General features: G+C 38.1%; 3 protein-coding genes and 2 pseudogenes across 15 annotated transcripts; 1 reads left to right on the forward strand and 4 right to left on the reverse strand.

The window, feature by feature from the left end:
• Positions 1-76,684: 76,684 nt before the first annotated feature.
• On the reverse strand, positions 76,685-109,424 carry ELOVL4 (ELOVL fatty acid elongase 4). The gene is made up of 6 exons (XM_004044325.4): positions 109,006-109,424; positions 88,062-88,249; positions 86,821-86,901; positions 83,494-83,665; positions 81,295-81,422; positions 76,685-78,755 (listed from the first exon to the last, which is right to left on the reverse strand). The coding sequence occupies exons 1-6, from the start codon at positions 109,103-109,105 to the stop codon at positions 78,480-78,482; spliced, it is 945 nt and encodes a 314-aa protein (XP_004044373.1). The 5' UTR covers positions 109,106-109,424; the 3' UTR covers positions 76,685-78,479.
• Positions 109,425-109,437: 13 nt separating this feature from the next.
• On the forward strand, positions 109,438-207,924 carry TTK (TTK protein kinase). Of its 13 annotated transcripts, XM_055391972.2 has the most exons (26): positions 109,485-109,749; positions 141,665-141,817; positions 151,446-151,553; positions 160,144-160,179; positions 160,853-160,929; positions 171,255-171,395; positions 173,224-173,446; positions 173,801-173,907; positions 176,227-176,370; positions 176,852-176,966; positions 177,145-177,217; positions 177,302-177,396; positions 178,698-178,785; positions 179,879-180,002; positions 187,745-187,893; positions 191,797-191,933; positions 193,307-193,433; positions 196,899-196,991; positions 200,412-200,569; positions 200,693-200,844; positions 201,899-202,023; positions 203,392-203,472; positions 205,118-205,294; positions 205,617-205,701; positions 206,007-206,104; positions 207,513-207,924. In XM_055391972.2, the coding sequence occupies exons 6-26, from the start codon at positions 171,257-171,259 to the stop codon at positions 207,594-207,596; spliced, it is 2,574 nt and encodes an 857-aa protein (XP_055247947.1). In that variant the 5' UTR covers positions 109,485-109,749; positions 141,665-141,817; positions 151,446-151,553; positions 160,144-160,179; positions 160,853-160,929; positions 171,255-171,256; the 3' UTR covers positions 207,597-207,924. The 13 variants fall into 13 exon arrangements, with proteins under 13 accessions (XP_055247942.1, XP_063563799.1, XP_055247947.1 ...); XM_055391967.2 differs by lacking the exon at positions 160,853-160,929 and having other exon boundaries at positions 109,438-109,749; XM_055391970.2 differs by lacking the exon at positions 160,853-160,929 and having other exon boundaries at positions 141,665-141,831.
• On the reverse strand, positions 114,803-115,842 carry LOC101129677 (glyceraldehyde-3-phosphate dehydrogenase-like; annotated as a pseudogene).
• Positions 207,925-243,872: 35,948 nt separating the features above from the next.
• LOC101131829 (rho GTPase-activating protein 21-like) lies at positions 243,873-252,351 on the reverse strand. Its single transcript, XM_055391975.2, is given in 5 exon segments — positions 243,873-245,042; positions 245,044-246,010; positions 248,433-251,846; positions 251,849-251,894; positions 251,960-252,351. Coding segments are annotated over 5 exon segments (5,853 nt in total). The 5' UTR covers positions 252,227-252,351; the 3' UTR covers positions 243,873-243,883.
• A 32-nt stretch (positions 252,352-252,383) lies between these two features.
• LOC101132200 (adenylate kinase 4, mitochondrial-like) lies at positions 252,384-260,501 on the reverse strand (annotated as a pseudogene).
• Between the last annotated feature and the right edge of the window lie 17,647 nt (positions 260,502-278,148).

Below are 278,148 nucleotides of genomic sequence, written 5' to 3' on the forward strand. Positions count from 1 at the left end.
AAGAGTATGTTGTTTCTATTCAATAAACTATCACCAAATTTAAAATGAACTGAACATGCTATTAGCATTCCTGACAAGAGAAATTCTGTAAGGAGGGCTTAGTCATAGGTAGGGAAGATGAGGAGAGAGACAAAAGAAGAAGTGAAGAATGGATGATGAGTGACATATAAGAAGAAAATAACGAAAGAAGAGAAATAAAGGAGAGAGGGAGAAGACTGACTATGAGCACTGCCCATCCTCACCCTGAATGGCTTTGTTACCACTTTTCTGCTCCTCTGAGTCCCCAGTGTTGCTCATTTCTCTAGGACCTATTTCACTGAACAAAGAGAAACCTCCAGGAAAGAGGAAGCAGAAGAGTAGAAAGAGGTTAAATCACACACATCAATTGGGGCCATCAAAGAAAGGCAACTGCAGGAAAGGAACAAGGATCAATGAGGAGGGAAGGAAAGTGGAACCCACCCATGGAGAGTCTAAAATTCAAAAACTTCTTAAGCTTGGGAAGATACTGCAGCAACATGAAAAGTGAATTTGTTGTTCCAGCCTTTGAAATATCAGATTTCCCCCCTCACTGCATTCTGCCTGATGAAGTTTGCAAAGTTCACAGTCTGAAGATTTCTATGTGTGTCCCAGGGAAGAAGGCAACTGGTTGTCCCAGAATAACTACACTGGGGACTTTACATCTTGGTTTGTGTGCTGGATGGACTGTATTGAAATGGGGCCAGCAGGTCAAGTCCCTGAGTCTGCCTCTTTCCATCCATCTTTAGACATGTTGAGTGTCACCCAGCTCCACACAGCCACAGCTTTGGAGGATATGCCAGGCCTGCTGGGTAGAGGTAGCATAACTGTATTCCAGAGAAAACTTACTTTGGCCTGTGAGAAATCAGTGAAGTTTTTTGGTTTGTTTGTTTGTTTTAATGTCTTTACAGCTCCACAAGCCAGGTGCTAAATGTATCATTTTAATGTAAGCTGAGATGTTTTCAGTAGCACTATGCTATGCTAGTGGAAAATAACAGGCATCTCTTTTAAATGTCAGACTATTTTTGCATAAAAATTATGAAGTTGTGTTTGAATCCCAGTGCAAGAGAGCTGAGTCATCTACAGTGATGGTGCACGCCAGGGAAAGTAGCAAGCTGCTCTCCAAGGTGTGCTTAGACCTTGCTATGGCAGTGGTTGTTACTCATACCTTACAGCCTCTATTTATCTTTTTCTTCATGACTTGATTGTGAAACTGTTCAAAATATTTTATAGTTTTCTAAAGAGAGAGCATCAATACTTCTAGGCAACTTAAAGCACAGCCAATAGCTGAAGTTCCCTCTCAGTGTTCTGGTGAGTATTTCTCCTTCTTCTGAAATGAATACTTCCCTTTTCTTCCTCAATCTAAAAATATATGATTTCCTCAGAAGCTGTCATATTTTACACACTGCTACCACTAGCTTAATCAATGTGAAAAAATAGCTCAGCTCCATGGGTGCCCAGCTTGGAAAACCCAGTGTCAGAAAGAGGCAAAGGGAATCCCTTCCTTTGGGAAAATCCCTACTCCATGCTGCATGGTGTGGTGAGCACACAACGTGCTTGGTTTCCATCTTCACATGCCCTCCTGCTGGGCATCTTTGAGAAGTGCACAAATTGCACAATTATACATGTCAGCTCTTACATGGTCTTACATGATGTATCTCCTTAACTACATTTGATTGGCCCAGTGGTGGCTTCTTACATAAGCCACCCTTTTGTATAATTGTTTCCAACTAGACCAAGAGAGTTGGACCATCTCTAACTGGTGAAAGCCAAAATGATGAAGATGAATGCATGAGCTACTGGTGACTGAGTTTCCTACAGTTTGAAAAACAGCCATGCGTAATGAGAAGAAAATGAAACCAACATAAACACAAAAGGAAAAGCAAGAGATCAGAATTTAGTCAGCACTGAAGTTTCTGATTTCAGTTGTACCTGAGACTAGCAACAACCTTGCTCTTCTAGCAGATGCATGTTTTTGTTGTTTAGCCCTCTCTTGAATTCCATCACAGCAACTTGAGAGTCACGAAAAAATGCAGAGCACTGGAAAAGACAACCATGAATTATTGCAGCCAGTGCTTCCCGATGTGGCTCCACCTTGCACAGATGAAACTCGTAAGCAGCTCAATCAGAGAGGGACAACTACAACCCAGGTGTGGCTTGGGTTAAATGATTAAATGAGAGAGACATGTGCTTGTTAAATGATTAAGAGCCAGTAATTCCCCATATCTAGAAGTATGACCTTATGCAACTCTATAGACTTCAGTTTCTACACCTGTAAAATGAGAATTTTAATAGTTCCTATTTCATAGGTTTGTTGAGGGGATTAAGTGAAATAATGCATGTAAATATTTAAGACAGTGCCTGGCACCCACTCTTCAATAACTGTTAGGTCTGATTTTTATTAATTATTTCCAGTGTCATAATGGTGCTTGACACAGATTAGGCATTAGTAAGTGTTACCGTGCATATACCAATCTAATTTTAGCCCTAACTTGATAGGTAACATTCTGTCTTCTTAGGCAAGTGATTTTATTCTTTTTGAACCTGTTTCTTCATCTGTAAATCAGAATAACAGTAATTTTTTGACACATTAATGGAAAGATAACATAAGGTAATCCACTTGAAGAAATTTCATGAACTGTAAAATTCTACTCAACTATAAAAGATAAATGATTAATTTGCATCTAAGTTTGCTTCTTTTCAAAAGTACCAAGATATCAACATTTTAATGGCTAAAAAAGAAATGAAAATTTTAAAACTCTCTTTCCTCTATTGAATGCAACAGGTCTATATATCCTAAAAATAGAGACTTTTTTCTACTTTGGAATCAATAAAACTATTTTTATTTTGATTTTAAAAATGTGTCATTTAAACATTCTTATTTTTTCCTGCATTAGCCCTCATACAAAAGTTTTGCTTATCCCTTATGAAGTCTGAGAATTTTGATCTTACTCTAAGGCTAGTCTGGGAAAACAGCAATTTTAAAATTACCAATACGAGGCTAGGCAATGTAGCAAGACCCTGTCTCTACAAAGTTTTTAAAAAAATTAGTCAGGCATGGTAGAATGCACCTATGGTCCTAGCTACTCAGGAGGCTGAGGCAGGAGAATTGCTTGAGACAGGAGTTTAAAGGCCTCAGTCAGCCATAATTGCACCACTGCATTCCAGCCTGAACAGAATGAGACTCTGTCTCTAAAAAACATAAACAAAAAAAGAAAATAAGAAAAATCTATTTAAAAAATTAAAATTACAAACGAAATATTTGCATAATGTTTAAAACATTAGCCCACTGCTGGGCTCATACCTGTAATCCCAGCACTTTGGGAGGCCAAGGCAGGTGGATCACCTGAGGTCAGCAGTTCAAGATCAGCCTGGCCAACATGGTGAAACCCCGTCTGTACTAAAAATACAAAAAAATTAGTTGGGCATGGTGGCGGGTGTCTGTAATCCCAGCTACTCAGGAGGCTGAGGCAGGAGAATCGCTTAAACTCGGGAGGCAGAGGTTGCAGTGAGCTGAGATTGTGCCATTGCACTCCAGCCTGGACAACAAGAGTGAAACTCTGTCTCAAAAAACAAACAAACAAAGAAACAAACAAAAAAACAAAAAAATACCATTATCCTGCATACAATGAAAGAAGCCTCAGATCAAATTATCTGTTTTCTTAGCATGCTAGTATTTTATAAGTGGAGATTTTGAATTAATAAATAAAACCAAATACAATCATCTGTGGACCATCTCCATAAGAGAATAGCCTAACCAAAAATTATATTACTTTTTCTATCAATTTGTAGATGTAAATGAAGATGTTCAGCAGAATACACTTAAGTTAAAGTATAAAAATATAAGACAAATTATGAGAGTAGGAAATTTGGACATAGTGCTACACCATCCGGTTTCCTCTTTCAACTTAGAACATCATCATATATTCTCTTCATACACCCTCTTCCGTTCTTAACTCAAAGAGTTGCAAGGCAGGACCTGAAAGGTAGAGAGGATCTGAATGAGTCCAGGTGTTTGACCTCAGACATTTTCTTTCTTTCTTTTTTCTTTTGAGACAGGGTCTTTCTCTGTTGCCCGGGCTGGAGTGTAGTGACACAATCACAGCTCACTGTAACCTCAACCTCCTGGGCTCAAGTGATTCTCCTACATCAGCCTCCTGAGTAGCTGGGACTACAGGTGCACACCACCATGCCTGGCTACTTTCTTTTAAAAGATGGAGCCTCACTATGTTGTCTAGACTGGTGTTGAACTCCTCAGCTCAAGTGACCTCCCACCTCAGCCCCCCAAAGTGCTGGGATTGCAGACACGAGCCACTGTACCTAGCTTGACCTCATCCATTTTCAAGCCTGGTTGTAGACCTATTCAGAGAAGCTACTTAGTGATGTGGTTTCAAGGTTGTGGCAGGATGCTATTGGCTTTCCCTCGCTAGCAAAACCTCCACTTTTCTCAAGTCTCAATGTGCCCAACCCTAGAGGGTAAATCATGGTTGGTCTCTGTCAACTCCTTACTGCTAGAGATGGCAGAATTGACCAAGTTCAGGACAATGAGATGTAAGCAGAGTTTGCTGAGGGCTCTGGGAAAGAGTTTCCTCCCAGACAAAGCAGGAAAGGCCCATGAATCCAGCCCTTTGCCTTTCCTTTCTTTTCCTGAACACTTTATATGAGAATGTGATGCTTGGCACTTCAGCAGACCTTCAGGAAATCACGATGGGAAGAGAAGCCTGTCACAGAGACAGACTAGGTGACCTGGCAGTGCTGAGCTACTGACCTTCACCCAGAAATGCCCACATCTAGAGTTTCTGTTATGTGAGTAATTAAGTAACATTCTTGGCTAAACTACTGTTAGTCTTTGTTTTTTTTTTTTTTTGTTACTTATAAGAAAAATCACCCTAACTGATAGAAGGCTCTTCCACAAAGAGTTTTACCCTCCTGCTTTTCTCTGCTCCCCTCACAACCCCGTAATACCTAGTAAAATGTGGCCAAACATGATGCTACACATTTAGAACCACAGAATGTCAGAGCTGAAAGTCACATCTCCAATTCTCAGATGATAAAATAAGAAATTTAGAAGTGATTCCTCTTGTTTGAGATGTTGACCCTTGCCTATTGCAAATGCCAATGGAAAAAGGAAAAGACGCATCCCCCATGTGAACTGTGGTGTAAATGACTCTCCTAAGATTAGTCTGTCTGTGGACAGAGAACATGAGGCACTAGCAACTAGAGGTGAAGGAGGCTCTTTAAGAAGGGGGAAAGGTATAGAAAGGGAATCTGGGGCTGGGTGTGGTCGCTCATGCCTGTAATCTCAGCAGTTTGGGAGGGTGAGGTGGGAGGATTGCTTGAGCCTGGGAAGCAGAGGCTGCAGTGAGCTGTGATCACACCACTGCACTCCAGCCTGGGTGACACAGAAAGACCCTGCTTCAAAAAAGGAAGAGAGGGAGAGGGAGAGAGAGAGAAAGAGAGAGAGAGAGAGGAAGGGAGGGAGGGAGGGAGGAAGGGAGGGAGGGAGGGAGGCAGGGAGGGAGGGAGGGAGGGAGGAAGGGAAGGAAGGAAGGGAAGGAAGGATGGATCTGGGGCTCCATTATCAGTTTCTTCTTCATTTTTCCTAAAGCCAGATCTGAGGAAAATGTTTCCACAATAATCGTGTGAAATGAAGAGTGCATATTGCCAAACTGCTTCCAGGAATGTGCAGTGAGCATTTCCTCTAGAAGGCCTGAGTGTTCCAGCCTCACCACACAAGGTTGCCAGTCCCTGCTTTGGCCTCCAGAGGGTCTGTGAATTAATGAGGGGGAGGCCACTAGGTTTATAAAACTTCATGGGAGAGAATTTTAAAGAAACAAAGAACTAAAATAATAATATTAGGAGTATCAGAGACTAATTTCAAAAGTTTCAAGTATTTTCTGAACTTCTGTCAATCCAATTCTTCTATGTCCACGTAGATGCAATCTGACTTCCATTCATTTCAGTTTCTGGTTTACAAGTTTTTCTTGAAATTTTGAAAATTCCTTCCCCTGTTTTTCCCCTCAAACTTTTATAAAAGCCAAGATTATTTTGATCAGAGAGACTATATTCTTTTAACTTAATTATAAGAGCAATACATGTTTACATTCATGTCTGTCTGCTACATTGCATGTCCCTAACTCTGCTTAGAAAGTGCATAAAACTTAGTAGATGCTCAATAAATATTTGTGAAATGAACATATGAAGGCATGTAAGCAACTTGGAAATACAAAAAAGAAAAAAATTCAGAGTTTAAAGAAACTCCCTCATTCTATACATTCATTTGTAGAAAGCCAAATCTTGTTCCACAAATATGTCTTCTATACATATATATTTCATTTATTTATATTTATTTATTTATTTATTTAGAGACAGAATCTCATTCTGTTACCCTGGCTGGAGTGCAGTGGCACAATCATAGCTTACTGCAACCTCAAACTCTTGGGCTCAAGCAATCTTTCTGCCTCAGCCTCTTGAGGAGCTAGGACCACAGGCATGCACCACCGTCTTCCGCTAATTTAATTTTTTTTTTGTACAGACATGATCTCTCCATGTTGCCCAGGCTGGTCTTGAATTCTTGGCCTCCAGTAATACTTCTGCTTTGGCTTCCCAAAGTGCTGGGATTACAGGCATGAGCCACTGTTCCTAACCCCTTCTCTATATATTTTAAGTTGTCCATTTTCTTTCCTGTAAAGGAGAAGATTCTCATTGTTGTTGTTTCCTGAAAATGTATTTTTTGTGGAAAATTTCAATTGCATTATTCTGTACTATAACAAGGGGCAGATGGCATGTAAACTGCTTCCACATATGTACGTGTGTGATAAAAACAAACCTAAGTGCTCTAATTCCCACTACAAGTTTCTCTACTCTGCTATAGAAGACAGTCTAAGACATTTAATAGAGTTTTATAATTTAACCACAATGACTTAAAAAGCTGATGTAACCAAAGTAAGTAAATAATAAACATACCCCTTTATTTGCTATAACATGTGGTGAATGTAAGATGTGATATATTTTCTTTGCTCATTAGAAGAATGATTTATGGACTGATTTCCCAAGCATGTCTCAAGGTCTATTGGAATTGTGCATGCATCTTGGGATGTAAATGAGGAGGCTGTCAATGAAACTTCCTGGAAATGTCCTCATTAGCAATATAATTTAGCAAATATGATATTGATGTTCCTGCACTGACCCAGGTTGGACACACATGCCATTTCAGTAAGTTATCTGCAGAACTTCTGCTGTGATCAGAGCTGGATGGTTTACACAGAAACACTGGGGGAAAATAATTCAGATAGAAGTGAGTTTTAAGTTTCATTGGGCAGACCATTATGAAATTTTATTTCCACTGTCAATAAGGATCCACAAAGAGATGCCACAGGACTTGAGTTAAAATTGCTCTGTATTTCTGGTCATGGATGCCCACATTATTTGTATACTGATTTGTCCTTACCCTTGGCAAAACTGACCTTGGGAAAAAAACAGGGAAACAAAGACATTTGACTTAAGTTCCACTTTTCCCATTTAGCTGTTCATTCAACCAATATGTACTCTGTCTGTGGAAAGGGGAAAGAAGAGCAGGAGGGACTTTGTATTGTGGTTTGAGTGCCGGATTAGCTGCAGTAGAATAGAATATCAGGTACATTGCTAAGGTTTTTTACTCTAATCCCTGGCTCCCTGGACATGTCCAGGATCTGGAGAAACTCACTGCCATGAAGGGAAGGGCCTTGGATCAGACCCAGTGCTATGCTGGCTTCAGGTCCCAGTGGTGGCCACAGAGGTGCTTGCATCATCACATCCCTAGTTCCAGGTGGCTGAGCACAGAGACAGATTCCATTTCTTTGGGAGAAAGTAAGGGAAAAGAACAAGAGCCTCTGCCTGGTAATCCAGAGAATTCCTCCGAATTTTGTCCAAGACGACCAAGGCATCACCATGAGCTGACAGAAGAGCCCATGGGCTTTAAGTGAACATTGGTGGTGGCCTGACAGAGCCCCTCTGTGGACCAGTGGTGGTAGTGGCCACAGGGAAAGGCTCCTCTACTTATGGAAAGGGGAGAGTAGACTAAAAGTCTGCAAAAAAACCACAACACTATTTGGCATGGGGCCCAAGTGCCTCAAATACCTGGAAAGCCTTCCCAAGAAGGACAGGTACAAAGAAGCCCAGACTGTGAAGACTGTAGTACATACCTAACTCTTCAATGCTGAGACACTGATGAACATCTATAAGCATCAACACCATCCAGGAAACATGGCCTCACCAAATGAGGCACTAAGGACCAATTCTTCAGAACTAAATGAGGCACTAAGGACCAATTCTTCAGAAACAGAGATCTATGACCTTTCAGACAGAGAACTCAAAATAGCTGTTTTGAGGAAACTCAAATAAATTTAAGATAACACAAAGAAGGAGTTCAGAATTCTATCTGATAAATTTAATAGAAATTGAAATAATGAAAAAGAATCAAACAGAAATTCTGGAGTTGAAAAAATGCAACTGACATGTTGAGGAATACATCAAAGTTGCTTAATAGCAGAATTGATCAAGCAGAAGAAAGAATTAGTGAGTTTGAAGACAGGCTATTTTTGAAAATACAGTCAGAGGAGACAAGATAAAAAAGAATTAAAAATAATGAAGCATGCCTACAACATCTAGAAAATAGCCTCAAAAAGGCAAATCTAAGAGTTATTGGCCTTAAAGAGGTAGAAAAAGAGATAGGGATGGAAAGTTTATTCAAAAGAATAATATCAGAGAACTTCCAAAGCTAGAGAAAGATGTCAACATTCAAGTACAAGAAAGTTATAAAATGCCAAGCAGAGTTAACCCAAAAGAAGACTATCGAGGCATCTACTACTCAGACTCCCAAAGGTCAAGGATAAAGAAAGGATCCAAAAAACAGCAAGAGGAAATGAACACATAACACACAACAGAGCTTAATACCTCTGGCTGGAGACTGTTTGGTGGAAATCTAAAAAGAGCCAGGAGACAGTGGCATGACATATTTGAAGTTCTGAAGGAAAAAAAATCACCCTAGAACAGTATATTCAGTATAAATACCCTTCAAGCATGAGGGAGAAATAAAGACCTTCCAAGACAAACAAAAGCTGAGGGATTTCATCAATATCAGAGATGTCCTACAAGAAATGCTAAAGAGAATTCTTCAGTCTGAAAGAAAAGGATGTTAATAAACAAGAAGAAATCATTTGAAGGTACAAAATTCACTGGTCATAGTAAGCACAGGGAAAACATAAGATAGTATAACACTGTAATGGTGGTGTGCAAATTACTCTTGACTTCAGTAGAAAGACTAAATGATGAACCAATCAAAAATAATAACTACCACCTTTCAAGACATAAACAGTAAAATAAGACATAAACAAAAAAAGCTAAAAACTAGGGGGACTAAGTTAAAGTTATTAGTTTTCCTTTTGGGTGTTTATTTGCAGAATCAATGTTAACTTGTCATCAACTTAAAATAATGGGTTATAAAATAGTATTTGCAATCCCCACAGTAACTTCAAATTGAACAACACACAACAAATACACAAAAAATAAAAAGTAAGAAATTATACCAGCAGAGAAAATCACCTTCACTAAAAGGAAGACAGGATGAAACGAAGGATGAGAAGACCACAAAACAACCAGAAAACAAATAACAAAATGGCAGGAGTAAGTCCTTACTTATCAATAACAACATTGAATGTAAATGGACTAAACCCTTCAATAAAAAAACAGAGTGCTGAATGGATGAAAAAACAAGACCCCCATGATCTGTTGCTGACAAGAAACACACTTTGCCTTATGAAAATACACAGAGACTGAAAATGAAGGGATGAAAAATGATATTCTATGCCAATGGAAACCAAAAAGAGGAGTAGCTGTACTGCAGTATATCAGACAAAACAGATTTCAAGACAAAAACTGTAAGAAGAGACAAGGAAGGTTATTATATAATGATAAAAGGGTCAATCAAGAGGATATAATGATTGTAAGTATATATGCCCCCAACACTGGAACACTCAGATATATAAAGCAAATATTATTAGAGCTAGAGAAATAGACCTCCAACACAATAATAGCTGGAGACTTCAACACTCCATTTTCAGCATTGGTCAGATATCCCAGACAGAACATTAACAAAGAAACACTGGACTTAATCTGCACTATAGAGTAAATGGACCTCATAGATATTTACATAACATGTTATCCAAAGGCTGCAGAATACACATTCTTCTCCCCAGCTCATGGATAATTCTCAATGATAGGCCATATATTAGGTCAGAAAACAAATGTTAAAACATTCAAAAAATTCGAAATAATATCAAGCGTTTTCTCTGACCACATGGAATAAAACTAGAAATAACTAACAAGAGGAATTTTGGAAACTATACAAACACGTGGAAATTAAACAACATGCTCCTGAGTGACCAGTGAGTCAATGAAGAAATTAAAAAGGAAATTGAAAAAAATTCTTGAAACAAATGATAATGGAAACACAACATACCAAAACCTATGGGATATAGTGAAAGGAGTACTATAAGAAGAGACAAAGAGGGAAATTTACAGCTATAACTGCCTATATCAAAAAAGAGAAAAAAAATCAAATAAATTCCAAACAATGCATCTTAAAGAACTAGAAAAGCAAGAACAGGTTGAACTCCGAATCAGTAGAATAAAATACAAACGATCAGTGAAACAAAAAGTGTGTTATTTTTAAAAAGATAAAGTTGACAACCTTAAACCAGACCAATGAAGAAATAAAGGGAAAAGACCCAAATAAATAAAATCAGAGATGAAAAAGGAGACTTGCAACTGATACCAGAGAAATTCAAAGGATCATTAGTGGCTACTATGAGCAACTATAGGCCAATAAATTGGAAAATCTAGAGGAAACGGATAAATCCCTAGACACATAAAATATACCAAGATTGAACCATGAAGAAATAGAAAACCTGAGCATACCAGTAACAAGATTGAAACCATAATGAAAAGTCTCCCAGTAAGGAAAAGCCCAGGGCCTGATGGATTCACTGCTGAATTCTACTAAACATTTAAAGAAAAACTAATACTAATCCCACTCAAACTCTTCTGAAAAATAGAGAAAAAGGGAATACTTCCAAGCTCATTCCATAGGCCAATATTACTCTGATACTAAAACCAGACAAAGACACATTAAAAAAGAGAAAACTACAGGTCAATATCTCCAAGGAATATTGATGCAAAAATCCTCAACAAAATACTAGCAAACTGAATTAAACAATACATTAAGATCATCCATCATGACCAAGTGGAATTTATACCAGGCATTCAAGCATGGTTCAACATATACAAATCAATCAATGTAATACATCATATCAACAGAATGATGTATTACAGAATAAAATCCACATTATTGTTTCAATTGATGCTGAAAAACATTTGATAAAGTTCAGCATCCCTTAATAATCAAAACCCTCAAAAACTGAGTATAGAAGGAACATACCTCAACATAATAAAAGCCGTATATGATAGACCCACAGCAAGTATCATACTGAATAGAGAAAAACTGAAAGCCTTTCCTCTAAGATCTGGAACATGAAAAGAATTCCCACTTTCACCACTGTTTTCAACGTGCTACTGGAAGTCCTAGCAATCTGATAAGAGAAAGAAATAAAGGGCATCCAAATTGGAAAGGAAGAAGGCAAATTATCCTTATTTGCAGATGACATGATCTTATGTTCCGAAAAATCTAGACTCCCTACCAAAAAACTATTAGAACTGATAAGCAAATTCAGTCAAGTTGCATGATACAAAATCAACACACTAAAATCAGTATCATTTCTATATGCCAACAGTGAACAATCTGAAAAATAAATCAAAGATGTAATCCCATTTGCAATAGCTACAAATAAAATAAAATGCCTACAAATTAACTAAACCAAAAAACTGAAAGATCTCTACAATGATAACTATGAGAAATTGACTCAAGAAATTAAAGAAGACACAAAAAATAGAAAGAGACTCCATGTTCATGGATTGGAAGAACGAATATTGTTAAAAGTTCATACTATACAAAGCAATCTACAGATTTAATGCAATCTATTTAAATGCCAATGACATTCTTCATGGAAATAGAAAAAATAATTCTAAAATTTATACAGAATTACAAAAGACTCAGAATACTCAAAACTATCCTGAGCAAAAAGAGCAAAACTGAGGAATCACATTACCTGACTTCAAGTTACACCACAGAGCTATAGTCACCAAAACAGTATGGTACTGGCATAAAAACAGACACATAGAACAATGCAACAGTATAGAGAACCCAGAAAGAAATCCATACACCTACAGTGAACTCCTTTTTTGACAAAGGTACCAAGAACATACATTGGGGAAAACACAGTCTCTTCAATAAATTGGGAAAACTAAATATCTCTGCAGAAGAATGAAACTTGATCCCAATTTCTTCAATAAATACAGTCTTTTCAATAAACGGTGCTGGGTGTATTAGTCGGTTTTCGTATTGCTATACAGAACTACTGGAGACTGGGTATTTTATAAAGCAAAGAGCTTTAATTGACTTACAGTTCCACAGGCTGTCCAGAAATCATGGGTGGGGAGGCCTCAGGAAACTTACAATCATGGTGGAAGGTGAATGGGAAGAAGACACATCTTACATGGCCAGAGAAGGAGGAAGAGAGAGAAAAGAGGAAAGTGCTACACACTTAAACAACCAGACTGTGTGAGAATTCACTATCACAAGAATTGCAAGGGGTAAGTCTGCCCCTACGATTCAGTCACCTCCCATCAGGCTCCTCCTCCAACCCTGGGAATTACAATTCGACATGAGATTTGGGTGGGGACGCTGAGCCAAACCATATCACTGGGGAGACTGGAAGATATCCATATGCAGAAGAAAGAAACTAGACCCCTATCTCTTGCCATGTACAAAAATCAAATAAAAATGGATTAAAGACTTAAACCTAAGCCCTCAAACTATGAAACTACTATAGGAAAACATTTGGGAAACTCTCCAGGGCATTGCCCTGGGCAAAAATTTCTTGAGCAATACCCCACAAGCACAGGCAACCAAAGCAAAAATGGACAGATGGGGTCACATCAAGTTAAAAAGCCTTCTGCACAAGAAATGAAAAAATCAACAAAGTGAAGAGGCAACCCGCAGAATGGAGGAAAATACTTGCAAACTACCCATATGACAAGGATTAATAACCAGAATATATAAGAAGCTCAAACAACTCTACAGAGAAAAATCTAATAATCTGATCAAAAAATAGGCAAAAGATTTTAATACACATTTCTTAAAAGAAGACATACAAATGTCAAACAGGCATATGAAAAGGTGTTCAACATCACAGATCATCAGATAAATGCAAATCAAAACTACAATGTGATATCATTTCAGCCCAGTTAAAATGGATTTTATCCAAAAGTTAGGCAATAACAAATGCTGGTGAGGATGTGGAGAAACAGGAACTCTCGTACACTGTTGGTCATACGAACTAGTACAACCACAATAGAGAATAGTTTGGAGGTTCCTCAAAAAAAACTAAAAATAGAGCTACCATACCATCTGGCAATCCCACTGCTCTATATATACTCAAAAGAAATGAAATCATTATATCAAAAAGATATCTGCACTCCCATATTTGTTGCAGCACTGTTCACAATAGCCAAGATTTTGAAGCAACCTAAGTTTCCAACAACAGATTAACCTATAAAGAAAATGTGGTACTTATCCACAATGGAGTACTATTCAGCCATAAAAAAGAATGAGATTCTGCCATTTGCAACAACATAGATTGAACTAGAGGTCATTATGTTAAATAAAATAAGCCAGGAACAGAAAGACAACCATTGCATGTTCTCACTTATTTGTGGGATGTAAAAATTAAAACAATTGAACTCATGGAGAGAATAGAAGGATGGTTACCAGAGGCTGAGAAGGGTAGTCATGGAGTGGCAGGGAGGTGAGGATGGTTAATGGGTTAAAAACAATAGAAAGAATAGATAAGACATAGTATTTGACAGCACAACAGCAGGACTATAGTCAATAATAATTTAATTGTAAGTTTAACACAAAGGATAAATTCTTGATGGGGTGGATATCCAATATTCCATAATGTGCTTATTTCACATTGCATGCCTGTACCAAAATATCTCATGTACCTCAAAAACATATACACCTACAGAAATTAAAAATTTAAAAAAATTTTAAAAGACTAATTTAGATGATTATATAACTGACCTGAAATAGAGGAGTTTTATGGATGCTGAGCTAGATATGACCCAAGATATTGCGAGCAAAGACAGTATATGTGGAGAATCAGAAGCACAGTAAAATGTTTCCAAGACTATTTTTGCAATTTTTCAGTCTGTAAGGACCAGAGAAGAAGGGTATATACCTGTACAGTCACCGACGGAAATGCAGCACCCGTGGATCCCATGTTATATTATACCAAAAAACCTATCCCAGCTGCACACAACAGACATGACCAGGGTAGATTCAAAGGAAAAGAAACAAGGCTTGAAACTCAACACTGCAGCACTTAGCATGGTAGGGCACAGAAATCTCTAACAGAGGGTGCATCTGCCTTTAAGACATAGACCCCTGCAGGATAGCCAGTACTGAGATCAGTTTCCCAAGCAGGACTTCCCCTAAACCAGAAGAAACAATCTCAAACACCCATTATCATAAGTCCAGCAGATACTACCTCTTTAATAACCATGTTTAATGCAAAGGACTTTCTACAGAATCTGAGATTTGGCCCATCAGATGAAGAGCAGAAACTAGGCTGCCAATGAAATGAAAATAAAATGAAACTATAATTCAGAGAAGATAAGCACAGATGCAGCCAGAGGGCACTACAGTTAGTTGTCACCATTTCTTACAGAGTAGTAGACCAGTACGTTAAGTATATAAGTGTATGACTGAGGCTGGGAAGTGGTGGGACCAGGTTTTGCAGTTTTTGTACAGTTTTGAATTGTGCGCTAGTTTGAAACTTTGCCATAACTTTTGCTTGATGGTTAACATATTTGCTAAAATTAAAGACTTTCATACCAAATGTGATGAAATTTTCCTAGAACAAAATGTTCAGAATCAGATGGAACAGGATTAGAACTCAGCTATCACAAATCTCATTTGCATAGACCAGTTTGCTTACAGTTTTTTGTCATGGGCTGCCACGACAAAATGTTATAGACTGGGCGATGTAAACAATAGATGTTTATTTCTCACAGTTCTGTAGACAGGGAAGTCCAAGATCAAGGTGCCAAAGGATTCAGTTCCCAGAGAGATCTCTCTCCCTGGCTTGCAGTCAGCTGCCTTCTTGCTAGCTCCTCACATGGCAAAGAGAGAGAGAAGGAACAAGCTCTTTGATATGTCTTTTTATAAGGGCACTAATTCCATTGTCTGGACTCCACCTGATAACCTCATATGAACCTAATTACCTCCCAAAGGTCTCATCTCCTAATGCCATCACACTGAGGGTTAGGGCTTCAATATACAAATGCGGAGGGGTGGACATGTTAGCAGCATAATGCATCTGACTCCTGTGGTACCAAATTATGTTACCAGCAGTGAAGCCAGCAACCTCAATTCCTGCCTCCTCAGAAGAGAGAATTTGACCAAGGGGCTTAGGCAGAATGAGAAACCAAGGCAAGTTTTACAGCAGGAGTGAAAAATTTATTTAAAAGCTTTAGAACAGGAATGAAAGAAAGTACACTTTGAAGAGGACCAAGCAGGTGACTAGAGAGATGAAGTGCATGGTTTGACCTTTTGACTTGGGGTTTTATACACTGGCATGCTTCCAGGGTCCTGTGTTACTTCTCCTCTGATTCTTCCCTTGGGGTAGGCTGTCTGCATGTGCAGCGGCCTGTCAGCACTTCGGAGGGGCCGCATCGCAGTGTGTTTCCTGAGATTGTACACTACTTGGGCCTTCCCTTACCAGTTGAGTGTTTCTAGAGGAAGGACACATACCAGTTACTCTGCCATTTTGCCTCTTAATGCATGTGCTTCAGACTACTCATCCAACTCCTGAGATTTTATTGGGAAGTTGCTGATCCTCAGTTTCAGGCTTTTTCTATTGGGAGACTGCCTTTCTCTGGCACTGGCTGTGATCAATTATCACATCAGAATTTATGGGAAAAACTGAATAGATAAACCATACTCTCAAAAGAAGCATTGTCAAAATATGTCAAGGAATGAATTTGATTTGGGATAAGTCATTGCTGGTTGCCCTGTTATGGATTAGAGTGGCTCTCTGAAGCAGGCTCAAATTGAGTCTCTTATGGTAGGCTTCCAGGTGTCTGCTCCAGTGGGACCACCAACTGATGCTTTAAAAGATTTAGCAGTTGCCAAATATGTTAAGACTCTGGGCACTATACTGACTTCTGTTCATGAGTTTGCTTCTAGCAGGACCACTCATCCCACAGATGTAGCCCTAGATCATTTTCAACTGGGAGACTGTGTCCTCCTGAAGACTCTGAAAAAAAAAGGACTTGAACGCTGACCTCCTGCCAAGTTGACAAGGCCATTCAAAGTGCTGTCAAATATTCACTCATCAGTTAAGCTTGCTGGAAGAAAGCCATAGGTGCATCACACTCAGGTCAAGGCAGCACAACCAGAAGAAACCAGGAAAACAAGGGGCTTGGGAGCCCTTGGAGGATCCAAAGCTACTCTTACACAAAAACGGTAAGTGAAATAAAAATGTATGTCCTACCACATTTATTTAAGAATGCATTCCAATATCAAATGGCAAATTTCAACAATGCAAAAACCACAATTACTCTTGCACCAACCTGAAGCCTGTTTCTCCAATCACCTATTGGGTCTGATTGATAACTTCGTACCCAGAGGTCCATGCTTCTTTCTTACTCAGCACTGCATTACACATTATGTGCAAAGAAATAATAAGAACCCACAAGCTTACAAGTGTAATTTCTATTGACCAAATGACCTCCCTAGGTTAAGCCACCTGTTGCACTTACATTAATTCCTCCTCTAAAGTAGAGACCCATATTAATAAAATTATACAACAGGCTACCTGACTTCAACGAACTTTAGAACACCAAAGCAGAATTAATCTGGGCACTTTTGGGGACTGGTTTATAGACCTGTTCTCTGGGATTCCTAGTGGAATTCAGTTAATCCTGGAAAGCATTCTTAAATTGGGCCTTAATATTCTTCTTTTGTCATGGCGGCCTACGTACTAGTAAAACTTACTATGTATTGCATAACCAAAGGTTGCATGAGTTTGACTAAAACTATCAAAGCAAGAAAGGAGATGCCCATGATCATTGTTCCTAAAAGAAACACTAAGGACTATTTCCTTAGGCAGGTCAAACGATTTTATTCTACAGTCGCCCCTCATCAACCTTGTCCAGCAAGAAATAGGCAGATGAGAGAAAAAATCCCTTTGTCTGCAATCCCACAAGATTGTGGAATGACCTTTGACAGTGCAGAAATTGTAGTAGTGAAAGGAAGTCTAGCATGACTAGTTCCATTTTGCTCCTAACCCCACCACTGCCCCTAGCACCCTAAACAATGATATCATTTAGGTCAACTGCTTTTGATTATTTCTGCACGTAGGCCAAACTAATTATGGGAGGAATTTACAGTTTACCTTTAAAGCAAGGATAATAGTCCCTTCCCAAAACAAACCCCTGAGGAGATAAGGATGGTGTACACACAAGGAACCATGTTATGTTAAAGATTTATAGGAGCATTGTGATCTGACCAAGGACAAGGCAGTTTCACAACCCTCCCTGAGACCCTTGTTGCCACCCAGATGTCTGTGATCATTGATCACCTCTTGATCTCAACCTCCTCCTTCTTCACCTTCCCCAACATAAACAGGGCCTAAAATTCTGTTAACTAAAGATGGTTCTTTAGGACATTAGTACACTATATTCTTGGTTTACTGGCTGTCCAAAACAAAGTCGCCTTCCTTCCCCTAACACCTTGTCTCTTGACTTACTGGCTATTTTGCAGCAAGTGATATAAGCTTGGACTTGTTAACAGTTCAGCAATATATATGAATAAAAACAGAAATTATATATATACATACATATATATATGAGGAGAGGGAATATGTGTAAATGTAGGTGAATCTAGGTAAAAGCTATATGAATGTCAATTGTAATAATCTTACAGATTTTTGGTAGGTCTGATTCTCTTTCAGAATAAAAGTGTATGGATAATTTAAAAAATGTTGAGAGCTCTCTTCTGAGAGGTGTTCAAGTAGAGACTAGATGAATTCCTGAGTAATAGGGATTTTTGCTTGGTTTATAAAATGGGACTGGATGATTTCACTTTGACCCTTAATGTGATGATTAATTTTATGTGTAACTTGGCTAGGCCACAGTATCCAGATATTTGGTCAATCAGCAGTCTGAATGTTTTTGTGAAGGTATTTTTTTTTTACATGAGATTACCATTTAAATCAGTAGACTTTGAATAAAGCAGGTTACACTCCACAGTGTGGGTAAGGTTCATTCAATCCATTGAAGGCCTTAGGAGAAAACACCGAAGTCCCAGAGGAAGAGACTGTCTTCAGACTGAAACGGCAACATCATCTCTTCCCTGGGTCTCAAGTCTTCCAGCCTATCCTGCTTATTTTGGACTTGCCAACCTCCATAATCACATGAGCCAAATACTTAAATCAATGGTTTCTGTTTCTCTGGTGAACCTTGACTAATAAACTTAGATTCTATTTCCAGCTGCCTCCTTGCAACTCCTAATATTCTTCTCTATTTCTTCATCTTCCCAGAAGCCCCTTACCCTCCCTCCCACTCCTTGTGTTCAGGGCCTGATATGTAATAGAAGCTCCTCCCCACTACCAATTATGTAATGCAAGGCTAACTGAGAATAAGCTCAAGGTGTAGTCTAAAAACCAATATATCATTTGTTATTCTTATTATTATAAGTTTTGCAATTACCAAGATTGCTATATAGAACGTGTTATAATCATGGCCAGCCTGAAGCCTAACCTCTGAATGATCCATATCTAATCACAGAGTACCAGTGTCTTAAATGTCACCCCACTCCACTGCTGGGATATATGCCTTCATTAAGATTAAGGAGAAAGAATTTAAATATCAGAGCTTAGCACTGAGCAATCATGTCATTTCTATTGATCACCTAATGAAAATTTATGGCATTTAACAGTGAAAACATCAGTTTACATAACGATGCTAGCTTCTACCACTGTGCTCATGCCATTTCCAGGAAAGCCTTCATCATATTTACTGTAACAGTGCATTTTTAAGGGTCTTCCAACTGCAGAAAGCACACTATGGCTGAAGAAAGATGGGGTACTTTAGTTCTGCCGTTTTGTTACCAAGTGATGTAAATAAAATTTAGACACTGGTCAGCATGATGAGAACCCAGAAAGTTGAAATGTAGAGACTGGTTTCCTGCAGATGTGATATTTTAGAGCAATCATAAAAAAATCCAAATAGGGAGGATAAATGTAAGGATAGAAACAGTCACAGAGTAATAAACTAACACCTTTAAAAAAAGTAAAGAAGTGTATCACCTAGTTGAAATGGGTGAGAATTGTGTCACCTACAGAATCTAATTTATAGTCATCAGAGGAAATAAAAATATTCCCAAGAAGCAACTGTTCCTGGCAAGCTGTTGTGGATGCCACTCCTGACAACTGTGACCCTGCCATAATTTCAGAAGTTAGACATCATTTGCTAAACAAGAAACTTCCGATTTCTTTTTAAATTAATCATGAGTATGGAAAGGGGAAAAGGTTCACTGTCCTCGATTTTCCAGATTCCTCTGAGCTCCAAAGCACACAGAGGGCAACAGGCATGCCATCTTTTCAGAAAGACACTCTCTGACCTTCTTATCTAAAGCAGCACATGCACCCCATGGCTTTCCAGCCCCTCACTCTGCTGTCTTCACAGAGCCTATTACTGCCCGAGAACAGCAGGCTGGCAGCTGGTAAGGCCTACGACCTGAAGCTGGCGGCCTGCATGTGCAGCCTGCCTCTGTGACTTGACAGCCGGGGGATGGGGTGGGGAGGAGGAAGACCTGGGATAAGGTACTTAATTTTCCTGTTCCTCCATTTCCTCTTCTGGAAAATAGGAATGTTAATAGTGCCTATCTCATAAGATTGTGAGAATTAAGTGAGTTACTATTGAAAGCCCTGGGAGCACTGTCTGGCAAATAGTCATACTCTGTGAAATAAAACAGGTGAGCAAAATGTATTCATTGTTTATCATCTGCCCTATTGGAAGATGAGCCCCACAAGAGAAGCGCCTTATCTTACACTCTATTGTACCCTCAGTGCTTATGGCAGTGCCTGGCCCATGGTGGGCCTCAGTAAATACCTGCAGAAGGTAAGGCTGGGAGCACTGTCTGCTTCTTTTGTGCTGCTTTCCTGGTTTCTCTCCTCTCTTACTCAAATGACCTCATTTGGGTGATCTGGCTTATGTGTTTAGTTAGAAACTCATTAAAATATTTTATGCCAACAAATTCTCTAGGAATGTAATCTTGTTAATCCATTCATTCATTAATTCATTTATTAAGATCATATAGTTGAAGGCCTATAGTGTCTCCTGACTCAAATATATGGCCCAGAAACAATACTCAGCGTGTATTTCAACTATAAGATAATGAGATGTCATTTAAATAACCACTCTAGGCTAAGCCATTGGGTACAGAGGCCAGCGGGGAAAAGGGATAAGTTAGGAACAGTCAGGGTTGAGATCAGGAACCAACTTTGCCATTGAACATGCATGGGAGGGGTGGCCTGCCTTCCAAATCACAGAATAAAAGGGATCCAACCAAGCTGGCAGCTTTATCCAGGGTCTTCTCTGGTGAACAGAGTGCCACAGAGCACCCTGCAGATGGGGTAATCATCAGGTCTGGTCCTAGCTAAATGGAGGGGCAAAAGGACCCATTTGAATTGAAGCAAGTCCTTAGTCAGCAACTGAGCTGACTCAGGGTTCAACTTCCAGGAAGTTCGAAGTTGAAGTAGTCTGGGCCTGACTAAGAATTCACACGTTCTCCAGCTCCAGACACATGACCTGTATTTTAGAACAGAGTCCAGTGCCAGCAGGAGACTGGAGAACTAATCAGCGACCAGTGTGCACTGCAGTCTGCAGCCATATTGCAGTCTCCATGAAACCCTTGGTTTTGGTCTTTCCTCATTTAGGGGGCTGGGCTTTCATGTGCATTTGAAAGCCAACATCCTTTAGTTCTTGGAAATGTCACTTATTACTTCTTTAGTAATTACCTCCTTTCCATTTTCTCTCTTCCAGAAATTCTTAATTAAATCTATTTCCTAGTTTGATCCTTTAACTTTTTTATTATTTCTTTTTCTGTTTTCCTGTTAGAAATCTGTAGGGGCTTTTGTTTGTTTTGCTTACCAGTCTATTTCCTTAAATTTATCTCCTAGCAATTCTACTGATTTCAGCTTTCAAATGTTAACTTCCAAGATCCTACCAGTTCTTGTTTTATGGATATAGTGTATTCTCATCTCCCTCTGAGGAATGTGGTTATAAAGTGTTTGGGGCTGTTACTTTTCTTGCCTGTATGGTTGCTGAATCCTTTGAGTTCCTCTTTAGTTTTTCCTTTTTTGTCTCTGCCTTGCTTCTCGAAGACTTCCTTGACATCTGCTCCTCTTTGTCAGTCCTTACTCATAAGAGTGAGCCCCTTGAGAGTGGAGTGAAGCTCTGTGTTCAAGGCTAGTCCTTATTTCCTGGTTAGCTTCACTGTGGGATTATGGGTAGAGATGGCCATTTTGTTGAGTGACCCTCAAATACTGGCATCTGTAGGTCTGTTCTCCTGCTCAATCTGTTTATCCAGAGAGCATCCTCCACTCTCCTAGCTGGAGAGCTAAGGCTGGTCACCAGAGAATGGAGGTTGAGTTAGGCAGGGGCTCACTACTTGGTGTGTAGACTTTCACTGAATTCCCTGCTTCCATCCTCTTGCCTCACCTCCTCCACTTCTCCCAACTGGTGTTCCTGAATCTGTCCCTTCTTTGGGAACTTCAGAAAGTTAATCAAGTCTTTCTAGCAAATTCTAAAGATCACAAGGAGTAGCTTACTCAGTGGGATCATTTTTACAGGGTTGCAAATCAGAACTTAAAGACATTTTTCAGGCATCGCCTTTTGAGGACAATGATTAAAAGGGGCTAAAAAAAATCATTAAGAGCTTAGTAATAGAACAGCCTGATTGTGCAGGCTAGGATATTCACATGCATGCTCCCAGACACTGTAGGGTATAGGACCGGGCATGGGGTGGGAGTGGAGGGGCAGCCCAGGGACTTCCACGTGTGTCTTGTTTTGGGTTCATAAGAGGAGACTATTAGGTAAATCACTTTACCTTCACTAGTAAAATTAAATTAGAGGGTTAGAGTGTGGGATCTTTAGGTTCCCTTCAGCTCTAAGATCATCTGTTCTATTCCACAGTAATGAAGTCATCTCATTTTTATCCCTGTAGATAGCTAGGATGAATCATATACAGACATAAATTCTACTTCAAGACATTAAGGTGATATGACATGAATGTCACAAATAACAATAACATCTCCCACATCTTGTGGTTTGAAGGGATAAATGAAGAAGCAGTGTTACCTGTGCTTTGCACTTGTAGTTATGTGAGCTTTTCTTTCAGGCATGAAAAGGCAAAGGCTGTAAAATGGTTTCTTTTAAGGCTTGTTAACATTGGAATTTTATATTTCAAAACCTGCATTATATATTTAGGAAATAAGAGTGAAACAAACCAGTGTGGGTGGCTGGGGATGAATTTGAATGTGTAATTATACACATCACTTCTGAAGGGCAGCTGCAGGAAGCATGTTGATACGCTGTGCTGGGGTCTATGAGATTGGTTGCTAATGAATGCTTAGCACACACACATTTACACACACAGACACACTCATGCATGACCTTGGCATCTGCCCTTGGAAATGTCTGGAAATGCTTTCAACACTGCCTTTGTATACAGTGAAGTGCCCTGGTAATCAGTCTTACGAGATACTGGGAACTATTTCAGCAAAAGATACAAAAATAAAGAGAAGGTATTATTCCTCTGGAAAACCTTTGTTCTTCCATAAGATTAGTTCCTTTCCCTCATACCTCCTTGGGATAAGAGTTTTCTCAATTAGAAATGTTTTTATCTGCAATTTTTAAGGGAATGGCTTCCTGGCACCCTTGCAGGTCTCCACACAGGCCCTGGAGGTGAGGCTCAGCTGCAGCCTGACTTGGCTTGGTGAACGAACACCTTGTCATGTTCTCAGGAATTTGGCATGAGTGGCAGTTCCGTGCGGTGCTGTCAAGGCTGTTGCCATTCACCTCCCTACCTTGTGGGAGGTTGTCACAAGGTCATTTCCCATCTGTTTTCCTGGTTCTGGTGAGGTATGGGACTTTCCATCTGTCCCCCTTCTTCAGGAACTGTTGCAGACTATAAAAGTGCTTGGCTGGAGCCTAGAGTTGTTGACTTCTCAGTCACAGGGTGAGGAGTGACCCACTGCTTGTGCTCCCCATCATCTCCCCCCTTGGCTTGGTGTCATCCTGTGGAACAATGGTGGCAGGTAGCTGACACCATGCTGATCTTTTATGCTGTCTATATGAGTTATAGATTGGCTAAATCCATTTTGGCTTGTTGTCTCCTTACCAGCCGAATCTCTAGAAATATGGCCAGCAAAGCTAGCAGCCGCCCCCATGCTATTGCTTAGTGACTGCCTGGCTGCTTGGTAGAAAACTCAACCAGCTTAAGAAATAAGGGATGTCTCCTTTCCTCACATGCCAAGAAGTCAGGACACAGGCAACTGTTAAGTCAGCGACATGATGTCAGGGCTGATCCACTGCAAAAATTTCTCAGTCATCTTCGTCCTAAGATGGCTGTTCTGGTTCTGGATATCAAATCACATCTGCATTTAAGGCAAGATGAAGCAGTGAAAGCAGGAATCATCATCTGTCTGCTTTATTATGAAAGCAAAAGCTCTCTCAGAAATACTCCGGCAGACTTCACTTTGTGCACCATTGGCCATAACAGGATCATAATACCCTGAGCTTAAAAAAAAAAAAAATAGTTTCTGAAAAAGAGGAGCTAGATCAGCATGATTGGCCTACACTAGACCAGACTCGTCAGAATACACATTTGGGCTGGTCTCCTTACCTTTCTGAACCAAACATGAGTTTCATTGGTGGGACATAAGAAGACTATAAGTTGGATAGGCAACAAGTTGTATCTGCCATTTGAACCAGTGTTGCCAGTCCCAGCCTCTTATCCCAGCTCAGTAGGAAAGACCTGTCAGTCGCTGACTCTACTATCTCTTCTTGCTTGCACATCAATTATATCTCATATTTGAACTGACCAATGAATAACCGGGGCATTGCAAACACAATTTCCAGTTCTTCAGAAACTGTAAATCCAATCTGAAAGAAAAAAGTTGAGAGTTGTCATGATCAAGGACTATAAATGCACCAGCACCTGAACTCCTTCCTTTTCTTACCTGACAACATCAAATGTTTAGAAGAAAAATGACATTAGGTGAACATTGAGAGTCTGATGCCACCATAAGCTTACTCACCTTTGCAGTATTCCGAATAAAATAAATTTCTTTCAGGTAAGAGTACTACTATATCCCCTCTTGTTTAAGTAAGAGATAATTGGGATTATTGCCTGCATTTGGGAAATTGATACAAGAAAAAGCCAACCTATTTTGTCTGGAGGGTAGAAAGTTATTCAAATGCTAAGATAGGAACTAATCCCTCAGGAGCTAGGCTATGAGAACTTAGCCTACCTTTTCCTTCTCTCCTATCTAACTCCTAAATATCCCTCAAGATGCTGCTTAAAAATAATTTTCTTTTTCGTGTGCTTATTATAATGCTTACCACTGGCACACTGGAATTATTTACTTAGACAGTTGTCGTACCCACTACATTAGGAAATTTTCCAGGGGAACAGTTTTGTTCCAAACACTTAGCACAAAGTAGAATGCACAGTAGTAAGTTCTTAACATGTTTTTGTTGAATAAAATCTATTTATACCTTCCTTGATGGCTGTCAAAAAACTACTTAAAACATGCATAATTAATAACATAATTAAGTTCTATATCTTCATTGAAGCACATCAAAATAAAAAGTGCATTTATGGTCCAAAACAAAGACACAGGTAAAAAGCAAATTCAAACCAAGAAAAATATCTGCAACTCTTATCATATAAATATGATTTATTTCCTTAATATGTAAACCGTTATAAATTGAGATGAAAAAGATCAATCAGCCAAAAGATAAATGAGCGAGGACATGAACAGACAGTTCACATAAAAATGACCCTTAGTGAGATGACACTCAACCTTACCCATACTTTTAAAAATGCAAAGAAATGATAAGTGAGAAGCCATTCTCAGTTATCGTGTTGGCAAAAATCCAAAAATTCAGTAATATACTCTGTTAGTGAGACTGTGGGAAAACGGGCACTTTCAACATTTCTGTAGGAACCCAAGTGGTACAGCTCTGAGAGGGGACCATGTAGCAATTTCCATACAGTATTACAAATGCTTTCACCCTTTAACTCAATTAACCTATGACAGGGAGTTTATCCTATGGAAATCTCTGCACAGTTACAAAATGACATGCACAAGTGATGTGTTATGGTATTGTTTGTAATAGCCTAAGAAACAATCCATTTCCATAAAGAGAGGACTGGTTAAATAAAGTGCAGTATGTCCTCAAAATGGAATACTAGGTGCTGAAAAAGAATGAAGACAGCCTCTCTGTTACATTGTGGGAAGGTATCCAGGATAGATGGCTCAGAAGAAAAGTTCAGAATAGTGAACACATTATGATGCCCATAGTGTCATAAAGAAGAGGAAAAGAATATGTATTTGTTTTGGTTTGCAACTGCATAAAGTACTGGAAAGGTATACTGTAAGGAGGGGGGCTGACCGGGTGGATAGAATAGAAGCAAAACTCAACGTATAACATTTTTATTTTAAAAATCCATGAATTAAAAATAATAATCTACCTGTGAATTATTACTTATTAAAAATTAAAAATTTTAAATCCTACACCTTGCACATAGTGTTTACAGCCAAACTGCATGTGTTTAAATTTCTGCCTCACTTACTGCATAAGTGAATTTTGGCAAATTTCTTAACCCCTCTCTGTCTTGAAGGAATTTGATGAGTTAATAAATACAAAGGAATCAAGCCTAAAACACAGTGAGTTCTACATGACTGTAGTCTGTTATTAATACTGCATTTAACAGTAATAATTTTGAAGAACACTTTAACCCTTTAGTGATAAGATTTCCTGAATTCTTCTGATATTCCTAAGTTTTTTCCCCCCAAAGGTGGTAAAATGAATGCCAAGAGAAACACAGTAATATCAAACAGCACTGAGCCAGGGCCAGGTACAAATACAGGAGCCGACACTTGGGCATTGCTAGATCATTCCATGTCACACATATGGAAACCCTAAGAAACAAGGTCATTGATTTCTCTTTCTTTTTAACAAATCAAAAAGAGAATATAATAAATTGGATTATGAGGCATTATGAGTGCGTAAAGTGTTGGAAGATGTGCAAGACAGCTATAAAACACAACCCCTGAAAGTATCTGCTGCAATTCTTGATGAAATCAATAGACGACATCTTTCCTAGATACCCAGAAAACGGGAGTCGCTGTCAGGCTGGGAGTTTCTAGAGAAAGACTCTAAATAAATATGTGGCCACAGGTTCCATAGCACTGCTTGTATTTACAGTTTTGAACACACCCACCCCATGGTTGCTTATTTTAAAAAATAAAAACTCACGGATGCAGAAACGATATAATCAGCAAGGCACTGTCAGTAAATTTGCCAACTCCCTTTGGGTGGCTTATGTTGCCTGTTTCTGTGGAAAATGAATTTGTGCACGACATTTTAATGTTTGGATTATCAGATAACGCCGATTCAAAACAGCACAAAGAAACAGCTTAGGCATTTTTCCTTCTAATCAGAAAAAGAAGCTTACCACATTGTGGAGAAATTGTGCCCCCTGCTGATTTAACTTGATATTAGCGTCATTGGTTTTTTGGGTTTTTTTTTTTTTTTTTTTTTAAAGGCCTGCAGTGCCGCAAGGTAGTGCAGTGTCTTCAAGGTCAGTAATTTACATGTCCTCCTCTCAGAGGCTAAGGCAGCCTCTCTGTGCAAATAGGAAGTTTTTGCTTGATCGTGACCTTGGAAAAAAGGAAGCAAAGGAGGAATGCCTCCTTTTATGAGCTTTCTGGAGATATTTGTTCTAAGAACCTTCTCAGTATTCCCCGTACCTTTGGCGACTCTGAATAAGGAAAGCGAGCAAGCAGTGAAGAGAGAGGAGCTGGTTGCTGGTGAGCACACGCCCCTTGTAATTAATCCCCACTTCAGGAGCAAAGGACAGTAGAGCTCCGTTCATTGATGGAGTTTATTCAGTCTGCGAAAACTATTACCACCAATGAATAGCAATCACGATGGGGCATTCCAGGTGCTCAGATGTCATTCTGTTAACTTGGTGTAAGCTACCCTCTGAAAGGCTCCAGCCCTGGACAATATTGTTAACCAGGGATGTAGCATTAGTAACGGCAGCCTCTTTCTGTGGCCCTCATTTTCATCTTGATGCTTTGTTCCCTTCTTGCTTATTGCCTCTCCACCTGGGCTTTTAATGTGTTTTTCCTAGGCTGGTACTTATTTCCAACAAGCTGCCAAGTAATCTCTCTGGAAAAGTCAACGGACTTTTTTGTTTTTTTTCTGTTCTTTACTTGTGTTTTTCTTTTTCTGTGTATTTTTCTTTGTGCGTTTGTGTGTGTGTGTTTGCTTGCATTTTGCTCGTGTTCTTTGCTTTGTTTGTGTTCTTCTGATAATTGCATCTTTAGGAGAAATTCCTGAATGAACACAGAGAGGACTTTAGCAATGCATTCGGCCTTGGAGAAGATAAAGGAGGAAATTTTCTAAGGTGGGGAGGACCTTTCCTCACGTCTGTCCTAGACAAGGCCACAGGCTGCAGGGCTGCGTCTCTGCCAACTGTGACAAGAACAGCCTCTTCCAGTCTACGGGATGCAATACTTTGTCCAAGATTCAGTTAACAGGTAGTAAATATTGTCTTTCCCTCCTCTGTACCTTAAAAGGGCTTTCAGTCTTTCCAAGGGCCCTTTGCTCTTTGGTTAGAGTTGCCAGATTTAGTCAATAAAAGTCCAGGGCACCCAGTCTGGATTTTATTTTAATATGAATTTCAGATAACGATTTTTTTAAAAGTATTTGTATTTGTTGTTTATCTGAAATTCAGATTTAACTGGGCTGTCGTACTTTACCTGGCAACCCTATCTTTGATTGAACTCTGTTTTCACGCTGTTTTCCAGGGCATTCTAAATCTAGCTGAGTGACTGCTGAGCCAGGGCGCGAGGTCCTGGGCCTTGGAACCCAGGTGGCCTGGGCGGTGCGGCTCCTCGCGCGCTGCCTCAGGCTCTCACCTCCCTCTAGCGGCCGCCAAGGACATCACACACGCCGAGCGGAAGCCCTGCTGGGCGGTGCTGCCGGCTCCAACCCCGGAAAGGGCACGTCCGAGAGAGCTCACCTTCAGCTACTTTCTCCTGGAGGGTCTGCGGTGGGGGCCTGCACAAGAAAGTGGCCTTACTCCCAATAGCGGAAATGGAGTTTCCCTTGTTTCACTTAAAAATACAATGGAAAAAAATGCCTCTGTACAACAGCCTAACCTGACAGTTGATGTCTGACCCTGGGCTGTACTCACCACTAAACACTGATAGATGTTGTCATTTTCATGCTTAAAGAGACCCCACTCACCCCAAATAATTTGTCAAAGAGTACTCATGTAGACAGCAAGTTTTGGAAGGTGGAGATGCTTATCTGTCTTCTGTGATGTGCCTGTGCCTGATAGCTAGTAAATAAGTTTAAATGAATTGACATTGAAATACACTACAGGCTTGGAATTAAAAACAAAGAAGAAACCTATTCCTACCCTCAGAGAATGACCACTTCATCGCAGAGGAGATGATGGCTGAAGTGCTTATGCTCAGCAACGACTGTGGAATTGGGTCTTGGAATTTTAGTTCCTCTGTTAACTTAGGAAATGGATGGCTGGAGGTCTGGGCCAGCCGATGAGGGGTTGATATACCTGAGATTGCTTTACAAAACACTGCTTTTAGTGTTTAATGACACAGGATAGTGTCTACAGCAGTGGCATGGAGCCAGAACAGGGTTCTAGAATCCAGAGATGACTCCCAGGTTACATCTGAGTTCCTTAAAGGACAGTTTCTGCAACGAAGGTGTTCCATGATTGCTCGTTGAATGAATGAATAGGAGTATCTATCACAACCATCTCCACACTCATTGGCTTTAGTGGAGTCAAGGCAAGGTAAAGATATTAATGGCAGAATTCTGGTGATAGGGGCCCCTACCACCAACGGCAGTATTAAGGGGTGATTAGGGAAAAGGGTAGCTTTTAGTCTCTTTCAAGCCACGCAAACAAAGATCACAGAATCTAAGCAAAAGCAAATGTCTTGCTTTACAGTTTCAAGACAAAGCCCCTGGAAGTTGCCCCTTTTAAATAGATTGTCCCTTAGCCTTGCTACGCAGATACACTGGATCCTGTAACCATGTTAGCCCTGATCTGTAATCTCACAAAGTCGGGTGGCAGGTATTTGCTCAGGAAATTGAGACATTAGGTACTCACACTTTTAAAAATAACACATAAGGAAGGCAATAATAATTACATAAGATAATATGTTCCAGGCTCTATATCTTGTTATCTAATTTAATCTTCACTGTAACCCTATAAGGTTATTATTATTGCCCACATTTTTGCAGATGTGGAAATGTCAGCTTAAAGAAGTGAAGTAACTAGGCGAAGGTCATAGAGACAGCCAATATGCAAATGCACATCTGCCTTATTCAACTCTTTCCAACATACAGTGCTGGTACTTGAGTATATGAGGAAGCCTGTTTGTATACCTCCAAGCAGAATCAAATAGGAAATGTTTGCTAGAAATAAAAAGGAAGCATCAAAGGAAAATATGGAAGGGTCAACCAAAGGGTGAATGGGCTTTGTCCTTTCTTCGCTGGAGGTCTGAGCTCAGAAGCCTGGGTCTCAATAGCTCATTCCTTTAGAAATGAGGTTCTTTACACTTGGACACAGGGAGGGGAACATCACACACCAGGGCCTGTCAGGGGGTGGGGGGGTAGGGGAGGAATAGCATTAGGAAAAATACCTAATGTAGATGATGGGTTGGTGGACACAGCAAATCACCATGGCATGTGTATACCTATGTAACAAACCTGCACGTTCTGCACATGTATCGCAGAACCTAAAGTATAATGTTTTAAAATTAAAAATATATATAAAAAAGAAATAACGTTCTTTAGATAACAAAGGAAAGGGCAATGATTCCAAAATCTTTCTCAGCTTTTAAAATGCACACGCTTTCAGGCCTTAGCTCCTGGGTATTCTGATCTAGTAGTACTGGGATGGGGCCCTGGAATCTGAATTTTTAGCAAACATGGCAAATTTGAAACCCAGGAGATGTGATGTTATCAATGTTAATTCCTCCTCCAATCAACCACTTAGGCTAAATTCTTAAGGTAATTTTCTAACAAATATTTGTATTATTATTTGTATAAGATTATGTTAGGAAAGGAACATAAGGCACTCATTGAATGAACTGGTGTATTTCTAGAAAGCAATATGTCAGAATTCTGATGGTGTTTTCTATGCCATTTCACTGGCATTTGGCAGCTTATAACATAGCCCCAGTGGAGATGTAAACTCCTTAAATCTGGTAATTCCACTTTATATTGGATTATAAAAGGTTATGTGGGGTAAGAACCTCAGACCTTTCAAAGAACAGTTAATCTCATGAAAAGAAAAATTTTGGAACCAAAATGTAATAGTGGTTGTTTTAACTCTATGTTCTTTCAGTCATTTAGATCCTCTACTCATTCTCTGAACAAGCATTTTTTAAGTGCTTACCATGTTTCATGCTATGCTAGGAGCTATGAAGAAGGGGGAATAAGAGCTGCTTGGTTTCATTAACTTTAGTGTGATACACCTTCTGAATCCTGTGAATAAAGAGTCTGGGTAAACTAAGGTCAATACATAAAAATAAAACAGATTACAGATGTTCCCACAGTGAAAATGATCACTGTGCACACTGGTGTTTACTTTAATGGACACGTGAATGGGAATGGTGTCAGCACCACACTCTGAGTATCATCAACTGACTCATGAGAAATCCAGAACACTTTGAAAGAAGGTAGAGAGGCTGTGTTACCTCTTCAACTTTGAGCCCCATCTTGCTGAATCAGAGAGTCAACTGAATGGGATTAATATTAAGATCAAACAAGGACGGTTTCAAGTTGTTTGACTAGATATTTCCTCCTTTCTCTCTTACCATATGTTGTTTTTCCTAATTATTTAACTCCTAGGCCTTCCAATTCTATCCCTCCTTGTTGATTTATACCATCCATACTCTTTCGGGTAATTAAGATTTCCTTCTTTAGTCATCACCCCAGCATATAAATTTCATTATCTTTAACTTATCTTACTTATTTCAGTGTAAGAAACTCATCTAAATACCCCTATCCACTTCCTTTTGCAGACACGATCATAACATTTGTAATTTGTCTCGGTTGTAGCTGAATAAGTTACTTAGAAGATGATTTTACATGTTCTTTTTATTTCTTTACTTATCCTCTGTCTACATTTCTGACATGTGCACATGCTCCAATATCTAAGGTTAAATCTTCACTGGTTGGGCAGGTGAGTAGTTGATATATGACTAACAGGCAATTCTCCTTCAGGAAACTCAAGATTGTGTAAGTATGCCTGATTCATCCCTGCTGCTGCAACTGAAACATGTAATAAAAGAGCAACAACAAAGAGAGGTGATGATGACAGCTTAGCTGCAGCATCTTGTTCTCTAGCTCAATAAGCCAACAGGGAAACTATGACCCTGGTGAAACAAGTAGCTCTCAGAATCATTCCAGTCATTCCAAGGAGTGATGTGATTTTTCTTCACATGTTCACAACGAAGATACTATGTTGTTTAATTGATGCTCTTTTTCAAAGTGTGTTCTCTTGTTTCTATATACCTCCCTTATAAGGCTCCATACTGTCATTCAACTTTATTTCTGTTCAACAGAGATTTCTTAAACACCTCCTGCATGCTAAGCACTGTGCTAGGAGCTATAAATATCATGAGGTGGATACAGACATGGCTGTCTCCTGGTACATTCTTTTTCCATCATTCAATCAGATTCACCTATTTTTAAATATGTTGATAATGAGTCAGGATATAAGAATATAAGGCTAAAAGCACGGGCTCTGATCAGAGAGACTTGGTGATGAGCCTTAAGCTTATCACTATTATGGTGGTCATAGGCTTACTTGCATGTACTACTGAGCCTTTACTTTCCCATTTGTGAAATAGAGGTGACATTAGTACCTACTCCCCAGAATAGTTTTGAGGATTAAGTGAGATAAGTGCTCCAGTGTCTTGAATTTAGCAGTGTTAAAAAAGTAGAAGTTCTTATTAATTAATAATATGATTTTCCTGAGAATGTAAACACAGACTCACTAGTTCTCTGCCAGAAGGTGAGGCACCTCCTTGAGCCTCCTAAGAAAAGCTTTTGACAAAGGTTGAAACTGATGTGTAATTGAATTCATAACAAGCTTGTTGAATGGTCAACCAGGAAATATTAAGGTGAAGATTTCTCATGTCAAGTGAAATTAAGAGAATATGAACTAGTGCTGTGACCCCCAAGCTCCCTTTCTTTAAAAGACATTTTCTCTGATTTATTCTGAATAAAACAAGTCTGAGAGAGGCTGTGAAATAATGGTTCTGTGGTAATTAGGTCATCTTCAGAAAGTGCTATATAAAATATTATGCATTATATATTCACAATGCACTTCATTAGCATGTTAAAAATTCAGAGAATACTAGCAGAAAAGAAGCCAGTTTTAATTTCTTATCATTTCCCAAATTCATTTGTCTGTAGGATTCTTTGTTTGTTGAATAGCATCAAGTAGCATCTCAAGGAACACCCTTTGGGAAATGCTGCTGAGAGAAGCTAAGAACTTGCTTCACAATCGTCAAGCACTGAAAAGGATTCATACTTGGGAAACTGGCAAACTGTTTTTCTGACCCTGACCCTTACCAGTAGTATAATCATGGGCAAGTCACTTGATTTCTTCACATGTAAAACAAAATGATAATACATCCTCCATGGACAGCCATAGAGAGAAGATTCATTACAAAATGCATTTACGGTAGGAACAGAAGTTGACAATAAAAGTTAATATTGTCACATTGTGCATCCTAATTTACACGAAACTCACTGCAAGGAAGCAGATCTTAAAAGTAGTCTTGATACTGGAAGACTGGGAAGAGTTTGGGTGTGCTCAGGACAGAGCTATTGACTAAAGTATGAGGTATGTGTAGAGAAAGATGAGGAATCAAGGCTGGGAAGACGAGAAAAGGAGGAAGATAATTTGGTGCTGGGGTGCTGAGGACACTAATAGAAATGGTGAAAAACAAATGTGAGTAGGGGTGGCTGAGGGGTACAGCCAGACTCTTTTCTGACATGCTAGTTTGAAGAGCAAACAAACCATCCAGTTGGCAATTTCATTTATCTAGATCTTAGGAAAGAGTTCAGAGCTTGTGAAACAGGAAACATTAGCATATTATTGTGAAATTTTTGAGAGAAGAATCATTTCTTATTCAGCTCCATATCTTCTGTGTTCAACCTGGTGTCTGGTGCGTAGTAGAAGGTCTTAAAAGTTTGACAAATGAATTAATCAATGAACAAATTAATTAACTGCAAGTCTAACAAATCAAAGTAGATTCCAAGCCATATAACCGAAGCAGAATAAAACACCAGTTAAATGAATGAAATGATAGCTGAACCCCTGGAATTGGGAAGATCCACAATTAAAGGTGCATGGAGAAAAAGAAGAGGACCAAGGACAAAACAAAGAGGTACAACTTATTTGATGGCTGGCAGGAGCTAGAGAAAACAGAGTCAGAGACTGAAGGAGAAATGAGTGTTTTGCAAAAGGATCGGAAAGAAAGGAGAAAGTGGGTGTCAATGATATAAAATGATTCTGGGAGATCAAGTGGAATGAGACTTAGCTTCCATAAATATCACTTCTTTTAGCTATGCTTTAAGAAGAGCAGCGTGACCACAGGGTCCAAAGCCCTGATGTCCGAGATGTGGATGATACAGCCTGTGTAGAAGGAAGACCTCCCACCTGTACCCCACACATACACACATTGTTGGAATTTAAACTTAAAATAAGCTCCATAATAGGAGGAAACCAGAGATCTAACTTGGTTCTTCTCATTTTGACATAGAATGGTTCTTTTTAAGCTTTTAATCATGGAAAATTTTAAACATAGGCAAAGGTAGGGAGAGAAGGGTAATGAACTCCAGTGTAGCCATCACCCAAGTTGGACCATTATCAATTCATTGTCAATTTTGTTTTGTGTGTACCTCCACCCACTTTCCCACACACACACTGGATATTGCAAAGCAACCACCAGATACTATGTCATTTTACTCATACATATTTTTGTGTTTCTAAAAGTTTAAGGATCAGTCTAAAATTGCAATCACAATAACATTATTGCACACCAAAAAATTCAAGTTATTTTTTAATGTCACAAATAACCAGTATTCCAATGCCCCAAGTTATCTTGTTCAAGGTCTTTTGCTATATATATATATACACATATATATATATATATATACACACATACATATATATACACACATATATATACATATATACACACATATATACATATATAATACACATATATACATATATACACACATATATACATATATACACATATATACATATATACACACATATATACATATATACACATATATACATATATACACACATATATACATATATACACATATATACATATATATACACATATATATACATATATATATATATAAAATTTGTAATACAACAACTAGCACCAGAAACCAAAATGTCTTTTCCCCAGTAAAAGGAGTGGTGGTGTCATTTAAATTCCCTTGTAGATTAGTCTTTTCTCTGCAAACATTTCTGCACATATTGGTCACACAAATAAATGATTCATTCGCAGTTTTGATAGCTTTGATAGTTAAATACCTTTGAGGATACTACTTATACTAATAAAAACATTCTTATGGTGCACAATGGAAGCCTTATTAATAGGTGAGGAGGAGAGCCTTGTGGGTGTGGACAACTCTATTACCAGCACAATCTAGAGTTGGGTCAAGGGGAAAGGATACAGAGTCAGGTCAAGAGGAAATAATACAGAGGAGAGAAGAAAAAAGAAGAAAAAAAATCTTTGTTTTAGAAACTCATAGCCAGAAAAGGAAACCTGAAACAATGCTTTTTAATTCATACTTCCCTGGAAGGAAAGAAGACGCCAAAATAACAGAGGAGCTAGCCTAGAGAGAGCACACAGGATAGTCATGCTATCTAAATTAACTCATTTAATCCTCACAATAACGATCTAATGTCAGTATTATTAATTTGGAAATTTAGAAGCAGAGACAAATGGAGGTTAAAAATCCCCATCTCCAAAGGAGCATAACAGTATTTTTGCTACCTGGAAAGAAAGGCAATGGTTTTCCTATATATGTCAGGGAGTAACTGGGCTTCTTTTCCTTTGGATAGCAAAGAGCACTTAGACGTCAGACACCTCCAGGATGGGCCCCTTTTGAGAGTAAGCTCTGAGGCACCACGCAGATCTCGGGGTCCAAAGCAGAGCACACAATCATCTGGAGAGACCTGGTGCTCATTGAGGAAGGAGGGAAAATGATATCACATCCCCACCTTAGACATGGAAGAGTTGTCAAATGAGGGCAAAGGGACCATCCAGAAAAGAAGATAAGGAAGAAGCTAGGACACAGCCAGGCAATTCTGCCCACATGCCAGTAAAGTGGAGAAACTGATGCTGTTTATGCTTGTTGAGAGTTCCCATGGTTTTGCAGGAACCAACCCAATGTTTTCTGTGTTTTTTCACCCGCTTTCTTATAGTCTATAAGAAAACCTACTACAAAAAACTCCTGCAGGAAGAAAAGAGTTTGTGTGTTTGCATTGGAAACAGCAGGCTGGAAAAAAACGAGGAATTCCAAAGGATCCTAGGAAAAGGCATCCGAAAGGAAGCAACTTGTTGGTAGCTGGTAAAGGGGAGGTAAGGAGGCCTAAGAATGAAAGAAATAAATTATAAACCTGTTTTAAGAGTGAGAGTAGCTTAAGGCTTTAAGATTTATTTCTGGGGGGGGGGGGGAGCCTGTTGCTTGACAGCAAGCGATTTCAGCATAATTAAAAGAAATCCTTTTTAGAGTTTATATTCCAGTCATACTAGGCGCAAGGCAAATTGTTAAATATGCTTCTACCCCTCATTTCAACCTTAGACATCCCCTTACCTTTCCACTGTAATAGACTTTCCAGGACTGTTTCAAAATTGAGGTACACACATATACACGTGCATGTGCACACACGTATACACTAACATATTTGGACTATGCTATTTCAAACTCATGGGAATGCCAGGTCACCAGTTATTTCTATTAGAGTGGCGCTTGGTAATAAATGAATAACCCTGGTTCTCAGCCCAGTGTTAAATCTTAGTAAAAGATAATGAATAAGGACACAGTTTCCCCTAAGACCTTTATGCTCTTTGCATGATACTTGAACATTCTCATGCTCACATGTATAAAATCAATTTATTATTTAGCTAACTTTTGGTGGCAAGTGACAGAAAAGTTTGAACTCAGGAAAGGGAATCATTGTATTACATAACTGGTATGGCCAGAGTGCAGTTGACTTCAGTCACAGTTTGATCCAAGACAATGTTAGCAAGATATTTTCTCTCTATTGCCATCTGACATGGTTTGAATGCTCCCTCCACATCTCATGTTGAAATTTAGTTGTCATTGTGATGGTATTAAGAGACAGGGCTGGGAGGCAGAGTAAGATGGTAGAATAGAAACCTGCAACATATGTACCCCCTGCAGGTATGCCAAATTTTCACAACTGTCTACACACAGAAAAGCACCATCACAAGAGCCAAAAATCAGGTGAGCAATCACAGTACCTGGTTTTAACTTCATGTTGTTGACAGAGGCATTGAAAAGGGTTGAAGAGACAGCCTTGAGTTGCCGACACCATTCCTCCTCCAGCCCTGGCAGTGGCCATGTAGCACAGAGTCTACGCACTTCGGAGAGAGAGAGAGTGCAGTGACTGGCGTACTTTACCCTGAACTCAGTGCTGACCTGTCATAGCAGAAAGCAAAGCCATGCTAGGTTCAGCCAGTGACTGCACATGGAAGGTGCATCTGGAACAGACCTAGTCAGAGGGGAATCACACATTCCATAAGTCAGAAATCAAATTTCTTGGCAAGCCTCACCACAGCAGGCCAGAGGGCTCTGGGACTCTAGGTAAACTTGAAAGACAGTCTAGGACACAGGGACTGCAATTCCTAGGCAACTCCTAGTGCTGGGCTGAGCTTAGAGCCAGAGGACTGGGGCGGCGTGTGACCTAGAGAGACACCAACTGGAGTAGCTAAGGGAATGCTTGCACCAGTCCTCCCTCAACCTGAGGCAAAACAGCTCACAGCAACAAATGTGTCTCCTTCCTTCTGCTTAAGGTGAGGAGAGCGAAGAGTAAAGAGAACTTTGCCTTGCATCTTGGATACCAGCTCAGACGCAGTAAGATAAGGCATCTGAAACATGCTAACTATAAGTGTAACCTAGCACAGCCCCAGTTGTGGTGGCTACAGTGTAAAACTCCTTCTGTTTGAGAAAAGCAGACGGAAAAATAAAGAGAACTTTGTCATGCACTTTAGGTGCCAGCTCAGCCACAATGGGATAGAGCGACTAGCAGACTCTTGAGATCCCCGAGTTCAGGCCTAGGCTCCTGGACAGCATTTCTGGACCTGCCCTGGACCAGAGGGGAACCCACTTCCCTGAAAGCTGAGTCTCAGGCCTGGCAGCATTCACCACAAGCTAACTGAAGAGCCCTTGGGCTTTAAGTGAACATCAGTAGTAGCCTGTCAGACCACTCCCCACCCCCATGGGCCAGTAGGATGGTGCCAACAAGGAGAGGCTCCTCTGCCTATGGAAAGGGGAAGAAAAAATGGGAAGAACTTTATATTGTGGTTTGAGTGCCAGCTTAGCCATAGTAGAATAGAACATCAGGCAAATTTCTAAGGTTTTTAACTGCAATCCCTGGCCACCAGAGAGCATCTCTGGATCTGCTTTGGGCCTAGAGGACCTCACCACCCTGAAGAGCCAGCCTGGCTGGCCTTGCCATGTGCTGATTTTAGAGCCCTAGGTCATTGAGTGAACAAAGGTGGTAGCCAGGGGGTGGTTACAGCAGGCCTTGGGCAAAACCTTGTGCTATGCTGGCTTCAGGTCTGACCCAATGCAGTCTCAGTGGTGTGGCCACAGGGATGCTTACATCACCACACCCCCAGTTCCAGGTAGCTCAGCACACACACACACACACACACACACACACACGCACAGAAAGAGAGAGAGAGAGAGAGAGAGAGAGAGAGAGAGAGAGAGAGAGAGAGAGAGAGAGAGAGAGAGACTCCATATGAGAGAAAGTAAAGGAAAAAAACAAGAGTTTCTTCCTGGTAATCCAGAAAATTCCTCTGTGTCTTATTCAAGACTGCCAAGGTGGTACCTCTGTGAGTCTGCAAAAACCACAGCAAAATTGGGCTTAAGGCCAAAGTCCTTTCAAATACCTGGAAAGCCTTCTCAAGAAGGACAGGCACAAACAAGCCTGAGAAGACTACAATAAATACTTAACTCTTCAGTGCCCAGACACTGAACAACTGTAAGTATCAACACCATCCAGGAAAACAGGACCTCACCAAGTGAACTAAATAAAGCACCAGGGACCAATCCTGGAGAAGCAGAGGTATGTGACCTTTCAGACAGGGAATTCAAAATAGTTGTTTTGAGGAAACTCAAAGAAATTCAAGATAACACAGAAAAGGAATTCAGAATACTATCAGATAAATTTAAAAATAGATTGAAATAAAAAGAATCAAATAGAAATTCTGGAGTTGAAAAATGCCACTGACATACTGAAGAATACATCAAAGTAACGTAACAGCATAATTGAGCAAGCAGAAGAGAGAATTAGTGAGCTTGAAGAAAGGCTATTTGAAAATACACAGTCGGAGGAGACAAAAGAAAAAAGAATAAAAAACAATGAAGCATGCCTACAAGATCTAGAAAATAGACTCAAAGGGGCAAATCTAAGAGTTATTGGCCCTAAAGAGGAGGTTGAAAAAGAGACAGGGGTGGAAACTTTATTCAAAGGAATAATATCAGAACTTCCCAAATCTAGAGAAAGATATTGACAATTAAGTACAAGAAAGTTATAGAACACCAAGCAGAGTTAACCCAAAAGAAGACTACCTCAAGGCACTACTAATCAAACTCCTGAAGGTCAATGATAATGAAAGAATCCAAAAAGCAGCAAGAGAAAATGAAAACATAACATACAATGGAGCTCCCGTACCTCTGGCAGCAGACTTTTTAGTGGAAATCTAAAAAGAGCCAGGAGAGAGTGGCATGACATATTTAAAGTTCTGAATGAAAAAAAAAATCACCCTAGAACAGTATATCCAGTATGAATACCCTTCATGCATGAGGGAGAAATAAAGACCTTCCAAGACAAACAAAAGCTGAGGGATTTCATCAATATCAGACCTGCCCTACAAGAAATGCTAAAGGGAGTTCTTCAATGTGAAAGAAAATGATGTTAACAAGCAAGAAGAAATCATAAGAAGCTACAAAACTTACTGGTAATGATAAGCACACAGAAAAACACAATATTGTAACATTGTAACGCTGATGTATAAAAAGTACTATTATCTTAAGTACAAAGACTACATGATGGGGCGGGTGAGGTGGCTCATGTTTGTAATCCCAGCATTTTGGGAGGCCGAGGCAGGTGGATCACCTGAGGTCAGGAGTTTGAGATCAGCCTAGCCAACATGGTGAAACCCTGTCTCTACTAAAAATACAAAAATCAACCAGGCGTGGTGGCAGGCGCCTGTAATCCCAGCTACTCAGGAGGCTGAGACAGGAGAATCGCTTAAACCCGGGAGGTGGAAGCTGCAGTGAGCTGAGATCGTGCCACTGCACTCCAGCCTGGGCAACAGAGCAAGACTCTATCTCAAAACAAACAAACCAACAAACAAACTACATGATGAACCAATCAAATATAGTAACTACAACTTTTTAAGGCATAGACAGTATAATAAGATATAAATAGAAACAACAAAAAGTTAAAAAGCAGAGGATTCCTGTAGTCCTAGCTACTCCGGAGGCTAAGGCAGCAGAATGGCGTGAATCCGGGAGGCGGAGCTTGCAGTGAGCCGAGATCATGCCACTGCCCTCCAGTCTGGGCGACAGAGTGAGACTCCGTCTCAAAAGAAAAGAAAAAAATGCGGAGGATAAAGTTAAAATGTAGAGTTCTTATTAGTTTTCCTTTTGTGTGTTTATTTACAGAATCAATGTTAAGTTGCCATCAATTTAAAATAACGGGTTATAAGATAGTATTTGCGATCTCCACAGTAACCTCAAATTGAACAACATACAATGAATACACTAAAAACAAAAAGTAAGAAATTAAATTATACCACCAGAGAAAATCATCTGCACTAAAAGGAAGACAGGAAAGAAGGAAGGAAGGAAGAGGAGACCACAAAGCAACCAGAAAACCAATAATAAAATGGGAGGAGTAAGTCCCTACTTTATGAATAATAACATTGAATGTAAATGAACTAAACTCTCCAATCAAAAGACATAGAGTGGCTGAATGGATTTAAAAAAAAAAAAAAAAACCCATGATCTTTCGCCTGCTAGAAACACACTTCACCCATAAAGATACACATAGACTAAAAATAAAGGAATTAAAAAAGATCTCCATGCATAGAAACCAAAAAAAGAGCAGGAGTGGCTATATTTATATCAGACAAAATATATTTCAAGACCAAAACTGTAAGAAGAGACAAAGAAGGTTATTATATAACGATAAAGGGGTCAATGCAGCAATAGGATATAACAATTGTAAACATAACATTTCATTCAAATGTTATGTAACATTTTTCTCCACATCACATGGATCATTCTCAATGATAGACTATATGCTAGGTCATAAAACAAGTCTTAAAACATTCAAAAAATTGAAATAATATCAAGCATCTTTTCTGACCACAATGGAATAAAACTAAAAATCAGAAACAAGAGGAACTTTGGAAACTATAGAAAAACATGGAAATTAAACAATATACTCCTGAATAACCCATGAGTCAATGAAGAAATTAAGAAGGACATTGAAAAATTTTTGAAACAAATAATAACAGAAACGCAACATACCAAAACCTATGGGATATAGCAATGGAGTATTAAGAGGGAAATTTTTAGTTATAGGTGCTTACATCAAAAAAGAAAAACTTCAAAAAATAACCTAATAATATATCTTAAAGAAGTAGAAAAGCCATCACACTACCTGACTTCTAACTATATTACAGGGCTATGGTAACCAAAACAGCTTGTCACTGGTACAAAAACAGACACGTAGACCAATAGAACAGAATAGAGTGCCCAGAAATGAAGTCATACACCTACAACCATCTGATCTTTGACAAAACTGACAAAACTATGCAATGAGGAAAGGACTCCCTATTTAATAAATGATACTGGGATAACTGGCTAGCCACATACAGAAGGTTGAAACAGGAACCCTTCCTTAATTCATATAAAAAAATCAATTCTAGGTGGCTTAAGGACCTAAATGTAAAACCCAAAACTATAAAAACCCTGGGAGACAACTTAGGCAATACCATTCTGGACATAGGAATGGGCAAAGATTTCATGATGAAGATGCCAAAAGCAATTGCAACGAAAGCAAACATTGACAAACAGGATCTATTCAAACTTAAGAGCTCTGCACAGCAAAAGAAACTATCAGCAGAATAAATGGACAACCTACAGAATGGGAGAAAATATTCACAAACTCTGCATGTGACAAAGGTCTAATATTCATCATCTGTAAGAAACATGAACAGATTTCCAAGAAATAACAAACAACCCCATTAAAAAGTGGGAAAAGGACATGAACAGACACTTTTCTAAAGATGACATACATGTGGCCAACAAGCATATATTAAAAAGTGCAATATCACCATTCATTAGAGATATGCAAATCAAAACCACAATGAGATACTATCACACACTAGTCTGAATGGCTATTACTAAAAAGTCAAAAAATAACAGATGCTGGTGAGATTGCAGAGAAAAGGATGCTTATATACTGTTGGTGAGAGTCTAAATTAGTTCAGCCATTGTGGAAAGCAGTGTGGTGATTCCTCAGAGAGCTAAAAACAGAACTACTGTTTGACCCAGCAATCCCATTACTGTGTATATACCCAAAGGGATAAAACTTATTCTACCATAAAGACACAAGCAGGTGTATGTTCATTGCAGCACTCTTCACAATAGCGAAGACATGGAATCAATCTAAATGCCCATCAATGATAGACTGGATAAAGAAAACGTGGCACACATACACCATGGAATACTATGCAGCCATAAAAAAGAGTGCAATCAAGCCCTTTGCAGAAACATGGGTGAACCTGGAGGCCATTCTTCTTAGCAAACTAATGCCAGAACAGAAAACCAGATACCACATGTTCTCACTTACAAGTGGGAACTAAATGATGAGAACGCATGAACCCAAAGAGAAACAACAGAAACAGGGGCCTACCTGAGGGTGGAGAGTGGAAGATGGGAGAGAAGTATAAAAAAAAACTATTGGGTACTAGGCTTAGTAATAGGGTGACAAAATAATCTGTACAACAAACCCCCATGACATGAGTTTACTTATATAACACCCACATATAAAAGTTAAAAAAAAAAGAAGTAGAAAAGCAAGAGCAGACCAAAGCCAAAATTAGTAGAAGAAAAGAAATAATAAAGATCAGAACAGAAATACGTAATTTTGAAATGAAGAAAACAATACAAAAGATCAATGAAACAAGAAGTTGGTTTTTTGAAAGATAAACAAAATTGACATCTTGCCAGACTAGTAAAGAAAACAAGGGAGAAGACTCAAGTAAATAAAATCAGAGATGAAAAAGGAGACATTACAAGTGATACCAGAGAAATTAAAAGGATCATTAGTGGCTACTATGAGCAACTATTGGCCAATAAATTGGAAAATCTAGAGGAAAGGATAAATTCCTAGACACATACAACCTAACAAGAGTGAACCATGAAGAAACCCAAAATGTGAACAGACCAATAACAAGTAATGAGATTGAATCCATAATAAAAATGTCTTCCAGTAAAGGGCCTGATGGCTTCACTGCTTATTTCTACTAAACATTTAAAGAAGAACTAATATCAGTCCTACTCAAACTATTCCAAAAAATGGAGGAGGGAATACTTCCAAACTCACTCTATGAGGCCAGTATTACTCTGATACCAAAACCAGACAAAGACACATCAAAAAGAAAAGAAAACTACAGGCCACTATCTCCAAGTAATATTTATGCAAAAATCATCAACAAAATACTAGCAAACTCAATTCAACAATACATCGAAAAGATTATTCATCATGAGCAAGTGGGATTTATACCAGGGATTCAAGCATGGCTCAGCATATGCAAATCAATCATCAATATAATGCATTATATCAACAGAATGAAGGACAGAAATCATAAGATTTTTTTCAATTGGTACTGAAAAACATTTGCTAAAGTTCAATATCCCTTCATAATCAAAACCCTCAAAAACTGAGTATAGAAGGAATATACCTTAACATAATAAAAATCATATATGACAGACCCACAGCAAGTATCATATGGAATGAGGGAAAACTGAAAGACTTTCCTCTAAGATCTAGAACACAACAAGGATACCCACTTTCACCATTGTTTTCAACATATTACTGGAAGTCCTAGCTAAAGGAATCAGACAAGAGAAAGAAATAAAGGGAACCCAAATTGGAAAGGAAGAAGGCAAATTATCCTTGTTTACAGATGTTATGATCTCATGTTTGGAAAAATCTAGACTCCCTACCAAAAAACTATTGGAACTGATAAACAAATTCAGTCAAGTTGCATAATACAAAATCAACATACAAATATCAGTAGCATTTCTATATGCCTACAGTGAACATTCTGAAAAAGAAATCAAAAAAGTAATTTCATTTACAATAGCTACAAATAAAATAAAATGTGATGGAATTAACCAATGAAGTGAAAGATCTCTGCAATTATAATGATAAGACATTGATTCAAGACATTGAAGAAGATACAAAATTTGAAAGAGAGTCCATGTTCATGGACTGGAAGAGTAAATATTGTTAAATTGTTCTTACTACACAAAGCAATCTACAGATTTAAAACAATCTCTATCAAAATACCAAGGACAGTCTTCACAGAAATAGAAGAAATAATCCTAAAATTTATATGGAATTACAAAAGACCCAGAATACTCAAAGCTATCCTGAGCAAAAAGAACAAAACTAGAGGAATCACATTACCTGACTTCAAGTTATATGAGAGAGCTATAGTCACCAAACCAGCACGGTACTGGCTTAAAAACAGACACATACAAAAATTAGCCAGGTGTGGTGGTGTACACCTATAATCCCAGCTACTTGGGAGGCTAAGGCAGGAGAATCGTTTGAACCCTGGAGGCGGAGGTTGCATTGAGCCGAAATCGTGCCACTGCACTCCAGCCTGGGTGACAGAGCTAGACTCTGTCTCAAACAAACAAAACAAAACAAACAAACACAAAACCAGATACATAGACCAATGGAACAGTACAGAGAAACCAGAAAAAATTTCATACACCTACGGTGAACTCATTTTTCAACAAATGTGCCAGGAACATACATTAGGGAAAATGCAGTCTCTTCAAAAATTGTGCTGGAGAAACTGAATATCTATATAGCAGAAGAATGAAACTTGTCCCCTATCTCCTGCCATATACAAAAATAAAAAAAAATTGCTTAAAGACTTAACTCTGAGACCTTTAACCATGAAACTACTGTAAGAACACATAGGGGAAAGTTTTCAGGACATTGGTCTGGGCAAAAATTTCTCGAGCAATACCCACAATCACAGGCAACCAAAGCAAATATGGGCAAATGGGATCACATCAAGTTAAAAAGGCTTCTGCACAGCAAAGGAAACAATCAATAAAGTGAAGAAACAACCCACAGAATTGGAGACAATATTTGAAAACTACTCATCTGACAAGGGATTGAAAACTAGAATATATAAGGAAAAAAACCCTATAGGGAAAGAAATCTAATAACTGATCAAAAAATGGGCAAAAGATTTGAATAGACATTTCTCAAAAGAAGACATACAATTGGCAAACAGGCATATAAAAAGGTATTCAACATCATTGATCATCAGAGAAATGCCAATCAAAATTACAATGTGATATCATCTCAGCCCAGTTAAAATGTCTTTTATCCAAAAGTCAGGCAATAACAAATGTGGCGAGGATGTGGAGAAAAGGGATCCCTTAAGCACTGTTAGTGGGAATGTGAATTAGTACAACCGCTATGGAGAACAGTTTGGAGGTGCCTCAAAAAACTAAAAATAGAGCTGCCATACCATCTGGCAATCCCACTGCTGGGTATCTAACCAAAAGAAATGAAATCAGAATATCAAAGAGATATCTGCACTCCCATATTTGTTGCAGTACTGTTCACAATAGCCAAGATTTGGAAACAACCTAAATTTCCGTCAACAGATGAATCTATAAAGAAAATGTAGGACTTGAACACAATGGAGTACTACTATTCAGCCATAAAAAGAATGAGATCCTGTCATTTGCAACATGGATGGAACTGGAGGTCATTATCTTAAGTAAAATCAACCAGGCACAGAAAAACAACTATTCGATGTTCTCACTTATTTGTGGGATCTAAAAATAAAAACAATTAAACTCATGGAAATAGAGAATAGAAGGATGGTTACCAGAGGCTGAGAAGGGTGGTCAGGAAGTGAGAGAGAGGTGAGGATGGTTAATGGGTTAAAAAAATAGAAAGAATAGATAAGATGCAGTATTTGATAGCACAGCAGCAGGACTACAGTCAACAATAATTTAATTGTACATTTCAAAATAACTAAAAGAGTGTAATCGGATTGTTTGTAAAACAAAAGACAAATGCTTGACAGATGCATACCCTGTTCTCCATGATGTGCTTATTTCACATTGCATATGCCTGTATCAAAACATCTCACGTATCCAATAAATACATACACCTAATATGTACCCACAAAAATTAAAAATTAAAAAAAAGAGGTGGGACCATTAAGAGGTGATTAGGTCATGAGGGCTGAGGGCTTTGCTCTCATTAGTGGATTACTGTTGTTATTTCAGGGAAGGGTTACGTTGAGAGTGAGTTGTTATAAAAGCAAGTTCAACCTTTTCTTGATTGCTCACTCTTGCGCTGTCTTGCCCTTCCACCTTTTACCTTGGGGTGATACAGCAGAAAGGCCCCTCACCAGGTGCCATGCCAAGCTTTTGGACTTCATAGCCTTCAGAACCATGAGCCAAATAAACTTCTATTCTTTAAAAATTACCCAGTCTGTGGTATTCTTTTAGAGCAACGTAAAATGGACTTATACACCATCTCTCAACTATGCATTTTTTTGTGTTAACTTCATCCTAAGGCAGCCTCTCTCCACATAGTGGCAAGAGTGTTTCTCAGTGTCTGCTTTATATTCTACCAGATGAACAACTTTAGCAGAAAGCTCCTCTTCCCCAGTAGTGCCAGAAAGTCACAGGGCTGACTCTGCTTGGCCCAGCTAGGTCTTCATGCCCATTTGTAGACCAATTACTATAACAGGAGTGACAGAATAACCTGGTGAGCCAGAAAGGGGTCACAAGTTCCACTTGAAACATATAAATTGGTGAGGGGGTAGGGGGCAGGGAGAGGAGGATGGGTGAATCCTCAGAAGTTACTTAGATTATAAACAAGTGGATGGAAAGGAAAGCTGGGAATACAAAGACAGATTAACGTTTGATAGACAGATGGATTGATAGATGATGACAGACAGAAGATAGATTATTGATCGATGAATAATGACTATTCTCAGCCATTTACACCTTAAACATGACTAGAGTTTTTATGTACACATTTTAATAAGTCTGTGTATCCACTGCTGGTATCTTGAATGGCTTCTTCACCTTCCTTTGCTAAGGGATAGATGTTAGTCTTAGTATTTGAAACATTTCTTCTCTATTGAACCAGGTGGACTAATTTTATTTCCTCCTTTTTTGGATTGCTGAAAGTGCTGAAAGGAAAAATAACAGCCCCAATTATTTCAATCAGGTGAGAGGAAATTTATCATTTCCAACTAAAATGACATTGATTAAAAACAAACATCATATATGTCAGCAAAGAAAGGGTCCCAGGACTTCGCCAAACATTCTTTCATTGCTAATGTTATACAGTTCACAAAAGTTTGGCCTTCTTCTGCAAGGAAAATTATTTTGTTCATTTATTCACTCACTTATTCAACAAATTGTTTATTGAATATCGAGGCAGATTTATCACAAAGAGAATGAAGCTTAATTTTTATTATTTTATTATATCCTTTTCAAAGGCCTGGAGGAACCCTAGAGATGTGTTTACATGCTTATATATTTTGGTAAAACTTGTAAATGTAAAAAATATTTACAATTCTGGCCATAAAAAAGAACAAAGCCATGTTCTTTGCAGCAACATGGATACAGCTGGAGGCCATTATCCCAAGTGAATTAAAGCAGGAACAGAAAACCAAATACATATGTTCTCACTTGTAAGTGAGAGCTAAACATTGAGTATTCAATGGACATAAAGATGGCAACAGTAAATATTGGGTACTACTAGAGGGGGGAGGGATAGAAGGAGGGAGACAAAGGTTGAAAAACTAGCTGTTAATTTAAAAAACAAACAAACAAAAAACTCCCAAAACTAGCTGTTTGGTGCGATGATAACTTCCTCGGTGATGGATTCAATAGTACCCCAAACCTCAGCCTAACGTAAAATACCCACGTAACAAACCTGCACATGTATCCCCTGAATCTAAAATATAAGTTGATATTATTTTTTAAAAATTAGCTGTGGTAGGTTAAGTGCCCTCTCTTTCCACTCTGACCTTCTCCCTGACCACTGAGGGTAGTGTTGAAGAAGCTGTCATCATTTTGGAGATATGGCTAAGGAGAGGATGAGTTAAGGTGTAGTTATTGCTAGCTCTGCTTGTGTAGGAATGGCTTTCAGGGATATTCTACTGCCACTGTGCTGGCTCACTTAGTTTTATGACTGAAGCTGTAGAGCAGAATGTTACAACAAGCTTTGAAACATATCTTACAGTACCTTTGGTATGGAAAGTAAAACAAAGTTTGTATGGAGCCAAAAGCAAGCCAGAGGAAATTTATTTTAATTTTCAGAAGCATAAAACTGACATAAAAATTATAAGCCAAGGATTCAATTCTAGTAAAAATGGAAGTACATTCCTGTTAATAATATGCTTGCTAACACAGAGAACACGCCATACATTAATTTCTTTCTTGATGGTATTTGTACAAGATGTAACTTAACAGAATTTCTGTGATCATAGGACCCAGTCCTACAGTGAGTATATCTGTGTGTGAAGCTGCATATCTTATATATCCCAACTATTAGTAATAAAAAGTAAATTTGGATCAACAATGTTATTGCCAGGCATGGTAGCTCACACCTGTAATCTCAGCACTTTGGGAGGCTGAGGTGGGCAGCCTGCTTGAGTCTTGAAGTTCAAGACTAGCCTGGGTAACATAGCAAAATCTCATATCTCCAAAAAATTAGCCAGGCATGGCAGCACATGCCTGTAGTCCCAGCTACTCAGGAGGCTGAGGTGGGAGGATCACCTGAGCCCAGGAGGTCAAGGCTGCAGTGAGACTGCACTCCAGCCTGAGTGACAGAGTGAGACCCTGTCTCAAAACAAAACAAACAAAACAATGTTAGAGGAAAGACTACATTTTTATTATAATGTGGATGAAATACAAGTATGGAGACATAAAGGGCTAACTCAATTTCCCTCTTGTGAAAGAACAAAGTGCATCAAATTTAAGTGATACAGACTCTAAAGCACTCCACTTATACCATGAGACTCAAGTATATAATGGCAGGCAATGAAAAGCCAAAAAATTGTTGTGGTGGGCTTCATCCTAGAGGACATAAACACAACAAAGAAAAATCCAACACCAAGGAGGAACTTCTCCCTTCCTTCTCCCAGAACACATGGCTTTAACTAGCAGAAATCCAGCATGATGGGATTTGTTCTGAATGAGCAAACAGAAATACTTCCATATTGATTGAAGGAGAGAATGGCTTTGCATGATAAATTGAAATGCCTTTCTTTTAAATAGATTTACTTAAAGAAGAAAAGAGACAGTTTTAGAAAATTTCTGAATTTTCTAAATTAAGAATGAATTGAGAAAAAAAATTATTTGTGAAACTAGGGTGAGATAAATTTGTGTTTGAGACAAAATTTGTCAAACACAAATTTGACAAATTCTGTCTCAAACACAAATTTGTCAAGTACAAATCTGAGACAAATTTTGAGACAAAAGTGTATTTGTGAAAATGGGTTGAGAGATCATGAAGTAAAGAACATTCTTATTGGGGGAACCCACCCCCAATATTTCAACATATGTTCTCTCTATTTTCTGTAAGTGTTGGCCAGCTGAGAAATAAAGAGAGACAGTACAAAGAGAGGAATTTTACAGCTGGGCTGCCGGGGATGACATCACATATCAGCAGGACTGTGATGCTTGCCTGAGTCTCAGACCAGCAAGTTTTTATTAACGGTTGCAAAAGGGGAGGGGGTGTAAGAGCAGGAAGTAGGTACAAAGATCACATGCTTCAAAAGGCAAAAAGCAGAACTACTAGTAAGGGTCTAACAAAGATCACAAGGCAAAGGGCAAAAGCAGAACTACTGATAAGGGTCTGTGTTCAGTGGTGCACGTATTGTCTTGATAAGCATCTTAAATAACAGAAAACAGGGTTCAAGAGCAGAGAACTGGTCTGACCACAAATTTACCAGGGCAGAGTTTTTCCCCACCCTAGTAAGCCTGAGGGTACTGCAGGAGACCAGGGCGTATCTCAGTCCTTATCTCAACTGCATAAGACAGACATTCCCAGAGCGGCAATTTATAGACCTCCCACCAGGAATGCATTCCTTCCCTAGGGTATTAATATTAATATTCCTTGCCAGAAAAAGAATTTAGAGATATCTTCCCTACTTTCACGTCTGTTTATAGGCTCTCTGCAAGAAGAAAAATATGGCTCTTTTTGCCCGACCCCGCAGGCAGTCAGACCTTATGGTTGTCTTCCCTTGTTCCCTAAAAATCGCTGTTATTCTGTTCTTTTTCAAGGTGCCCTCATTTCATATTGTTCAAACACACATGTTTTACAATCAATTTGTACAGTTAAGACAATTATCACAGTGGTCCTGAGGTGACGCACATCCTCAGCTTATGAATATAATAGGATTAAGAGATTAAAATAAAGACAGGCGTAATAAATTATAAAACTATTATTTGGGAACTGATAAATTAAAATTTATCCACATTAAAATGAAATCTTCACAATTTATGTTCCTCTGCTGTGGCTCCAGCCGGTCCCTCCATTCGGGGTCCCTGACTTCCTGCAACACATTCTAATATTAGGAAAGTTTGGTTTGATACTTGAAGAATTAATAAACACATTTTTATGGAGAGATATGAATGTACTTAGAGCAGAAGATTTAATACTGTTAAGATGTCAGTTGGCATTCTCCTAAATTTGATCTATAGATTCAACAACATCCCAATAAAAACCCTAGAAGTATTATCTGTGGTCACTGACAAGATGAGTCTAAAATGTATATGAAGAAAATCAAAGAACTTAGAATATCCAAAATAGTTTTGAAAAAGAAAAAGTTAAACATTTGTATTATCTGATTTCAAAACTTACCGTAAATATATAGTAATCAAGACATTGTGGTATTGATGTAAAGATTAACATTTAGATCAATAAATTAAATAGAGTCTAGTAGAAATTCACATGTATATGTTCAATTATTTTGTATGCTAGGTCCTAATATGACTAAATAGAGAAGAGGGAGTCTTTTTAACAAATACTGCTGGCACAACTAAATATTTACTTGAGGAAAAATAAAAAATTACTCTTATCTCACATGATACACAAAAATTAATTGTAAATAAACTATAGACCTATGGTTTTAAGAAGAAAATATAGGAGAAAATCTTTGTGATCTTTTGGTATGGAAAGATTTTCTATATAGAACATGAGAAGCATTAAACACAGGAGAAAAAAATCAATAAAATGAACTTGATCAAAATAAAAAACTACTGCTCTTCAAATGCTACAGGCTGAGGGAAATATTTGGAACACATATATCTGACAAAAATTTGTATCCAGATTATTTTAAACAACACTACTTAATACTAAGATAAACAATCCAATGTAAAAATAGGCAAAAGATTTGAACATTTTACAAAAGAAGCACATGAAAGAAGTGCAATATTGTTAGCATGAGGGAAATACAAATTAAAGCCAATATGAGATACCACTACAAGCCCATTAGAATGGCTTAAATTAACAACAACATAAACTAATGAAGACAAAACACTGACAATATTGTTTGTGAAGATATAGAGGAAGTAGAACTCTTTTTTTTTTTTTTTTTTTTTTGAGACAGAGTCTTGCTCTGTCGCCCAGGTTGGAGTGCAGTGGCATGATCTTGGCTCACTGCAAGCTCCGCCTCCTGGGTTCATGCCGTTCTCCTGCCTCAGCCTCCCAAGTAGCTGGGACTACAGGTGCGCACCACCACGCCCGGCTAATTTTTTGTATTTTTAGTAGAGACGGGGTTTCACCATGTTAGCCAGGATGGTCTCAATCTCCTGACTTCGTGATCCGCCCGCCTCAGCCTCCCAAAGTACTGGGATTACAGGCATGAGCCATCGTTCCTGGCCTGGAAGTAGAACTCTTATACATTGCTGGTGGGAAGGTAAAATGGTATAATCATCTGCAAAAACAGTTTAGTAGTTTCCTGAAGAGGTAAACATGCAATTACCATACAACCTAGCAGTTCTGCTGTTAGGAAGTTAGCCAAGAAAGATGAAAATATATGCCCACACGAAGACTTGTACACGGACGTTCATAGCAATTTTATTCATATAGTCAAAAATTGGAAGCAAACTGTCTTAGTCTGTTTAGTGTTGCGGCAACAGAATACTTGAGGCTGTATAATTTATAAAGAAAAGAGGTTTATTTGGCTTATGATTCTGGTGACTGGAAAGTCGAAGAGCATGGCACCAGCAACTGCTCAGCTTCTGGTGAGGTTCACATATTACATCACAGCATGGCAAAGAAGCAGAAAGGTGAGTAGGCATGTGCAAAAGGGACGAAACAGGAGGAGTAGCCTTTATAACAACCCACTCTTGTGGAAACTAATCCATTCTCACAAGAACTAGCCCAGTCTCATGAGAAAAGTGTTAATCTGTTTTAATGACCTAATCACCTTTTCAAGGAACCACCTCCCAACACCGCTATATTGACAAGTAAATTTCAACATGAATTTTGATGGGGATAAATCTCATTGAAACCATAATACAATCCAAATGTCCCTCAACAGGTCAACAAATAAACAATTTGTGTTTATGTCCACACAATAAAATGTTACTCAACAATAAAAAGGAACAAGCTAGTGTTACACAACAATATAGATAACTCAAAAACATTATACTGTGCAAAAGAAGGTCTATACAAATGAGTACAAAATATATTATTTTATTTATATGAAACTCTAGAAAAGACAAACCTAATGTACATTGACAAAGCAAATCAGTGGTCCCTTGGAGCCAACTGCATACTTAAAATGGATGCATTCAGTTATGTAAATCAGGGGTCCCCAGCCCCCAGGCTGTGGACCTGTACCGGTTTGTGGCCTGTTAGGAACCAGGCTGTACAGCAGGAGTTGAGCAGTGAGTGAGAAAGCATCACCACTTGAGCTCTACCTCCTGTCAGATCAATGGTGACATTAGATTCTCAGAGGAGAAGGAACCCTATTGTGAACTGCATATGTGAGGGATCTAGGTCGCACTTTTCTTATGAGAATCTAACTAATGCCTGATGATCTAAGATGAAACAGTTTCATCACAAAAACATCCTCCCCCACCCACCACAGAAAAATTATCTTCCATAAAACTAGTCCCTAGTACCAAAATGTTTAGGGACTGCTGATGTAAATCATGCCTTAATAGAGTTAAAAATTGAAAAAATAAAACAACCCACGGCGAAGGCAATGAAGATGAGATTTCATTGTCTTTACCTAGAACTCGGTAAGTGGGAAAAAAGAGATAAAAATGATGAAAATGGGGACCCAAAATGTAGGGAACAAATCCTAGAAATCCAATCTTTATATTTAGACTTCTAGGAGGGGATATTCTTTTAAACAAAATTTATATCCTGCATTGAGTTGTATAACCTGGCAAAGGATAGAATCTCAGATGATTATCTCCTGACTGCACTTAGGTTTGTTTGATCCTTCCTTCCTCCTCTTTCACTCACTGTGGCATCCAAAGATTACTACCATCAACAACATTGTATGAATTCTGCCTTAAATATTTGTTCCACAAAATGAAAGTTTTCTTGCTTTAGATTCCCAAGCTCTGGGGAAGAGAAAAAGGTTGTCATTACATTGGACATCCTCTATTCATTTACACAGGACTATAGCAATCATGTAAGCCTACTTTTTCAGAAAGTATATACTACCGAAATTTGTGTGTGTGTGTGTGTTTAAATTCCTATCTTAGGACTGAAAAAGATGTGCACATCTCTCTTAAATTTTGAAGAGACTATTCAGCAAAGGTAGTGTAGATCCCAACACTTCCCTTCAAATGGGGTGGACCCACCCTTCCTAGGAATGAAGAATAGTGACAACTAATCTGTGACACAACAATTTGAGTAGGATTCCTAATATTTTCATGAGGAGTAGCCAGGCTTTAGGAAATTTGGCAGTGTTAAGGCGATGTAGTAATTTTGCTGGAGGCTTAGCATAATTATTCAAAACAAGTCCCTAGAATTTCACTCATCTTTTGGATGAAGTCCAGCAGAAACAAGTTGAGTGGTTTTGCCAACCAGAGAACAGTTTGAGTGATTTTTCAGCAATGTTATAAATACTTTCAAGGAACAATGAGATTTTAGGAATGACTTAGAGAAGGTGCAGAGAACTTCATTCCCTTAAAAATTACCACTGTTCACAAAAGAGATGTGATGTCACTTATCTTTAATATTTATACTATTAATTTGTGTTCTGAGACATGGCTCTAACTGAATTTTGTGTCTCTTACTCTTAACTTTTATAATTATTTTTGCTATTTAAGACTAATGTCAATAAAACTCTCATACTTGTGCCATTAGAGAGTAAGTTGTACCATGTAAAAACTAATAATTAGGTTGACGAATCAGGCATGGCAATGAGGAATTGGGTGGAGCTTGGCAAAATTTTTAGTTCCATCAGAATGGAGAAATTTAGAGAAGGAATTTTATTACCAAAAACAGGATGGTGGAAGTGGGGTCTTTTTCTGGGTGTTTTTCTTTAGTTTCTAAAGTAAATTATTATTCTATGAGAGCCACATTATTTTAATGTGAATAATTTTTTCAGAGATCATTTATTTGTAAACAGAAATGATTAACTCTTACATCATAGTTTTCCTGTTAAACTAGTGTCTATATACCACAGGCATAACCAACCACAATTGAAAAACATGGTCAGTCTAACTCATTGTGGTTTGTCTGTGTAGCCACACCTTGAGATGGGAGCCTGGAAATGCCAGTTTTGCTAGTCTCAGTCCAAATTAGCTACACTTCAGAAACAGATCATCTCAATTTCCTACCTCCTTTCTCTCTCTGTGTACCTATTATTTTCCTTTTCCACAAAAGACATAAAAATCTCTCTCTTTCTTCCTGAAGAAAGAATCTGTCCTGGTAGAAGCTGTCCAGATTATACCCTGAATCTGAAGATTTAGAGATCATAAATTTGAGCAAGAGGAAGAGCCGTGGCCTTGGCCTGGGCTCAGGAGGCCTATGCCCTGCTCCATCTCTGCCACTGTTTAACCGTCTGAGTAGGTGAAAGATGCGCATTCCCTGTTCTCACTTTCTGCACCATCAGAATAAGAGGGCTGGTCTGGATTATAGCTAACATTCTATGAATCTGATTCTTTCTTTGTTCTCGTTTATTCTGCCCTAGCTGACCTCCTCAATGGGTGCTTTAGAGTTTACAAAGCTCTTCCATACTTCTACGTTTTAAAAAGCCTTTCACATTCTTGATCTCATTAGATTTTTATAGCAAGTTGGAGTGAGAAGCAAAGCAGATTTTACTACTTTTGCTTTATAGGTGAAGAAACTGATGCCAATAGAGGATTTTTGACTTGCTCATTGGCTCATGGCTTCTAGTGGTTGAAGCCAGGGTTAGGAGCCACACTGCTAGTAAGTCGTTCCCCATTCTATGCAACCACATTGCATGCCCCCCAGTACATAACAGCTTAAAGATGGTTTGGTTCTTCCATTCTCATTTCTAAGGGTTGAAAACACAAACTCCAATTTGTTTCTGAGCTTCCCTCATTCTGAAGCTTCAGAGCACTGAAAAGTAATTTAAGGGTTGAGTTCAGAAAATGGCCAATGTACATGTGTTTAACAAGAATTGTTTTAGTCATCGAAATAGGCAGGGCCAGGAGTAAGGTGAAATGAGTGAGGCCTTTGCTTCAGGCACAAAATTTAAGGGGATACAAAAAAAAGTAATCAAGACGAATATTTTAATGTAGTTAAAGTGCAATTTAATATAACTTATGGTGAAAGAATAAAAATTATTGCAAAAATTCCATGGTGAACAACACATTAAAATTTTAAATAAAGATGGGATCAGTAGAGAAAAAGGATAAAAATTACATACATGTAATTACATGAATATAATTCTTCAATCTGATAAAAATGGCTACTATACCAAATCTATGTCCCCTGCCTCCAGACTTCTGATAATGTAAGGGAAAAAAAAAGCAAAACTATTCGATTAAACTATTATTAATTGTGCTTTCTGTTACTTGCAGCCAAACACACTGAATCAACATTTTTGAGTCTTATTGGCTGACCATACCTATTTCCTACAACTTTATCTTATACCAAGAAGGTGCACAATAAGTATTTATTGAGCTGAAAGAAATTTTTCATTAATTGGGGATATTTTAAAAATAAAATGCTGTTAAGTTATAGGTATAATTCAAAATTGCTGGGATAGACATAGAGAGGCAGTGTTGAGAGGGCCATAGCAAGTACTCAATAAAAGTAATAATAGTAGGTAATGTTTACCAACTATTTGTTATATTTCAGAGAATGTTGATTTTATTTCTAGTATCTGCAGCTTTCTCAAAATGTAGCACTTATTTATCTTTTAGTTCACGGATGCAATCCAAGCTATCAATGTATTCCTGGGATGAATTACATGTCAATGCATTTAGTTTCTAGCAGACTATTTAAACAACCATTTAAAAACTTCTATTTTTGCCTAACTTCAAGCCCTTAAACACCTGTTGCAAGACAAGTAAGACATTGTCTCTGCCCTGAAAGAACTTGCCATCTGATGGGAGGTTTATAACCCAATGAGGAGTTTATCTCCCACAGACCTGTTTCCTCCCTGCCTCCTCATCTCCTATTCTTACCTTTAGTGGTCCTGCTCCAAGATTTTAGAGCTATTAGTGATGGCTTGGAGCTGAGTGGTTCCTGCTTCTATTGTGTTGGGAGTGTCAGCTATGATACTAAGTTGGTGCAAAAGTAATGGCAAAAACCACAATTACTTTTGCAACACCCTGCCCCCAAAATAGCTCTTTGAGTTAGAATTCTGAAAGCCTTTCTTAGAAAAATACTGTTGATTCTACTTGATGGCTAGATTAAAATACAAATTTTTTTTATTTCAGGTGAACTTTAAGTTCAGTAGGCCCTGTGGGTAGGCCTGAGGCTTAATATTTATGTATGACATAGTTTCAGCTGGAAGGTCAGACGAATGAATGATCAACAAATTTTTGGAACACAATACAACAATAACTGGGAGACTACCCATATAGATACTATGTGCATTGTGTAATATCACAATATGCCTGGGGAACATTCTCATAATAGCAGTTTAAACTAGCAGCAATGAATCCAAACTTGCTTAGCAAGGCAAACTCTGTCATCATTCTTTATGGATGTCAAACATCTATTTAGTTACTATTGCATAAACTAACACTTATAACATGTCAACTCAGCTTGGTCTCAACTAGCTCTTATTTTTAAGATGATTAACATTTTTCTTAATATTCATAGGCATTTATTACATACTCTTGCATTGTGATATGTTGGGCATTTGACCATTTTACCACAACTGCGTACTAAAGGAATGAATTAAAATTTAGTGCACTCTCAAGCACCATATCAATAATCTTAACTCTGCAACATTAACTCTAAAAACTTGTAACTAATAGTAAAAGTTCACTGTATTTTAAATCTTCTTTTAAATTGTACTGTGTTCTTATATTAAACCATAACCTCATTTCCAGTAGAGATGAAACAAGCTGACAAATTACACACTTATTTCAACCTATTATTCTATTTCTTTGACATATACCATGTATAAAATTAGCTTCCAATTGTTAAAGAATTCAGTATAGTCTGAGTGTGATGGCTCGTGACTGTAATCCTAGCACTTTGAGAGGCCAAGGCAGGTGGATCACTTAAGATCAGGAGCTCGAGATCAGCCTGGCAGACGTGGTGAAACTCTGTCTCTACAAAAAATAAATAAATAAATAAATATATATCTATATATCTATATCTATATATCTGTATATATATATACAAAAATTAGGCAGGAATGGTGGTGTGTGCCTGTGGTTCCAGTTACTAGGGAGGTTGTGGTGGGAGAACTGATTGAGCCCACAAGGTTGAGGCTGCAGTGAGCCATGGTTATGCCACTGCACTCCTGCCTGGGTGACAGAGATTCTGTCTCAAAAGAAAAAACAATAAAAACTAATTAAAAAAAAAAACCTGGATTCTAGTTCAAGCTCTGGCTGACCATAAAAACTTGGTCAAATAATTCCTAGTTTGTTCCCTGATAATTTTTTTTTTAATTTAAGAGACAAGGTCTAGCTCTGTTGCCCAGGCTGGAGTGCAGTGGCATGATCATAGCTCATTGTAGTCTTAACTCTTGGGCTCAATTTACCCTCCTGCCTCAGACTCAATTAGTTTATAGAAAAGCCGTATGTTCTGTTAATACTATCTCAAGAGTTTCCAATAGTATCACATCTAAGACTGCACTGGCCACCAGAAATGTTAAACACAAATCTATGCATGTTAGGCAAGAAAATATATGTATTATTATGAATATGTATTCATACATAATATACTATGAATGTGTGTATGTATTCATAAAAGTTGTTTGTAAATGAGAAGTAAGATTTTATGAAGTGGTTCTAACTTTTTCTTACTTTCTCTAGACCTTGACTTCAGCACCTTTTATCATGTAATTATTAGTTTCTTTGCCAATCTTCCCCACAAGTCAATGGCTTTGTCAAAGTTTTGCGATGTACGTTATTATCTTCCTGAGGCTAACACAATAATTGTTACATATAAGAAATTCTTTAAATATATGTTAAATGAATATATTCAACAGTAAGCTGAGCGTATAAAGTATAATTACCACAAAAATGATAGGTAAAGCTCTTTTTATATTATCTAGGTTTTGGCATAAGTACTTCTTTTTTTTTTTTTTTTTTTTGAGACAGAGTCTTGCTCTGTCTCCCCGGCTGAAGTACAGCAGCCCGATCTCAGCTCCCTGCAACCTCTGCCTCCTGGGTTCAAGCAGTTCTCCCTGCCTCATCCTCCTGAGTAGTAGCCGGGATTACAGGTGCCCACCACCACACCCAGCTAATTTTCGTATTTTTTAGTAGAGATGGAGTTTCACTGTGTTGGCCAGGCTGGTCTTGAACTCCTGACCTCAGGTGATCTGCCAACCTCGGCTTCCCAAAATGCTGGGATTACAGGCATAGCACACTACTTCTTGACAAGGAAATGTCTTGTTTCCAAAATTATACCACTGTCCCCCAAATAGTTATATGAATTTCAGTTACAATTAGGAAACTTCTGACATAAAATCTGAATATGGAAGGATAAATGTTACATAAATTGTTGTAACCTTAATCACCACTGAAGTTGTTCAAAAATAAGTCTTTGAATGACTTTCAGGCAGTGGTACAATTCCATAGCCATGTCCAGGTATCTTAAGAAGCACGTAAACCATAATGATGTATATAAGAAAACATTTCGGACAAAGCTTAAAGCAATTAATTTATATTAAATATTTAGTAGATCTATGCGAAAAACATTAAATGATATGCATGTCTGCTGTATACCACATATACTATACCACACCCACAATAGTAAAGAGTCCCATTAGTTCAGTGTGACCGACTTTCTAAAAATCCCATGAATAGGAAAATCGGAACTTTTTTCTGGTTGCATATCACATGCTCATTAATTGTCCCTAAGGCCACTGCCTAAAACAGGCTCCAGTCCAGTGGGTAATGAAGGTGATCCCTTTCCTGAACTAAACAGATCATGTGGCACTGTGAATGCCCAAAGCAGGTAAGCCCTGCCTTCCGTGATTATTGATAAATATAAACGAAAATGAAATAAGTTACAAGCCAAAGTAATTCTTATGTAGTGTTACAATTATATGACAACAATAAGAAGTATTATTATTATGCCAATAATATGATGGAAACCCTGTAACAATAATACTACTCATTGAATATTTAATATGTGCCAGTTCCTGGGCTAACTGTTTTTATAGCAATGTCTCATTGAATCCTCGCCAAAAACTTGAGAACTAAAACCCAGTTGAGTGACATTGCCCTGGCTTATATAGCCCATAGGTGTCAGAGCCAGGACTTAAACCACAGCCAGCTCACCCCAGAACTCATGCTCCTTAATCACTTAGCACCGACAATGGGAAATGTTAATTAAATACCAGCACATGCTATAAGGATCCTGCCACCTCACTATTAATAACTCAGCAGCCAATTTGCAAAAAACATTCAAGTGGATTCTGTTAATTGCAAACTTATGCTCCTTCCTCTGTACAGCTAAGGGAACACCTGACCATAGAACACAGTGCAGGGTCACTGAGTAGGTGGCACAGGGAGTATGGCACAATCCTACACGACCACTGTGGCCAGAGAATGCTCCATGTTGGACCACCGTTTCTCCTTTACAGACCAAATGTCCACGCATGGTTAGTCCCCTCCCAAGTACCAGTGACGGGGGTGAGAAAATCAAAGCACAAGCCTCTCCTACACAAGAGAGAATAAAAATGCTGGGAGAGCAGGGCTCAGCTGTACAAAGGGCATACAGGGCCCACACATACAGCTATTGTACTTCTATCCATAGTCTCTGAAATTAGCCTCTGATTTCTTTTTGAATACAACTTTTTAGGTTTGGATGTGATTGTACTGTACACTTTAATCACTCCAGGTGGATCTATATCTTCATGAGAAAAGGTTTCACAACCTTTGTCAAAAAAGACTCCAGCACATAACTCATTTCTTTTAATCTGATGATCTTCATCCTATAGTGGAAATTTTTGCTTAAATAATTGAGAATATCGTCATCTCTATTACTCAACAAGGCCTATTTTAATACTAGTAATTGAATTTCTGCAAGAAGTTGTTTTTCAGTTTGACCTGCTGTGTGTACCCTTCTTCTCTTCTGTTATGTTCAATGTAACTTGGCTTTTTCACTTTGTATTAGTCAAGGTAAGCTAACTGTTGTAACAGTGAACCCCAAATCTCAGCAACTGTCACAACAAAAGTTTATTTTTTGCTCTAATCACAGTTCAGTTCAGAAAACAGGCAGCTTGCTTCCAAAGGATGAGCTGGGGACCCAGGCCCCACCCTTGTCAACAAGCCAACGTATTTAACCATGTGCCTCTGGAAGGGGAAAGAGAGTGGAGATTCATGTGGAGAGGGCTTTCATGAATCAAGGAGGAACTAGTACCTGTTGCTTCTACTCACATGTACTGATCAGCCCTCAGCTACTGTGAGGGAGCTGGAAAACATGTAGCCAGAGACAGGAGGAGGAAATGAATATTGGTGAAGAGCAGCTGTTTTTGCCAAACATAAGTAGAGTAAATGAGAATTATCTTGGCCCAGGGTCTTAATATTTTATAATTAAATAATAATTAAGGAAGTTGTGAGTTAAAAATATTTTGCCATCTACAATAAACCCTTTCAGAGGATCTAGTCAAAACTACTAGGATGGATACTTGTAAAAAAAATTTAAAAAACAATAACCTTGTCCCCTGACCATGCAATTATGATAGAGAAGTAGGCAAACCAAAATGAATTTTAAATATAAAAATGAAATATGGGATGAACTAAGCTACATCAATTTTTTCACTAGAAAAAAGAATTCTTATGTGAATTAAATGTGAATTAAAACACTATCACTATATATTTATTAGAATAGCCAAAATCTACAACACTGACTACACCAAATGCTGACAAGGATGCTAAGCTACAAACCTCTCATTCATTACTGGTGGGAATGCCATATGACATGGCCACTTTGGAGGACAGTTTGTCAGTTTCTTACAAAACTAAACAATACTCTTACCAGCAATCACACTCTTTGATATTTATCCACAGTAGTTAGGATCTCATGTCCATGTAAAAACTAGCACACAGATGTTTACAGCAGCTTTATTCATAATTACAAATAGTTGGAAGCAACAAGATGTTATTTAGTATGTGAATGGATAAACTGTAGTACATCTAGACAAAGAAGTATTATTTAGTGATAAAGAGAAATGAGCTATCAATACATGAAAATATGTGGAGGAATCTTAAATGCCTACTACTAAGTGAAAGTAGCCCATTTGAAAAGGCTACACTATATGATTCCAACTATATGACATTCTGGAAAAGGTGTAACTATGAAGACAGCAAAAAGGTCAGTGGTTGCCAAAGGTAGGGGGAGGGATGACTAGACAGAGAACAGAAGATTTTTAAGGCAGTGAAACTATTCTATATGGTGCTCTAATAGTAGATACATGCCATACATTTGTGAAAACCTGTAAGATATATACAAAACCAAGAGTAAACACTAATGCAAGCTATGAACTTTGGGTGATCACTGGTTCACTCTACCCACCTGAACCATTCTGGTGCAGAATGTCAATAGTGGAGTAGGCTGTGTTTATCTAGGATAGTGGGTATCTAGGACTCTCTGTATTTTCTGATTAATTTTGCTGTGAATCTAAAACCCCTCTAAAAACTGAAGTCTAATTTTAACATCATGATTTATAATGAAATTATAAAAAGTGACTTGAAAAATTAGCATACAGAAGCAGCATCAATAATGCAATAACTTTAATTTTGCTTAGATGATTAATAAATATTTTTCAAGCACTTATATTCAAACTGCAGGAGATTTGTAGATGTGTACAGGGATGGGCATGGTATTAGTAATGTTCTTTAGTCCAGGGATCCATGGCAGGCCCCTGTGGATTTAAAGTCATTAATTTCTATTATTGTCTCAGTGCCTGGCCATGAGCCCTTAATCTGATTATCTCTCCTGCTATTCTAACCAGAGCTATTCCACCACTGTCTTATAACAGGTGCAAATTAATTCCCAACATAAAGCAATAAGAGCTACTATAGAAAGTTATTTAAATTTCTTTTGCTATTAAATAAACTTTAAAGTGCCTCAGTACTTGATTAAGAAATCCTGCTATTTTCTATAGTGATTTTCATTGTCTGAATTCAAATTATACTATATCAATCCACAATCCACAATATCAGGATTGAAGTGGTGCAATTAATGTTCCAATAACTCATTAATTGAAAGATTTCTCTCTGCAAAGGAGATTTTGTTATTTGCATGTTGTTATAAATATTTTCCAAGGGGGCTCCAAATTCAGAGCATCACTGTTACTAGCTATGCTATATAAATAACAATGCAGTGAATCCTTTACTAAGTGGTTAATATACACAATGTATTATGTTACATTAAAAAATGCTTAATACAATCAATTCACAAGAAAGAGAGTGTAATTTTTTAACTATAGAAAAGCCATTTTAGAAGTAAACTTTAAGCCGTGAATAGAAAGGAACAAGAAAGTCATGATGCTGATGTAAATAAGTAATGAACAGTTTCTTTCCTGGTGGAGGGGAATGTAACCCTTTTTGGAAATGAATATAAGAACATATTGTGGATTGCTTATGACAAGAAAATAGCTTAGGGCAGTTATTCTCTTTATTTTGTATGACTGTGAAAAGAATAATAATCCTGCAAACTACCTAACCTTCCCCATTACTACCACATAATAAATTAAGAAATGAAATTAAAACAATTTAACCAAATCTGAGGATGAATGAACTTTTAAGGGAATGCCAAGAAAAATGCAGGGAAATCACATTTATTAAGCAATTCCATGAAGTAGACACTGTGTTAAATACTTTGTATGCATTTTTAAATTTAATTTCCAAATATTAATCAAGTTAGAGGTTATATCCCCATTTTACATTTGAAGAAAGAAACCCAGAAAGATTAAGTAACTTGTTCAAGGTTGTATCAGTGACAAAGCTCAGATTGAATCCTCATTGGTTCAAGGATGACTTCAAAAACATTTTCTTTTTTAGGAATATTGAACAGCCTTCTGACTCAAGATGGTAGTGTAAGCTCAACTATTTATTTTCTATCCCTCTCAAGGCTCTGTTTAAAAAAATAGTCAAAGATTAGCAAAAATGTCTAAACCCACAACAATGGGAAGAATATGAAGGGGCCTCAGCAGATAAAATATTTCAATAATTTTCTGCAAGTTGGAAAGTAGGCAATTAAATTATAGACTCATGAAGCGAAGTAGAGGAAACTGCCACCAAGTTATATGCAGAGGCAGCTGTAGTGAAGGCGGTAACCAGGTTTTCCACCACAGCCCCCAAGAAATGCCAGACTGATGAACTGTTGTTGGAATGAGAAGTTGGGTCAAAAAAAAGGCAGTTTGAAAAGCCTGTATACAGAACAAACTCCCAATTCCCTCATCCACAAAATTTATACCATTATAGCACTTAAGCTTTACTTCTTATATTGTCATTGAAAAAAAGAAAGTTCTGTTAAAAATTATGTTGAGAACTAGGGCATCAGCTAATAAATCAGCTAATAATAAATATCACCTGGATAACTCCATGGACTACAGAATGAATTTGGTGTCTAGAGAATATTGCAAACAACTGGACACACTAGAGATTACACTACAAGCCAGAGAGTAAAGCGCAGTCTTTTATTTTTTTTAAGTGGGGAGTGGTTCTTGAGAGTCAAATCAGCTGTATTAAGTGTTTGGTGCTCAAAACTACATTCCCTCAACCTGCTGCTCATTTCAGTGCTGTAATGGACAGTTCCATGATCACTGGCAGTGAATGTCCCATCTCAAACTAATTTTTGCTGCTTCTCTTTTTGTTTCTGTCTCAGAGTTACTTAGCCTGAAACTAGGCATATCCCAGACATCAGGAGGAGGGTACAGACAATGCTCCTGAGTAACCAACGGGAGACAGAAATCTGTGGATAGATGTCCAGCCTCTCTCATCCTCCAGATATGAGATTCTAGGTGGTCTCTTTATGGTTTCCCAGAGGGTTCGCAGCAGATGTACTTCGTGGCTCACGGCGGTAACCAGCCTAGAATATACCCTTTATTGGCATTCCCTCTTTCCCTATCTTACTCCCTTTACTCATTCATTCCAGATTTCTAGAAGCAACGCTCAAATAAACTGTCTGTATTTAAAACCTGTCATCAACTCTTAAGAAACCCCCAAAATAAGAGAGGAGAGGTGTAGGAATCAGGCCTATGCTAAGATCTGTGGATGCCAATTATTTGGCACTCATCCAAACATTGAGAAACATTTCTTTAACATTTTTTAAAAGTTTGGAGGTCAGAAAACTGCTTCTGCCATTGCTACCATCACTGATAACATCATATTTTCCCCATGCCAATGAAGCTGATGATAAATGATGAAACATGGGATCCAGCTATTATCAGAGTTAACTGTCTGAGCTATTTGAATTACCTTCTCTCTCCAAAAAACCCACTCACTCAAGTACATTTCATTGGTAGAATATAACCGGATCCAAGGCTGTAGCTTCAAGGAAGGTTGGAAATACAGTTTTTAGCACTCTAGCCCTTGCAATAGTGATATGTGGGAGGGTATAAGAAAGGAGTGGGAATGCATGTCAAGTGCATTGAACAGTATTGAACACAGTGTGCTGTGCAGCTACTCAACATCCACAGTCTTTTGCCTATATTTATCTTTCAAAGAAAAACCAGAGCAAAACCAACATGCTCCAACCTCGCATATTACAACAGGACTTTTTAGAAACAAAAATATGCTCACTCTCTCCTGAAAGAGAAAATCCAAAGTCTGTTAATTGTATCCTTCTAGTGATATTGTTCATTTCTCTTCTAGTTCAGTTATAATTCCACCTTGATATCTTTTTTTTTTTTTTTTTTTGAGATGGAGTCTCGTTCTGTCGCCAGGCTGGAGTGCCGTTCTGTCACCAGGCTGGAGTGCAGTGGCCCGATATCGGCTCACTGCAACCTCCGCCTCTCGGGTTCAAGCAATTCTCCTGCATCAGCCTCCCGAGTAGCTGTGACTACAGGCGAGCGCCACCATGCCCAGCTAATTTTTGTACTTTTAGTAGAGACGGGGTTTCACCATGTTGGCCAGAATGGTCTCAATCTCTTGACCTCGTGATCCGCCCGCCTTGGCCTCCCAAAGTGCTGGGATTACAAGCGTCAGCCACTGCGCCTGGCCAATATCTTTTAAACTCAGGGCTAAACTATAAATTTTACCATCAATAATATGCCTTATATCAAATAGGAAGGAATAGAGAGAGAAGAGATTTGGGGTTAATATATACAAATATAAACACCAAGCAGGGGAAAATGTGAAAACTATCTCAGATCTTGTTCTTGCAACTGGTCACAAAATCATAAGTAGTATGGTTAACCTAATTTTCCACTGCTTATTCCAATTGTCTTTTGCCTCAGTTATTATTTAAACTGGAGAGGATTCTTCACATGGCAGAGAAACCCTAACCTTCATTGCTGAAAGAGTTGAGGCCTCGGTAATCCTGTCTCCTTCTGATTACTAAAGGCATCCACGAAATTTTATCACTGCCCATGCAAATACTTGGAAGCACCAAAGAGGATCTAATTCAAGACATAGACCTCTCTTTTTTACCCCAGCAATCACCACAGCAGATATAGTTCTCTTCTTTGTTGAATGGCAAAAGAATCCCTAAATTTTAGGTGGCCATTTTGACTTTAAGTGAAACCATTATTTTATCTCCCAGTAGAAACTTTCCTTCTCTGGGTACTGAAAATCTCTAAACCAGCACAGCAAAAAGTCACAATGATAAAAACAAAAGATTTCTGCATGTGGGTACAGTATTAATAGTATAAGAATCTGCTTTCAAATCTATCCCTTGATTCCCAAATCCAAGCATCCTGGCTTGGGGAGAGAGAGATCATACATTGGTGGCTGGTTTCAGAGCATATAGTATACCTTGCAGGAAAGCATCATAGGCTCTCAAACTGTTGTCTGTAAGCTAGCATCATAACATTCTTTAATAAGACATTTCACTGACTTAAAAGCCACATGCTTCGGGGAGATAGTCTATATGGTAGGTTGCAGATAATAGTTAGAGGCTCACAAACACATTTCCTATCTTCCTGCAGACAAACTTAGATTACATTTCTCAGTATCCTTTGCTCTTAAGTGGAATAATTTGAATGAGTTCCTGTCGATAGAGTATGGGTTAAATTTAATGATAATCACCTCCAAACCTGGGTCATTGACAGCCTACTCCCTCCATGAAATCCTCTGAGAAGCCCTTCGGTAGCTTCATCTCCTCAGCTGAGTGCAGAAAACAAATTGAGGGAGGGAGGCCTGGGATCTCTGAATGATTGTGGACAGAACCTTTCACTCTGCCCACTATTACACTGTGAAAATGGAAATCGAATTTTTAAAAATTATCTATGTGTTCTGTCATATTAATTATATTAAACCCTTTAATTTGGGGTTGTTATAGTAGTTATCCTATCCAGGCTAATACATGGAACAATAACTAAATTCCATACATGTGAAACCATTGCCTTATTTATTTTATTACAAAATGACTTTTGGGGATATGAAGCAATGTTCTGTGGCATAACATGGTATTGGGTAACACATTCAATACATTTACAAATGGATCGTATTGCTGGCAAATTCATTTCAGAGTAAGTGTCATTCTAGTAAGAATGAATTGATCCCTTTCTGTAATGGGAGTGAAGTGGCTGGCTATTCCAAGTCCATATCACAAGGTCAGTCAGCACTGGACTCTGCTGTGGGCAGGTGGGCACTCAGCAGCAGTGCTAGCCAGACCAACCTTGCTGAGAAGTCCATACCATTTGAGCCCATGTAAACCTCTCCCTGGTAAATAATACAAATAATACTTGTGTTACTTTCCTGTGGCTGCTATAACAAATTGCCACAAAATTAGTGGCTTAAAACAATAGAAATTTATTCTCTTACAGTTCTGGAGACCAGAAGTCCAAAATGAAGATGTTGGCTGGGCTGTGCTCCCTTTGAAGGGTCTAGAGGAGAAACCACTCCTTGCCTCTTCCAGCTTCTGGTGGCTGCCAGCCTTCCCGACTGCATCACCCCAGTCTCTGTCTGTGTCTTCACATCACCATCTCCTCTTTGCAGGTATAGCATTTCCCTCTTTTTTTTTTTTTTTTTTTTTTGAGATGGAGTTTCACTCATGTTGCCCAGACTGGAGTGCAATGGTGTGATCTCAGCTCACAGCAACCTCCGCATCCCGGCTTCAAGCAATTCTCCTGCCTCAGCCTCTGGAGTAGCTGGGATTACAGGCATGTGCCATCATGCCCAGCTAATTTTGTATTTTTAGTAGAGATGGGATTTCTCCATGTTGGTCAGGCTGGTCTCAAACTCCCAACCTCACGTAATCCGCTCACCTTAGCCTCCCAAAGTGCTGGGGCATTTCCCTCTTATAAGAACACTTGGAATGGCATTTATGGTCCACCCAGAGAACCCGGAGTTATCTTCTCTTCTTAAGGTCCTTAACTTAATCACATCTATAAAGACCCCGCTTTTCAAATAGGGTGACATTTATAAGTCCCAGAGCCACCATTAAGCACACTACACTGTATTTTGTCCATTTGTTTATAAACCCAGTGAGCAAACATGGGGTGGTTAGGGAAACTAAGGAAGGAGGCTAATATCCACAGAACAGATTATCCTGTCCCTCTGTTTATTAACAGCCTCTTCTGCAGTAGGTGCCTTTGGTGAGCATTTACATGGAATACACACAAAAAGTCCCACTCAGAACTGTTTATCACCAATCCTCAATTTTATTCCTTCCAAATCCTTGAGCATCTAGCCAAATCATTATCCGTTACCCAAAAAACTGATGTAAATGCACAACCCTGGGAAGTTTTCGTTCTAGGAAAAGGGAGCAATCAGATGTACTGCCCAAAGTTCTTTCATAAGGAGGATTTTCCTCCCACGCACATTTCAGGGCAACTCCTAAGTGCTGTAATGCTACCACAGTCCATTTCCAGCTGGTGTTTGCATACTGTGTGGAATAATTTGTAAACCAGGCTCAATTTTATTTTACAGTTTCTCAATAAGGGTCCCATCATAAATTAGACTTTGTCCCAGATGGTTTAAATACAGAGCCTTTAATGAAAGGATTGCATGTAGAGATATAGGCAGGCATAAAGAAACAAACAAGGGATGGGGAGGTGCAAGAAAACTAGCAAGAGTGTGAGCTGTTATTATTCTCTGGAGGGGCAAGGAAAGAAACAGAGCTCAGTGAGAATTAGACCTATGGAGAAGCTGCTTCCCAGCAGGGGCTGTGGTTGTGGAGGAAGGTATGTAGGGTCAGAGATGCAACACTAAAGTATGAAGAGGGCATGGAAGTGTTCTTCACACTCTGGAAACTTTTGATCTCCCACTGGCACTTGCTATTGATTGAATCCAACTGGAAGACAGCTGGCAAGGGAGCCAAGATGATGTAATCCATATGGTTCAGCATTTCAGGGCACAAAACAGATCAAAATGGATTGGAGGTGTGCAAACACAACCAGCTAACATTTCATAGGAACTTTCATGTGGTCAAATATGTGGGCTGAGGGAGAAATGGCAATGCAGCAAGAGCAGGTGCGATGGTCACCTGAGGCATTGCTCATGCCTCTTACCTGTGTCTTTATGACTTTCTACTTGATGAAGGAGTGCTGCTGTGCATGTCCTAGTTTATGAAATAACACCCACACCATGATGGGCAGTTGTTTACATGATCATTTTATGTTCTGTGGTCAGATACACAAGTCTCTGCCATGACCCAAAAGCAATCCAAGATCTGTTTCTTAACATTTATTTGGAGACTAGGTCAAGGTTTTGCTCTAAAACCTGAAAGGATTGCACTGTAATTCTAAATCAAGGTTTGACAGGGGTCTCCTACAGGATTGCTTTCTGCCAAACACTCCAAGCACCATTTAATCTGTTGGATCTTAAATCTCAAATAGCAGAGTAGCATGCACAACAGTTCATAGTTACAAATCATTTTCTTACTCTGGATCCCATTCAGAACTAGCAATCTTATGGAATACTTGATAAATAGGTCCAAGTAGCACATTTAAAGGTGTGTACGTTGTTTCAGAAGTCCAGTGAGATGGTAACAATCACTGGGTCTTTTTAATAGTGTGCAATTTTAATAGCGATTTTATTTCACCCACTATTAAAGAGACACAATGATTGTTACCATCTCACTGGATTTTTTCTTTTTTCTTTTCTTTTTTTTATTTGAGACGGAGTCTCGCTCTGCCGCCCAGGCTGGAGTGCAGTGGTGCGATCTCGGCTCACTGCAAGCTCTGTCTCCCGGGCTCACGCCATTCTCCTGCCTCAGCCTCCCGAGTAGCTGGGACTACAGGCGACTGCCAGCACGCCTGGCAATTTTTTTTTTTTTTTTGTATGTTTTTAGTAGAGACGGGGTTTCACTGTGTTAGCCAGGATGATCTCGATCTCCTGATCTTGTGATCCACCCACCTCGGCCTCCCAAAGTGCTGGGATTACAGGCGTGAGCCACTGCGCCCGGCCTCACTGGATTTTTGAAACAACATATAGACAGCTTTGTATACGAAGGAGGAAATATCTCAACTTGCTATAAACTAATGGACTGCCATAAACTTTATTGATGTCATGGCCTTTGAATTTACATGATTTGTTTTTTCCTCCCGCCTTCTGGCACACGCGTTCCTTACCAAGGAATCTATGATGGTTGCCACTTCCTATTTACCACAGCCAATCAGCATGATGCTAACCATGTAGTGGAACGAAGTGATGTCCTCTGGCATGATGAGACAGACAAGGTTCCTGTGGACTAGATTATTACAGAAAACTGGATAGCTGAGGTAAGATGGCAAAGACATACAGCTTACCCTACCAGGCGAAATGACTTCTGTCATCTCTTTGTTAGAAGGGAGAAAACCACTTTTAACAGATTCATAGCAACACGTCAGCTCTGAACATTTTATTTGCTTCAGTTAACTACATCTGAAACAGCCATTGAATTTGGAGTTACATGGTTAATAATAATACACTCTCTCCAAGACTCCCCAGTCTGCTTGGGTCAAACAGGAGTGTTAAATGGGGGTATGACAAAAAATCATCACCCCTGAATTTTTCAGACCTTGGATGATGACATGGACCTCTGACATTCACCCAGAAATGTGGCAATACTTTTGGTCTACTGTTTCAATAAGAAGGGGACATTTTAGAAGCTTCAACTTGGTCCTTCATACCATAATGGCCTTCATTCCATGGGACAGGGAGCTAATGTGGGAGTTCAGCTGGAGGTTGAATATATCTAATCCAACTATACGTGCAGGAACTGGGAAGGGTATGTTTGAGGACCCACTGAATCACTGTGAGATGAACTCAGATCAAAATTATATTTATCACCTGGCCTCTACAAGCCTCCATTTTAACTGGTGAGCACAGTAGCAATTGGGGGTGCCCAATGAGCAGCATCTGCTCAGAGTCAGTGTCCCAGTAATCCTCCCAAAGTGTGCTTATTTTCTTTCCCTTTTGGTGAAAGCTAGAAAGAGGACTGATAGTATATCCTGTGACATCACCACAGAATATTTCAAGGGAATCCGATGTTCCCTCCATTTAAAAAACTCTGGGTCTGTGTACTGGAACAAGAATGGGAATTGGTGAGGGGCTGTGTCTCTCATTGTAATGACCCAAGTCGGGCCAGTGTTTATCAGATTAGTCAGTTATACTAGTCAAGAAGGACCTTAGTCTATCTATTTCAGTCCTCAGGACATCAAAATAAATTGGCCACCACCATAGATGCCCACAGGCCAAGCTATTCTAATAATAACTCTGGCTCTTTTGCCCATGACTATAATCATGTCTATTTTGTCTCTGGCATTTAAATACTGCCATTTGGCCTCTGCCAATCTGATACTCTAATTCCCACTGAAATTGAAATTAAGGGACTCATTTTAGGGACAGCTTCCTCCCTCCGTCATGATCCCAATCTATAGAAAGTAACCACTACAGAATTTTCCAAGGATGCTGGTGGAACTTACCAATAGATATCTCAAACATAGAGAGGGGCTAGTCAAGTGGGTCACACATGGTAGATCTTCTCCAACACTCCTAACTCCATTAAGTCTCTGGAGTCTCTCCTCCACATTATTCCAAAGAGTTTCTAACATATATCTGAGTTTAATATAGGCTGCCACTGAGTCCCTGTTTCAGTTGAACAACTGAAAAACCAGTAAAGCTGCTCCTCACTGTTTAGCTATGTCCTCAAAATAAGAATTTTTGGTAATATATAAGAACTATATCAATAATTTCAGTTCATTCTAAAGAAATGTTTCTCCCTGCCTTAACTCCCTGAGAACCTATTCCTACACATTCCTGCAAATGAAAATTAGCTAAATCCTATCATTCTAACTGCCTCCTCCCAGGATAGATTTTGTATTTGTTCTCCTGGGGCATGCTGCGATCTAATTCTCTTTGCAGATCTGATGGCACTGAAAGGGCAGAAGGCAGGCATAAAGGGGATCAGCATCCCCTTGGAAGGTAACTACCTTGGTTGAGGTCATTATAGAATCTCAAGCAACAAAGGACTAATGTCATCTGATAGGGAAGACAGACCGCTTTTATGAACAGGCATATTCAAAGCAATTTAAAGATTCATGTTCTCAGGTTCATCCAAATCTACCCAAATATCCCCATTCTGTTTCTTTAGGTCCCATCCTTTCATGATCAGTGCCACAAATTTCACACAGGAAACCACTGAGGCTGTGAAATCAAGTTGTAATTCTGCAATCCAAAGGAGCAAACTTTAAATCTTGTTTTAAGGCATTTTAAGTCTGTAGCTATGATATATAAAAGGGTCTCTTGGGCGGGGGGTCAGGGCGGGTCATAGAAGCTGTCTGCAACTTTTTCCTTGCCCTAAGCCAAGAATTTAAAATAAGAGCGAATACTCTTTCTGTAAGCTCTTCAGTGCAATAGGAAGCAATCCTTCCACTCAAGTTTTCTCTGTTTCTTATTTGCACCACAATAGTGCAATGCAGCAGCCAGTCTGTCAAAGGCTTGTCTTCAATAGCTATTCCATCCTATGTGGCCATAGGTGATCATTTAGCTATTTGCTTCACGGAAAACAGTATCCCATTTCCCAGTGGTCATGAAGTTATCACTGCCTATAAACTCAACTAAGTCAGATAACCAATGTCATATTGTATTTAAAAGTCAATTTCTTGATCAAATTTTGGTACTGAATACTGAGCTAGGTAAGGTTCATCACATATAATAGATACCATTCAAGGTATTCAAGCAGAAAATCTTTAATTCAAAAGAGTAGATGTTTATAAAATTATTGGTAACTTGGAGGAATAAAAGTCAGGAGGCTATCCTTAATCTTTAGCTTCAAATTCATACAACCACATCTGTCATAAGTGCCATCACCATTAGCACTGTCTGTATTCATAAAATTGATGCCAAGATAGTGGAACATGTTATCCAACTGTTTCCAACACTTTTGTCTGTAGGAGCCCACTTACATAATTGTGCTACTACAGAAAGGTGACATCCACCTCCTTCAGCCTTTGTAAAATTTCACGAGTGCCTCACATTGACAAAACCTAAATTTACGAGGGGATCACATGGGAATCTGAGAAATGTAATTTTTAGTTCCCCAAACTCTGTAATACTGAAGGAGGGGAGAATGAGAACACATCAAAGGGAAAGGAATGGATTCATAGTGCCCATAAACAGCTACTACACTAACCTAAAGATGACGCCTGATTTCTGAAGTAGTTAATATTTGGGGTAGACTTCAGGATGTAAGCTCCAAATCTCAACTTTAATGATAAATTAGAAATTTGTTACCCAAATTCATCTGGCTGCTCTTTTTCCTCATGAGTTCCCATATTACTTTTATTTTTGGAGGAAAGATTAGGTACCACTTTACAAGGGCTGGCAGTAATAATTCAAGCATAACAAAAACAAATGTTGAATAAATATAGCTTTGAAAAGCAGCTTTTCTTTTGCGATTATGTCTTTATGACATTTTTACTGAGATCTGAAATCACAATATATTGGAAACCTAACTGTATCATGTACAACTGACAAACCCTAACTATATAATATGCTTATAAAAATTGTAAATGTATTTGATCCCCAGATTTATTAATTAGAACACAAGCCACACTCTCAGGTGAGGTGTGACTGTTGCTAACATAATGCTATCTATCATACAAGACTCATAATCTACCCACCCTCTAATTACCAAATAGCAAGCTAATCATTATTCTTGCAAGACTGGTTCCTAGGACAGCTTCCTCACAGGGAGGAGAAACTCAGCTGAAATATAATGCATCATGAATGACAAAGAAGGGATTTCAACTGGATGCTTTCTTTTTTCTCCATGGCAAATTCAATGAAAATAAAATTTAACCGAGAAAAGGAGCAATCTGACTGGCTTCTCTAAAATTGCAGAAAAGGGATTCAGGAATACCTAAAGACTGACAGAGTACATGGAATATGTACATGGACTGATGTAATATTCTTTATAACAATCTTGTATTTAAATTGAGAAATAATAATTTCAAGATCCTATGTTTTTAGAAATAGCCATATTATTTAAACCTTTCAAGATTTTTTTGTATTTAGGATGGCTTTTAATTTGGACATATTCTGTATAGATGTTCAAAAGCAATGTGACCTTCTGATAGCTGCATTATAATTAGATATTAAGTGATGTGTTTCAGCGTGCACTTTTTCTCTCTCAAAGGAGATACTACTTTATTAACACATTCCCTGGGATAACCTCATGTATGAGAATGGAAAAAAAAAATCAAAATCTAAGTTGAGTTTCTATTTAAGACCAGATGGGTCTCCAAGGAAGAAATGAACAAAAATTTGCTCATGTGTATTGATGTGTAAACATGCTTTGTGTGGTAAATTGAAAAAGACAAGAAAAAAAAGGAAAAAGAAAAAAACAACACCCTAATTAAAAGAAAAAGATAGAAGAAAGTTTAATTTCTCAAAGGAAATAGCAAAACCGACATTTCTAAGTCTGAAAGAACACCAAGGGGTGACTGACTCATAGCATTCCCGTTACTCATCTAAAGACAGCTCTGGATGCCCTTCTGGCTAAGTCACAAGGCTCTTCCAGTGATACATTCTAAAATCGTACAATCTTCATGTGGCAGTGGTTCTATATATCAATTATTTTAAATTTAGGTTTTTTAATCTCCTCCAGGATTCACAGCCTCCTATGAAAACAAATTCAAAAGGATCTTTGCCTTTCAATTCACAGCTGTGCCTTCCCCTCTGTAATTTATAGGAAAACTAACTTCTAACACTTACATGATTTGTAGTATTTTGAAACAAAAATATTAGGTTGGTGCAAAAATACAACAAAAAAGGAATCCATTTCTACTTCTCTTCCTTTTCACAAATATTCTTGTCATTCAGAAGTTATCTGCCTAAAATACAAAAGACTAAGCATGGATTCTAAATTACACCACTAATAAAGACTTGCTTTCTAAGGTCACTTGCCAAAATTACTTGCACGCTGAGTGGCAGGTGACCAATTTCCTTCAGCAGGTTTTATGATTACTGCTCAGATGTTGTGTGTTATGTGCCTGTGTACACAGCTCGGTATCAGTCTCTCACCTCTGCTGCCCTATTTACCATCCTGCAGGATGCTGAAATCTGCCACCCAGGTCCATGCTGAGCAGGCCAGCCAGCACACATCCTGGTTAGCTGTAGCTGTTTTTTTCTTAGTAAGCACGGTGTTATGAGTACAGCTGGCTGAGATTATGGCTATAACAAGGAAAGAACCGGGAGAGTGTGAACTCTTCAGTGTGGTGTCTCATTCTGAAGGTGAGAGAGATTCAAAAGTTCTGCTCCAATAGTCAATATATAGTATCTGACTTGTATTGTCAAATAGATAATACAACAAAAATCACTTATACCTCTATGTTCTCTTTCCCATTTACAGGGTAGCTGAGTTGCATATATGAAACAAGCCTGTAAATTAAAATATTCCTAATAAACTAAAAGCACTGCTAGATTCCATGTTCTAAAGTACAAACATAATAATCCATGTTAAAATATTTTTGAATACCTTGAGAGCATGCACAACAAGAGAAAGAGAATGAATTAATAATGTTAAAACTAAAACTAGTCATTTGTTAGTTTCCATCAGCAAAACAGTCAAAAGTAACAGACTTGGGAGGCCAAGGCAGGAGGATTGCTTAAGGTGAGGAGTTCAAGACCAGCCTAGGCAACATAGTGAAATCTCATTTCTACCAAAAAATGAAGAAGTAACAAAGGAAAGAGAAAGAGCTATGGTCATCTATTACAGAGGAAAACTCACATGTCTCATGTATTTCTAGTTATTGTATTTAACAAATTCCTTGTCTTCTGTGTAAGAAAATGTTACTTTAGTTAGTGACAAAGTTTTACCAAGTAGGAGACACAATCTTTATTCATCAGTTTCTAGATATAAGACATGCAACATATCTGTGATAATAGAGAAATTATGAAAGCTACTGGAAAAGGCTGTATTTATGACATCTTATAATCATCTTCTATAAAGAAACTTATAGTAAGGACTGAATGATTTAAATTAAAGAATACAAGAACTTCCCCATTTATGTTAAGAATAATTTAGAAGAAAATGGTATGTTTTATGTCTGAATGAAAAGCTCTTCCAAAAGCAACTAATTTTTAAAGTAAAAATATGCTACTATAGAAAATAAGCTTTTTACCAGAAATGGTAGATACTCAAGTTCCAGTTTGATTTTTTCTATATAAGAAATTAGCAGCAGAAAACAATTTAGAATTAACTAAATCAAATAAACATCTAGCAGACAGTTTACATTATAATAAACTGATTAACAAAAAAAAATCATTTTTTCCCACAGCAGAAGTATATTTATTGTGCTGAAATCAGGTAGCAGGGAATGAATAGCTCTTGGGAACCAGTACAGAATGTTCACAAAGATTTACAAATCTCAGTCATTACACACTGAGCAACAAAACAAAGGTGTTGAATCCTCTTAGATCAAACTACTTTATACGTTGCAAATTTTCTGTAATTCTCATGACTGCATGCCTTTGGGGAAAAAGTATTTAATTTTAATGCACAATAAATATGTTATAGCTTACAAAATATTCTGAAATAGTTTGTACAAACAGCATACATCCTACACATGCAGCTTTGACATGTTGTTGAGATACTTAAGAAATATTCATGCTTTTTTTTGGTCACATTTTGTCTTTCTCTAGTAATCCCTTTGCAACATCCCTCAAAAAATTAACCTATGTAGTAAAACATGATACAAATTCTTTCCTACTTTATTTCCAGTTGTTCACTTATATTACATGAAATACTTCATTTTTAAATAGCAAATTGAATGTTATAGTTCTGACTACTCTCACTTTTATTCATTTTGTGTTTTAACAACACCTTGTAACATCAAGCATTGAATTTAACAATCTTTAGCACCAAGGAGTCAAGAATATTGCACCAAAGTGGGTTTATACTTCATACCTAGGTAATAAATAAGATCTTGCAACTTAGTCACAAGGAAAACATTACTCCAAAATTAAACACATTGAAAGAGAAGGATAGTTTCACAGAAATGTTTGGTGTATGCTATTTGTCATAAAAGCAAAAAAAATACTAGCGGATTTGAAAGTTAACATTAAAATTTACATTAGAAGACTCCTTGATTTTTTTAATTAAAATTTATTTAATTTTAAATGTTCTTTCCAACAGAAGAGGTAGGTATATTTCCACATATGAAAAATCAGGAACAGCCATAAATCAAAACAAGGAAAGCCTGATAAAAATCAACATATTCTAACAGCACATAAATGTAACTATCTTATGATGTTACTAATAAAGACATGAGTTGTTTCATGTTTCAATCAGACAATAATCTTAATTTTCATAATATATTTCTGCTACTAACAGGAGTATTCAAATGCTGCCTTTTCATCACAAAAAATTGTTTCCCCACAGTGATTTGTGCCTCGAGTCATGGTGATCTCTGGGTCACCAGACAAGACTTTACTGCAATTCTTTCTTATTTTCACCAACACCATCATCATCAAGCCTCTAAGATTCTACAGAGATCAGCAGATTTTAAAAATTTAATTACAACCAAAATTATACTCTGACTAGAGGTGGAGAGATTTGACCATTCCGGTCAGCAAATGAATTCGAATGTGCAAGTTTAAGTGTATACACATTTTCAGCTTTGGACAAGAAAATGTAACACCACTGATTTCAGTCAGTAGATAAGATAATTAGTAATTTATCAAAATAATTCATAAAGACCGTTTCTGTGATCGTCTAAAATTCAGACCGGAGAATGAGTGACTATAAGATACATGAAAAATCTCATCCTTTAGACAACTGGATGTGAACAGGGGGAGAATCCCCAAAGTCACTTAATGATTGCTTTGGTCTGGAGAATATCAAGGCTAATTTTAAAAAAAATGTTTAAAATAAAAACTTCATAAATAAAACATCTGGGTATGGTATTAACACTTTACTCAGTCTAAGAGTTACTAGGACATAGAGCACATTTGTCTTTTCTCCCCACCCCCAAGCTCTCCTTTGCTTCTGTTTTCCCTGAAATTTTATATGATATGGGAGTTTTTCCTCACTGTCAACAACAGTTAAGGCCCAGTTCAATTTAATCTCCTTTTGCTTTTCCATTTTTCTGCTTTTTTCCATTTTCTATCACGAGTTGTTTTTCTGATTTGCTCACACCATTTGCTGAAATACCATTCATGGCTGTTTTTCCAGCTTTTGGTTTCTTAGGCTCTTTGTATGTCCGAATGTAGAAGTTAAGAAAGAGAAATATGAAGCTGATTGCATAGGCAATTAGAGCCCAGTGCATCCATTTGGGGAAGGGGCAGTCAGTGTAAAGAGACAGTGCCGTGTGCCCAATGGTCACATGGAATTGAATCTGAAAAACAGAAATGACAGCACAAAACATTTAATCTGAATAGTAAACAACTTTTAACAACATCAGCATCTTCTACATAGCTATCACAGGCCCAAATTTTGCCACACTGTGCAAAATTTATTGTTTTCTGGCTCCCATGGCTAGCTCCTCATTCACAGCTCAAATGCCATCTCCTCAGTAAGGACTCTCTGACAAGACTTCAATTTCAATTGGCCCTCCCAATCCCATTAACCAAAGAGCTTTTTGCATTTTTTTAAGGAGAATTATAACTATTTGAAATTGTCTTCTGTATTTGTTATTTCTTTATTGCCTATCTTTCCACTAGAAAATGACTCCAGAAGGCAGGGCTTTGTCTTGCCCATCGGTGATTCCTGAGTCCTCAGCACAGCGTCAGGATCAATGAATATGTGTTGAATAATGTTATCTGATGAAAGGGAATCAATGGCCTAGGAGAGTAAAGTAATAGTATTGTAGGCTCTTCAATTTTGTTTTCCTCCCACATTTTAGATTGGTTTCTATCAAATTGTCAGCAAGCAGATACACATACTTAAAATGAGCTTATCAAAATGGCTCATTTATTTCTTACAGATAGTAGGCAGGTAAATTTTTATTTGAATGAACACTATCCTTTAAAAACTAATATTTTGATGGCCAGGTGCGATGGCTCATGCCTGCAATCCCAGCACTTTGGGAGGCCGAGGCGGGTGGATCAACTGAGGTCAGGAGTTCAAGACCAGCCTGGCCAACATGGTAAAACCCCATTTCTACCAAAAATACAAAAAATTAGCCAGGCGTGGTGGTCCATGCCTGTAATCCCAGCTACTCAGGAGGCTGAAGCAGGAGAGTAGCTTGAACCCAGGAGGCGGAAGTTACAGTGAGCCCAGACTGCACCACTGCACTCCAACTTGGGCAACAAGAGCAAAACTCCATCCCAAAAAAAGAAAAAAAATAATATTTGGATAAAATTTAGTAGATATTTCAGAATAAATACAAGAAGAATCACTTTCAACTTTAAGAATTTTTAAAAGGAAAAAAGCCCAAAGTGAGATGATTAAAATGAAATAGATTCTGATGTATCAATAAAAGAATGGGTCAAGACATAATGTTAACAAGGGTTAACTTTTTATACAATTAACTTATATGACTAACTGTTGTGGGAACTTCTGGCTTGGAAATACAAACTCAACATCCTGTTTGAAATGGACAATTGTGGTTTCTCTTTTAAGGATAGCATTATTCTTAAAATATTAATTATTGATTAAAATAAACAGTATTACTTATTTTAAATATTAAAATAATGTATGCCATGTAAGCTAAAAATTTATACTATATTAAACTTTTATAATTTTCCTTGGCAAATATTTTAATTTGAAGAACTTGTGGTTTCACAATGGTTTTTAGAAGCTGCATCACCAAAAAGGGTGTGTATAAGGGTGTGATTGGGTATGGCATCACTCAAGGAGAGCCAGGTGTAGGCTCCAACAAACCAGATAGGACTAATTCACATGATTTTGATCACCTCTTCATTTTCTTAGGTCCATTTACTATTTACTGAGAGAAATGAATTACACAAACTGTGTTAACAGCTTCTACACAAAAACTGGAGGAAGCTTCCTATACCACTCTGGTTACAAACGAATCCTTCGCACCCAGCATTTCCCAAAAGTTGTGTTTCCTGTTTAGTTAGCCAGCTGTTTAGCAACTTAAAGCAAAGATGAATAATATTTCCAAATGTGATTCCACTGATAAAATTGTGCACATGCTATGATTAAAGCAAATTATAATAAATTCTAAAGCTTGAAAAATAGTTACCAGGTTGGCTTTGAATTTCCAGTTTGATTACAGGCTAGTGACTAGCATCTGAAAGGTACACTAATGCACACACTCAGACTGCCACAAACAGTCTTACTAGCGGGATATGCTGAAAACTGTCTGGACTAAAGACCACCATTTGAAAATATCTGTCTCTGCTCTCTTAAGGACAGTGTTTTAAAGAATTACAAGGAGTTCTCTTGCCCTTATTCCCTTCCTTTGCCCCACCCCTTCCTTGGCTATGTGTTTTCTTTTCAGCTGTTTAGTCTAAATATATGAGATATGTTAAAGACTGAAAAATGAAATAAAAAACAAAATTTTTAAGCAAGGACAAGATGAAGATAGGTAATAAAATTTTAAGTTAAGAAAATCACCTGAAGGGAAAAAATACATATTATTTTTCTACTCATACATAAATCTATGTACTTTGTAGCGTGCTTAGATCTTTAATCATCCTTTCCACAAACATGTTTAGAGAATGTTTTCCTTAGAGGAGTAAGGGCTATGTCTAGTCTTTTAAGCATATTATAAAAACAAAGATTTGCTGGGACCAATAAGTCTATGAATAGGTCGTCTAGAGTCAAGTGGGCATAACTGCGATATAGCTAGAGGATAAAGTTAATTTCATAATAGAAAATTGTCTAAAATGACTTTGCAGTTTAAAATTAATCAAATTTAAACAATTTCAGTATTTTACCAGAAGAAACTTTGGAAGCATTTAACTCACCAGTTGCAACATAGTCAGGTATCGTTTCCACCAAAGATATTTCTGAATCCATGGGCCAAATGCAGTTAACCCATAGTATGAGTACATAATCACATGGATAAAGGAATTCAACTGGGCTCCAAAAAATGCTTTAGAAAAACAACAGGTAATTACAAGATACAGAAAATTTTATTAGGCAGTAAGCCACTGAGATGTACAATAAATGAATACACATTATTTTTTAATATTTAATCTTGAGTACAGATTAGAAATGAAAAATATAAAGTAGTACTAATGAAAAAGTTTTCCCTTCAGATTAAGCTAGATATTTTTAAAGTTTAGATTTGAGGTTTTACCATATAAATAAAAATGTATGTTCAAATGCAAAGGACTTTCAAAGTCGTAGGTTTTTCAAATGGAGTACTCCAGTGAGCTTAAATAGGCCCATAGAACTGTTGCCTATGTTACTTTTAATTCTACTATTCTTGCCTTTAGATGTGCCAATATACATATCTGCAACAAAACAGTACTTATTTCTTAGGTTTCTAAATAGTTTAAAATATGACAGCACTACACACATTGAATAATTCATTTAATATAGATAAATCTACAGAGATATTCCAGTCAGTCAAACTCAATGACATTCTTTCTTTTCAGAATATTAATTAAATCAAGGTATAGATGTAATAATAATTAATTTTTGTCATAAAGTGATCTAAGTGTTCAGTTCAGATTTACTAATTTTCTTTTAAAATTACAGAGGTTGCCTTTAACTGTATTGTTTTAAACTGGGCCCCCAATAATATATGTATGAATTCCTAAGCTGCCAATTATCATAATATGACAATGGAAAGCAGCAAGGTGAACTATACTATAATGACTTGTACCCTGGATCCTCCTCAGAGGAATAATCTGCATCAAGCTCAACAATGTGAATCATCCTTAATCTACAGGCATCTGAAAAGACAGGAGGCAGATCTTGGCCAAACTATGAATTTAGATCCTCTTTAACATTAACAAGGCTATATAAAATTTCCTTTGAATAAGAACCAACAAGACCTATACAGGCTGAGTATTCCTTATCCAAAATGCTCAGGACCAGATGTGTTTCCGATTTCAGATTTTTTTAAACTTTGGAATATTTGCATAGACATAATGATGTGTCTTGGGGATAGGACTCAGGTCTAAATCCAAAACTTCATATACACCTTATACATGTATCCTGAAGGTAATTTTATAAAATTTTAAAATAATTTTATGCATTAAACAAAGTTTGTGTACTCTGAACATCAGAAAGCAAAGATGTCACCCGTGCGGACATTATCTGTGGTTGTTTGGCATCAACATTATGCTGTACATGGAAAAGGGCTAAGAGGGTCTTTTTTCCCTTAGGTATACTGAATAAAGTGTGTTCTGCACTTGTGTTTTGACTGTGACCCATCACATGAGGTCAGGTGTGTAATTTTCCACCTGTGGTGTCATGCTGGTGCTCAAAAAGTTTTGAATTTTGGAGCATTTGGATTTCAGATGTTTAGATTAGGGATGTTCAATCTGTATTAGAGCAGGAGTGAGCTATGGGCTAAGATGGAAATCTTCAGATTTGAGGGGCTGTGTCTTGGTATTCTTTGGATCAGAACTACTAGACCCATTCCCCATCAAAATATTGTTTTCTACCTTTAGTCTTGGTTTATGCTCATCTCTGGGGCAAATCTTTAGGTATTAAAGTAGTCACAGATAAAAAGCAAAAGTTATACTTGCCTCAAATTTTTTAAAAAATGAAATGATGGCTGGGTATGGTGGCTCATGCCTGTAATCCCAACACTTTGGGAGGCCGAGGCAGGCGGATCACAAGGTCAAGAGATCGAGACCATCCTGGCCAACATGGTGAAACCCTGTCTCTACTAAAAATACAAAAAATTAGCTAGGTGTGGTGGTGTGTGCCTGTAGTCCCAGCTACTCAGGAGGCTGAGGCAGGAGAATCGCTGGAACCCGGGAGGCGGAGGTTGCAGTGAGCCGAGATCGTGCCACTGCACTCCAGCCTGGTGACAGAGCGAGACTCCATCTCAAAAAAAAAAAAAAAAAAAAGAAATGAACATGGAAATGATTAACCATGAAAGCAAGTTAAATGGTAGATCAAGTCAAAGTCCTAGGTTCTCATTGCTTTCCACTTAACACATATATGAAATTAAACGCAAGCAGTATATTCCTGAAAATGCTCACCTTGTCCTCCTGCAACCCACTTAATTCCAATCCACCACAAGGTAAACATCGTACAGTGATGATACACATGAAGGAAAGAAACTTGGTTGTTTTTCTTTCTCAGAATAAAAAACACTGTGTCCAAATACTCAACTCCTTTAGATACAAAGTACCACCACAGAGCAGCAGCTATCTGTAAAAAGGGAAAACGTGTTATAAACACCAAAATGACACTATTGTATGGGTTTATACTCATTGTAAGTAAGTCCAAAATAAACATTTGTATATTGCACAAAATGTACAAGGCATGGAATCATTAATGGCTAAATAGGTTTGAAAAACCTAAGCATCTCTCCACGGGGAAAAATAGAAAAGAAAGAGTCCAAAGCTCTATCTATACAGTGCCAATAAGTTAGAGAACATTTTCTGTCTATTCCATAGGTAGATGTTACACAGTGTCAAACTGCTGAATACAGAGCTGGAAGCACATTCAGACTGCTGTGCTTTTCAACTTGGTAGAGGAACTAAGATGTTTACTTTGTAAAATGATTTTAGTTGTTCATGCTTAGCCTACATTATACCTCAGAAAAACTTGCAAGTAAGTTCATGTAGCAATTGGTCTCTACAAGTGTCTGCCTGTCTGCCCACCCTCTTCCCTCACCTCCCCCTCTCCCTCACCTCTCCGACTGCACCAATATGTGCAACAACATAAATATCCAATCACAGCAGTTTGTATTAGGTATTAAATCTTTAAAATAAAAAATTGGAATGAACAAACAAATATTTCCCAGGTCATAAATATAATCCTGCTTACATGAATAAGTCTTTTCTTTTCCTGGGCTCTAATTAAGGCACCAGATGGTACAGAAAGATTACATTACATACTGAGATTAAGGATCCAGTGAGAGGTGACCTCTGTATGTTTTAAAATGTTTTACAAGAATCCTACTGTAACAGTAAACCAAACAATTTTTTATGTCAAGTATTTTCTATGATAAGCATCCTATGTGCAAATAACAATTAAGGCAGTACATAACTAAAATCTATTTATAAGCTTTCATGTGTTAGGGCCCTGTCAGATTCATTCACAGACAGGCTTAGGTGTTTTAGAGTTGAAGGATCCCTTTGCATTCTATACCTGCACCTGGTATATGTCATGAGATTTTTGTTTGTTTTGGCTTTTGCATTTGAAAAACAAAATTATAATTTTAAAGTATGGGGAAAGAAGAAACAGAAAGCATATAAGAAACAAAGTATTTACAAACTGAGAATTATTTACTGAATTTACTTGAAAAATATCATTAAAAATGATATGAATTGGTTGAAAATAAGCTTGAAATAGTTAACTACTCCCAGCAACACTATAGTTAATATTCACTATTATATTAGTTCTTTAAAATAAAGTAACTGTCACCATTTTGGCATCGTAACCTTTAACTAGAAGGAAAGATACAATCTCTTATTTCTCCTCTATCTGGACCTCTACATTTGCCACAATTCACATAAAATAACAAGAAATAAGTCTGCTTAGTTTGCAAACTGCACTAGATATCTTTAAATAAACTACACCAAAAAGTGATACTTCTTGGCTACGTAACAATGAATACAGAAATGAGTCTCTGAGTAAAATATTCACTATATTGCATCCCATATTAGAGAGGAGAAGAGAGCACGAGGAAGATTTCAAATGAAATCTGTTGCAAATCTCAGGTTCTTTATCCTCCTAGATTACAGTTCTCATATAGCTCATTTTTTAAAGACTTGAAAATTTACATCTGTAAGTGAGAGTGGTATTTTTAAACCTTTATCCTAAAAATAGTAATATGTTGCCCCATCCAAGGGTTTTTCTATACATACTTCCAGAAGTCAGTCAGTCAAACACTTATCCCTGTTCCCTTCCCTACGGCAAGCAAGAAGTCAGCCCTCCAACTGAAGAGATTCTTTGGCAATAGTTATCAGAAGAAAATTTTTCATAGCCAATACATCTGAGTAGTCTCTCTCATTTTCTCTCAGTCACATGCCAGGTTTTATTTCCTCCTTAGTCATTTGTTTACATGGCTGCTGTCTGCCTTTTCACCCTCACTAAAATGCCAGCCCCACAAAGGCAGGGCTTTTCACCCCTGTTCCCAGTACCAACATATAGTAGATGCTCCATACATATTTAATGAATAAATAAAACCCACATGACAACCAAGACAGGTGATTTTTCATCAGTCCATAAGTCTTCTAATAGGGAAATGAAGATACGTACATAAAATTGTTAAGTACATTAAAGCAATTTTGTCTCCAGTCTTGATGAATACTGATATTTATATATTGTCCACTCCCCATGCCAGGAAACTATTTTTCTCAAGGGAAGCCACTAGATATTATTACTACATATACTATAGGTAACATAAAACATGTTATGTTTTATATGTAATTTCTAGTATGAACCACAGTATATAAGAAGAGTTCAATAAATAATAGAATAAGGTAATCTGTTGTTTCTTTTGCTTAAATTAATGTTAATTTTACTCATGTAAGTGAATGGAAAATAAAATATAACATCTTGTTACTAGTGGTTTATTTTTCTGCAAATATAAAAAAACTGAGTTTATGCAAATACAAATTGTTCTATGCCTAATTTCCTAAACATTCCACACTTCACAAAACATTTACTTTTCCTCACTTTCTTAACACATAACTTGGACTCTAAGAGTTTCTACTCTTGAGCAAAAACAAACAAACAAAAATCTAAAATAATATCTTTAAAATAAACATGAGACTTCTTTGCTTTAACAAGTACTGCATTCTAGTAATTCAATGCATATTCACTCATGCTGTAAAATAAAAAACATTTTTGAGATACAAAAACAAATTTTAAATTAAGTACTTTTTTAAAAAGCATAGTTTTACTGACTCATAACAATCTAGTATAATTTCACTATCATATTAAAGTACATTTTGCCAGGTGTGGTGGCTCACACCTGTAATCTCAGCACTTTGGGAGGCTGAGGCAAGAGGATCCCTTGCGGCTGGGAGTTCGAGACCAGACTGGGCAACATAGCAAGACCCTGTCTCTACAAAAAGTAAAAAAATATCTAGGCATGGTGGGGCACACCTGTAGTAGTCCCAGCTACTTGGGAGGCTGAGGCAGAAGGATCAATTGAGCCCAGGAGTTTGAGGCTGCAGTGAGCTATGATCATACCACTGCACTTCAGTCTGGGGAACAGAGCAAGAAACTGTCTCTAAATGACTGTTAAAGAACCTGTCTCTTAAAAAAAAGTACATTCTATATTTTCACAGACTGGGGCCTATAAAAATCAAACCACTTTTACTGATTAAGAGTATTTTTAATGTACTTACCCTGACTTCATGAACATTATTAGAATAATCCACACTCTGGCAAATATAGCTATATCCCGCATTATATGATCCCATGAATAACTGGAAAAAGAGTAATAATATTTGTAGTAAAGTTTTAGTAAACACAGCATTAAAAACACAATTATATACAAAATGTAGCCTTTCAAATTATTTTAAACGCAATATTTTCTTTAAAAATTTCAAATGCATTAAAAATTTCATGCATTCCGATTGCTAGAAGTTACTGTGCATTAATTTGTTCTATAATTAAAATCTAAATTAAAAATCACATGTAAATTTTATACTGAACATTGACTCTATCTATTAAATACTTCACAGTATTAAGAGAAATTTTTATTGCTAGGACTCAGATTTCAAAGTTGTCCTACCTTAACTGGTTTCTATGTTTGATCCAGAGTGGTTTGCATCTAACAAATTAGGTACAGGTATCCAAATAAATTAAAGTGCTCACGAAGTTGAGACTCGAGGCTAAGTTTTCAATTAAAGAAATATTTCTTTTTCTAAGAAGAGTTATTGTTTACTTTCCTAGCATTACTAGTCAGTTCTCTGGGTTCATACAGAATTTTAATGAGTCTCTTAGGAAACAAATTCTTTATACATATGCAATTTAAAAAATGGCTGTGTCAATCTAGCCTTTAGGATTTCCTTTGAAAATGTTGTGGAGAATTTGCTAGTGCCCAGAAAAGTATATAATGATTAGTAACAACAGCTATATGGTAGTTAATTCATTTTAATTCCAGCCCAAAATACAACATTACGTAATAGGATTTACTTGAAATTGGCATATTTTGATCAGTTACCAAACCAGAAACTACTGAATAAGAATTATAAATAAATAGCTGCTACTGTTTACTGAGTGCTTAATACATGCCAAACACTATGCAAAAATCATCTTACTTAACTCCGATAATAACCTGAAATGGTAGGTATTTAAGTGGGGAAAATGAGGCTAAGAAAAGTTAAATAACTTTCAATGCCAGAACAGTAGTAAGCGTTATTTTAGAATCTAGTTGGTCTTATTCAAAATTCCATTTTAAACAACTTTCCTATACCTCATGTTTAATATTTTTGTTATTCAAAAGTGAAAAACGTCAAAAATGTACTTTTAGAGTAGCTAACAGTTATGTCTGGGTAAAATATTACAATGATGGTTTTACACATTCTCATTTTTAAATTTCCAATAACCTTGGAAAATTATTAAAGTGATCTTAAAAACATACCTCTCTGAATATAAAAAGGTTAAGCAAAACCATCCCAAAATTATAGATAATGAGCACTAGACGCATCTGAAAAGGTTCTCGGTCCTTCATCCATTTTGGACCCAGCCACACAAACAGGAGATAAAGAGTGCTTATACTTAGTGTAGGCCAAGGAGACTGCATCAGAGGCCAATTTTCCACACGCTTATCTATAGAGAGAACAAAATACCACAAAATTCATTAATCAGTAAATGTTTTATAAAATACACTTTTTAGGAATCAAGATGTTTCAACTTAATTTCCTAATTTGACTAAATACGGATCACTGTCCTTTGAGTCCCAACAAAAAATACATGGTATAAAAACCAAAGAAACAATACTGACTCCTGCAAGTGGCTTTTGAAAATTATGCTTCATTACTTATGTCACACATTATGTTTTACAGAGACCCTACAGAACAAAAACAAGAAATAAAGCGCACTAAAAACAGAGGTGGTTATCTTGGGATGAAAAGTTAATGAAAAACTTCATACACAGAAAATAAATATGTTAAGGAAACATTTGTCTTCCATATTATACACGTGAAATTTATCAGGGCAGCTTGGAGGCTGCTCTGTGTGTCCACTCCTAAAGCAGGCAAGAATGTAACTAGAGAGGTACGTACGGGGCGACGGTAGCCATTTGCTGAAATATCTCGAGACACTGAAGACAAGAGTACAGGGGCACTGAGAGATTAAGTTAGGGTTAATTACAATTCTATAATGTATTTAAACAGTCACCATATTCAAGACATTTTTCTAACTTTTTCATTGAGAACATGCACCTATTTTATTCCCATGAATAACTAACTTGAATGTTTTTCTCTAGAGCTGTAAATCACATAACTTACATATGTGTAACTATATATATAAAATGCAACACATTATTTTACTTAAAATGAATTGATTGTCCAGCATATTCAAATACGCAACCATAAATCAATTTTATAATGGAATGTTGCCACAAGTAAAACATTTCTGAAACAAGCATGATAATGAAATATGGATGGGATCAACAAAAACACATCTTTTAACACATAAAAATATATTAATATTAATTTTTATGTTTCTAAAAGCTAAACAACAGTTGAAGGTTGCAAATCTAATTTCTAGTTTATTCTTGGCAATGCAAAACATTTTATGTTGTATTTTGAAGAAATAACGTATTTTTAAAGTAGTAAAAGAAAATTCAACTTCTTAGAACCAACCTAAATGAATTTAACTTAATTGTTGATTATAATAACTCCCTATTTAAACTGTCATTTTTACTAAAGGCTGTATATGCAAAATGCTTCTGGATTAGTGAACTAGGTATTAAAATATCTTACTTAAAAAATTCATCTGTGTCTATATACTGTCAATAGACAGTAAGATACAAGATACAAAACACAATATTTAATCAAACAATTTGCAAAGTCAGGAAATGACACAACTATGGTTTTAATGAAATCAGAGTTGTTAAGAAGGTGAGCTATTGCTTGATGACTCGTGATATGGGAAAAAAGGTGATAATGACTTGAAAGAAAAACACATATGGGAACCAGGAAAACAGAAAAACTGATTTTATTTCATAGTTTTAAAAGGAGGTCTACTATTCATAGAGATTATGGCTATATCACTCAAATCAAACACATTTCAGAGTTAAAAATAAACCAATATATTTGAACCACAGGAGAGATGGTAAACTTCTCACAAGGAGGAAATGACTTAAAAGATAGCACGGCTGACTTTTGTTAAAAAGGCGCTGTGCCACGAAGGTCTTATCAGTGACTGTTCACTTTTCTTAATGGCATTTTATCATTTTATGTTCATTATCATTCTATGACCATATCTTTCTATGCTAAAGGCCCCCTATAAAACATGAGGTGTGCATCTACTTAGGTATTTCTTTTTCTATACTATAGAAAAAAAAAGATTTAGACAAACCCCCTATATTAGAGAAGAAACATTTAGACAAACTCTCTGTTATAGGTCACAGAGAAGGAGTTGCTGTGGTATCCTGTTCTTTTCCACAAACTTTAAGGCAGGTGCTGTTTTTCCCATGAGACTTATACAAAGAGCAAAAGTACTCTGATTAATGCCATACTCCATGTAACAAAGAAAGGAAGATAAATGTATCTGTGAAATTTTAATTTCTAACATCATAGATTATCTCTCACCCTTACCACACACAGAATTCCTACTGACTTCAAAGAAAGTTCTGAGTAGCGGGTAGAAAAAAAAAATTAAAGAAATAGGTCCAAACCTCTGCCAGAAATTAAGAGTAAGTAAAAGTGCTCATTTTTTTTGATGTACAGTGTGGTATGCTGTATCGTTTTCATTCAACAGAGAAATTTAAAGAGAGGACTACCACAGGAGAGAGGGAAAGAGACACTAGTGAGAAGCTGAAGATCTTACAATATGAAACACTAATAGAGGCCAATAGAAGAGTAAAAAAGTAAAGAGAAACAGGAAATAACAGAGGCATCAGAGAAAGCACACAAGACCCTACCAGTAAGTAGACTGGTGACTGGGTTTTTTTGTTTTTTGTTTTGTTTTTTTTTTTAAGAAATGGAGTCTCATTCTATTGTCCAGACTGGAGGGCAGTGGTGCACACATGGCTCACTGCAGCCTCCACCTCCTGGGCTCAAGTGATCCACCTGCCTCAGCCTCCTGAGTTGCTGATGCCACAAATTATAAGTAAATAAAAATGCTCATTCTTTTTTATATATAGTGTGGTGCACTGTTGTTCTCTCATTCCACAGAGAATTTCCAAAAGAGAGAAGGAAAGAGGCACTAGTAAGAAGCCACCATGACCAGCTGACTGGCTGAGTTCTAACACTGGCTCTGCTACTGTGAATAGGACCTTAGGAGCACAATCGATCTTCATTTCCTCCATCTATAAAACTGGATGGGAAGTAGGTGAACTAGATTAGTGCTTCTCCAGTTTCAATGAGAAAACGAATCACCAGGTTGGGGAGGGGGGTGGGTGGGCATGGTAAAATGCAGATTTTGAGACAGTGGGTCTGATATGCAGCCCATTTCTTTTCTTTTCTTTTTTCTTTTTTGAGACAGAGTCTCGTTCTGTCACCTAGGCTGGAGTAAAGTAGCACGATCTCCGTCCACTGCAGGCTCAGCCTCCTGAGCTCAAGCCATCCTCCCACCTCAGACTCCCAAGTAGCTGGTCCTACAGGCACATGCCAACACACCCTATTAATTTTTGTATTTTTTGTAGAGACAGGATTTTGTCATGCTGCCTAGGCTGGTCTCAAACTCCTAAACTCAAGCAATCCATCCACCTTGGCCTCCCAAAGTGTTAGGATTACAGGCGTGAGCCACCATGCCCAGCCCATGCAGCCCATTTCTAAGAAGACCACATTTTCCAGGAAGCTCTAACTGATGCTATGCCATTATTCCATGGACCATCCCCTTTTGAGCAGTAACAAACTACATGATCATTTAGGCTTATTTTAACTTCTGAAAATTGTTACTTTTAAAAATAATTATTAGGAAGAAGAATAGACTAACGGTGAGGAAAACTGGATCAAGAAAATTTTAACTGGTCAGGGGACGCATTTTGCATGACCAGAGCACCTGCACATGTTACTATTCCATTACAGCACTCATTACACTGTCCAGTGACCTTCTTTTAAACTGTTTTCTCCCTGAAAAGAGGGGCTGGGTGTTTCATTCTTGTATTGCAAGGCCTATCAAAGTACCTAAAAATATATTTGATGAATAAATAAAGAGTAGATAATTTTTTCACACTATTCCTCTATTCTCTATCCTTTCTGCCAAATCCAAAAGCACATTTGTTGATATTCAAGGTTTCCTCAGTGTCCAAGAACCCTTCCTAGAGCTTTTCCCAGATCCTCCTCTATGTTGGCATAATAACTTTATCCTCAAGTCAACAACTCATCAACCTAGTATTTAGTGAATATATGTCCTCTATAAAGCTCAATGACCTTTTACTTCATTCCTTATTCCAGGGGAAAAAAGCAACGCCCTCACTTCTTTGCCCAACAATGCAAGGCATGCATTCATTCAACAACCACTTAACAAATCCCTGTTTTCAGCCTATAAAAGGCCACATTTTACACCATACCCTTCTCAAATTAGCCCTTCTAGTTCGGCAGGGTCAGAGAGCTTTCAAAAATTCAGCCTCCCAGGATTATCATGGAAGCTACAGTAACTGTCAACCCCTAATCCACAGCATAACAATTCCCAACCTTTTAATAATATTTGGATGAAATTCCTCCATGTCTTTACATGTTATAATACTATACAAGTTATGTTTGTTTTTCTGCATGTATTTGCATTAATATTTCCTTTAGTGCTTCTGATGAGATGCAAATATTCTATATTTCTTTCGTATGTTTCCTTTTCCACTAAAAAGGGCTGTGTCACAATAGTGCCATACAATGATATGAAAATTCATCATTACTAACAGTTCCACCTGAGTTTTAAACCAAAAAAAGGTTGGGGGGCTAAAACAGTAAAGGAAAATCATGAATACTAATGCTTCATGTATTTTATGTAAACTTTAAATATATTAAATTATCCATATTTTCATTAACTCGAACGTTTAAAAATATATATTAATATTTTACAGCTAAATTAAATCCTCTCATTTGGGCTATGTATTGAATCCAAATGTAGATTATACATATTAGCGTGACAGGAGATACATTTCTATTATGTTGTCAACATCCTAATCCTACACAGTTATCAGGGGGATTCCATGTCATTAATTCATTAAGAAAAAAGACTGAAAAACATCGACTAAAATCCTACCTCTCCTACCACCACTGAAGTCAAACCCTGTCGCCAAATAGTACAAAGATCCAAATATGTTTTATGTAGCATTCTTGGGAATTTCTCTTTAGAAAGTTTTGGTGGGGTGGAGGGGGAAAAAGTGACACAAATATAAATGGACTCGTCAAATTTATCAAATTATCAAATTTGTTTATCAAATTATTTTTATATTTTATACTATTAATATGCTTATTAACATGTTTGTACCTTCATGTGTTAATAAATTTGCTCTTACTTTGAGCCTATTAACCATTTTAAGCCTTTCACGTTGTCATGTAAACCTTTACCTAAACTAGAATCATAAAATTTTAGATTTAGAAATGATCCCTTTATCTTAAAAATGAGATTCAGAGAGGTCAAGAGACTTGCCACTGCAGGTAAAGCAAGAGCCTCGTGTAACCTAGCAGCTGTTGTAGGCACTACTCAATCCCCATGTACTTTAATCTTAAGGGAGAGAATTTCCCATCGATTTTTTTCTGAATTATAGATACAAACGCTATATTTTAAGACTGTTCTTTCAAGGGAAAGAAAATAAGACAGACTTTTAAAAGTTCCCTCAATAGAAAGAATGACAAGAGTTACTCAAAGGAGCCAAGTCTTACACTTCATTAGGTGCAGCATCTGGCAGACCTGGGCCAGGATCATGAATGCTTCAAAGCCATGACACAGAATAAGGGAAAAAGACTAAAGACTAAAGCCTGGAAAAGAGAAAGAGGCCTCAGCAAATACTAAGAGAACTTACGAGAAATCAGATTCAATCTCCATTTTCAGAGAGCGGAATTAGAACCAACATAAGTTATAGGAAAGTAAATTTCACCTGAATTCAGGAAATTTCTAACCAGTGGGTCTTTCCCTTTTGTACATAGAAGGAGTTGTCTCCTTTGGTAATGGGTTTCCCATCATAGTTTTGAATGAAATTTAAGCAAACCTAAAGCCAAATATCATAGCAAATTGAGCTCAGGAGCAAAAGCCTTTATTTTAATTATGAGAATTACTAAGGCACATTACACCTTAACCCTTGTGGACCCTTAAAGAGTTAATAAATAGTTTGTAATGAAAATATTTTGAGACTGATTTTTAAAGCTTATGCCAAGAGGGACTGATTTAATGTGTTCAGCAATCATACAATTTTATCTTTATTAAAAGGTTACGTAATAATTACGTAACTATGTGTTTGTCAAAATTCAAAAACTGTTCACTAAAAGGAGTCAATTTTACTATTTGCGTATTATTCCTTTATAAAAAATGAGGGGGCCGGGTGCAGTGGCTCACGCCTGTAATCCCAGCACTTTGGGAGGCCGAGGCAGGCGAATCACTTGAGGTCAGGAGTTCAAGACCAGCCTGGCCAACATGGTGAAACCCTGTCTCTACTAAACATACAAAAAAAATTTAGCCGGGCGTGGTGGTGTGCGCCTGTAATCCCAGCTACTCGGGAGGCTGAGGCAGGAGAATTGCTTGAACCCGGGAGGTGGAGGTTGGAGTGAACTGGAATCACGCACTGCACTCCAGCCTGGGTGACAGAGAGAGAGAGAGACTCCTTCTCAAAAAAAAAAAAGAGTCCACCTGAAATGGGGTTTCCCTTGAATATCTTCCACCAATAAGTTTTTATTCTTAATCTGATTTTTATCTTAAGATCACATAGCATGGTGGAATAGATGGTAAGTCATAAAGTCCAAAGTCATATACTACTCCTTTGCAGCAAAGTGATTTTGGCCAGATCACTTGGTCCCTGACCTCTCAATGCTCAACTAGCAGAGGAAGAGACAGACATGAGAATTCAACTGCTATGCAGTGTGATGAGTGTTATGTCAGAGGAGTGCCTTATGTACAGTGGTAGGACAGAAAAGGGGAGAAGGCAGGGTATAAACACAGACATTTGAACTTTTTTTCAAAGAAGAGGAATTTGACAAGCAGACAGGGAGAAAAGTCTTTTTTCAGGGGACAGAATTAGAAGACCTACAAAAGTTCCCTTAGTACAATGACAAGATATATGCAAATGAGAATATCTGAATACCCTGAGAGAACTGAATGTATAAACAGCCCAGAAGCAAGAAATAAAACAATCTGGAAATTAAGCAGACATGATGGAGAGGATATATACAAAGGAAGAGGGCAGGAAATGACTGTGATGGTCCCCTAGGAGGTCTTACAAACTACACTGAGGATGCTGGAATTTATCATGTAGATAATGAAGAGATATTTGATCGTTTTTGTTTGTTTGTTTGTTTTGAGACTGGGTCTGGCTCTGTTGCCCAGACTAGAATGCAGTGGCATGATCTCAGCTCACTGCAGCCTCCACCTCCAGGGCTTAAGCGATTTTCGTGCCTCAGCCACCCAAGTAGCTTGGACTACAGGTGCATGCCACAACACCCAGCTAATTTTTGTGTTTTTTGTAGAGACGAGGATTCGCCATGTTGCTCAGGCTGGCCCTGAACCCCTGAGCTCAAGCAACCCACCTACCTCAGCCTCCCAAAGTGCTGGGATTACAGTCATGAGCCACCACACCCAGCCAGTTTTGGCTTTCAAAAGATCATGGTAGAGGCAGTGGGGTGTGGACTGAGGGGAAGGGGATATGTCAAGAGGCAGGAAAACCAGCTGCATCAGTGGTTCTCAATACTTGTCTACCACTAGACTACCCATGTAAGAATCATGTGCTTGCTAAAATTATAGATTCCCAGGTCCTACTGAATCAAAATCTCTGCGGGTGGGATTGGACACTATGATTTGAGCTCCCCCGGGTGATTCTGACAGGCAGGCAGACTTGGAGACCACTAGGACGTCAGAGATGATGGAAACCTGGGTCAGGGAGCTGCGCTGGCAATGAACACGATAGGTAGATACGAAGGTTTCATGGGTAAAATCTACAGACTCCACGACTGTTGTGGATGTGAGAGAAGAGAGTCAAAGAAAAGTTCAGGATTACTCCCAGATTTCTGGTCTATCTGGCAACACAGACAGTGAAGTCATGATCCAGAACAGAGTAAAGAAGAGGAGCAGATCTGGGAGAAACTGATCAGGTGAATGTTAAACATCTCGCATCTGAGCTACTTTTGGGACAGCTAGGTGGAGGCGTCCAGTAGCCTCTGGAGCTGCAGAGGAACTGCCCTGGCTGTGGACACACAGAGGGGTCACTGACAATGACAATCACACCAGAGTTTGAGGTCACAAGGGAAGGAGCATGTACACTGAGAGAATAACATGAAAAAGGAATGACTCTGAGGACAGTTGAAGATGAAATGGCAGCAAATAAGCCAGAGAGGCAGGAAAAGAGAAAACCATGTCACAAAGACCGAGAAATTTCCAAAAGGAAAGGGTGCATAACAGAATCTATAGCTGAAAAACCAACTGTTCTTCCTTTTTCTTTTTTTAATGAGGAAATAGTTACTTCATAGGGTTAAGATGTGATAACTAAATGAACCAAAGTATGCAAAGGTTCCTAGCACACATGGATACCACGACGTCATGCATTCCCTTCTGTTGCAGCCTATTCTCTCCCAAATTTACATCTTCACAAAGTATGTCTCATGTCAGAGATAATCTGAGCCCCTCCCCTTAAAAGTCAAGCCCCTCAATGTCTTCCAGGATTTTTCTTCTCAACCTGGAGAGTTCTATATTCTGAATATGGACTCTCAAATCAGACGTGCCAGCATTAGACTCCTCACTTACCAGCTGAATAAACCCAAGAAGTTACTTAGTGCCCCTGGCCTTATAGATGATAGTAGGGCTGTTGCGAGGAATAGAACAACATGTATACAGCATCTGACACAGTGTCAGAGTTCAATAATTTTTGGCATTTCATTATTATTGACACTGATCAACCACTAAATCCTCCTCTATCTTCAAAGAGAAAAGTTAAACCAAATTAAATAAAAATTACCATGAATAATTAAACTTAGAAGAGTTTACATTGAGAATAAAAAAACATTTTATGACATAGACTGAGAAGACATTTTATAATTCTGTATTTATTTATTCAGGAGATAAAATACATAAAAATTCTCACTCTGATTTTTAAAATTATTTAGAGAGGCTATTTTTAAAAACTCCTTTCCATGACAATATAAACCAGATTTTAATAAATAATAAAATGCCTGTAATCTAATAGTTTTCAACTAACCCAGGTAACTTCTACTTAATATACAAACAACTATAATTAATACTTACAACAAATTATCAGTATGTTTATTAAAGCAACTTCCTTAAAAACCTCTAATAGACCAATTTTTTTTCTGATTTCTTTTAAAGCTTTTTGCAAATCAGGATCTCCACCAGTCAGAATGAACTATCTTCCCCAAGTAAGCTAAGCTAATAAAGTTTTACTATAATCTCTCAAAAGAAAAAACAGTAATTAAAAAAATTTTAGAACACCCAAACCCCTAGAAGAACTAAAGAAAAGGTATACAAGAATACAGTAGGAAATCATCTTAGATGATGGCAAGGGGAGTCACATGGAGCAGAGGCAGCTTGATACAGGGAGAGGGACAAGACTTGAATTAAAAACCTAAATTCTAGCTCTGTCATTTATTTTCTAGCCCCATGATGATGAACCTGAAACTCAGAGCCACTATTTTCGCATGTGTAAAGTGAAGGTGATAATAAGATTAACCAAATCATTGGCCCTTTTGATTCAGGTAAAATGAGCAACAGTTACTGATCAATATAATACGGTTCTAGAAGACACACAAAATTCCTGTTAGGATAAAAAATAATTAAATCTAAATACATCTAGCATTTGATTTTTACATTAATAACTTAAGCACGTTTAAAACTTCTTCTCTTTCCATAACAGTACACAGCAGTAGATTGCAAAACAAATTAGGAATACTCCATTCCCTTGTTATTCAAAGTAGAGTCCATGCACCAGCAGAAAAGCATCACCTGGAACCTTACAAGAAATGCAGAATCTCAGGCCTCACCCCAGAACTACTAACTCAGAATCTGCATTTTAATAAGATTGCACAGTGACTTTACACATTAAAGTCTAAGGAGCACTGCTCTGGTCTACTCAGAAATGTGAGCCTACTTTAACATGTAATTAAGTCACAAAATAAAGTTGACTTGATTTCTTCCTAGATTCTATCTGAATAAATCAGCCACTTCCTCATCTTCTAAAACCATCTATATTTGTTTAATCTACCATAAACAAAAGAAGAACACAAGTCTAACAATCGCTAAATATTGAGCAGCTTCAGGAGTATATTCAAGACACCAAGAAGTCTGTACTATACTATTCCCTAAAACTATCCATCCTTTAATTTGTTAAAACCAACAGTTGCAAATTAATTTCTTATTTTTAAACATCTGGCTACTGATCACCACTAATATACTAAGTGATATTAAAAATCCATTTGCCTTTACTGATTACACAAAAAGGTTACCTATTAGTATGTCACACTGTACACTGCAAGTACCCCAAAGGGTAACTGTAGTCTTTTTCTTAAGGAAATAGTCAATGTCTTCCTCCATTTCTTATAAATGTCACGAGGGCCAATGCTACAGCCCTTGTTCCTTGCTGTATCTCTGTTAACAATGGCAGGTATGTAAGAGTCTTCAAAACATTTGTTAAAAGAAATTTTCAATGAAAACTGTAGACAACGGTTGTCAAGAAGAGTCTGGGAAAGAGCTTATTTCTAACAAACGGAGAAAACGCTATACATCTTAAAGGCCTCTCCTAGGTTCAAATCTAAAATGTGATGCTTAATATATTCCTCAAGCCATGTCTATCAGTGAGGTGAAAAAGGCAGAACTAGAAGAGAAGGGCCCTTCAAATACAACTGGACAAATGAGGCAGGTAATGAACAATCTGAGACACACTCTAGAAACAAACAGATCCTGAAGGTGGTGGGTGAAGAATAGTACGATCAGTTTCCTATATAGTCAGCATGATTAGCAGGGAAAATTTCTGTTCTAACCCCTATGTACTCAAAAAAGAGGATGGAAGGTTTGAGTTTGGAAGAGCACCTGGATGAATGGGAGGAAAGGGTAGCTTTTGCAGAATGCAGGGGTAGACAAGGCAGAGGCTGGGCTAAAAAACGGCAAAGAAGTCAGAATGTGATGGGCAGACAGGAGGGAACAGAGACCTTCACCAGTGAAAGAGGGGAAAGCTGCAATGTCTCAAGGTATGAGGGAGCAGGTGCCCTGAGAGTTGTTCAGCACAGGGTTAAAACAAGATGTTTCCTCTAACTCAGTTCTATAACAGTTACCCAAGAGCCTGAAAGAATGGAGGACAGAGTTAAAAAGCAGAGGGAAAAAGAATTTTCGTTGCAAGTTTGCCTGAATAGAGATCATAATAATGGTAGAAAGTGAGAGAAATTATAAAATTTCCTAGAGCAAGCAAAAAATAAGCACAGATTCAGAAGCTGTAAAGGAGAAAAGACAGTTACCACAGATGAGAGAATCAATGTGTGATTCAAGCTGAAGGCTGGTTACCCTGGGATTTAATTTGACAGGGTTAGTATTAGATGAATCAGGTTCAGGGAAAGTCAGTTTACTCACCTGGAAAACGGGGATAATAACGGTACCTAGCCCAATGGAATATGAGGACTAAATGTGATAATACATATAAAACACTGGACACAGTGCCTGACACTTAGTAAGCATCCAATAAATGTTCACTATTATTACTGGGCAATAAAATGGTATTTATTGAATAAATAAGTAGGCTATGTTGCATTATAAAAAGGTCACTGTTGGGAAGGAGAAAGATCTTGATCCTATTCCAACTCTTACTTTCTAGCTATGTAGCTTTGAGTCTATTTTTTCATCTATAGATGGTTAAATAATATCTAACTTATAGAGATGATCTGAAAATTAAATATAAGGTGTATCAAATACAGTACTACAGCATCTTAAAATGGTCCTATACTAAATGCTCAATAAATGGTAGTGAGTTTCATCATGTGCAGATGATATCTGGTTTCAAATTCCTGACCTCAATGATCCACCCGCCTCGGCCTCCCAAAGTGCTGGGATTACAGGCGTGAGCCGCCGCGCCCAAGTGCAGATGATGTCCAAATTCATGACTTCAGAAAATGGCCTATTCATAAAAGCCAGTTCATAGGGGAAAAGGAGACAATTTCAAGGGAGAAAATATATCTCGAGAGAGAGAGCTGAAGAATGTTGCCTCGTTTCCTGGAAGCCAAGATCAGAATACAAGTAGTTTCCTTCTCTCCCTGTTTCCAATTTTGCTGGGCTTCTCAGAAAAAGTAGTCATAAAACTTAATCTGGGAGTTCCAAGTTCAACCATCCACCCAATGCTGCCAATGAACTCAAAGCTTTAAGAAAATTAAAATGGTGTTTCCCTTTAGCAAAAAAGATGGAAGATACCATTAGAGCGTGTGAGTGTGTGAGTTAATGGGAACTTTAGCCAAAATCTTCCCTTGACTCTAACAGTTCTATAAGTTGAATAGCCACTGGGTAAAATACTGTTAGTCCTGAATGAATTTCATTATCCTTTCACTAACAAGTTTCTAGCTCTCGTATTATGCAATTTGGCAAATACTTTCATAATTCACTTTGAATACACTTTTTTTAAACAATCCTACACCATCATATGGAAGTTAACCATCTTCTCAGGCTAAATATCGCATTTTGTATTCTACATATATTCACATATTTGTGTATGTATATAGTATATGAATAAATATCACTTTGTAGTTTAATCTCATACACCAGCCTTTATAGCACCTTTGAATATTTAGATGTCTTTCTTTAGATGATCTTTGGTAATATTATGACTTTGTTCAGATTTAGTATTCTAAACAGTGATACTTTGTAGATAACAGTAAAAGAAAAGGTAAAACAAAAGAGAAACAGATTACAGGCCTGATTATTTCTTTCTTGCTTGGCTAGTGTGACGGGAAGACAAGAGCACTGGGCTAGGGACAAAACAACTCATGCACATTCATTTGCACTATAGTGACCACCTACAAAAGTTACTTAACTTCTGTAAATCTCAAGGACTTCTAAATATATGGAAAAAATGCCTTCAAGGCCTATCTCCCAGAGTTATTGTGAAGTTGTTTGTAAAACCATAAAGCAAAATAAGCTAAAGTTTTCTTTCTTGTTATTTGCTACTTTCTAGCCACTCGGATTTTTTTTAAGCCAACAGCTATACAGTCTCTTTATAAAGTCATTTTACTTTATATTGAAAAAATAAAGAAGAATTCACTGTTTTACCATTGAGCACTGAAGAGATCATTTCTACAGGTGCTAATGTATTAATTTTATAATATATGAAATTCTTGCATTGTGGTAAAAAGAAAAGCACATAACATAAAATATACCATCTTAATCATTTTTAAGTGTACGGTCCAGTATCATTAAGCATATCCACATTGTTGTGAATCTCTGGAACTTTTCTATCTTGAAAAACTGAAACTCTATACCTATTAAACAAGTCATCAGTTCTCCTTCTCCCCAGGCCCTAGCAAACATCTTTCTACTTTCTGTTTCTATTAATTTAACTACTTTATTTATTTACTTATTTATTTACTTATTTATTTATTTATTTATTTATTTATTTATTTATTTATTGGGCCAGGATCTTACTCTGTCACCCAGGCTGGAGTGCAGTGGCACAATTATGGTTCACTGAAGCCTTCACCTCCCAGGTTCAAGTGATCCTTCTCCCTCAGCCTTCTCAATAGCTGAGACTAGAGGCATATGGCACCATGCCTGGCTCATTTTTAATATTTTTTTGTTGCCCATGTTGGTCTTGAACTCCCGGGCTCAAGTGATCCTTGAGCCTCCACCTCCCAAAGTGCTAGGATTATAGGCATGGGCCACTGGGCCCAGCCTGAATTTGACTACAGTAGAGGGTCCATATAAGTGGAACCATAATGCCACATGCATAATTATCTTTTTGTGACTAGACTATTTCACTTAGTAACAAGGTTCATCTATGTTGTAGCACATGTCAGAATTTCTTTCCTTTTTAAGACTGAATAATATTCCATTGTATGTATATACCACGTTGTGTTTATCCATTTATCCATCAATGGACATCTGGGTCATTTCCACCTCTTAACTACTGTGAATAATGCTGCTATGTACCTGTGTGAAAAAATATATAAAATTAGTTAAAAACACACATCTGTGCTCAAGTTTTTGTTTGATAAGTGAATAAAAATGAAAACAGAAAAGCTTGTTCCTTGGAATTCTGCAGTTCAAAATCACAGATGCTTTTATGTGATTATACCTGACAGTGAGTAACTGATTTCCTCAGTGGACTAATGCATTTGTCTTTCAAATTCCAAAAATTTTACTCTAATACAATATAATCATAAATAAAACATCATACTAAGGTATTTGTTTACAAATGGTAATATTTCATGAAGAAAAATATATGGCAAAAGATTTTAAAAATTTGTATTTTGATTAGTTAAGGAACATACTTATACCAAAACCATTTAGTTTCTTTTGTTTTCTCTTCTGTAAGACCTACACATTTTTATCAATTTTACAAAAATCTTAAGCCATACTTCCAAACTTAAGTAAAAAATGCTCATATATAAAGTGTTTATAATAGAAAATCATTTGTAATGATGTATGTTAAAATTTCACATTTTCTATTGGAAAAATATGAAGACTGAGTTTAGACTGATATCTAGGCTGCTGTTTTAGGAGATGTTATAAGGATTCAATAAACTAAGCCTTAAAGGTTATGTAGTTCAACCCTCTCACAGCGCAGGTAGAAATAAGAGACCCAAAGAGTCATGAATAACTTGCCTAAAACGACATAATATGCCATCCTCAAAAGCTGAGTATCACAAAATGAATGTAATATATAATTGAGATAATTTTATTCTTTAATATTATTGCTACTGTTTTCGATAAAATAGTTGGCTCTTGGTTATTCAAGGAATCCAGATAATTAAATACGTATAGTGTTACAGCAACAAAAGCAATGTTATTTCAAAACAGACGCTTAAATATCTGTATACTTTTGTTGCTCTATTCCTCTACCTATTTCTTATAAAGCAAATTTTAAAAAGTAAAAAGGACTAAATAAGAATCTGTTATTTGTACTATTTAGGCAGTGTTGATAACAGTTTTGCTGGAAAAAAATTTTATTTACTACAAAGAATGAGGTTTCTGAATCCCTGATAAATGTATATTTATTTGAAATTGCTTTACCTATTCCAAGAATAAAGAAAGTGACATCTATATCTAGACTTTTAGAGTCAGGTAGGACCTTACAGATTACCTAATTTAACCCTCTTAATTTACAGAAGAACGATGCTGAGAATTGGGAAGGCAAAGGAACTTGTCCAAACTCTCATAGCAAATCAGCAGCAGACCAGGACTAAAACCTAGGTCATCTAAATCCCAGTCCAGAATTCTTCCCATTCACTATACCACACTGCCCTCCTCACTTCCACACAAGGCAATGCTTCTGCAGACAATGAAGAGAACAATCATATCTGATTTTATATGTCTTGGAATCTTCATTTATCTGTTTTGTGCTTCTAAATGACTTAATGGCCTGATTTACTCATTAAATTTAGTGAACGGCAACTGAATTAATGACCAACTCATAAAAAAATCATTCTTTTAAAAAACTCTCTGGCCGGGCACAGTGGGTGGTGCCTGTAATCCCAGCACTTTGTGGGGCTGAGGTGGGCAGATCACATGACACCAGGAGTTTAAGAGCAGCCAGGGCAACATGGTGAAATCCCCACTCTATGAAAAACAAAAACAAAAACCTTCTGTAATTTAGTGTGGTCTAAAGCCTTATTCATGTTTAGCAACCACAATATATCTTGATTCAAAATTATGCTAGATTAAGAGGGTCATCTGATACATATCATATCAACAAATATATGTGATAATCTCTGATGTTGGAGAGAAAGATACAAAGGAGTAAAGTGGTAAATAATAACGAAAGTTTAAACAGTTTGAGACTAGGGTCATAGAAGGAATGGCACAGGAAATACATGAGTAATTACTAAAGACAATGAGCTCCTGTGAGACAACAACTTGCTCCAGGGTACCATAAACAAGAAAGGCTTTGCAAAGGAGGACTATTGTACTGGGTTCTGGTAAAAGGTATCTGGAGAGGTAAACAGGGAAAAGGTGGGTAAAGGCAAGGGGAATGGTGGGATGAGAAACATAAAGGTGGACATGTACACATTTTACTTAAGGGTCAGTGAGTTATCCCAGTTGGCTAGAGCTGCACGTCTTTGGGCAGGGGAATACTGAAGGATCAAGCGAGAAAGTTAATGTGGACCTTGGCTTTAAAAGGCCATGTGTTTCCTCCCATCTCCTTTCTGAAATCCAAACCCACATGATTTTAAAATATATATTCTAATGGAAAATAAAACAATAGTACCTTCGTTTGTTAACAGGCAAAATGTCCTGATAATGAAGACGAAAAAAACATCTAAAGTGAAAAAAGATAGACTGTTACACTACTCATTTCGGTGTGCTAATATATGCCTAATTCAGAATAATAAGTGGCTTAATAAATGAAAATACTTACATTAATAATGTTAAATCATTTACAGGTGACATTATCCACAGGACTTGAGCAAAAAAATAAGAAAACAAATTGAATTTTTAAAGGATGACCAAGTGCTCTGTGGCTCTTAAGTTTACAAAAGTGCCATCTGATATAATTATCTGCATAATTCTTAAAACTTTGTCTTCCTAAGCCAAAGAATCTAAGTTAAAATAGTTAAAACTATGTCCTGACACCCGTTTTAGAATCTGCATTGTTTACCCTCCTGGAATTCCATCTGCAATAGGATGTTTTACTTTATGCTATCATTGGGGAATGGATAAGAGCATTAGCTATTAAAGTCTAGCAGTCTGCCACCAAAAATCAGACTGTGGTGAAGGAAAAGACAATAAAAACCAAACCAAAACAAAAAACCATAAAATGGCATGGACATCCCAGAGGCTTCAGGGAGCTTATGAGTAAAGGATAATTAGGACGTCACTGAAAACAGTGACCAAGGGAGATCCCATGTTAGGAGCTGGTGATGTTTCTTTCTTTCTTTTTTTTTTTTTTTAATTAGCTGCCTACAACTTGGAATCAGAATGTCTTTTCTCAAAGAAACATTCAAAGAAAACTGCGTTACCAGGCTAAGCCAAACAAATAAACCTATTTTAGATAATAACATAGATGAAAAACTAAACATTAACTGTGACAAATAATAAAATTAATGTAAGCATACTGTACAATATTTAAAATACATGCTCCTCTGGGACCTAGCAATCCCTAAGACAAACCTGTTTTTACTTCAGCTTATTTGAGCTGAGTTAAACATCCCCTCCCACTAGCCCCCAGCTTCATCAAACCTGGATGACTCACTGGCCTGACCCTTAAGCACCTTCCCAGCTTCCATGGTTTTCAGTCAAGCTGTTCCCCTTGCCTTTGACACCTTTTGCCCTAGTATGCCTCTCCAATACTCTGACAGTACTCACATCAACTCCTCATTCAAGGGTAGAGGGAAGTAAACTGTGGTGAAACAGCTAAAATATTCTAAAAGCAACCTGTATATTCCTTTCACTTAGGAGAAGTAGAGATGAGAAGAGCAGGGAAGGACTTTTCTGATCTTCCCTAGGCCCCAGCTAGGCCTGAGTTTGACAGATCACACTGCCTCCAGACCATGATATCAAGGAAAGGGGAATGACAGTGACCCCCTAGACTTTGCAAGCTGCATGAGGGCAGTGACCAAGTGTCCTCCTTTCCTTTCCAGAGCCTAGAACTGTGCCTGTACATGGCAAGTAAATACGGAAAGAAATGGTATCATAAGCCTGGCTTCCACATTTCGTCATCCTACAGCTCTCCTCCCTCTTCCTGTACCACTCATCCCTTCTTTCTGACCCCTCCAAAGTTAATTCAAGGACCCAGGAAGTTATGTTCTAACTGCAACTACCAAGTAGACAATTTTTTTCACCAAAATGCGGAGTACTGTATCTGCGAAAAGAGGGCCAACGCCAATCATTACCACCCCCAACCAACAGACAGCACCCATACCCTGTGAACAACAGCTATTTAGAAACAAATGGTCAAAAGATACATGGCCTCACAGGAGACACCTGGCTTTACCGTAAGCATCCTACTAACTCTCCAGGGTGTTTATACGCTAAATGTCAGGTATGCAAAAAAGCTATTAAACATTTATTAAAAGCATGAATAAATGAATAATGTAGATAAGTTGGGTATTCATAGATTGGGGAATATTTAGATTCATCAGTTTAAAAAATGTATATACAACTTTTATTAGATGTATACGTTGAGCCTAGGACTCCAATCCTAATAATTTAAATGTACTCATGAAGTGAAAGAATAGAAGAAAAAAACTAACATGATGACATGGAATACCTACTCTAATACTAACAACTAGTATAAAGTCCTACACCACCCTATACTTTAATATAAACCAACGCTAATTTCCTCGTTCAAAATGTCTACAAACATAGAGAAATAAAAATTATTTTTATTGTTTTTCTAAAAGTACAGCTCTTTCAAAGTTTCAATTCCAATGTACAAGTGTTAATACTATAGTAAAAGTAACATTTTTGTTGTTAACATTATTATGGACCATATTTTGTATTTGCTACATATGTGCCTCTGAAAAGCCCAGTTTCCAGACATTGCTTTGGATGTTTGGATATTTAAAGCACCATTTGATATAATAGCACGAAATGGCATTTAATGAATTAATAAAAGAATGAAAGAAGCATGTAACTACAGCACTAGGAATGAGAGCAGCCAAGGACAAGGAGCCTACCTCATTTCTTGCTCTCCCTCAATAATTTGCATCCTTTCACCACACTCATCACTATTTCTCAAGACCATCTTTCTATCCCGCCCATTTCTGTTTCCCCTTCTTTCCAAACATTTGACTCATCAACTTTTGTTTAACCTCATCTTATAAGCTACTTTTCTACTTTGATATCCCCCACCCAGATTTTCATCAAATTATGCTGAGAGGTGGAATCAGAGCAGAGTGAATGAGTCCAAAAAAAAAAAAAAAAAAGGAACACGAGGAGGATAGAATGAGGGAGAGTAAACGCAAATGGGACACCACAGACTTCAGGTCTATTCGGCCTGGACCTGAAAAATACTCCTCCTCACACAGCAGTACAGCAGAACAGACTATATCCACTAAGCCTCTCTGTTGGTTAAGAAATACCATCTGCCTACATAAGGTAGCTCATTACAGAAAGCAAGGAAGCAGTCTCAGGTTTCGTAAGTGGATAGTCAAAGCATAGGCAAATACCTTCCTTCGGCCTGCTAGTGAGAGGTCACTTGTGTTCTAGGGCTACTCTCACTTCTCAGGCTTGGCCCACAATACTATATTATTTTATATGCCCTTCGAAGCCTAGTAGCAAGCTTTCACATGCGGCAACTGCACAAAATTTCCTGTTTCATTTGTGTGTGGTTTTTTTTTTTTTTTACACAAACATCATCAGGAAGGAATTCACCATCACAGAAAGGTGTATTCTACCTTTGCCCTCAATTTTTCCTTCTGAGACTCAAGAGATGGGAAAGCTCCGGGATAGGATAGGAATGACAGGACTGAGAACTCCTGGGTGTGGCTCTGGCTATATGGAGACTGGAGTATCTCAACAGTGTCTGACTCCTAGGTGTGCGAAGTGCAATTACCTGCTAAAGAACTTGTCTGATGTTCAGCTCTATACAATTGTGTAATGGGAAGCCCTGATGCAACATTTAAAGAACCGAAATCACAGACATGAAGGGAAGGGCACATCTTTCCCAGTTTTTGCAGGTACAGTGTAACATCAGTGTAATAGCACATAGAAACAAAAAAAAAAAACCTGAAGAAACACTCCATTGAAAACTGCCTTTTAACCATTTTCAGCTGTAATGGCTTATTAAATAGCTTATTTCCCAGTGTCAAAGTTGAGATCTTCTGAAAAAGAACATACTAAGAAGTGAATGCAGTATTAATGCCAAATAATCATTTTGTCTCTCACAAAAATAATTCCAGCATACGTTTTTCCCACAACATAAGCCCTATGTATCGGACTACATTCATGCTGTAACCACTGTCTAATCTGTCTAATTTACTCTAACAACAATAAACACAAAAACTACAGGAGTACATTTTCATTTCGAATAGGGAAGGCAGAGTCATAAGATGGAACGTTAATATCCTTCACTGATAGGATGCAGTGTGATACTGCAAAAGGACCAGAAAAATTGACCTCGTAAAATCATTTCTGAAATCCTTTAAACCTTATTTTAGATTTCAAAGACTTTTAAATGCTTTAAAATCAAAAGCAGCGAAGCAAATGAAGAAATAAACAGTACAATGTAAAAATATAATATCACAGTTGGACGCTAGGAAAGCTGCATAAATCAAACAATTGACAGCCCTGCCAAATTAACTGCAACAGCTAAAGAAAAGTTTGCTGATTTAAGAACTGTATATATGTAGGCATCTGGGACAACCTCTAGGTGTTGCTGTAGAGACCCCCTTCCTAAAGACTGATTTCTTCCCCGGTGTTTTGGCCTCCCCCTCCCCCTGACTGCACTGCAGTGCGCAAAGCCATTATAGACAATCACTTCAAACATATTTGCTGTTGAAAATGCCTCGGAAACTAACATTCTTCAAGGTTCAAGGCGCCAAACAATATTATTTTACTTTTCAGTCCAAATTATACTATAGATGAAGGAGCTAGATAGAAGAAAAGATTAGCACGGTTCTGTCAAAGCGACCAGGAGGCTGAAGAAACCTCCTGTACCTTCAGCTGCCCCTGAAGCCCTCCTTCCTCCGCAGCCCGCTCTCCATACAAAATAGGACTAAATGTAAAAAGGAATCCTGTGCACGGGGAAGAGTGAGGCGAGCTCGGGAGATGTGGGAGCACAGGGTGGGGCGGCTCCTGCAAGGAGCTCCTGGCTGCACAGGCTCCATGAGAGATGGAGGGAGCTCAGAGGAAAACCCTGCGAGTGTCGGGGGAGGGGAGGCCTTAACATTCGGATCAGATTAACCAGTGCTCAACCGCAGTGCCCGCGCCGGCCCCTCCGCTGATCCGCAGCATCCGAAAGCCGCAGGGCGCGGGGGCCTGTGGGGCCGGGCCCGGGCGCTGCGAGACCAGGGGCCGGTGACCCCCCGCGGGGGACCGAGCGAGGATGGGGAAGTCAGCGGCTTTACCTGCGATGGACCAGGTCCAGCGGTAGAACTCTACCGTGTCGTTGAGTGCCGTGGACACTACGTTTAGGACACTACCCGGCTCCGAGTCCAGGAGCCCCATCGCGGCGATGAGCGGGCGCTGGCGGCAGGAGAAAGCGGAGACCCAGACAGAGGGCTGACCCCGGAGGCGGTGGCGGCCGACGGGGCGAGCGGCGGCCGGGAACCCCTCTAACGGCGGCGGCCCGGCTGCGTCTTCTCCTGCTCCTCAAGGCGCCGCGGCGGCGGGGATGCGGCAGAAGGCAGGGCCAAGCGGAAGGCGTCGTCAAGGTTCCCGGGAGAAAGACGAGGAGGTGGAGGAGGCCCAGCCACCAGCACAGTGCGCTGCACCAGTCTGCAGCCTCGCGCAGCCGCCCCTCCAATCTCCTCAGCCGGCGTCACGTGGCCGCGCGCGGGGGCGGGGGGCCGGCCGCCCCTCCTCCCTCCCTCCCTAGTATTGGGACTCGCGGGCGTAGGGATGCTGCGCTCAAGGGTGCGACGCGAACTGGGCTCGCGCAGGCGCGCGCGGTCGAGCGGGAGCGGGACACCTGGGCCCCTCCTTGGCCCCTCCCCGCACAAGTCGCCTCATTAGCCTTCCCCGCCCCTGTCCCGGGCATCGGCCCCTGCGGAGGAGTTCACCGCCTCCCCACGGGTGACTTCTTATCCGCCCCGGATACGTCCTGGGAAACAGGACACAGGAAGAATGGCTGTACTGTGGGCAAAGATGAGGTAGGCGTGGTGCTTTGGTCCTTACCTGACACTCACCTCGATTTCACTTGTGTTCCTGTTTCTTTGACCTCCACCAGCACATGCCTGTCACCATGACAAGAGAAGTGCATGTGTTATGCCTCTGAAGAAGTGAAGGGTATTTGTCTTCCATGCTTCAGCGATGGAGAATAGACTTTGGGGTCGACCCATGAACAAATCAACATATAATTGCATGAATGCTTGCATGTGTTTTGTAGACTCTTTTACTATACATGGAATGAACAAAGCAATATAATTGTGCTAAATTAGGCCATTAGTAGTTGAGAGAAGAGGGAGAAGCGAGAGGGGCTTACAGGTGAAGTCCGCTTGAACCTGAAGAGGTTGAGGTGAATCTGAAAAAGATAATCGCTCAAGAGGCAAAGGGCAATTTAGTGTAGAGAGGAAAACAAAGTAATTGTGGCTATTTTGAAAAATTGTTTAGATAAGGTATAGGAGAGCCTACCCTTGAAAAGTAAAAAAAATACAGTACTTGGAATTCATAATTTGATGGTTTCTCACATAAAACAAGATTTTTGAGAATAGTCCAATAACCTTTTCATCTACTTGTTTTTTAAATGTGTCACCTACTTGTTTAACCTTTTCTCTGCTTGCTCATTTTGGATGCTGCATTTTAAAGACCAGTGAGTCAAGTGTCTTATTCTTCCTGCCCTTTCACACTGTTAATGTGAATACTATCTTTTATCATACTGAAATGATCTATTTCCCAATTGACCTGGTTATATATTGTCTATATTTTATATTGGAAGCATCCTAGATGGTAAGAATTATTTTTGGTTGCTTGATGAGTACCTAACCCAGTGCTATAAACAGTAATTAATAAATATTTATGATGACAAAAATATAACATGTCTTTCAGAGAATAATAAGGATTATTGTGAGTGGCAGGAACTTTATTGCCGAACTAAAGCAAACACAGACTTCTTTAAATGCCCTATTCTTGAAATTAACCAAATAAAATGTTAATTTATTAATTTGTAAAATATATTTGCAAAACTAAAGTTTTCTGGATTGGAATGACAATTTCTCAAGTCTCAATCCTAAATTATGTGTAACAGATTCTAGTAGCTATATAAAAAAAAAGAAATCCAGTCAAGTCTCTTCATTTAGGGAGTGGATAAATACCCATTCATTTACAGTGATGATCTAGCAAAGTTCGGATTAGTTCGAGCTTCACCTAAAAATTTGATTACTATTTCTATATTGTGGAATCCTGGACTTTTTAGGGAGAACAGATCTCTACCCATACTTCCATTCACACACGCAAAACTGCAGCATGATACTTAATACAAGGAGAAATTGTTAAAACAGCTTCAGGTATTTCCCTGATATTTCTTCTACCGTGGAGGTCAACTTAAGTCCCTATTCACTAGGGGGCGCCAGTCACGTATAAGAAAATCATAGATGAGATAACCTTCAGCTGGGAATGGCGGTCACACGGATATCACCGTGTCCACACTCCACCTGTAAGAGTAGAATGTTTATTTACATTTATAAGCTGTCTAAACATATACCAAGAACCAGAACACAAAACTTACCCAATCTGGAACCCTATTACCTGGCATGAATAAGTGGTTTGTAAATACCAGTGACTGCCCAGAACCAAAGTCTACCTTGTTTAGTTGTGCAAAGGGAGGGAAACCCGCATGTCAGCCACCTAGAATAACAGCCATCTAACCAAAATCTTGGTAGCATCATAACAGAGTAAAAGCAGATACAAGCAACAACAGCATCTGCAAACTTTGAGAACAGAGTTCTTTCATGTGGATCAAATGCAAATAGGATACAGTTACCTACAAAACCTAAAGGAGAGGACATTTTATCATAAATTTTTTTGTATAAAATAGCAATATTTTTTTCTTTTTAGAAACAGGGTCTCTATCAGCTAGGCTGGATTGCAGTGGTGCAATCATAGGTTAGTACAACATCGAATTCCTGGGCTCGAGCTATCCTCCTGCCTCATCCTCCTGCCTCAGCCTCCTAAATAGCTGATACAGGAGGACTGGCTGTGTTGCCCAGGCTGGTCTCAAATTCCTGCCTGCAAGCAGTCCTCCTGCCTTGGCCTTCAAAACCACTGGGATTACAGGAGTGAGCCACCACACCCAGTACAAAATATTTTTAAATGTCCTACAGTCCATACAAGGTTAGCAACATAAATCAAGCTATCCATCTTTTTTTTCCTAGTCCACCTTTCCATGTTGGTAATATTGTCAGCAACCTCTGCTTTCAAAGAAAAGTGAATCTGGACGCCTGTTGAGTCAGGAGTAAAAAGAAATAACCTAATTAAAGAGTTGTAGAGAAAGACTTTAAATCTTCTAGAAGTAAATTTTGCTACATGGATGCTACTTAGAGAAAATGGAGAAAATTATTGATAACACTACTATTAGTTCCAGTCTTTTGTTTTATTCTTCTCACTACTCCTCCCCCACGTTATAGCCATCATATAACACAGGTGCTTGACTAACTTGGAATTACAATGTTTTCCATGAGATATGTTTCATTCAAACTTTTAAAGATGTTTACCTTTTTGTTAGCTTGTATGAATTATTTTTATTTTATTTAAATGGACATAGATTATCCTGATAATACATTAGCACAGATAAAATAACAAAAAAAAGAAACAAAATGAAAATCCCCCCCATAATTTTGTCTCCCATTCTAAATAAATTTTACATGCCTATATAAGCCTTTTTTTCTTAACACAGATGGTTTTTTTAAATAATGCTACTCTATAATCTGCTTTTTTAAAAACTTAATACATCAGGAATACTTTTCAACATAATACCAAGTACTTAATATTCCATTATATGGATATACACTCATTTATGTAGCCATTTACCCTATAGATTAGCATTTAGATTGTTTCAAATTTGAACTACTGTATCAATTGGGCTATTAGTATCCACAATATGCAATTTTGTGCACTTGTTTAATAACTCTTAGCATAAATATTTACAAGGGAAATTTCTGGGTCAAAGGTTTGGGACTTTTTTTAGGGGTGGAGAGGTGGTTGTTTTTGTTTTGAGACGGCATCCCACTGTCTCGCCCAGGATGGAGTGCAGTGGCCCAGTCTCGGCTCACTGCAACCTCTGCCTCCCGGGTTCAAGGGATTCTCATGCCCCAGCCTCCCGAGTATGTGGGATTACAGGCGTGTGCCATCACGCCCAGCTAATTTTTGTATTTTTATTAGAGACGGGGTTTCACCATGTTAGGTAGGCTAGTCTCAAACTCCTGGTGTGGTGTGATCTGCCTGCCTTGGCCTCCCACAGTGCTGGGAGTACAGGTGTGAGCCACTGTACCTGGTCAAAGGGTTTTAAGTTTACAAATTTTGACACATCATGCCCACTTAACCTCCAGAAATGTACCAATTCACAATTCCACCAAAATTTATGAAAAGGTGCTCATTTCCCCACCCCATTCTCTTTATTGAATTTATGCTTTGTAATCATTACCAGTCTGAGAGGTAAAGATTGATATTTCATTGTTGCTTGACAGATTATCATGTTTATTGCAATTTTAGCCTTCTTTCAGGAATTGCCTGTTTGAATTCTTTAGACATTTTCCATTAGTTGTGTCTACTTTTTCTTATTGATTTATAAGACATCTTCATATAATAAAGTTATTAACAGTTTGTCTGCATATGTTGCAAATATATTTTCCCAGTTTGCTATTTGTCTCTTACTAAATTTATTATAATGATTTTCAACTAGGCATATTGGATGCTGGGAATAAGTTAGGTTCACCCGCCACCATCTCCACCAGAATCATATATCAGAATGCCTTCTCAGCTTTGCAACCCCTGATGCATATTTCTAAGGTACATATGCTACTCCTTTCCTAAGAATGACAACTACAAATTACTTACATTGGATATTCATTGTTTGGGTGTCACCCAATATGTACACCCAATCTGTATTCTTTACCGGTCAAAGCCATTAGCCCAGTCTCTCTTCACATAGCCATGTTTCAAGGCCATATCCCACACTTTTAGTCATACATTCAAGCATATAGTGATAAGAGGGCCAAACCATGGTGGTTCTGCCCGTTTTTCCTGGCTTGGCTATACCAAGAAAATTTTGTCACTCTTAATTGAGTGTTGTCTGAGTTGTGATTTCCTTCACTTACTACTCTAACATCTCCGTCTTCATGGATATCAACAACCTTTGGTCCAAGAAATCTGGTAATAAATTCCAAGTGTTAATGGGGAATGCCTCTTCACCCTGCTCTCATATTCATTCCTATTACTGAAGAGCAATCTGGTTTCAGGGTAGGAGAAGATAAAAAGAGCCCGAGAGGAAATAAACTCACCATGATAGAGGAAAGAAACCGGCTGTATTTCAAGGACTTACTTTTAAAAACCCAAGACATCAGAAAAATACTTGGTTCTAGGCAAGCATTTAGTTGATTCCAGAAGCTATCTCCTACCAGCCATCCCGATGATCTAGGAATGCTTCTTAAGGAAAATGGTTATATGTGAATAAATGCTTAAAAACTTTCCAGTAAATGAACCATAATTTTATGGACTCAGCAACTTTGCAGTAGGATTCACCTGCCTGTGAACCACACAAAGATGAATGACCTCCCTCTGATCTTGGAGAAACTGTCTTGAACCTGAAGAATCCATACACACTATACACAAAAGCAAATGTGAATAACAACTGAGGGAAAACATTGACTTCTGTAACATCACTTATATATCTGTTCCCTCTTTCTCATCCTTGTCGGTTTCTCCTCTTTTTGTGGCCTGTGAATGTTAAAATTCAATTATTTCTGACTGCTTTACAGGTTTTTTTTTTTTACTTATGTTATCCTTTCTGCCTAAACTATTATGATTGTTATTATTTTTGGCTGAGCACAGGGGACTTTATTGATGGTACACGACAACATGGAGCTCCCTAGGCCCCTTCCTCTTCAAGGGGTGGGCATGGAATGTGTGAGGAGGGAAGATTCAGTGTGGTGGGGAATGAGTGTGCCAGGGACTCCCTAACAGTGAGGGCCTCTTTCTTCCTCCTGTGCTCTCGCTGGGGCTGGTGGTCCAGGGATCTTACTCCTTGGAGGCCATGTGGGCCATGAGGTCCACCACCCTGTTGTTGTAGCCAAATTCATTGTCATACCAGGAAATGAGCTTGACAAAGTGGTCGTTGAGGGCAGCATTGCTGGCAGCCCCAGCATTGAAGGTTGAAGAGTGGGTGTCACTGTTGAAGTTGGAGGAGACCACCTGGTGCTCAGCGTAGCCCAGGATGCCTTTGAGGGGGCCCTCTGATGCCTGCTTCACCACCACCTTGATGTCATCATATTTGGCAGGTTTTTCCAGATGGTAGGTGAGGTCCACCACTGACACGTTGGCAGTGGGGACACGGAAGGCCATGCCAGTGAGCTTCCCATTCAGCTCAGGGATGACCTTCCTCACAGCCTTGGCAGCCCAGTAGTGGCAGGGATGATGTTCTGGAGAGCCCCGTGGCTGTCACGCCACAGTTTCCTGGAGGGGCCATTCACAGTCTTCTGGGTGGCAGTGATGGCATGGACTGTGGTCATGAGTCCTTCCACGATACCAAAGTTGTCAGGGATGACTTTGGCCAGGGGCGCTAGGCAGTTGGTGGTTCAGGTGGCATTGCTGATGATCTTGAGGCTGTTGTCATACTTCTCATGGTTCACACCCATCATGAACATGGGGGGATCAGCAGAGGGGGCAGAGATGATGACCGTTTTGGCTCCCCACTGCAAGTGAGCCCCAGCATTCTCCACGGTGGTGAAGATGCCAGTGGACTCCATGACATACTCAGCACCAGCATCACCCCACTTGATTTTGGAGGGATCTGGCTCCTGGAAGATAGTGATGGGATTTCCACTGATGACAAGCTTCCCGTTCTCAGCCTTGACGGTGCCATGGAATTTACCATGGGTGGGATCATACTGGAACATGTAGACCATGTAGTTGAGGTCAATGAATGGGTCATTGATGGTGATAATATCTACTTTACCAGAATTACAAGCAGCCCTGATGACCAGGCGCCCAATACAACCAAATCCATTGACTCCAACCTTCACTTTCCCCATGGTGTCTCAGGGATGTGGTTGGCAATGCAAGAGAAGATGCAGCTGTCTGTCAAACAGGAGGAGCAGAGAGCCCTGCCTAAATTATTTCATGCACTCTCATAGCGTTGGTTACCATCTGCATTCATAACTCTCAGATATATGTGTTCAACCTAGATCTTCTTTCCAGCTCATATATCTCATAGCTTGTGTGGTACTTTCTCTTTAATGTAACTCAGGCATCTTGAAAATCAACATGTTAAAAACCTATCTTCCCCTCCCCACAATCTGTTCTTCTTTCATATTTCCCTATTTTCACACATGCCAAAAGTGATCAATGACATTTTATAATATTCTCCCTTCCAACACACATCCAATTCATGACCACCTCCTATTAATTCTGCTTGCAAAATATATCTTGATTTTTTCCACTTCCCTCAGCTCTACTTCATATAGTTTAACCAAAAGTTCCATCATTTCTCTCCCACCTTAAACACTTCAAACTTCAATCACCTCTTTTTTTTTTTTTTTTTTTTTTTTTTTTTGAGACAGTCTTGCTCTGTCACCCAGACTGGAGTGCAGTGGCATGATCTTGGCTCACTGCGACCTCCGCCTCCCAGGTTCAAGTGATTCTCCTGTCTCAGCCTCTTGAGTAGCTGGGATTACAGGCACTCACCACCATGCCCGGCTAATTTTTTGTATTTTTAGTAGAGATGGGGTTTCACCATGTTGGTCAGGCTGGTCTCGAACTCTTGACTTCGTAATTCGCCTGCCTTGGCCTCCCAAAGTGCTGGGATTATAGGCGTGAGTAACCGTGCCTGGCCTCAATCACCCCTTAACTGATCTCTCTGCATCCATTTATTTCCTCCTACAATTTATTCTCACACAGCACTTTGAGTATCTTTTAAAATTGCATGTCAGATGATGGCATTTCTCATCTTAAAATCTCTTAATATTTCTAGTACTCTCAGGAAGCTCCAAAGCCTCCACATCTAGAAGCTTAGAACATTGTAAATCTTTCTTCTTGCCTAATGAAAGTGTGATCTAGAATGCTTATCATTCCTTTACCACTTCTTTTAGTATACAGGGAAGCTAATCAGGACCTCCTTCTGTTTCTCCAAAGAGCCAAGCTTCCCTTGACTCAGGGCTTTTGCACATAACTTTCTCCCTCTTGGAATACTCTTTCACAACCTCCGACTAGAGCTAATACCCACTTTACCTTAAATGTATGACTTAGGAAAACTCTGACTCCCATAACAAGGTTAGATCCCCATTACACACACGTTCACGGTGTCTTGTACTTTTTTGTCATAGTATTTGTATCATTTAGCATTAGATCTGATTACATATTACAGAAAAACCCAAAAGAAGAGTGCCTAAAGCAAAATAGAAGCTTTTTATTTTTCACTTCCTTAAATGATGTCAGGATGTGGACAGACCAAAGTTAGTAGAGATAAAAGAGCCAGTAAAAGGTAAGCACATAATAACAGACCTTTAAGATATATAAAGCAATATTTGACAGACTAAGAAAAAAATTAGACAAATTCAAGATTATTGTTATAGAATTTAATACCCCTATTATATAATTAATATAATAAATAGGCAAAGATAAATTATAATATAGAAGAGATTTATTACACAGTAAATCATTTGACCTGGTGGAGGCCAAATTAATGGGCATGAAACAATCACAAAGATCTATAATATTATGGACTGTTAAATAACTCTTAATAAATTTCAAATAGGAAATAATATAGAACTTGACCCAAGGGGATTAAATGGGAAATCAATAACAATGAAATATTTATAAAAAATTTTAAGGCCAAGCACAGTTGTTCACACCTGTAATCCCAACGTTTTGGGAGGCAGAGGCAGGAGGATCAGTTGAGGCTGGAAGTTTGAGATCAGCCTGGGCACCTAGTGAGGCCCTGTCTCAACAACAGCAACAGAAAGTATCCAAACTAATTTATTGAGAGTTTTTAGCATGAAGGGCTGTTGAATTTTGTCAAAGGCCTTTTCTGCATCTATTGAGATAATCATGTGGTTTTTGTCTTTGGTTCTGTTTATATATTGGATTACGTTTATTGACATGCATATGTTGAACCAGCCTTGCATCCCAGGGATGAAGCCCACTTGATCATGGTGGATAAGCTTTTTGATGTGCTGCTGGATTCGGTTTGCCAGTATTTTATTGAGGATTTTTGCATCAATGTTCATCAGGGATATTGGTCTAAAATTATCTTTTTTTGTTGTGTCTCTGCCAGGCTTTGGTATCAGGATGATGCTGGCCTCATAAAATGAGTTAGGGAGGATTCCCTCTTTTTCTATTGATTGGAATAGTTTCAGAAGGAATGGTACCAGCTCCTCCTTGTACCTCTGGTAGAATTCAGCTGTGAATCCATCTGGTCCTGGACTTTTTTTGGTTGGTAAGCTATAAATTATTGCCTCAATTTCAGAGCCTGTTATTGGTCTATTCAGAGATTCAACTTCTTCCTGGTTTAGCCTTGGGAGAGTGTATGTGTCGAGGAATTTATCCATTTCTTCTAGATTTTCTAGTTTATTTGCATAGAGGTGTTTATAGTATTCTCTGATGGTAGTTTGTATTTCTGTGGGATCAGTGGTGATATCCCCTTTATCATTTTTTATTGCATCTATTTGATTCTTCTCTCGTTTCTTCTTTATTAGTCTTGCTAGCAGTCTATCAATTTTGTTGATCTTTTCAAAACACCAGCTCCTGGATTCATTGATTTTTTGAAGGGTTTTTGTGTCTCTATTTCCTTCAGTTCTGCTCTGATCTTAGTTATTTCTTGCCTTCTGCTAGCTTTTGAATGTGTTTGCGCTTGCTTCTCTAGTTCTTTTAATTGTGATGTTAGGGTGTTAATTTTAGATCTTTGCTGCTGTCTCTTGTGGGCATTTAGTGCTATAAATTTCCCTCTACACACTGCTTTAAATGTGTCCCAGAGATTCTGGTATGTTGTGTCTTTGTTCTCATTGATTTCAAAGAACATGTTTATTTCTGCCTTCATTTTGTTATGTACCCAGTAGTCATTCAGGAGCAGGTTTTTCAGTTTCCATGTAGTTGAGTGGTTTTGAGTGAGTTTCTTAATGCTGAGTTCTAGTTTGATTGCACTGTGGTCTGAGAGACAGTTTGTTGTAATTTCTGTTCTTTTACATTTGCTGAGGAGCTCTTTACTTCCAACTATGTGGTCAGTTTTGGAATAAGTGCGATGTGCTGCTGAGAAGAATGTATATTCTGTTGATTTGGGGTGGAGAGTTCCATAGATGCCTATTAGGTCCACTTGGTGCAGAGCTGAGTTCAGGTCCTGGATATCCTTGTTAACTTACTGTCTCATTGATCTGTCTAATGTTGACAGTGGGGTGTTAAAGTCTCCCATTATTATTGTGTGGGAGTCTAAGTCTCTTTCTAGGTCTCTAAGGACTTGCTTTATGAATCTGGGTGCTCCTATATTGGGTACATATATATTTAGGATAGTTAGCTCTTCTTTTTGAATTGATCCCTTTACCATTATGTAATGGCCTTCTTTGTCTCTTTTGATCTTTGTTGGTTTAAAGTCTGTTTTATCAGAGACTAGGATTGCAACCCCTGCCTTTTTTGTTTTCCATTTCCTTGGTAGATTTTCCTCCATCCCTTTATTTTGAGCCTATGTGTGTCTCTGCACGTGAGATGGGTTTCCTGAATACAGCACACTGATGGGTCTTGACTCTTTATCCAATTTGCCAGTCTGTGTCTTTTAAGTGGAGTATTTAGCCCATTTACATTTAAGGTTAATATTGTTATGTGTGAATTTGATCCTGTCGTTATGATGTTAGCTGATTATTTTGCTCGTTAGTTGATGCAGTTTCTTCCTAGCCTTGATGGTCTTTACAACTTGGCATGTTTTTGCAGTGGCTGTTACAGGTTGTTCCTTTCTATGTTTAGTGTTTCTTTCTGGAGCTCTTTTAGGGCAGGGCTGGTGGTGACAAAATCTCTCAGCATTTGTTTGTCTGTAAAGTATGTTATTTCTCCTTCACTTATGAAGCTTAGTTTGGCTGGATATGAAATTCTGGGTTGAAAATTATTTTCTTCAAAAATGTTGATGGGACGTATCTCAAAATAATAAGAGCTATTTATGACAAACCCACAGCCAATGTCATACTGAATGGACAAAAACTGGACGCATTCTCTTTGAAAACTGGCACAAGACAGGGATGTCCTCTCTCACCACTCCTATTCAACATAGTGTTGGAAGTTATGGCCAGGGCAATCAGGCAGGAGAAAGAAATAAAGGGTATTCATTTAGGAAAAGAGAAAGTCAAAGTGTACCTGTTTGCAGATGACATGATTGTATATCTAGAAAACCCCATTGTCTCAGCCCAAAATCTCCTTAAGGTGATAAGGAACTTCAGCAAAGTCTCAGGATACAAAATCAATGTGCAAAAATCACAAGCATTCTTATACACCAATAACAGACAAACAGAGAGCCAAATCATAAGTGAACTCCCATTCACAATTGCTTCAAAGAGAATAAAATACCTAGGAATCCAACTTAGAAGGGATGTGAAGGACCTCTTCAAGGAGAACTACAAACCACTGCTCAATGAAATAAAAGAGTACACAAACAAATGGAAGAACCTTCCATGCTCATGGATAGGAAGAATCAATATCGTGAAAATGGCCATACTGCCCAAGGTAATTTATAGATTCAATGCCATCCCCATCAAGCTACCAATGACTTTCTTCACAGAATTGGAAAAAACTACTTTAAAAGTTCCTATGGAACCAAAAAAGAGCCTGCATTGCCAAGTCAATCCTAAGCCAAAAGAAATCACACTACCTGACTTCAAACTATACTACAAGGCTACAGTAACCAAAACAGCATGGTACTGCTACCAAAACAGAGATATAGACCAATGGAACAGAACAGAGCCCTCAGAAATCATACCACACATCTACAACTATCTGATCTTCGACAAACCTGAGAAAAACAAGCAATGGGGAAAGGATTCCCTATTTAACAAATGGTGCTGGGAAAACTGGCTAGCCATATGTAGAAAGCTGAAACTGGATCCCTTCCTTACACCTTATACAAAAATCAATTCAAGATGGATTAAAGACTTAAACGTTAGACCTAAAACCATAAAAACCCTAGAAGAAAACCTAGGCAATACCATTCAGGACATAGGCATGGGCAAGGACTTCATGTCTGAAACACCAAAAGCAATGGCAACAAAAAGCCAAAATTGACAAATGGGATCTAATTCAACTAAATAGCTTCTGCACAGCAAAAGAAACTACCATCAGACTGAACAGGCACTCTACAGAATGGGAGAAAATTTTTGCAATCTACTCATCTGACAAAGGGCTGATATCCAGAATCTACAAAGAACTCAAACAAATTTATAAGAAAAAAACAAAGAACCCCATCAACAAGTGGGCGAAGGATATGAACAGACACTTCTCAAAAGAAGACATTTATGCAGCCAACAGACACATGAAAAAATGCCCATCATCACTGGCCATCAGAGAAATGCAAATCAAAACCACAATGAGATAACATCTCACACCAGTTAGAATGGCAATCATTAGAACGTCAGGAAACAACAGGTGCTAGAGAGGATGTGGAGAAATAGGAACACTTTTACACTGTTGGTGGGACTGTAAACTAGTTCAACCATTGTGGAAGACAGTGTGGCGATTCCTCAGGGATCTAGAACTAGAAATACCATTTGACCCAGCCATCCCATTATTGGGTATATACCCAAAGGATTATAAATCATGCTGCTATAAAGACACATGCACATATATGTTTATTGTGGCACTATTCACAATAGCAAAGACTTGGAACCAACCCAAATGTCCAACAATGATAGACTAGATTACGAAAATGTGGCACATATGCACCATGGAATACTATGCAGCCATAAAAAATGATGAGTTCATGTCCTTTGTAGGGACATGGATGAAGCTGGAAACCATCATTCTCAGCAAACTATCGTAAAGACAAAAAACCAAACACCACATGTTCTCACTCATAGGTGGGAATTGAACAATGAGAACACTTGGACACAGGAAGGGGAACATCACACACCAGGGCCTATTGTGGGGTGGGTGGGGGGAGGGATAGCATTAGGAGATATACCTAATGTAAATGACGAGTTAATGGGTGCAGCACCCCAACATGGAACATGTATACATATGTAACGAACCTGCACGTTGTGCACATGTACCCTAGAACTTAAAGTATAATAATAATTTAAAAAGTTCCAAACTAAATAATAGTTAAAACACAACATACTAAGATGTATGGGATGCAATTAAAGCAAGCTTTACAGGAAAATAAATAATTAGAAGAAGAAATTGCAATCAATGTTCTAAGCTCCTAATTTAAAGAGCTGGAAAAAAACAGTACATTAGAATAAAAGTAAACAGAAGAAATAAAATAATGCAGATAAGAGCAGAAATAAAGGAAAATAGAAAACCGACAGTTGAGAAATTCAGCAAAGCCGTCATTTGATTCTTTGAAAATAGTAAGAAAATTTATAAATCCTGACATATTCTAATAAAGAAAAAAATAGAGAATAAAAGGATATTATTACAGAATCTATAGGCTTTAAAAGGATAATAAGGAAGTATTATAAACTGTTTTATGCTAGAAGATTTGATGAATTAGATATAATAGACCTATTCCTTAGAAAATACAACTTATCAAAACTGAAACAAGAAGAAATGTAAAATTTGAATAGCCTTGAAAGAAATTAAGTTTATAATTTCTTAATCTTCTAACAAATAGCTCTATGCTTAGACAGCTTCATTGCCAAATCCTATGAAATATTTAAGGAAGAAATATTACCAGTGTTACACTCGAACTCTTTCAGAGTAAAGAGAAGGTAACTCTTCTCAATTCATTTTATGATGTCACCATAAATCTGATACCAAAACCTACTGAGGACTTTTCAAGAAAAGTAAATTATAGTCTAATATTCCTCATTAACATACATGCACAAGTCCTTTAGAAATGTATCAAATCAAATTCAACAAGGTATAAAGAGGATAATACATCTTTCATGTGCATGTGCCGAATACCAGTGTCAAAATATGTGAGGCAAAACCTGATAGAGTTGTGAAGAAAAATAAACAACTTCGGTATTAGAGACTTCAACACTAATTTCAGTAATTGATAGGTCAAGCATTCAGAAAATCAGTAAGAGTGTAGTTGATCTAAAGAACACTCTCAGTTACCTTGATCTAACGGACATAAAATATTTCAACCAACAACAGCTGAATACACTGCTTTCTCAAGCTCATGTGGAACATTCACCAAGATAGACCACATTCTGGACTATAAACATACCTTAACAAATCTAAAAGAATAGAAATCATACAAAGTATGTCCTCAGACCACAATACAATTAAATTAGAAATCAACAATGGAAAGATAATTGGGAAAACCAGAAACGTTTGGAGATTAAACAACATATTTCTAAACAACATGTGGGTCAAAGAGAAGTCTCAAGAGAAATTTTAAAATATTTTGAACTAAAAATAAAAATGCAACTTATCAAAGTTTGTGGGATGCAGCAAAAGCAGTGAGGTTTCCATAGTATTAAAAGTAACATGTTAGAAAAGAAAAAAAGGTGGAAAATTATTAAGCTTCACCTTAGGAAACTGGAGAAAGAGGAGCAGTGTAAACCCAAAGGAAGCAGAAGAAAATAAATAATAAAAATCAGAGCAGAAATCAGTGAAACTGAAAACTGGAAAACAACAGAGAAAGTCAATATAACCAAAAGCTGCTTCTTTGAAAACATCAATAAAATTGAAATCTCTATCTAGGCTAAGAAAAAAAGAAAGAAGATGCAAATTACTAACATCAGAAATGAAAGAATGGCCATCACTACTGCTCCCATGAATGTTAAAAGAATAATATATGAATGCTCTGAACAAATTTATGCCCACCAATATAATAAAGTAGGTAAAATGGGCTAATTTCCTAAAATATACTTATTACAAAAATTCATAAAAGGAAGATTAGAAAATATGAATAGAATTATATCTGTTAAAGAAACTGAATCCATAATTCATTAACTTCTAAAATGTAGTGCACCTTGTCCAGATGGTTTCATTTGTGAATTCTACCAATATTTAAGGAAGAAAGGATACAAATTCTCACAATGTCTTCCAGAAAATAGAAGTACAGAGAACACTTTCTAACTCATTTCATGAGGCCACTATTACTCCAATACCAAAATCAGATAAAGATATTATAAGAAAGGAAAACTACACACTAAAATCTCTCATAAAAATAAATGTTAAAATCCTCAATAAAATATACCAAATTGAATTCAATAATGTATAAAAATAATTAAACATCAAGACCAAGTGGGATTTATTCTAGTTATCCAAGGCTGGTTCAAAAATCATTCCAAATAATTCAAAAATCAACATTTAAAAGTCAGTCAGTATAATCCATCACATCAACAGGCTAAAGAAGAAAAATACGATCTTATCAACTGATGCAGAAAAATCATTTGGCAAAAATGTAACACCCATTCATAATACAAACTCTCAGCACACAAAGGATAAAGGGAACTTTTTTAACTTGATAAAGAATATCTAAAATTGGCCTACAGCAGACATCAGTCTGAAGATGACTAACTGAACATTTTCTCTTTAAAATCATAAATAAGGCAAAGTTACCCTGCCCCACCACTCCTAGTTAGCATCATACTGGAATTCCTAACAAGTGCAATAATATAAGAAAAGGAAATAAGTGTATGTAGACTGGAAAGGAAAAAATATAACTGTCTTTATTCATAGATAACATGATTATCTATGTGGAAAATCCCAAAGGGTTATCAACAACAAAACTCCTAGAACTAATAAGAGACCATAGGAAGTTTACAGGATACAAGGATAATATACAAAAGTTAATTGCTTTATCAATAATGAACAACTTGAAATGGAAATTTAAAAAGCAATACTATTTACAATAGCACCAAAGAAAATGAAATGCTTAGGTATAAATCTAGCAAATTATGCACAGAATCCAAACGTGAAAATCTATAAAACTCTAATGAAATAAATCAAAGGAGATATAAATAAATGGAGAGATATGATATTCTATGTGCACTGATTGGAAGACTAAATATTGTTAACATACCAATTCTTCCCAATTTGGTGTACACATTCAATGCAATCTCAATAAAATTCCAGCAAGCTATTTTGTAAATATCAACCAACTGATTCCAAAGTTCATATGAAAATGTAAGAGACTTAGAATAGCTAACACAATACCAAAGAAGAACACAGTTGGAGAATTCACACTACTTGATTTCAAGACTTAATATAAAGCTACAGTAGTTAAGACCTTGTTATATTGGGGAAAGAATAGACACATAGAACAATGGAAAGAACGTAGAGCCCAGAAATTGGCCAACACATATGTAGTCAACTTATCTTTGACAAAGAAGCAAAGAAAATTCAATGGAGAAAGAATAGCTTTTTCAACAAATAGTCTAGAACAATTAGATGTCCATGCAAAAAAAAAACAAAAAAAAAACAAAACCTAGAGAGAAAAATGACATCTTTCACAAAAATTAACTCAAATTGCATTATGGACCTAAATGTAGGATGCAAAACATAAAACTTCTGTATGAAAATATCAGCAAAAATCTAGGTGACCTTCATTATAGTGATGAATGTTTATTTTTTATTTTTTTTCTTTCTTTTTTCTTTTTTATTATACCTTAAGTTTTAGGGTACATGTGCACATTGTGCAGGTTAGTTACATATGTATACATGTGCCATGCTGGTGCGCTGCACCCACTAACTCATCATCTAGCATTAGGTATATCTCCCAATGCTATCCCTCCCCTCTCCCCTCACCCCACAACAGTCCCCAGAGTGTGATATTCCCCTTCCTGTGTCCATGTGATCTCCTTGTTCAATTCCAACCTATGAGTGAGAATATGCGGTGTTTGGTTTTTTGTTCTTGCGATAGTTTACTGAGAATGATGGTTTCCAATTTCATCCATGTCCCTACAAAGGACATGAACTCATCATTTTTTATGGCTGCATAGTATTCCATGGTGTATATGTGCCACATTTTCTTAATCCAGTCTATCATTGTTGGACATTTGGGTTGGTTCCAAGTCTTTGCTATTGTGAATAATGCCGCAATAAACATACATGTGCATGTGTCTTTATAGCAGCATGATTTATAGTCCTTTGGGTATATACCCAGTAATGGGATGGCTGGGTCAAATGGTATTTCTAGTTCTAGATCCCTGAGGAATCGCCACACTGACTTCCACACTGGTTGAACTAGTTTACAGTCGCACCAACAGTGTAAAAGTGTTCCTATTTCTCCACATCCTCTCTAGCACCTGTTGTTTCCTGACTTTTTAATGATTGCCATTCTAACTGGTGTGAGATGATGTCTCATAGTGGTTTTGATTTGCATTTCTCTGATGGCCAGTGATGATGAGCATTTTTTCATGTGTTTTTTGGTTGCATAAATGTCTTCTTTTGAGAAGTGTCTGTTCATGTCCTTCACCCACTTTTTGATGGGGTTGTTTGTTTTTTTCTTGTAAATTTGTTTGAGTTCATAGTAGATTCTGGATATTAGCCCTTTGTCAGATGAGTAGGTTGCGAAAATTTTCTCCCATGTTGTAGGTCGCCTGTTCACTCTGATGGCAGTTTCTTTTGCTGTGCAGAAGCTCTTTAGTTTAATTAGATCCCATTTGTCAATTTTGTCTTTTGTTGCCATTGCTTTTGGTGTTTTGGACATGAAGTCCTTGCCCATGCCTATGTCCTGAATGGTAATGCCTAGGTTTTCTTCTAGGGTTTTTATGGTTTTAGGTCTAACGTTTAAATCTTTAATCCATCTTGAATTGATTTTTGTATAAGGTGTAAGGAAGGGATCCAGTTTCAGCTTTCTACATATGTCTAGCCAGTTTTCCCAGCACCATTTATTAAATAGGGAATCCTTTCCCCATTGCTTGTTTTTCTCAGGTTTGTCAAAGATCAGATAGTTGTAGGTATGCGGCGTTATTTCTGAGGGCTCTGTTCTGTTCCATTGATCTATATCTCTGTTTTGGTACAAGTACCATGCTGTTTTGGTTACTGTAGCCTTGTAGTATAGTTTGAAGTCAGGTAGTGTGATGCCTCCAGCTTTGTTCTTTTGGCTTAGGATTGCCTTGGCGATGCGGGCTCTGTTTTGGTTCCATATGAACTTTAAAGTAGTTTTTTCCAATTCTGTGAAGAAAGTCATTGGTAGCTTGATGGGGATGGCATTGAATCTGTAAATGACCTTGGGCAGTATGGCCATTTTCACGATATTGATTCTTCTTACCCATGAGCATGGAATGTTCTTCCATTTGTTTGTATCCTCTTTTATTTCCTTGAGCAGTGGTTTGTAGTTCTCCTTGAAGAGGTCCTTCACATCCCTTCTAAGTTGGATTCCTAGGTATTTTATTCTCTTTGAAGCAATTGTGAATGGGAGTTCACTCATGATTTGGCTCTCTGTTTGTCTGTTGTTGGTGTATAAGAATGCTTGTGATTTTTGTACATTGATTTTGTATCCTGAGACTTTGCTGAAGTTGCTTATCAGCTTAAGGAGATTTTGGGCTGAGACAATGGGGCTTTCTAGATAAACAATCATGTCGTCTGCAAACAGGGACAATTTGACTTCCTCTTTTCCTAAATGAATACCCTTTATTTCCTTCTCCTGCCTGATTGCCCTTGCCAGAACTTCCAACACTATGTGGAATAGGAGCGGTGAGAGAGGGCATCCCTGTCTTGTGCCAGTTTTCAAAGGGAATGTTTCCACTTTTTGCCCATTCAGTATGTTATTGGCTGTGGGTTTGTCATAGATAGCTCTTATTGTTTTGAAATACGTCCCATCAATGCCTAATTTATTGAGAGTTTTTAGCATGAAGGGTTGTTGAATTTTGTCAAAGGCTTTTTCTACATCTATTGAGATAATCATGTGGTTTTTGTCTTTGGCTCTGTTTATATGCTGGATTACATTTATTGATTTGCGTATATTGAACCAGCCTTGCATCCCAGGGATGAAGCCCACTTGATCATGGTGGATAAGCTTTTTGATGTGCTGCTGGATTCGGTTTGCCAGTATTTTATTGAGGATTTTTGCATCAATGTTCATCAAGGATATTGGTCTAAAATTCTCATTTTTGGTTGTGTCTCTGCCCGGCTTTGGTTTCAGAATGATGCTGGCCTCATAAAATGAGTTAGGGAGGATTCCCTCTTTTTCTATTGATTGGAATAGTTTCAGAAGGAATGGTACCAGTTCCTCCTTATACCTCTGGTAGAATTCGGCTGTGAATCCATCTGGTCCTGGACTCTTTTTGGTTGGTAAACTATTGATTATTGCCACAATTTCAGCTCCTGTTATTGGTCTATTCAGAGATTCAACTTCTTCCTGGTTTAGTCTTGGGAGAGTGTATGTGTCGAGGAATGTATCCATTTCTTCTAGATTTTCTAGTTTATTTGCGTAGAGGTGTTTGTAGTATTCTCTGATGGTAGTTTGTATTTCTGTGGGATCGCTGGTGATATCCCCTTTATCATTTTTTATTGTGTCTATTTGATTCTTCTCTCTTTTTTTCTTTATTAGTCTTGCTAGCGGTCTATCAATTTTGTTGATCCTTTCAAAAAACCAGCTCCTGGATTCATTGATTTTTTGAAGGGTTTTTTGTGTCTCTATTTCCTTCAGTTCTGCTCTGATCTTAGTTATTTCTTGCCTTCTGCTAGCTTTTGAATGTGTTTGCTCTTGCTTTTCTAGTTCTTTTAATTGTGATGTTAAGGTGTCAATTTTGGATCTTTCCTGCTTTCTCTTGTGGGCATTTAGTGCTATAAATTTCCCTCTACACACTGCTTTGAATGCATCCCAGAGATTCTGGTATGTTGTGTCTTTGTTCTCGTTGGTTTCAAAGAACAACTTTATTTCTGCCTTCATTTCGTTATGTACCCAGTAGTCATTCAGGAGCAGGTTGTTCAGTTTCCATGTAGTTGAGCGGCTTTGAGTGAGATTTTTAATCCTGAGTTCTAGTTTGATTGCACTGTGGTCTGAGAGATAGCTTGTTATAATTTCTGTTCTTTTACATTTGCTGAGGAGAGCTTTACTTCCAACTATGTGGTCAATTTTGGAATAGGTGTGGTGTGGTGCTGGAAAAAATGTATATTCTGTTGATTTGGGGTGGAGAGTTCTGTAGATGTCTATTAGGTCCGCTTGGTGCAGAGCTGAGTTCAATTCCTGGGTATCCTTGTTGACTTTCTGTCTCGTTGATCTGTCTAATGTTGACAGTGGGGTGTTAAAGTCTCCCATTATTAATGTGTGGGAGTCTAAGTCTCTTTGTAGGTCACTCAGGACTTGCTTTATGAATCTGGGTGCTCCTGTATTGGGTGCATATATATTTAGGATAGTTAGCTCCTCTTGTTGAATTGATCCCTTTACCATTATGTAATGGCCTTCTTTGTCTCTTTTGATCTTTGTTGGTTTAAAGTCTGTTTTATCAGAGACTAGGATCGCAACCCCTGCCTTTTTTTGTTTTCCATTTGCTTGGTAGATCTTCCTCCATCCTTTTATTTTGAGCCTATGTGTGTCTCTGCACGTGAGATGGGTTTCCTGAATACAGCACACTGATGGGTCTTGACTCTTTATCCAACTTGCCAGTCTGTGTCTTTTAATTGGAGCATTTAGTCCATTTACATTTAAAGTTAATATTGTTATGTGTGAATTTGATCCTGTCATTATGATGTTAGCTGGTGATTTTGCTCATTAGTTGATGCAGTTTCTTCCTAGTCTCGATGGTCTTTACATTTTGGCATGATTTTGCAGTGGGTGGTACCGGTTGTTCCTTTCCATGTTTAGCGCTTCCTTCAGGAGCTCTTTTAGGGCAGGCCTGGTGGTGACAAAATCTCTCAGCATTTGCTTGTCTGTAAAGTATTTTATTCCTCCTTCACTTATGAAGCTTAGTTTGGCTGGATATGAAATTCTGGGTTGAAAATTCTTTTCTTTAAGAATGTTGAATATTGGCCCCCACTCTCTTCTGGCTTGTAGGGTTTCTGCTGAGAAATCTGCTGTTAGTCTGATGGGCTTCCCTTTGAGGGTAACCCGACCTTTCTCTCTGGCTGCCCTTAACATTTTTTCCTTCATTTCAACTTTGGTGAATCTGACAATTATGTGTCTTGGAGTTGCTCTTCTCGAGGAGTATCTTTGTGGCGTTCTCTGTATTTCCTGAATCTGAATGTTGGCCTGCCTTGCTAGATTGGGGAAGTTCTCCTGGATAATAGCCTGCAGAGTGTTTTCCAACTTGGTTCCATTCTCCGCATCACTTTCAGGTACACCAATCAGACGTAGATTTGGTCTTTTCACATAGTCCCATATTTCTTGGAGGCTTTGCTCATTTCTTTTTATTCTTTTTTCTCTAGACTTCCCTTCTCGCTTCATTTCATTCATTTCATCTTCCATTGCTGATACCCTTTCTTCCAGTTGATCGCATCGGCTCCTGAGGCTTCTGCATTCTTCACGTAGTTCTCGAGCCTTGGTTTTCAGCTCCATCAGCTCCTTTAAGCACTTCTCTGTATTGGTTATTCTAGTTATACATTCTTCTAAATTTTTTTCAAAGTTTTCAACTTCTTTGCCTTTGGTTTGAATGTCCTCCCGTAGCTCAGAGTAATTTGATCGTCTGAAGCCTTCTTCTCTCAGCTTGTCAAAATCATTCTCCATCCAGCTTTGTTCCGTTGCTGGTGAGGAACTGCGTTCCTTTGGAGGAGGAGAGGTGCTCTGCGTTTTAGAGTTTCCAGTTTTTCTGTTCTGTTTTTTCCCCATCTTTGTGGTTTTATCTACTTTTGGTCTTTGATGATGGTGATGTACAGATGGGTTTTTGGTGTGGATGTCCTTTCTGTTTGTTAGTTTTCCTTCTAACAGACAGGACCCTCAGCTGCAGGTCTGTTGGAATACCCTGATGTGTGAGGTGTCAGTGTGCCCCTGCTGGGGGGTGCCTCCCAGTTAGGCTGCTCGGGGGTCAGGGGTCAGGGACCCACTTGAGGAGGCAGTCTGCCCGTTCTCAGATCTCCAGCTGCGTGCTGGGAGAACCACTGCTCTCTTCAAAGCTGTCAGACAGGGCCATTTAAGTCTGCAGAGGTTACTGCTGTCTTTTTGTTTGTCTGTGCCCTGCCCCCAGAGGTGGAGCCTACAGAGGCAGGCAAGCCTCCTTGAGCTGTGGTGGGCTCCACCCAGTTCGAGCTTCCCGGCTGCTTTGTTTACCTAAGCAAGCCTGGGCAATGGCGGGCGCCCTTCCCCCAGCCTCGCTGCCGCCTTGCAGTTTGATCTCAGATTGCTGTGCTAGCAATCAGCGAGATTCCGTGGGCGTAGGACCCTCCGAGCCAGGTGTGGGATATAGTCTCGTGGTGCGCCGTTTTTTAAGCCGGTCTGAAAAGCACAATATTCGGGTGGGAGTGACCCGATTTTCCAGGTACGTCCGTCACCCCTTTCTTTGACTCGGAAAGGGAACTCCCTGACCGCTTGCGCTTCCCAGGTGAGGCAATGCCTCTCCCTGCTTCGGCTCGCGCATGGTGCACGCACCCACTGGTCTGCGCCCACTGTCTGGCACTCCCTAGTGAGATGAACCCGGTACCTCAGATGGAAATGCAGAAATCACCCATCTTCTGCGTTGCTCACGCTGGGAGCTGTAGACCGGAGCTGTTCCTATTCGGCCATCTTGGCTCCTCCATGTGATGAGTGTTTAGATACAACATCAAAAGCACAATCTATGAAAGAAAAAAATTGATGTCATTAAAATTAAAAACTTCTGCTCTGTGAAAGACTATTTATTTGCAGAATGAAAAGACAAACTACAGAACTGAAGAAAATATTTGCAAACACATATCTGATAAAGGGCTTGTATGCAAAATATACAAAGAACTCTTAAAACTCAACAATAACAACAACAGTAAAACAAACAACTCGATTGAAAAAATAATCAAAAGATCTGGACACCTCATCAAAGAAGATCTGCAGATGGGAAATAAGGATATGTGATGCTCAACATCATTTGTCATTAAGAACTGCAAATTAAAATAACAATGACATACCACTGCACATTTATGAGAATGGCTAAATTTCAAAAGAAAACCTAACAATTCAGAAATCATGCTCCTATTTATTTACCCAACTGATTTGAAAATGTACATCCATACCAAAACCTCCACATGGTTCTTCCCACCATTTTGTAGTCTGTGGAGGCCTACTGGGAAAAGAACTTCTAAAAGATAAATCTGTTTGGAAGGCTGTTTTCCAAGGCCACTTTGGATGGCTGTAAGTGGGATCTCTGGAACCAAAGGGAGCACATGGCTCTTCTTAAAATTGAAGGTATTTGTGTCCAAGATGAAACTGAATTCTGTTTGGCCAAGAGATGTGCTTCTGTGTACGAAGCAAAGAACACAGTGACTTCTGCCAGCAAACCAAACAAAACCAGAGTAATCTGGAAAAGATAACTTGTGCCCATGAAAAAAGTGACATCGTTCATAATAAATTCCAAAACAACTTTCCTGCTAAGGCCATTGAACACAAAATCAATGTGATACTTTTAGATAATTAGATAGATATTAGCAGCTTGGAGGGGGTAAGAAAAGAGAACCAAAAGGCTGTCACTAAGGCAGCCCATGGCCCACCTGAGTTCAGCCCAGAACTGCCGTAACTCCACTCTAACAGTTGGAGTTTGTGGTAAAGTCTGTGGGCCAACACATCCTGGAGAAGGAGAAAGTAGGGCACAGGTGGAAATTACTTAAAGTGGCACATGCCCAGTAACATAGAACTGTGTCCTCAAGTTCACCCCATGCTCATTATACCATCATTATAATAAAATTTACATGTGCTTTTACAGCCACTAACCATGGGCTTTTGTTAACAAAATATGAGTAAGAGCATGCACAGTTTAATTTTAGCTACATGTCCATATACTGCCAATCAAATGACATCATCTTGTTACTCAGACAGAGGCCAAACCCTAACTCCTTCCCACAAAAGCTGCATCAAAGCCCTCTGAGTTTTGTAAAAAGGGGCTGATTTCACTTTGCAGAAATCAGCCCACTCTCTCTCTGAGAGTCTATTACTGTTCTTCAGTAAACTCTGCTTTGAGCTTGCATTTTGGTGTTACTTTGCAATTCTTTGCTCAGTATCACAGGAACCAAGATTACCGGTCCAGAGCTCCAGCTCTGTTGATCTTCTAGGTTAAAGAATCCATGCCAACACAGAATTCCCAGTAACAATACTGTACCCCTCAAGGACTTAAACTAATGAAAAGTAAATAAATAAGTGGATTTGTTCTCTTGTAAAACAAAACAAAATAAAAAAACCTGCACAGAGATGTTTATACCAGCTTTCTTCATAATCACCAAAAATTGGAAGAAACCAAGATGTCCTTTAATAAGTGAATGGATAAAATAATTTTGGCACATCCATACAGTGGGATATTATTCAGCAATAAAAAGAAATGAGCTGTCAAGCCATGAAAAGACATGAATAAAACTTAAATGCATAAATGAATATTGCTAAGTGAAAGAAACTAGTCTAAAAAGGCTACATAATATGTGATTCTAATTATCTAACATTTCTAAAAAGGCAAAGCTCTAGAGACAGTAAAAAGATTGGATACCTTCAGGTACTGGAAAACCTGAGGTTTTGGCACTGGATCAGAACCCCAGCATACTGCAACAGCCCTGTGGAAAAGTGGCCAGAGTCTTTGTTACATGGGTTCCTGATCTCACATTTCCTCACTGGACAGGTTCTCCTGGCCTGGGTCTCCAGCCACCCCACTCTGGACTATCGAGCCAGTAGTAGCTCTTCAGTCCTGGGACATAGCTCCCAATGGAAGGGGCAGGTTGCCATCTTTGCTGTCTTCCAGCCCTCACCCTTGCTGTGTCCAGGCTCTGGAGCATCCATGAAACCAGGTGTTGGTCCAGACCCCCAGAGGAGCACCTACCTCACGTAAAAGTGTCTTGTCTGTTCTCCATGAAGGTCCTGGTCCTTACTTCTCACTGGGCAGGGCCGCCTGACCTGGGACTCCAGTACAACCACCATGCCCCCACCTGACTACTTCAATCAGGGATAGCCTAGCAGTTAAAGGAACACATACAAGCAGAGATGAGAATGAACAAATGCAAGAACTCCAACAACTCAAATGACCAGGGTGTCTTAAGGTTCTCCAGATGATTACGCTAATTCTCCAACAAGGATTCTTAACTAGACTGAGTTGGCTGAAATGACAGAAATAGAATTCAGAATACAGATAGAAACAAAGATCATAAAGGCTCAGGGGAAAAGCAAAACCCAATTTAAGGAAATTAAGAATTACAAGAAAACAATACAGGAGCTGATAGACAAAATAACAGCTATAAAAAGGAACCTAATTGATCCAATAGAGCTGAAAAATACACTACAAGAATTTCACCATGCAGTTGTAAGTATTAACAGCAGTAGACCAAGCTGAGGAAAGAATCTTGGATCTTGAAGATTGACTCTCTCGAATAAGACAGTCAGACAAAAATAAAGAAAAAAGAATGAAAGGGAATGAACAAACCCTCTGAGAAATATGGGACTAGGTAAAGAGGCCAAATCTACAAATCACTGGCATCACTGAAAGAGATGACGAAAAAGCAAACAATTTGGAAAACATATTTCAGGATATTGTCCATGAAAATTTCCACAACCTCATTAGGCCAACAGCCAAATTCAGGAAATACAGAGAACCCCTGCAAGATTCTACACAATAAGATCATCCCAAGACACATAATCATCAGATTTTCCAAAGATAAAATAAAAGAAAGAATGTTAATCAGGAAATACAGCAAACTCCTGCAAGATTCTACACAAGAGGATCATCCCAAGACACATAATCATCAAATTTTCCAAGGATAAAATAAAAGAAAGAATGTTAAAGGCAGCCAGCAAGAAAGGGCATGCCACCTGCAAAGAAAACCCCATCAGGCTAACAGCGGACCTCTCCGCAGAAATCCTATGAGCCAGAAGCGACTGGGGGCCTATATTCAACATTCTTAAAGAAAAATATCTTCAAACAAGAATTTTATATGCAACAAAACTAAGCTTTGTTAGTGAAGGAGAAATAAGATCCTTTTCAGGTAAGCAAATACTGAAGGATTTTATTACCATCAGCCCTGTCTTACAAGAGCTCTTGAAAGGAGCTCTAAATATGGAAAGGAAAGACTATTATCAGCCAATACAAAAACACACTTAAGACCAGTGATACTATAAAGCAACCACAGACCAGTGCTACTATAAAATAACCACACAAACAAGCCAGCATAATAACCAGCTAACAACACAATGACAGGATCAAGTCCATACATATCAATACCAACCTTGAATGTAAACAGGCTAAATGCCTCATTTAAAAGGCACAGAGTGGCAATGTGGATAAAAAAGCAAGACTCGGTGGTATGCTGTCTTCAAGAGACCACACACAGTAACACCCATAGGCTCAAAATAAAGGGATGGAGAAAAAGCTACCAAGCAAATGGAAATCAGAAAAAAAGCAGGAGTTACAATTCTAATTTCAGACAAAACAGACTTTAAACCACCAAAGATCAAAAAGGATGAAGGGTATTATATAATGGTAAAGGGTTCAATTCAACAAGAAGACCTCACTATCCTAAGTGTATACACACCCAACACAGAACACTTACTTTCAAAAAGCAAGTTCTTAGAGGCTACAAAGAAACTTAGACTTTCACACAATTAGTAGTGACAGACTTCAACACTCCACTGACAGTATAAGACAGATCATCAAGGCAGAAAATTAATAAAGATATTCAGGACCTGAACTCAATATTGGACCAAATGGATCTGATAGACTTCTACAGAAGTCTCCAGCCCCAAACAACAGAATAGGCATTCCTCTTTTTGCCACATGGCACATACTCTAAAATCAATCACATAATTGGACATGAGACAATCCTCAGCAAATACAAAAGAACTGAAATCATATCAAATGCACTCACAGATCACAGCACAGTAAAAATAAAAATAAAGACAAAAAAATTGCTCAAAACCATGTAATTATATGGAAATTAAACAATCTGTTCTTGAATGACTTCTGGGTAAATAATGAAATTAAGGCAGAGATCTGTAAGTTTTTTTAAACTGATGAGAACAAAGATACAGTATGCCAGAATCTCTGAGACACAGCTAAGGCAGTGTTAAGAAGAAAATTCGTAATATGAATGCCCACATCAAAAAGGGATAACGATCTCCAATTAATAACCTAACATCAAAGAACTGGAGAAGCAAGAGCAAACCAACCCCAAAGCTAGCAGAAGACAAGAAATAACCAAAATCAGAGCTGAATTCAAAGAGATCCACATACAAAAAAATTCAAAACATCAACGGGTCCAGTAATTGGTTTGTTTAAAAAATTGAAAAGATAGATAGGCTGCTAGCTAGACTAATAAAAAAAAAAAGGAGAGAAGATCCAAATAAACACAATCAGAAATGACAAATGGGATGTTACCACTGACTCCTCAGAAATACAAAGAACCATCAGAGACTACTATGAACACCTCCATGCACACAAAGTAGAAAACCTGGAAGAGATGGATAAATTCCTGAACACATACAACCTTCCAAGACTGAACCAGAAAGAAATTGATTTTCTGGACAGACCAATAACAAGCTCTGTAACTGAATCAGTAATAAATAGCCTACCAACAAATAGAAGCCCAGGACCAGACAGATTCACAGGCATATTCTACTAGATGTACAAAGAAGAGGTGGTATCATTCCTATTGAAACTATGCCAAAAAATTGAGGAGAAGGGACTCTTCCCAAACTCATTTTATGAGGTCAGCATTAACCTGATACCAAAACTTGGCAGAGACACAACAAAAAAAGAAAACTTCAGGCCAGTATCCTTGAGGAACACTGATGCAAAAATCCTCAACAAAATACTTGCAAACTGAATCCAGCATCACAGTTATACTACAGGGCTACAGTAAACAAAACACCATGGCACTCGTACAAAAACAGACACATAGACCAATGAAACAGAATAGAGAGCCCATAAATAAGGCCACACACCTACAATCATCTGATCTTTGACAAAGCTGACAAAAACAAGCAATGGAGAAAGGACTCCCTATTCAATAATTAATGCTGGGATAATTGGCTAGCCATATGTAGAAGATTGAAACTGGATCCCTTTCTTATACCACTTACAAAAACCAACTCAAGATAGATTAAAGATTTAAATGTAAAACCCGAAACTATAAAAACACTGTAAGATAACCTAGACAATACCATTCTGGACATAGAAACTGCCAAAGATTACATGACAAAGATGCCAAAAGCAATTGCAACAAATGCAAAACTTGACAAATGGGATGTAATTAAACTTAAGACCTTCTGCACAGCAAAAGAAACTATCAACAGAGTAAATGGACAACCTACAGAATGGGAGAAAATATTAACAAACTACGCATCTGACAAAGGTCTAATATCCCACATCTATAAGGCACTTAAACAAATTTACAAGAAAAAACCAAGCCCTTTAAAAATTGGGCAAAGAACATAAACAGACACTTTTCAAAGAAGACATACATGTGGTCAATAAGCATATGAAAAAAATGCAATATCACCAAGCATTAGAGATATGCAAATCAAAACCACAATGACATACCATCTCACACCAGTCAGAATGGCTATTGGTAAAAAGTCAAAAAATAACAGATGCTGGTGAGGTTGCAGAGAAAATGGAATGTTTATACACTGTTAGTTGGAGTGTAAATTAGTTTGACCATTGTGGAAAGCAGTGTGGCAATTCCTCAAAGAGCTAAAAACAGAACTACCATTCAACCCAGCAATCCCAATGCTGAGTATATACCCAAAGGAACGTAAATAATTCTACCATGAAGACACGTGCACACACATGTTCATTACAGCACTATTTACAATAGCAAAGACATGGAATCAACCTAAATGCCCATCAGTGGTAGAATGGGTAAAGAAAATGTGGTACACATATGCTATGGAATACTACACAACCATGAAAAATAACAAGATCATGTTCTTTGCAGGAACATCGATGGAACTGGAGGCCATCATCCTTAACAAGCTAACACAGGAACAGAACTGCATGTTCTCACTTATAAGTGGGAGCTAAATGATGAGAAAACATGGACACAAAGTGGAGAACAACACACTGGGTTCTACTTGAAGTTGAAGGTGGGAGGAGGGAGAGGAACAGAAAAAAGCAACCAATGGGTACGAGGCTTAGTATTTGGGTTATGAAATGGTCTGTACAGCAAATGATGTGAGTTTGCCTATGTGACAGGCCTGCGCATGTACCCCTAAACCTGTAGTAAAAGTTAAAAATAATAAATAAATAATATAAAAATAAGTAAATAAAAATAAAAATTAAAAAGAGCAAGAAAGCCTTGCTAGATTATATGGATGTTTCATTTATATTTCTCTTCCCTTATTCATATGGTCTTCCTATCAGTGGAAACTATGGAGAGTCATCCCTTCCTGCAGCATATGCGTAGGACTGCACAAACTAGACTAAAAAACATGATAGTGGGCCTGTGGAGATCAGTTTTACTGTTTCTTCCTGTAAGTCTCATGATAGAATCAATGGAGTGAAGGTACAGCATGATGAGGGCTATAAATCATAATATAAAGAGGATATATAGAAATTTGAAAAATCTGCAAGTTTTCTCCTTTTATATGTGGATTTTGGTTAATCCTGATTCCTTTCTTTAAAAAGAGAAAAAAAAGATTTGTGGTTGCCAGGGGCTAAAGGGGAGGGGAGAAAGTTGAATATGTGAAGTATAGTGGATTTTGTTTGGGTGGTGATAATATTCTGTATGATACTGTATTGGTGGATAAATAACACTATGCTTTTTTTTTTTTTTTTTGACGGAGTTTTGCTCTGTCACCCAAGCTGGAGTGATATGGCACAATCTCGGCTCACTGCAACCTCCGCCTCCTGGGTTCAAGCAATTCTCTTCCCTCAGCCTCCTGAGTAGCTGGGACTACAGGCATGCGCCACCGCACCCAGCTTTTGTGTGTGTGTGTGTGTTTTTAGTAGAAACGGGGTTTCACCATGCTGGTCAGGTTGGTCTTGAACTCCTGACCTCAAATGATCCACCCCTCCTCCGCTTCCCAAAGTGCTGGGATTACAGGCATGAGCCACCGTGCCCTGCCGACACTATGCGTTTCTCACAACCCATAGGACTTTACAGCAAAGAGTAAACCTTAATGTATGCAAAATTTCCAAAATTATTTTGGAATTTGGAGGGTTCCAGGATGAAATATAGACTGTTACAATATAATCTAATTGTATTTCAAAATGTATAGAACAACCTCACTGAAAGTTGTTGGGATAAAATTTGCTGACCTAAGTCCATTTGAAAATAAGTAATCTGTAAGACTAAAAGAGAAAGGAACAGCACATAGGTAATGTACTGTAGTTGATATAGTTATTTCCTACAGTGTTATGAGTCAACAATTCTGATACTGCTGTGTATGTGTACTAGAATTGAACAATTAAGTAAATGAATGGCAAATGGTGGAATCCAGGTTTCTTACTATTAAAGTGTAAATTTAAAGGTAAGCAAAGGGAGGAGGCTAGGATGATCCCTATTGTAGTAGATTAGAGTTGGACACACCAGCATAAACTCCCGTTTGGTTTAATATAGATGAAAAGAGTTTTACATGTAGATATGTTTACAGATGTTCCTGAACTTTGATATTCAGATAATCCCATCATAAATTAAAAATATTGTAAGTCAAAAGTGCATTTTCGACTAAGGTATTTTCAGCTTATAATGGGTTTATCCAGATATAGCCCCATTGTAAGTTGGGGAGCATACTGAATGTACATGATTTTTTGCACCATGATATAGTTAAAAAATCATCATAAGTCAGGGACTGTCTGTAAATACACAGGTTAGTATACTCATATGTATTCCTTTGCCCTGTCAGCTGAGAGGGCTAAGAGTAAATGATACTCTACAGGCAACAAGCACACGTCGCATCCAGATTTTGGTGTTTTTTGTTTTGTTTTGTTTTGTTTTTTTTTTGAGACAGAGTCTCGCTCTGTCTCCCAGGCTGGAGTGCAGTAGTGTGATCTCTGCTCACTGCAAGCTCCGCCTCCCGGGTTCACGGCATTCTCCTGCCTCAGCCTCCTAAGTAGCTGGGACTACAGGCGCCCGCCACCATACCTGGCTAATTTTTTTTGTATTTTTTAGTAGAGACGGGGTTTCACCGTGTTAGCCAGGATGGTCTCGATCTCCTGACCTCGTGATCCGCCCTCCTCGGCCTCCCAAAGTGCTGGGATTACAGGCGTGAGCCACCGCGCCCAGCCCAGATTTTGGTTTTTAATACCATTTTCCAATCTAAGTAACCAGAAATCCTTGAAAAAATAACTAGCTCTAGGACTGGGGCAGGACATGTGTAAGAAGAGCCTGGTATAACTTTCTGTAGTTATGCCAGAAAGTAAGGAAGTACTCAGAGAAACCACCCCCCCCCAATTTTATGGATATGGCAAAGGGATACCGGAACCAAAGCCTAAAGCTGAAACATTTTGAGTAACAAATTAAGGTAGTATTGCACTGTAGCCCAAAATGTAAAACAAATAGCCATGAACCAAAAAAGGGAGGGAGGAAGCGAGGTGGGGAGGGGAGAAGAAAGAAAGAAGAGATAAATTTCCCTTGCCAAAGAGTTCAAAATAATTTATGTAGATACTCCACCTTCAAGGAGGTGGAACATAACACCCCATTCCTTAAATGTAGGCTGCACCCAGTGACTTATTCCCAAAAAGTGCAGTATGAAAAGAGGGAAAGAAGAGTATCTTTAAAATGGATACACCTGACAAATACTACCTCAATCACATGATCAAGGTCAACATCAACAGTGATAAAAAATGTTGATAGTATGTACCGTTAATATGATTTGATGAAAATAACAGTTTACCTCTGTGGTCTTTCTTCCCCAAATCCACAACCCCAGTCTAATCATGTGAAAACATCAGACAAGTTCCCAAAACATTCTACAAATGTATAATTAATACTCCTAAAAATGATAAAGGTCATCCAAAACAAAGAAAGTCTGAGAAACTGTCATAGCCAAGAGGAGCCTAAGGAAACATGAAAACTAAAATAATATAGTTAGTATTCTGGAGGGGATCCTGGAAATGAAAGGAACATTAGGTAAAATCTATGGAAATTTGAATAAAGTACAGACTCAATATTGGTTCAATAATTGTGACAAATGTACCATCCTAATGTAAGATGGTAATAATAGGGGAAAATGTGTGTGAGGTATATGAGAACTCTTTTATCTTTGCAATTTCTATTTAAATCCAAAACTGTTCTAAAAATGAAGATTATTTTTAAAATCATAAATAATAAATTAAAAGTGAAAAAATAGTTATAACCTTTTGCAGTAATTTCAATTCTGGGAATTTATCTTGAAGATAAATAACTACTATACATTTTACTGTAAAGTAGGTTTAATATATATCTTACTATAAAGTAGGTTTATTAATAGCACCTACAGCATACACATGTTGTAAGGTCTTAAATGAGGTCAGCCATATAAAGTAGTATGAGTACTCAATAAATATTGGTTGCTAGTGTTTTTGTTATTATTCAAAGCTGACTCCGATTCAGGCACAATCATCAAAGAATTGACAGTATAGCAAAGATAAGTAAAAAGATTAGTATAATAAAGTGTAATAAGTGATGATAAATGTCTCTTTACTTACTGTATGACCTTGGCAAATGAATTAATCTCACTGCCTCTGCCTCCAGAACCCAATACATGTAGCAATAATGATGGTATTGACGATATTAACCTCCACAACAACCTCAATGACAACGTGAAGGCAGAGATCTGATGGGGTGCATTGAAAACAGAAGAATCTCTTCATTTTGACCAGAGATGTCTGTGGCTTACTAGAAAAGGTAATGGCTAAAAGGTATGCCATAAATAAATATTAACAAATTCATTTGTTCATTCAACAAACATTCACTGAGTTTCTATGTATGTTGAATTTGCTGTGTACTTCAGGTGCTATCCTTGCCTTGAAGTTTCTCATAATCTAGAGGGAAAGACAGATACAGCAATACATACAGTAATTTCAACACTTTCAACACAATGAAATAAGTGCAGTGAATGGCTAAGAGCCCAGATGTTAGTCCTCAAAATCTAGCCAGTGTGGGGAGGAAGTAATCATGGAAGACTTCCCAAAGAGATTATCTATGTGTGCCAGTTGAGGATGGAATAACAGTTCCCATAGTGGAGACATTTAAAAACATATCCTGAAGGTGAGAAGTAGCATGATATGTATATGGAATAAGAAGCAGTTGAATGTTGGTCAAGTTTAAGACAGGGAGTACCAGATGATAGAATTCAGGGATAAAAGCCTTGGGACTTCATGTTAAGGAGCTTGGACTTTTCCTATATACAAACAATTTAAATGATTATAAACCTAACAGTAATCAGATTATATTTGTAGTTTAGATAATTTTGATTTGATGTTTGAAAGATGAATTTGAGGCGGCAACACTCTTTACAGAGAAACCAGGAAGTTTTTGCAATAGTGCAAGAAAGAGTTGATGAGGCTGTGAACAGTCCATCAGATGCTGAGAAAGTGAAGAGATAGATTTGAAAAGTAACTTGTGGAATTTGAAAACCTGATGAGCATGAAGGAGCAGAAAAAGGAGGACTCAACAGGCGACTCAAACGTGTGTCCAAATCAACTGTTGATTATTCTCCTTTCCCCACCCAGCCATGGATGTGCAGGTGATATTCAAATGAGTCTGGGGATAAGGGTGTGGAAGGCCTTATTTGTAGCATTTGCCAATCTTTATGATACATCATAGATACTCCCTCCATGGCTGATTAAGCCAGGTGTCATTTCGTCACTGAATGCAGAGTTGGAAGGATATGCTTGCACTCAGCTCACATGAGCTACTGAGAGTCTGTTCCAGCACACCACTGCTACCCACCACATCTAATTAATTTTTCAGACCTACCAGTTACACCTCCAACATATATCATGGGTCTGCATTTCTACTGCTTTGGAATAAGCCACCATTATCTGCTGCTTGGACTCCTTATGATGAGTCATTCTGCTCCCAGTCTTGTCCCTCTCTACCAGGACTATCAGATCAAGCCAATCAATCCCATACTTGTATGCTTTAAATGGCTTCCCATCATTTTATAATAAATTATTCACCATCATGACCAAGTCTGTGCACATACTGACTCTTGCCTATTCACACCACCTCCCTCCCCAGGCTGTTCTTCAAACACATTGAACTTTTCCTCACTCTAATCCTTTTATTCGTCATTCCCTCTACCTGGAATATTCTGCTCTGAGCTCTTCTAGTCTCAGCTCATGTGTCACCTCCTCAGAGAAGGCTATTTAAATTGAACTCTACTTGTCGTCACCCAGTTTATTTCCTCCACAGTACTTATCATTAGCTAAAATTATCTTGCCTGATTAACTAATTCATAAAGCTTATTATCTTTCTACTGGAATGAAGGCTCCTTGTCTGTCTTAGCCCCTCTGTATCTCCTGTGCCTAGCATCTGGTCTGAGACATTGCTGCTACTCAACAAATATTTGAAGAATGAAAGCATAAATGATACTTATAAGGTTTAACTTGGATGATGAGTAGATAGAAATGTAATCAACCGAAGCAGAGAATGGAAGAATAGATCTGAATAAACAAGTGAGTTTAGAACTTAGATTTCTTTGAAATATTAAGCTGAAGAGTTTATTACACTAAATTTACATTCATATTAATTTTATATGCTGTATTGTATATATTAACTTTTTACCTCTCAGTAATGGATAATATTTTAATTGATAATTTCATAATTTTTACAAGATAGCCAAATAAAGTTTTGGCCAGGGAGTAAAAGATGAAGCTGATAAGCATTATTACACTTGAATTTTTCTGGGCTTCTTAATTACATTACTGAAATTTAAAAAATTTTTCAATTATAAAATTAGCAAGTGATACAGTTTCACTTTGTGTCCCCACCCAAATCTCACCTCGAATTGTAATAATCCACACGTGTCATGGGAGGGACCTGGTGGGAGGTAGTTGAGTTGTGGAGGCAGGTTTTTCCCGTGTTATTCTTGTGATAGTGAATAAGTCTCCCAAGAGCTAATGGTTTTTTAAAGGGGAGTTCCCCTGCACATGCTCTCTTGACTGCCATCATGTAAGATGTAACTTTGTTCCTCCTTTGCCTTCCACCATGATTGTGAGGCCTCCCCAGCCATGTGGAACTGTGAGTCAATTAAACCTCTTTCCTTTATGAGTTACCCAGTTTGGGGTATGTATTTATTAGCAGCGTGAGAACAGACTAATACAGTAAGTGAATTTAATTTTGAACTGAGAGATTTTATCCTTCATCATTTTGAAACCTGTCTTTCTAGCTACTTGGAAGAACACTCAACCTATTTCAACCATTGTAAAAACTTGTGATTATCTGCAAAGAACATTGAGTTTACTTGAAAACTTTAGTAAATGAATTCCAAGAGGTGCTTTTCTATGTATATTTTCTATATATTGCTCTCTACATTACTATATCCAAGGAAGTCAAAAGGAAGAAAGCAATTTAAATGTCTTGTAATTTATTTTAGAGACCTAATTGTGCAGTTTTTCACTCTTAGTACCTCACCACACTCTTTAAGGTTAGATCTTTTTTTTTCCTGTGTGTATATACATAATATATATATACATTCCTACTTCCTACCTCTCCGCCACCCCCACTACCACCTTACTTCCCACTACCCCGTCACTTTTGAGAATTAATCAAGAGTGATTTTCCTACCACATTGCTGCTTTCTACAACTTTTATCTTTTCTTTGAAAACAAATACATCAGTGAATTTCCTATCTGGGGGCAATGGGTATTTTTTGGAGAAAAGTTTTCTGTAAAGTGGAAAGTTTTGTCTGTGGCAGAGCATATATAGGATTAAATTTCAGGGGTTGGCAGTGAAGTAAGATCTAAATGATTATAAAATCTTCCCTAGTTATAAAGCAAAGTAGAAAGTGAAAGAAATATTATTCCCTCATGCTCTACCAAGAAGACCATTTTACTGAGAAACTAAATCAAGTCTGTAAATAATGAGGTCTATCTGGTAGAGCTAACTTACTGATCAGCAAACTCACAAATTTTTATTGCCAAAGGCTAATTAAATTCAGCAGGATTTTCTATATTATTAGTAAGTTTTTACCCAGAATCATTCAAAAGATTTCCAAGTAAGAGATGACATGTGAATTAATGTTGGGCACAACATCCATAAAATTGTGAAATAATTGGTCTCAGTAAATTTCTGGTTGTGTATATTTATGTATTCCATTTTGATATAGAATAAATAAGGGTACGGCAAAGGAAAACAACATGTTCTGAGCATTTTACTAGATCCTAGCTAGCAGGTTGGATTTTTTACTTATGAGGATTTTCCTTTAGCATTTTGTCTGTACCAGATCATAGATTTTATGAAGAGCAACTAGGAAGGTACTGTGTTATAATGGAACGCGTCCTGGACTAGAAATCCAGAGACTTCAACTCTATTTTTATCTCTGGCCCTAATGTGCGTGGGCATGTACAAGTCTCTAGTCTCTTAATGGCTCAACTCTATCTGATAAATGAAGATAATGCATTCCCTATCTACATCATATAGTTGTTGTGTGGGTCAAATGAGATAATGAATATTAAAATATGTTTAAAGCATGGCATTTTTTTTTTACCACTGACATAGTTCACTACCAAATTTGCCTAAAAATGAGTAAGTTCTCCACTGGAAATTGAAAAACATATTTAAAAGATATATTTCTCTTTTCATTAATAATTTAACTTAGTAACCATATGTAATGTTCTAAAATTTACTTGGTATGTATGAAAGGGAAATAATCATTGATAAGTATTTCTTTCCATGGAGGAAAAATTAAAGTCCTCTTATGTATTGTATAGTATATTCTCATGTTGAAAGAATTTCTCCCAATACCAAAATAATATAAAAGAATCATACAGGTTTGACCACCACAAATGTATTTTATCTCTGTCCCCTGAGAGCAAATACTTCTCCCGCTTCTTCCTATATCATGTTTCTTCCCCCTTTTATAGAGGCAGTGTCTCACTTTGTCACCCAGGCTAAAGTACAGTGGCACAATCATAGCTCATGACAGCCTTGAACTCCTGGGCTCAAGTGATCCTCTCACCTCAGCCTCCTGAGTAGATAGGACTACAGGTGCACATCACCACATCCAGCTATTTAAAATTTTTTTTGTAGAGATAGGGTCTAACTATGTTGCCCAGGCTGGTCTTAAACTACTGGCTTCGAGCTATCCTCCTGTCTCATCCTCCCAAAGTGCTTGGATTACAGGCATGTTCTACCACAGGCAGTGTATATTATGTTTTCTATTCAGATATTATATAGAAGGTGAGGGAAATATATACTTCCTCTATCAAGTGGTCTTAGAAGGAAAGCCCAAGAGGTTCTGCACAGCAATTTTTAGCCTCCCAGAAAAAGCTAACATGGACAACAGCCCCCAAAGGATCCTTGATCTGCACCAGCATTGAGGAGGACAACACAAACAGGTGTTCACGTTTTTTGAGGAAATAACTAGGAGAGAAAAGAAAGAAGGCCTTAGCAGAGGATTAAGTCCTATAAAGCAGTAAGAGTTATTTAAGGGTAGGGATTGTATCCTATTCATCCTTGTATCTGTGGTACTAAGAACAGTGTCTGGTAATGAATAGCTGTTCAGTATAGATGACAAATATTAAATTGATGAATGAATGAATGAATAGATGGATGGATAAGTAGATACCATAGATGTATGCAGAATAATAATGATCACTAGAAACATTTGCATCTTGTATCTAGATATTTGGCCACTTTGGAAAAACTAGAAGATTGGCAATAATTGATGGAGTATGTGCGTTCCAGGTCATTGCAGTTTGCCAACCTTACCCCATGTACTCCTGCTCTCTCAGACCTGACCTTGCCACTCCTCTCATTCTTGGAACACTGCTATTACTACATGAAGATTCACATTCCAGCCCATCTTCCCTCATCTAGCACAGTCCTGAGAGACCTGGCCCGTCTTGATCCCTTCCTTTTCTAATGCGCTCCTGGGAAACCAGGTTAGTTCTGGGACTGCCCTGATCCAGTATCTTCCTCATACCTGAGCAAGTGCAGCCTCTTCCTTCAGCCCTAATTTTCATAAATGCACCAACAAATGAATTAATGAACAAATAGTATTTCTGTTACTCGTTGTCTGATGCTCCACACTGCACAATGTAGCATGTAATCCCTAAAGATCCACTCTTATGCCTAACCCTCCTTTGGGACCCAAGGAAATGCTGCTTCCAACCTCTTGTCTTGTGTCCTTTGGAACAAAAGGCAGTTGCATCCATGATGGTTTGTGGATTGCACCACCACCAGAGATGGACACTGCTTCCGAGGATTAGAGTGGTAGAAGTGCTTAGGTAAGAGAAAAGACAAGTTACTTGGACATGTTAACATGTCAAGTTCTTCCTCTTACTATTATTCCTTGTTGTGTGGAAAATCCGTTTTGTTGCTTCTCTTTGTGTGTCAATCTGTGGGTCCGAAAGCCTTCAATTAAGATAGTATTTGCAATAGTTGCACATGGCAACGGAGTAATACTTGAAATATTAAAGAATTCATGTTGTGGTCCAATATGGTAACCTTAGCCACGTGTGACTTTTGGGCACCTGAAATGTGTCCCGCTGAGAAGTGTTATAATTGTAAAATATACTTTTGTGTGTTTTTCAATTTTGAAGACAGTATAAAAAAATGCAAAAAATTTTAATATATAGATTAAATAAAATATATTAAATACTAACAATATGTTAATGTTTTCTTTTAAATTTTTCTAATGTGGAAGAACTTTTAATGTAAAAAAATTAAAAGTTGTATATGTGGCTTGCACTGTATCTATTGGACAATGCTGAACTAGCTATGACATATATAAAATGTGATATTGATTCTTATATTGAAAACTAGATGAACATTTAATGCTAGAATTGTGAATAGTTTTATTTTTATGAAAATATCTAATGTTTTAAATTTTCAAAAATGAATTTTAAAATTTAACTTTAGATAATGTTGATTAAATTTTTGTATATGCATTAGTCTGTATTTTGACTTTTTAATAAATAATTTTGAATATAAAAAATGACTTTTTGAAAAAACACGAAAAATAATTCTAATTTTGTATTTATTATAATTTTTGCTGAAATTTTGTAATTATAATTAATTTTGCTTTATTTGGTTTAAAGATGGGTCTCACTAGATTGCCCAGGCTGGATTACAGTGGCTATTCATAGGCACAATCATAGCAAACTTCAGCCTTGAACTCCTGCACTCAAAGGGTCCTCCTGCCTCAGCCTCCACAGTAGTTGGAACTACAGGCTGGTGGCACCTTGCCTGGTTACAATTAATTTTTAGCCCTGGCCAGGCATGGTGTCTCATGCCTGTAATCCCAGCACTTTGGGAGGCCAAGGCAGGTGGGTCATCTGAAGTCAGGAGTTTGAGACCAGCTTGACCAACACAGTGAAACCCATGTCTACTGAGAAAATACAAAATTATCCGGGCATGGTGGTATATGCCTGTAATCCCAGCTACTTGGGAGGCTGAAGCGGGAGAATTGCTTGAACCCTGAAGGTGGAGGTTGCAGTGAGCTGAGATCGCGCCATTGCACTGCAGCCTGAGCAACAAGAGCAAAACTCCATCTCAAAAATAAATAAATAAATAAAAATTTTTAGTCCTTTAGGTTAGTACTCTCAATAGAACATAAATTGTCTGAAAGTCTTAATTAACACAACATAATAAGTGATATTTTTCTAATGAAAGTAAGAAAAATAAATGTATGAAATAAATCAATTTATAAATAACTTATAAATTATATTGTTTCATGTTATAATTCAAAAACGATTGGCTTATCAACAGAAATCCCAGCTGAACATGGGGGCTCATGAGTTTAAGACCAGTCTGGGTGACATAGTGAGACCCCTCTCTCCAGAAAAAATGAAAAAGCTTGGTGTGGTGGCATGTGCCTATAGTCCTAGCTACTTGGGAGGCTGAGGTGGGAAGATCACTTGAGTCCAGGAGTTCGAGGTTATAGTGAGTCACTGCACTCCAGCCGAGGTGAAAGAACAAGACCTTGTCTCAAAAAAAAAAAAAAATCCCAAAAATAGAGTAATAATTAAATTCAAATAACTTTTGTTTTTTGCCAACTATCAATAACATGAAACTGTAGTGTCAAACATGTATTTCAATTTTGTTATTACAGATGTACCATTATTGCACAGAAGGAGAGAACATATTTAATATTACAGCTCGTTTGCATGACATTTAAATATTTAGACAAATAGTATGTGGACCTCTGTTTGCACTATTGCCCTGGATCTCACAAATGTTAGGATGGATCTTTTCTGATCATAAGCGGGGCCCAGGGTAACCAGAAAGTTTTCAGTGAAACAAGATGTTCTCCATGGAATTGCATCACAGCTGAAGCTTCCATGGCTTCTGAGGATCCCTCAGAGCTGACAGTGTTGGTATGGCCTCTCAAGGTCTGTGTGAAACAAAATACAGTCTCTCTCCTAACCCATCTGTATTTTTACTCCTAAGCCTGGTAGGAAAGGGATGGACCTAGGAAATAGGTGGGAAAGAGAATGAACCTGACAACATCCTTGCATATATGTCTCCTTACTTCTGCCCTTTCCTGGGTGAATTAAATAGCCTGGTTGAAAATTGCTGAGACAGATTTAAAGAAGCTCAAAGCTTCTGCAGTATATGCAATATAATAGCTGTGGTGCCAGCTTTTGGTAGAAACTGGGTCAAAGGGTGGAGTAGGTAGAAGCGATGCTCTTCAAAAGCTACATCTGCCAACTGAACTACGATCGAAGAGACTTTTGGAGAGTACAAAGGAAAGTTGTAAGCTGAGTTGTTTATTAGGTTGATTCTCGTTATTTTAATAATACATGAAAAGGGTCAACCCTAAAATGTATCAATCCAATATGGATAAATACTGTGAATTATACCTATCTATGGACAAGCTTTACTCACCTCTGGAAATTGATGTCTATTTTCAATGACAGAAACTGTAGAGCTGTGAATAACCATTTGATAAGAAATAAAAATGCATTGGGAAGCAAAAGTCCAGAATTCTATTTCTAGTGTTGGTATATCCAAGCCATATACCCCAGGGCAAATCGCTAAACTGGTCTAGGCTTCAATCTCCTACCTGCACACTGCTGAAAGAAAAAATTGTGCTGCCTATCTCATAGACTGATATGAGGATCAAATGGGACCATTTAAGTGAAAGCACTTTGAAAATTGTAAAGTGGTTTACAAATATAAAACTGTCATTTTTTGTTTCACTCTGTGATATTTCCTTCAGGAAGTTAGGACTGATTACTATTGTTACTATTACCATTATATATTGATATGAGTTTATTTGATGTGATTACATAATAAGATATATATTTTTTAAATGACTATAATTTTGAATTCTAATTCACCAACTATCAAATAGCAAAACTTTGTTAATGTATTGTCCCAGAGATCCTTGTTTTTTAAAACCTCATCTATTTTACTCACTAATATAGGAATGCTGTTTTCCCTTGAATTCCTATTACTCTTTCCCTCACCTTTGATTTTTAAAATTCAAATCGTTTATTTTCTATAAGATACTTATGTTGTCAAAATAAATATTACCATTTTATCATTGTTTGCTTTTCTTCTGTCTCTCCATCCTGCACTCATCTACAGTGACGATGGAGAAGGAGCTTCTTAGTTTTTCTCAGCCTGCTTGATTTTAGAGGAAAGGCACCCTTGTTGCCCCCTTCTTTGCCCCAGAGGCACCTGTGGGTTCTGACAGGACTAGTCCAGTTGTTGGACACTCCCTGGGCAGCCTTTCCCTATCAGATAAAGCAGGGAGTGAGCCTCTGACAGGTACATCTATCACTATCCTGTGTGTCCATGGCGCAAGTGGAACTCTAATCAGACTAATGTTGTGCAAAGACTTTGTGTGGGCGATGTCTATCCTCCACCCCAGATGAATGACTTACTGCATCTGTGTGCTCAAAGCAAATGAAACTCTTACATACCTTTGAAATAAAAGAGAACAATATGAAAGTATTAGGACATTGGTCCTATCACAAAAGATGCACATTTCATTGTGTGAGAAGGAAACTTCAGGCCTCAACGTATTAGATAAATAAGGTATTTTTTATCGCTAACTCAGGAAAGATTTCGAACCTTTTTGTATTCAGGTGGCAAGTAATTCAGGCCTCTCATAGAAGATACCATTAAAATATAATTTAAAATAGGAAAGAGAAACACATACATATTAGAAAAGGCTTTGACCATTCCTTGCATTCTATTTAATCTGCAGAAATTATTTTAGAATCTCAGAATGCTATTTAGCTTTATTATCACAGCTCTATGTTAGTAAAGTTAATTGCGTATGTGTTTTAGTTGTTATAAATGTTCTGTGGAGATTCATGTTAATTACATTTTGAGAAATATTATTTGCAAACAGGTGGCCGGTTACTTTATATTTCCTTTCTGCGGAGTCAAGAGGTGGCATGACGACTAAAGGAGCTGGCTTACTTCTGGGGGCACTCAGAAGGCCACACCTTCAGCACAGGTACTATGAGCCTTCTGATGATTCCCGTCACTGAATGTGGACCAAAGCAGCAGAGCCCCTGAAAATGTCCTGGCATTTCAGCAGAAAACAGTGTGAGCAAATGATTAGTGACTGGGGTCTTCCTGAGTCTTAGTGATACATGAGGTGCAAGGTACAGCCTTGGGCTGGTGGAGCCTCAATTACTACTAAATTTCCCAATAGCCTATAGGAACGGGGCATGGAGTTGGATTTCAAGTGATTTACAGATTATAAACAAATATGATGGTTCTTGAACTTTTGAATTTGTGAACTGAGATTCTGCTATTTCTATGTTATGGCATTCAACATACAAATTTACAAACTGAACAAGGCTTAGAGGTAATTAATTATTAACTCTTAGCTTGAACAAGAGGTTACTTTTCTGCCGACCTTAGAATGGTTAGGTTCACAGATATATAATAACAGTCTTCATTTTTTCCCTTGTCCTTTAATTGTAAAAACAGAGTAGCAAAATATACAAATTAAACTCTATTTAGAAAAAGCATCACAATTTCATCATCCAAACGCAACAACTATTTTAATGATTTATATATCCTGTCATTCTATATACTTGTATAATAACAAGTAACCTGTGTTCTCAGTTTGAGGAGTATCATGGAGGAATTTGAGCAGAATTGTCAGAAGCCCAAATTCCTTCTTGTTCTTGGCAGAGTATCTTGTGAGGTGGTTGGCTTCTGTATTCCCTTTCATGGTCTTCAGGTTGCTCCTGCTGCCACCTCATGGCCTCTGCTGCTGTTGGCTGTGTTTATTGCCAAGGGTGTGGGATGGCTTTATGTGGTTTGAAGGTTTGTTACAGCTGAGTTCATTTGAAGATTTTCTTGTGTGTCAAGATAGCAGTTTCAGCTTGAATCTGGGCCCGTCCAAGCATGTCAAGGGAACTTATGAAGCCAGCCTATTTTCCTGGAACCTGAAGAGCCTATAGGAAAGAGCTTGAGCTTTGTCTCCTGCTTGGGCCACTAGGCATTTTGAATAAATTGTGAGATACCCTGACAGCAGTCTAATTGAAGGAGGGCTGTAGAGTCCTCTGGGAGAGAACTCATCCTAAGGGTGGAAGGTGGGAGCCATAACGAGCCCCCCAGTTTCTTCCCAGAGGAGAATATGGATTCTGAGTATAACTTTGTGACTGTGATATGTAGCAAAATATACAAATTAAACTCTATTTAGAAAAAGCTAAAGAGACTGTGATTCATATCTGTTCCCAGCCAAATTCCATAGATTCATGTGTGGGTCCTAGGCAAAGTGAGAGCCATAGGTAAAAACTAAAAAAACATTCAATGAACACTATAAAATATTAAGGCACACACACACACAGTGCACTGTTTTTAACACCTCAGATTAAACGTTACAAGGGAGAGAGAGTTAACTACAGCAGAGAGTTTGCCATAGATCACCGAGCTTTATTGCTGTGAAATTTTCAGAAATGCATGGAGTGTGGTAAAGTCCTTTGTGGTCAGTGGAGCAGCAGTGGGGGGTTTGCTGAAGAATGGTATGATTGGAAGAACAGGACCTAGAAGAGTAATAGTGATCTTTGGAGGATAAATGTGGTGTCTACAAGGCAGTGAGAGCATTAGTAAAGCTAGATTTTGTCTTAATCACAACTGAGACACTCCCTGGGGACTCTCAGAAATGCTGAAGGGGACCAACTTAAGGACTGAGGATAAGCATTATGCAAATAAAGGAAATAAGTCCTGAAATCAGGCAATCTTCATGTGACCCTGAATGTACCTACAGGCTGGTGAAACCTTGGCAAACTTGCATTTCACTTGCATTTGCCTGGTCCCTCAGAGCAGGCTCTGAACCCACATATGGTGTATACTGCTACAGTTAACTACTATCTGGTCCAAAGTGTCTGGCCTGGATTTTTTACAGTGTTCCTGGCTTTATAACTCTTGACTGATTATTCTTCTTTCGCTTTTATTCAGCACATATTTATTAAGTATGTCCTCTGTGTGTGAAGATACAGTAATGAGCAAAACAAACCTTGATCCAGTCCTTTCAGAAATCATAGCCTGGTGCACAAGACAGACCAATTCATTGGTTCAACAATTTTTATTAACTATCTACGATATGGTAGTTAATAAACCATTCAATGTTTTTGGCATAACAATGTATACATAGCAAGGATCTCATTCTGAAGAGCTTATGTGGTAGGGAAAGATAGAAAATAACACATAAATAAATACATGAACAGGATAATTACAGATAGTGATAAGTACTATGAAGGGAATAAGCGTGGTGACGTGATGAAGAACAACTGGAATTGGGGACTATTTTAGGTCAGGTAGTTGGGCAAGACATTGTGGAAGAGGCCACGTTTGAACAGGTACCTAAAAGGTAAAAAAAAAAAAAAAAAAGCCAACCACTGAGGATTTGTGGGTAGATGTTCTAGCCAGATGCAACAGTAAGATGAAGGGCTCTTAGGCAGGAAAAATTTCACTGTGTTCAAGGAACTGAGATGAGGCCAGTGAGCTAGAGCTTAGTGAGAAAGGAGAAAAAGTGGAATGAGATGGGCTTGGAGAATTAGAAAGGGCCAAATCAGGCAGGGCCTTTGGTAAGCACAGCTTCCTATCTAAGTTACTAGGAAAGCTATGAATGGTTGTAAGCAGGGGCCTATCATGATCCGCGAAACTAAGATGACATGTGATGAGAGCTTTCCTTCCCATTTTTTAATAGCACCCCCACCCTGTGGGCCATTCTTGAGGAACTTAAAATAATTTCCTTAGATCTGGACCTGAGAAAAGGTAGAGTGGCACTACTCAGAAGCTGCCACAAAGCTTATAATTACACTAATGTGTGATGTATCTACCTTGACTCAAATGTCTCAACTCCTGCCTACTCTAGGGGACTTTAGATGGGACACTTCCTGAAACACTGGAGTGGCTTTGGTCTCCTCCTGTCTGCTGAAAAATTTCTTAAATGAGACTAAATCTCTAGTTACTGCTTCTCCTAGGAAGTTTATGAAGGTCAAACTTCTGTTGTCCTGCCTTTCTCCTTAGAAACAACCTAATATTGAGAAATATGGCAAACGTGATTTATTAGAGTCTCAATAACAGTAATGCAACAGGGAAAATGATAGCAATGTCCTGCAGACCTCATAGAACTCAAAGAAGAGTGTTAAGCAGACAAAAAAGACAATTACAGTACTATGTCATAGCTGCATATTCTCTGACATGAACATGTGAACCACTCCAGAGACTCAGAAATAGTAGGGAAATGTGATGTTTTCAAAGAATGTCAAGCTGCATTAGCAGGTAGAGAAGAGTGAGTCACAAACAGGCTAAAATATGGAACACCAGTTCATCTTCGAAATATCTTCTAAATATTTTGGAAATATTTGGGGCTGCCCAATGGGATTATTCATTTGTGCTTATTTCACTTTCATCCATTCACCCATCATTAAACAAATATATACGTGTATGTGCATGTTTGTGTATACATATGTGTGTGTGTGTGTGTGTGTGCGTATATATAGCTATAACTCTATTATGTGGTGACTGATATATCTATTCTAGTGTATATATGCTATGGAGTGAATGTTTATGTGTTCCCGAAAACCTAATAACCAGTGTGATGGTGTTGGGAGGTGAGGCCTTTAGGAGATAACTGAGTCATGAGGGCTTCATTCTCATGAATGATATTACTGCCTTTATAAAAGAGGTTCCAGAGAGCTGCTTTGCCCATTCCACCATATGAGGACTCAGGGAAAAGGCATCATCTATGAACCAGGAAACAGGCCCTCCCAAGATGCCTAACCTGTTGGTGCCTTGATTTTGGACTTCTCAGCCTCCAAAACTGTGAGAAATAAATTTATGTGATTTATAAGCTACTCAGTTGATGGCATTTTGTTATAGTAGCCTGACTGGAGTAACATAATCAATAATACGTATGTATGTATATAATATATGTATTATATACATACATACGTATATGTATATACACATATGTATACGTATATATATGTATACGTATATATATGTATATAATACATATACTTTTCTAACTATCGTAATTTTCTCTGGTCTGAAGCTGACTTTGATATCAATACAGCCACTTTGTTTTGAATGGAACAAAGTTGGAGAGCTAACAGTAACTGATTTTTTTTTAAAGTCACAGTAAACCAAAACAGCTAAATTTGCTGTAAAGATAGACAAATATATCAGAAGAACAAAATAGAAAGAAAGTACAGGAATAAATCCTTATATATGGAAAAATTACTTTTAACAAAGGTATAAAAGCAATGCAACAGATAAAATAATTTTCAACAAATGAGATTATAACAATTTTATATCCATATGCAAAAATAAATTTGGATCATTACTTTATATCCTATATAAAAATTAACTCAGAATGGACCATTAACCTAATTGTAAAATTTGAAACTATAACATTTATAGAAGAAAATCTTTGTAAACTTGAACAAGCAAATATTTATAAGATTTATAAAAGAAAAATTTGGAACATAGGAAAATAAATTAAATAAAATAAATTAAAATAACTCAGTATTAATTTAGGACCTCTCAAAAAGGGAGGAGTTTTGTGGATAGCATTAAAATCAGGACCAGAGGGGTACTTGTGAATTGTTTCCTTTTCAGGTTTGTTAGATTTCTGGTACATTCTTGGACCATGCACAACATCTGCATAGTGCTTATCTATACATCTGCATAGTAGCTAATAAATATTATTTAGGAACAGTCAGCTCTCAGACACTAGACTTATTCTATTACTCTCCCTAGACATCCCTTGTTATAGACTGAATGTGTCTCCCCAAAATTCATATGTTGAAGCCCTAATCCCAATGTGCCTGTGTTTAGAGTTAAGACCTATAAGGAGGAAATTAAGATTAAATGAGGTCATAAGGATGGGGTGCTGGACAAAAGGACTAGTGATCTTACAAGAAGAGGAAGAGGCACCAGAGACATCTCTCACTTTCCACTGTGACACAGAAAGAGAAGGACTCGTGAGGACATGGAAAGACTGGGAGGCTGAGGCAGGCAGATCACTTGAGGTCAGGAGTTCGAGACCAGCCTGACTAACATGGTGAAACCCCGTCTCTACTAAAAATACAAAAATTAGCAGGGTGTGGTGGCACATGTCCGTAATCCCAGCTCCTTGGGAGGCTGAGGCAGGAGAATGGCTTGAACCCGGGAGGCGGAGGTTGCAGTAAGCCAAGATTGCGCCACTGCACTCTAGCTTGGGCAACAAGAGTGAAACTCCTCCTAAAAAAAAAAAAAAAAAAAAGATAGAAAAGAAAAGGAAGAAAGAAAGAGAAAAAAGAGAAAGAAAGAAAAGAAAGAAAGAAAGAGAGAGAGAGAAAGAGAGAGAGAAAGTTAGTTGCCATCTGCAGGCCAAGGAGAAAGGCCTTACCAAAAACTGGCCCTGCTGGCACCTTGACCTTGGGTTTCCAGCCTCCAGAACTGTGTGAAAATAAATTTCTGTTTTTTAAGCCACCCAGTCTGTAATATTTTGTTACGGTAGCTTGAGCTGACTAATACATATCTTTACCCCAAAGACATTTCTTCCCATGTCTATTTGGTTCATCTGAAATTTTGATTAGTCTAGGTAAACTAAGAAGGGTGATATGGGTTGAATGTCTGTCCTCTCCAAATCTCATGCTGAAATGTAATTCCCAATATTGGAGGTGAGGCATAGTGGGAAGTATTGGATCATGGGGGCGATCCTACATAAATGGCTTAGTGTCATACCCCTGGTGATGAGTGAGTTCTCACTCAGTTAGTTCATGTGAGATCAACTGTTTAAAAAGAGTCTGGAACCTCCCCCTTCTCTCTCTTGCTCATGCTCTTGCCATGTGACATGCTGTCTCCCCATCACCTTCTGCCATGATTGGAAATTTCCTGAGGCCCTCAGCAGAAACCGAGCAGATGCTGGCACCATGCTTTTCATACAGCCTGCAGAACCATGAGCCAATTAAACCTCTTTCTTCTTTCTTTTATGTTGTTGTTGTTGTTGTTGTTGTTGAGACGGAGTCTTTCTCTGTAGCTCAGAATGGAGTGCAGTGGCATGATCTCGGCTAACTGCAACCTCCACCTCTTGGATTCAAGTGATTCTCTTGCCTCAGCCTCCCAAGCAGCCAGGACTACAGGCGTGTGCCACCACACCCTGCTATTTTTTTTATTTTTAGTAGAGACGGGGTTTCACCATGTTAGCCAGACTGGTCTCAAACTCCTGAGCTCAAGAAATCCATCTGCCTTGGCCTCACAAAGTGCTAAGATTACAGGTGTGAGCCACCGTGCCCGGCCCTCTTTTCTTTACAAATTACACAACCTCAAATATTCCTTTATAGCAATGCAAAAACAGCCTAACACAGAAAATTGGTACCAGGAGTGGAGTGTTGCTATAAAAATACCTGAAAATGTGGAAGTGGCTTTGGGACTGGACAACAAGCAGAGAGGTTGGAAGAGTTTGCAGGGCTCAGAAGAAGACACAAAGATGATGGAAAATTTTGAATTCTTAGAGACTGGTTAAATGATTGTGACCAAAATGCTGGTAGAGATAGGGATAGTGAAAACCAGGCTGAGGAGGTCTCAGATGGAAATGAGGAAGTTTTTGGAAACTGGAGTAAAGGTCACCCATGTTATGCCCTAGCAATGAACTTGGCTGCATTGTGTTCATGTCCTAGGGATCTGTGGAAGTTTGAACTTAATAGACTATTTGGTATAAGAAATTTCAAAGCAGCAAAATATTAAAGAGGTCACCGGGCTGCTTCTAGCAATTTATGATCAGGAGCAAATACAAGCAACCACAAGAGCAAAAAAACAAGTGACTTAAAGCTGGAAATTACAGTTAAAAGGGAAGCAGAGGCCAGGCATGGTGGCTCACACCTGTAATCCCAGAACTTTGGGAAGCTGAGGAGGGCAGATTGCTTGAGCTCAAGGGTTTGAGAGCAGCCTGGGCAACACAGTGAAACCCCATCTCTACAAAAATACAAAAAAATAGCTGGGCATGGTGGTGCACCTGTGGTCCCATCTATTTGGGAGGCTGAGGCAGCAGGATTGCTTGAGCCCATGAGGAAGTGGCTGCAGAGAGCCGAGATTGCACCACTACCCTCCAGCCTAGATGATGGAGCAAGACCCTGTCTCAAAAATAAAATAAAATAAAATAAAAATAAAAAATAAATAAAAGGGAAGCAGAGCATAAAAATTTGGAAAATTTGCAGCCTGGTCATGTGGCAGAGAAAGAAAAAGCATTCTCAGGTAAGGAATCCAAGCAAGCTATGGAGCAACCACTTGCTAGAGAGATTAGCATGACTGAAAAGGAGCCAAGTGCTACTATCCAATACAAAAGGAAAAAGGCTTCAAAGTCGTTTCAGAAATCTTCAGAACAGTCCCTTTCATCACAGGTTCAGAGGCTGATATAGTTTGGATATTTTATCCCTGCCCAAATCTCATGTTGAATTGTAATCCCCAGTGCTAGAGGTGGGGCCTGGTGGGAGGTGTTTGGGTCATTGTGGTGGATCCCTCATGCTTGTTGCTATCTTTGCGATAGTTCCTGCAAGGTCTTGTCATTTAAAAGTATATGCACCTCCCTCCCAACACTCTCTCTCTTGCTCCTGCTTTTTCCCTGTGAGGTGTCTGCCCCTGCTTCACCTTCCATCATGAGTAAAAACTTCCTGAGGCCTCCCCAGTAGCAGATGCTGGCACTGTGTTTCCTGTACAGCCTGCTGAACTGTGAGCCAATTAAACCTCTGTTCCTATAAATTACCCAGTCTCAGGTATTTCTTTATAGCAATGCAAGAATGGACTAACACAGAGGCCTAGAAGGAAAAAATGTTTCAGGGGCCAGGGCCAGGGCACCACTGCCCTGCTCAGCTTCAGGATACTGCTCCCTGCATCCCAGCCATGCTGGCTTCAGCCTCAGCTCAAAGGAACCCAGGTATAGCTCAGCCCACTACTCTGTAGGGCACAAGCTGTAAGCCTTTGCAGTTTCCACATGGTCTTAACTCTACAGGTATGCAGAATGCAAGAGTGAGGAATGCTTGACAGCTACCACCTAGACTCCAGGGGATGTATCAGAAAGCCTGGGTGCCCAGACAGAAGCCTGCCACAGGGGCAGAGTCCCCACAGAGAAACTCTGCTAGGGTAATGTTAAGGGGAAATGTGGGGGTGGAACCCCCACACAGAGTCCCCACCAGGGAACTGCCTAGTGGAACTGTGGGAAGGGGGCTGCCGTACACCAGACCTCAGAATGGTAGAGCCACTGGCAGCTTGTATCCAAAGCCTGGAAAAGCTGCAGGTACTCAGCTCCATCAGAGTAGTTGTGGGTGGCTGCACTCTGCAAAGCCACAGGATCAGAGCTGCCCAAAGCCTTGGGAGCACATTCCTTGCACCAATGTGCCCTGGATGTGAGACATGGAGTCAAAGGAGATTATTATGGAGCTTTAAGATGCAGTGTATTCCCTGTGGCATTTTAGACTTCTGTGGGGCCAGTTGCTTCTTTCTTTTGGCTGATTTCTCTCATTTGGAATGAGAATGTTTATACAATGTCTGTACCTCTATTTTGTCTTGAAAGTAAATAACTTGTTTTGATTTTACAGGCTCATAGGTGGAAGGAGCTTGTCCTTGAATCTCAGGTGAGAATTTGGATGCTGCACTTTTGATTGAGTTAATGCTGGAATTGCTGGAATGAGTTAAGACTTTTGGGGACTACTGAGAAGAGGATAATTGTATTTTCTAACATAAGAAGGACAAGAGACTTGGGGGACCAGAGGCAGAATGATATAGTTTGGATGTTTGTCTCCTCCAGATCTAATGTTGAAATGTGATACCTAATGTTGGAAGGGGGACCTAGTGGGAGGTATTAGATCATGGGGGCAGATATCTCATAAATGGCTTAGTGCCATATCGTTGGTGATGAGTGAGTTCCTACTCAGTTCACATGAGATCTAGTTGTGTAACAGAGTCTGGGACCTGTCTGCTCTCTGTCTTTCTTCTGCTCCTTCCATGTGCCATTCTGGCTTCTCATTATTTTCCACCATGACTGTAAGCTTCCTGAGGCCTTCACTAGAAGCTGAACAGATGTTGGCACCATGCTTCTCATACAGCCTGTAGAACCGTGAGCCAATTAAACCTCTTTTCTTTATAAATTACCCAGCCTCAGGTATTCCTTTATAGCAATGCAAAACTGGGCTAATAATAAGGGATATCAACTTACCTCTTAAGAGAGTACATCATGGGAGAGCATTTTAATTTACATTTTTATTTTCTATTTCTCTGTCTTGTTTTACTTTTGGTCCTCTTATCCAGATCTGTGACCTGGGGGCATGAAGAATGTAGAAATGGTGACAGTGGTGTGCAGTTAGAGGACTTATTCTAATGATTAGGTAAATTATTTCAATGAGATCTCATTTCTTCACTCTGTAGTTTTTGGCAGAGATGTTTTGTTTATTAGCTACTCTGAACTATCTGGGGACCTGTCTTGATAGCTCGTTCCTTGAAATGTGTCAAAAACTATTTCTCTCTGATGGTTAATCATAGACAAATAATGTCTATTTTCACATCTCTCTAAAGAATTGTGATATAAAATCTAGGATTAAACTTTAAAGCATTTTATCTAGACTTCCAGCAGACATACTCACTTCTGATGAGTTTCCACTCTAGATCCATGTCTGAGAATACTTTCAAAATATACCCGAGATCAGAGATCAAAGGCCACTTACCCACATAACCAAACACTCTGAAGTCTGTTTTCAGAGAACTGTGCCATGTTAGGTGTTTCTGATTTTAGTGTTTTAGTAATGATAGCACGGTATATCTTTTTCCTTATTTTATTTCTATCCTATTTGTGCCTTCATATTTAAAAAGGGTTTGGTGAAGGCAGTGGATAGTTGAAGCTTGCTTTTTTATACATCTGAAAATCCCTACCATTTTCTGGGAGTTTTGATCATGTACATTAATGTGATTATTAATATAGTTGGATTTAAATCTACCATTTTGCTATCTTTTTTCCATTTTCCTATCTGTTCTTGTTTACTCTTTTCCTCTTTCTCTGCTTCATTAGTATTAAATGAATATTTTTTGTTTTCTGTCTTTTGTTCACTTAGTAGCTGTGTTTTTTTTGTTTGTTTGTTGGTTTTTACTTGTGTTTGTTTGATTTTAGTGGCTACTTTAGGGTTTCTAGTAACACTGTCCAATAGATATATAATGTGAGCCACATATGTAATTTATATGTTTTCTAATAGCCACACTTTTTAAAAGTTAAAAGAAGCAGGTGAAATTAAAAGTAATATTCCCAATTTATTGTAATTTCAATTAATAATAATAATCAATATTAATAATTTGCAACAGTATATAAATATTAATGGTAAATTTTATTCTTTTTACACTATGTCTTTGAAATCTGGTGTGTATTCTATACTTACAGCACATTCATTTTGGACCAATTACATTTCAAGGGCTCAAGAGCTACATGTGGCTAGTTACCATGATAGAGAATGGAGGTTTATAGAGTTCACCTTTAACTTATCACAAGTAATATACCAATTTATGTAGAGTAGAAAGAAACCTTAAATAATATTCTTTCATTTTCCTCCTCCCAGCACTGGTGTGAGTGTTGTCATGTTTTACTTCTCTATATGTTATAAACCTGACAGTACATTGTTATCATCTTTTGCTTTAGTTATCTCTTAAAGAGATTTCAAAAATAAGAAAAATATCTTTTTACATATCCACATATTTACCATTTCCAGTATTCTTTATTGTTTTATGTAGATTCAGAATTTTTCTGCCTGAAGGCTTCCTTTAATAATTTTTGTGGTGCCATTCTACTGGTGATGAATTATTTCAGCTTTTATATGTCTGAAAAAAAAATCTTTATTTTCCCTTCATAATGAACAATATTTTTGCTGGAAATAACAATTCTAGGTTTATAGAATTATTTTTTCTTTTTCTTTCAGCATTTTAACCCTTTTCCTGTTTGCCCCAAGAATACATGCCTGTAGCTGCTGTGTTTACCCTGAGATAAATTTGCCACAAAATATCTCACTTTTATTATTTTTGCATCATTCTAGTACATTGACTTTGGAAACAAAAGACATCATTCTACTTACAACATTCCGGGCCAGGTGAGGTGGCTCACACCTGTAATCCCAATACTTTGGGAGGCTAAGGCAGGCAGATCAGTTGAGGTCAGGAGTTCGAGAACAGCCTAAAAATACAAAATTAGCCAGGCATGGTGGCACACACCTGTAATCCCAACTACTTGAGAGGCTGAGGCAGGAGAATTGTTTGAACCTGGGAGGCAGATATTGCAGTGAGCTGCGATCGCACCACTGCACTCCAGCTTGGGCAACAGAGCAAGACCCTGTCTCAAAAAAATAAAAAATAAATAAAATAATAACAGTATTACAATATTCTGTTTTTAGTACTGGTGTTTTGTATTTCCATTTACAAAACATAGTAATTCTCAGTTGCTGAAAATGTCAAATCCTATAAAACACAGCATTTCTACGTGTGATGTTAACATCATTCTCAAACAGTTGTTGGCTGAAGATTGATTTGATGAATCCAATTTTTTCAAAACTGACAATACTGATGATTCAGACAATTCTGATGTTAGTTACGTTTAGAAATAACTCCAAGAGCAGTTTTTAGATTTTATTTTCACATTGAAAATCAGTCAGATTTGCTTCAGCCTCAAAAAGCATGTTTATGTAAAATTAAATGAGTGCTGGCAGGCAACTGTAGTTTTTTTTCCTAAATGGGAAAAGGGTTAAAGATGTCACTCCATTGTTGCCCAGCTTACATTGTTTCTGACAAGAAGTCTACTGTTCTTATGATTGTTCATCTATATCTAATATGTACTTTTCCTCTGGTTGCTTTTAATATTTTCTCTTTATCATTAGTTTTGTCCAATGTAATAATGTGCACAGGTGTTGTTTTCATGAAGTTTATTGTGTTTAGAATCTGTTGAACTTCTTCAATTTGTTTGTTTATGGTTTTCAACATATTTAAACAAATTTTGGCCATTTTTTCTTCAAATATATTCTTCAATTCTCCCTTTCTTTGGAAAACTCCAGTCACATGTACATTATGCCACATTGTTTTTCCACGACTCACTGAAGTTCTTTGTATTTTTGTTTCTTTGCTTCTCTGTGCCTTATTTTGCATAGTTTATTATTGATATGTTTTCAAGTTTAGGATATTTTGTTTTCCAGGCTGTAATCTGCTATTAATCCTATCCAATATAATTTTTATTGCAGGTATTGCATTTTTCATCTCTATACATTTGTTTTTGGTCTTCTCATATATTCCATATTTCTTTTTAACATGTTTACACTTTCCTCTACTTTCTGGAACATATGGAATACAGTTATAATTACTGTTTGTCTATTAGTGGGTAATCTGTGCCACTTCTGCATCTGTTTTAATTGACTGATTTCCACCCCCACTTCCTCATTTAGATTTACATTTTCCTGCTTTAAATGCCTAGTAATTTTTTAATTAGATGCCAGACATTGTAAATTTGACCTAGTTGGATTTTCTCATATTTCTATAAATACTGATCCTTTTAAGGTTTGCTCTTAAGCTTTTATAGACTGGGTCATTGCATGCTGTAGGGCTAATTTTGCCCCAGTTCTAAGGCAATATCATGAGTCTTCTACTTGTTGCTTTGTGAACAAAAACTATTTCTTGTCCTTTATGAGCTCTTGACGTTACTCCCTTTTATTCTTTCCCCTGGTTGTTATCTTCCTCTGGTCTTGTGATAGTTTCCACATACACTTGCACTTACCAGTACAGAGCTGGAGACTCAAGGACATTCTCTGCAGATTTCCAGAATTCTCTCTCTGTTCTGCTCTTTTTCTCTGGGACGCTGTCCTGTGAACTTCACCTGCCTTGGCCATACCAGACTATGAGCTCCATCTTCTTAACTTTAGAATACCAGGCAATGCCTGGGTTCTCCCTTTGTACACTGAAGCTTGGAAACTCTCACCAGTAAGTAATCTGGAGGCAACATTATGACTCACTTGTTTGTTTCACTATTCTTAAGGATCACTGTACTGTATTGCCTGATGTCTGATGCTTGAAAACCATTATTTCATTTATTTTGTATAGTTTTTGTTGTTACTGTTGTTTCAGAGAATAAATCTGAACCATGTTTCTTCATCTTGGCTAGACTCTAACTGTGTATTTGATAATTTTATTATTTTTAGAAATCTAAATGTACAGACTTACATTTATCTCTATAAATTGCATATTATCATCTTTGTCCTTTTAAAGTATCTTCTAATTTTGTCTTTTTAAAATTCATATGAAAAGTTAAGCATTATTTTTATATGTTTGTGACACAGATAAGATATGTAGTTTAGAATAAAACCACAGACAGAGTTCTGAGACCTTCTACTAGGGATCAACCTGAAGTTATCAAACTATTAACAAGTGATCTTGGAGAAAAATGATCCAGAGTTGCAGAAATACTTCACATTAACCATATGGGAATTACTTGCTCCTTTCTTCCACAAAAACAGTAAGAGAGCCTTTATCATTTTATTTGCCAAAGTTAAGATAGTCTGTATTTATGGCCTTCCCTTTTCTAAATATACAAACAATCAAAATCAGAACTTAGTATATTCTATATAGCCTGCTCTTAATGCATTCACATTGGCTTCTAGAGATCTTTGCTTCCAAACAGTTCGGTAATTGATCCCAGAATGGGTCTAAAATTCTAAAATCTACATTGAGATTATAGAGATTAATAGCTTCCAAATTCTACCTTTTCCAAAAAGGTAACACTTGTCCATCCATTTCTGGCTTTCTATCATTGCTTCTACTTATTATGACTTTTCAGAGATTGCCAGCAATGTTTCTGGGATTATATTTGCACGTTTTTTTTTCAATATCCTGCTTATTTTCTTCAGGATACTGTGGTATATTAACCAACTATGTGAGGCTCTTTCTATATAGCAGAGACTGAAAATGTATGGAGATATATATATATATATATATATATATTTTTTTTTTTTTTTTGAGACAGAGTTTCGCCCTTATTGCCCAGGCTGGAGTGCAATGGCAAGATCTTGGCTCACCGCAACCTCTGCCTCCCAGTTTCAAGCGATTCTCCTGCCTCAGCCTTCCGTGTAGCTGGGATTACAGGCATGCACCGGCATGCCTGGCTAATTTTGTATTTTTAGTAGAGACGGGGTTTCTCCATGTTGGTCAGGCTGGTCTAGAACTCCTGACCTCAGGTGATCTGCCCCGCCTCAGCCTCCCAAAGTGCTAGGATTACAGGCATGAGCCACTGCACCCAACCTGGATACATTTAAAAAAAAAAAATTATGGCCAGTTGTGATGGTAATCACAGACCATCACAATGCTTCCCTGCACTTTGGGAGTCCGAGGCAGGTGCATTGCTTGAGCTCAGGAGTTTGAGACCAGCCTGGGCAACATGGCAAAACCCTGTCTCTACAAAAAATACAACAATTAGTCGGGTGTTGTGGCATGAACCTGTAGTACCAGTTACTTGGGAGTCTCAGGTGGAAGGATGGCTTGAGTTCAGGAGGTAGAAGTTGCAGTGAACCAAGATCACACCATGGCACTCCAGCCTGGGTGACAAAGCCAGAGCCTATCTCTCTCTCACACACACACACACACATACATACACACACACTTCATTTGTGTCAGAGTTTGGATGGAATTTAAATGTCTTTCTTATATAGCCTGTCCTGTATTTATTTTTAAGATTGTCAGTCTGACTGCTATTCTTCATATTGGAGAAAAAAGAAAAATAGGAACTGAGAATCCTACTTTTCTTCTGCTGTTTGTTAGCATAGTTTGTTGCCTGCATGATTAAATAATACCTGATGTCCAAGTAGTGGTCCTAACTTGTCACTGCTGTTTTCCTTTGTAGAACATAATCTAAGCTGTCATTGCTGTTTTTCTTTGTGATCTATGAGGTACGTTGTTACCTCTCCTTGGCATTATTTTCTTTTCTTTTGGGTATGGCTTGGTCCATTCTGTGATAGTTAGCTTTCCTGACAGTATTCATACAGGTTTCAACATTCTTATGGGCTCACGTCACTCCTAAATGAACTAAAATCAGCATACACTAGTAATGTTTTATCCAGAATAAACCACCATAAAGCAGCACACAACTGATTGCATGCTGTAAGAACTGGATTTATTATTGATCAGAAATTTAACTTTTGTATATGCACAAAATAAATTCATGTATAATAATTAGTTCCTAAAATCAAAGTTTGGGCCTTACTGAGCTTGTGTAACAATGACCTCAATAATTGAAAAAAAAATTCCTTGGAGGGGATTTAAATAAATAAGTAAATAAATAATGGAATAAAAAAGGCAGCTGTGCTGACAGAGAAGTCAAAGATCAGCAAAAAAGTTTCATGATGATAATGACAAAGTTAAACGTTCGAAACTTTTGTTTATGTGACAAAAATGTGAAACTTACCATCTTACAATAAGTCATAATCTTATGGCTAATTTTATTGCTTTGTGAAAGGCTTGACTCTGAAAATGAACAAGTTTATTCACTGTCAGATGCAGCTGATTTAAAGCCAAATGAGAAACTGTGATGCAAGAAGTATACAAATGTGTTAAATAAAATAGGATTCTTAAATACTCTAATGGTTGTAAATATTAGTATTTAGCTAACATTTATTAAGTGCCTACAAATGTACCAGGCACTGTTCTAAGCACTAAGGATGCTGTAATGAACAAAGTAGACAAAAATTCCTGTATTATGGAGTTTACATTCTAGTGGGGGTAAAGTTTGGAGAGTCAGAAAATAAACAAGATAAATAAATAGGTCAAATAGGTAAAACTGTAGGATTTTACAGATCACTGCTGTCCAGTGGAAACACAATATAAGCCATATATGTAATTTTCAATTTCCTACTAGCCATATTAAAGTATAAAAAGAAACAGGTGAAATTAAATTTTCATAAACTTTTTATTTTTGAATAATTTTTAATTTACAAAAAAATTCCAAGTGTATTAAATAGTACAGTGAATTGCTGTATACTGTTCATTGTTTTTCTGTTGTTAAGATCTTGCATTACTGTGATGCATTTTTCAAAACCAAGAAACCAACATTAGTGCATTTTCATTAACTAAACCTCAGACTTTATTTGAATTTTACTAATTTTTCCATTAATGTCATCCTCCTGTTTCAGGATCCAGTTTATGATATCACAGTGCATTTAGCTGTCATGTCTTCTTAGTCTCCTCTGTGATGGGGTGGTATTAATTTTAATAATATATTTTATTTAACTCAATATAGCAAAAATATCATTTTAACCTGTAATTGATATTTTTAAAATTATCAATGTTTATTACTTTTTCTTATTCAGTCTTCAAAATCCAGAGTGTATTTTATACTTAACAGTACATCACATTTCATACTCAGACACTTTCATTGGAAATACTTCATCTGCATTTGGTTCTCACAAAATTTACAGTTGAAAAAGTAGGTTCATATACTTACGTTGTTCCAAGTATACTTAAAAGTCTTCCAATAAATTCATGACTAATGCAAGTTTAGAAAAAAGAAAGCAAAAAAAAATTACTTTAAATAGTTTAAAAATAATCCCATTAGATATCAGTTTTCAAATTTAAATCTAAATTTAATTAATCAATTAAGGTTAATTGATTTAAAAATTCAGTTCCCAGTTGCACTAGACATACGCAAGTGCTCAATAGTCACAGACCACATAAGGACTTTTGATTTTATTCCGAGCTAGAAAGGGAGCACTGAAGGGTTTTGAGCAACGTAGTGACATAATCTGATTTAAGATGACTTTGCTATGTCAGAGAATAAATTGAGGTGAGGCAAGGGCAGAAGCAGGGAGACCAGCCAGGAGGCTACTGCAGGTAACATCAGGTAAGTGATGCAGGTGCCTTGGACTGAAGTGGTGGCAGTGGAGGTGGGGAGAATTGGTAGGAGTCCAGGAATCTCTTGTGCCAGCCCTGACTTAATCTGCTTATGAGTTAGATAAGGGATCAGGGATGACACAAAGGTTTTGGGGCCAAAAAAAATTTAAGACAATGAATTTGTCTTTTATAGATTTTGTAAAAAAACAGGTTTGAGTAGGAAGATCAGGGGCTTGGTTTTGGACATTTTGAGTTCAAGATGCGTATGAGACATGTAAGTGAAGATGTTAATAAGTAGGCAGTGGATATCTGAGTATGGAGTAGAGGAGAGCTCAGCTAATGATACACATTTGGGAGCCATCAACATATAGATGGTATTTAAAGATAGAAGACTGAAGGAGACCACCAAACGAGAGTACAGAAAGAAATGTTAGGGTGAGGTCATCCAGCAACAGTATTTTCAGGAAAATGCAAGCTTTGAGATCAGGCCGCAAACAGATCAACGAGAATTGGAGGAATAATAAACTCTTTCCAGGCAAAAGCATTAGATGCAATGGTGCAAAGGTAAGTGATTAGCCAACCATGGTATAGCAAGTCATTTTGCTCTGCTGAAGCAGAAATACTAGCTAGCTGACACAGAAAGATGCATTAAGTGATTGAGAAGGGTTCTCATGCTAGCTGGGTGGCTATCCAGAGCTGGGAATGTGAGGGTTCTAAGGATAGCTTTGGAGTTAACAAGTGACAGCTGCAGTTAGTTTCCTATACATACACAAAACCAACCCGTCCTACCACAGAATATATGTCATAATGCTGGCACAACAGACACATCCCTTTTAGTTTTGCAGACGAGGAGTAACCGTTGCCCTGGACCACAAAGCCACTTAGCGGCAGAGCCTCGCACCCGCGAAGATTATTACTAGGGAGATGTTTTTACCCCTGAGGACACCTGAGCCCTTAAGTGGGGCAGGCTTCGAGGGAGGGGGGCCGATAAGGCGACTTCAGACAGGGCAATCATGATGGGCGCTTGAGTTCTGCGCAGAATTTTGACAAGGGGGAGGGTCTTGGCTTGAAGACAGAGCGTGGAGTCATTTAAGGATAATGGAAGGGCATAAGCGGAAGCTCAAGGATAAAACGCACTGAAATTCTTGAGCTGGCGGCAGGGCTGAACGTAGCTCAGTGAAAGATCCTTTCTTGCCACATCCTCTCTAAGCCAGGCTGTGAGGACCGCGGGAAACGAAGGAGAAGGGTGGCGGTGGGGTCAGTAAAGGGCCGGCCCAAGGTGCATCTTTTAGGTCCTGATGCTAGGAGCAGCCGTCCCCGCCCCTATATTCCTCTCACTGGGTAGGTTTGCTCGGGAGTGGCTACCTCCCAGGCAAAAATTCGGCCTGGTTAAACTGGAAAGACCAGGAAAGTCCGCCCACCGGCGTCCGGGGAACGCCTGCAAAGTGCCAGAACCCTACCAACCCAGGCGCCGCACGGGTGGGGTCGCGGCCGCGGGCTCTTCCGGGGCGGGCCTAGCCTGACGCAGGAGGAAGGGCGGCCCCCGTCGCACACGAACCAATCACGACTGTCGCTTCTACGTGGCTAGCATTGACCAATAGGAGGCCGTAGTGATAGCGACGGGGAAATTCAAACGTGTTTGCGGAAAGGAGTTTGGGTTCCATCTTTTCATTTCCCCAGCGCAGCTTTCTGTAGGTAAGTTCTGTCTTACCGGTGCACCGGCGCACTGAGGAACAGCCGCAGCCGGTGTAGGGGCTCATTGTTAGCGCTGGTCGGTGAGGGGTGGGGCGAGGTGGGGGCAGCTCGGAGCCGGGTATGCGACGCGGCTAAACGAGCTGGAGGGGGAGGGGATGTCTCACTGCCTCAGCGGGTCTGGCCGGTGGGGTGATGCAGGAGGTTTTGTTGAAGAAGTAAGAAGTGGGTGTGGCCCACGCTGGAAAGAAGGGGTGGTGGGGTACCTGCGCACAAGGTCGTTTTCCAAAGGACAGTCTCTCTCGTTTTGGGGGTTAGAACTGGGAAAGAAGCGGGTGGCCGTGATCTGACAGTTACCTTTCAAACCTGACTTAAGAGGTGGAGTGATACCTTGCTGCAACTTTATGACTTTTTTTTCATTGTTAAACCTGAAGACGGGGCAGCATTGTTATCAGTGACACTGAATTGGTGTTTGAGAGTCACAAAGATACGATTAACAATAAGACTGCAGACACTTTATTGAACAAACACCACCACCATGCAGATAAGCAAGTGCTCAGTACCAGTACAGTAGTTTCTTAGTGTTAGATTAAGGTAGCAAATCGTGATTTTGCTAGATATGCACAAGAATAAATCTGCGGATTTCCTAATTATCAGTAAAGCCCCATCATGTTTATATTCTGCTTTGAAAGCACTTGCACTGGAAGATTTACTCAAGTAAAGCAGGCGAATAAAGGAATTGTTATTCCCATTGCCAAACGAATTCTTTATGTCTATGTCACTACCAGAATCCAAGCAATCTTTATGTGTATGTGGCTACCAAAATCCAAGCAAACACTCCATCATATTTTTTTTAAGTGACACTAAATTTGCAGATTTCTACAGTGTGACGTCATTGATGTTATATTGGGGGGAAAAGTATACTTGGCCTATGAAACCTTGGTGAATAAATTACAAAGATGTGTACCTTGTTGTGCACTTACCTCCATTAATACTAGCCTAATAATAGCTGCATTTAGATGTGTTCACAAAACGAATGCTTTAGTCGTCTGGGTTCTAAAAAGCTAGTGCATTTTTTTCTTTGATGCTAGTTAAAGTAGGAGTTATGACTGTTCAGTTTTTTTCTTAGAAATGGAGTCCGAGGATTTAAGTGGCAGAGAATTGACAATTGATTCCATAATGAACAAAGTGAGAGACATTAAAAATAAGTTTAAAAATGAAGACCTTACTGATGAACTAAGCTTGAATAAAATTTCTGCTGATACTACAGGTGAGTTTTTCTTTTCTTTTAAGTTAGTAACTGTTTGTTGGGTATCCTCTAAGTTAAAGAAATAGTACTAATCACTTTATTTATAATTTACTCATGTGTTTATTGTCTTTCTCCTCCATTAGAATGCAGGCTACATGAGGGCAGGGTTTTTGTGTGTTATATCCAGAGAACTTTGAATGGTGTCTGGCACATGGTAGGTAGGCACTTAAACATTTATTGAACAATGATTAATGGGTGAAAATGCCCAGAGTTTAATACTCTAGCTCTTCTAAAAGTATTAGCTCAGAAGCCTGATTCTTTACTGTATTTCAAATGGTTGGTCATTTGAATGGTGACCTTTGGATAATTTTGTTACATCTATACTAACCTTTAAATAGATGAGGAATTGAAAATAAATGGAAGAACCTGTGATCTAATCATCGTGGCTGACTGTGTTCACGTTGAAAAAACCTAGAAAATGATAGTTTTAGTGTTAAGCAAAATCTTAATGGAGTATAATTGTGCTTAATTATGTCACTAACAAAGGTTGTACATCAAGGCAATTGAATATTTTAAGTACTGAGGAAGATTCAAAGATGCTTAAAACCATAGTTTCTTTCTAGATGAGAATTTATATATTCACTATGCTACATTATAATGCATGCTGGGCATCATAGGAATACTAGCATGATAAAACACAAATGTTTTATTTGTTGATTAGAGGAAGAATAGGGTACTCAGGCATGAGGAATGCATCTGCAAAGCCACAGATGGCAATGTGTGTTTTTTAGACATTTCACAGACTAATTTCTTAGGAAAGCAATAGGAGGTAAAAATAGAAAATTAAGGTCAGACCAAATTAAATTTAAAACGACAAAGCAAAGTTATGCATGCACTATATTTTAGTAGAAAGTAGAAACAAATTTTATTTATAAAAGTAAAGATGTAGGCTTTGTTGAAAGTGACTGAAGTTAATAGAAGGAATGATAGCTTCTCTGGAAATCTGAATTTAATATTGCTTAGTAATAACCAAAATATCCTGAACAGAAGACTGACATTCAAGTTATCTTTTTAAAAAACTAACACTGAAGAAAGTAAAAAGTACATTTCAGTGTGAGCATTTTGTCTGAAGGTTATTCTTGCTGTTTCTGTTGGTTGGGGTTCCACAGAGAGAAACCTGACAGTCATGAGAGGTCCTATAAATTCCAAAGGTCTAGACCGTGGTAACTATGAGTTTGTTGGACCAAGAAATTATCAGGGCCTCTAGCAGAAATTTAGGTTACTTGGAGAGAAGAAAATGATTATATCATTTGTTTATTTTTTGTAAAGCTGGTTTGGTTTTACAAGTAAGTATGAGGTATACAGAGATGATGTTGAATGGTTAAGGTTGTAAAGAAGGTTATGTTAGGACTGGAGCAGTAGGTTTAATGAATAAATCATTGATGGGAGAATTTTCTAAGTTAATTAGTACAAGTGGCAGTGGGAGAGATTTAGTTTTCTATGGATAGGTAGGATGCTAAAATTATAGTTATCCTGCAACAGCATAAAATTTTCTTAAACTACATACAATTTTTAAAGGCTGCTTACAAAAAAACTCACTTATTTTCAAATTTTTTCTTTCCGTCAAAATATATAGCTTTTGGATAAAGTATACCTTCATAAAAGATAAATATACTATAAATAAGTTACTTGTATTTATATGAACTTTTACAATTTTAAAAAGTATTATAAGGACTTTATGTACATTGATACGGACAGTACAAATGTTTGACTATATTTTGAAGGAAAAATGCAATTTGGTATTTGTTTTATGTCTTTTCTTGTGATATATTTTGTTCCCCTTATTTAGATAACTCGGGAACTGTTAACCAAATTATGATGATGGCAAACAGCCCAGAGGACTGGTTGAGTTTGTTGCTCAAACTAGAGAAAAACAGTGTTCCGCTAAGTGATGCTCTTTTAAATAAATTGATTGGTCGTTACAGTCAAGCAATTGAAGCGCTTCCCCCAGATAAATATGGCCAAAATGAGAGTTTTGCTAGAATTCAAGTGAGATTTGCTGAATTAAAAGCGTAAGTATTAGCATTTTAACTATGTTCAACTATGTTACATAATATGTAACTACATTGCAAAGAGAGAAAATAAAAAACATGGCAGTATTGTGAGAAAATATTAATTTTTTTACCAAATACTTTTGCTTATAGTTAACAAGAGACTAATGTAAACTCTTTTCTATGCACGTTTCCACAACAGTTTACTTATTTTAAACTGCCTAAAAAGATTTTTTTTAAATAACTTATTAGTATTTAATTTTATCCACAGAAAAAAGCAATATCCCATGTTTTTTGGAAAATTGAATGAAGCATTATCAAATTTAAGTAGCTATGTTCTTTTTCTTAAATTTTGACTCAAATCTTTTATTACAGTATTCAAGAGCCAGATGATGCACGTGACTACTTTCAAATGGCCAGAGCAAACTGCAAGAAATTTGCTTTTGTTCATATATCTTTTGCACAATTTGAACTGTCACAAGGTAATCTGAAAATGTCAAATTCAAATTTTAAGTAAAGGATAACTTATTACAACTTACTTCCTAATATTAAATCATATATATGAAGTGGAAATTTGAGGCAAAAGACATTAAAGTTGATCAGATGAGAATATGGGGGGATAATGCCACCTAAACGTAAATGCAGAGAATATCTGTTATACTAGCTTTTCCATGTATAAAGAGTAATCCAGGGAAATGAGCATGAACATTGTGTATGTGCTACTAGTTAGATTCAGGAAACATCTAAAGGAAAGTAGCTGCTTCACTGAGTATTTGTAGGAAGAAGGATATCAGATACTTAAGCTAGAGCTTAAATATCTAGAGCTTACATAAACTTTTCTTATGCTATGGTTTCATAGCACCAAAATGTACATTAAAGTGTAGCTATGTAACTTGGTGGTCAAGTAAACTATATATCTGTGTGTGTGTGTGTGTGTGTGTGTGTGTGTGTGTGTGTGTGTAGCGTTAATTGGTAGTTCTTTAAAATAAAAAAAGTAAACTGCCGTAGAAACTATTTCTCGCTCACTTGGTTCTTCATAGTCTGGATTTTTTTGGGTAGGACCAAGACAATCTCTTCCTAAGACATTTTTAACCTGGCCATTCCTTAGTCTTTTCTCATTTTCCAGGGCCTTTGGATACACCCTCAGTCTGCCCTCTGGCCAGGTGTTTCCATTCTCCCACTGCCTTGTTTCTGCTACAACTGTGATCCAATTTACTGCCAGTGATAAACATATTAACACTATTGGAAGAATCCCCATGATGGTTTCCATAGCAGGGATTGGTCACTGGAGAGTATTCCCCAGGATTGAGCCTGGAGAAAATAATTATATGACTCAGAAATAATTTGAGAACCCTGAATTGTTACCCATTCAGATGATTTCTGAGTCCTAGTAATTGTCTTCTCCAATATGTCCTTTGCTCTATCAGGTTACTTTTTAGAACTATTATCCCTTTCTTCTCTAGAAAAATGGATTCCTCCTTGCTTGTTAGAGAAAATTTGGCAAGGCTTCTTTCTCTCCATTCTACCTGAAAATTTCTTGAGGTATTGTGGCCTCTCAATAACAACCATAAATTTTACATGTTTAGAACACGTAAATATTGAAACTCTTAAATTGAGTTATCTGTAAAAAAGACGAACTTTATCTGTACCACTTTATCTGCAATGTGGTAGTAATGCACAGTGATGCAATGTGGTCAAATGCATTGCACAGTAATTCAGTGTGGTCAAATTATGATTATTTTGAGCACAGTTGATGGCTTGGCTGTCAGGAAATAATGCAGCATCCCTGAAATCCTATGCAGAGTCTGGTGTGTGTATTTTTATAGGGATGGAGGACATTTCAGTTTTTACCAGATTGTTAAAGAAATCTCTGATCTCAATACTAAGCTCTCTGATTAATTAAGCTTCTTAAGGCTGTCTTTTCTTGTGCTAAAATACACAATACATGAAATTCTACCACTACTTAGTAAATGTAGACGTAACCACTATCAAAGATATTTTTAAAAATTTATAAACTACCGGAAGCTAGAGATCATCTCTTAAGCATTTTTATACCCTAAGTACCAAGTGCATAGCATAGCTCAATGGCTCCCATAAATGTTGATAATATTCTGCAAGATATGCGATGTATACACTTAATATTTATAAGTCAAATGCTAGGGGTAAGTTTACCAATTTTTTTGGTAATCTGTCCATACTCAGAAAGGTAATTATGATAGTTCCTCAGTTATTCTGCATTCTTTTTCAGGCTGGTATAGCTGAGTGTGACAGCTAAAGATTAATCTGTATTTATTATGTTTTTCCCCGAAAATCCTTTTGATGGAAGATGCTCTTTAACAAAAGATGTCATCCTTCCCTTAACTAAATGTCATTATGAATGATACTTATTATAGCATGTTGTAAGAGACTGATGCTCTTGGCACTTTTGTAACATCTAGAATGCCCTCCTGTTTCTAACTGTTGTGATTGGCCTTTGCTGTCCCGTTGGTAACTGCTTTGTTACACTTCTGTTACTTCTGAAAGTGGACAGTGGTGATAAACTAATGCAAAATTATGTCAGCTACATATTGCAAGGAAACTATTTGGTATGCATTGTTATCAGAAGAGAGTTGGTTATCTGCATAAAAAGTGAGAGATTGCTTACTTGCCTATGAAATAAAGTACATGAGCCTTGGAATAAATATTTTTGCTTAAGTCTTTTTGATTTTTTTTTCTAGGTCCTGATGAATATGTATCTGGGTGGTCTGGGTGGTGGGTAAAGATTACTGCCTAAAAATGACAATTATCTTTTGCTTTGTTAGGTAATGTCAAAAAAAGTAAACAACTTCTTCAAAAAGCTGTAGAACGTGGAGCAGTACCACTAGAAATGCTGGAAATTGCCCTGCGGAATTTAAACCTCCAAAAAAAGCAGCTGCTTTCAGAGGAGGAAAAGAGGAATTTATCAGGTAACTATTAATGTATACTAATACTTTCTGTGGTAGGTAGTACTTCAAATAAAGATTCGGGATAATATTTTATAGAAAAATATTATTTATGTAGAATGGTTAAAATCTAAGATTAAATTGTAAAGGAGGTAAGACTGAGAAGTAAAAAAGTCTCTACAACCCCGTGCAAATTTGTCTTTTTTGCTAACTAAACTTTCGTTAACACATGAAAAACAACTCTAAGCAAGAGAATTTTTTTTTTTTTTTTTTGCTTTTGGAAATAGAGAATGTGCTTTTACCCTGGGGAAATAGTTATATAATTTAAGAGAATTTGAAGAAGTAGTTAGATAATTATCTTGGTATCATCTTCATGTCTGCATATCTTACTTGGGGACAAGTATTTCCTATGAATTGACTTTTAAAATATTCTTATTTGTAAGATCACTTTTTTGTACTTGTCTTATTTCTTATAAATTTAATCATAGTTTCAAAATTTTTACAGCATCTACGGTATTAACTGCCCAAGAATCATTTTCCAGTTCACTTGGGCATTTACAGAATAGGAACAACAGTTGTGATTCCAGAGGACAGACTACTAAAGCCAGGTTTTTATATGGGTAAGGAAACGGAAAGAGTTTTTAAATGTTCATCTTCTATGTAAGTACATCTGTGTTTTTTAATGTAATTACATGTATCTACATATATGTTTTCGTGTGTGATAATGTTTAGCAGTAGAGTAGAAATACATATTAATATTGTTCTTTGAAAAATTGGGGATATTTTCTTTCTGTTTAGAGAGAACATGCCACCACAAGATGCAGAAATAGGTTATCGGAATTCATTGAGACAAACTAACAAAACTAAACAGGTAAGTTACTTTCAATCTGCTTGATTAAGGTGGTGATAGTCTTTATTTCCTAGTTAGTTATTTAATCTTTCAAAATATTTTTAGTCATGCCCATTTGGAAGAGTCCCAGTTAACCTTCTAAATAGCCCAGATTGTGATGTGAAGACAGATGATTCAGTTGTACCTTGTTTTATGAAAAGGTATGTTGAGTTTTAATTTTTAAAATTTGTTGTCCATATGTGAAGATTAATGGCAGAATGGTCTTAAAGTCTTTTACTGAGTAATAGTAATTATGATTAAATTTTTATTCAGTTTTAGAAGATAGTGAGTCTCTAAATGTTGTCAGGAACAAAGGAATGAGTGGAGAAAATAACTTTGTTTTGCTTTTTCACTCATTAAAAATATTCATTAAAGGAACTTTAAAAGGAAAAAATATTAAGTCAACATTAAGCTTAAAAGACTGATATTTGAGGATTTCTCATTTACGGGTAGGCTGTCTGCTAAGAATCTCTTCCTGTTTTGTTTGAGAGTCTCCATAACGGGTAGAAGGAGGTCTGGGAACAAATATTTGCTCCAGATAGTTCAAGGGGAGAATCGCTGTCAGTGGGAAAGATGATTATTCTTTTGCTTGAGTCTAGTGCTTCAAGAAGTGGGACAGGTTAGGTACAGATGAATTACTGTTCATCGCATCCAGTGTGTTCTCCTTCCCTCAATTTGCGTGTTTATTCCCTGTTAAGAAATGGGAATGTAGCATCTAGCTCAGCTAAAGGAGAGTTATTTTGGCCTATTCTTAATTCTGACCAACATTTATAATATTTATATTGGAAAAGGCTCCTTACAGTCCAGAGAATCATTTTGCAAATAAACTTTAGAAATACGATTGTTTTTCGTTAGTATCTTTTATAATTACATTTCTATTATATTTAGACTTGACTAAATATTGACATTAAAAGAACATTTTGATTGTCAAGGTTAAGCTTTAAAGTCTTATCACTATGATTTCATCTTGTTCATCTCTATTTCAAATACCTAGCTCAAGAATAAAGGAGATTTTCTCCCGCTCCAAAAAATTAAAAACAAAAACAGAAAAACTGCAGCCATTTTCTTGGTTCCTGTTATCGATAGACAATGCTAGGTACTGTGGAGGTCCACAGAAGTGCTATACCCTGGTTCTTATCCTTTAGCTATTTGTAATTGGAAATGTAGTTTCATCTGTATACTTTGCCTTTCCCACAGTCTAACCCTAACTCCAATTGTTACTGATTAGATAATGAAGAAGTAGGCGATCACCTGTGTCACTTTTATCATTGCCCAGCACATAATTTTGTTAGCTAAGTCACTTTTGTATTGGAATTATGTCACTTTAAAAAATGTCTTTTTAAGAGATTTTTTCAATAAAAAGTATGTATATTATTAAAAATCCAACTTGAGATGAAAAAATACATTGAAAATTTTTTTTTTCAAATTTAATGTTAAAATTATTTTGTTTCATGGGTAAAAGACAAACCTCTAGATCAGAATGCCGAGATTTGGTTGTGCCCGGATCTAAACCAAGTGGAAATGATTCCTGTGAATTAAGAAATTTAAAGGTATTTTAATTCTATATCATTATATAAAGCAACGGTTCCTGATCTGGGAGGATCAGGATTCATGGAGCTTTTTCTGGGGAAAGGGTTTATAAATAGTTCATATATCTCCAACAGCGTTCCACATAACCCAAGAGCTGTGGGACTACGAGTGGGAAGTTGGTGCAGAAGTCCTAGACTATGTTTCTCCAAGATTAAGGTGGTAGAGCAAGGATCAACAATCTCTTGAGAGAATCATGAAGTAATATTTATTATGCATGTGTTTAAGCAGATAGTTGGCCTGGGTTTGGGAATACGTGACTGGGGGAACTGTTGCCCCCAAGTTTTGTTTTTTGTTATGTTTAATCATATGATTTTGGTAAGACATCTTAAAAAAAAAGATAGTAAATTGAGTTAGGGCAGAGGTGAGGACATAAATAATCCTGACCTCCTGACATGGCAGAGCAACTTTGTGTGGACTTAAAGGAAATAATTTTAGTTCCTGGTACACTGTGATTTTTAGTGGTTATACTATTATTATAATTGAGTTAAACCCCTGGCATCATGATGTGGGTCTTTTCAATTTTATGTTCTTTGTAATGCCTCCCTCTTTCATGACCTATGCTTTAAGTATTAATTTTTCCTAATCCTGGCTGTCCTAGAGAACAGTGCATAATTGTGTCAAAAAGATTGTTCTCTGGATTTAGAGTAACTACTGTCTTAAGTTATGCAGTTATTAGTTTTGACTTATTTTTGGTGATAAAATAGACATCACAGTAACAAAATACTTAAATCTTTTTTCTTGTCATGAGGCATACTCTATGTTGAATTCAAACTTTCTAACCCTTTCCATCTTTAAGTGAAATATATTTTAGCAATTGATTAATACATCCACTGAAAGCAAATTGGCCAGATTTATGGTTATGACCCTTCCCATTTCTCTAATTAATAATTCAGGCAGTTAACCTTTGCTGGGGGTTTGTGAGTCTACATGTAATTATAATAGAAAATTTTATGAGCAATCTATGTATAGATAAGACTTTAGTATATTGAACAGTAAGACAGATTAGTAGTATTACTATTTATGGGACTTTATTTGATTTTCTTTTCCATGTAGTCTGTTCAAAATAGTCATTTCAAGGAACCTCTGGTGTCAGATGAAAAGAGTTCTGAACTTATTATTACTGATTCAATAACCCTGAAGAATAAAACGGAATCAAGTCTTCTAGCTAAATCAGAAGGTAAGAGTGACAAAATCAGTAGACTTGTATGTTTAGTTAAGAAAACCACTTGATAGCTTGAGAAAGCAGACTAGCCACCTAAGAATTATGATGTGAAACTGTGTCTATGTTCTTTTGTCTTGAATTTCAGTTCAGTTATATAGGGTATATGAAAAGTATTGAATCCGCAGCAAAGGAAATTTATTTACCTAAAAGGTGCATAAAAGAAAGAGTGGAGGGAAAATGCAATGGAACTGAGTTATTTTTCTCAGTTGGCTTGACAAATACTTTCTGGAAGGGATACAAAAGCTGTTTTTATATGACAGCTCTCATCTTTTATCAAGTGTTTGGTTTTCTACTGCATGGGTACTGTGATACATGTTCTAGGGATATATAAGTGGATAAAACAGTGTCCCAAGGAGGTTGCAGTTCAGTGTGGAAGATACACAGAGATATATAAATGCAATGCTGAATAGAATGTGGAGATTTTCATGAGAACCACATAAATGGAATGCTATGAGAATTCAGAAGAGGGAGAAATTAAGGAACTAATTTGGTTTAGGAGAAATAAGGAAATATTTTGTGATGATGGTGAAGTTTGAAGAAACAAATTAGGATTTAAATGGGGGGAAATAATAGAGTATTTCAGATGAAGAGGATAACACAGACAACGAATAAAATGTTTCAGGAACAAGAGACTGTCTAGTTATGCTGCAGACTGTGACATGGGTAGTGTGCAAATAGGAAATAAGACTAGGCGGACTTTGAATGCCATTAGATTTTGTATTTATTTTTAGAATGCAGGGTACCATTAAAGATATTTAAACAGATCATTAATAAGATGATCATTGTCCAGATAGAGGTTGCCAGATTGGATGTATTAATTTTTTATTTGTTTTAATAGGACTGAGGAGGGACTTTGGGACAAACTGAGGCTTGCCTTTGCCAGGGACTTTGCTGAAAGTCCAATATCCCAAGAATGCCTCAGTCCCAGGCAAACAGGGACACACACAAAAAAACATTATTTTGGTTGGGAACAGATTCTTATTCCTAGCTTTTGGTGGAAAGTGTTTACATTTCATATTTTCTTGGCATCTATCGTAACTGGTATGATTGAGAAAATCATCTTTATCAAATATGCTTGTTAATAGTACTCTCAATACCTAATTTAATGTTTTAAATGAATGCTTGTTGTCTACACTATACCAGTAATACCTTATTAATATAATAAAGCATATAGTCAGAAAACTGCCCAAATCACAAGAGTGCTGCACAATGAAATAACACAAGTGACTGCATACTTGTAACCAACAGTCAGATCAAAAAATAGGACATTACTAACACCTCAATAACCTCCTTGATCCTCCTCCTAAATACCTCTCTCCTTCCAGATGTAATCATTATTCTGATTTCTAACACCACAGAATGAAATAATACAGTGTGTATTCTTGTATTTGCTTACTCACTATTGTTTATGGAACTCATCCATGTTTTTATGATATATAGTCTGTTGATTTTTATTGCCATATACTATTTAACTAGTGTAAATATAGTATAATTTGTTTATTCACATGTACATTGATAACAGTTTTTCGTCTAATGAATAATGCTGCTATGAATATTTTGGTGTCTTTTGATTCACATATGTACAAATTTCTATTGAGTGTATTCCAAGAGTGGGATTGTTGGGTTACAGGATATGCATGTGTTCAGCTTTGGAAGATGGTGCCAAACAGTCTGAAAAGTGGTTGTGCTAACCTTAGACCAGCAATTATGTTGCTCCTGCTCCTGTTCTTTGCAAACATTGTATTGGCTTTTAATTTTAGGCATTCTGATGCTATCTAGTGGTATCTATCTCATTGTGGTTTTAATTTACATTTTGCATTTCTTTAATGTCTACTTTTGAACATCATTTCGTATATTTATTGGCCATGTGGATACTCTCTTGTAACATACTGCAACTCTGTCACTCAGGTTGCAGTCTTGCTAATATTTCTGTTGGTTTTTCTTTCTTTTTCTCATTGATTTTTAAGAGGTATTTATATGATCTAGATATAAATCATTTGTTGGAATATGTGTTTGTAAGGGAAAACGCATAATTATTTTTCTTTCCCTTTTTAGTTTCTTAGTTGAGACACTCTCCTGAAAATGCAAGAACGATTAACAATAGAAAAACAAGCAGAAGTTTGTTAACATGTGCTCTACCCATCACCTGGGCGGGTTCAGTTCAGAAGTATTTCTTTCTTTCCAAGCAGTGGATTTGCTTAAATGGTATTTTAACAAAGAGCCATAAATCTTAAATATTGGCAAGACAAAGGAGAGCACAGTTACAATCTTTAAAAGCAGGAAAATGTGGAAAACTAGTAAAATCTATTTCCAGGTTCCTCTGGTGCCTGCTAGTGCTTTCTGGGCCAAAAAGCAAGTGTTGTCTCCAGTAAAGAAAGATTTATATCCTGCCATCAGGCAAGATATTTCCATATTTTTTAGATTTATCATTTTACTTTTCACCTTCTGATTTATATCTTTCCTGAGTTTAATGTTTACATATGTGTAAGATCAAGTGTCAGGGTTCATTATTTTTCCCCATAATGGATATCCAGGTGACCTGGCACCATTTATTGAAAAGATCCTCCTTTACCTCACTGACCTGTTGTAAATTAGGTGATTCTATGTATGGTGTCTGGCTTTGGATTCTTTTCTGTTCTATATTCTTTTTGTCTTTTTCTTTTTTTGAGACAGGGTCTTGCTCTGTCACCCAGATTGCAGTGCAGTGGTGCAATCACAGCTCATTGCAACCTCCGTCTCCTGGGCACAAGTGATCCTTCTACCTCAGCCTCCTAAGTAGCTGGGACTTCTAGGCATGTGCCACCATGCCCGGCTAATTTTTAGTTTTTTTGTAGAGATGGGGTCTTGCTATGTTGCCCAGGCTGGTCTCAAACTCCTGAGCTCAAGCAATCTGCCCACCTCAGCTTCCCAAAGTGCTGGGATTACAAGCGTGAGCTATCACACCAGGCCTAATGCTCTCTTAGTAGCTGCACTAAGTCTTGGTATCTGTCAGTGTAAATTTTTCAACTTTGTTCTTCACGACTATTTTGGCTATTCCTGGCCTTTGGATTTCCATATAAACACTAGAATCTATCTTTTGGTTACCACTTTTAAAACATGGGATTGTGATTGATATTTAACTGAACCTATAAAGAAATTTGGGAGAAATTGACATCTTTACAATTAAGTTTTACAGCTCAATAACCTAGCATATCTTTTCATTCATTTAAAGTAATGAGATAATTATTTTCTGTGTAGAGATCTAGTGTATCTTTTGCTAGGTTTATTCTTGAATATTTTTTTAATGCTGATCAGATATTCTTGATATTTTTTGATGCTGTGATAATGAATGGTATCTTTTTAAAAACCTTTTCTAGCCTGAGCAACAAAGGGAAACCTTGTCTACAGAAAAGTTAGCTGGGTGTGGTGGTATGTACCTGTGGTCCCAGCTACGCAGGAGGCTGAGGTGAAAGGATCACTTGAGCCCAGGAGGTCGAAACGGCAATGAGCCATGATCACATGATCATGCCACTGCACTCCAGCCTGGGTGACAGAAGAAGACCTTGTCTCAAAAAAAAAAAAAACTTTGTTGTTAGTTTATAAAAAATATAATTGATTTTTACTTATTCATGCATTGCTAAATTTACTGAGTAATTCTAATAGTTTTCCATGCATTTTTTGGATTTTTACAGGTACACAGTTATGTTTGAAAATAGTATAGCTGGCCGGGCACGGTGGCTCACACCTGTAATGCCAGCACTTTGGGAGGCCGAGGCGGGCAGATTGCCTGAGGTCAGGAGTTCGAAACCAGCTTGGCCAGTGTGGTGAAACCCCATCTCTGCTAAAAATACAAAAAAAAAATTAGCCGGGTGTGGTGGCAGGTGCCTGTAATCCCAGCTAATCGGGAAGCTGAGGCAGGAGAATCGCTTGAACCTGGGAGGCAGAAGTTGCAGTGACCTGAGATCCTGCCATTACACTCCAGCAGCCTGGGCAATAGAGCGAGACTCCGTCTCAAAAAAAAAAAAAAAAAGTATAGCTTTTTTCCTTTTGAATCCTTTTAACTTTCTTTTCTATGCCTTGTTATAATTGCTATGACCTCCAGTATAACAGTGAATAGAAAGGGATGATAGGTGCCATTCTTGTCTCATTCCTTATTTTAAGGGAAAGCTGTCAATATTTTATCCTTAGTATGATCATTACTGTAGAGTTTTGTCCCTACTTTTTGTCAAATTGAGTAAGTTCTTTTTTATACCGAGGCTACTAATAATAGTTTTTTTTGTGTGACTGGGTGTTGAATTTTATCAGATGTTTTTTCTGCATCTATTTAGTTAATTATATATTTTTCGTCTCTATTCTGTTATTATGGCAAATTACATTGACTTTCAAATGTTAATCAAACTTTGCATTTAGGAATAAGCCCAATTTGGATATAATTTTTTATCTCCTTTGTCTATCAATTGCTAATATTTTGTTTAGGACTTTTGTATCCATTATAATGAAAGGAGTGGAATTGTGTATTTGTAGAATGTTAAATATATTGTTGAGGCATTTTTGTTTATAGACCTTTGAGAGAATAAATTACAAACTAGCATAAGGTGAAATTTTTATGTTAAACTAGAGGTCTTGTAACTGACTTAAGTCCGGCTGCTTGCTACTCAGAGGCAAAAAAGACAAGAAATGAGGTGTGATGAAAGGAAAGCAATTTTATTAACCAAATGCTAGCAGTTGGAGAATGCCCAGGCTCTTACTTTCAAAAGACTATTCTGTAATTTCTGAAACATGCTTTCCCATAAGATAATTTTTTCTTAATTGGAAATGACCCAGACATCTCATAAGCATCAATTATTTAATTCAAAATAATTTGAAAGTCCACTACAGGCATTTATCTCATTTACATGCCCTGAGCTTTTTCCATTTTTAACAGTTTTTCTAGATTACTTCTGAAAACTGAAATGTTATGCAAAGCTAGTCATTATTTAAAGTTGTTTCCCTGTTAACCATTTTTAAAGTCTGAGTAACAGGTAAACAACCTAAGTAAGAACCTTAGAGTTAAATATATTTTGCCGATAACTCAGAAGATTGAGCTGTTTTCATTGAACCACCAATCTAAATTAAATTAGTCTTATTTGTCAAAAAAAATCACACAAAGATTAGTCTGTTTTTGACTGTGTTTATAGTCTTATATAACCTTTATGTCAAACCCTGACATCTTAATATATAGACATAGACAAATATAAAACCATTTGGTCAATAAACTCAGACAAAAATGTATGCTGATAATTCTAAAGACATTTTATTTTTATTAATAATTTTAAAATCACTTTTATTTACCAAAGATTCATATGAACTTGAAAAGCATTAGGACTTACTTAATTTATGAGTACTCATTTACTTATAAGCCAATTTGGTAGCATGCTAGATTCAACATATACATGTATGTACATATAAACATATATAAACATGTCTAAACATGTATACATACAGGCACAAAGATCCAATAGCTTTTACCTCAGAATCTAGCCATAAGATAACAATACAAACTCACCACTTTATAAAAGACAGCTGATCCTAATTATTTTTCTGATGAAATTGGAACCTGTTCACATGGCTAAACCTTATTTGCCCTGATAGGTAGTCTAAGGAAAGCTGTCAACCAAAATTTGGGTAAAGAAGTCTCTATGGCAGTTTCGTTTTCAAAACCTCTTTTATCCTTTTTTCCCCCTTTTTTCTTCAGTTTCAAATGAGTTACTAATGATTCTGTTATAATCATAGCTGGCTGAACTGTATAAGAAAAATAAAAAAACAAAATCTCCAAGTGATGTTTAAACAGTGAGTTTTATCTCAACTCAACTAGCTTAATAACAGCACATTCAAAGCAGGCAGAAAAGAAAAGAGAAAATAGAGAGCTAGCTTTAGAAGACTGTTTAACTTTGTAGTTAAAGGTTAACCATTTGAGCTCTAAATTTTTCTTACTGGAATTTGCCCATAGTTTTAAAATGTGCAGAAAAACGGGCCATAATGTGTAACCAGCTGGAGTCCCAGATAGTCCAGGAAAGAGCTCACATGCTTTCTCCCCTAACAAAGCTTGACGCAGATACAAGAAATATTCTGGAGTCCAAAAGAGGATGACAAAAATCAGAGGCCAGGTTTTTGGAAACCATTTCTTCCCTAGTGGGGAGAGGAGCAGCCTGTCTTGCTGCTTTCTAGTCTTGCTGGGCGGGACGGAGACAGTTTCAAAGCACCCTTGGAGAGAGGGATAACGCTAAACAGAGACACAAATACAGGCGGATCCAATGCAGATGGAGCATTCCAAACCCATCCCCAAGAAGGGGAGACTGGAGAAAAGTCCTGAGATCTTGTCTCAAATCCAGACAGCACTGCAGAGTGACCTGCATTGGGTCCAGATGGCAAAGAGACCCAAAGGGCACCACAGATGACCTATACTAGGTCCAGATAACTAGAAAGCGCAGATGGCTAAGATGGAGGATTTCTCAGTACACTCTGGTTAATTTATCCAACCCTTGAATTCTGTTGACCTCCAAGATGCCACTTCCCTTTCACTAACTGAGTGTTACAGCAGCTGATGCCACAAAGGGAAGGGAAGGAAAAATCCCTTCAGACAAGGGTGGTCTCCCTAGCTGCTGGGAATTCCTTAAGGTCCCAGCTGCATGGTCAGCTAGCCATGAGCAGCTGGCGTTTGCAAGTGGCCCCTGCCTTGGCCTGGTAGCCTGAGTGGGTGAGCCTTGGCCTGCTCCCACAGCCAATTGCTCCACTTGTTGGAAACCAGGCGTACAGGCTGAGCCCCTCAAAACACACAGTTCCTCACACAGGGCACCACATTTGTAACTGACTCAAGTCTGGCTGTTCACAACACAGAGGCCAAAAACATGAGAAGTGAGGTGTGGTGGAAGGAAAACAGTTTAATTAATCAAATGCTAGCAGCTGGGGACTGGCCCCGCTCATGCCCTCAAAAGACCATTTCAACTTTTTGGGCTGAGTGAAGGGGTTTACAAAGGAAAAGGTGTGGAAGAGATGCAGGAGTGGTGCAGGTCTGAATGTCTTGTTGTGATAGTTATATTGAGTAATTGCCCATCTGGAGGTATGGTTTGTGTCATCTTGACTTCAGCTGGGTAATGCTAGGCTAACTGTTCAAAATTCCCCCCATGCAAGAGGAGTCTGCAACTCCATCTCTGCTTGGTTTGTTTCAAAACTGGCCCCTGAAATTTCTAAGCAAGTAGGTAATTAGATAAGTGAACACTGTTCATGGGCATGCCTGGTGGGAAAGGGAGAAACTAAGAGTTTCAAAGTATGCTTCCAGGCTGAAAGCAAAAAGGAAAAAAAAATGTTCTAAATTGCATTTTGAGGGTTGGATACTCGGTCTATGAAAAGTGATGAATTAGCTTCTCTATTAGTAAGACTTTATAACATCTATGTGTTTTTAAATTTTTACTTATTTATCGGTAAAGAAGCATTTAAATGTGGCAAGGTCTCTGACAAAGTTCTTAGTAACAACGTAGGAAGATGACTATAGTGCAACTTTGTGAAATTGACTTGCTAAAAGCAAATTGTTAAGTAGCTGGCTTAAAGCTTTTAGTTTCCCTCCTTGATTGTTTTTAAGAACTAAATACTCATATAGTTTGTAATATGTTCTGTTGTTTAGGCTTAGTTTATTATGATCAAATATTCTTGCTTTTTAATGACAACAAATACAATTTCAGAAACTAAAGAGTATCAAGAACCAGAGGTTCCAGAGAGTAACCAGAAACAGTGGCAATCTAAGAGAAAGTCAGAGTGTATTAACCAGAATCCTGCTGCATCTTCAAATCACTGGCAGATTCCGGAGTTAGCCCGAAAAGTTAATACAGAGGTAACTTTTCCACTAAAGTACAACATTGCTTTTTTGTTCATCATGCATTTCTGAAGGTTGATGATCATATTAAATGTTTTCTTTTATTAAATGTGTATGATATTTAGTAGAATAGTTTAAAGGTTTTTTAAATCATTTATAAAATGGTGATCAGTAGCAGTCATACGTTCAGTAAGTCAGGCTAAATTATTTTCTATCTTTGATGGTGTTTCTAGATTGCCGATAGACTGGTGCTATGGGCCAAATCTAGTTCTTAGCCTGATTGTGTAAATAAAGACTTATTGGAACACTGACACACTCATTCATTTAATGTCTATGGCTGCTTTTGCATTATAAGAGCAGAGTTGATTAGTTGTATTAGAGACCACTTGGCCTGCAAAGTTTAAAATGTTTACTATCTGGTCCTTTACAGAAAACTGTATGCTGATCTCTGAACTAGCGCAGTGCTGTCCCAAGCACTTAACAGTTTCCTGTGGTCATACTCATTGATAAAAATAGAAAAATATAGCCTAGACAATGTACATGAATTTGTAACATACTGAGTCATCATTCCTGGTGGCTTTTCGGAAGGAATGATCAAGTAGGATACTAAAGAGCTATAGCTGCAGTTCATGGCCATAGTTTCCTTACCATTTCTTTTCAGTGACTTGTAGTAAATATAGTAAAGGCTTTATTAATTCAGTGGTTCTCAAACATTTGGTCTTTTATACTCTTAATTATCAGTGCCCCTAAAGAGCTTTTGTTTATGTTGATTATATTTATCTCTATTTACTATATTAGGAAGTAAAGCCAAGAAACTTTAAAAATGTTTATTAATTTATTAAAAATAACTGAGGGCTGGGCACGGTGGCTCACGCCTGTAATCCCAGCACTTTGGGAGGCCAAGGCGGGCGGATCATGAGGTCAGGAGATCGAGACCATCCTGGCTAACATGGTGAAACCCTGTCTCTACTAAAAATACAAAAAAATTAGCCGGGTGTGGTGGTGTGTGCCTGTAGTCCCAGCTACTTGGGAGGCTGAGGCAGGAGAATGGTGTGAACCCAGGAGGCGGAGCTTGCAGTGAGCAGATATCATGCCACTGCACTCCAGCCTGGGTGACAGAGCGAGACTCTGTCTCAAAAAAAATAAAATGAAATAAAATAACTGATAAACTCATGTGAATATAAATGTACTTTTATGAAAAATATGTATTTTCTGAAATAAAATAACTACAGTGGGAAGAGTAGCACTGTGTTAGAGTTTTTACAAATCTAACGGTTGGCTTAACAGAAGACTAGATTCTTATGTCTGCTTTTGCATTCAGTGTATTTCATTATTACATGTCATACAGTCTCTGGAAAACTCCTTATATACTCATGAGAAAATAAAAGTGAGAAAGGTAAATATTGTCATAGTAAGATCTCTTAAGTAGTAGATGTAGATAACAAATGCTAGATGATGAGGATCCTGATAGGTTGAGTCATAGATTGTATCAAACCAGCATCTCCTCTTTGTTTTCTATTTGAAAATTGTACACTAGTAGGATTGTAAGGGAACTGAAAACCATATGGATCATTAAAGAAGTGCAAAGCAAAACCATAATTAGATACTACTTCACACCCACTAGGACGACTGTAATTCAAGAGACAATAACAAGTGTTGGCGAGGATGTGGAGAATTTTAGAACCTTCATATGCTGCTAGTGGGAATGTAAAATGGTGCAGTCACTTTGGATAACAGTCTGGGAGTTCTTCAAAAGGTTAAACGTAGCTTTATATGATCCAATAATTCCACTCCTAGGTTTGTAGTTAAGAGAATTGAAAACATACATCCACACAAATATTTGTACATAAATATTCATAGCAGCATTTTCATAATTGCCAAAAAGTGGAAATAACAAAATATCCAACCGATGAATGGATAAAGAAAATGTGCTACATCCATACAATGGAATGTTAATCAACAATAAACAGTAATGAAGTACTAGTACATGTTACAACATAAGTGAACATTTACAACATGCTAAGTGAAAGAAGCTCACCACAAAAGCCCATATATTTTATGATCCCATTTAGATAAAATGGTCAGAATAGGCAAATCCATAGAGGTGAAAAGTAGATTAGTGGTTGCCAGGGGCTGGGAACAGTGGGGAGTGGGGAGTGATTGCTAATGGGTGTGAGTTTTCTTTTTAGAAGACGAAAATATTCTAAAATTGGATAGTGGTGATGGTTGCACAGCTGTGAACCACTGAGCAACTGAAAACCGTTGAATAGTACACGTAGAAAGAAAAAGTATAGAATCTAGGTAGTTTCTTGTGGATACTGCTTGTCCAGCAGTCCCTTCAAGGGAGGACTGTTTTTGTCTTACATCTCACTTACCATATGGCTGTGTGCTCTCTGTTCTGTGTCCAGACCATTTCTTCCTCTTTCTTGCAAAAGGCCTGCTCTTTTGATACTTCTGACTTACTCTCATCTCTGAATGTCCTGGTAACTCCCCATCATTCCTTGAAGATATAAGGCTCTGGATCAACCAGATCCCAACAACTGTCATTGTTTTTGTTGGCTTCTACACCCCTGTGTATTACCAGTCCTACAGCTGGCCTTCATTTTTCTAACTTCTTCGTATCTCATGACCATTTCCTTAATTTTACTTTAGCCACCTACTCCTTATATCCTCAATTCTGACCTCCAAAATCGCAAATGCTAACATTCCACTCTATGATCGTGATCTTTTTCATTTTCTTTGTTCATTAATCTTATTACAGCAGTTCCTCAGTAACATCTTTACCACTAATCTTAAAATATGTGCGTGCTTGCACGCGAGCACAGACACACGAAGTCTTAAATGAGAGGGAAAATTTATCCTGGAAAAAAAATTTCTTGGCCAAGACTGAAATGTGGAAAGTAGGATAGATTTAGTCATTGTAATTCTCAAGTGCGTAATGAGGACCATTGTGTTGAAATTATAATAGATAAACCAATATAATCCAAATTATCTGCAAATATTTTCTAATAACTAAAGCTGTCCTGAAATTGAAGTGAACCTCTGTAGACTAGTGAGTGCTTAGTTACTGAAAGTATTCAAGCAAAACTTGGTTCTCTATTTAATTGAGATGTGCTACAGCAGGGGTTAGCAAACTTTATATAAAGGGTTAGCAGGCTTTCCAGGCTAGATGGGCTCTGTTGTAGCTTTTCACCTCTGCCATTAGAGCATGAAAATAAAAGCCATAGACAACATGTAAACAAATTGGCATAGCCATATTCTAATAAAACTTTGTTTACAAAAATAGGCAGGCAGCAGGCCACATTCAGCCTGAGCCTGTAGGCTGTAATTTGCTGATTTCTGCTGCAGTGGATGTTCCTTCATCATTGTTTGGGGTTTGTATAGGATGAATCCTACAGGTTCTTTTTTTTTTTTTTTTTTCCAACAACGCTTTTGCAAAAAGAATTTCTACAGGTTCTGTCTCTTCTTATGGAGGACACAAGATAGGCTTTTGTCATTCCACATTTTGCTAAGTAATTATTATTTGTCTTCATTTGAGGAGAAGGGAATAGAGTTTTATTGATTAAAGAAAGGCTGATTTTCAGAAACACAGGATACTATTTTAGATGATAAGAATTTAATACTTGTTACAATAGCTCTGATGGAAGAGAATGTTAAATTCTGTTTGAAGTAATTTTGTGTGCCTTCCCTGTACTTGCCATCATTGTGAGCAGAATGCACTAGGCTTAAGAATTTGGAGTAAAATAACTACACTAAAAAAATTATCGAAAGTCTAAAATGTATATATATGCCTATCTCTTTTAGTATGCCTTTGTATATCATATGTTATTATTTTATTTTAAAAGTTATAATATTTGTAAAAACTAGTGAACAGGCAACTAATTTAAAAACTAAATCATGGTGTTCTTTATTTTGTTTTAGCAGAAACATACCACTTTTGAGCAACCTGTCTTTTCAGTTTCAAAACAGTCACCACCAATATCAACATCTAAATGGTTTGACCCAAAATCTATTTGTAAGACACCAAGCAGCAATACCTTGGATGATTACATGAGCTGGTAATTACTTTGGCCCCTTGCTTGATTGGCAGGGTGGTATGATAGAATTAACATGGTCTTCTGGGCCAAATAAATCTGGGATTAAATCCTGCTCTTTTACTTTAAAGACTTTCCATCTTCATATTATTTTTTCAGCATCAGTGTTTTCATCTATAAAATGGAAAGGGGGAAGTGGTTGCAATAATGCATATTTTTAAGGATTGTTGTGAATGTAGTTTCTGTCATATCGTAATCTGTACCTACAACCTATAAATATTCTAAGGATGTAAAACGTCTTGATAATCATGTATTGCCATACAGATATCTCTCTATTAAGAGAGAGATTTTAAAGGTTAGCATTCTTAGAGCAGATAAAGAGTAGATGAATTTTTTCACATAAGTGGTGTTAATTGGAAAGTGATAGCTTCTGGAAGAGATTGGTTTTTACAGTTCATGTAGTTCTGGAGGTATTCAAAGGTGTAGTATTTGAGTGAATAGGAATGATGGGTAAGTGAAGAAGTTCGATGATGAGTGTGCTGATAGGGAACACAAGGGATACTACAAAAGAAAATGAATGACATTTCAGAGAAAGGAAATAAAGGGATGTGATACATTATAACCATCAACCAGTGGCTATATCTTTAATGTCTTAGGGGATAGCTTAAATCCATGTTGTCTTTTGCGTTTCATTTTCATAATGTAATCCTTGATCTTAATTAGAACTGGTCTTAAAGATTTTATAACCCAGCCTCTTACCTACTTAATATAGTTTTACTATATATTGCCTCATTTTATTATATGTAGAATATTTTAAAGAATGATTGCTAACTAAAATAGCGATAATAGATATTTCTTGTGATACTAGGTTAATTATTGTTAACAAATATTTGTGGAGCTCTTTTGTGCCAAGCATTGTTCTAGGTGTTGAGGATATATTAATAGCAAAAAGGCAAACAAAGCAAAAATGTATACTGGACAGATTTAAGCTCAAAGGCCAAACTCCTGTGATGTAATTGGCTTTCTGATATTTCTAGCAAGCCATTATAGAACATTATTGTTTAAAAAAACACTCAAAATCTATGACCGGCCACAAGCTAATGTTTGCTAAATTCATATAAAATAACCCTAACCACTTTGTATTTTAAATGCCATCTTTTCAAACAAAGATTTCTTGTCTGCGTACAAATATTTACTTTCAGAAAGAATTCCCCAAAATTAAATATCCGGTGGTGGCATATCTGGAATAAGTGTCAGCTATATCATGAAAACTAACTAACTTGGGTTCTGTTTGATGTAACACTTTTAAGTTTATATCAGCCTAAAATACATGAAACTGAATCAGACTTATTTGTTAAATTGTAATGTTTTAAATAAAAAAAATATATATTTCCTAGTTTTAGAACTCCAGTTGTAAAGAATGACTTTCCACCTGCTTGTCAGTTGTCAACACCTTATGGCCAACCTGCCTGTTTCCAGCAGCAACAGCAGCAAATACTTGCCACTCCACTTCAAAATTTACAGGTTCGATAAGCTTTATATATGATGGTATATGTTAAGATACAGTCTGTTTTACAGCTTTTATTTTTATAGCATCTAGTTATCAAGAAAGGTCTTAAGAACTTGGCCATTCTTATTTCCACTAGACAAAACTTTTCTGATATTCTAATAAGAGTGTGCCTTGTAGCTTTGAGAGGTTGGTTATTGAAGAAGCTTATGAAGCTACTCTTAATAACTAGGCCAAAGGATCTAGTTTGAATAGCTGGATAAAATTTCTCTTATGAATCAAGGTTACCTTTTATTTTTTATTTTTATTTATTTATTTATTTATTTATTTATTTATTTATTTATTTATTTTTTGAGACAGAGTCTCTCGCTCTATTGCCCAAGCTGGAGTGCAGTGGCGCGATCTCGGGTCACTACAACCTCTGCTTCCCAGGTTCAAGCGATTCTTGTGCCTTAGCCTCCCGAGTAGCTGAGATTACAGGCACGCACCACCACACCTGGCTAATTTTTGTATTTTTACTAGAGACAGGGTTTCACCATGTTGCTCAGGCTGGTCTCAAACTCCTGGCCTCAAGCCATCCGCCCACCTCAGCCCCCCAAAGTTCTGGGATTACAGGCATGAGCCACTGCGCCTGGCCAGCGTTACTTTTTGTTGTGTTTTGTCAGCTGCTAGTGAGCAGCTTCATTTTGTTTGTTAGTATACAATTCATTTGGAAATGTAAATTTTCAAAAATATCAGAATAGCAATATGAGGTACTGCTAGAATGTATTATACTAATAACTAAGAGGAAAGATTTTTTGCTGATGAGGCAAAAGTTGGTTTCTAGTAACTGTCCTAGAGGCAGCTTAATACTGGTAGAAAACATGGGCATTGGAGACACTGGGCATGAATCTTGGCCTCACTACTTACAGTCTGTGTGATCTTTTGCAAGTTACCTAAATTTTCGGTGCCCATTTCATCATCTATAAAATTAATAAAGCTAACTACCTCCTAGGATGGTTGTGAAGATTAAATTAGTTAATATATATGTAACTCCTAATACAGAGCATGACACTTAGTAAATCAGAAATGTTAGCAGCAATTGTTATTTAAATAAAACAATAAAAAACCCATGAGTAATTAACTATAAAAATCAACTGATAAAAAAATTAGCTGACAGAATAAGAACAGTGGTTGTCAGGGAAGGGAGGAGGAATGGGGAGTTACTGTTTAATGGGTATAGAGTTTCAGTGGTATTTGCACCACCATCCATCACCAGAACTTTTTCATCATCACATACTGAATGTACTTAATGCCACTGAATTGTACCTAAAAATGGTTAAAGTGGTAAATTTTGCATTATGTATAATTTGCACAATTTGAAAGAATAATGGACAAAACAATGAGCTGACAGTAGATACTAACTGGAAAGAGGTGATAGTGTTTTGAGGATTGAAACAATATAATAAATTACAAAGGAAAAAGAAAAATGATCAAGTTTGTTCATGCATTGATTCAAAACACATTTATTTAGCTGTTACTAGTGTCAGGCCCTGTTTGAGTTGAAATCCAGAAGACGAGTCACAGATGACAAGTGAAGGGGCTTGGTGGAGCCTTCTAGAAGAGGCCAGTGTCAGAAGAGAACTGAAACGAGGCCACAGTGTGGCTAGAGGTCAGGAAGGGGAAAGAGTGAGGCCCAAGGTTTGCTGGGCCCTTAAGTTTTACCCTAAGAGGGTGGGAAGCTTTGGAAGAGGTTGAAGCAGGGAAGTGAAATGATCCAATTTGCATTTTGGAAACTCTAACCACAGTGAGTAGGGCATACTAAGGGGGATGCGGGAAGTCCTGTGGAGGAAACCAGAGTTCACATTAGTATTGAATCAGAAATAAGAATTACTTTATTCTAAAAACTGTCAGCAGCCATGGAGAAAGGACATTGAACTGCTTTCTTTCCTTGGCAATGTTCACAGTTTTAAATATGAAAGGAAGAAGACAGAGAAGGCACAAAAGGAAGGAGTGGGGAAACCTTGATGAAATTACAACACATACATGTTTAGAAGCCCAATACTTTGTTACAGGAAATATATATAGACAATGTTTCTCAATCCTAGAGGTGAAAAAATTAGAATACTTATCTTTTTATTTAAATAGGAGATTACATGAGAGATTCTACCATTTGGAACCTAAAGCAGGCCTTAGTTAAATTGAGGTTTATTCAGACCTTGTTTAACTTGGTTAATCAGCTAATCAGGAGCTCTTTTTGTTTCACCTTCTTTATCAGCTCAGAATAAGTCCTCTCAGCACTCCATCTGTTCAAAGCATTTATAGATACACAGAGAGATCCTCCAATATAAGGGAAGGAATGATGGGGCTGGTTGTATAGTACATCAACTGAAAGTTTGCTGGGGAAGACGCTGAGGTTCTGAAAAATTAAGTAACTTGTTGAACATCACTCAGGACAAAGTTGGGGACTATGTTAATGAGTTCTTACACTGCTATAAAGAAAAGAGGTTTAATTGGCTAATGGTTCCACAGGCTGTACAGTAGGCATGATGCTGGCAATCTGGTTGGCTTCTGGGGAGGCCTCAGGAAACTTTCAATCATGGCAGAAGGTGAAAGGGAGCAAATGTCACATGGCTGGAGTGGGAGGGAGAGAGAGAGTTGGGGGCAGATGCCACATACTTTTAAACAACCAGATCTCTTGAGAACTCTCAGAGAAGCACTGAGGAGGAACTCTACCCCCATGATTCAGTCACCTCTCACCAGGCCCCGCCTCCAACATTGGGAATTACAATTTGACATGAAATTTAACAGATCCAAACCATATCAGGGACATTGCTGAAATTTGCATTTGTCTCATTGACTTTGGAGCTCTTAGCACCTTAGCACATTGCTTCCTTTATAATATAACGCTAAATGAGAAAGAAGAATACAGATATAGCCGGATGGTAGTGGCATGCCTGTAATCCCAGCTACTCGGGAGGCTGAGGAGAAGAATCGCTTGAGCCTGGGAGGCAGAGGGTGCCGTGAGCCGAGATCATGCCACTGCAGTCCAGTCTGGGAGGCAGAGTGAGATGCTGTCTCAAAAAAAAAAAAAAAAAAAAAAATGCAGCTATAATTATGTGTGTGTATATGTACATATGTAAGTAAAGAGGTATAAGGAAAAAGAATAGAAAAGAAAAATGAAAAATATAATTTTATATTTTATTTTTATATTTATTTTTAAGCTTATAAGTTTGCAGATTGCATATTAAGTGGATTTTTTCTCCTTAAATTTTCTTTTTAAGTCAAAACTAGTTAAAGGGGGAGACCTTGGAAGTTTGTCTACATTATTTTTTAAGGTTTTTTTTCTTTGATTAAGTAGAGCAAGTCCTTTTAAAAATATTGTAACATTTCTAATTAAGATTTAAGATAATTTCAAAATGGGGAGCAGTTGACTGTACCAAATGTAAGCTAGTTTTTTAGGCATATTGATTAACTTTTATTTATATATTTTACTTATTTAGGTTTTAGCATCCTCTTCAGCAAATGAATGCATTTCGGTTAAAGGAAGAATTTATTCCATATTAAAGCAGATAGGAAGTGGAGGTTCAAGCAAGGTAAGTATCTTAAAATATTTAAGAAATAAATAAAAATATTTTAAACTTTCTATTTTTTTGTCTTTTTACCTGTGAGGGCTGCTTTTCCTTAACTTCTAGGGGCCATGCTGCCCTTGAGCCAAAAAGCCATCTTAACACCTGCCTTTCTCTTCCCACTGCCCCTCACATGTGACATATCCTCTTTAGATCTCTTATTCCCAGTCTTCTGCCTTTCCTTTCAATGTCCTGTGCTTCTAAACTTCTTCTTTAATAACAAAAACATTGACATGGGGTAGCGAATGACCACTATGTGTTATCACAAAAGAATCAGAAATTTCTGAGTCAGAATGTGATGTAAATTGCTAATATGTTTAGAATCATTCAGCAAGGATTTTTACTAATGGATTTTGTTTTCTTTTGAGTTATTCATTTCAGAAACAGAATTCAGTAACAAATGAATTTCTGGAATTAGATTATTTTCTAAATTTACCTGAGTTCTAAATTTATATCGTTTTACATCTCTGGATAGAAGGCATCTTAAGCATTATCTAAATTTACCATGTTTAATTGTCATTCAATTAAATCTACTTCCATTAGATTTTTGCCTTCATCACTCACCAGAATAACTGTAATCAAGACCACTAATGACCTCCATTTTTTTGCCAAATCTAATTCTTAGCTTAGATTTTGGATTACTTAGCATTTGGGACAACTGATTTTTTTTTTCTCAATGAAGCTTTTTTCCACACTTGGTTTGTGTTTTTCTCTTCTCAAACTGTCCATACCTGTTGTCTTCGTGTTCCTGATCTCAGTGAAGCACTGCTCTGGGCTTAGTCCTCAACCCTCTTTCATCTTTTTCTTAAACTCATTCGTTGGTGTTCTCTTTCAGTCTTGTGGTTTCAAATACCATGTGTATGCTGACAATTCCCAAACTTGTATTTCCAGCTCATACCTCTCCTTTGAATTCCAGACTTGTATATTCAACATCGCTTCTTAGTGTCTACCAGGCATTTAAAACAATATGTCCAAACACAACTCTTGCTCCATAGCTTTTCCCATTTGAGTAAATGGCAGCTTCATTCTTCCAGTTGATTGACCAAAAAATTGGTGCCTCTTACTCTCATACACACATCTAGCCAATCAGCAAATCTTGTTAGTTCTACTTCAAAGTATCTCTAGAATCTATTTCTCACATCTCCAGCATTATTATTTTGGTCAAGGCAACTTTTGTATTTTCACCTAAATTACTTTAATAGCCTCCTAAAGGAATTCATTTACTCAGTCCTTGCCCTCCTGGTCTATTTTTTTAAATTGTATATTGACAAATTATGGTTGTATATTTTTATGGGGTACGAAGTGGTATTAGCTTTTTTAATACAATATGAAATGATTAAGCTAATTAACATCTATTACCTCAATTATTTGTGTGTAATGAGAACATTAGCAATTGACTCTGCAATATTGAAATGTATAATATCCAATTATTATTTTCAGCATGCTATGCTAATCATCTAAAAAAAATCAAACTTGTTTCTCCTATTTGAGGCTTTGTATCCCTTCACCAACATCTCCCCATTTCTCTCAACCTCCAGCCTTTGGTAACCACCATTGTCAAAGGTGGTATGAGCTCTGCTCTATGAGTTTAATTTTTAGATTTCGCATATAAGTGAGAACATGAGGTGTTTGTCTTTCTGTATTTAGCCTATTTCAGTTCCTCCTGGCTTATTTTAACATGACATCCTATTTTCCTCTAGATATCCTCATGTGTCTTCTCAGTTAGGCCTTCCTTGCCCACACTGTAAAACTTCAACTCCCACCTTTCAATCACCAGTGTTCTCCATTCCCCCCCGGTTTGTTTTTCTCTGTATCTTACCTTCTAACATGTTCTGTAATTTACTTATTTGGTTTGTTGTTTGTGTCCCCCTGCACTTGAATGTGACCTCCATGAAGATAGGGATGTTTTTCTGATTTGCTCAGTAATATTAGCCCCTGCATCCAGAACAGTACCTAGAACAGATAGGGATTGAATTTATTAGTTGAATTGAGTAAACTGTCTGTCCTCAGCTCTTTTGCTATTGTAAGTTGTTAAGGATGACGCATTAAACAGACATTGTTGGACTCATTTTAAGTTTTACTGTAATTTCCTAATCCCACTAACAATAATTAGACTTGCATAAGGCCGTCTTATTAACTTACCAAAAATAAGGTATGTGCATTACCATGTGTATCAACTCTTCAATAAATATTGGTTTCATTATACATTTCCTTTTATCAATCTATTTGAATTACCTAATTTAATTGCTTTCATAGAAATTACTTGGTTAATATTTATTATTTATTTGTTTTTTGGCTATATTTTAGTAGTATCAAGGTATTGAAACTTAATAGAGGTATCTATTTAGTTGTATGTTTTCAGAGAATGTAGAGTAGTCTTAATGGCATTTTAACATTTTTTTCCTTGGAGTATAATGAAGGTGTAAGCTTACTTAAGTCAAGGGCCAAGTGATAAAGCAATGGCTGGCACATATTTTCTGAATTCAATTAAATTATCATTTAAGTTAATTATGATAGAGTTGAAAAAAATCAAATGCCTCAAAGAAAGTAACATGCTTTATGAAACTAATACCATTTATGCTTTGCCTGTTTCAGAGTTTAGGCAGTGACCAACTTTTAAGGAGGCTATTGAGAGTATCTAGAACAGTCATGGGGTAATGAGAATGGTCAAGACACTGGTAACTTCCCATAAAACTAACAAATCACAACTCTGACACTATCTCTATGAAATTGAAACAAGGCTTACCTAAACCGGATTGCAAGAGTTTTGCCAGAACAGAGACAGTGGGGGCAATAATAAACTCATTCATGCAAAAATTGCTAAATCTAGGCATAATAGAGAAAACAACATCTGTGAATTGAATTGACTCTGTATCATAGCCTTTAGTCATCCTTAACTTTTTTATTTTTCCTTGAGACAGTGTCTCACTATTTTGCCGAGGCTGGACTAAAACTCCTGGGCTGAAGCAATTGTCCCACCTCAGCCTTCTGAGTAGTTGGGATTAAAGGAGCAAACTACTGCACCAGGCTTGTCCTTAACATTTTGGAATGTCTTTTTCTTTATGCTGTTTCCCTGTTTAGGGCATCCAACAGATTGTTATATATATCTGAAGTTTAAACTTTTCTTACATGTCGATATAGAAACTTTAGATTTATACCTTTAAATTATTGAATGCCCATCATCATAGGTCATTGGGAATGGACTGTTACTCTGCTATCAGAATTATTTTTCTTCCTTCTACACTCAAAATAGGCCCAGAAACTTTTAATGTTCATGTCAGTATTTCCTTTAGAATTTTCTCAACCTAAAATCCTAATAAATTTAGAATCATTGTGTGATAGTGTATAAATAGTATATTCTAAACTTCTCTTTGTTCTATTCTGTAGGTATTTCAAGTGTTGAATGAAAAGAAACAGATATATGCTATAAAATATGTGAACTTAGAAGAAGCAGATAACCAAACTCTTGATAGTTACCGGAACGAAATAGCTTATTTGAATAAACTACAACAACACAGTGATAAGATCATCCGACTTTATGATTAGTAAGAATTCTTTTTAAATTTAAAAAGAAAACTTTTTGCCATAATTCTTCAGGTAAATATTTAGTAAACTTTAATATAACCTAGCCATTTATTGTTTTGTTGCTTTTATTTGTTTAATTGCAGTGAAATCACGGACCAGTACATCTACATGGTAATGGAGTGTGGAAATATTGATCTTAATAGTTGGCTTAAAAAGAAAAAATCCATTGATCCATGGGAACGCAAGAGTTACTGGAAAAATATGTTAGAGGCAGTTCACACAATCCATCAACATGGTATTTAACAGTTTTTTTATATTTGTAAGGTTAAAATCTTTGTAATAGTGTCATCTTAGAGAAATATACCTATAATTTTAAGGCATTGGTTATTGGTGTCTTTAATGAGATCAACTAAATAATTAGAAGTTTATTTAAAGATAAAGGAACAAAACCATTTCTTAAAACACTGTTAACCCAAAGGATATAGGACATCAACTCAAGTTCCCACATCTGTAGTACAAAATGTATTTTTCTCAGTATTAACGTAGTCTGTCATCCTTATCTCCAAATACTTGGATTATAGCAGGTCTAAGACTTTGGGGTTCAGGCATCCGAAAATATGAGATGTTTACTTTACTCATTCTCCTAATCATTTTGTATTGTATGCCCTGTGTGAGAAGTTGGTTTTTTTGTTTGTTTTTTACTGTTAGGCCTACCTTCTGGGTTGGTTTTTACTTGTCCTTGGTTCTTTTTAGGGTTTTTCTCTGCCTTTACCTTATCCTATATATTTTTTTGTTCTTAATAACTGTTATCCTAGTTAATTGTAATTTATCTCCTCCTTATCTCTCTCTCTTAAATTATCTTAAAAGATAATTCACCAGTGATCAAGATCAGGGCTATGGGGTGGAGATGTCAGGAGCATTAGGGTCTTACTGTCTGGCAGTATAATTTGTGATGCTCTCTAGTGGGCAGTGAATCACAGTGGTTAAGAGGATAGATTCTGAAGCCAGACTGTCTGGCTTCAATTCTAACTGTCACTTAGGCTGTGTAACCTTGTACAAGTTACTTAAACTCTCATTGCCTTAGCTTCCTTGCCTTATTGTGGGGATGATGATAATACCTCAGCATTGTTGTGAAGATTAAATGATGCAGTACTGTATAAACAATGAACTTAGAACAGTGCCTGGCACATAACAAGTGCTATGTAAATGTTTGCAGAATATATAAAAAAATTATTGAATTGGATTCACTAATTGAAGGAATAAATACAGCTTGACCTGTAGACTGTGAATTTTTTGGTCCTTAGAATGTTTTGCATTGTTTAATATTACAGTGGATTTTTATTTTAAAGGCATTGTTCACAGTGATCTTAAACCAGCTAACTTTCTGATAGTTGATGGAATGCTAAAGCTAATTGATTTTGGGATTGCAAACCAAATGCAACCAGATACAACAAGTATTGTTAAAGATTCTCAGGTAAGACTTAATGTTGGTTCTCTCACAGTAGAGTTCAATTCTTTTCTTACCTGTGAAGTATTATATTGCAAATGAGTGTTATATTTTTAATCACCTCATTCTGCAAAGGATTTGAAGTCTTTTAGTAAGAATAGATTTAAAAATATAAACCATGATCATTATAATTTAGAATAGAAAGTCAAGATCAAATAGTAATATCTCCAGCAATTGTGAATGGTTTTCCTATAGCTGAAGTAGAGAAACAGTAATACCTTCCTTGGAAATCACTTGGTCATGATCAAAAATTGACCTGAAAATTTGGCTCAGAGTTTCCTTGTAGCAAAGAGGGAGTTGCAGTTATAAGTTTTTCATTGTCTATGAGGTAAGATCATTTTTATTCTTCTAGAGAAGCCGACCTTTTCCTATCACTGAAATTGGAAAAAAAATTCTTAAGTGGGCCTTCATACTATAAATGCCATAAGTATTATAAGCAACATTTTTATAATAGATATTGCAACAGCAAACTAAATGAAGTTGTTCTATAAAAACTAAAGCAATGGCACCAAAGTATATCTAAAAGATATTCTTGCTTGGAGCCAAGATGATATGTTCCATGTTTACAGATTTTTGATGTGAGTCCACCTTAATCCCAGGAGTAAAATAGACTTTGTTAGGAGGAATGATGGACGACATGCCCTATTTGACAGTCATGTCTCTTTGTATCAAAAGTATGGCAGATCAATGAGTTGTAAATCAGCTTGACAATATCTTCCATGTCAAGGCCCTAAAGTAGATATATTCTGTGTTTAAAGCAAACCATTTATTTTAGAAGAAAATGAGTTCATTGTAAGGTTGGCATATCCTACTGTAGAAACTCAGAGGACTACTGTGAGACAAAGCTAGATGGTATTTTTGTTTATATATTGGTTGGCTTATTTAAAAAATATATTTTTTTAAAGTTGAGTATGTTACAACAAGAAATGAATGGTAAGTCCCTCAATGGCCTCAAAGTTTACGGCCATTAATAGGATTTTAGCCTGGAGAGTTTTTAGGGCAGACTTTACTAGTTGCCCAGTATAATCATAGAAAAAGCACAGCATTCTGAAAGGAGTCACTTTGCTGATTATGAACCCAACTCGTTTTGCTGCAGTTGTGAAGAAATTTGATATATATATCTTAACGTTGTCAGCAGTTATTTGAAATTTGCAAGGATATCATTGAAATTTATAATTACCCAAGTTTCCAAGGATCTGGCATTTGTATTTTTAAGAATCTAAAACTTAAAGTATAATAATAATAATAATAATAATAATAATAAAAATCTCAAAAAAATCTAAAGCAGAATGAAATATTTTCATTGATTTGTGTTTTCTCTGACTTGGCATATAGGTTGGCACAGTTAATTATATGCCACCAGAAGCAATCAAAGATATGTCTTCCTCCAGAGAGAATGGGAAATCTAAGTCAAAGGTACTGAAAAGATTATTTACATCACAATTATCTGGCAACAGTAGGGAATGCACTATTTTCTGAATAAACTTACCAGATAACAATTTCTTTAAATTCTAAAACTTTTTAGGCCATTACAGAGACATTGCTGGTTTTTTTTCGTTTCCAATTCTTATTATTTTTCACCACTTATTCGTTTGTGAATTCTACATTTCCAAGTACAGCTGGAGAATGTAATTGTTTTGTGGCCTGCCACTGACTACTTTTCCACTGACTTTATGTCGCTACCTCGATGAGTTTGCATTAGCCTCATGGGTGCCCTTTGTCCGGGGCTCCTTTTGCCTACCTTGATGCCTTGGGCTCCCAGGCTAACCCTTCTTTCTCTACATCAGTGTAACCAAGTGGGTGCAAGCACACATTGTCCCAGGGACCTGCATTCATTCAAGTCGTAGATCTGCCTCTTCATTAACAACTGTCTTTGGCCAAGTGACTTGCCTAGTTTCCCTGTCTCTAAATTGTGCCTATAGACAGTGCCTACTGTAAAATAAATTGAGGATTAAATGGGAAAGAATATATAAAGTACTTAGTACATTTATCCAGCTCAGAATCATTGCTTGATAAATGTGTTTTTATTTACTAAATTATATTTTCCTCTTTAGAAAATCTGGCTTTTAAGTGTTTTTCAAATAACTGGCATACAATTTTGCCAAATGTTTTCATAAAATTCTTTTTATATTTGTTTAGCCTCCACTCTTCTAAAACTTAAATTTCTTCTGTTTTTATTAGACTTTCTGTGGTTTTGTTCTTCTTAAATAAGCAGTTCCTGACTTCATTTATCAATTCTATTTTCATTTGCTTTACAACTTGAGTACTTATGATAACCAGAAACTTTTCTCTATGATTAACCATATTTATGGTTTATCATTTAATGCCCATGACAATGTACTTTTAAAATTTCTATATCAGAGTTGAGGAAACAGACACATAGCATTACCAGTTAGTAACACATCTTCAAGATATGTTAAAGGTAATATTAATTTCATATAAGTATTTACTTGAAATAGCTGAAATGATTGGAATTGTGTAATTGGCTTAGATATAACTATTCTATTTAAAAGAATTGCTAACTGAATTAGTTTTTTACTTTGAAGATGTTTTAAAGCTTGTAAATACTTGAGGATTTTGGACACAAGCTCCGCATAGTTCTATAGTATATGTGCTTGGGTTTAAAGTTGTATTGCTTATTTGTTATTTCCAATGGTCTTGTCTGAAGGGTTGCATAATTTAAGCAACCTTTGGAACTGTATACATACTTTGTACTTATATAAAAATATATTATAATCCAGTAATTCTGGGGAAAACAAGTAAACTTAAAACTTACATTTTTTGGTTTTATATTTTCACAAGTTGGGAAGAATTTAATATTTTGTCTTAATTGCAATATTTTTATTATGGGGTTATAGAAAGATTTAAAGTAAAGCTCATATCTTCTGGTGGAATAACCAACTGAAATGAAAACTAGAAAAAGATGTTTTGTCATGTTAACATAATGTAGTACACATTCATTGAGATTTAATTATGATTTTAAATATGTATATTTAATATATATGTTTTTTCATTTTATATGAAAATAACAGCAACTTTTTTGTGTTTGTTTTTTTCTTAGATAAGCCCCAAAAGTGATGTTTGGTCCTTAGGATGTATTTTGTACTATATGACTTACGGGAAAACACCATTTCAGCAGATAATTAATCAGATTTCTAAATTGCATGCCATAATTGATCCTAATCATGAAATTGAATTTCCCAATATTCCAGAGAACGATCTTCAAGATGTGTTAAAGGTAATATTAATTTCATGTAACTAATTATTTACTTAAAAGAAATAGTGGAAATAATTGGAATTATGTAACTGGCTTAGATATAACTGTTCTATTCAAAAGAATTGCTAACTGAATTAGTTTTTTTACTTTGAAGATGTTTTAAAGCTTGTAAATACTTGGGGATTTTGCAAAAGTGCCTTGGGAGAAATAATCTTGTCATAATACTTTAGTGGGATTTCTAAAAAGTAACTTTTATAAATAATATAATCTGGAAAAATACTTTATCAATATCATATATGAAAACCTGCTTTGTTTTTCTTTTAAAATATCTTTGTTTTAATAGTGTTGTTTAAAAAGGGACCCAAAACAGAGGATATCCATTCCTGAGCTCCTGGCTCATCCATATGTTCAAATTCAAACTCATCCAGGTACTACTTCTTTAAAAATTTGTTTATTACTAGATTGGTAGTATAAACAGTCTGTTACCTATTAATATAACAAAGACAGAATCTAAATTGGCTACCCTTTGTCAGCCTGCCTTTTTCCTTAAGGAATTTCCATTATTATAAATAGTAAAGTAAATAAACTTTTTTTTCTTTACTTCTGGTATTTATTTTTACTTATTCCAGATAACGGGTTATAATCAGTGATAAATTACAAGAACAAAATGTGTATTTACAATGGACTTATATTTTTCTTATTGGTACTAGTGTATTATTGATTTATTTTATAGGTAACCAAATGGCCAAGGGAACCACTGAAGAAATGAAATATGTTCTGGGCCAACTTGTTGGTCTGAATTCTCCTAACTCCATTTTGAAAGCTGCTAAAGTAAGTATGTCTATTCTTTACATTAATTTTTACTGTTTTATATAGTGAATTCGACACTTAAGGAAACAGGTAGTCTGAAGACAAGTTGGTCCAATCATCAGATCAGTTATGAAACATGTTTCTACATTTAGATACTTAACATGTGCATTTTGACAAATATCGATTTACTTGATTTATATTCTTCTGCATACAGTAGAGTTCAAAGTAGATCATCACATAAGGTGCATTCAAAAGATTGCTGTCACGTCTCAACTGGAATACATTTAATATAGGAATATAATGTGTCTTTTAATTCAGCACCATTATTAACACAGCTTTTGAATTCATTCCTTTTAGCCAGTTTTTTCCTTAGAGACATTACATGTAATGGCTTTTTTGAAGCTGTACACAGCAGTCAACACAATTCTCAAAGCACAAGTCTCAAGCTTTTTAGCTTCCCAATGTCCATTTATATCTATACCATGATTTTTCAAACACCTAGTTATTTCTAGAACCCTGTGAATGCTTATTGACCAACTGGTTTAGCCAACAAGCAGTTACTAATTATGTATTTCAGTTACAACATTATCATAAAATTATGGGAACCTAAACTATCAATACTCGTAGCTCTCTGGATACATATAAAATCCATCTAAGTTGCCAAGAACTTGAATACATTTTTGAAGGAATTTACTATATATTCACTATATTTGCATTTATATGATATGAGGTACCTGTTTTCTTAAATTTTCTCAAATGCTAATGGCTAAATCAATGGATTTAGTAATTAAAAGTGGACCAAATTTGTTTTGTAATTGCTCTGTATTTTGTATCTCCATGTTTTAAATTTATACTAATATATTATTCAAAGCCTCTTATAGCTATAGTTGAGGTGGATTATTTTTATAACTGAAGTTGTATGTTCCTTGAGGGCAAAGATGTCTGCCATCTTCATAAGTTAGATGTTAGCTGAGTCTTAAATCATTTTTAAATACATGGATTTTAATATATATCTAATTATATTTATATAATTTATAATGTCTTCTATTTATTAGCTTATTATCATCTGAGAATATAAAGTTTCCTAATAAATATATTTTGTATAGGAATTTACCTAAGACTGGCTTTATTTAAGAAAAAGTAAAGAGATAAAGAAGGCCTTGAAGGCTCATATGTATGTTTATTAGTAGCTCTGTTATATTTCTCTCATAGAAAGATTGAGTTATATCTCATGATAGGTAATGCTTAAGGCCAAGCTTCGTGTTTAAAATTCTTTATTATCTCTAATAGTTTATAAAATAATTTCCCAACTGTAAGAACAAGAGAGAAATAAATGTATTATATTTAGAATACATCAAAATACATCTACTGATGTGACAGTACATTTAACTAAAAAATTGCAAAACAGATTTGTGTTTTTTAATTTCAGACTTTATATGAACACTATAGTGGTGGTGAAAGTCATAATTCTTCATCATCCAAGACTTTTGAAAAAAAAAGGGGAAAAAAATGATTTGCAGTTATTCGTAATGTCAAATACCACCTATAAAATATATTGGACTGTTATACTCTTGAATCCCTGTGGAAATCTACATTTGAAGACAACATCACTCTGAAGTGTTATCAGCAAAAAAAATTCAGTATATCTTTAAAAGAAAACTGTAAAAATAGCAACCACTTATGGCACTGTATATATTGTAGACTTGTTTTCTCTGTTTAATGCTCCTGTGTAATCTACTTGACATCATTTTACTCTTGGAATAGTGGGTGGATAGCAAGTATATTCTAAAAAAACTTTGTAAATAAAGTTTTGTGGCACAAAATGACACTAACATTTCAAAGTTGTAAGGTTGTTTTCTTTAAGCAAATGTATTGTTGGCATGGCAGCAAAATTCTTAATTAGTAAAAAGTAGATTAGGGAAGATGTGAGACTAGACCTTAGTAAATGAACTTTGAAAAACAAATCCTGAAGGGTTTGAATTCCAAAATAGACTTCCTAATTATTTCCGGCACCGATAACAGTCTATAATTTTAGGACTGAACTTGGCTCTTTCAGATATTCATAACATCTGTTGTTTTTGGTATTTAGAATATCATGCTGGATTCTGTGTTGTAAGCTGTATAGGGCATGCCCTCACTGTATGACTTGCTAGGTAGTGGATAATTGTAAATGTGGCCCCAGAGTCTCTTGACTGAATCTGATAGCTTAAAAGTATCCTCACATAGCATCCTTTTCTCAATTTTTAAAAAAATATTTTAAGAGATTTTATTTTTTATAGCAGTTTTAAGTTCACAGCAAAATTGACCAGAACGTACAGAGTTCCCATGTATCCTTTCCCCACCCCACCCCCACACATGTATAACTTCCCTTGCTATCAGCATCCACCATATCAACATTCCACACCACAATGGTACATTTATCACAGTCCGTAAACGTACCTTAACATATTATCACCCAAAGTCCATAGTTTATATTGGGGTTCACTCTTGGTATTGTGTATTCTTTAGATTTTGACAAATATTTAATGACATTTATCTACCATTGTAACATGATACAGAATAGTTCACTGTCTTGAAAGTCCTCTGTTCTTTGTCCCTTCATCCTTCCCTCTACCCTAATGCCTGGGAACCACTGATCTTTTTACTATCTCTGTAGTTTTACTTTTCCAGAATGTGACCGTCATGTAAGTGGAATCATACAGTCTATAGCCTCTTCAGATTGGCTTCTTTCACTTAACAACATGTCTTTTTATGGCTTGCTAGCTTATTTCTTTTTAGCACTAGTTAATATTCTATTGTCTGGATGTTCCACAGTTTATCTCTTTATCTGCTGAAAGATACCGTGGTTGCTTCCAAATTTGGGGAATTGTGAATAAAGTTGCTATGTGCAAGTTTTTGTCCGGACCTAATTTTTTTAGCTCTTTTGGCTAAATACTCCTTTGGGACCAAGGAGTTTAACTGCTAAAATCTATGTAAGAGTGTTTAGTTGTGTAAGAAAGCACCAAACTGTCTTCCAAAGTGGTTGTACTGTTTTGCGTTTTCACCAGCAGTGTTTCAGGGTTCCTGTGGTTCCATATCCTTTCCAGCATTTGATGTCTGTGTTTTGTGTATGGGGCATTCTAATGGATTGGTAGGGGTATCTCATTTTAATTTGCATTTCCCTAATGACATGATGTTGAGCATCTCATTTTTATATGCTCATTTGCATCTGTGTATCTTCTTTTGCCCATTTTTAAATTGGTTCATTTTCTTATTAAGGTTTAAGAGTTTTGTGTATTTTGAATAACAGTCCTTTATCAGATGTCTTTTGCACATATTTTCTCCCACTTGTGGCATTTCTTCTCATTCTCTTCATTCCCAAATTTGTAACTATGGTTATTAGTTTTCAGAATTATTGGTTTTAAGTTAATGTAGTGTAATAGGTAAGTAGTAAGCTTAAACAGGAATTCTGCAAACCACACTCATAGAGAAAACATGGTAAAAATTCAACCTGGAAGTCAGGCATTTGTCTACATGTGTTCATTGAGAATACTGTTGATTTTTTTCTTTTTAAAATTATCTTGAAATTCAATGTGCATATAAACAATTTTTTTTAATACTTGTTTAGAGTTAGAAATTCTCTTATGGGGAAAAGCATCGTTTTGTCTATTGCTTCAATGGGTTCTTGATGAAAGTGTCTTGTTTGTTTTACAATTACTAACCTATAGTCAGAATCAGTTAATGTTTTGAAAATACATTTTTAGGAAAGCATTGGCTACTTTTTGCCCTTGGAGTTTTCATATCAATTTTATCAGTTCATTAAATTCCACACACAAAATAATCATGTTGTGATTATTTTGTGTGTGGAATATTATCTTTGTCTTTGTACTAGTCATGGTACTTGGGGGAAAAAAAGCAAGCATATGAGGTTTCCTATAATGGCGTCTTCCAAAGATGGATTTCCAAATGCAGAGAAGATTTTTGCTTGCTTATACCAGATCCCAGAGGCTTACCTAGGGCTAGAATATTCCAAGTTCAAAGCTTGAGGTTCTCAGAACCAGGTGATGCAACATCAGGTTAAAATCCACTTGGTTTATTTCTAGAGGACACTTGTCCAGGGAGGTCAGCCCTTCTGGTTCCAGCTTAAAGCAAATGTCAGGTGTGTCTTTCCTCCTTAGGAAGTTCCTGGATTTTGAGTCATTTATCATACTCTACCAGGTTGCCAAACCTATACCTCAGTTTCACAGATGTTTCTTCTAAAGACAAATGCTCAGTTGTGCTTACCTCTCTGGGTTCTCATCTTCATTAATGTTTGGATTCCATAATTTCCCACTAATTTGAAAAACTAAAATTCATGCCAATTTATATTCCCACTATCAGTATTAAGAACTCATTGGTCTACATACAACATCTTTTATACTTATATTGTCAGAATTTAAAGGTTTTTGCTGTCTCATAGGTATAAAATTGTATTTTTGCAGTGTCTTTAATTTTTTGTTTAGCAATGAGGGTGGGCATTTTGCCATATGTTTATTGACCATTCTTTTTTGTTTTTTTTTTCTCTTTCTATCACTGAAAAGCCAGGTTCTTACTCTCTGGTATTCATATGTTTCATGTCATATTTATTTTTGTATTACCTTTTTTTATTTCTTTATAAGTGTTCTTTGTATTACAATTACCTATAGTCAGAATCAGTTAATGTGTTGAGTATACTTTTAGGAGAGTATCGGCTATTTTTGGCCCCTTGAGCATTCATATCAATTTTATCAGTTCATTAAATTCCATACACAAAAAAATCATGTTGAGGCCAGGCATGGTGGTGGCTCATGCTAGTAATCCCAACAATTTGAGAGGCTGAGGCAGGGAGATTCCTTGAGGCCAGGAGTTTGAGACCAACATGGGCTACATAATCAGATCCATTAGTTGCAAAAAATGAAAATAAAAAACAATTAGCTGGGTGTGGTGGTGCAGCATATCTGTAGTCCTACCTTTTTGGGAGTCTGAGGCAGGAGGATCAATTGAGTCCAGGAGTTTGAGGCTGCAGTGAGCTATGATTATGCCACAGCACTCCAGCCTGGGTGACAGAGTGAGCTCCTGCCTCCAGGAGGTAAATACAAAAAATACAATAAATAAAATAATTTTAAAAATCATATCGAGATTGTATTTATAGTTTCATAGAACATTTAGGTCATTCAGAGATAATTGCCATTTTATGATATGAGCCTTCCTATCAATGAACATGATATAGTTCTCTATTTAGGTCTTCTCTTATCATTCAATAAACTTTATACTTTTTTTCATACAGGTCTTTCACGTCTTTTGTTGGCTTCATTACAAAAGCTCTGTTGCTGTTGTAAATAGTATCTTTTAAAAATTACCTTTCTTAATTTTCTGTTCTTTTATACCACCATAATTGGTTTTATAATTTAATTTTATTTTTGCAATTAACTTCATCAGGGAGCGTAATTGGTTTTTGCGTATTGAACTTAACAGCTAGCCACCTTGCTAAGATTTTTATTTTCCTAATTAACCTAAAGGTTCCAGGGTTTTCTATATAAATAGTCATCACATGTAGGATCATCACATCAGACATAGGGGTGCTCTATTTGTTTATTACTAAATCATGTTCCTTTTTCTTCTTTCTTTTTTTGAGTGCACTAATATATTTTAATATTGAATGAAAATAGTGATAGTGCTAGTTGTTGATTTTAAAGGAGATGATTTTAGTGTTTCACTATTCAATTGGTTCTTGCTTGAGGTTTTTGGAATACACCCTTATTCATGTTAAGAAAGTGTCTTTCTATTTTACTGAAAGGTTTTTTCTAAGTAATAGAAGGTTATTATTTTTATCACTTAGTTTAATTCATCTATTGGGATAATATATTCTTCCCTCTTTTAAATTGTTAAGGTAGTGAATGGCATAGATTGTTCTAATGTCAACTCTCTTGTGAATTCTGGAGTAAGTCCAACTTTTGTATTATCTTTTTAATATGCTGATGTACCAGCTTGCTCTTACTATGTAAAGAACCACTTCAAAACTTAGTATTTTAAAACAACAGGTATTTGTTATTTTTCAGGATTATCTGAGTTGGTTGTTTTTTATGTTGGAGCTGGCGCAGCTGGTCTGCTGATCCAGGATGGCCTCACTCACGAGTGGAACTTCAGCAGGAATAACTTGAGATGACTGGGATCATCAGGGTCTTGGTATAGATAGGGTTCTCTGGAAGCAGATTCTGGGATGGAATTTGAGGTGCAAGATGTTTATTAGGAACCAATACCTGTGAAAGAAAAGGAGAAAAAGGATTGTTGCAGAGGGAGAAGTTGAACTGTGATGCAGGCTTCACGAAGACTTGGCACACTTTGTAGGGAGCTCTGGAGTGAACATTGCCCATGTGTGGTGTCCATTGTCAGGCTGAAATGGCCAGTCTTTATACACACACCTCCACCTCATTCACAAGGGTGTGACCTCTGCTGCTGAGGTGGACCCTGAGGAACTGACAGCTGAAGACTGCTGACCACATTTCCTACAGCTGGACAACCAGACCTTCTTTGAAGGGAAATTGGGCAATAAATCTCCATGTCTACCACAGCCTTCTCTCCAGGAGGTTAACCCTGACTCGTTGTTCCTATGGTGGCAGAAGGGTTTGTAGCATAAAGATAGGGCAAGCATAATGTGCAAGTACATTCCAAACATCTACTAACCTTTTATTTGCTAATGTCTCATTGGCCAAAGCAAGTCAGATAGTCAATATCAGATTCAAAGCTTGGACAGACAGACTTCACCTCTTAATGGGAGAAGTGACAGTCATATTGTAAAGGAGTGTGCCTACATGGACAGGAAGAATTTGTAAGTATATTTTTGTAATTGCTAAACTCCTGGATTCATTTTTCTAATATATTGTTCGGAATTTTTGCATCTCTGTGAATGACACTGGCCTGTAATTTTTCTTTTAAATATTGATTTTCAGACTAGTTTTATAGAATGATTTGAGTAATATTTCTACAAAAAGTATCCTCTAAGAGAGTTTTGTAAAATTAGAATCATCTCTTCTTTGCAAGGTTGGTAAGATTTACCTGTAGAACTATTTAGGCTTAATTTTTGTCTTTTGGAAATATTTTTACTGATATTATGGATTCAGTTTCTTTAATAGCTATATAAAAACCAAGCTTTTGATTTCATTTTGAGATGTTTTTGCTGTTTTATAGAAATTTCTCCATTTTGTCAAAATTTTTAAGTTATGTGGGGCAAAAGTTATGCACATGTTCTCAAATTAACTTTTTTTTTTTTTTTCTAGTGGGAGAAGGAGGGTATTTATTTGCAGGCACCAAGCAGGGGGGCCCCGACGGCGCACACTTAGGTCCTGACCTCCCCGATGGCTGGCAGGTCAGGGTTTTGGTTTTGTTTTTTTTTTCATTTTTATTACTATTTTTTAATATTATACTTTAAGTTTTATGGTATATGTGCACAACGTGCAGGTTTGATACATAGGTATACATGTGCCATGTTGGTTTGCACATCCATCAGCTCATCATTTACATCAGGTATTTCTCCTAATGCTGTCCCACCCCCAGCCCCCCAATCCCTGACACGCCCCAGTGTGTGATGATCTCCACCCTGTGTCCAAGTGATCAGTTCTCACCTATGAGTGAGAAAATGTGGTGTTTGGTTTTCTGTCCGTGTGATAGTTTGCTCAGAATGATGGTTTCCAGCTTCATCCATGTCCCTGCAAAGGATATGAACTCACCCTTTTTATGGCTGCATAATACTCCATGGTGTATATGTGCCACATTTTCTTAATGCAGTCTATCATTGATGGACATTTGGGTTGGTTCCAAGTCTTTGCTATTGTGAATAGTGCCACAGTAAACATAATGTGTATGCGTCTTTATAGTAGCATGATTTATAATCTTTTGGGTATATACCCAGTAATGGGATGGCTGGGTCAAATGGTATTTCTAGTTCTAGATCCTTGAGGAATCGCCAGACGGTCTTCCACAGTGGTTGAACTAATTTACACTCCCACCAACAGTGTAAAAGCGTTCCTATTTCTCCACATCCTCTCCAGTATCTGTTGTTTTCTGACTTTTTAATGATCGCCTTTCTACCTGGTGTGAGATGGTATCTCATTGTGGTTTTGATTTGCATTTCGATGACCAGTGATGATGAGCATTTTTTCATGTGTCTGTTGGCTGCATAAATGTCTTCTTTTGAGAAGTGTCTGTTCATATCCTTTGCCCACTTTTTGATGGGGTTGTTTGTTTTTTTCTTGTAAATTTGTTTGAGTTCTTTGTAGATTCTGGATATTAACCCTTTGTCAGATGGGTAGATTGCAAAAATTTTCTCCCATTCTGTAGATTGCCCGTTTACTCTGATGGTAGTTTCTTTTGCCGTGCAGAAGCTCTTTAGTTTAATTAGATCCCATTTTTCTATTTTGGCTTTTGTTGCCATTGCTTTTGGGGTTTTAGTCACGAAGTCCTTGCCCATGCCTATGTCCTGAATGGTATTGCACAGGTTTTCTTCTAGGGTTTTTATGGTTTTAAGTCTAACATTTAAGGCTTAAATCCATCTTGAATTAATCTTTGTATAAGGTGTAAGGAAGGGATCCAGTTTCAGCTTTCTGCATATGGCTAGCCAGTTTTCCCAGCACCATTTATTAAATAGGGAATCCTTTCCCCATTGCTTGTTTTTCTCAGGTTTGTTAAAGATCAAATGGATGTAGATGTGTGGTGTTATTTCTGAGGCCTCTGTTCTGTTCCATTAGTCTGTATGTCTGTTTTGGTACCAGTACCATGCAGTTTTGGTTACTGTAGCCTTGTAGTATAGTTTGAAGTCAGGTAGCATGATGCCTCCAGTTTTGTTCTTTTTGCTTAGGATTGTCTAGGGAATGTGGGCTCTTTTTTGGTTCCATATGAACTTTAAAGTAGTTTTTTCCAATTCTGTGAAGAAAGTCATTGGTAGCTTGATGGGGATGGCATTGAATCTATAAATTACCTTGGGCAGTATAGCCGTTTTCATGATATTGATTGTTCCTATCCGTGAGCATGGAATGTTCTTCCATTTGTTTGTATCCTCTTTTATTTTGTTGAGCAGTGGTTTGTAGTTCTCCTTGAAGAGGTCCTTCACATCCCTTGTAAGTTGGATTCCTAGGTATTTTATTCTCTTTGAAGCAATTGTGAATGGGAGTTCACTCATGATTTGGTGCTCTGTTTGTCTGTTAATGGTGTATAGGAATGCTTGTGGTTTTTCCACATTGATTTTGTATCCTGAGACTTTGCTGAAGTTGCTTATCAGCTTAAGGAGATTTTGGGCTGAGACGATGGGGTTTTCTAAATTTACAATCATGTAATCTGCAAACAGGGACAAGTTGACTTCCTCATTTCCTAATTGAATACCCTTTATTTCTTTCTCCTGCCTGATTGCCCTGGCCAGAACTTCCAACACTATGTTGAATGAAAGAGGGCATCCATGACTTGTGCCGGTTTTCAAAGGGAATGCTTCCAGTTTTAACCCATTCAGTATGATATTGGCTGTGGGTTTGACATGAATGAATAGCTCTTATTATTTTGAGCTACGTTCCATCAATACCTAGTTTATTGAGAGTTTTTAGCATGCAGGGCTGTTGAATTTTGTCAAAGGTCTTTTCTGCATCTATTGAGATAATCATGTGGTTTTTGTCATTGGTTCTGTTTATGTGATTTATGTGATGGATTATGTTTATTGATTTGCATATGTTGAACCAGCCTTGCATCCCAGGGATGAAGCTGACTTGATCGTGGTGGATAAGCTTTTTGAGGTGCTGCTGGATTTAGATTGCCAGTATTTTATTGAGGATTTTCGCATCAGCGTTCATCAGGGATATTGGTCTAAAATTCTCTTTTTTTGTTGTGTCTCTGCCAGGCTTTGGTATCAGGATGATGTTAGCCTCATAAAATTAGTTAGGGAGGATTCCTTGTTTTTCTATTGATTGGAATAGTTTCAGAAGGAATGGTACCAGCTCCTCTTTGTACCTCTGGCAGAATTTGGCTGTGAACCCGTCTGATCCTAGACTTTTTTTGGTGGGTAGGCTATTAATTATTGCCTCAATTTCAGAGCCTATTATTGGTCTATTCAGAGATTCAACTTCTTCCTGGTTTAGTCTTGGGAGGGTGTATGTGTCCAGGAATTTATCCATTTCTTCTAGATTTTCTAGTTTATTTGCATAGAGGTGTTTATAGTATTCTCTGATGGTAGTTTGTATTTCTGTGGGATCAGTGGTGATATCCCCTTTATCATTTTTTATTGCGTCTATTTGATTCTTCTCTCTTTCTTCTTTATTAGTCTTGCTAGTGGTCTGTCAACTTTGTTGATCTTTTCAAAACACCAGCTCCTGGATTCATTGATTTTTTGAAGGTTTTTTTTTTTTTTTTTAAATTTTTTTTAGAGTCGGAGTCTCGCTCGGTTGCCCAGACTGGAGTGCAGTGGTGCAATCTCGGCTTACTGCAAGCTCTGCCTCCCGGGTTTACGCCATTCTCCTGCCTCAGCCTCCCGAGTAGCTGGGACTACAGGCGCCCGCCACCATGCCCGGCATATTTTTGTATTTTAATAGAGGCAGGGTTTCATGTATTAGCCAGAATGGTCTCGATCTCCTGACCCCGTGATCAGCCCGCCTCAGCCTCCCAAAGTTCTGGGATTACAGGCATGAGCCACTGAGCCCAGCCTTTGAAGGGTTTTTTGTGTCTCTATCTTCAGTTCTGCTCTGATCTTAGTTATTTCTTGCCTTCTGCTAGCTTTTGAATTTGTTTGCTCTTGCTTCTCTAATTCTTTTAATTATGATGTTAGGGTGTTGATTTTAGTTCTTTCATGCTTTCTCTTGTGGGCATTTAGTGCTATAAATTTCACTGTACACACTGCTTTCAATGTGTTCCAGAGATTCTGGTACATTGTATCTTTGTTCTCATTGGTTTATTTGTACCTTCATTTCGTTACATACCTAGTAGTCATTCAGGAGCAGGTTGTTCAGTTTCCATGTAGTTGAGCGGTTTTGAGTGAGTTTCTTAATCCTGAGTTCTAATTTGATTGCACTGTGGTGTGAGAGACAGTTTGTTATGATTTCTGTTCTTTTACATTTGCTGAGGAGTGCTTTACTTCCAACTATGTGGTCAGTTTTGGAGTAAGTGTGATGTGGTGCTGAGAAGAATGTATATTCTGTTGATTTGGGGTGGAGAGTTCTGTTGATGTCTATTAGGTCCGCTTGGTGCAGAGCTGAGTTCAATTCCTGGATATCCTTGTTAACTTTATCTCTTGTGGATCTGTGTAATGTTAACAGTGGGGTGTTAAAGTTTCCCATTATTATTGTGTGGGAGTCTTAAGTCTCTTTGTAGGTTTCTAAGGACTTGCTTTATGAATCTAGGTGTTCCTGTTTTGGGTGCATATATATTTATGATAGTTAGCTCTTCTTGTGGTATTGATCCCTTTACCATTATGTAATGGCCTTCTTTGTCTCTTTTGATCTTTGTTGGTTTAAAGTCTGTTTTATCAGAGACTAGGATTGCAACCCCTGCTTTTTTTTTTGCTTTCCATTTGCTTGGTAGATCTTCCTCCATCTCTTTATTTTGAGCCTCTGTGTGTCTCTGCACATAAGATGGGTCTCCTGAATACAGCACATTGATGACTCTTATCCAATTTGCCAGTCTGTGTCTTTTAACTGGGGCATTTAGCCAATTTACATTTAAGGTTAATATTGTTATGTGTGAATTTGATCCTGTCATTATGATGTTAGCTGGTTATTTTGCCCATTAATTGATTCAGTTTCTTCATAGCATCAATGGTCTTTACAATCTGGCATGTTTTTGCCATGGCTGGTACTGGTTGTTTCTTTCCATGTTTAGTGCTTGCTTCAGGAGCTCTTGTAAGGCAGGCCTCGTGGTGACAGAATCTCTCAGCATTTGTTTGTCTGTGAAGGATTTTATTTCTCCTTCACTTATGAAGCTTAGTTTGGCTGGATATGAAATTCTGGGTTGAAAATTATTTTCTTCAAGAATGCTGAATATTGGCCCCCACTCTCTTCTGGCTTGTAAGGTTTCTGCCGAGAGATCTGCTGCCTGATGGGCTTCCCTTTGTGAGTAACCCGACCTTTCTCTCTGGCTCCCCTTAACATTTTTTCCTTCATTTCAACCTTGGTGAATCTGACAATTACATGTCTTAGGGTTGCTCTTCTCGAGGAGTATCTTTGTGGTGTTCCCTGTATTTCCCGAATTTGAATGTTGGCCTGGGCTTGCTAGGTTGGGGAAGTTCTCCTGGATAATATCCTGAAGAGTGTTTTCCAACTTGGTTCCGTTCTCGCTGTCACTTTCAGGTACACCAATCAAATGTAGATTTGGTCTTTTCACATAGTCCCATATTTCTTGGAGGCTTTGTTCATTTCTTTTCACTCTGTTTTCTCTAAACTTGTGTTCTTGCTTTATTTCATTAATTTGATTTTCAATCACTGATATCCTTTCTTCCACTTGATTGAATCAGCTATTGAAGCTTGTTCATGTGTCACGAAGTTCTCATGCCATGGTTTTCAGCTCCATCAGGTCATTTAAGGTCTTCTCTACACTGTTTATTCTAGTTAGCCATTTATCTAACCTTTTTTCAAGGTTTTTAGCTTCCTTGCATTGGGTTAGAACATGCTCCTTTAGCTCGGAGAAGTTTGTTATTACTGAGCTTCTGAAGCCTACTTTCTGTCAACTCGTCAGAGTCATTCTCCATCCAGCTTTGTTCTGTTGCTGGCAAGGAGCTGCAATCATTTGAGGGAGAAGAGGCACTCTGGTTTTTACAATTTTCAGCTTTTCTGCTCTGGTTTCTCCCCATTTTTGTGGTTTTATCTACCTTTGGTCTTTGATGTTGGTGACCTACTGATGGGGTTTTGGTGTGGATGTCCTTTTTATTGATGTTGATGCTATTCTTTTCTGTTTGTTAGTTTTCTTTCTAACAGTCAGGTCCCTCAGCTGTAGGTCTGTTGGAGTTTGTTGGACTCCAGACCCTGTTTGCCTGAGTTTCACCAGCAGAGGCTGCAGAACAGCAAATATTGCTGCCTGGTCCTTCCTCTGGAAGCTTCGGCCCAGAGGGGCACCCACCTGTATTAGGTGTCTGTCAGCCCCTGCTGGGAGGTGTCTCCCAGTTAGCTACACAGGGGTCAGGGACCCTCTTGAGGAGGCAGTCTGTCAGTTCTTAGAGCTTAATCGCCATGCTGTTAGAACCACTGCTCTCTTCAGAGCTGTCAGACAGGGAAGTTTAAGTCTGCAGAAGTTTCTGCTGCCTTTTGTTCAGCTATGCCCTCCCCACAGAGGTCAAATCTATAGAGGCAGTAGGCCTATTTGAGCTGCAGTGGGCTCCACCTAGTTCGAGCTTCCTGGCCACTTTATTTACCTACTCAAGCCTCAGGAATGGTGGACGCCCCTCCCCCTGCCAAGCTTCAGCCTTGCTGGTCCATCTCAGAACTGCTGCGCTAGCAGTGAACAAGTCTTTGTGGGCATGGGACCCGGCGAGTTAGGCACGGGAGAGAATCACCTGGTCTGCCAGTTGCTAAGACCATGGGAAAAGCACAGTATTTGGGCAAGAGTGTCCTGTTTTTCCAAGTACACAGTCTGTCACGGCTTCCTTTGGCTAGGAAAGGGAAATCCCCCAACCCTTTGCACTTTCTGGGTGAGGTGACGCCCCACCCTGCTTCAGCTCATTCTCCATTGGCTACACCCACTGTCCAACCAGTCCCAATGAGATGAACCAGGTACCTCAGTTGGAAATGCCAAAATCAACCGTCTTCTGCGTCGATCACACTGGGAGCTGCAGACCAGAGCTGTTCCTGTTTGGCCATCTTGGAATAGAAACTCAAATTAACTTTTTAACCTCTCTGCTATATATAGTTATTTCCCCTCTTTCTTTTTTTTTCTTTTCCTTTTCCTTTCCCTTCCTTCCTTTTTTCCTTCCTTCTTTTTTCCTTCCTTTCTTCCTTCCCCTCCCCTCCCCTCCCCTCCCCTCCCCTTCCCTTCCCCTCCCCTCCCCTCCCCTCCCCTTCCCTTCCCCTCCCCTCCCCTTCCCTCCCCTCTCCCCCCTTTCCTCCCTTCCCCTGCCCTCCCTCTCCCCTCCCCTCCCTCTCCCCTTCCTTCCTTCCTTCTGGATTATTTTCTTCCTTCCTTTGGGATTATTTTGTTATTTTTCCTAGCCTCTTAATTTGGATGCTTAGCTAATTAATTTTCAGCCTTTTTTCCTTTCTAAAATAAGCTGTCAAAATTATACATTTGTCTTTAAATACAATTTTCTCTGCAACACATATAAATAATATTTGTCTTGCTATAAATTTGTTTCTCCCCTCATATATTTTATTCCTACTAATCTACTTTTCTCTTTCCTTGTTCTTTGCTTGCCTTTTGTTTTTTGTTTGTTTAGTCTTTTGTTTGTTTTCCTATTCCATATTTTCACCTCTACTGGTTTGGAAGGTTCAGAGGCTATTTGTTTTTAGTGATTAATCTTAAAACTTACCATGCTTATAACCTAACAAAGACCTAAACAGCTATCTTAGCCTCCCTACCAAACAATACAAAGACTTTGATTAATGTATCTTAACTGCATTAGCGCAACTTGCATGATATTAGTGTTTTAGTTTTATCTTATTGTAATCCCACAGATTATTATCATTTTGTACATACAATATTTATTTAATTCACATAAACATTTCCATTTTATATACTCCTTGTATCTCAGTCTATTTTTTTGGGACAATTTCCTCTCTTTTTAAGTACTCTCTTTAGAAATTTCTTTAGCAATAATCTGTTGATAGTAAATTACCCATTTTTGTTTAAATTCATCCTTGTTTTTAGAAAGATTCTTTTCTTCAGGTTCTCAGTATCGGACTGACAGTTATTTTCTCTTTGCACTTCAAGGATATTATTGCACTGACTTCTTGTTTCCATTATTGCTATTAAGATGTCATCTATTCATCTGGTTATTATTCCCATGTAGGTTATCTTTTTTTCCTCTGGCTACTTTTTGAAAAGGCTGTATTTTTTTAGAGCAGTTTGGGTTCACAGAAAATTTGAGAGGAAGTTGTGGCAATAGCTCATATATTCCCTACCTGCACACATATAGCCTCTCCCTTTATCAACATCCCTTGCCAGAGTGGTATATTTGTTGTTGCAATTGATGAAGCCATATTGACACGTCATAATCCCCCAGTTTATAGTTGACATTAGAGTTCTTGGTATTGTCTATTTTATGGGTTTGGACAAATGTATAATGATATGTATCCACCATTATAGTATCACACAAAGTAGTTTCACTGCCCTAAAAATTCCCTCTGCTCTGCCTATTCATCCCTCTCTCTAACTCGTGTCAACCACTGATTCTTTTACTGTCTCTCCATAGTTTTGTCTTTTTTGGAATGTCATATAGTTGGAACCATACAGTGTGTAGCCTTTTCAGGTTGGCTTCTTTCAGTTAGTATTACACATTTACATTTCTTCCATGTCTTTTTATGGCTCATTTCTTTTTAGCACTGAATAATATTCCATTGTCTGGATAGTTAATTAATCCATTCACCTGCTGAAGTATATCTTAGTTACTTCCAAGTTTTGGCAATTCTGGATAAGCTGCTATAAAAGTACATGTGAAGATGTTTATGTAGACATAAGCTTTTAGCTCCCTTTTGTTGAAAAAGGAGCATGATCGCTGGTTCGTATGGTTAGAGTATGTTTAGTTTTCTGAGCAACCACCTGACTGATTTTTAGATCTTCTATTTATCTTCTGTGATCTGAAGTTTCACTGCAATATGGCTAATCACTGATTTTCAAATTTTTAATCCTATTTGTAAGATATTTTGTTTTCAGGACTATGGAGTCACATATCTTCCTGATTCTGAAAAATTCTCAGCCATTTTCTCTTTGAACTTTTTTATTTTTAGAAATTCCATTTGATTCTTTTTAAAATCTGTCTGTTCTTCCTTTATGGTTTCTTGCTTTTTTCTCTAATGTGTGATTCCATCATTTATTTCTTTCACAATTTCCTACTGAACAATTTAAAAATTCTATATCTGACAATTCCAGTATTTTTAAAGTTTTTGAGTTGAAATCTGTTATTTTCTTTTTTCTTGTAACTCTGGCTTATAGTTTCTTATCACTGTAGGTTTGATGATTTACTAGAATACACAGGATTCAAAATATAGTTATGATTTATTATAGTGAAAGGATGCAAAGCAAAATTAGCAAAGGGAAAGGGTGCATGGGGCAAAGTCTGCAGGAAACGAGACACAAACTTCAGAGTCCTCTCCCAGTTCATATAGGATGTGCTTAATTCCCCCAACAATAAGTTGTGACAATAACTGTGAAATGTTGTCTACAAGGGAAGCTCATTAGAGACTTAGCATTCTGGATTTGTTTATTGGGAACTAATCGTGCAGGTACCATTTGCCTAGCATGTACCAAAATTCCAGACTTCCAGAAGGGACACAGGCATTTAGCATAAATCATATTGTTTAGGCACAGTGGGCCACTCAGCATTCAGATAAATGCAGGAAGCCTCTTGAAATTGTAAGTTCCCAGACACAAGCCAAGGGCCAACCTGCAAGCAGGTCTTTTTCAGGATGGCAGTCTCAGGCCTACTGTGTTAACTCTTTTCTACACACTTACTTTCTAGTGAATTTGTTGATCTTTGTGATTTCCTATTTGCTTGCTCTCAATTATTGGAAATCCCCGAGGGAACTAGGATTTGCTATTAACTAAAACCAGTATCAGTATCAGTCCAGTTTATTTAGGTTTTGCCATGGTAACCAAAAATCTCAAAAATTATTAGTAGCTTTAGATTATTTCTCCTTAATGTCTACAGAAGAGGTGAACACTGTGCTATGCTGCCATCACTCTTGTGCTAGGCTTCTATTACCCCACTGCCGGTTGGTATGGCAGACAGAAAGAGAAGGCACAACGAATCAAGCAGTGCCTCTTCAAATTATCACTTGAAAGTGACACCCTGAATGTCTGCTCATGATTCACTGGCCAAAGTGATTACATGGCTTCATGCAATGATCATTTGTCTAGAAAGAGAACAGCTAAAAATATTTGATGAAGAGCACAAATTAATATTCATAAATAGTCTTTCTTACTATGCTTCGATCAGGGGTTCCTAACCTATGATTTGTTGTCTCCTGGGGCTGTTAGATATTAAGATATGGACAATAAAAATATTCTATTTTTCTTGCCAAATCATTTTGGGGGATTTTTATTTGATGCTACTTTCCCAAAGTAGTTACAAATAACTTTGCGTTGCTCTCCGTGATTCTTCCACCATCCTCTTCTTTTTTTCCTCTCTTTTCTTTCCTCCACTTTCAACCCCAGAAAGTGTATTTTATTGCAACAGGAAAATGTATTACTAATTACATTAATTGTTATTAAATATTTAAAATAATAAGTAAAATTTATTATGTTAAAATGTTGTAAGATTGCATGAAACATATTTGTATGCCATGATATTAGAAATATCCTAAATTAGCACATTTGAGAGAATAAGGTCAGAAAGGTCCCTGTACACACAGGTGAGGAAGGAAGAGGTGACTGGACAGCTGCTTAAATTTTTGTTACAAGACTGATTGTCAACGACACAGTTGGCATTCGAGCAAGTGGAGCAGTGGATTAGCTCAAACTCTACTGGCCCCAGTTACAAAGTCTTCACTTAGTTTAAGGATATAATAAAGAAAAAAGGCATATGCAAGTGATGAATAATTAGTCACAGAGCAACAAGAGGACTAGCTAGCTATCTCTATTCTGGAGAAAAATCTGATGGGAATTTGGTGGTGGAAGTGAGGATGGTGGAGGTGGAGATGGTGGTGGTGGAGGTGGAGATGATGGTAGTACAGGTGGTGAGGAGGGGGTGTTGATGGTGGAGGTGGAGATGGTGGTGGTACAAGTGGTGGAGGAGGGGGTGTTGACGGTGGAGGTGGAGATGGTGGTGGTACAGGTGGTGGTGGAGGAGGGGGTGTTGATGGTGGAGGTGGAGATGGTGGTGGTACAAGTGGTGGAGGAGGGGGTGTTGACGGTGGAGGTGGAGATGGTGGTGGTACAGGTGGTGGTGGAGGAGGGGGTGTTGACGGTGGAGGTGGAGATGGTGGTGGTACAAGTGGTGGAGGAGGGGGTGTTGACGGTGGAGGTGGAGATGGTGGTGGTACAGGTGGTGATGGAGGAGGGAGGGTGTTGGTGGTGGAGATGGAGATGGTGGTGGTGGTGGAGGAGGTGTGTTGGTGGTGGTGGAGATAGTGGTTGTGGAGGTGATAGTGGTGGAGGTAGAGATGGTGGTAGTAGAGGTGGTGGTGGAGGAGGGAGTGGTGATGGAGGTGGAGATGGTGGAGGTGGAAGAGGGGTGGGGTTGTTGAAAAGAGATTTTAAAAAGTAAGTATTTATAGAAGGGCTACAGTTGTGTATCAAAAAGACACACTGTGACTGCATATTGGGAAAATCTTGAGCATGCTGCCTGTTTCTCTTCCCTTTGGTAGGACTCTAACCAGCCCAGATAAACCTCGTGAATTGCCTCCTCCATCTTGGATAAATGGAAAGTAACCATAGGTGGAGGCTTTGGTTTTGAATCTCTTGTTAATGGATTTTTTAAAGTGCTAGTATAAAAGGAAAACAGTTTATTTTACTCTACTGGAAAAGTATAGTAGAAATAAGCATTAATAACTTTTAATCCCATAATTGTGAGTTAATAGCTTAACATTTGGCATATTTATACAATTGAAATAATGTATTTACAATTTTATATTCTTATTTTCCACCTAACTTTCTCATATGTATTTTCCTTCATAAATATCATTTTGAAAGCTATGAAATATTCTATCGTAAGAATGTACCTCAATATTTCTGTTTTTCATTTTTGTGTAAAATAATTTAGAATAAGTTTCCACTTTTAAAAGCTGTTACCTTTTTCCATTTTTGGAGAATGGAAGTTAATGTTTATCCTAAAACATAAGTAATAACATAAATCCACAAATAAAAACCATGACACCATAATGGATTTTTTGCATTTGCATAATGGATTTACTGCATTTTGATATTAGCTTTGGAAACTGAGGTTTGGTTTTACTTTAAGTCGTCCCTTGAAGCCATTCCTTGTGTGTGGTGGCCAGCCCAATACCATTGTCAGTAAATGTAATTAAATGATATTTTAAAGATGAGAAAAAGGCTATCCAACTAGAAAACCCTGTTGGTTTCATTTTCAAGTGATATCCAGAATTCTAACAGTTCTCACCACCTCCACCCCTATCAGTTCGAATCATTGCAGTAACTTCTTAACTTGTTCTTCTGGGCAATTCTTCCCAGGGCACCCAGAGGGAATTGTTCAAACCTGAGTCAGATCATGTTGCTCCTTTGCTCAATACGCTCCAACTGAATGTCCTCTGATATAGAGTAAGCGCCCAAGTTTGTATAGGATATGTCTCCCCTGCTCTAAGAAGCTGTATGAACGTGTCAGGCACATTCCTACCTTACGTGCCTTTGGCTTGCTGTTCCCTCTTCCTAAAATTCCTTTTTCCTAATAGTCTGTAGGCCTATTCCCTCACCTCCTTGTGTGTATCAAATGTCATTTTCTTAGTGAGGCCTTCTTTAAATAGCACACGTAATACAATTTCCCTACTCCCTATACTTCATAACCCCCTTCCTTGCATTACTACTTTTTATAATATCCTTCTAACATTCTCTATACATGAATTATTTAATTTACTTTTTTGTCTTCCCTCATTGTAATGCCAGTTCCCCAATGCCAGCTCCCAGAATGCACAACTTATTTATTTATTTATTGTACAGAGGGGGGTCTTTCTGTGTTGCCCAAGCTGATCTTGAACTCCTGGCCTCAAGTGATCCTCCCACTTCGGCCTCCTAAAGTGCTTGAGAGTATTGCAGGCATGAGCCACAGCACCCAGCTTGCAAATTTTATATTGGTTTTGTTCAGTTCTATATTCCCAGTGACTAATGCAATGCCTGGTCCAGAGTTGACACTTATACATATTGTTTAAATATGTGAATAAAAACTATTTCTTTTTGGAAGGAAAGAACAAATTATAATGTTTTAAAAATGGAGAAGCATTATTAGTCTTATTAGCAAATCATGGGTAGCTCAACAGACTGATGTATCCTGTAAAGTGTTAGACAAGAAGAGACAGCCTTTATGGGTACCACCCTTTCTGAGTGACCTAGTTTGTAACACTGGGATATTAGGAATGAAGGATGTTCCCAGGGGCAGACCCTTTCTCTAGAAATGCCCTTGGCTGTCAGGGTGGATAACATACAGCATTAGGGGTCTGGCTTTTTACAGAGGCATCACACGAACCATGGTTCTAACTGAAGTATTTCCATTCAAATGAATTAAGTAAACTGAAATCCCTGCCCTCCCTCCCTCCCTTCCTTCCTTTCATTCTTTCTTTTTTCTTGACATGGAGTCTCCCTCTGTCACCCAGGCTGAAGTGTAGTGGCATGATCTCGGCTCACTGCAACCTCTGCCTCCCAGGTTCAAACAATTCTCCTGCCTCAACCTCCCAAGTAGCTGGGACTACAGGTGCCCGCCACCACACCTGGCTAATTTTTTGTGTTTTTAGTAGAGATGGTTTTTCACCATATTGGCCAGGCTGGTCTCGAACTCCAGACCTCAGGTGATCCGCCCGCCTTGGCCTCCCAAAGTGCTGGGATTACAGGCATGAGCCAGCGCGCCCGGCCCCACATGCTTATTTCTGTGTTTCTCCTCTTCCTGTGTTATGAAGGGAAGCAACTTTGTTTGTTTGCGGCTATAGTCCAGATGTCCTGGCATTGACTCTCTGGTCTTGCTCATACCATAATAGAGCACATTCGTGGAAATGTTAACAAGACACCAAGGGGCAAATAGGGTACTGATGTGTGCTCACAGCTCTGGGAAGCCGCTGAGGGTGGGATGCAAGCAGTGCTGTCCTCCCTCTCCACCCTGTTGCCATCTCTGAGGAAAATCCCTGGCTCCTCTCTCTGGTGGGGACTTGCCAAGGGCTCTTTGTAATAACCAGATATTCTCTCCACCCCAACCTGGGGTTCCCCTAGGCAATCTTAGGCTTGTTCCAATTCTTCATAGGGATGGAAAAAGCCCCCTTGTTGTAAGGGCCAGAGGTACTGAGAGTGCTACCCATCACAGAAGTCTGGAATCCCATCCAGTGGCCTAGGGAGTCAGAGTTCACAGCTTCCAGCCCCCATGATGGGTGTGGAGTGGCAGTGACAACAGCTGTGGTTTAGATCCTAAGCAGGAATTTCTGGTTTGGGTTGAGTCTGTGTAAATGACTGATTTGAAACCATGCTGCAAGGCTCAGACTATGACAGGCATGCTAAGTGGGTCAGGTCAGTATGGAGGGCACTGTCAATCACAAGTTGCCCAATCTACCCTGTGAGTGCCCAGAACACACTCTTTGCAATCTTGCCAATCTGTCCTATTGTTTTGTCCTCACTAACTGTTCCTTGTTGCTTAATTTTCTGTGACCAGGAGCAATGTATAACAAGGTAGAAAGGATGTAATTCAAGCAGCAATTCATTAGGATAAAGGTAGAATTTTTTTCATCTTCCTTTTATAATTAAGATGGCTCTGCATCCAGTCTTCTCCTTTTTTCTCTTGCCATTTTAATCCACAGATTTGGATTCTAAAACTGTTGTCTTCTTCTTTCCATACTTCTCCTACACCCATTCCAACTGCCCACTAGTTTCTTTCAATGATTCCTTCCTATTCCTTCACTTCCATTTTTCAAACAACCATCCTTGTCCTGGCACACAGCCATCCCACCTCACTCTTTGTAGTAGTCTTCAATCCATCATGTACAACTCTAGCTCTCACGATGTGATCCGTGGGCCAGCAGCATCAGCATCACTTAGGACCTTGCTAGAAATGCAGACTCTCAGCCGTCTTCCCAGACCTCCTGAATCCAAGCAATGTGTATTTTTTTTATTATACTTTAAGTTTTAGGGTACATGTACACAACGTGCAGGTTTGTTACATATGTATACATGTGCCATGCTGGTGTGCTGCACCCATTAACTCGTCATTTAGCATTAGGTATATCTCCTAATGCTATCCCTCCCCCCTTCCCCCACCCCACAACAGTCCCCAGTGTGTGATGTTCCCCTTCCTGTGTCCAAGTGTTCTCATTGTTCAATTCCCACCTATGAGTGAGAACATGCGGTGTTTGGTATTTTGTCCTTGTGATAGTTTGCTGAGAATGATGGTTTCCAGATTCATCCATGTCCCTACAAAAGACATGAACTCATCACTTTTTATGGCTGCATAGTATTCCATGGTGTATGTGTGCCACATTTTCTTAATCCAGTCTATCATTGTTGGACATTTGGGTTGGTTCCAAGTCTTTGCTATTGTGAATAGTGCCACTATAAACATACATGTGCATGTGTCTTTATAGCAGCATGATTTATAATCCTTTGGGTATATACCCAGCAATGGGATGGCTGGGTCAAATGGTATTTCTAGTTCTAGATCCCTGAAGAATTGCCACACTGACTTCCACAATGGTTGAACTAGTTTACAGTCCCACCAACAGTGTAAAAGTGTTCCTATTTCTCCACAACCTCTCCAGCACCTGTTGTTTCCTGACTTTTTAATGATTGCCATTCTAACTGGTGTGAGATGGTATCTCATTGTGGTTTTGGTTTGCATTTCTCTGATGGCCAGTGATGATGAGCATTTTTTCATGTGTTTTTTGGCTGCATAAATGTCTTCTTTTGAGAAGTGTCTGTTCATATCTTTCACCCACTTTTTGATGGGGTTTTTTGTTTTTTTCTTGTAAATTTGTTTGAGTTCTTTGTAGATTCTGGATATTAGCCCTTTGTCAGATGAGTAGGTTGCAAAAATTTTCTCCCATTCTGTAGAGTGCCTGTTCACTCTGATGGTGGTTTCTTTTGCTGTGCAGAAGCTCTTTAGTTTAATTAGATCCCATTTGTCAATTTTGGCTTTTGTTGCCATTGCTTTTGGTGTTTTAGACATGAAGTCCTTGCCCATGCCTATGTCCTGAATGGGATTGCCTAGGTTTTCTTCTAGGGTTTTTAATGGTTTTAGGTCTAACATGTAAGTCTTTAATCCATCTTGAATTAATTTTTGTATAAGGTGTAAGGAAGGGATCCAGTTTCAGCTTTCTGCATATGGCTAGCCAGTTTTCCCAGCACCATTTATTAAATAGGGAATCCTTTTCCCATTTCTTGTTTTTGTCAGGTTTGTCAAAGATCAGATAGTTGTAGATATGCGGCATTATTTCTGAGGGCTCTGTTCTGTTCCATTGGTCTATATGTCTGTTTTGGTACCAGTACCATGCAGTTTTGGTTACTGTAGCCTTGTAGTATAGTTTGAAGTCAGGTAGCATGATGCCTCCAGCTTTGTTCTTTTGGCTTAGGATTGACTTGGCAATGTGGGCTCTTTTTTGGTTCCTTATGAACTTTAAAGTAGTTTTTCCCAATTCTGTGAAGAAAGTCATTGGTAGCTTGATGGGGATGGCCTTGAATCTATAAATTACCTTGGGCAGTATGGCCACTTTCACAATATTGATTCTTCCTACCCATGAGCATGGAATGTTCTTCCATTTGTTTGTATCCTCCTTTATTTATTTATTTCATTGAGCAGTGGTTTGTAGTTCTCCTTGAAGAGGTCCTTCACATCCCCTGTAAGTTGGATTCCTAGGTATTTTATTCTCTTTGAAGCAATTGTGAATGGGAGTTCACTCATGATTTGGCTCTCTGTTTGTCTGCTATTGGTGTATAAGAATGCTTGTGATTTTTGCACATTGATTTTGTATCCTGAGACTTTGCTGAAGTTGCTTATCAGCTTAAGGAGATTTTGGGCTGAGACGATGGGGTTTTCTAAATATACAATCATGTCATCTGCAAACAGGGACAATTTGACTTCCTCTTTTCCTAAGTGAATGCCCTTTATTTCCTTCTCCTGCCTCATTGCCCTGGCCAGAATTTCCAACACTATGTTGAATAGGAGTGGTGAGAGAAGGCATCCCTGTCTTGTGCCAGTTTTCAAAGGGAATGCTTCCAGTTTTTGTCCATTCAGTATGATATTGGCTGTGGGTTTGTCATAGATAGCTCTTATTATTTTGAGATACGTCCCATCAATACCTAATTTATTGAGAGTTTTTAGCATGAAGGGTTGTTGAATTTTGTCAGAGGCCTTTTCTGCATCTATTGAGATAATCATGTGGTTTTTGTCTTTGGTTCTGTTTATATGCTGGATTACGTTTACTGATTTTCGTACGTTGAACCAGCCTTGCATCCCAGGGATGAAGCCCACTTGATCATGATGGATAAGCTTTTTGATGTGCTGCTGGATTCGTTTTGCCAGTATTTTATTGAGGATTTTTGCATCAATGTTCATCAAGGATATTGGTCTAAAATTCTCTTTTTTTGTTGTGTCTCTGCCAGGCTTTGGTATCAGGATGATGCTGGCCTCATAAAATGAGTTACGAAGGATTCCCTCTTTTTCTATTGATTGGAATAGTTTCAGAAGGAATGGTACCAGCTCCTTCTTGTACCTCTGGTAGAATTTGGCTGTGAATCCATCTGGTCCTGGACTTTTTTTGTTGGTAAGCTATTAATTATTGCCTCAATTTCAGAGCCTATTATTGGTCTATTCTGAGATTCAACTTCTTCCTGGTTTAGTCTTGGGAGAGTGTATGTGTGGAGGAATTTATCCATTTCTTCTTGATTTTCTAGTTTATTTGCATAGAGGTGTTTATAGTATTCTCTGATGGTAGTTTGTATTTCTGTGGGATTGGTGGTGATATCCCCTTTATCATTTTTTTATTGCATCTATTTGATTCTTCTCTCTTTTCTTCTTTACTAGTCTTGCTAGTGGTCTGTCAACTTTGTTGATCTTTTCAAAAAACCAGCTCCTGGATTCATTGATTTTTTGAAGGGTTTTTTGTGTCTCTATTTCCTTCAGTTCTGCTCTGATCTTAGTTATTTCTTGCCTTCTGCTAGCTTTTGAATGTGTTTGCTCTTGCTTCTCTAGTTCTTTTAATTGTGACGTTAGGGTGTCAGTTTTAGATCTTTCCTGCTTTCTCTTGTGGCCATTTAGTGCTATAAATTTCCCTCTACACACTGCTTTCAACGTGTTCCAGAGATTCTGGTACATTGTATCTTTGTTCTCATTGGTTTATTTCTACCTTCATTTCATTACGTACCTAGTAGTCATTCAGGAGCAGGTTGTTCAGTTTCCATGTAGTTGAGTGGCTTTGAGTGAGTTTCTTAATCCTGAGTTCTAATTTGATTGCACTGTGGTGTGAGAGACAGTTTGTTATGATTTCTGTTCTTTTACATTTGCTGAGGAGTGCTTTACTTCCAATTATGTGGTCAGTTTTGGAGTAAGTGTGATGCGGTGCTGAGAAGAGTGTATATTCTGTTGATTTGGGGTGGAGAGTTCTGTCAATGTCTACTAGGTCCGCTTGGTGCAGACCTGAGTTCAATTCCTGGATATCATTTTTAACTTTCTGTCTCGTTGATCTGTCTAATGTTGACAGTGGGGTGTTAAAGTCTCCCATTATTATTGTGTGGGAGTCTAAGTCTCTTTGTGGGTCACTAAGGACTTGCTTTATGAATCTGGGTGCTCCTGTTTTGGGTGCATATATATTTAGGATAGCTAGTTCTTCTTGTTGAATTGATCCCTTTACCATTATGTAATGGCCTTCTTTGTCTCTTTTGATCTTTCTTGGTTTAAAGTCTGTTTTATCCAAGAGTAGGATTGCAACCCCTGCCTTTTTTTGTTTTCCATTTGCTTGGTAGATCTTCCTCCATCTCTTTATTTTGAGCCTATGTGTGTCTCTGCACATGAGATGGGTTTCCTGAATACAGCACACTGATGGGTCTTGACTCTTTATCCAGTTTGCCAGTCTGTGCGTTTTAATTGGAGCATTTAGCCCATTTACATTTAAGGTTAGTATTGTTATGTGTGAATTTGATCCTGTCACTATGATGTTAGCTGGTTATTTTGCTCATCAGTTGATGCAGTTTCTTCCTAGCCTTGATGGTCTTTACAATTTGCCTTGTTTTTGCAGTGGCTGGTACCAGTTTTTCCTTTCCATGTTTAGTGCTTCCTTCAAGAACTCTTTTAGGGCAGGCCTGGTGGTGACAAAATCTCTCAGCATTTGCTTGCCTATAAAGGATTTTATTTCTCCTTCACTTATGAAGCTTAGTTTGGCTGGATATGAAATTCTGGGTTGAAAATTCTTTTCTTTAAGAATGTTGAATATTGGCCCCCACTCTCTTCTGGCTTGTAGAGTTTCTGCTGAGAGATCAGCTGTTAGTCTGATGGGCTTCCCTTTGTGGGTAACCCAACCTTTCTCTCTGGCTGCCCTTAACATTTTTTCCTTCATTTCAACTTTGGTGAATCTGACAATTATGTGTCTTGGAGTTGCTCTTCTCGAGGAGTATCTTTGTGGCGTTCTCTGTATTTTCTGAATTTTAATGTTGGCCTGTCTTGCTAGATTCGGGAAGTTCTCCTGGATAATAGCCTGCAGAGTGTTTTCCAACTTGGTTCCATTCTCCCTATCACTTTCAGGTACACCAATCAGATGTAGATTTGGTCTTTTCACATAGTCCCATATTTCTTGGAGGCTTTGTTCATTTCTTTTTATTCTTTTTTCTCTAAACTTCTCTTCACGCTTCATTTCATTCATTTTGTCTTCCATCACTAATACCCTTTCTTCCAGTTGATCTCATCAGTTACTGAGGCTTGTACATTCGTCACATAGTTCTTGTGCTGTGGTTTTCAGCTCCATCAGGTCCTTTAAGGACTTCTCTGCATTGGTTATTCTAGTTATCTATTCGTCTAATTTTTTTTCAAAGTTTTTAACTTCTTTGCCATTAGTTCTAACTTCCTCCTTTAGCTTGGAGTAGTTTGATCTTCTGAAGCCTTCCTCTCTCAGGTCGTCAAAATCATTCTCCAACCAACTTTGTTCTGTTGCTGGTGAGGAGCTGCGTTCCTTTGGAGGAGGAGAAGCACTCTGATTTTTAGAGTTTCCAGTTTTTCTGCTCTGTTTTTTCCCCATCTTCGTGGTTTTATCTACCTTTGGTCTTTGATGATGGTGATGTACAGATGGATTTTTGGTGTGGATGTCCTTTCTGTTTGTTAGTTTTCCTTCTAACAGTCAGGACCCTCAGCTGCAGGTCTGTTGGAGTTTACTGGAGGTCCACTCCAGACCCTGTTTGCCTGGGTATCAGCAGCGGTGGCTGCAGAACAGCGGATATTGGTGAACCGCAAATGCTGCTGCCTTATCGTTCCTCTGGAAGTTTTGTCTCAGAGGAGTACCCGGCCTTGTGAGGTGTCAGTCCACCCCTACTGGGGGGCGCCTCCCAGTTGGGCTACTCGGGGCTCAGGGACCCACTTGAGGGGGCAGTCTGCCCGTTCTCAGATCTCAAGCTGCGTGCTGGGAGAACCACTACTCTCTTCAAAGCTGTCAGACAGGGACATGTAAGTCTGCCGCGGTTATTGCTGTCTTTTGTTTGCCTGTTCCCTGTCCCCAGAGGTGGAGCCTATGGGCCTCCTTGAACTGTGGTGGGCTCCACCCAGTTTGAGCTTCCCAGCCACTTTGTTTACCTACTCAAGCCTGAGCAATGGCGGGCGCCCCTCCCCCAGCCTCGCTGCCGCTTTGCAGTTTGATCTCAGACTGCTGTGCTAGCAATGAGCGAGGCTCCGTGGGCGTAGGACCCTCCAAGCCAGGTGCGGGATATAATCTCCTGGTGTGTCATTTATTAAGCCTGTTGGAAAAGCGCAGTATTAGGGTGGCAGCAACCCAATTTTGCAGGTGCTGTCTGTCACCCCTTTCTTTGACTAGGAAAGGGAATTCCCTGACCCCTTGCGCTTCCCGGGTGAGGCAATGCCTCGCCCTGCTTCGGCTCATGCATGGTGCGCTGCACCCACTGTCCTGCACCCACTATCCGGCACTCCCCAGTGAGATGAACCCGGTACCTCAGTTAGAAATGCAGAAATCACCCGTCTTCTGTGTCGCTCACGCTGGGAGCTGTAGACTGGAGCTGTTCCTATTCGGCCATCTTGGCTCCACCTAGCAATTTGTGTTTTAACAAGCCCTCTGAGGAGAAGCCTCTTAACCACTGAGGAATATTATAAGCGGATTCATCTGCTAAATATATATATATATATATATTTTTTTGAGACAGGGTCTCCCTCTGTCACTCAGGCTAGAGTGGCGTGATCATTGCTCACTGTAGCCTGAGACTCTTGGGCTCAAGTGATCTTCCCGCCTCCCTCCTGAATAGCTGGGACTACAAGTGCACACCACCATGCCTGACTAATTTTTAAATTTTTTTGTAGATATAAGGGTTCGCTTTGTTGCCCAGGCTGGTATTGAACTGCTGGGTTCAAGCAATCCTCCTGTCTCGCTTCCCAAAGTGCTGGAATTACAGGCATGAGCCACTACACCTGGCTTGGAAATCTTGAAGGGCTCCCCATTCTCTACGGGATTAAGTTCAAACATAATCCTGGACCTGGCTGGAATTTTCAAGGCCCCCCAGAACTGCATTAGCTTTTGTTCTTCTGCATTTCCTTTGCACCAGTCGGATTCCTTGTTGTCTAATGTTCCTGCCCTCCCAGGACACCTCCTTCCATGCTCTTCATACTTACTCATATACTATACATCTGCAGCAGCATAAGCCAAGCCTTACTTCCAAGCCTAGCCCAGAGTTTTCTTCTTCTTCTGAACTTATTATTGTCTTATGCATTTATATGGTCTAATGCATCATTTAGCACCTATTCACTTTACCTTGCAATGAAAATCATTATTTTATGTCTGTGGATCTAGATTCCCCATAGGAATAGGGTGCCTAACAGATATTCTTTCCCTTTTGTTTGTTTCTTGTAATCAAAATGTCACCATTTTAAAAAAATCAACATGTTTGAGCATTTACTGTTTACAAAGATGTTTCCCAAACATGCCTGGTGATAGGAATACTTGGGTACTTGACCAAACCATGGATTCTCAGAGCCCTCCACTGACGATTCCAAATTTAGAAGGCCTATGGTAGGGCTTTGGGAATCTATATTTTCCACAAACGCACCAGGTATTCTTATTATCGGGCCAGTTTTGGAAACACTGATATAGGGTATAAGGAAGTAATTGGGTATTGTGAGTGTAATACAAAGAGATTTAATGTTATAAAACATCAAGAAGCATATAATCTTTATGGGGAATCTAGAATGAAAATCTTTTTTATCCTGTCTGACTCTGTGAGCTGAGAGGTTTTGACATTCATGAATCACTAAAAGCCAGGGAATTTTCTCCCTGAATCCTACATTGCAGAATTCCCTAAGAGGGCAATCTTGTTTTTAAAATGGTGTCATTCAGACCAACCGGTGTCGTTTTGTAGATAAAGAAACTGAGCCCAGAAAGTTTAACAATTTGACCAAGAATAGATTGCTGTTTATTGTCAGAGATGAGTATAAATCTGACTCAACATTCTATGCCTCTTAAAATATATATATATTTTATTATATATGTTATAAATATTATATATATATATATAGGCTGGGAGCGTTGGCTCACGCCTATAATCCCAGCACTTTGGGAGGCCAAGGCAGGCAGATCATGAGGTCAGGAGATTGAGATCATCCTGGCTAACATGGTGAAACCCCGTCTCTACTAAAAATACAAAAAAGTAGCTGGGCATGGTGGCACACGCCTGTAGTCCCAGCTACTCGGGAAGCTGAGGCAGGAGAATCGCCTGAACCCGGGAGGTCGAGGTTGCAGTGAGCCGAGATCGCACCATCGCACTCCAGGCTGGGCAACAGAGCGAGACTCCGTCCCAAATAAAAAAAAATGTATATATGTGTATGTGTATATATATATATAGCTTTTAAAAACAAGTATATTACTTTTTAAAAAGTCATGTCTTATGAATATTTTATGTAAAGACAAGAATAATACATAACTTGATCCCAAACTTTAAGAAGTGATATCTAATTTTTTTAAAAAAAGTGTTAATAACTGAGATAAATGGAAATAATGATGTAAAAGCAACTATCACAGTGACTGGAGTATACTTGGCATTAATATCTGTCTATTCTCCTGGTCTTTGAATTACGAATTCAGACCCTAACCTGAAAGTTCATTCATTTTCATTGTTTTAATAATTAAGCGCATTCATTGGCTTTAGAATTATTCAGATTAGAGTTTGAATCCTGGTCCTGTTACACACTGTGTAATTTTGTTGATAATTATTTAATATCTAATATTAATACTTAATAAATATGTTCATAGTTATATATTTATCTCTTTAAGCCTAGGTTTCTTTACCTCAAAGTGGTAATAATAATGCCTTGCATGATTGCCCTGAAGATTAAACGTAGTTCAGTGATGCTTGGAAAATGCTAAGCGCAACGTCAGACATTTAGTACGTACTCAATTAATGAATTACTGTATTATTGATTTTCAGCAACACTTTAGTCTGATGAGTACCTTCTTATAAAGAGGAAATAATGGAAAGAGTGATACCTGAGCCAACTACCTGACTGAATCCTAGAACCACCACTTAATACTTGTGGGATCCTGGAAATGTTATTTAACTGCTCCATGCCTCAGTTATTACCTCTATTTTACAGATGAAGACCTTGTACCTAACTCATGGGGTCATTGTGGAAAGTGAATAAGTTAGTATATAAAAAGTGCTTAGCTCAGTGCCTGACACAACATAAATATTCAATAATATTTGTTATCGTTAATTATCTCTTTCTATGCACTTACTGGCCTTCATATTTTCTAACTCTGAAGAGATTATCTCTTTCTGTTGGCAAGACTGAACTGAGAACACTCTTTTCTTTTTGTCTATTTCTAGGACACTTTTAAGTTTGTCATTCATCTCTGCATTTCTGCCTCTTAAGGTTGGAGGACCCTTTGCTCAATGGTCAGTAAATAAACAATTAGGCATAAGATAAATGGCCAACAGGAAGGGAACAGGAAGAACACTGGCAATATATTAGTTTAGAGCAATTTTGAAAATTAAAAACACTAGAGAAAATAGTAGAAACTACCAAAAAAAGAGTTAATAATGATCTAGAAGACTAGAAACTATGCTAAAATCCCTTGAAACTAGTCCCCTTTTCCTAACATGACAAGAAAGTAATGTAGCATCTTTCTCCTAGCCCAGAGATAAATTCTTTTATCCTTCCTTTCTTCCTTCTGGATTTTCCATAGTTAGCTCTAGAAATTATCATTCTGGTCTACTTACCTATTGATACAATCCTGTCCTCACTAGTCCTTTAGGTGAAGCTCTTGCTGCAATCATCTTTCCAGAGCATTGCACGTACTGCTTCCCATTTGTGTGTGCACTGCAGCAGACACTAACTGCCTTCCCAGTAGCCTTTCCCCATCTGTCCAGGGGCAGAGATCTGCTTCTGCAGGAGTATCCATCACTTCCCTGTGGGATTCAGACAAGGCTGGCTTTATTCCCAGTTCAAGCGGTCAGTCCTGATTGGCTTAAATGCATCGTGGTGGCCTCATTGTCCTGCCAGTGATTGGTTTAGGCACGGGCATATATCTTAATTCTAGCCAATGAAAGATGAAGAATAGTATGCCAGGGGACTATAGGAAATAGATCTTTATTCTTAAAAATAAATTCATGGGAAGTAGTCCCTACTTGATGTAGTTATGCCTGCATTTGATATCATGAACTGCGGTAGCTTTCCTGCAACTATGAGGAGAACTAAGAGTAGGAGGGCAAAGCAAAAGGATGCAAAAAAAAAATATATATATATATATATATATATGGATCTCTGGTGATGTAAAGCATGAAGTGATCCAATCCTGAAGCCATCTTACCTTGAGAGTTCTTGTTAGATAGGATAATAAATTTTCCCTATTGTTTATGCCAAGTTGAATTGTATGTTATCTGTTATTTGTAGTTACAAGTACCCTAAATACATACAAACCCTTGTTCTGCACTGACGAAGGCATTTCTTCTCTAGGTCTCTAGAACTGCAAGTTCTACCATGTTTGTGAAGCAACCCAGAAAAGTCCCAGTTCAGAATAATTTTGCTGTCCGCTGAACTCCTTTATTGACTCAGTTTGGCATTTCCTTCCCTCCCTCTCTTTCTCTCTCTCCACTGTCACCACCTCTCTTTTTCATCCTGTAAATGTTAAGACCCTAGATTAGATCTTTTTGGTATTTTCAGTTTACAAGCATACCACCCAAAAAGCAGAAACACTTGAACATATCTTCTATAGTACTAAAGTTGGAAGGAGAACAATTTTGGTCTTTCTAGTCTGCACATCGGTTTGTACTTATTTGTGTGATTGGCAATATATTTTAATGTAAAGAGTGTAGATTTTGGAGTTTATAAACCAGAGTTTGACTCCAGGCTTCTCATTTACTAACTGTAGGTTTCATGTAAATTGCTTAACCTTTATAGATGATTTCTCATATATAAAATATGGTTAATAATACATTGCAGCATTAAATAAGGATTAAATGGGGCAACACAAGTAAAATGCCTAGGATATAATGGACACTCAGCAACATCATATGTAATAACTACCCATGTGTATCTATATACACAAATTTTTCTTTATTTATGATTGCTGAAGAAGAAAATATATGCAAAGAGGACAGTGAGCAGTGGGCAGTGGAAGAAGTAGAGGGTCTGATCAGATCTGGAAGACATTTAGACACCATTTCCTTAATATTCTCATTGTATGGATGAGGAAACAGAGTCTCAGAAGTTTTCTAAGATTTGTCCAAAGTCCTACTTCTCCTTGCTGTATTTTTATGTATACAGATTAGCTTCGTTTCCCAGAACATGTGATTCTGATGATTAAGATATATCTACTTCGAAACTTTGTTTCTTCTACCAACAATAGAATTTGGGTCAGTTGGCAAAGAGAGAAGTGTCAATAGAAACACTTTCAAGACCAGGCAAAGTAGAATTAGGTTAAGAGAGTACTTGTCAGGGAGATTTGAAAAAAATCACATCATTCTTCCCAAGAGATACAACGTGAAACTTGGGAATGTGAACTATTAACCGATGCAAAGAATAAGGAGTGATGGGGATAATCTCCATTCTAATTTTGATATTATCATAGATGTTATAATCTCAGAAATTCATTTAGTGTTGTGTTCTTCATCCATACATGGCTTTGTTATCTAAGTGATATTTTCTCCGATTGTTTGAAAAGTCACAATAAATGAAAGAAGAAGAGTAGAAACAAGGAAAAGAAGAATGTTCAAAGCTTTGGTCACCATTAAATTTAAGTCAAACACCCCACAGGACCTTGACTTGTTCCAACTCATGAGACTATTGAAATTTGCTCAAAAGAATACTCAGTCTTTTTTTGTGTATGTGATCCAGGATTAGTAGGATTTGTAGATAAAACAGTGATTAGACTTTGTGTTCATTTGCCTGTGTATTCAGTACAGCAGGTGTGCCTGTGTTAGGAGACAGAATATATTCCTAAACTCAGAAGGCATGACATAAACATTATGTCCTGAGACCAATCACTGCTAAGGTAGAGAAGGGAAGGAAGCCCAAGTAGGTCTTGGGTCCCCAGAAGAGAAGTACAGGAGTCTTCGCAGCTGACATACCTAGTCACGGGGTGGCTGTTGCGAGAGTAAATCACAGTACATGATTATGTAGGTGAGCCAAATACATGAGGGCAGGAGACAATATTCATGCTTAAGTTACAAAATCACCTCCAGGAGTCAGCCAGGAATCTTGCCAATCTTCATCTTCCTTCCTTCCCACTATGCACATCCCAGAAAGACTAAAAATCAAGGGAATTGGGCATTCCTGTAATTCAGCCTCTTGTCTCCATACACTTTCCTGTCTTGTACTCTCCAGACTCACGTATATACTGAACGTTCTTCTATTATCTTCCTTATTTGAAATACATATTTTTTCTTTTTAAACTCAACCATTTAAATTCTTTTACTTAAATTTTTTCTTTGCTTCCTTCTTCCTGTCTTACATTAGATTATAGAGGTCATATTTCAACTATTTTATTACAGTGAAATATTTTTGTTTAAATTGTTTTTCAATAATGGTAAGTAGAATTGTTAAGGCTGGCTTATGTGAGACTAAACAAATATTCACAGAGAAATGATCATCCAGTTTCATGAAGGGACACATTTAAGAATATTTATGACAACACATTTATAGGCTAGGACTTGGAGGTAATCTTTGTATTTGTCATGGTGGAAATGGGAAAGTAATGTGGGAAATGCTATCAACAATGGTCTAGATGTTCATGTGCGGCCATGCATAGATCTTAAAGATAATGCTAAGGAAGTAAGAAACAGAGAGAACTCTATAGCACAATAAGACTTAAGTAAATTAAAATAAATGCACACAAGAAAATATGTGTTTTTCAGAGACATGCAAATAAAATGATATATGTCAAAAAGTAAAATGCATGTATATTTAAGGGGAAGACAATGGTAGTGGAGACAGGAATAAATTGATGTCAAAATAAAGAGAAGGCATTTGCATGTGTCAGCAATAATGCTCCATTAATGTGATAATAATGTGATGAGTATGGATGAACTCAACTCTCTGTACTTGAGGTTTCAAATAAAAATATGAATACCTTTATTAAGGGGAATTCTCTAAATGGGGTAGTTGAGAGATGTTTCTGACTAGGCTGGTTTGAATCTGAAATGCTGTTTCCATAAAGGGGCAGACTTGATGCATCCCAAGAATTGTCTTATCTGAAGTCAGATAAGTAACATCTCCTACAGCCAGTAACAACCTTCTTATCTGGCAAATAGATGTAAATATCAACATGATTGTCATCCTGGCAGGTATTGCTGAGGGCCATGCAGTTTGCATCATTGAACATAGATATCAAATGCTTGTCCAAAGTAATTTTTTCAGCATTCTATGGGGAGTAACACCTTACATTTGTACACTTTATATTATTCAAAGCACTTTATTTACAATCCCCTTTGATTCTCCTAAAGTTGGCTGAGTCCGATGTTATTATACACTTCACAGATAAAGACTGTGAAACACAGCATAGCTCAGTGATTGTCCCAATGTCACACAAGTTAGTAGATCTGGTCTAAAACCCATGTCTCTGGAGGAACTGGTATGTTTCTTTTCTCTCTCCTCATGAGAATATACAGCTAACTGGGTCATGTCTCTTTTTGCTCTATTTCCAGAAAGTTCAGAGCCAGATTTGAAGCTCTTGTGAAAGAATTACAACTTCTTACCATCTGCATATTTGTGTCCTTTTTGCATTGGTCTTAAACTTTTACTTTTTTCTATTTTTCCTGGTCATAATTATTTATTTCTACTTATATTTCTACTCTTATATTATTCTAGAGCCACTATAGACTACACTGGACAATTTGTAGAAGAGACGGGAGTATAGATAAATGCATGAATGTAAAGAAAAGGAAAAAAAATCCTCACAACACTAAAATAAAGCATTGCTTCTTGGGAAGAAGATCAGATAATTAGCTGTAATGAGCCTGGCTACATTTAGAAAATCTCTGTGTTTGGATTATGTATGATTTAATTAGTATTTGGACAACTATGATTAATGAGAGGACAAATCTCTAGAACACTATTGAGTAAAAAAGGATGATTTTAAATTTTAAAACTTAGCAAATCAAAATGACTGTAGTTCAGTATGCCTTATTGTGTTACAGGTAAAGAACAGCCATCCAGTGAAATCAACTACTCTGGAGCGGCCTGGTTTTTGAGCATGAAATTAAGACACTGAGTTTGTGACTTCTGTCCTCCATTTGTTATATGGATTGTCCTTCATATTGGATCATGTGTCCTCGACCCACCTGTCCAGCTTCATCCCTCTCCTGCCACTTCCCATCTGGCATCTGACATTCCACAGATTCACAAACTTCCTAGCTAATACCCACACTGAGTCCTCTGATTCCCTTTCACTACTTCCCCTTACATGCCCAGTTCATGTCATCTCTCTTAAGAAACTTTCTTTGATTTCGGCTCCTTATTGATCAGATTACTCAATCAGAAGCCGTCTTCTCTATGCTTCATAAGATTTTGAAAATGCCACCATTATTATTGGCTTATTTGTCTCCCCTGATAGATTGTGAACTCCTTAAGTTTTTGGCTATTACTTGGTCATCTAGGCCCTGATGTGGCCTATTATAGTGCTTGGCTCATATGAGATACCCAGTTTATCTTTCACAATGAGCAAACACAGCTGGTTGAAAAGATGTCCAATGAGTTGCCACATGCACAGGTCAACAAGACATTTCACCAGGTCACAGTCACATGCTGTTCAGGAATGCTTTCTTTTGGTTTGATCTCTACTCCCTGGGCTCCCAATTATAACAACTTACTGCCTGTTGTTTTTGGCCTCACTTTGGTCCCTTTTTTAATTTTTTAATTTTTATTTTTTGAGACAGAGTCTGGCTCTGTCACCTAGGTTAGGGTGCAGTGGCGTGATCTTGGCTCACTGCAACCTCCACTTCCTGGGTTCAAGCGATTCTTCTGCCTTAGCCTCCTGAGTAGCTGAGACTACAGGTGCTCTTCATTGCTATGCTAATTTTTGTATTTTTCATAGAGACAGGGTTTCACCATGTTGGCCAGGATGGTCTCAAACTTGTAACCTCAAGTGATGCTCCCACCTCAGCTTCCCACCTTTATTTTTTATTTTCCTAATGATTAAGGTTATTTTTAATCTCAAAGCCTAGCTGCTTGCTTTAAGAGTTATTTTTTGATTGCCACTATTTAATAAAAGCATCTCATATTTTATCTGGCAAAAGATGCAGAGGTCAACCTGATAATCATGTTAAAGGATATCTAGGTTTTTAGGATATATAAACATCTATATTATATGAAATATGTCTGAAAGTACATATGGTTGGCCTTCTATATTTATGGGTTCCACATCATGGATTCAACCAACCACATATTGAAAAAACTTGAAAAAATAAACTTATAAAAAATCACAATACAATAAAAATACGAAATTTTAAATACGATATAGTAATGACTTACATAGTCCTTACATTGTATTAGGTATTTTTTTTCCACCAAAACAATTTTTATTTCCAGTGTTTAATTGGGTGTGCACACAGGCATGACACAGGTTTGGATTCATTAAGTCCTCATGTAGAATTATATTCTTCTCGATAAAGAAGCCAGTTCCATCCAGGATCCACTATCTACACACCTATGTTACAACATTTATATCAAATCTGGTATCTGAAGAAAAGATACACATTTAATATGTTCATTTAAGTTACGTATTTTACAGAAAGATTAAAAATTCAAGTCACACAAAACTCAAAAACTGTATTAAAAGTTTGAATATAAAACTCAGATCCACCTGGAATGACTAAAGAATGGAAGTTCTGTATCCACCTGTGTTAAAAGTGGTAAATGTAACGAAATTTGTTACCAATAAAACGCATTCGTTTATTCAATGTAAGTTATCTAATTTTAACAATATGGCACCCTAAAAACCAACTGTATTTTTATGCTGAGGCACTTTCGTTAGTGATGAAACCAAAAGAACAAATTTGCTGCACACTGATGCCAGCGATTTTCTTCAGTGATTTTGGGTATATGCTATGTAGTAAGTTGCAACAAATACCTTGCTCATTTGTATACAACTATCCGATATATTTTTAAATATATATATATATATATGTACTTCTGGCTGTAGTAATGCACTGTAAAGCTATTTCACAGTGCAAAATGATGAAACCAGCCCAAATGAAGGCTGCATAATAACAATTCTGATACAAGAAAATATTGACAGAGTTACTGGAACGTGTGACAGTAGTTTTTTTACTTGCTAGAGTGGACATACCCCCAGTTTAAAGACAGGGATGAAACTCTGCTTTATTGCCTGGGGTTTCAGATAGTTTATGAGGTTGGGCATTCGCTGCAGAACTAGCATTTTTGCTCACGTTCTGGAAGCTTTCTCCATTTATTTGGTCAGGTGACTGTGGTGGTATGGAAAGAAGGGGCCTGTTTGTTGAAGCCAAGGTGCTGGAAGAACTGCCTGTGTCGCAATGAAGAGACAAAGGTGTGTCGGTCGTGGCTATTTCTCGTGTGCTTGGGTTCTCTGTCTGGGGATCTCCGATTTCTCCTCTGCTAAGGTCAGAGGTACTGGTGCGTAGGCGTTCCCTGGCCAGCCAGTCTGAGATGGAAAGGTCCTGGGCTGAGCATTTTGGTTTTAATCGGTTTACAGCTGAAAGTTCAGATTCTCTCTCCCCGCTCTGCTCATGCACTTTCCAAAAATTCAAAACGCTGATTTCAGTAGCATCTCTGTGCCCTCCTAGTGTATGTCTGCGCCGGATGCTTTTCCTTTTAGCAGTCTCGGCATTCACTTTGTGATTCCCTACTCCAAACATGTCATCCGCAGGGGCTCTGGGTCTCAGTTTTAACCGATCTGCTGTTTTCGTTTTCCATGTGGGTTCCTGTTTTTCGGATTCGCCTCTGGTGGGTGTCAGTAAACTCCCAGTTGACTTTCCTTTTTTCATAACATCAAACACTTTAGTTAATGAAGGTGCTTCTTTCTCATTCTTGGCATCTCCTAGACTTCCACTATCTGACTTGAATCTAGCTGATTTTTTCCTGGAAAGAGTATCACATTCGATGAGTTTATGGGAACTGAAGAGCTGTCTCCGGCTATCTAAACTTGATGTTAAACTTCCCTCGGTGCAACTTAATTCACTTCCTTCAGAATTTCGCCGGCTGCTCTTAGTCACTTCTTGCAGTTTTCCTCAGAAAAGCCTCTGTGAAGTCAAGGCTGTGGGGAACACGGGAAACTCGCTCTCGCTGTCGGTTTCCACAGGCCGCCCTTTGCTGATGAGTTCGCTTCTCTCGTCATCTGCCTCGTCCCCCTTGCTCTCTGCCGCGGATTGCACCTCAGGGCTCAGTCGACTGGAGTCCAGGCTAGTCAAGTATGTAGCAGACGATGTGGTGGAATAATCTGAGGTGATGGTGCTGACGTTGGCCAAAAACTCGCTGTTTCGTTTCTGGACTGGTTGATTTCTTCACGGAAAACCTTGCCAGGGAGGCCTGGGAAGACGTGCTGAGCAAAGTGCCAGAGTCAGAGCCTGTCTCTTCAAGGTGGGAGGACTTCTGTGCCAGAAGTGACCTGGGGCTCTCTTTCAGGATGGCAAAGCGACAGCTGAGAGTTGGTGACTTGTTGTGTTTTGAGTTGTGTAGTGGTGAGGGTTCTTCGGAAGGCGTGCTCTCTTTTCCTAGTGATATCTTTTCATCTTTTGTCCTGCTGGGGTCTTTCCTAGTGCTGTTTTCTTTGGCAATGATGATCTTCTGTTTTCTGCCCAGTGTCTCACTTTCTTTTTTGGACTCCTCTTTAGTATCACTGTGACACTGTTCCACATTTTCTTTCTTAAAAAATACATTGTCCAGTTCATCTTCTGAGCTGCTAGGCTGTGCTTTTTCTTTTGGCTTCTTTCTCTTGTGACTAGCAGCTGCAAAGATGGAGGACACAAGCAGTTCCCTGCTATACTGACCCTTTCCAGATCTCCAAGAACCCTTAGATTTTGTTAAGTCACTAGTAGCTGAATCTGATACATCTCCTGGGGAGACTCCTGTCCTTCCAATGTTGGTGAGTAAATGATCTATGTTTGGCACTGGCTGGGAGTCTACTGTGCTTTCCTCCTGCACTGTTGTAAGAGGCTCTTCAGCACCTTCTTCTGTGAAAAACCAGTCATGGTGCTGGATGAGCATTTCTACGATCTTGTACTGGTCAGGCATGTGGGTGACCATGTGGGTCATGTTGTCTTCTGATGTTCGAACAACGGTGGGACCAAACACTATTGCTAGGTTTCTTGGTTCCATCTTATTTTTTTCTGAATTTTCTGCCACTGTCTTCAGATGAGCTGAAAGGAGCTTAAGTGTTTCATAATGATGTTCAGGCAAATCGTGAATTAGTCTTTTTAATGTTTTCAGATGATCTAGAGGATCTTTTTTTTTTTTTAGGAAAATTTGTTCATTTCCATTTATTGGCGATTGATTCAAATTGTTTTTTTTAAGCTGGGACTACAGGCACACAGCCCAGAACCCAGCATAATGTTACTTTTTTTTTTTTTTTAATTGATCATTCTTGGGTGTTTCTCGCAGAGGGGGATTTGGCAGGGTTACAGGACAATAGTGGAGGGAAGGTCAGCAGATAAACAAGTGAACAAAGTTCTCTGGTTTTCCTAGGCAGAGGACCCTGCGGCCTTCCGCAGTGTTTGTGTCCCTGGGTACTTGAGATTAGGGAGTGGTGATGGCTCTTAACGAGCATGCTGCCTTCAAGCATCTGTTTAACAAACCACATCTTGCACCGCCCTTAATCCATTCAACCCTGAGTGGATACAGCACATGTTTCAGAGAGCACAGGGTTGGGGGTAAGGTCACAGATCAACAGGATCCCAAGGCAGAAGAATTTTTTCTTAGTACAGAACAAAATGAAAAGTCTCCCATGTCTACCTCTTTCTACACAGACACGGCAACCATCCGATTTCTCAATCTTTTCCCCACCTTTCCCCCCTTTCTATTCCACAAAACCGCCATTGTCATCATGGCCCGTTCTCAACGAGCTGTTGGGTACACCTCCCAGACGGGGTGGTGGCCGGGCAGAGGGGCTCCTCACTTCCCAGTAGGGGCGGCCGGGCAGAGGCGCCCCTCACCTCCAGGACGGGGCGGCTGGCCGGGCAGGGGGCTGACCCCCCCCACCTCCCTCCTGGACGGGGCAGCTGGCCGGGCAGAGGGGCTCCTCACTTCCCAGTAGGGGCGGCCGGGCAGAGGCGCCCCTCGCCTCCCGGATGGGGCGGCTGGCCAGGCGGGGGGCTGACCCCCCCACCTCCCTCCCGGACGGGGCAGCTGGCCAGGCGGGGGCTGACACCCCCACCTCCCTCCCCGACGGGGCGGCTGGCCGGGCGGGGGGCTGACCCCCCCCACCTCCCTCCGGGACGGGGCAGCTGGCCGGGCGGGGGGCTGACCCCCCACCTCCCTCCCGGACGGGGCGGCTGGCCGGGCGGGGGGCTGACCCCCCCCACCTCCCTCCCGGACGGGGCGGCTGGCCGGGCGGGGGGCTGACCCCCCACCTCCCTCCCGGACGGAGCGGCTGACCGCGCAGAGGGGATCCTCACTTCCCAGTAGGGGCGGCCGGGCAGAGGCGCCCCTCACCTCCCGGAGGGGGCGGCTGGCCAGGTGGGGGGCTAACCCCCCCACCTCCCTCCCGGACGGGGCGGCTGGCCGGGCGGGGGGCTGACCCCCCCACCTCCCTCCCGGACGGGGCGGCTGGCCGGGCAGAGGGTCTCCTCACTTCCCAGTAGGGGCGGCCAGGCAGAGGCGCCCCTCACCTCCTGGACGGGGCGGCTGGCCAGGCGGGGGGCTAACCCCCCCACCTCCCTCCCGGACCGAGCGGCTGACCGGGCAGAGGGGCTCCTCACTTCCCAGTAGGGGCGGCCGGGCAGAGGCGCCCTCACCTCCCGGATGGGGCGGCCGGCCAGGCGGGGGGCTAACCTCCCCACCTCCCTCCCGGACGGGGCGGCTTGGCCAGGCGGGGGGCTGACCCCCCCACCTGCCTCCCCGACGAGGTGGCTGCCGGGCGGAGACCCTCCTCACTTCCCAGACGAGGTGGCTGCTGGGCGGAGGGGCTCCTCACTTCTCGGACGGGGCGGCTGCCGGTCGGAGGGGCTCCTCACTTCTCAGACGGGGCGGTTGCCAGGCAGAGGGTCTCCTCACTTCTCAGACGGGGCGGTCGGGCAGAGATGCTCCTCACTTCCCAGATGTGATGGCGGCCAGGAAGAGGCGCTCCTCGCTTCCTAGATGGGATGGCGGCCGGGCAGAGACGCTCCTCACTTTCCAGACTGGGCAGCCAGGCAGAGGGGCTCCTCACATCCCAGACGATGGGCGGCCAGGCGGAGACGCTCCTCACTTCCCAGACGGGGTGGCGGCCGGGCAGAGGCTGCAATCTTGGCACTTTGGGAGGCGGCTGGGAGGTGGAGGTTGTAGCAAGCAGGGATCACGCCACTGCACTCCAGCCTGGGCACCATTGAGCACTGAGTGAACGAGACTCCGTCTGCAATCCCGGCAACTCCAGAGGCCGAGGCTGGCAGATCACTCGCGGTTAGGAGCTGGAGACCAGCCCGGCCAACACAGCGAAACCCCGTCTCCACCAAAAAAATACGAAAACCAGTCAGGCGTGGCGGCACGCGCCTGCAATCCCAGGCACTCCGCAGGCTGAGGCAGGAGGATCAGGCAGGGAGGTTGCAGTGAGCTGAGATGGCAGCAGTACCGTCCAGCTTTGGCTCGGCATCAGAGGGAGACCGTGGAAAGAGAGGGAGAGGGAGACCGTGGGGAGAGGGAGAGGGAGAGGGAGAGGGAGAGGGAGAGGATCTTCTTTACGATTGGCTTCAATAAAATCAGCATATTTATCATTTGTGAAGAGAGGCTCAGGGAGTTTTCTGAAGAAAGATTTTAGTAAACTGCTTATCACATTCAAATCTCGCCATTTATCATCTTGCATATCAATATCAGCCATTCCCTTGTTGAGTTCTTCTTGCATACTTGAGATGGCTGCATTATTTCCAGGAGCTCTATAAATACCTGTATATTCAAGACCTCTTTCTTCAACTAATTTGCAACATATGTCAACTATTAATGGAATATACTGGTTAGTATGAGCTGGTGGGCAGTCATCTAGTCGGACGCCGAAAGTTCCTGTAGCAGTTGGCTTTTTCTCAAATGTCTTTCTCATGATACTTGGAATGCCTTTTCTCCATGTGCCTTTGTCTTTTGGGGGACTGGTATCATCTTTACTGAGAAGTTTCCTTTCCGACTCTTCCTTCGGAGAGTGTGGGCTTTGAGTCTTTGGCTCTGATTTAGCACCAAGCAAAGTTTGCCTGATGCTGAGACTCTGGCGAGGTGTTTTTGGCAACTTTTCTGCTTTGCTCATCAGGTTGTTGTATTCTTTTATTGCTCGACTAATTAGATCCCTGTTAGTGACTCCAGTGTCCTCTTCGTTTAGGTTGCTGCTCTCCTGGATCGTCTTGATCCAAGCTAACATATCATCTATGTCTTCAGCCTGAAACAGGCATTCACAGTCAGACGTGGTGAGTCGAAACACATTTTTCCTCTTGGTCTCACTGTAAGAGATGTCTGTCCAGCAAGCATTAACACTGATGGGCTGCTCTTCCTCAGACGGAGTCGTCTGCTCTCTTTTATCTTTGTACAGGTAAAGTGAATGACCCCAAAGGACAACATACATCTGTTTCCATGGCTGAATACTTCCACCAACTCGCTTGCCCTTATCGGTGACAAGGGGTCGGAAATGGAGCCACCCTTCCTTGGCAGCATCACTGAAGACCTCTGAGGAAGAATCTTTTCTGGACCCAGAGTCTTCTGATGACTTTTGGCTGTCTGCGATCTTGATTCCCTTCCGACTAGATACGTGCTTAAAGGACAATTTTGCATCTTCTCTGTAATCATCCAGACCCTCATCATATGATTTTGATCTTTCTGTCTTTGAGTTGGGCTGAGCATCCAGGCTAGGAGGGCCAACAGATTCGTGGTCATGTGAGAGCTGATGGCGAATTAATGGAGCTGAAGTTGTGAGGCTAGGAGGAACTGTTGCTATGGAGGGGACCTGAGAGGTAGAGGCTGATAGAACAGCAGAAGCAAGGATATGTGCAATATCATGATCAATGCTAGGGCTAGTTGGTTCATCTATAAATGGTATGGAAGTCAAAGAATCGCCAGGTGGACTGGTACTCGAGGCTTTTCTTTCCTCCATTCTTTTTATGTGGACCTCTCGACGTGCATCATTGGGCAGCCAGCAGGTAGTGTCTGACCAGGTCTCCTGGTCGTTTACTGCCAAGATGTAAGACTGATGCCTTAAAGGCTGCGGTGTCTGGCGTCCAGATGGAGGTTTTTCCCTTAGGATGACAGCTTCTTTATTATCTAAAGTATCTGATTGCTCAATTTCAGCCTCTTGTAAACTTAAATCTTGATTCCTTTGACTGACAGGTAGTTCTAAATCTGAAGTACCAGCGTTTTCACTCGACTGAGGGGCAGGCTTGGCAGAGGCTCCAGATAAAGAGGGGGACTTCCCAGTCTCCACTTGCTGATCGGGGGCACTGTCAGTCCTTACCCATGTCTGCTGATTCAACAGACTGTTCTGATGCAAGTGATTTACTGGTCTTTGGTCTTTGATAGAAACAAATGATTTCTGGCTAAATGATGGTTTTGTGACATGCGTGGAAGGAGCTTTCAGAGAATTACTTCGGACTTTCACAAGAGGTGACCTGTCTTGTGAAATACACCGAGGCAGTGACATTCCACAAGTAGTCTGAAAATTTCTGTTTGACTGCAGTGTTTTTAGATCTAGTGGAATTTTTTTAAACTGCGACACAGATCCCACTCCTCTACCACTCATTCGCCTGTTATCAGAATTAACAACGCTTGGAGCCACAGCAAAATTGGAACCTCGAAAAGATTTATGAATTTCTTGCTGCCTAGGTCTTTCATAAATAGCTCGTCTATCATCCTGTTCAGTAAACCCACTCCACTTGTAAGTCTGTTTTATCTCTCCATTGGAATCAGGTATTGGAGTTCCAGAATTGACATTTTCTAAGGTTTCATCCTGTCCCTCAATATAATCCCATGAACGAGTTCTATGATTACTAAAACTAACAGATGGAGACGTCAGTGCTCCTTGAGATGCACTTCTTGGACAATACTTCATTAGCACAGAATCTTCCAGTCTTTCTTGGGACACACTGCGTTGCCGTATCTGGACAGACTGGGGCACTCGATCATGAGAGGTGCTTCGATGTCGTCCCTGCAAAGTAGTGCGGTTGGGGACAACCTGGTTATAATCCGTCGTGCTTTGACATGCTGCTCTTAAACTATCTAATCTTTCTTGTATTGTCTGACAACCTATGTGCAATCGTCTGTTATCAATATACTCTTTGTAAGTTTTATAGTTTTTCCAGTCTATGTGCTGATGGGAATTTGGCGAATAGTGATTAACAGATACAGAGGGAGCCTCCACAGCTTGAGATCTGCTGCTTGAGATTCCATCAGAATGTCCACTGTAATTTCCAGATTTAAGTAAAATTCCAGAAGGTTCCAATGATCTGGAGCCTGCAGGCTGATGAATTAGATGAGTGGTGGGAATTGATAATGGTGGTGATGTGGTTCTTGACACTGTTTTTAAAGAGGTCTGCTCATTCACGCCATACCTCACTTCTTCAGTTCTATGTGAAGGACCTGTATGGTTGTTTCTATTGGATAACAAATCTACAACCTTCTCAGAAGGCACAATGACAGTCCTTACACTTTCATTGCAAACACACACTGCTGTGTTTGATTTTGCAACATCTGTTGGTGATGGAGGCACTTGTATTTCCATTCTATAGGCCCTACCAGGTTGTGTCAGTACTGGTGTACTGGTTTGCTGTTTGCTCAATGATGAGTCAGGAGGAGATATTTCAACTGGCTGTGCCATGGCTGATGGGGCAGATGGCAGCCAGGGATAGCAGATTGGTGGAGGTTCAGGTATATTGCGGGCATTGCCGCTATAAGCTTCGTTGCCTTTCAGGTAGGCATCTTGAGAATATGCCACTTGGAGAATGTCTTCATATTTTGGCATAACACTAAGTTCCAATGTTGTATCACTGTTTTGAATTAAAGCAATTACTTGGGAATAGGTTTTGCCAATAACACTTTCTCCATTGACTTTTATAATTCGGTCACCTGTACATAATCCAGCTTCAAAAGCAGGTCCTCCTTCTTTAACTTGCTTAACAAAATAGTATCCATTGGGTCCAAGTGGTTTCTTTGTTTTCCTTGAGGTGTTTCCTGTTTCCAAAGTAGTGGCTGAGAGACTGACCAGCTGCACAGAGCTTCCATCAATCTCAAAAGGCTCCTCTGTTTCCATTTTCTTCATCCTTATATGAAAATTGAATTGCAGACTCAGGGGGATAAACAATAAAACGTCTTAATGTAAAACCAAAGTCTTGAGATGTTCTTTTCAACATAACTGTTTTGGGACCTGGCCAGGAGAATGTTTCATCTTTGGACAGTGATACAGTTTCACTTTGTTCTTTTCCATCTTTATTTTTTTAGACCTTGCAGGCCTTGAACTTGTCACCATCTCCCTCAGGCAGACCAGTCCAATGCGTGGCCATCATTTCATTTCAAATGACAAAGAAGGGACAAATCCTTTGGAGTCCACATTGGAGGTGGGGGGGAATGCCACCACACACCCGAAGGGGAAGAATTCCACAAGCAGGCTCCCAGGAGGGGCAGGGCTGGTGAAACAGACAACGTACCAGGGAATAAATGTTTTCAGGAAGCGCCTTCAAATGCCTCGCTGATTTCTTGTGACTTCAACTGACTTCGCCTTCTTCTTCCATCTCTGGAGACTTCAAAACAAAGGCGACAGGTCTTCTTGGCAGCCAGTGTCGAGGCCAATTGCAGAAAGCAGTCCCCTTCTTCCCAGTGCCACTCCTGAGTCCTGGAAAAATCCGAATGCGTCGTGAAGGTTCGAGTGTCAGCTCCTAGAGAGATCCCTTCCCGCCCACTCGGGCCTGGAGGCCAAAGTGCAGTGGCGAGCTGAAGCAGGGACGCTGGCCAGGCGCCGGGCCGGCCGGGACACTGTAGGCCACAGTGTATTAGGTATTAAAAGTAATCTAGACATGATTTAAAGTATGTGGGAGGATATGCATAGGTTATATGCAAATACGATGCCATTTTATATAAGGGACTTTAGCATCTGCAGATTTTATTTGTAGAAGTCCTGGAACCAATCTCCCATGGATACCAAGGAATGATTATACATATATATGTATTATATATGTGTGTATATATACATATATATGTATTATATATAATACATATATGTACATATACACATGTATATCATATGTACATGTACATATATGTATACATATATAATATATAATACATATATGTACATATACACATGTATATCATATGTACATGTACATATATGTATACATATATAATATATAATACATATATGTACATATACACATGTATATTATATGTATATGTACATATATGTATACATATAATATATAATACATATATGTATATATGTTCACACAGTATACTGATATAGATGTGTATGTATATATGTGTATTTTTATTATACAATATGATTTCTATGATAAGCTCTTAAGTGTCAAAATTGAGCTTTAGCTGAACCTTTAAGTTTCACTCTCTTAATATGAAATAAATTTGAATCCTTTACAGAAAACCTAGAGATAAATACCAGTTTTTAAAAAGTCATGCTTGTTATTATGCATGTGTGCATCCCTTCATTATGCAAACATTTATTGACTCCAGAAATAGAATAAATGCTGTGATACAAAAATAAGACAGACAATATCTGTGTCCAGAAAGATAATGGGAGCACAGCAGGAGCTGATGGTAGAGTTGGGTGTAGAGTCCAGACATGAAGGACTGTGTATATCATGCTAAGGAGATGGTTCTTTTCCTGTCACCAATGGGGAATTTTTAAAGCCTTTGAAGCAGGATAGACACAAGATCTTGTCTCTATTTGTACTTTAAAATGTTCTAATTCTTTGAGAAAAATGGAATAGTGGAGATATAAACCAGTAGATTATTGCGAAAGGCCAGGAGGGAGGTAGTGAGAGCTTAAACTATGGCAGTGGATAAGGGATGGAGAGGAAAGGATAGATTAAGTAAATAAGTAAAATAAACAGAATGGTCACTGTAAGTGAAGAAGATGGAAAAGGGAAATGCCTAGGGCAGTTACTGGTTTCTAGCTGGGCATTGTGGGAGTGACATTTATGGGAAAAGGGAACACAGAAGACCAAAATGAAATAAGAATTCATATGTAAAAATAACTACCTCACATAAGTAGTTATGTGTGAAAGTAGAAATACTGTCACTTATCATCATTATTTAAAAGTCAAGGTCCTGAAAATAACACTTTACACTTAATTTGACTGTAAGAGAGTGTATAATATTTCTTTAGTCAGGCTATGTGTTTTGCCTTTATATTCTTGGACACGAATATATTGTTGAAGTCAGAAGTTGAGGCTGAAAAATGGCTTGAGTCCAACGCTTCTGAATTTCAGCGTGCTATGCTGGTGTCTATGCTGGTTACTATCAATATGGTGATCACTGGGTCTGGTAATGCACCAAACTACTGAAAGTGCAACTGGTTAGTTAGAAGTAATAGAATTCCTCACTGCCCCCCGCTCCACCCACCCACCCACACACAAACTTAATGATTTAAAGCTTTGCCAGTCAACCATTTTGCAAATGTACGTTATACAAAAAATCCAAGTTGAATAAATGTATGAATGGCCAATACAAAAAAAGATAGTAATGGCTAAAATGTATTGAGCCCCTACTATATGCCAGGTGCTATTCTAAATATTCTCAATTAACCTTCACAAGTCATGGAGTTAATGACTACTATACTACTCATTTTGAAGATGGGGAAACTGAATCACAAGCTTACCCAAGGCCATCTGCAAGTAGGTTCAAGCTAGTATAATATAATACCAGATCCTGAACTCTTAACCGTTATACTAAAATGTAGTGAATAATGACGTCCTAATAAAGAGTAAAAAGGGGTTGAAGTGCCCAGCTGTTATTGTTTTGGGGTCTATCTCTCTCTTTAGATCTGATAATATTTGCTTTATGTATCTAGGTGCTCTGATGTTGGGTGCATATATATTTACAATTGTTATATTCTCTTGCTGAATTTATCCCTTTATCATCTTTTAAACTTCATTGTCTCTTTTTAGAGTTTTTGACTTAAAATTATTTTATCTGAAATAAGTATAGCTACTCCTGCTTGTTTTTGGTTTCTGTTTGCATAGGCTATCCTTTTCCATCTCTTTCACATTAGGTTTATATGTGTCTTTCCAGATGAAGTGAATTTCTTGTAGGCAGCACACAGTTGAGTCATTTTATATCTTTAAGGTGGGGAATGTAATTAATTTACATTCAAGGTCGTTATTGATAGGTGAAGATTCATGTCACTATATTAATTGTTTTCCAGTTGTCTTGCATATCCTTTGTTCCTTTCTTCCTTGTTTATCATTGTGGTTTAGTGGTTTTCTGTAGTGATAGGGTTTCATTATTTTCTCTTTCTCTTTGTATATCTGCTCTACCACTGAGTTTTATACTTTTGCGTGGTTTCATGATAGCCATCTTTTCACTTTAAGATGTAGGACTCGCTTACGGATTTTTGCAAGACTAGGATAGTGGTGATAAATTCCCTCAGTTTTTGCTTGTCTGGAAAAGGCTTTATTTCTCTCATGTCTGAAAGGTAGCTTTGCTGAGTATAGTGTTGTTGACTGGCAGGTTTTTCTCCTTTCAGCACTTCAAATAATTCATCAAATAATTCATTTTCTTCTAGTCTGTAAGGGTACTGCAAAGAAATATGCGTTAGTCTAATGGGGATTCCTTTATGTGTGACTCAATGCTTTTATCTTGATGTTTTTAGAATTCTCTTTGTCTTTGACTTTTGATAGTTTGACTATAAAGTGCCACAGGGAGTCGATTTTTAGACTGAATCTTTTTGGAGACCTTTGAACTCCTAGATCTGGATATCCATATATCTCCCCAGCTTGGAATAATTTTAGCTATTATTTTATTAAATAGGTTTTTCTACACCATTTTCCTTCTCTTTTCCATCTGGAACTCCCATAAATGAGAACATTTGTTCACTTAATGGGGGGTGCTATAAGTCTTGTAGCCTTTCTTTACTCTCTTTCATTCTTATTTCCTTTATTTTTTCTGGCTGGGTAATTTCAGATAACCTATCTTCAAGTTCAGAGATCTTTTTTTTTTTTTTTTGAGACGGAATCTTGCTCTGTTGCCCAGGCTGGAGTGCAGTGGCACAATCTCGGCTCACTGCAACCTCTGCCTCCTGAGTTCAAGCGATTCTCCTGCCTCAGCCCCCCGAGCAGTTGGGACTACAGGCACATGCCACATGCCCACCTAATTTTTGTATTTTTAGTAGAGACAGGGTTTCACTATATTGGCCAGGATGGTCTTGAACTCCTGACCTCGTGATCCATCCACCTCAGCCTCCCAAAGTGCTGGGATTACAGGCATAAGCCACTGCTCCAGGCCTAAGTTCAGAGATTCTTTTATTGGCTTGATCAAGGCTGCTGTTGAAGCTCTCTATTATTTCTTCAATTCATAGAAATCATTAGCTGCAGTATTTCTCTTGGCTTTTTCAATGATTTTTATCTCTTTGTTGAATGTATCATTTGTATCATAAATTTTTTTCTGATTTTGTTGAATTGCCCGTCTGTATTTTCTTGTATCTCATTGAGTTTTCTTAAGATCACTATTTTGAATTTCTTTTCCAGCAGTTTGTTGATTTCACTTTCACTGGGTCTGTAACCAGATAGTTATTATATTTCTTTGGTGGTATCAGATTTTTCTTGCTTTTTAATGTTGTGTGTGTGTGCTCCTATGTTGATGTCTGTGCATCTGGTGGAAAAATCACCTCTTTCAAAACTTCTAGAGTGGATCTTGTAGAGAAAAACTTTCATCTGCAGTTGGGTTTTGGTGTGCCAGTTTGGAAGGATGTAGTGATTCTATTTTCAGACAGGTACAGTGCAGTCAAGAACACTATACCCAGCAAAGCTGCCCTTCAATAGCTTCTGCAGCTGTTCAAAGTCAACAATAACTGTGAGCACCTCAGTAGCATAAGCTGTAGAAGTTTGTGGGATGGCAGTGGCAGTGTAGGTTGTTAATAGCTCCTCAGTGTCAAGGGCTTTTGAAGTCCTCCTTGTTTTCCCTACAATGAAGAGACTTAGAGGAGGGAATCCTTCTTGATATCAAGTGTGACATGGCTTACTATTAATAGCAACTTCAGTGGCATTGGATTCCAGGTGCAGGTGCTTGAGGCAGCTGTGGGGCCAGGATCCTAGGTTCAGAGTCTCACAAACCTATTGTGATACCTGGGTCTTGGGGTGCAGGTTCATTCTCTGTAGCAGAGTTGGAAGACCAGGTAGCCTATAGGACCAGAATCTATGACTCTGAGGCACAACCTAGCACTGCTCATGGAACTGGATTGTAGCTATAATTCCTATCTTTTGGGGGCAGGGCACAGCACTGGCCCACCTCCAGGGAAGAAGGGGTGCTGTGGATGTTTGGGCCTTTGGAGCAGGGTATGGCTGCAATTTGGGTGTCTGACCCAATAAGGCTCAGTGTGTCAACTTGGGTCCCAGGGGATGAGGCACCATATAGTGACTCTAGACTCTGGAATGGTGGGGCTCAGCAGTATCCTGACTCTATGAGGCTACATGCAGTGGCAGCAGGTACCCTAAAATGGAGGAGCACAGCTATCATTTGGGCCCTGGGGTATAGGGAAGAAATGGCACAGCAATGATTCTTCTTTCTAAGGAGAACAGTATTTCAGCAGCTCAGACACTAGAGAACTAATTATGCTCCAGGGAAGCAGGGTCCTAGAGTTTGGGCAAGGTTTCTGAGTTCACTCACTGCTCTGTTTCCCTGGGATGTGGTTTGTGCTATGTCAGCTCAGCCCTGAGATGTGCAGCTGCTAACAGCTTGGCAAGGCACCACTTCCCCAGGGGGCAACGTGCTGTTTCAGATCAGGCCCAGGTGGTGTGACTGTTTTGGGCAGCCCAAGCACCACTTCCCTGAGATGCATGGCACTGCTTTAGCTTAGATAGTGGAGTGTGTGACTGCTGTGGGTGGCCAAGACACTGTTTCTTGGGATGCAAGGAGCTGCAACAACTTAGGCACTGGGGAGGTGGGGCTCCTTTGAGTGGCCAAGGTACTGCTTTCCCAGGAGAAAGAGTTCCGCTTTGGCTACAGCTCAAGGAGGAGGAAGGAGCAGGTGGAGCAGCTCCACATCTGCTTGGTCTCACAGGAAAAAGTGTAACAGCTGCTCACAGCTTGACATGGGGATGTCAGGCCACCGGCCTAGGGTGGTTCGGTGGTAGCTTAGTCTCAGGGGTGAGAAGAAGCCATGGCTATTTGTCTTTGGAGAAAGACACACTTCTGTAGTAGTTCCAGTTCCAAGATGGCACAGCACAGGAGCCACTGGCCACAGGGGGCAGGGACAGGGTTAGCGCCTTCTCTGGAGACAGCATAGGTATATAGACCCCAGGAAGCTCCCTCAGCTGGACTTAGTGCCGGTGAGGACTGTAGGGGACCAAGGTCTGTAGGTTTCCAAGGTGTTGATGGGTGTTCCTGGGATCATCTTCATCTCTAACTGATGAAGATGAGTCAAGTCCTGGTGAATACTATGAAGTATTTGTCTGTAACCTTTGTGTTACGTTTAGTCCTCTTCACTGTCAAACTCTCCCTTTTCCCTCAGCTTCCTTAACTCTTCCTCATTTTCTAAGGCTCTCTCTCAATTCAATCAAAGATCTGAGATCATCATTTACATTTTAAAACTCATTTATATTAGCATATTAATTCTCCTAGATTTAATCCCTTTTTATATTTCAATAAATGATTTATTAATGTTACATTCCAATGAGTGACAAAATATTTGTATCTAATTCTAGACATTGAGAGTTAGATTCTAGATTGAATCGTTGGAATAGAAGAAAAATAACGATTTTGTTTTCTCATAATTGTAAAACTGTCGTCTTAGTCTAGGCACAGCTAGTGCAACATTTTCTTCAATCTCACAGGCTCCATTCCCTTTACTACTTGTAATACACTTGGGGCACTCACAGGAGAAAGACACTGTCAACATCAGTAGTTAGCAACATTTCCAAAATGCATTTTGTTGTCTTAAAAGTTATGCTGTTATTTCAGTAATCTCATACAGTCTTATTTACTTCTGTGCATAAGATATGAGTTCTCAACATTCATGTAGGTGAATATTTCCCATATTTTTTGAGGATTCCTAAAAGACTTCAGGAGGTTCCCAAAATAATTTCAAGTGTTTAATTTTTTCACAATAAAAGAAAGGAGCAATGTCAATCCGTGAGAGTCAGACCAGCAGCTTAAGTAAGACCCTCTTCATAGCGCAGTTTCTGGTGCATGAAGAGACTCAATTAGCCTTCTTGCTCTCAGTTCTTAGAAGAATTTGAGAGGAATAAGAGCAATAACTACCTGTATCATTTCATAGCCTAAGAACAGAGAAAATAGATGTCAAAAAAATAGATGTTAAAAAAACAGAAGCCAATTTCTTTCATCCTAGGATGTCTGAAAAGGAGAGATTCTATGGAGCATGGGTGCAGAAAAGAAGGAGTTATGCCTATGAGAAAAAATAAACTCTGGACACAATCACTCAAGGCCAGAGAAACAACCACTAAGAGCAATTAGCATCAGTTTTATTGTCACCAGGAGGGCACATACCTGAGAACCTGGGACAAAGCCTGGGATAGAGCCTTTAGCATTCTTAGGCTTACTGGTGCTGTGGTTCAACAGTCTCTGACGGAATGGAGAGAACCAGAGACCACCACCATCATGTGTAAAAAGGATACTATTGCAACAACAAGGCTACAAAAATCAGCTAGAGTTTAGGTTGTACACCATTTGAAATCCACCTGTACCCATTTGAATCCACTTGCTTTCTTGTGAAGGGCTTGAGAAGTGCAGAGACACCTTAAACATGTGAAGGTGACTCTTTTGAAAGGCAGAAGAGGAATTCTTCATGAACTCTTTCTACTCATTAGTTTTCCTATCACTTCACCATTAAAACTAGAAAAGAAGCTGCAAGCTATCTCAGCTAGCTTCTTATTTGGACACAATACCAATACTATAGACACAATTGAATGAATGACTAAATCTTCCTGATTCTTCCATTGCACAGGGTCAATATGTGTCTTTGACTAAATAGCTGTGATCTTGTTCAAAAAAAGCATGTAAACACAGGGCTTGATTTTGTTAGCCTCTATCCCAGAAAATTGGTGGATCACTCCTTGGCTTTTGTATAATTCAGTGACTGGCTTTGCCACATCCTTGTACTGTCTTAGCCTTGCAGCACCTGCTTTGGGTTTATCATCCTCATGCTGGGCTAATGGTTCACCAGCGATGTCATCAATTCCACATACACGAGGTGGATTAAATTCCAGGTTATATATCCTTCCACTAGGAGAGGATCTTTAAGTGTTTCAAATGGAATGTTTAACCTGATCACTAGATTCACTTCACAGATTTTGTCCAGGACATCAGCTTGCCCTAATGTCCTAGGAAAGCCATCTAGGAGGCAGTGCTGCCACATTTATTCTCTAACTCCAACATCATTAGGCATGTGATCACAGGTCTGGAACCAAAAGACCTTTCTCTGTGTACTGCTTGGCCATGTCACCAACTCCGGTGTTGGCCTTGACGTTCTCCCGCAAGCAGTGGCTACTAGAGAAATGTCGGAGGCCTAAGTTCTGGGCAATCCTCTTGCACAAGGTGTCCTTGTCCTAGGCAAGCAGCAAGAGGATGACCGCACAGGAGTCTGGAAGCCATTGCCTTTGCTAGGAGGGGGTGGCCAAATGCACAGCCCAGATAGCAGTCCCAGAGGGAGCTCCGGAGAGTTTTGTTTCTTGGCTTCTACCTCTGGCACCTTCTGCTCACACTGGGACTTGCCAGCCATCCACCCTTTGGCTGGAGGCAGAACTCCAGGAGGCCACCAACAGACCCTGCAGAGTGACCTTTTATTTTCAATTCTTAAAGACATTTCAGAAAATTAGGGCAGGTATGGTAGGTAATTTTGTAAGAGTAGACATGCCTTTTTCTTAGGCATAAAATCACACTGTAGGAGCACCTGATACTCCAAGGATTCAAACCAAATCCTCTTTCTCCTCACAATAATGTAAGCAACAAGGCAAAATTAAATAGGCAGAGATTAATTTACTCTTGAAGGAGAAGAATAAAAGAGTCTCTTGCCTGATCCAGGCATATGTACACACACACACACACACACACACACACACACACATATGTTTCTATTGCTGAGTGCCTTTAAAACCTTAGTTATCGCCAACCCTCCGATTCTCAGAACTAGTAGTACGCAGGAGAAGGCAAGAACTGAGGACAAATGTCCCAAAATCCCAAAAAGAGTGTGACCAAAGAGACTGACAAGATAGAAATGCAGAAATAAATTCAGGGCAGCCTAAACTAAGAAGAAGGTGGGGAAAGTGTCAAAAGCTTGTGAATCCTAGCTACTGGAGTACAGGCTGTTTGGCATTTAAAATAGGTGTTTGTGATGGATAATGATAAATATGGGGTATTAGAAAAACATTATTGATGTTCATTTGAGATATTGGAAATTAGTAAAATTAAATGAGCAAGATTGTAAATAAGGTTGAGCATATAAAGGAATTCTAATTACCTTTAGGGTTAGTCTATTTACCCTAACCTTAACCCTAACTGTTTTTGCGAGCTGCTTACAAAATCAGAAAATAATTTATGTGAGCTGCTTACAAAATTATTTATGTAAGCTGCTTACAGTTTTAGAAATAATGGTATATGGCTGTGCGGCATAATAATGCTTGCATGTATCAAGTTAACCTGTGTTTTTTTGTGTGTGATTTCAACAGGAAATCCTATTTGTGCATGCTCTATGTAATTTATTATTCATGTAACATGGCTCTTTACTCACCAAATGAAGAAGCATAGCAGAAATTCCTCAGAACTTATTTAAACACAGAAGTAATATATCTGTAATGCTGGGCATTGTTCTGAACATTATGTAAGTATTAGCTGATTTAGTCCTTACAACAACAATCTTCTGTTGTACTATTAATCCCATTTTATACCTAAGAAAATGAGGCATAAAGAGGTTAAATTACATAGACAAAGCAAAACAATGAGTTAATGGTGGTGAAAAGAGTATTTGAACCCAGGCAGGTTGTCTTTAGTATCTTTGCACTGTTGTAAGGTTGAAGTGTCTCTGGATTGAACGAAATATCTGGTTCCTTTGTCCTCAATGAGGTAGAATCAGCAATTGGAGATAGGAAATGGGTTGCTCTAGAACTGAACATCAGCTGAACGTCAGGGTGGCTCAACAGAAAGAAAGGAGACAAAAGTAATGTAATAAAAGCCAATAGATTTCAAAACAATCAAAGTCAATTTTTGTATATTTCTCTTCTGTAGAAAGAGTTAATTACTACTGGGAAATTTTGGGTGTTATTTAATAGTTACAAAGCTGTTTCTAAGAGAAAAGGCTTGAAATCCCATTAGGTAAGTCAATCCAAGTTATTCTTTAGCTGTCTTTAGTCCAAAAACACTTTATCACAAAATAAAACAGTAATAACCATGCATACTAATGACCCTGAGTCAACAAGAACCTTCCCCCACACACATATAAACAAACACACACATGAATATGTACACATTTATACAAGTTAAGACATCAAAGATGTATGTGATCCACTTTAAACTATTTCCGTTAATATCAAGTCAAAGAAATTGATGTTTTGATGCATCTTTGGGTAAACATAATGAATGTGAAATGCCTGATTCTTTCTATGTGACCCTCTGAACTGAATGTTTATAAAGCATAATATAAAATATTTTAGTCTAATAAATTCACCTGCACCAATCTATTCAACTTCAAAAACTATTGTCTACTATTCTTTCATCATCTGTACCTCTATCCCCTCTCTACCCCTCCTTGATTATTATTATTTATAGTTTTTCTTATATACATTGTATATATACATTGAATGAAATATATACATATATATACACACACACACACTGATAGAAATGTGCAAATCTTAGCAGCACAGTTTTGACTAATGCATATACACACGAAACCCACATACTTTTTTTTTTTTTGAAACAGGGTCTCACTCTGTCGTCCAGGCTGGAGTGCAGTGGCGTGATCTCAGCTCACTGCAGCCTCTGCCTCCTGGGTTCAAGGGATTCTCGTGCCTCAGCCTTCTAAGTAGCTGGGACTACGGGCGTGCACCACCACACCCGGCTAAGTTTTGTTTTTTTAGTAGAGACAGGGTTTCACCATGTTGCCCAGGCTGGTTTTGAACTCCTGACCTCAAGTGTTCTGCCTGCCTAGGCCTTCCAAAGTGCTGGGATTACAGGCCTGAGCCACCATGCCCAGCCCCACATACTTATTATAATATAGAAGATTTCACCAGAAAGTTGCTTTGTGTTATTTCCTCCATCTCTTGTGGTAGTCAGCCTCTAAGATGGCCTGCAATGATTACCACCTGTTAATATTATGGCCCTGTGTAATGTCTTTCTACATTAAATAATGTTGACCAGGGTAACAATAAGATACTGTGGAAATGATGGACTTTCTCTTTTGTAATTGGTTTATAAAGACATTGCAGATTTCTGGGTTTTTTTTTTTTTTTTTTCCTCCGTTGCCCAGGCTGGGGTGCAGTGGCATGATCTTGGCTCACTGCAACCTCCGACTCCCAGGTTCAAGCTATTCTCCTGCCTCAGCCTACGGAGTAGCTGGGATTACAGGCATGTGCAAGCACACCTGGCTAATTTTTGTATTTGTGGTAGAGACAGGGTTTCGCCATGTTGACCGGGCTGGTCTTGAACTCCTTACCTCAGGTGATCCGCCTGCCTCAGCCTCCCAGAGTGCTGGGATTACAGGCACAAGCCACTGTGCCTGGCCACCATTGCAAATTTCTCTAGGGGAAGCCAGCTGCCAAATTGTGAGGGCACTCAAGTAGCTTTATGGAAAGACCCATGTGGCAAGAAACTGAGGCCTGCTGTCAACAGTTAGCAGGGAACCAAGACCTTTTGCCAACAGCCATCTTGGAAGTGAATAAACCAGCCCAAATCAAGTCAAACCTTGAGATGAGTGCAGCCCTGGCCAATATACTGACCTTAGTCTTCTGAGAGATCCTGAACCAGAACCATTGGGCTATACCAGTCCGAAATTTCTAACCCACAGAAATTATTTGATAATAAATTCTTGTTATTTCAAGCTGTTAAATTTGGGGTGTTTGTTATGTAACAACAGATACTACTAAATCCCTGCTATCTCTGCTCTGATTTTTTCCTTATGATTAAATTTGCCTACTTTTGAATGTCATATAAATAGAATCATACGTTTTATTAAAAATAAAATTATGTAATTTAATTCTATTCTTAATAGTTTGAGCTTTTCCCTGAAATTTTTCTAATGAAATTTTTTGCTCACTGAATTACAAAAGAGCAGCAACCAATGGAAAAGCACCTCTTAATTGCCCAGCAATTTCTTATTTGAGTGTGCATATATGTACACTCAAATGTGTATGTGTTTAATTATTTAGACTTTTAAACATATTTTCTTTTTCTTTAAGAGAAAAAATTTATTTAAATCTGTAGGAATGACTCTTTTGAGATGTCTCACATAACCTGGTTTCCATGAGGACCTATCTCAGGGCCTTGAACCTAGCAGGTGTTCAGTAAATACACAGTAAATAAATACGTAACTAAATCAATCAGTTATTGCCATCAATTCTGATTGCCTGAGTGAAAGAGGTTCAGACTGTGTGATCCTTCCTACTTGATCTGCATTTTGTCACTCACACTTCCTAAACTTTCACCTATGTTACAAATCCTACAGGTAGGTGTCCAACAGGGCCAGCCTGAGCCTTCTGTAGCAATGAAAAGCCGCTGGGACCATGTCTTGCATCACTGTGGACTTAAAGCACATACCCTACTTAACACCTGCAGGCTTTGGCTGGTAATTCTGTCCCCAGGAATGTCAAGACTAAGTCACAAAGATGTACAGAAGACAATGCCTCTTTTCTGAATACAGTCTCTCTTTTACCAACCTCTCTGAATAATACTGTTACTCGTTTAGGAAAGAATATGCGATGTGTAATTCCAAACATAGAAAAATGTAGATGCATTTTATCTACAGCCAGTATACTGTGTGAAAATTATTCTATAATGAAAATTTTGAAAGAAGACTCTAGTCTGTTGCTTAGATGGTATGGAATTATAGAATCTGGCATTAGCAATGATAACTTCTTGGTAGTCCTTGGGCCATCTTTTCTCACACATTTGGGAGACTAGGTCAAATAGAAATGTTTATATTTGGTTACAGATGAATCATGAATTCAAAACATTGGGAAGATGGGCTTCCATAGTCATTCTTAGAAAGCCAAGTTCACCTTGTTCTCTTGTGCTGATTTTAAAAAATCTTTTTTTTAAAATGGTGTGTGTGTGTGTGTGTGTGTGTGTAGAGAGAGAGAGAGACAATGTTTTGCTATGTTGCCCAGGCTAATCTTGAACTCCAGGCCTCAAGTGATCCTTTCAGCCTCTCAAAGTGCTTGGATTACAGGTATGAGCCACCACACCCAGCCCTATACCTTTTCAAAAATATGTTTATCTTTCTTTTATTAAAAAAAATTTAGGCTTGTAATCTCAGCACTTTTGCAGGCCGAGGCCAGAGGATTGCTTGAGGTCAGGAGTTCAAGAACAGCCTGGGTGACATGGCAAAACCCCGTCTCTACCATAAATACAAAAATTAGCCAGGCGCGGTGGTGCATGCCTGTAATCCCAGTTACTGGGCAGGCTGAGACATGAGAATTGCTTGAACCCAGAAGGCGGAGATTGCAGTGGGCCAAGATTGTTCCACAGCACTCCAGCCTGGGCAGCAAAGTGAGACTGTCTCAGAAAAAAAAAAATTATATAGCTAAAAGTGGTTCATACTCACTGAAGCCGTCACTAGGAGAGTGGAATGCCGAAAGCAGATAACCAAGATGTAAATTCTTGAGACTCCAAATATGATGGGACATGCCAAAAAGACAAAAGAGCCAACTTGAAGGGGCTCCCATTGACTAAATCTGGGACAATTGGAACAAAAAAAATAATGATGATAGTTATAATCCGTGAATAAAATAAGAATCCATGCTGATATAAATAAATCGTTGAACAAATACATAAATGAAGGATTATGAAAAGCCATTTTTTAAAGTAGAATTCTTAGTAACATGCACAGATTGATGGAAATAGAAAAATCATTATTTGGCAAACACCACAGTAATAATTGTTTTAAGATCAAGATTCATCAATGCGTGATAAAATTAGTTCCTGAAAGTATTTACACAGTGTCGAAGAATCTTCCTGCAAGACAATTATTAGCTACAAGGAGAAAAATAGTAACTTAACAGTAGAGAAACCAGGCAGATACCACTTTAACCAAATGATCAGTTAGTCTCAAAGCTGAAGAAACACATTGATACCATGTGTCTTCTAATAAGCCCCAAGGAAGAGGACACAAAATCATTTCTGTTGTATTCTTGCTAAAAAATGCATAACCTGAATTTAATCGTAAGCAAACATCAACAAGCCCAAGTGAGGGATATCCTACAAAACAACAGGCCTGTACTCCTCATAAATGTCAAGGTCTTGAAAAGCAAAGGTAGACACAGAAATTATCTGGATCAGTGCTTTAGAACTTTAGTATATATCATCAACACCTGGGACAGCTTGTTAAAAACACAGATTGCTGGCTGGGCGTGATGGCTCACACCTATAATCCTGGCACTTTGAGAGGCTGAGGTGGGAGGACTGCTTGAGTCCAGGAGTTCTAGACCAGCCTGGGTAACACAACATAGTGAGACCCCGTCTCTAAAAAAAAATTTTTTTTTTTAATTAGCAGGGTGTGGGGATGTGAGCCTATAGTCCTAGCTACTCAGGAAGCTGAAGGTGGAGGATCCTTGAGCCCAGCAGTTTGAGACTGCAGTGAGCTAAGATCCCACTACTGCATTCCAGACTGGACAACAGTGCCAAACCCTGTCTCAAAAGACAAAACAAACAAAACACAGATTGCTAACCCCCCAATCCCCACTCAGAGTTTCTAATTAGTAGGTCTGAAAATCTGCATATCTAACAAGTTCCTAGGTGACAACACATGCTGGTGAGCTGGGGATCCCCCTCTCTGAGAACCATTCTAGAATGTGCAAGCTATGGCCCATCAGCTACGTTCAACCTGTCAATTGTTTTTCTAAATAGAATTGTACTGGAACATAGCCACACCCGTTTATGTATACTCTATGGCTACTTTTAGCCAAGTTGAGTAGTTCTCGTAGAGACTGTCTGCCCTAAAGAACACACAAAAATATTTACTATCTGGCCCTTTATAGAACAAGTGTGCTGAACTGTGTTCTATAATCTAGATTAACTAAGCAACATGACAATGTATGTGTGATCCTGTCTTGAATTAGAACATATATAAGAAAAAAGGATATTTAATGAGACAATTGTCAAAATCTGAATAAGGTCTGTAGACTAAATAATAAATTTTATCAATATTACTTTTCTGGTTTTGGTCATCATACTATGATTATATAAGAAATTAACATTTTGGCCGGGCGCGGTGGCTCACGCCAGTAATCCCAGCACTTTGGAAGGCCGAGGCGGGCGGATCACGAGGTCAGGAGATCGAGACCATCCTGGCTAACACGGTGAAACCCCATCTCTACTAAAAATACAAAAAATTAGCTGGGCGTGGTCGCGGGCGCCTGTAGTCCCAGCTACTACTCGGGAGGCTGAGGCAGGAGAATGGCCTGAACCCGGGAGGCGGAGCTTGCAGTGAGCCGAGATCGTGCCGCTGCACTACAGCCTGGGCGACAGCGAGACTCCGTCTCAAAAACAAAAAAAGAAAAAAAAGAAATTAACATTTTTAGAACCTGGATGAAGAGTATATGGGAATTGTTTGTACAATTTTTATAATTTTGTGTAAGTATAAACTTATTCTGAAATGAAAGTTTAGAAAAAAACCTAAAACAGAAAAAAAAAACAATTTTTCTCCCTTATAAGATTATATTACATAGGTAATTGGGCTGAAACTGTGTTAACAAAGTGTACTTGAGCTGTGAATGATTAGTTACCTCAATCTGAATTGCTCCCTGAATAGTGAGGAAAATTACACTAATCCCCCAGTTACAGAACAAGCTTCAATCTATGGCTAAGTAATTGATTTTGACTTTTACCCAGATGTAGGAGACATTCTCTCTGCATTTCAAAAAAAAGAAGCAGTTGACACCCAATTGACCTCTCAACCACAGCTCTTGGTCAGGAGATATTGCTTGTCAGGAGCAATATATTTTTATATATATATATACACACACACACACACACATATATATATGCACTATATATATATACACACACATATGTGTATATGTGTATATATGTGGTATGTGTGTATATCACATATATATGTATACACACACAGACATATATATATGCAGGAGGATAGAAAAGAAGTGGGTAGAATTCACATCTATTCTAAAATTAGCTCACAGAAATATGCAGAAATATGCAGGAGCAGAACTGTACCTGACTGGCTCATAGTAAACATTTTCTATTATCAATTGCTCTCATTGATACTATTATTGTGCTTGATTTTGTTGTAATGAAACTCCCAGATTGTCAGCTAATGTCTTTGTAAGGACCAAAGAGGTACTGTTTGGGACACATATCAAGGTGTGCCTACTTCAGGCAACTGAGCAACATGGAGATTCTGGAGTGGGAAAGAATTTCAGCTTCAAGTACACCTTGTTACCCACAGACTTCTCTGTAATCCATTCTTGTGTTCCTTTCCCACTTCCTCTAGCAGACAGATGGCAAAGAGGAATTCATTCTAATTTTCTTTTTTCCTCTAGCCCAGACCTTTTAAACTTGGTGCAGATTCTTTCTGGGAACCAAACAGATCTGTGATTTGTCTGGATTAAGTAAATAGCTTCAACAATTTCTAATCTCACATAATTTAAAAATAACAAATTTCTTTTAAAAGAAGCAGGGCAATGTGCAATTTTCCCCCTTTTACATGACTTTTTGCTTTTAGTTTGCACTAGCAGTTTCTTCACTGAGGTCTCAGGCCTTGTACTTAGGCCTGCCATAGGCACTGAGCTCAAGGAAAAGCTCTTTTGAGGAATAATGGAGCGCCCACTGCTCCTGCACATGCTCCCTCTTCAGGAAACTCAGCGTTCTCTTTCCTCCTGATGACGCTTGGTGGGTGACCTGGTGCTGAGTTTCTGCCCTCTTGAAATTTTATGACCAGTGATAGAAAAGAAGTGGGTAGAATTCACATCTGTTCTAAAATTAGCTCACAGAAATAAGTTGGGGAAAGCTGGTGAAGTCTCTAGACGCATATTCCACCCGCTACAACCTTATTTCTCTTAGATGGATTCCTACTAATTCCCCTTTTGCACATTTTCTTTAGTCCTTACAATGTTAATACTAATGTCAGGTAGGCATCAGTATCCTCATTTTCTAGGTAAGGAAATGAAGGCTTAGGGATAAATAATTTGCCTTGGAATATATACCTTGTAATTCTCAGCTTGTTCATATCTAGCTTATTTTTGCTTCATTTATTTATCAAAGATTGCAGGTAATATAACAGGAGCACTCTTATGCTTAGTGAACAAGGTCTATAAGGAAAGCCTTTCTAATCATCCAACTCTGTTTTCAAATTCCCTTTTCCACACAGATCAAAACTTATAACAATACACACACACACACACACACACACACACACACACACACACACACACCTCTTATGCAATAAATGATGCCAATACTAGCTCCTCCACACCCCAAAGATTTAGGGAAAGTCTAACTTTGAGCCTCAGCAGCCCCTTCTTCCAAATTCACACTTTCTCCCATGACAATCTCACTCATCTAAGGTTTTCTTTGGAAGAAAAACATCCTGCCATGTGGCTAAGGGCAGGGGCTGTGTTTTGGTAGAGAGGAGCAGAGATAACCTTTTATCCCAAGAGTGGGCGCTTTTGTTTGGTGGGAGAGTTGGCTGGCTGACTGCTCCATGTCCACTTTGACCTGATATGGAACTTGCAAGCCTTGGAAGCTGTCAAGGGTGCCAAACAGTTGCAACTTCTTTGTTGGATCAAGGGTATATCCACATTTCACAAGGGAGTACTATATTGCATTTCAAAATAATTTTCTCAACAAACTTATTTTTTTGTCTATTAATTTTAATTTTTAAAAGTAAATGTAGGGATTGAGGATGTTGTGGTATGATAATGGCAATGTGGTTATTTAAGAAAATATAAGTTTTTAAAGAGATGTATACTGAAATGTGTATGGATGAAATGTTGTATTAGCTTTAGCATACTCTAGCAACAATAGCAATGAAAAAACCAGACAAAGCAAGTAGGAAAAAATCTGGATAATCACTGACTCTGGTTGTTGGATAAATTGGGGTTAATTTTACTGTTGGTTCTACTTTTGTCTATATTTTTGACATTTTTCATAATAATAATTTAAAAGAAAATGTGAAAGTGTGAGCCTGTAAGAAGATGTGTAGAGAAGGCAACAGTGTCATTTCCAACTTCTACTTTTTTGAGTATGTTTATTTTATTCTTTATAATAGAAATGTGAACTTACTCTCTGAGTCTCAGTTTTATTCATCACTTGTTTTACAGTCACCTATATTTTTAGGAAGTGGTAAATGGGTCGTGAAATCCAACAAACAATGAGAAGGAGTGTAATTTCTAAAAGATTGAAACCCTTTATTTGGGTCTCTGTCCTGTTGCTTAGAGCAGAAGTTAAAGTAGTTGTTTAAGCATTAAATAAAAAGCAGATGTTTACGTAAAAAAGAACAACTAAAAACAGGTATAAGAAACACTTTGGTGTTTATTATAAGTGATATAATAATAAATAATGACATGATACATAAGAGTATACAACATTAACAAAAATTATTTTAACAGAATATTATAAATATTGATGATAATCCTGTAGGTTATTATAATTTTCAATATAAAACATATAATAAATATTGATATCCCACCGTCATGTTGATAGCTCTGTGTACAATTAAGGAAGCAGCAGTAAGCCTTGTGATCCCCAGCCTTCTTTCAGGTGATGTATTAAGTCAGATTAAGCTGGGTTATGCTGTGGTAACAAATCTCGCTTGCTTACCCAAGATCTGTGTCTTTCATGTTACAAGAGCTTGTGAAATAGACATCAAAGCAAGTATGTTTCAGGTTGCCACTGCAGAGGAGGAGAGAACTGGAGGGTCATTTGTCCCGAAGTAGGATGTATTCCTTTTACGTATTTGCCCACGGCTATTCAGTGAGCAGTAAATGTCTCTGCCACAGGTGGGTATATGACAAATGTAGCCCCACCCTAGATCTGAATCTGCTATCACTTCTGGCTGGGAAAATCCAAGAAGGCTTGGGAAAGAAGTATTGTTTTCTTTTTTTTCTTTTTTTTTTTTTTTTTTGAAACGGAGTCTTGATCTGTCACCCAGGCTGGAGTACAGCAGCATGATCTTGGCTCTGTGCAACCTCCACCTCCCGGGTTCAAGTGATTCTCTTATCTCAGCCTTCTGAGTAGCTGGGATTACAGGCGCCCGCCACCACACCTGACTAATTTTTGTATTTTTAATAGAGACGGGGTTTCACCATGTTGGTCAGGCTGGTCTCGAGCTCCTGACCTCAAGTGATCTGCCCTCCTTGGCCTCTCAAAGTGCTGGGATTACAGGCGTGAGCCACCTTGCCCAGACTGGGAAAGAAGAATTGTTTCTGTGGGATCTCGATTGAACAGTCTCTAGAGAAGCAGTGCTGGGAGTGACGAGTCACACTGCAGATAAAGGAAGAGCACAGAAATAATAAAGGACTAAATGTTTTAGAGATTTATTTTGCTAAAAAGGACAGGCCCTTTAGGAAGTTCTGTGAATAAAGACTGAAAATCTTTGTTAGTCAGTTTGTAGAGAGTCACACGTACCATGCTAAGGGGTTTATACTATGGACAAACTTACTGAAAGTGTTTGAAACTTGAACTGATACTATGGAATAGGAAGGGATAGTCTAACCATGCCATGCTACGGATAAGGGTTCCCCAATCCTAGGAAAGTAAAGAGACTTGCCCACAGCCATATAGCTAATTAGTAAAAGAACCAAGTTTAACATCCATTCTCTGATTCTAAATTCAGATTTGTCCAGCTACCCTGTGATTTGGGAAGATTAATGTGGAAGTGGTGCACAGCATGGATACCATGGTGGGGAGGCCAGAAATGGGGGGCCAAATTTAGAGGATATCCTTTTTTCTAAATGAAGGAGGAAGGACTCTGAATTAGATCAGTTATTAAGAGAAACAGATAATTATGTGATTGGTGTTAGAGGGTCCTTTCTCATTCCTTCATAATTCCATATACAAGGAATTCAGCTAAATTATACTCCTACCTCTGATGAGATTGGGAGGAAAAAACGAACATGTGTAGCTTCACATCACATTATCTCTCCTTATTTTCCTCCTCTGCTGTGCAGTGAGGAGGGACTGTGGTGGTCAAACTTAGCTTTGACTGCGTGGATGAGTTTGATTTTGTGTCAGGGAGGAGAGTGTTAGTTAGCATGCTCATGTGGCCATAAAACAAGCCACATTTTTAAACTCACTATTATCAGTAAGAAAGCTATTACCTAGTTACCATGTGTGTCTTTCATGAGTCTTATTTCTCAATTGGCTCTGAACTCAGGAGAAGAAAGACTGGTTATTTATTATCCCCTTCAAATAGTACTGAAAGGAGTAGAGGCTGTAAAAAGAGAATTATAGAATTTTAAAATGAAAAAAACAAAACAAAACAAAACCTCAGAAATCATCCAGGTCAACACCTTCTATTTAAACAAAGAGGAACTGAGTTCCAGGAAGTTTGACATACCTGCATTTAACTGTTGAATCGACCTCAGAGATCTTTCTCCTACTAGATTATGGATTAGATGGTAGTGGGAAAAGAACAAACTACAAATAGAAATAAGAAACTAGCAGCATGAGCAGCAGGAAAATGGAAATGTCAGCCCGGAGCTATTAAATTGTTTAAGAGATTTAGTTTTCTTCAGGAAATTTTTCTGTTTTGGTAACCAAATGTCTCGCTAATTCATTTATGCTTTCCACCTTTAATGGTATGTATTGAAAGTCCTTCCCCTCCTCCATGTCACATAAACATGTACTGAGAAAATACAAGTAAATATAGAGAATGCAAGTAAACTTATATGGCATGCATAGAAAATATAGATAAATACTTATGGCTTAATTTTTTAATAAAGATTTTAATCTAACTGGAATTTTGGTATATGGTTTGAATTAGGTGTTTAAATATTCATATCAAAATATTATTTACTGGAAAATCCATCCTTTTCTTATGATTTAAAGTGCCAGCTGTATCATACCACCTCATATATGCCTGGGACTATTTCTGAACTGCCCTTTTTGTCCATCAATTTGTCTGGCTTCATCTTTGATAGTTCCACTCTACTGTAGGCAGTATTGGACTTCACATGAAAATCATCATAGTCAGCATGGGAAAAGGTCAGGCGTTGGATTCCAACATACGTGGGTTTGAATCCTGGCTATATCACTTATAGAGGTATGTCCATAACTAAGTGAATGGACCCTCTTTGAGCCTCAGTTTATTCATCTGAAGAGTAATAAGAATTACTCCTAACTGACAGAATTGCTCTGAAGACCAGAGAAAATACATATAAAGTGCTTGCTACTCTTTCCTGCACAAAGAGAAGAGCTACCATTATCATTGGCTTCTGAATGATGGGGAAAGAGATGAGGTTTATGAGGGACAGAGAGAAGAGGAAGCCCAAGAACAGTGTTTTGAAGGATACTTTATTTAGAAGAGAAGAGAGAGGCAGAGGAATCTGAAAGAAATAATGGAATGTTAGAAGAGGGGAAAAAGAAGTGTCAGGCTAAAGAAGGGGGAAAAAAAAGATTAGTCAATAGTGTCAAATGTCTTGCATCAGTCCAGAGAGATGAATGCTGAGTAGAGGCTAGTGTTTAGAGTGTCACCTTTTACTTCCTTTAAGATGACATTTTCAGGGTTATGCCTGGGCTGAAGCCAGGAAAGTGTCATCATGGTTAACTCCATTTTCTTGTTCTTATTGGCCTGTTTATTTTAACTGACCTTATGTGTATCTGTATGTTATGACTGTCTGTGAGAAACCAAAGTCAATTCAACATCAGCCATCACCAACTTGAGAGTCTTCAGGACCACTGCTACAACTCATCCCCCAACCCAATAAAGCAAAGCCCAGGTTTCCTAAGACGACATTTATAACCCTCATGATCTGAGCCTAAGGACTGTCTCAACTTCATTCCCTGTCACTGTTTGTTATGTATCTGTCGCCCCATTCCAAAGGAACCTGTTCTTACACACTGCTCTGCCTTTTCTCAAGCTACTGTTTACCTATGTGGAATGTTAGCTCCCTATATTCAAGGCCCTGGTCCAATGCCACTGTTTTCACATGGCCCTCCTTTTCTTGGCTAAAAGAAATATTCAGTGTTTCATTTTCAGTCTTTTGAGACCAGCCTGGCCAATGTGGTGAAACCCCATCTCTACTAAAAATACAAAAAAAAAAAAATACACACACAAAAAAATTATCCAGGAATCGTGGCGCATGCCTGTAGTCCCAGCTAGTCAGGAGGCTGAGGCACGGAACCTGGGAGTCAGAGGTTGCAGTGAGCCGAGATCTGGCTACTGCACTCTAGCCTGGGCAACAGAGCAAGACTCCGTCTCAAAAAAAAGAAAAAAAAAATGTAATGGGAATTCTCAGGCCCTATCCCTCCAGTGGTCTAGAGTAGAGTCTAGGACTTTGTATTTTGACCTTCATTCTAGCTGATAATGATGCTGTAGTAAGGGACCGCACTGAGAAACATTTTTGTATTTAATTTTTTTTTTTTTTTTTTTTTAGAAATGGGTCTCACTTTCTTACCCAGGCTGGCTGGAGTGCACTGGTGTGATCATAGTTCACTGCAGCCTTGAACTCCTGGGCTCAAGATATTTCTCCTGCTGCAGGCTTCTGAGTAGATAAGACTACACGCACATGCCACCACACCCATCTAAGTTATTTTATTTTTATTTTGTAGAGATGGAGTTTGCTATATTGCACAGACTGGTTTTGAACTCCTGGTCTTCAAGTTATCTTCTTGCCTTGGCCTCCCAAAGTGCTGGGATTACAACCCTGAGTAACCATGCCTGACCCATTTTTGTATGCTTTAAGGGAGTTATTTCTTTCTACTTTGTATTACACACTACATGTTTTGCAGAATGGTCTCTGGAACAACTTGCCTCTATCTGTCCTAGCTTACACATGTTTCCGATGAATTGACATTTCTGTGCACCAAGGGTTTTACAGTTGGAAAGGGGCTCTATGTTGGTTGGTGAACCACATCCAAAGAGAGAAGCAGCATTAATTATCCATCTTCCTCTCCTCCCAGCTATGGCTCCAGGGCAGGACCTTAACAGGTGCAAGAATGCCTCTTGCTCAGCATGACAGACATTGGTGATGACTTGAGTCACAAAGATGGTCACGTAATCATCTGAACAGGAAGGAAAATCCTGCTGTAGTGTCAGTGGAATTGTGTAAGTGTAATTGTGTCAGTGGAATTGAGTTTGGGTGAGCCAGTCCAGAAACTATTCTACATAACTTTTTTACCTTGGAGATGAAGACTTTTGAGGGCAGGATTTGTGTCTGGTTTGTATTAGTCTTCACATAGTATTCAACACATTTCTGTTGAATGAAAAAGAGAGTAAATATATGCTACTTTGATCTGGGAAAACAAGCACATTAGTACTCTGAAGCCAATTCCAAGATGGGTTTGGAGGGAGTGACTTTGATTAAATGACTTATCCCCACATGTGCTCTGTTCTTTTTTCGTAAATGGAAACTTGTGATGCCTGTCTACTATATATTTTACTTTTTAAAAAAAACCATAAGGTATTTTAAGCCTCTTGGCTATGTGTATTTCATAAACATTTTGCATTATTAATAAGCTTTTACTTACAATTCAGTTATGTCTGCTAAATTCAGTACTGTAAATCCACATCCAAGTTTATAAAGAATAATAAATTTGATGATTGCTTCTTGCATTTTGCTTGAAAAGGGTTATTCTAGCTATTTCCTTAATCATACTTCTTTAGAGAAATTAAGGACCATGGGAGACCAGGTAACATAATTTTCAAAGAAGTTTCTGTCAAGTCTTGTTTCGAACCCCATTTTCTGCCCTGAGCTTCAGCTTTCTTATCTGTAAACTGGAGTTAATACCTGCCTCTTAGGAGAGTGAAGATAAAATAAAATAATGTATGCAATGTATGGGGCTTGGCCTGTTATTATTTCGCAGATGCAAAGGCAGATACACTGAAAGGCTGAAATGGAATTGCTATTGGAAAGTGAACTAATCAAAAGGCACCTTGAAATCTGTACATTGATTTAGAAAATTTAAATTGCAACTTTTCTTAAATATGTAGTATGCAAATCATTGTACAATTGTATTCTGAAGAATAGTATCAAGTGGTAATAATTTTTATTATCTCATGCCACCTGGTGTCTTGACCAAGTTACTACAATCCGTAATTGTGACTTTTTTGGGCGGGTGGTGGGGTTTGTTTTCTTCTGTTTTCCAGAGAGATAAGGCATCTTCCATAATTATGAATTCTTAATAAAAACAATCCTAGTTAATATTACTAGACTTTTTTTCTGGAACTGGCACATATACATCTTTTACATGTGTTTACACATGTAAATTAATTCAACAAATACTTATTGAGCGATTGGTATGTACAAGTAACTTGTATGTATCATGTGATTTTGTCATCATGACATCCTTCTAGGTAGTTTTAATGTTCTCTCCATGAGACTTGACGGGTTAAATTATACACTCAAGGTCATTCAGCTAGAAACAGAGCTGGTATCTAAACCAATTACTTATCTCACTGTGTCTATTATAGCATATAACAGTTAATTTACACTAACTTATTTGTACAGCCAGTTTTCTTTTACAAGATGATCCTTTGAATATAGCAACCCTATCAAGAATCTTTAATAGAGTTTCTTTCTTTGGGGCTGAATGTTTATTCCATTTTAATTTCTCTTTTAAGTTTTATCTTTTTGTTATATCTTTTAGTTATATCTCTTTGAAAGACTTTTTAGTGGTTGCTCTAGGAATTTGTAAGGAATTATTGCTCTAGGGGTCTCATTCTTAACATATCACTTCTACTTAGATTTATATCATATTACTTCATGCAAACTGTAAGAACCTTGGAGAGTATAATTCCGTTTATACTCCATCCTTTATCCTATTATTGTCTTATATTTTACATGTAAATACATTACAAACCCCACAACACAGTGTTATAATTTTTACTTCATTTATTTTATTTTTTATTTTTTTTTAAAGATGGGGTCTTGCTATGTTGCCCAGGCTGGTCTCGAACTCCTGGGCTTAAGCAATCCTTCCACCTCAGTCTCCCAAAGCACTAGGATTATAAGAGTGAACCACCACACCCACCTATAGTTTTTACTTTAAATACTTATTTGTTTTTTAATGGAATTAAGACATGAAAAAAGATGATACATTTTATATTTCCTCACCTACTTATGGCTTTTGATCCTTTTCACTCCTTTAATCTAAAAATCATTTCCTTTCTTTCATTTCTGATCTGGTAATTTGATTCTTCTCTTTTTCTCTTGGTCAATCTAGCTTAAAGTTTGTCGATTTTTTTTGATGTTTTCAAAAAACCTAGCTTTTGTTTTCATAATTTACTCTATTTTTTTTCTATTCTTTATTTCATTAATATCTACTATAATCTCTATTATTTCCTTCCTTCTGATTGCTTTAGACTTAGTTTATTCTTTTTTCCCCCCAGTGTCTTAGGCCAGGAATTTGGGTTATTGGTTTGAGATCTTACTTCTTTTTAAATCAGGCATTTACAGCTGTAAATTTTCCTCTAAGCACTACTTTAGTTACATATGTTTTAATATGTTGTATCTTCATTTTTATCCATCTGTAAGTATTTTCTAATTTCTTGTATCAGTCTGTTGTCACACTCTTATTCATAACTGAAAATAATCTGGTTTATCATAAGTAAAATGGGAAACTTGCCTCTGTTTTTTACAAGGGGAGGTAAAGAGTGTTTAGTAATTACCTATCTTAAATCTTTCTGAGTTGGTAGTAGATTCATGTTCAAGGAACAGGAAAAATGGAAAAACATAAGTTTAAATCAGTTCTTTTTAAACTTTTTAAACATAAATTTTCACAGGCTTCAAATTCTCATGCTTTACTTTTAAACCCGAGATTGTTTTTTCACTTATTTATTCATATCATGCCTTATGGAAATTTCTTTTTCTGTATTTTCTCTCTTTGCTGGTATTCACCTGATTAAATATTG

This window comes from Gorilla gorilla, chromosome 5 (assembly GCF_029281585.2).
Source record: "Gorilla gorilla gorilla isolate KB3781 chromosome 5, NHGRI_mGorGor1-v2.1_pri, whole genome shotgun sequence".
NCBI lineage: Eukaryota > Metazoa > Chordata > Mammalia > Primates > Hominidae > Gorilla > Gorilla gorilla.

Bases quoted from the DNA above. Each gene is read 5' to 3' on its own strand.
- ELOVL4 (XM_004044325.4), bottom strand. From the start codon at position 109,105: ATGGGGCTCCTGGACTCGGAGCCGGGTAGTGTCCTAAACGTAGTGTCC. The intron at 88,250-109,005 runs GTAAAGCCGCTG...TTCTCTCTATAG, and splicing joins CTGGACCTGGTCCATCGCAG to ATAAGCGTGTGGAAAATTGG. The intron at 83,666-86,820 runs GTAAGTACATTA...CCCTTTTTACAG, and splicing joins ATAATGTTCATGAAGTCAGG to ATAGCTGCTGCTCTGTGGTG.
- TTK (XM_055391967.2), top strand. From the start codon at position 171,257: ATGGAGTCCGAGGATTTAAGTGGCAGAGAATTGACAATTGATTCCATA. The intron at 191,934-193,306 runs GTAATTACTTTG...TATATTTCCTAG, and splicing joins TTGGATGATTACATGAGCTG to TTTTAGAACTCCAGTTGTAA. The intron at 202,024-203,391 runs GTAAGACTTAAT...CTTGGCATATAG, and splicing joins GTATTGTTAAAGATTCTCAG to GTTGGCACAGTTAATTATAT.